The 272,184-nt window shown below is 40.1% G+C and overlaps 17 protein-coding genes, 1 long non-coding RNA gene and 3 other non-coding genes across 23 annotated transcripts in view; 16 read left to right on the top strand and 5 right to left on the bottom strand.

Annotated features, from left to right (window-relative positions):
* Positions 1 to 11,052: 11,052 nt before the first annotated feature.
* Positions 11,053 to 14,339, bottom strand: LOC121645495 (mRNA decay activator protein ZFP36L1). Its single transcript, XM_041993984.1, has 2 exons — positions 14,078 to 14,339; positions 11,053 to 13,753 (listed from the first exon to the last, which is right to left on the bottom strand). The coding sequence occupies exons 1-2, from the start codon at positions 14,129 to 14,131 to the stop codon at positions 12,581 to 12,583; spliced, it is 1,227 nt and encodes a 408-aa protein (XP_041849918.1). The 5' UTR covers positions 14,132 to 14,339; the 3' UTR covers positions 11,053 to 12,580.
* A 24,144-nt stretch (positions 14,340 to 38,483) lies between these two features.
* LOC121645922 (ras-related protein ORAB-1-like) lies at positions 38,484 to 41,477 on the top strand. Its single transcript, XM_041994708.1, has 6 exons — positions 38,484 to 38,546; positions 40,467 to 40,539; positions 40,617 to 40,712; positions 40,809 to 40,904; positions 40,989 to 41,120; positions 41,236 to 41,477. Exons 1-6 carry the CDS (start codon positions 38,533 to 38,535, stop codon positions 41,467 to 41,469), a joined length of 645 nt encoding a protein of 214 aa, XP_041850642.1. The 5' UTR covers positions 38,484 to 38,532; the 3' UTR covers positions 41,470 to 41,477.
* A 1,282-nt stretch (positions 41,478 to 42,759) lies between these two features.
* rps3 (ribosomal protein S3) lies at positions 42,760 to 48,004 on the top strand. Its single transcript, XM_041994707.1, has 7 exons — positions 42,760 to 42,846; positions 43,699 to 43,829; positions 44,595 to 44,688; positions 46,441 to 46,535; positions 47,022 to 47,209; positions 47,299 to 47,502; positions 47,936 to 48,004. Exons 1-6 carry the CDS (start codon positions 42,817 to 42,819, stop codon positions 47,496 to 47,498), a joined length of 738 nt encoding a protein of 245 aa, XP_041850641.1. The 5' UTR covers positions 42,760 to 42,816; the 3' UTR covers positions 47,499 to 47,502; positions 47,936 to 48,004.
* Positions 46,041 to 46,190, top strand: LOC121646742. Its single transcript, XR_006011686.1, has one exon. It is a non-coding gene; the product is annotated as a small nucleolar RNA SNORD15 (small nucleolar RNA).
* On the top strand, positions 46,748 to 46,897 carry LOC121646741. Its single transcript, XR_006011685.1, has one exon. It is a non-coding gene; the product is annotated as a small nucleolar RNA SNORD15 (small nucleolar RNA).
* On the top strand, positions 47,651 to 47,800 carry LOC121646740. The gene has a single exon (XR_006011684.1). It is a non-coding gene; the product is annotated as a small nucleolar RNA SNORD15 (small nucleolar RNA).
* Positions 48,005 to 49,553: 1,549 nt separating the features above from the next.
* kctd14 (potassium channel tetramerization domain containing 14) lies at positions 49,554 to 53,630 on the top strand. Its single transcript, XM_041995116.1, has 4 exons — positions 49,554 to 49,728; positions 51,546 to 51,770; positions 51,862 to 51,996; positions 53,189 to 53,630. Exons 1-4 carry the CDS (start codon positions 49,675 to 49,677, stop codon positions 53,498 to 53,500), a joined length of 726 nt encoding a protein of 241 aa, XP_041851050.1. The 5' UTR covers positions 49,554 to 49,674; the 3' UTR covers positions 53,501 to 53,630.
* Positions 53,631 to 55,175: 1,545 nt separating this feature from the next.
* On the top strand, positions 55,176 to 61,800 carry LOC121646141. The gene is made up of 3 exons (XM_041995012.1): positions 55,176 to 56,597; positions 58,021 to 58,501; positions 60,914 to 61,800. The coding sequence occupies exons 1-3, from the start codon at positions 56,540 to 56,542 to the stop codon at positions 61,245 to 61,247; spliced, it is 873 nt and encodes a 290-aa protein (XP_041850946.1). The 5' UTR covers positions 55,176 to 56,539; the 3' UTR covers positions 61,248 to 61,800.
* Positions 61,801 to 63,148: 1,348 nt separating this feature from the next.
* Positions 63,149 to 71,299, top strand: ints4 (integrator complex subunit 4). The gene is made up of 24 exons (XM_041995011.1): positions 63,149 to 63,265; positions 64,052 to 64,246; positions 64,335 to 64,452; positions 64,689 to 64,795; positions 64,911 to 65,025; positions 65,278 to 65,363; positions 65,450 to 65,500; positions 65,615 to 65,703; positions 65,837 to 65,957; positions 66,467 to 66,538; positions 66,661 to 66,835; positions 66,975 to 67,180; positions 67,264 to 67,406; positions 67,490 to 67,605; positions 67,739 to 67,872; positions 68,500 to 68,666; positions 68,752 to 68,845; positions 68,918 to 68,998; positions 69,077 to 69,207; positions 69,281 to 69,340; positions 69,418 to 69,577; positions 69,653 to 69,796; positions 70,674 to 70,794; positions 70,870 to 71,299. Exons 1-24 carry the CDS (start codon positions 63,212 to 63,214, stop codon positions 71,061 to 71,063), a joined length of 2,934 nt encoding a protein of 977 aa, XP_041850945.1. The 5' UTR covers positions 63,149 to 63,211; the 3' UTR covers positions 71,064 to 71,299.
* Positions 71,215 to 73,629, bottom strand: aamdc (adipogenesis associated, Mth938 domain containing). The gene is made up of 5 exons (XM_041995013.1): positions 73,536 to 73,629; positions 72,805 to 72,842; positions 72,221 to 72,426; positions 72,039 to 72,134; positions 71,215 to 71,914 (listed from the first exon to the last, which is right to left on the bottom strand). Exons 3-5 carry the CDS (start codon positions 72,350 to 72,352, stop codon positions 71,774 to 71,776), a joined length of 369 nt encoding a protein of 122 aa, XP_041850947.1. The 5' UTR covers positions 72,353 to 72,426; positions 72,805 to 72,842; positions 73,536 to 73,629; the 3' UTR covers positions 71,215 to 71,773.
* Positions 73,630 to 77,692: 4,063 nt separating this feature from the next.
* Positions 77,693 to 78,210, top strand: LOC121645725. The gene is made up of 2 exons (XR_006011497.1): positions 77,693 to 78,044; positions 78,119 to 78,210. It is a non-coding gene; the product is annotated as an uncharacterized LOC121645725 (long non-coding RNA).
* Positions 78,211 to 79,348: 1,138 nt separating this feature from the next.
* Positions 79,349 to 92,635, top strand: lgals9l3 (lectin, galactoside-binding, soluble, 9 (galectin 9)-like 3). The gene is made up of 8 exons (XM_041994351.1): positions 79,349 to 79,664; positions 85,753 to 85,841; positions 86,761 to 86,965; positions 87,054 to 87,173; positions 87,270 to 87,404; positions 87,947 to 88,035; positions 90,465 to 90,621; positions 91,662 to 92,635. Exons 1-8 carry the CDS (start codon positions 79,629 to 79,631, stop codon positions 91,806 to 91,808), a joined length of 978 nt encoding a protein of 325 aa, XP_041850285.1. The 5' UTR covers positions 79,349 to 79,628; the 3' UTR covers positions 91,809 to 92,635.
* A 4,925-nt stretch (positions 92,636 to 97,560) lies between these two features.
* Positions 97,561 to 111,867, top strand: LOC121645721 (galectin-9-like). The gene is made up of 8 exons (XM_041994353.1): positions 97,561 to 97,624; positions 102,055 to 102,143; positions 103,683 to 103,887; positions 103,976 to 104,095; positions 107,607 to 107,660; positions 110,090 to 110,143; positions 110,576 to 111,402; positions 111,781 to 111,867. Exons 1-7 carry the CDS (start codon positions 97,589 to 97,591, stop codon positions 110,753 to 110,755), a joined length of 738 nt encoding a protein of 245 aa, XP_041850287.1. The 5' UTR covers positions 97,561 to 97,588; the 3' UTR covers positions 110,756 to 111,402; positions 111,781 to 111,867.
* A 1,681-nt stretch (positions 111,868 to 113,548) lies between these two features.
* Positions 113,549 to 117,781, top strand: exosc5 (exosome component 5). Its single transcript, XM_041994356.1, has 6 exons — positions 113,549 to 113,688; positions 114,807 to 114,920; positions 116,315 to 116,436; positions 116,537 to 116,677; positions 117,385 to 117,474; positions 117,580 to 117,781. Exons 1-6 carry the CDS (start codon positions 113,589 to 113,591, stop codon positions 117,673 to 117,675), a joined length of 663 nt encoding a protein of 220 aa, XP_041850290.1. The 5' UTR covers positions 113,549 to 113,588; the 3' UTR covers positions 117,676 to 117,781.
* Positions 117,782 to 117,869: 88 nt separating this feature from the next.
* tmem91 (transmembrane protein 91) lies at positions 117,870 to 135,973 on the bottom strand. The gene is made up of 4 exons (XM_041994354.1): positions 135,497 to 135,973; positions 126,098 to 127,651; positions 123,104 to 123,250; positions 117,870 to 119,617 (listed from the first exon to the last, which is right to left on the bottom strand). The coding sequence occupies exons 2-4, from the start codon at positions 126,530 to 126,532 to the stop codon at positions 119,462 to 119,464; spliced, it is 738 nt and encodes a 245-aa protein (XP_041850288.1). The 5' UTR covers positions 126,533 to 127,651; positions 135,497 to 135,973; the 3' UTR covers positions 117,870 to 119,461.
* Positions 135,974 to 153,363: 17,390 nt separating this feature from the next.
* Positions 153,364 to 176,249, bottom strand: ppp1r13l (protein phosphatase 1, regulatory subunit 13 like). 2 transcript variants are annotated; one of them, XM_041994346.1, is made up of 13 exons: positions 176,030 to 176,249; positions 169,210 to 169,271; positions 168,982 to 169,100; positions 167,495 to 168,011; positions 167,294 to 167,386; positions 167,101 to 167,189; positions 165,532 to 165,892; positions 164,975 to 165,438; positions 164,457 to 164,591; positions 162,942 to 163,075; positions 155,645 to 155,811; positions 155,202 to 155,395; positions 153,364 to 153,821 (listed from the first exon to the last, which is right to left on the bottom strand). In XM_041994346.1, the coding sequence occupies exons 2-13, from the start codon at positions 169,244 to 169,246 to the stop codon at positions 153,786 to 153,788; spliced, it is 2,346 nt and encodes a 781-aa protein (XP_041850280.1). In that variant the 5' UTR covers positions 169,247 to 169,271; positions 176,030 to 176,249; the 3' UTR covers positions 153,364 to 153,785. The 2 variants fall into 2 exon arrangements, with proteins under 2 accessions (XP_041850280.1, XP_041850281.1); XM_041994347.1 differs by having other exon boundaries at positions 167,495 to 167,996.
* A 1,402-nt stretch (positions 176,250 to 177,651) lies between these two features.
* opa3 (outer mitochondrial membrane lipid metabolism regulator OPA3) lies at positions 177,652 to 179,606 on the top strand. Its single transcript, XM_041994357.1, has 2 exons — positions 177,652 to 177,836; positions 178,644 to 179,606. The coding sequence occupies exons 1-2, from the start codon at positions 177,695 to 177,697 to the stop codon at positions 178,970 to 178,972; spliced, it is 471 nt and encodes a 156-aa protein (XP_041850291.1). The 5' UTR covers positions 177,652 to 177,694; the 3' UTR covers positions 178,973 to 179,606.
* A 1,158-nt stretch (positions 179,607 to 180,764) lies between these two features.
* Positions 180,765 to 199,731, top strand: hnrnpul1 (heterogeneous nuclear ribonucleoprotein U-like 1). Its single transcript, XM_041994345.1, has 16 exons — positions 180,765 to 180,846; positions 181,351 to 181,620; positions 182,082 to 182,345; positions 182,552 to 182,765; positions 182,915 to 182,988; positions 188,420 to 188,559; positions 188,647 to 188,746; positions 188,826 to 188,938; positions 189,020 to 189,286; positions 189,419 to 189,541; positions 190,429 to 190,557; positions 194,487 to 194,655; positions 195,436 to 195,699; positions 197,547 to 197,695; positions 197,802 to 198,005; positions 198,861 to 199,731. The coding sequence occupies exons 2-16, from the start codon at positions 181,392 to 181,394 to the stop codon at positions 198,975 to 198,977; spliced, it is 2,556 nt and encodes an 851-aa protein (XP_041850279.1). The 5' UTR covers positions 180,765 to 180,846; positions 181,351 to 181,391; the 3' UTR covers positions 198,978 to 199,731.
* LOC121645717 lies at positions 185,869 to 188,058 on the top strand. Its single transcript, XM_041994350.1, has 2 exons — positions 185,869 to 187,352; positions 187,543 to 188,058. The coding sequence occupies exons 1-2, from the start codon at positions 185,946 to 185,948 to the stop codon at positions 187,963 to 187,965; spliced, it is 1,830 nt and encodes a 609-aa protein (XP_041850284.1). The 5' UTR covers positions 185,869 to 185,945; the 3' UTR covers positions 187,966 to 188,058.
* A 3,676-nt stretch (positions 199,732 to 203,407) lies between the features above and the next one.
* rasgrp4 (RAS guanyl releasing protein 4) lies at positions 203,408 to 223,189 on the bottom strand. 2 transcript variants are annotated; one of them, XM_041994348.1, is made up of 17 exons: positions 222,765 to 223,189; positions 214,742 to 214,917; positions 213,067 to 213,178; positions 212,806 to 212,868; positions 212,567 to 212,698; positions 212,274 to 212,415; positions 210,031 to 210,204; positions 209,831 to 209,947; positions 208,054 to 208,329; positions 207,898 to 207,978; positions 207,567 to 207,671; positions 207,355 to 207,464; positions 207,092 to 207,242; positions 206,974 to 207,010; positions 205,100 to 205,231; positions 204,818 to 205,017; positions 203,408 to 203,699 (listed from the first exon to the last, which is right to left on the bottom strand). In XM_041994348.1, the coding sequence occupies exons 1-17, from the start codon at positions 222,779 to 222,781 to the stop codon at positions 203,589 to 203,591; spliced, it is 2,136 nt and encodes a 711-aa protein (XP_041850282.1). In that variant the 5' UTR covers positions 222,782 to 223,189; the 3' UTR covers positions 203,408 to 203,588. The 2 variants fall into 2 exon arrangements, with proteins under 2 accessions (XP_041850282.1, XP_041850283.1); XM_041994349.1 differs by lacking the exons at positions 213,067 to 213,178; positions 214,742 to 214,917; positions 222,765 to 223,189 and having other exon boundaries at positions 212,567 to 212,694; positions 212,806 to 212,862.
* A 3,305-nt stretch (positions 223,190 to 226,494) lies between these two features.
* ryr1b (ryanodine receptor 1b (skeletal)) overlaps positions 226,495 to 272,184 on the top strand; it is a 98,202-nt gene continuing 52,512 nt past the window's right edge. Inside the window, exons 1-35 of the mRNA XM_041994341.1 lie at positions 226,495 to 226,607; positions 234,916 to 234,989; positions 252,029 to 252,151; positions 252,251 to 252,352; positions 255,757 to 255,831; positions 255,938 to 256,016; positions 256,281 to 256,393; positions 256,479 to 256,578; positions 257,036 to 257,132; positions 257,223 to 257,297; positions 257,781 to 257,937; positions 258,052 to 258,216; positions 258,331 to 258,452; positions 258,570 to 258,756; positions 258,882 to 259,017; positions 259,111 to 259,206; positions 259,429 to 259,547; positions 259,705 to 259,838; positions 260,627 to 260,868; positions 260,949 to 261,141; positions 261,303 to 261,519; positions 261,611 to 261,715; positions 263,275 to 263,378; positions 263,460 to 263,543; positions 263,634 to 263,793; positions 263,900 to 264,047; positions 264,154 to 264,359; positions 267,532 to 267,706; positions 267,857 to 268,065; positions 268,150 to 268,496; positions 268,577 to 268,712; positions 268,829 to 268,989; positions 270,138 to 270,300; positions 270,410 to 270,496; positions 270,801 to 271,027. Coding sequence (XP_041850275.1) covers positions 226,586 to 226,607; positions 234,916 to 234,989; positions 252,029 to 252,151; positions 252,251 to 252,352; positions 255,757 to 255,831; positions 255,938 to 256,016; positions 256,281 to 256,393; positions 256,479 to 256,578; positions 257,036 to 257,132; positions 257,223 to 257,297; positions 257,781 to 257,937; positions 258,052 to 258,216; positions 258,331 to 258,452; positions 258,570 to 258,756; positions 258,882 to 259,017; positions 259,111 to 259,206; positions 259,429 to 259,547; positions 259,705 to 259,838; positions 260,627 to 260,868; positions 260,949 to 261,141; positions 261,303 to 261,519; positions 261,611 to 261,715; positions 263,275 to 263,378; positions 263,460 to 263,543; positions 263,634 to 263,793; positions 263,900 to 264,047; positions 264,154 to 264,359; positions 267,532 to 267,706; positions 267,857 to 268,065; positions 268,150 to 268,496; positions 268,577 to 268,712; positions 268,829 to 268,989; positions 270,138 to 270,300; positions 270,410 to 270,496; positions 270,801 to 271,027 — 4,940 coding nt within the window. The 5' untranslated portion in view covers positions 226,495 to 226,585. The remainder of the gene's footprint in view (positions 226,608 to 234,915; positions 234,990 to 252,028; positions 252,152 to 252,250; positions 252,353 to 255,756; positions 255,832 to 255,937; positions 256,017 to 256,280; positions 256,394 to 256,478; positions 256,579 to 257,035; positions 257,133 to 257,222; positions 257,298 to 257,780; positions 257,938 to 258,051; positions 258,217 to 258,330; positions 258,453 to 258,569; positions 258,757 to 258,881; positions 259,018 to 259,110; positions 259,207 to 259,428; positions 259,548 to 259,704; positions 259,839 to 260,626; positions 260,869 to 260,948; positions 261,142 to 261,302; positions 261,520 to 261,610; positions 261,716 to 263,274; positions 263,379 to 263,459; positions 263,544 to 263,633; positions 263,794 to 263,899; positions 264,048 to 264,153; positions 264,360 to 267,531; positions 267,707 to 267,856; positions 268,066 to 268,149; positions 268,497 to 268,576; positions 268,713 to 268,828; positions 268,990 to 270,137; positions 270,301 to 270,409; positions 270,497 to 270,800; positions 271,028 to 272,184) is intronic.

The following is a 272,184-nucleotide window of genomic DNA, read 5'->3' as shown; positions in this document are numbered from 1 at the left end:
TACAATAAGTCTGCTTATAATGAGATTGTGCTCCAGCAAGAAAACGCTTGGCTTTCCCAAAACTTAGACCACGTTAAGGAAGTCAAGGAGGAGAATGAACAACTGAAAAACCAAAATGAACTGCTCAAGGAAAATATTGTGCAGGCTACAAAAGAAATGGAGCAGATGACAGATAAGTACAATTATATGAAAAGTGTTGTACTTCGAAGTGATAAAACCAAATACCAGCTACAGTCAGAGAGGGACCAGGCAAAGATTCAAGTCAGTGAGCTGACAAATATACTTAACGAAGTCATTACAGAGACTGACTCAACTCTGAATGGAATCTCTGTCAAAATGGAGAAAACTAGTACAGCATTGTCTCAGAAGAAAACCAATGTTGTTGCCATGCAGCAGATCATGAAAGAGAAAGACAGTCATGTCAAGATGCAGTGTAAACAACTGAGGGAGCATATAGCAGAAATCAACAAGAGTATCCAGCAAACTGGTCAGATAAAGCAGAATACAGAGAGTAAAAACGTTTCTTCAACCTTAAAACAAATAGAAGAGCTGAAGTCCAAGCTTAAAGCTGCAGAGATTAAGGCAATGAAAGCAGAACAGGAGATAAAATTAGCCAAACGTTATTCTCTGGAAAAAGAGAAGGAACTCACTGAGATTAATGACCGCTTAAAGAAAATTTTTCCCGAATCTGATGACCTAGAAGACGTTTTTGATGTTATGACGACATGGAAAGCTAAAATCAAAAAGCTCGGCATGGCACATTTGAAACTAAATGAGCTTGAAGAACAAAATAAAGTTTTTAGAGAAAGACTAAGTCTGTCTTCAAAACAGCAAAGGGATCTGACAGAATTCAGACATAACGAAACGCTTAAGCAACGTCAATATGAAGAAGAACGCAAAGCTTTAACCAAAGAGCTACACCGTATTAAAGAGGAGATGGTGAAGTTAAATATGCAAATTAACCAATTGAAGAGTAGAGCTGAGGATGCAAAGGCTCCAGGGTCAAGCTTGAAGCCACAGAGAAATGTCCCAACCCAATCAACACGATTGCCTCACAAACCAACCAACAAAGAGACGAATATAAGCCAGTCTTATCAAGCACAAATATCTGCTCTAAATCAAGAACTGGTGATCATGAAGATGGGGGTGTACACACTACAACAGGCTCAAGAGAGTTCAGCTGGAGGCAAAAAGGACAAGGGTAGAGCAGCCAATGCCTCAGTCTGTGACGGAGGCCGAAGTCTTGCAAGGCAGGTTGACACTTTAAAAAAGGAAGTTATTTCTGAAAAGCAGGGGGCTGAGCATGCCTGTGAAATGTATGAACAAATAAAAACCTCTCTCAGGGTGGCGGAAGAGCAGAGTGCAGACCTAGGGTCAAACTTAGCAAAGTTCACAGAAAAGTTAGCAAAGGCTGGCAGGACGAGAAGAGAACTGGAAAGTAAGATGACCGCTGCATGTCAGTCTCGTCAAGCACAAATAGCTGCTTTTGACTGGAGAACAGTGGAAACAAATTTGCATTATTTGACTCATAAATAAAATTAGAAATAAATCATCCAAATTTTTTTTTTTATTTTCAGCCTCAAAACTGCTCTTTTTATGACACAACTACAAAGAAAACGTTAAGGACATTGCTTCTTCGTTTTCACACTGCCCCGCAAAACTTGTTGCAAAATTCAATCTGAATTCACAATCCCAGGCAGCGCAGGACAGGGACGTCAGTGGCCGCTCTTCTTCTAATTCTTCAGCCCCAGTCTGTGTAGCCAATTTAGCAACTTTCTCACCATATTTAGCGAGTTTTCAGACCCCTCTAGAGTCTTTAAAAAAGCAAATAATGACAAATCTAGCGACTTTTTTGAACGTAGTTTACTTTTTGCCTGTAGTTTACAAGTGAAGTTAACCCATGTGAATATAACGACTTTAAAAAGTCAAATAAAGTATATTCATTAACATTATTTACACAATAAAAATAACACCAACAACAAACAAAACTCTCCTACTTGCCTTTATGAAAATGCCGAGAGCAAACACACATAAAGGGAGATGGTGGTGAAAGTGATGTCCTTCCCTCCCCCCACTGCAACCGGGCCATCCGATGCCTGTTACTGTGGTGTTAGCCAGCATGTGTCAGCCAGCCTTTACACTGAAAGAGGTTAGACAGGAAGCAGGTGTTGTTAAAACGGAGGTTGTTCATGTTCTCTAGCTTAATAAAAAAGTCTGTGCTTCCCTCGTTTAACTGTCGCAGTGATCGTTAACGCAAAACAAGACAGCTACATCCTCAACCTCCTATCCAAAGTCTCTTTTAAAAGTGGGAAACCGAACAAATCTAACGTCATGGTCTACTTTTCTACCTTTTTTTTAGCGTGTGACTTAGTATGGCAGCCTTTCACACAGCATGAAACTCCCATTTTATCGAAGATTATAAGGCAGCAAAGACGACCCACAGCTGTTTACAACGAGGATGCAACCAACATGGCGCTCACTGCGGCTATCCCGAGCGTGACAAAGACCGATAAGGAGCGGGTGCTGCGCAGACCCCTCCGCCATCCAAAAGCACTCATACGAGGCTTGGTCTTCTCAGAGCAGCAGCTGCTGTATTCAGAGCAGACGACGTTTCATGACTAGAAAAATGAAACGTACAAAGCTGCTGCTGGCTGATCCCGCGCTGGCTTACCATCAGAGTAATGTCTATTAATGAAGAGTGTGGACAAAAATATTTAAAAAGTTATAAGTGTTGTGAAATGTGTGAATCCTAATTGAAAAACAAAATACATTTAAAAAACTGAACTAAAATTAAGGAAAATATTGACTCATTTAATTTACTTTCCCACTATATCCCACTTTATGGCAGCATCTATTACAACCACAGACACCAAAAAACTTCAGTTAATGAAAGAAAAACTCACAATGGTGACAGAAATAACTTGAATCTGACAAAAATAATAATAAATAAAAATTCTATGAAATTTAATCAATGAAAGTCAGACATTGCTTTTCAACCATGCTTTAACAGAATTATTTAAAAAATAAACTCATGAAACAGGTCTGGATAAAAATGATGGTACCCCTAGAAAAGACTGGAAATAATGTGACCAAAGGGACGTGTTAATCCAAGGTGTGTCCACTAATTAGCATCACAGGTGTCTACAGTCTTGTAACCAGTCAGTGGGCCTATATATAGGCTACAGGTAGTCACTGTGCTGTTTGGTGACATGGTGTGTATCACACTCAACATGGACCAGAGGAAGCAAAGGAAAGAGTTGTCTCAGGAGCTTAGAAAGAAAATCATAGACAAGCATGTTAAAGGTAAAGGCTATAAGACCATCTCCAAGCAGCTTGATGTTCCTGTGACTACAGTTGCACATATTATTAAGAAATTTAAGATCCATGGGACTGTAGCCAACCTCCATGGACGTGGCCGCAGGAGGAAAACTGATGACAAATCAAAGAGACGGATAATACGAACGGTAACAAAAGAGCCCAGAAAAACTTCTAAAGAGATTAAAGGTGAACTTCAAGCTCAAGGAACATCAGTGTCAGATCGCACCATCCGTCGTTGTTTGAGCCAAAGTGGACTTAATGGGAGACGACCAAGGAGGAACCATTGTTAAAAACAAATCATAAAAAAGCCAAACTACATGTTGACAAGCCACAAAGCTTCTGGGAGAATGTCCTATGGACAGATGAGACAAAAATGGAACTTTTTACCAAGACACATCAGCTCTATGTTTACAGACGGAGAAATGAAGCATGTGAAGAAGAGAACATCGTCCCTACTGTGGAACATGGAGGAGGTTCTGTTATGTTCTGGGCTGCTTTGCTGCATCTGGTACAGGGTGTCTTGAATCTGTGCAGGTACAATGAAATCTCAAGACTATCAAGGGATTCTAGAGAGAAATGTGCTGGCCAGTGTCAGAAAGCTTGGTCTCAGTCACAGGTCATGGGTCTTACAACAGGTCAATGATCCAAAACACAGCTAAAAACACCCAAGAATGGCTAAGAGGAAACATCGGACTATTCTAAAGTGGCTTCTATGAGCCCTGACCCAAATGCTATTGAGCATGTTTGGAAGAAGCTGAAACATGGCGTCTGGAGAAGACACCCTTCAAACCTGAGACAACTGGAGCAGTTTGCTTATGAGGAGTGGCCACAATACCTGCAGAGAGGTGCAGAAGTCTCATTGACAGTTAAAGGAATCATTGGATTGCATTGATTTCAGACAATAATGTATTTATGTCGACATCTGTTAACAAAGACTTCTTATGCTCTTTCTTTCTTTCTTTCTTTTTTCTTTCTTTAGAAAAGATACAACAAATTTGAATCTATGTCCTGGCATTGCATTTGAATATGGTTGGAGATGTAAGAACACAAGCAGACAACAGGAATATTGGAACAATGCAGACAATCCTTCAGCAGAGATCAGTGATGAACTGGAGGGTCTGCTCTTATTCTTTACTGATTGTATGATCATGGTTCAGTTTTACTGGCTGTACAATAAAAGGGCTGGGATAATTATAATACAACACAACGGCACTTTTTACACGCATATTTTTCAGCGTTTACCGAGGCTTTAAGAAACAGTGTATTTCACGCCGTTTTTGACACATAAAACAACGCTTTTATCCCAGTTTTTCCCCACAAAATGGTGTGTGCGCACCAATAGAGTGGGAAATTTTGACCCCTTTGACTTGTCATAAAACCATGGCAAGGAAAGGGAAAAAAAAGAAAAGATGGAGTGAAACATGACTCTACATCTCATCTCTGGTCCTGGTCAGCTCAGAGGACCTCATCCATTTCAGCTGCAACGTTTCCCCTGGCCCAGCAGCACAAGAGCAAAAATCCTCTGTAGAAATACCATCAGTTGTCTGGAGTTGTTGCCATCAAGGCTGCAAGTTTTTATTAGAAATATTTGCCTGCCTTTGTCTTGATTTGGGTGGTTGCCACCACTAGGCCTCCTCATGGGTAGAATTCAACTTAAGCTTGTTTTAGCCTTTGATTGAACAGATTTTTGAACTGACTGCACAGGAGCAAAATAAGTATAATGATTATTACGGTGTTGCATTTTGTGTTTTCAGAGGTGAGTTTGTTTTTTCTTAATTTAGCTAAAGTGTGGCTTCAGTTTTTATGATAAATGTGTTTAGTGTGCAGTGTTTTGCAAAAAGTATGAAGCTGATATTGTGTTCTTAGCTCTGGGCTGCTGCTTTACTCCTGTAGTGTAAGATTTTTACTAACTGGATTCATTTTAATTAAATTTTTACTTTAAAATTATTAAACCTATTTATTTACCACTTTTTTCTTTTGTCCCTTTCTTTCCCTTATTAATATCCTTTATATTTTTAAGTATTTATGACCATTATTATTATTCCTATATCTAAGATTATTATTTCATTTTAACTGTGGTTATTAATATTATTGTTAATATTTTTATTTTGTTTTGCGTTTCATTGTGGTATATTTACATCGGGTCTCTGAGCAGAGTTACATTTGCCTTGTTGAAACATGTACATAACACTGTTTGTTATTTGTATGACCTTGTATCAGCTTGTTTGTCCTTGTAAAATGTCTTATTTTAGTGGTTAAATCATCATAAAAACTGGAAAATGATATCTAATTGAGAACTGTATTTAGTTTAGCAGTGTAGAGTCTTTTTGTTGATAAATTAGCTTTGCTTTTTCATAATTATGAGTAAAGTTTCTTTTTTGTGGGTCCACATCTGAGAAAACCTGTAAATGCAAACGCTGAAACAGTTATAGTTCAGAAAATGTCCACTAGATGTCGACACTTCACCATCTTTCTCTTGTCACAATTGAACGTCAATGTTATAGTAAATTAATTCTGTTATCTGTGAGTTTGTTGAACCAACCAGTTACCTTACAGCGTATATTAGACTGTAATAAACTTTGAGGGTTGCAAAGGAAAATGTAAAAGGTTGTCAAAATGTGTATTTATTAAAACAATACTGTGGTTTTTGATTTTATCACACTTATGGATGGATGGGTGTGATGATTTTGTGTGTGCGTATGTGTTAAGACAGACAGTCAAACATTTGATCACCAACGTAATTTATTTTACAGAGTTCAGGCAGCATTTGAATAAATCTTTTTAAGAAACAGGTACATAATGAAAAAATGTAATAATATTACTTGGATGGATAGATAGAAAGATATGTTTGTATCTATGTTTTTGAAAGATTTTCAAGGAAGACTTTAGGAACTAGAGTTCTTTGTGTAAAAATCTCTTTTTCTTTGGCTCAAGAATTTGCTTAAAAGCTGTTTCATGCAGAGGTGTGGGATATCCTTTGTTATTTCTTCATTTAGTTGAGCAGATAAAATGTCTGGATTTGATTCCAAGTGTTGCATTTGCATTTGGAAACTATTGCTATGATGCCACAGCATGTGGTAAATGAGTGTAAATAGAGCATCAGAAACAATGGGCTCATTAATGGGCCAATCTAAAGCTATTCTGCATAAAAAGCCGTCGGTCAATGCAGACTTTTTACTTTGATATTAAAACCACTTCACAACCTGCAACAGTATTTACTACAAGGTGCAAACCTCATGACTAGAGAGGTCAGATAAGACTTTAAAATCACCAGCATCCTGAGACAGAATGGCCAGGAAGGAAAATATTGTGGAGAAGACTTGAAGTATCACCTGCAGTAGGACATAAGACATGGAGGCAGTGGACCTTTAAATGTTCACGGATGATGTGAAAACTGAAGAAGCTGAACAAATTTTGTAATCCACAGAGATAAACTAGAAATCTGGTTGGATGGTGCTCAAAGTACAGATGGACAATGACCTGAAACATAGTGAGAAAGCACCTCAGGAGTATCCTGCAACTGGCAAGTCAAGCCATGTTTCCACCACCAAGTACAGGCCAGTGTGCATTATTTTACATTTCCACAGGAAAAAAATGGCACGGTGCCAAAATATCGGATTTTTGGGACCCTTTTGTTGGTATTCGATTCTTGCCAATCTGACCGCTGCAATTGATTCATAGGTCGAAAGAATCATCACTTCCTGTGTGACTCTGCAAGAAAGAAGCAGGAACAGCTCCATGTTTACATATACAGTGGAGTTTTTGTTGTTTAAAGCCACACGCCAAGAAAAAAAATAACACAAACTGCTGGATGTCCACCATTCTCCTTCTTTATTTTAACAGAGACGAGGGTTTACCGAACCAAACCATCCTGTCCTGAGCTGAACCCATTGGTGGAAAGCTGACTTTAGTTACCCACTCTGAACCTGATCAATCAGCATTTTACTTGCAGGGAACAAAGTTAATGGCTGGAAGACCCACAAACAAGGAAAGGTGCATTAAAGGTATCAAAATATCAAAAGGCACCAAATTCTTTTTGAGAATGCAAGAGGTCTTTTAGACATCTTGTAGTTTTCACTTCCAGATCTTACTTAAGTTTTTTTTTTTTTATTTGTCCTTTGGGGCCCTAAATTTGAGTTTTCTGCATTAAAAAGCTGTAATTCATGAGCCTTTCCTCTAAATGGATGAAAGAGCCTCTGATTCAAGCTGAGATTCTTTACTTCTACTTCTTTATTTAGATTTGTTTTAATGAAAACATTTAAATGCTGATGTCAGTGAAATAAAAACCCAAATAAATTCAGAACGTTAAACTTCTATCATACAAGTTAAAATGGCACAAGAAAATCAAAATTACATAACTCTTACAGATCTAGTTGGACTGAACCATGTTATTTAACTAACATTCACTCCGATACATTAAGTTGATCCAGAATATTTACATTTAGTTCAGTCAACAAAATTATTTCTAAATTAATGCATTTGATTTGAATAGAAATGGTTTCCAAAAATTTTTTACCTTCATCTAACAAGTTGTTTTTCCTTCCTTTTTTAATGCAAACCTGCAGCACTACAACAACACTGCTAGCAATAGCCGCTAAAGCAGCTAAAGCTAGCCATATCGTGTATTTCTCAATCTTTTCCTGTAGGGCTGGACAAATAGAGCTCAACACACACACACACTTCCCTGGCACTTTATCTCAGCCCCATCCATGCCCTCCTAAGCTGCTAACCAATTATTGTATTTCCCTCTAAGCCCGACACAAACCCTTCCCTGCTGCTGGATTCACCCAAATCACTTTATCCACCCATTGCAACCCACACACAGGGAGGCCACCCCTCACCCTCTCTCCCAGGCTGATTCCAGTCCATTCCTATTGAGCTGCATTAGCATACAGATGTTAGCCTGAAAAGGGAAAGCAGGGACAGACAATGAGGCTGCATGACCAGGAGGGGAAGGAGGGGTCGAGGGGCTGCACAGGCATGGCCCTTGGCCTTTCCTGGGGTCTTACAGAAGCACACACACTCATCCATGCACACAAATATACACACACAGCCAAGGATATTGAATGGTAAGTAACCATGGGGGTTGTGGGAGTCTGGTCCTGCTTCACTCCACTATTCATTCAGTGAAATCCTCGGCCTCCCCACAGCTGAATGCCAACACACATACACTCACAGGATCATGACTTCCTCTTTGGCTTTATCATCTGATCATTTCACTAAAAACAACTCTAGATGTTCCTGTCCTATGTCAATTAATACTTTCTATTCTATTCTATACTTTCTAAGTCTTGTTTTATATTAAAACATGCTCAACTGATAAAATACAGTTTGGTTTAGTCGTGTATAATTATTAAACACAGGGAAAGTACATGTTAAGGATCTAAAGTTGTCATTTGGACAAAAACAGTAAAAAACAAAATAAAAATACAGGGGGGAGGGGGGGGACCTCAACTTCTGCTCCACTTTGTGTGAATAGATGGAAATCAGTCACAAGTATCTCAGTGTCCCATTGTGTGCTGGAAAGTCTTTGTTCGAGCATCTGTTGCCCAAACATTCTCCTTAGTGTCGCTCACCCTAAATTGGTCTGCTCAGGCGTGTTGCAACAAAACTCACTCCTCTTCCCACACGATGCAGCGCGCGCACGGAAACGGGCGCGCACGGAGGGGAGGTTCGGGAGAATCCCCGAGCGCCAGTAAGAGAAAGAGTTAATCTTTGTTCCTTTTGTGTGCCGAGGAGACTCGTAAAGGCCTCAGAAACAGAGGTAGCATTTGGAAAAGATGCTCGTGGGAACGTCCCCCCCCCCGGACAAGTTTCCTGCACAGAGTTGCAAGATGTTTAAGACACAGATGAAAAGCTGCACTGAAGCTCACAGTTGCTGATTATGTAACACCAAACTGGACTAAAGTTTCCACTGCAATTCCTATATGCTTGTAAAACTTTAATTCAGCCCCACATTTTTAAAAATCTTTATGCCTCCCCCCAGTGTTATGAAAGTTCAATTTGAAATGAACTAGTTCAGTTCATAGTTCATAACTCAAACTTTTCAACTAAGTTAACAGTTCTAAAAATGAACAGTTCATAGTTCTTTTTCCCAATATGTTGCTGCGAGCTGTTACCCTCAGAATACTGGCGTTTTCCTTTTGTCACCCATTGAGTCCAAGCTCGTAGCCAGCTGCAGCTTTCACTCCTACAGTAAAAAAAACTTGCATGAATGGTTTTTTTTTAATGATGAATTATTAAACTATCTGAGGTACGAACCAGGCTGAGGTAGGAAACAAAGAATGTAACTCAAAGTGCAAAACATTTAAACATTATTTATCTTTTCATTACATCGCTTTTCAATTTTTTACCTACCTACCTACCTACCTACCTACCTACCTACCTACCTATCTCACAATAACGTTCATCAGGCAGAATGTTCAGTTCACATTCACCCAAAATATGAACCAGTTCTTGAACGATCATGAGCTCATTCAGGTGCAACTCTGCCTCCTCCTCAAACTTTTTTTTACTGACAGAATGAACAAAATTCTTGAGCCTCTTTCATTTGGTTAGATTTAACTTTCAACCAACCCGGCTTTCTTGTAACATTAAATCTTTTCTTTGGACATTGGCTGCTTTTTATTTTCTTCTTCTTTTTTTTTCAATCTAGGTCTGACACCTATCTATTTTCAGAAGAATGTTTTGTTTGAGATATAAATCCTTCAAGCATACAAAAAGGCTCCAAACTCAAGGGATGAACCATTTTTGTTTCATGTCTTTAGTTGCTTCTACAAAAGAGACCAATAATAACAGTTCAACAGACAGAAAAGTTGTGGTTTGTTTGTTTGTTTTTTTTCAGCATCACAGTGATTCCTAATAGCGATAACTGTAATGATGATACAAAGCACGTCCCAGTCCAGCAGGATAACAAACATATGTAACCTAGTACAAAGATGAGAACAGGAAGCCTACAGCAGGCCACATCTTTCAACATTAACAGTTTAAAGATCAAACAGTAATTATTGCCTTTAGAATAATGCATTTTGGGAATTGAAGTAGAGCACTGTAGGTCACCGTGGCGTGACCTGAACATCTGTCCTCGATGGCATTTTTTTTAGTACTTTTAGTACTTCAGTACTTTTACACTTTTACTTGAGTACAAAGCTCAAGCTGATACTTTAACTTCTACAGAAGTCTTTTAAACCATCTTTACTTCTACCTGAGTAATGAATATGAGTACTTTTGACACCTCTGCCTATTTGGAAAAAGATTTTCCAGATCTGTTCTCAGATTTGTTCTTATTTCTTCAGGACATCACTGTTAGAGCCTGTTCATCTGCTTTGCATAGTTTTAGGGGGTTTTGTGTCCTGACTTTTCTACTTTTGTCCTTCACCTGTCCAATTTCCTCAGTCATTTAAAGGAGACACTGAACACCATGCTAAGATATGCAAAGTGATCTGTTACAAAGACTGGATTCGAAATAACTGAAATAGACAGTTTCCAAAGTTAAAAAAAAAAAAAAAAACTTCAGAAAGTCTGCAGAATTGTTGCTCATAACTTTAAAAGATTATAGGTAAGTATGGTATAATATGAAGTTAGAAGTTACTTAAAATGTGGTTTAGTTTGAATTCTTTTGTATGTTTATCCTCTTTTAAATCTCAAACCCCACATATTTTATGTTATTTAACAAAAAAGCACAAAGTTTTTTACTTTTAAAAATCTTTATTCTGAGATAAAAATGGACAAATATATATTAAGATAAAGGGCAAAGTTATTGACAAAACCGCTGGAATGTAAACAATAGATACACTTAAATTATGTAAAAAAAAAAAACACATTATCAAACAACACAATATAGGTTTTTGCTTTAAGAAAAAAATAAATAAGACTTTAAGTTAACAAAAGTTTAAAAAAAACAAACCAAAAATCATCTTCGATAAGCTACAGCAATAAGAAGCATCTCTGGCCTCATCAGGGCAGGCGGAGCCGATTAATGAGGAAAACAAGCAAGAAAAACTTTGCTTGATTTCACTCAAACTCGTGTGATTTCACCTGCTGGTCAGAGTTAGCGGATAGCTGGTGTGCAACAGAAGTTTACCTACAAACACATTGTCATGGAGCCAAACTCTGACAAATCAAATCAGCTTTTACAGGAGAAAAAGGGAATTTACACATGCTTAATTTCCAACTGCCGTCTCACACATTTTCACCACCACTTCTGTTTGTATAACTTCAAATATTTTTTTAAATCATTACAGTCAGGAGGTTTGAGGCTGAACGGAGAGGAGAGCGACCAACCGTCCACTCACACCTGCAGCGAATGATTGAGGATGTCTTAGAAACCACTGAGCTGCATGTGACGTGAGAACTGGGTCAGTCCTGATTCCTGCCAGGCCCATTAGCCAGTAAGGCAACATAAACGTAGAATGCCAAAATGTTTGTCTTCCTCCTTCTCTTTCCTCTCCTCCCCATAAGCCTTTTCTTTTAAAGCTACTGGTTTACGCAGACAGAGAATGTGAGCAATTCATCAGTAAAGCCTTATTTCTCCGGCATTTTTTATATAAAAACACACAATCATAAGCAACAAATCAAACAAAAAGCAATAAATAGGTCTAACGTGGTGTTAAGCTAAAGAAATAAACATAACATTGTATATTATCTGTCATGTCTAAGGCTAGAGGTTAACAGTACGGGTAGGTTAGGAGAAGTCTAACATCAGCTTTGGTAACTAGAGTCAGTGGGTTGCCTACACTTGTGCTGTTTAAGCTCGGCTGAATCCTCGCCAGGCGGTTAAAACGGCTGGCAAATACAATCAATCAATCAGTCACAGCATGGGTCATTGCAAACAGTTTGAGCCCTTAATATAACTGAAATAGAAATGAAGGCCTTTAAAAAGAAAAGTTTCCATGTTAGTGGACAGCACACCAATCACAGGAAGGGCAAACAACACAAATATCAACGAGTTCTCACACAGAACCTAAGACATGGGTATACAACAGTATACAGCAGTAACATTGGCATCGAAGAAAAGTTCATAATAAAATAAAAAGTTAATAGAACAAAAGTCAGCTAAAACTGGACGAACACTGAGCAGCGCTACAACTGCTTGGGTAAGAAATGCAATATGCACAAAGATAGGTACGTTTCCTTGGCTGGATTTAGGAAGGAATGGAAAACCTAAAGTTTTAATCCTTTGCAACCAGTATCAGATCAGCAGAATTAAAACAGTTAGACCCTCTGTCTCGGGTTAAATTCAGCCCTACAGTAAAACCCTCCCCTACTCGTCGGAAAGAGAAAGGCGACTAAAGATGGGCAGGCGTCGGCCCTCGAAGCTTGGTGACTCTGTGCCACTGGAGGACGAGCTGAGGGAGCAGGAGGATGTGTAGCCCTCCTCGGAGAGGGAGTCGGCCGAGGAGCAGCGCTGAAGGCTGGGGCGGCTGTTCAGAGAGGCTGGCAGCTGCTGGGGGGGGTGGAAGGGGAGGTTTTTGGAGGTTAAGTTAGAGGAACACCTGCTACTGATGGAGTTGGTCGTAGCATTGAAGCGCAGGCCTGCATCACTTCTGTCGCCTGCCAGGTCACTGACCCCAGAGAAGGGGTAATGCTTCAGGGCCCCCGGCTCAGGAAAGGGAGGAGAGAGGAGTTCAGGGCTCCCCGTGGAGGATGGAGGAGGTGTAACAGAGGAGGCTCGGGAGAAGAGGAGAGAGGAAGGCTGCAACTCCTCGACTGGTTGGAAGGTGTGGGGGGAAGAGAAGCCTGCAAAGCTGAGGCTGTGCCGCAGCAAAGGAGGCCTCAGCTTCTGCTTCTGAGGAGATGCAGCGTTGAGCTCGTCGGCGTTGTGAATGAAGTGGCAGCGGGCGCCGTACGGGCAGAAGCCAATCGTGTGGAAGGTACGGCAGGGCTCTGTCTTGTACTTTGGGTGCCGGCTGAGGCCTCTGAGCTCATCAAAGCCGTGAGCGAACTGGCACTTGGCTCCGTACTTGCAGGTCCCGCTTTCCTCGTAGGTGCGGCAGAGTTCAGTTTTGTACCGGGTGGAGATGTGAGGTGGTGGCACTGGTGGTCTGGAGGAAGACGTAGAAGTAGTGGAACCGACTGAGGTGTTGCTGGCACACAAACCTGGAGGTGGAAGCAGCAGCGGTGGGGACACGTTTGACATTTTGTCTCCCCTGCACCCCAAGTTGGTGACATTTCCCTCAATCATGCTGACCGAGCGGTCGACTCTGAAGGGGATGTGGCTGAGCGAGGTGCGGGGTAGCTGACCCTCTCGGTTCCAGTGCTGGTTGGAGGCCAGGTTGAGGCCCCAGCAGGTCTCAGTCACCTCAGAGCTGTTGAACTTGGAGTTGGGGAGGGTCACGGGGCAGAGAGAGTGGCGTCTCTGGAAGCCGAGGACCCTTTGACTGTGTTGCTGCGAGCTGGTGGACAAACCATCTGTCACATCCAGACCGCGGAAGTTCTGTCACACAACAGGAGAAGAAAAATTATTCAACGCTTCAGCCTGAAAGACGATGAGCACAGAAATGATTCTGAGACCAGAAAGAAGCTAGATGCTCCATCTTTTTGTTTTTTGTTAATCTTTCAAAGATTACTGTTTTTATTAAGATTTAAATACATTTGAATTCAAGAAGCTCAATTAAAACAAACTTTCCTTAAATTTATAGCTAAATGTGTTGCAAAATGAACCATTTGTAGCAAATACGGTTAAAACTTAGATTTTACCCACAGCTCTCAGTTGATCACAGCATGTCGGTGAATAAATATTCCAGCTTAAATGGTTTACCTTGCAGAACTCCTCATCCAGCTCCAGGAAAGGTGTTAGAAAGTCGGAGGGCATGATTCACTCCACCGTCCTCAGTCACAGAAGGAGCCGGATGTCTGTTCCCACAGTGGAGGAAAAAATTTCAGGAGCTGAAGTTTTGGAAAATCTTTTTGTTTTTGGGACACTTCTTGTTCCAGAAATATTGAATTATCTCAGGATGAAGGAAGAAAATGTAGCCAAAATCCGTAGTGAAGGAGACAGAGTCAGCACAGAAAGCAACGTGTCTTCAGGAGGAAAGTTCCTCAACCATCTGCTGGAATCTGTTTAAATAGTTGGGGAAACCCACTCATATACGCCCACCCCCTGCCTGGGTGTTTCAGGGGCAGAACAGGGAGTGTGTGTGTGTTAATGAGCGTTAATGTGTGTGTTGGGGGAGGTGGGGTCCTGCTTTGTAATCGTGTGCTGGGGGGCAGGGAGTGCACTCCAAGAGGAGGAGGCTGAATGAAGCTACTTTTCTACCCATTCATTACCAAATCCTTAAAGGGGCATTCTCCTTCTTTTAACAGGCTGTCCTCCAACTTTGTTTCGGATCAATACAGCTGAGGAGTTATTGACCAGACAAACAAATTCCAAACATTTCCCCTGTCATTGGGGAAGATGGAATCATGACTCAATAGGAAAATATTTAAATGCATGTGTGCATTCAGTCATAAAATGAGAAGATGAATGTGAAAAGGCATCTAACGTGCCTTTGGAGTTTTCTGTCTTTGACGTGCACATCAGTTGTCTTATTCAATCCAAACTTTATTTGACCCGAAAGTCCAAAATCTACACGTGTAAACGAGGTTGTTAAAATATGTGAAAGATTCACAACAAGATGCTTCAGAGGCAGAAATGCAATCTTTAGTTGGAATGGGGACATTCAAGACTTCTGAAAACAAATAAATACATTTAAATAAAAGGGCTGCTATGCATCAAGTATATTTCAAATTCACTGTTTTAAGAGATAACCATTTCTGGCTCATGATGTTTTTATCATCACAGTTCGTCATCAGTTTGTTGGTGTTTGACTAAAACCCAGCCGGCGATGGTTCCTGAACTGTTCAGGTTTCAAGAGATCAACTGAATTTCTTATTCAACGATAAAGTCACTAATGGTGTCACCTGACTCGCTGCTCAGAATTCCTTCACTTCGGTTACAATCTCAGTCAAACTGTACTGTCTACATGGACACTGAAGACGTTATTCTAAATATGGCATGCATGTACATGCATCACATGCTTGAAATAATTCCGTTTCTCCCCTCTTTGTCTCCTTCTTTGTTTCTGAAAAATTTTGGTGATCATTGTTGCATTTGACTGAGCTGCTCTACCTGAACACTGAAGTGCATGAAGCTGTTTTGGGATCAGTCCTGTGGAAAAGCTGCATGCATGGTGCACAACCGTGAGGGGCTAGTTGATTCAAGGTGTGGATGAGATGCAAAGCTCTACATTTTACACAGAGGGTGAAACAAGTTTTTGTGTTTGTATTTGAGTTGAAGAGTAAAAAGCTATGGATGTGTTGACAGGATTTTCCATTTTGGTGGCAGATCATGCAGATCTCTGTTGTTTGTGGTTGTAAGAACTGAGTGACAGTTCAAAGACAAACTGTTAAACACACGACACTTCTTATCACGCTTCACCGATACAGTACGTTACTGCTGCATGTGTGTGCATATTGGGTTAAAAAACTGATAAACAACGTGGTTTCCTCCCTGTGGTTGGTCGGTTTTGTAACCGGCTTTTCTTTAATTTCCTTGTTTTTGCCTCTTTCCTTTGACACTACCCTCACTGAATCACCCCCCCTCCAAAACTCTCTCATGTTGTGGTTGTCTTCTGAGTGACACAGCAACTGAATCTGTTCTTACATAAACCAGTGTAACTGTCTGTGGGTGTGGGATGTGTAGAAATGTTTGTGTGTGTGCTTGTTTGAGTGGAGGATATGAGGGTCCTTCATTGTGCATGAAGTGTGATTCACCCTACATCCAATTCAGAGGGGTTTTATACATATTAAATGTTCCCATTTTAGCCTTTTAAGAGCAGGATCCTGAGAGAAAAGTCATTTTTCCACCAAAGCAGCTTAATTTAGAGTGATTTCTTTCTCTCCAGCCCCAAAGAACTGTGCTAACACTGACACTAACACCAGTTAGCAAAGCTGATGAGAGGATGTCCGATATTTACTTCTTTTCGAATAAAGAACTTCCAGCGCTGGTTCAGGGCTGATGTTAAGGCCCCATTTGAATGACCATGCTGTACAAGTAAAACACAAAAGTTTTGTTGAGTTTTGGTCTCCTGTTTCCACGGTAACAGAGTTTTGGATGGACAAAACTGCAGAGGTTTAAGAACGCACGCCGAGTGAAATTTTCCTGCAGTGCAAAGTGGGTACTGTCTGTAAAACTGGACTCTTTGGCTACAATGACGACATTTGAGATCTTGACCCGATGAAGATGCCGTGCACACATTGAGGGTGCCATTGTAAAGTTTCACTGCCCACTACAGGTCTGGCATGCACACTACACAGTTTCCACTCCTATTTGCATTTTCCATCTGGATGGAAGTAGCGCAAAGGCTGCAGTTTTACGTGGAAATGGTGTTTTGTAAACAAGGCCTAAGTCGGTTCCATCTAAGAACTGGTTTGGTTTTCCGGTGTTCAAGAACCACCACAGAGCCAAGTCATAACGGCTCTTCTGACTTGTGTTTTACTCTCTCTCCAGCTTCACCTGAAGAGTTCACTAACATAACTGGTGACGTAAAACAGTAATCATCAGGAAAATGAGAGGAACTCTGTGCTTGTGTTCTTCCTTTTCTGTTGGGTTGGTTTCCAAACAGCTCCACAGAGTACAGTGTCTCTATCATCCCACAGCCACTCACAGATGCTCACAGATGGTGTGAATTGGGTGGAAATGATTGATCATCTTTGGTCACAGATGATGGTCTCCACCCACCTGATACACAAAAGGAGTGTTGTGTTGGAATTCCTAAAGGATGCTGACCATCCAACATGGGAACCAACTCATATTTAAACATGAATACTTGTAAACACAGAACTACCACATAACAAAACCTTGTAAGATCTAGAGTATTCCCCCAAAATTTATGAGTAATTTTCTAAACATGACACCCTAAATTAGTTGGTTCATAAAGGGAAATTTGGACACTTTTATTTGTTTTTCATTAGAGCCAATAAAAAGATAAAATATGTCCTATTTTTATTTTATTTCAGTTGTTAATCAGTATTTTCTCTCATTTCAGGCTCACAGTGTTTTCCAGACTGAATGGAAGAGCTTTTCTTACTTTGCAATGTTTCCTTTTGTACTCACAACACTTGAAAGATGGTGTTACACTGAGATTGCTGAGGATGAGTTTCAGGAGTTATGTTGCCCCATTCTTCCTACAAACATGTCTGAGGGTGTACAACTGTATGGCTTTTTGTTGTGGCCAGGCTTGTTCCAAAACTAAGGATGCAGGCTAGTCCAGTATCAGCACCAGTTCCCTCTTCCTTTTCTTTTTTTTTTTTTTATTGTCTCATTAAAAAATTCATGGACATCCCTGGAAAAGATGTGGTCTTGCTGTAAAATACAACCTTTTACCATCACAGAACCAGGCTTTTGGACATGTTGCTGACAGTCTAGATGGTCCTTTTTGCTCTTTGCTCCATTTCGTCCAACACAGACCTGGAATACTGATTGGTCTAACCACAAACCAGATTTCCACTGTGTGATGGTTAATCCCAGATGCCTCCAAGCCCAGAGACGTTGGCGTCACTTCTGGAACTTTGAACCAGTTTAACATGTTGCTTCTTTTCTGCAGAGTGAAGTGTGAAGCGACATTTGTTGTATCTCTGCATTTTAAAGTTTGACAAAGGTTTATGAGGTTTTATCATATATAAATATCTATCTGTGTTGATGAATGCTGGTTCTTGATGCAGGTCTGTCTAACATGTCTAACCTTTTTAATAATCCTAATCATGAACCAATGAACCATTGTAGACTGGTGAGCATGTATTATTTACAGATTAAGTGGAAAGATGTGTTGAAATATACTGAAGCAATTATAACTGAAAAACATTAGGAAACAACGGATCTTTGACTGAGTTATGATCAGTCTTACAACTCTGACAACAACAATACTTGTCATATCAGGATGATGGATTACTTTAAGTTTGGTTTTGAAATGCCTTGTCAGTTTGGGTGGGGACGAAGATGAGGGAGGGGCAGGTTTATAGAGGCTGATACAACACACAGTAACATGGTGTGGGGTTGTTAAGTTTTATGGTTTACAGCATGTTGACAGCAGAAACAAAAAGGGGTTGTAACATCTGTCAGTGAAAATGGCTGACAGGATGCTCGTGTGTGATCTGAAACTTCAAAGAGTGGAAATTATTGAAAAACTGTGAGACAGTTTCCCGTTTTATTTAAATTTTTGGGAAAGAAAAGTAAAAAACTAAAAATACAAAACATGTAGTCACACAGCTTTAAAACCCTCAGTGTTTCTCCCACACACACACATGCATGGTTAAGCCCCCCTCCTGTCTGAGCTTGTCTTGGCCTCTTTGTTGAGGCCAGCATGACAAGAGCTCCATTGTCCCGAAGCTTCTCCATATGTTCCCTTGTGCACCACAGTGAAAGCATTCTGCAGAAAAATCTGATCTAACTGTCTTCTGGGGCTTAATCGAGGACGAGAGCTCATCCTCAGCCTCACGTGGTTATGCTGCTCTCAGCTTTCAAAGCTGCTGCGTTCCCCTCACCAGTTAAACACTTAAATGACTTAAATGAGGTCATTTGATGATGCTACAAGTTTATGTTGTTCAGGTTAGCATTTCATGATGCTGACATGCTGCGGAGAGGAAGCAAGTTAAAGTCAAGAATTAGATTAGCCTTCATAACTGGACAATAGCTGCTTTATTGAATGTGAATCTTAGTCTAAGGGAGGAAATTGTACAGTTCAACTAAGGAAACTCCTGTAGTCGTTGTTGCTACAGAGAGGCTTTAGAAGTGGATCGAGGATTCCAGCTGCTGACACAAGCAGCAGTGCTTTAAGCTGTTATCATGGCATTTAGACTTAGAATAAGCTCAGGTGTATGAAAACAGGCTCCTTTCCTGCACCTGTACAGGAACAAAACATCTTCTAAGTGAGGTGCAGGCCCCTGCTGGACACTTTGCACCAGTTGAATTTAATAAATTTAAGACGGTTTCTTTCACCTCTGGACTCCAATCAGTGTCCACAGATTTACACAGTGTTGAATTCTCATTCCACATATTCACTAAACAACAGGGAATCATCTTTCGTTTGAGATGTTTTCATACTGGGATGCTCAAATAGAAAAGGCACAATATAAAATATATGTTGCAGAGATCTCAGTGTTGTGGCAACAGCATGTCAAAGATGGTGGACAAAGCTTCGGACTTATCCATGATGATGTCAGACATGATGAAACCAGACTTTAGAAATACATCTAGACACCTGGTTAATCTCAGTTCAAACTTCAACCTCTGGGCCTTAAGAGTAATCCTTCACCCAACGTTGATTAGTCAAATGGAGGAACAGGGGCTCTGGGTGCTCTTTAAAAGAAGAAAGAGATGTTAATGGAAACCTTCACAACAAACCCACTGCAAACCTAATATCAACACTCAATATAAACAGTATGAAGCACAATAAAGAAAAATCCACACAACCAGCTTACCAAGGACCAGCTAATGGGCAGTCAACCAAATCCCCTGTTCTGTCCACTAAAATGAACCCAAAGGCAGCACAAAAACCAGGGACACAGGTTGATTTATCAGAGAAATAAATAAATAAAATGTTCCAGCAACAGAATTAAAAGTTTACTAAAAAGTACAAATGATTCTCTTTAAAATGCTAAAACCAAAGCACCAGTATCAGGATAAACCCTGTTTGGATTAAATCGGTCATTTTTAAATCCTCCGCCTCGCTTCCTCAGACATACAAAAAAACAGCTGGGGTAACAACCACACTTCAGTCTCATCCAAAGCAGCTCTTCCTCTGGGTCTGCTGATGTAAACATATCAGCCTGACTGAAATCATGCTCATAGAATTTCTTACAAAGCTGGACTAACGCTCAGATAATGCAGTCTGTCTTATGAACATTCATTCAGTGAACCTAAACTGGCCTAATCGCTGCATGTTTCACATTTCCCACCCCAAATATTTACCCCGAGGTAACAGAGGAACCAAGACACAGAACAAAAAGTACAGTAACAACATAATAATGGAAAGTATGTGCCTTATCTGCAAAAAAAAGTCAGTAGAGCAATGCACAGGAAGCATCATACAGAAACCCTGATCTAACAAGACTTTTCTGTTCTGACTTAGATAATCTAGAGCTCATCATTAGAACATTTTAGGACTGCTAACTGCTGTGATGTGGAAAATGTGAGCAGCTGACCTCTGAATTGCCAGTAGCACATCTTCTTAGATGTAGTGTTGTTACTCCATGTGAAGCTGATGGCTTGTTTATTTCTACAATAAAAACAATGCATATTGTTATTATGCATCCTTATCTCCTCCCGGCCTGCTCATTGTCATGGAAGTTTGCTCTTTAAGGTCATTTCCATCTCAGGGAGGTTCTGTGTAGATCGTCAAGCAGCTTCTTTTCAAGGCCAGAGCTTATTGTTGGAACCTGCTGTGCTTGATTGCCATGATGGAAACTTTTCCACTGCCAGTAAAGTGTTTATTTTTGCTTTCCTCCCTCTCTTTCTTTCTTTGTTTACTGTATTTAAGGTCATTCAGTCATTTCTACACATTTTAGTTTGTTCTCAGGCACTGTTAACAAATATTTTATAACATCTGTTGCTATATAGATTTTATTTTATTTTATTTTATTTTATTTTAAAATTTCCCAGAGATCTTTCAGAAGGGTTCGAGTATGCCAGTAAAAGTTCCTGCTTTGCATTCCTTTATGTTGATTCACACCAACAAGTGAGAAATGGAATGAGTCCAGTCATCATAAAACAGATTTTGGAGGTAAATACCTGCTAAGATGTTGTGAACATCCAGATTGCTGATATACAATTACTTCATTCTTTACATGAGAGAAGGAGATTTTCTTTTTCTTTTTCTGTACCTGGAATGAACTCTTTGACATTACCAGTAACCGTTAGCATTAATAAAACATACAGCAGCTCTATCTACTTATAAACTGTTGATTTATGGGACATTCAAGGTTGCCAGGAAATATTTGTGGCCCTGATAGGAGCAAAATTTTGAAACTGTCAATTTAAAATGAAAAGCCATAGAGATTAATGATTCCTACAGTTGAGAAATGCTGGGAAAATAATTTTGAACCAGTGCTGTTGGTGACTGTTGGTCAGGAGTGGATAAATCACACTAGGAGAAGGAGAAGGAGGTTAATTCATTTTATTTTCAGCCTTTTTTCTGTCCACCAACCAAGCTTCCTCACTGCTAGTTGTTCTCATAACATCTGAGAAGTTTCTCATGTTCCCAGATTCCTGGTAAAGAGAGAAAGGATGCGTGACTTTGGAAAAGGAGGTTGATGTTCTAAGCTTAAAAAAACAATGTAGAGTGAAGAACTCATATTTCAATAGACAAATGTGTACATTAAATTCCACTATGATTATTTTAAATGCAGAAAATGAATGCATCACTCCATTATCATGGTTTTGAAATGATCTAACAGATTAAATCAACTGGAAGTGGTGTATCATAAACCAGAGGAACAGTTTTTAATGCTCCTTTTTCAGGACTGTTAACAGAAAACCACATGAAGGCTCTTTATGTTCTCATGTTGTCATGGTCATCAAGTCTACAGTCCTTTTGTTTTTTGCATTCTTTGATCTTCCAAGGGTTTTATGGCTCCTTAAATCCTTACAACTGAACAGCCCACCCTGCACACACAGCCGCTGCATCACAGCAGCATTTCATCCCAGTCTTTTTCTTCCCAAAGAAGGAATCCCTGACTTCCCCTCTGCAGATTACTCTTGAGGAGGGAAGAAGCAGCTGGTCCTCCTTTCTAGAAGAATATCATCTCCAAAGAAAGCGTAAGCTGTGTGTAACAGAGAGTGTGTGTGTGTGTTTGGGGGCAGGGAGTGAACAGAATGTTAAGAGCGTCCACTGGATTATGTTTTGACAAAGGACTGGACTCCCCGCTGCTGTAATTTTCCCGCCAGTCCGCTTCCTGTTTCCTGGAATCTGGCAACGTGTCACAAACATACTAATGCACACACACACACACATACACAGTCCATTCTGTGCCAGCTGCTCACTATGATGCAACAGCGTACTGACCACCAGGCCTCAGGGCATCTGGGTAATAAAGACTTCCTTTCATGATATCCATGGGAACATAATCCGTACACTATTTTATCACATCACTTGGAAATCGCTTTAAAACACAGAATGACAGCGAATCTGCACAATCCTATTTGTTCTGTGACAATAATAAAAAGATTATGTTCACCATTGAAGCTGACTCGCAGAGTTCTTGATGCTTCCAGCATGTTCAACATGTGTTTCATTGTTCCAGCAGCTGGCAGTTTGAAAAAAAAAAGACAAACAGAGCAAAGCATTTTTAGAGCTTTTATTTATTTATTTTTTTTCTTCTTACAATACTTTCACAATGCAATTTTGAGGGAGCGGTGGGCATGCAGTGTTGGCAAAGGGTCTGCAGTAACTGACTGTGCAGAACAGCAGGCAGTCAAAAGAGCTGCTTTTACAAAGTTGATAAACATTCATATTTTTGCTCGTTACCATTTACAGTATAAAATCCATGCTAAGTATGCATGCACACAAAGATGAGCCTTCTGTCCATTTTCTGCATCCTTTAAGTACATTTTGATCTGTTTTCAAAGAGCTTGCAGACATGTAGCTTGACAAACGGAGCAGTACCACCAGAAACCACACAGGGAAAGGAACAAAGAAGTTAAAGCCACAATATATTTAATGGCCACACAGACCTCCAACGTCTACTGTCTCTTTTTAAGAATATGCATTATCGTGATCTCCTCCACTGTCACCATGTTTATTCACGCTGGTCATGTGAGTTTATTCACACCAGGATAGTCCAGGGCACTCGGTTTGAAACTTTGCACGGTCCATTGCTTTAGTTCGCATTCACACTGATTTTCTTCAAGCAGGCAAACTGTCTGGACAACGTCACACAGTTTAAAAAAACTGCTCACTGGCACATATTCCCCAAAACAACCACTGATAGGTAAGAAAAGGACGAAAATCCAGCTCATCGATTGCCCAGGACTGAAAATGATTTGCTCCCTGTAAGAAAGCAATGGAGCTGCGGGTCATCTAGCTCTAAAGCTTTGGACCTCGGGCTCCTTTGCACTCAACACACACACGCCGGAAAGCAACAGTCTTGAAACTTCTTTTACTATTTAATACCAAAAAATATAAATGAGCATAAAAAAGGGGACTTAAATCTAGACTTTTCTATAAAACTAATTGAAATGCGGTGTAGGTCAAAAGACTGTTGCTCCAAGCTCCAGTGACTTTTGATGTACTTTTTATCTACTGATTTTGTTTTATCAGTTCAACACTCATCAGTTACTTTCTCATTTCTACTGCAACACAGAACTATATCAGCATATAAAAATAAATCAATCACATTGCAAAACAAGCAAAACTGAAAATTAAGTCATTGGAGAAATGGTTACAACTGGAGCAATAATAAATTTATGCAGTTTTGGGGTTTCTATATTTACTTTGGGGTTCAAACATAATGTGTTTTTCATAAGAATCTGTCCAGTATGAGCAGCAGAAAAAGGCATGTGTAAATGTGCCCTGAAAAGTAATTCCTTTAACATCTATCCTTTTTATACCACTTAGTCCAATCCAGGCTTGTGGGGAAGCTGGATCTTATCCCAGCAGTTAGCAGGTGACAGGCAGGGTACGCTCGGGACATGATAGTCTATCACAGGGCCAACACAGGGAAACATAAAACCACTCATGCAAATATTCACTCACTCCAAGGGAGAATTTAGAGCAACCAATAAACCTAACATGCATGTCTTTGGACTGTTGGAGGAAGTCAGAGTACCTGGAGCAAACTCAACACAAAAAAGACCCTGTTTGAACCCCTCCTCTGCCAAGGCTCGAACCAGCGGCCACTTTGCTGTGAGGCAGGAGTGTTAACCACCACACCAAGACAAATTATAAAGGCAAAAAGTTATTAAGACAAATGAAAAAATTACAGTAATAAAGATAAAGAGAAATGTTATATAAAGTTATATCCAAATTATGGCTAATGCACAAATTTACACAATTTTTTAAAAAAGTACTTTCATGGATTAATTAAAGTCGGTAAATTCAATTAAACACAGATGTCACAAATATAGAGAACTGGACCAAATGTCTGTTCAAACCATGTTACAGAGCATTCTGATGACAGACACGCTCTCAAATGTCTTCTACAAATGTCTATAAGGACAAATGTCTCCCTCTTTTATACATACACACACAAACACACACAAACTTATGCCAAACTGTCAACTGCCACAACTGGTGGACGGTTGCTACGGTGTGTGTGAGAGAGACAGACCGGACCTTGTTCACTCCAGACAGCCTCAGTCCTCTGTTACAGTGTGAAGTAACAGACTGGAGGTGTAGTTTGGTGCTAAAAGAGAGCAGTCTCCTCAGCAGCTGCTGTGTTGTTATTTTAACGGGGAGGTGTGTTTGTGTGTGTGCACCTCTTGCTTTCAGCTGTTGGTCACTGATGCTCTTTTGCTTCTGAATTACATCATAAATTGGGGAGCAGACAGACAGTAGTGGGCCTCAGATCTTTTAATGTGTTTGTACATGACATGTCCTGGAAGTAAGAACAACAACAACAGCAGTACACACTTTCAAAAAACACACAACTAAGGACAAGTTTATTTTATGACAACTTAACAAAAATACTTCAGCACCTTCAACGTAGAACTCCTCAAAGCCACACTCATGTGTCAGCTGTGTGTATTCATCAAATGACACATATTCATGCAGTTATCAGAAATAGAATCAAGCTGTGTGTCTGTAATCAGCAGCAGAAAGTTTCAAACACGTGCATCTGCGTTATACACTTGCAGCACAGTTTGAAATGCAGAAAAGCATCTTGTTAATGCGTCGCTTGTTAGTGGAAGTCCCCACGGACTTTCCCTCCAGCAGGAGAGAGGACACTTAATTTGATTTGATAAAATGGCTTTTACATGCTAAACATAATAAAGATCATTTCATAAATCTGTATTTGTGCGTAAGGGGGCAAAACATTCAATTTATGGTTCATGTTTGTCCCAGATGCTGTAACTGTGTTAGATATAGTTCCTGATAAGGACACTTCAGATATTTGTGAGACAAAAAACAATATAGCAAAAGTTATATGAAAAATAATAAAGAAAAAATAAGCTGAAGATGAGAGCTAAAATACAATACTGCTTCTCAAAGACTTGCAAATGCCCTTTGAGATGTTTTGAGCTTTCTCTTGTGCTTGAGCTGGCATTGCAGGAATGTTGGCTATGAACCAGAATAATATGAGGTCAGAGGGGTTAAAAGTTCTCTCTTTTATATTTTTAAACACAGCCTCGTTGTCCACAGTCTTCTTTTCAGCTGCCAGCATGCTATTCAGAGTCACTCCACCCAGTCAAAAAACACTATTTGTGCTTCCAAAGGTGATGATACCAACATTTAAACTGAATGCAACACAGAATCATGATCTCTGCTGAAAAGTTTTTTTTTTTTTAAGTGGACAAAACATACAGCGTACATGGTTGAGTCCAAGTCAGACCCCGAAAACGAGAATGAACAACTCAGCAACCCGTAGTGACTCAGCAACCCATAGCGACTTGGCAACCCGCAGCGACTCAGCAACCCACAGCGACTAGGCAACCCGCAGTCACTCGGCAACCCGTAGTGACTCAGCAACCCATAGCGACTTGGCAACCCGCAGCGACTCAGCAACCCACAGCGACTAGGCAACCCGCAGTCACTCGGCAACCCATAGTGACTCAGCAACCCACAGCGACTTGGCAACCAGCAGCGACTCGGCGACCTGCAGCAACTCAGCAACCCACAGCGACTCGGCAACCCGCAGCAACTCGACAACCCGCAGTCACTCGGCAACCCGTAGTTACTAGGCAACCCACAGTCACTCGGCAACCCACAGCGACTTGGCAACCCGCAGCAACTTGGCATATTATATTTGTTACTATATTTGGTTGCAGTTGCAGCAGACTGCCTTTTGTTAAGAGTCAGTGAATTCTAGACTCCCATGTATGAACAGGGTTATAGGTCCCTAGTAGGGGTCCATAAATAGTGTTTTGTGTTTCCATTTATAAATCATTTATAAGTAAGGCTGATACAGACAGCCAGGGGGATTTCTCTACAATTGGCCGAGAGACCTCACAGATGCTGCAGATCTGTTTAAGATGTCACTTTTTGTTAATAAAACCTTTTTCATTATACATCAAGCTGGTGTCCAGAGCTCTTTTTACCGCCATCTAATTTTTGCCCCCATTCAGTGGCATCACCTCACTACATCACTTCTCATAATAGTGTACAACCTCACTGAGTGATTGGTCAGGGATGTCACTAAAATAGCGAAGTACAAAAAAACTCTAAAATGTAATGTTTTCAGCGCCATGGAAACCAAATGTAGAGACACACTGGAAAACTCAAACATGCGTTTATGTGATCAAAAACGGCACCACTCACTTGTCTGATCAGTAGAAAGCTCAGAAAACTCCAAATAGCATATGAGGGCCCCTTTAAAGTTCATAAAGAGTCCTCTAAAACTGAATAAATAATTGTGATTTAATAATAATATAATATCTAATAGCTGTTATGTAGTTATTACCCTTATAAATATTAATCTTGTAAACAGAGTTTAAGTTAAGCTTCATTTCTAGAGAAGTTTCTGACTGCATGAATGATGCATTCATGTACTACTGGGTATATACTGAAGTGGATTTAAACAGCGATAACAATCACAAACTGATAAAAATGTGACCAACATTTTACATATTGCAACTGTATGGTTACAAATTGAACAAATTACTAGTAAATGGGGTCAGATATAATGTGCTCCTTTTGACCTGCATTTTGCTTGTTTAAAAATCTAGTACCACAGAGTTTAAATAAAAGGGGAAAATTCCAAAGAAAACATCAAATAAATATTGAATAAAGTTCCATTTGTAAGAAAGTTAATCTGAAAAACGTATAAAACATGATCAGATCAAGTGTGCAAGATTACAAAGAGAAAAAAAAATTAAATTATAACAAAAAGACAAGAAAAGTGAACAGCTGGTCCATGACTCTGCTCATATCATAACAATAAGCCCATCATTCCATCACATTACCCCCATCCTGCAGCAGCTCCACTGGCTCCCATTCAGCCAAAGTATCAATTACCTAATTCCTTCTGTTCATCAGCTGCACCATATTTATCTGACCTCTTCCACAATCAGCCCGCTCCCTCAGATCCTCCATCCACCTCACTGCGACCTCTGCCCGCCTCAGCACCATGGGTAGCAGAGCTTTCAGCCACTCTGCTCCTAAACTCCGAAACTCCTTACCACCTGACATCCGCAGACTTTCTTCCCATCTTCAAAGGTAGACTCATGACTCATCTATTTCAGACTGCCTACTCATGTTAAGCCCAACTACTCTCTTCTATTTCTTTTACATCTATTGTTGTTTAATCTGTTTGTTGTAAAGTGCCCAGAAAGCTATCAACTTGCTCCATAAACCATATCTAAGCATAAATATTAATTATGTTGAGGGGGTATGGGTAAAGGAATATATAGAATTAGTTTTAAACCATTTAAATATGTGCGTAAATTGTGTTGACCTGCCATGGTGTCAGTTTTCTGGTCTCTGTGATCATAAAAGTACATTTTGTTCCATGCGGTGTCAAAACAACATGGAGTCGAGCACCGTTTGCTTACTGTAAAATGACAGAGAAGCTGAAACATGTAAACTTCAGAGTGTCACTGAGTGCAGTCATGTGAGCAAGCATCCAGCCATATCTAACAGAGTCATTACCATAACAAACATTAATTCCCTTTGGAATTCCTGCCCTCTATTTATACAATAACCTCCACTGAACTGTACCATTTACATTTCTATTGTTCCCAATTTGTTTTCCAAACTGGGCCTCCGAAACGACCCCATTAACCCTTGACAACATGCCCAGTCAGTGTCATAGACACTGTAGTAATCTGTTTACTGCAAATTAAGTTTTAAGTGCAGGTCAGCTATGTTGATTTACAAGAATTGTTTGCTGACTTTGGTGTAATGTAATGAAATATGACTTATATAAAGAGAGAGAAATTTAGTTTAATTTCAAGTTCACTAATTTACTAATTTACTAATACTACAGAAAATGTGTGTTTCCTTTCTTTACGGTTATGTAAAGTTTATGACGAGCCTTACTAACAGGCCTCACACACCAAGTCATCAGTTAGCTGCTGGATAGTCAGGAGCGTTGGTGAGTGTCTGTTTCTTGTATTTTTATTTGCCCATTACAGTTGTTGGACTCTTTCTCTTCCTTTTCTCAGCCAGTAGAAAGTGAGAAAGCTCACTCTGATTGGCTGTTCATCAATCTGAATGAATGCATGAAAATGATGCAGCAACGATAACAGACATAAACTAACAGCTAACTTAACATTTTCACCTTCTTTTCTCCAAAAGAAGCAACACTTCACAACAACATGACCACGTGGAGACTAAGCGATCATCATGAATCAGGATTGAACAGATGTGTTTAAAGTCAGCAAGAAACCAAGCAGCACGTGTACCGATTCCATGACAGATGCTCATAACACTAAAAGAAAAAGAGATAAATGTTCACAGATTGTTTTATAATCTATAGTTACAGCAAAAATTGATAGTATGTGATCTACTGTATGTTCACATATTGATTTAAATATGAAAATTTGAACAAATTATTTTAAAACCAGTAAAATATGTAAATAAAATTGATATCCTTTGCATTTCTATCAAATGTGTCATAAATACATTCTCTGTTTTGCACTAAAGCAACTCAGAGAAACCTGGACACAAACACGCCTCTCTTTTGCCGTGCTCGAACCCAAACACACGCAGCATAAAGTACAACGCTTCAGCTGCAGTGTGTGTGTGAGCTGCTTCACAACGACCCGTGTCTCCTGTCAGCAAGTCTGCAGACCAAACATACGGTGACATAATTACTACAGGAAAAGAAGCAAGGTTAACAGAGGTGTGTGTGTGTGTGTGTGCGTGTGTTTCAGGGGTGGTCTGGTCCACATACATGGCAGACATATAAACAACACACACCGGCTTTTACACTGTGTCCTTATGCCCAGTGTGAACGCGTCTGCCACTGACATGAACCAGGGCTTGTGTGCGTAGCCTCGTGTAGTTGATAAGCAACTGAGCCCCTTTAACCACATCCCTTGCATCACATTGATAATCCGAGCAGTTAACGAGACGCAACGAGTGTTAAAAGGCTTACAATGTGTGTTTGTGTGTGTTTGTGTGGTTAGCAGTGTGGTAATGTTTGAGCGAAGCGGGGTTAACGAACACAGCTGCCGTCAGTTGGAGTGTACAGGAACTCTGGATGTGGTTTACAGTTGACTGTTTCTGTGTGTATCTGTGTGTGTATTTCTCTATTTAAACATGTCAGAAAGTCGACAACTTTACACATTAGGGTTGTTTTTTTGGATGTTATAGTTATTTTAAACCTGTAATTGTTTTTACAGTAGTTGTCATGTAGGGAGGCGATATTTTGTGGTTGATGAGAGAACATGTTGTAATTTCTCTGTGGTTCTAATTATTTTGTAGAGAAAAAGTCTGTCCTCACATTTTATTGATTGAATATTTTTGGGTCTAAGTAACATGAAGACTGTTTTAATTATGGCTCTATATGCCCAAAAATGTATGAAGAACACAATGTTTCATGTTACTCATCCAAATCCTTTCTGATCTTGTGCTGAAAATGGGAAATATGCACAAAATTAACCATTTGAGGACAATTTTTGCTCAAGAATTGCATACCCGTGAAAAAATGATGAGTATATCTCTGCGCACAGTCAGGCCTTCATACCGCCTACCTTTATTAATTTACTTGTTTATTTGTTTGTTTGTCTGTTGAAGCTGGTTAAAACTCTGTTATTTTAGTATTTGTGAGCTCATTTGGAGAAAATTTGTGTTTCTGCACTGAAACATGATGACTTCTCAGTCTTAGAAATATGGAGGGAAACACAAGCAGCCAGTCCCAGTTGTACGAGCAGGTGCATGTGTGTGTGCAATCCAGCTTAATGCTGTTGGCTATGGGTGTGTATGTGTGCTTTCATTGTGTATTCATTCTTTCCTGCAGTAGTTAAAGAGAGGGTCTTTTTATGTGAGTGTCATGTTCCTTCTTGTCTGTGAAGTGAGTATGTGAAAGGAGGACAGATATGGAAACTGACCGAGAGGAACTGCCTCTTATGTAAAACACACACACACACACACTCTTTTCAAATACCTCTGGTTGGTATGGACAGCTGGTCGGTTGGCGGGAAAAAGCTGAGGACCAGCTGCCACTGGGAAGGACGGGAAGGAAAGGAAGGTTCACGTTCACCAGGAGAAATAAAGAGAAGAGGAACAGAAAGAAATAAACATCTACAGACAGAAATACACATTTCAGTTCACCTCCAAGTTCTGACGTCCATTTTAGAAAACAGAAAGTGTTGTGACAGTGGAGAAGATCGTGATAATGTACGTTCTCAGGAAGAGACATAAAAACAGGCAGCGGAGTAGACAGCAGGAGCATGTGCAGCTATTTAATACATCCCAGCTTCTGCTTCTTCTTTATTGTCTTTAAATGATCGCACATTCTTCTCAACACTGACCCTGTGGTTTCCAGTGGTACTGCTCCATTAGTTACATCTGGTTATGCGCTGGTTAGAGCCCTGTTAACAGACCAAATTAAGCAACTTAAGGAACCAGGAGACAGGCTTTATATCCGTCTGCAGTGTAGTGCATTAGTGGACCTTTCAGCCTCATTTCCACCAACAGCTGCGGGTCGGGAAGGATGTGGGTATGGTTTGTAAACTGTAATCTCGTTGTGTTTCTACAACCAACCCTAACCTTACCTGAGAGGCGGAGTATCAGTCAGATAGCAATAGAGGCCACAGCTACGTAATAGCATGACTCCACCGCAGAGCAACACCTTTCTGAAAGTAGAACCAAATAATGACTCAGAAACGAAGGTGGAGGATCGAGGTCATCCAGCCGTTTGTGTTCTTTCTTCTTGACAGTGTTTCGTAGCACAATTTTAAACGGAGGTTTAATCAACAAAAAAAATATGTTACTCTAAACAAAGAACCACTCCTGCTTTGATTTTATGCCAGGTTGCACGCGAAGAGGCTTTTTTTCTCAACAAATCAAAGGATTGCAGCGTGTCGAGCTCCACCTTTTTGGGTTGGATTGGTTAGATTGGTACCCCAACGGAAGGGTCCCAACAACGTAGGACGGGTTGGGTCAGATATTGGAGTAATCTTCCCAGTTTTCACACGTGAAAAGCATCCTACTCCCCACCGATCTGCACCCGTTGCTGGAAACGGAGCTGTAGAGTCTCGGGAGTGTTTTCAGGGGTGCTCATCTGCTTGTTTGGGGGCCCCAGCTCCTGTTAGCTCACTTGTAATTCAAACCCCGATTAAATCACCTTTTGACTGCCAGCAGTAATGTGTTTGCTCTCAGTTTTGGGAGCTACATTGAATTCAGAATCACCTCTAATGGGACAAACACAACTTCACACTGTGTTGGACCACAGTTTCTAATCTTCATAACTTTCTGAGGCAGGTAGACATTTTTCAAACACTTTCCCATTGTACTCATTAGGTAAGTGGTGGGTTTATTGAACCATGTAAAATGAACTCATTAAGGGTAAGCACATGCATTCTGCTTTCACTCCCCTCCCTTTTCTTAGCATCTAGTTAAGAGAATGAGATAATGAGAATGAAGTGCATTATCTCTAGTTAAATGTACAATTTTTTGTTAGACAATTTAATCCCATTAGAAAAAAGCCTGTTTATGAAAAACCTGAAACACAGGAATGGGCTAAAAGTGAAAGCCAGGGTTTACTGAGCAGATAAATCTGAATTCTGTTGGAATTTCAATGTCACGTATCCATCACCTGGCATCTCACTAGTACATTACTTGCGTTTTCTTTTAATACATCTGAAGAAAACAACTTTCTTCCAAAGGTTTATTTTCCTCCAGAACCTATCCAGTCTCGATAATCTTCAGCAACTTTTACCAATGAGTGCCAATAAGATATATTTATCGTTTTAGAAGGACTGGTGACCAGTCCAGGGTGCACCCTGCCTCTCACCTGCTAAAATGCTGGGATAGGCTCCAGCTTCCCCATGACTCGTAATGGACAAAGTGGTACAAAATGAATGAATGAATTTTAGAAGAATCACTGTTGAGCATTTTGTATTTTTCTCTCCATGTTGACTCGAGCGGTCTAGTTAATATCAGCAACAAATGGATGTGAACTTACAGCTGACAGAAATGTGTGCGCTTTTATCAGTGGCAGGATGAGTGTAGCACAGACTATTTTACTTATTATTATTATTATTTACTTATTTTACTTTAGGCTGTCCCATTTCACGAACGTTAAGCAGACTTCGGAGTGAGCAGACCCTGAATTGGGACACGGTTTAAATGTGTTGAGTTACTGCCATGTGATTGGCTGATTAAATATGTGGCATTGTTGCTGCTACACCAACCGGCCACTTTATCAGGTCCACCTGCTCAACTTACTGTTGATAAGTAAGTAAAGGTGGTTGTTATTGTTGTAAGACAGAAAATCTGCTGAGAGACAGTGAACCTTGTTTTCCTGCTGAAGCTGCAGCAGAGACAAGGACTGCAGTCATTTGGGGAACTGGACTTTCCACCCTGGGATTTTTTCCTGCAGGGAAAGTCCTGCATCACATTATGGTAAGATGGAACACAGGAAAATAAAATCAATGTGGAAGTATTTTCTGTAATAAAAAACATGTTTTTGTTTTTTTGTTGTTTTTGTTTTTTGTTTTTTTTACTTTTCATGTCATCACTGACAATATTCAAAATATCTTATTTCACATTTGAATAAAAAAACGGCCCAGAGCAAAAAATTGTTCTAAAGCCGCAGCTTGTTTTCATAATACAGAACATTACAGTCCATGAGAATTTCCCCTGACATCCAAATTTCAACCACCTCTAAATATAAAGTAAATTGTGGATTTAAAACTTATTTATTAAATAAAAAAATAAAAAACATTATTTACAGCACAAAACCCACACAAAACATTAAATATTAATTAAACTCCAGACTTCATTTTTAACTAATGCGAGTTAAAATCATCATTCTCCTTTCCACCTTTAAAAATTGGTTTCAGCCCGTCATGTGACCCTCTGCAGAAGGTCGGCACCCTCTTTTGTCAGGCTGCTTCCCACAAACCCTGAAAACTGCAGTGATCACGCCACTGCTGAAAAAGAGTAATCAGGACAAGTCTGTACTGTAAAGTACAACTGCCAACTTGGATGTACCATCTACACCTGTACAACACGTCTCCACTGCAGAGGGGGGAAGCTGTCTATATACAGTACTCAGCAGAAAAAGAAAATTAAATTTGATATTTGAGAGAACTGGGTTGGCTAAACTTGGTGTGTGTGTCTGCAAAAGAAGATTAAAAACAGGCAAAGATAAGAGGAAACACAACTAAGTAGGAAAAATCATAGATTTTTGGGCACATTTTAGCCACTCGAAACTGATTCAATGTGTTGAAACACCTGAAAAATAAAAGCTGACTGTATGCAAAAGTACAGGCAGTGTGTTGAAGAGAGAAGCAAGATGTTCATGACACATTTCAAACACTCCTGACATCCATGTGTCAGCTTTGTGTGTAAAAGCTTTGATAGTGAAGCTGCAGATAAAACAGATTACACCTGCCTGTGCCAGATCAGTGGGGAGGTAACTTGGTGGTTTGGAAATTCCTCACAATAATGTAGAAGCAGGAAGAAAAACAAAAAGGGAGTTATGACATGATTTTCAGTATGTAATTATTGTGGCTGGAAGCAGCAAATTGATGCTACATGGCAGCACAAGTGCTCTCCAGATGGTAGAAACATGAAGAAACTCAGTGCCAAGTATTAGTTTTCCTCCTGACCTTTTAGTGTAAAAGCATCAGAAGATCCACGATGAAGGTCAGGTTGGGATTTTAGTTTAACTCTGTAGCTCAGCACTGCATAAAAATGTTTATGTTTGGACAAATGTTCAGCATGTTCCCTTTTTCTGCCTCTGTTTCCCTACAATGCTGCTTTCATTCAGTGATCAATGGGTTAACTATCTGTCTGCTAATTGGCCTCAGGGCTGTCCCTGCACAGTCTCTCACACACATAAGAGAAAAGTGACTTAACATAAATCCTACAGAATGATATAAACACGTAAATAAAAAAGAATGCACACAACCATAAAGGTTTAGACCCATTGCAGCTTTTTCCAATGTCTTAAAGGAAAAAAAGTTACATATTCAAACATATTGATGTGTTTATATCATTATTATGTGTTTATATTATTCTGTAAGAATGCAATCAAATTAAATTTAAAAAAAGAAAAATGTTTATTTAGTTTTGGTAGCACAAAGAATTTAGCTTGACAGTTAGTTTAATGGCTAATAAAATGTTTATCTTCTATGATTGAGCTGTTTTTTTATACTTGTAAAACTAACATATCTCAATATTTTCAGTCCAAATAGATGTTATGTTCACTAAACACCATTACTAACACTACACCACAGGGACACACACACACATACAGGAGCACACACACATACAGGGACACACACACACATACAAGAGCCAGGGATCGTGGTAAAATAAGGGTGAATAGTGAAAAGCAACTATTTATCCCGACTCCCTCGGGTCTCCTGGGACACTCACTGATAGGAACAATGACCGGTTTAACTCCATCCAATGACCTGCCTCACACACACACACAAACACACATTTAGTCTCAGACATACAAGCACAGTCACACAGCTGTTGATTAACACACAGACACTCAGACCAGATCCACTTTCCAAGTGGTTGAGACTCTAAACACCTACCACTTATTCTTGATTATTTTATCCACCTGCAGCCAGGTGGCTCAAAACTATAATCAATCACTTATTTACATGTTTCCTTTGAGTCATTTGGATTACCAGTTGAGAGAAAACTCTTCAGCTGTAACCAATATTAAAGAGCAAAGTGTAAAATGTAATGTTCTTTTGTCTTTTTCTACCATCATATTGGTACAATATGATGAACAAATTCAATTTAAATGTCATGAAATGACATAAATGTGATTTACAGAGCAGTTTGAATGTTATTTATGAACATTTTAAGCTTTTCACTTGTATCTTTACACCATATGGTTTTATAATACAACATGCTATAGTACATATATGGTAGGCTGCCGCCGCTTCACAGCACATAGAGTAAAATGACACACACAAAAAACAACTCAAAATGCATAGTAATAACTCTTGGCATAACTTTATTAATATTAAGCAACACCTGGTTATGCCTTATTACACATAATGTAATTTTTGAAAAAAAAATCTTTTCCTTAATAACCACATTATTTTTCTTGTTAGTAGTATGCACAAAGGCATATTCTTATGTTACACATTAATATTTATATTTATAGTCTTTTAGTTTAATACCATGTTGTGGTTTTTTTTACTAGCGGTAAATGGGTGTGCACAGCTTTGGATGCATATACGACTGCATTTCACTGCCATCTTCCCTGTGCATGTGACCAATAATTTGAAACTTGAAACAGGCAGTCTGTGTTAAAGAAGCAGTGTGTAACACTTACTGACATCTAGTGGTCAATTTAGAGATTGCAACCATTTTGAACACCCTATCACTTTGAAGCTACACATTTCAGGCGATTAAAAATCTCCATTACTGGACTCGTCATCTGTGTTTTCTAACTGAAAAAAACAACATCAGTAATTCTTGTCTTCTGCCTTCATCTATCCTGAATTTTCTTCGTGCTTCTGTGATGAGGTCAATTCAAGCATCGTTGCTCAAACTTGTCACAGAACAGCATATAAAACCTTTATTTCCAACACTTTTTTCCTTACACATCATCTGGACAATACTTCACTTCTGCTTGCCTTTTACTGATGGGAACTGGAGACTGTGGAGATACAAGAACTACCATAAACCCAAGTTTCAGTCACAACTTAAATTCTTTTTTAGGGCATTCCCTTTCGTTTCCTTATGTTTCCCCCTTTTACATCTTCTCTTTGGTTTCTTAACATAGATCCTCGCCCCCCTCCTCTCTTTTTCCCAGGTTCCCACCCTTCCCCTTGTTTTCTAACCTTTTCTCCTTGAATCATTTTTCTCTTTACTTTTTTTCCTCTGTCTTTTGGTCCCTTCCCCCAGTTTTCCCATCTCTGTGCTCCATCGGGAGCACCACAAAGCCCACTGCTGTCTTAGCAACCACCACGCCACCGCCTCTGCCCAGGCAACAAGCCGTCGTCAGGGCTTCTGACCCCTGACCCCATCACAGCTGCTCAGCCATGGCATGCCCCACAATCCTCTGCTCTGTGCTCGTTCCCGTGACCAGTGGGTCACACATGGGGGTCTGGAGAGAATAAAACTGCATCACTTTCACTTTGTTCTTACTGCACTCCAAAAACAAACAAACAAAAAAAAAGAAAAAGAAATATAAGGAGGGGAAGAAATTGTAAAAAGGAAAGAGGAGCAGAGTTAGAACATGAGATGTTAGAACATGAGATGAGATGAGATGAAATGAGATGAAATGAAATGAGGAAATGGAAAGGAAAGGAAAGGAAAATATAGATGATGAAGTAGATAGTAGGCAATAATCCGATTGCTGGTCAACCTCCTGAGCTACAGCCTGTTTGTATTTACAACTGAAATGTTTTAGTCCCTGTATAGTTTCCTACAAAGTCCTCAGGTGCAGGAACAAAAGTAGTAGAGAGTGTATTCAGAGTGTATTCAGTCATGTGACCTTTGCAGGCCCATCTATTTCCACCAAACAAAGTGGTAGCCAAACAAACCAAAATGGTTAGTGTTGCTCTGGAAAATGTGATTAAATGTGATTCCAGCTCTAGAAACTTTGGAAAGTTAAGCTATGTGATGTTACTCCGGTCCTTGAGGCCTGTGTCCTGCAGATATTGAATGTTTATTTACTGCAACACCTAAGTTAAATAAAATGGATCTCCAGTAGCTTGTCAAGTTTTGCACAGGTCTGTATAGTTTTCATCTAAAAAATGATCATGATATCCTGGAAAGATTAGCTCTAAAATAAATAGTGCTGTCAGGTTGTTGTCCAGCAACCACAACTTGATGACTAAAACAAGAAATCAGCTGCAGCTTTTATCATTTTAATTTGGCTACCACACAGCTTACGCTAACAGAGAAGGGCCGTAACCAACTGAAGGAAAGTGATTTACAAATATTTAGCCTTTAACATGATTTGGTCATTCAATCCCAACAAAAGTTTGTTTTTGTAAAACTTCTCCTATTTTATGGCTTCATAAGGAACCCTGAAGTTACCTCAATCACTGTCATGGTTTGTATGATTGGAAAACAGAGAACAGTTTCAACATAAAGCACTTTCTAGCAATCAAGAACACAGTCGCTACACGTAATCTGCTTTACAGTGAGCTAGGTTGACCACCACTTCATGTTATGTACAACTAATGAGGCAGATGTGTCATGTGTATACAAGCAATAATAAGTGAAGAACCCAAACACAGCGATGCTCCCTGATCTTTGGTGAGAACACTATCGCTACCAAGAAACAGCTGCTCATATAGTGTCAAACATCACATTACACACCCTTTCCGCCTCATCTGCTTCTTTCAGGTCATTATTTCATGTGTTTAACTCTTCCAACTCTTCCAAGATGCTGATATCTTGTCCATTGTGAAACTTAATTAAGCAGCAACATGAGGACGGCTGCTTCTCATTTCCCAAATAGTTTTACAAGAAAAACTTCCTGCTTGTTTCAAAGTTTCAAAGCTGTGATTGGTCAGGTGGGGCAGGTGAGGAGTCAGAGACACATCAGCAGTACAACAATGTGAAAACTGTAAAGACGTTAGTTCACTTGGCTTAAGTAGAGAACACATTTGATAAAGCAGCATGTGTGTGTGTCTGTGTGTGTGCTGGTTCCAGGTGCTGTCCTCAGTGCAACCCGAGCTGATCTTTATTAATAAATAATGCATCTGATCCAGTCAGCTCCTCCGTCAGCTTATAAGGCAGGTACCTCTGGCTTGTTCCACCATTTGCCCTCCAAAGGACGCACACACACACACATGCACAAACAGACACACAAGGGCTCATCAGACCACTAAACATCAGAGTCAGAGATTGTCTGGCTTTCTGTACATTCAGGATTCAGCTTCAGGAATATTTCATTCTGTCGTGCGGAGTGACCTCACCGACCATGAATCCTGAATAGTAAGTGTTTGTCTCTGTATGCTGTGTGTCACTGTGTAAAGGAAGTGGAAATATTCAGCTCCTTCCACACACAACATGACCATGACATGTGTTTTTAACAGTAGCTGCAGATGTAGAAAGTTATGAGAGGATTTAAAACGGGAACATCCTGGACTTCTTTCCTGTTTTTGTTTCAGTCGTCTTGTTGATGTAATGATTGAGTGACTTTATCTTTATTAGTACTTTTATGTATTTCCATCCATAGATACAATATGTTGCTTAATTCTGTGTTTTTAAGAGAAAAATTATCTGATCAGAAACAGTGTGTTGTAAATAAACTATAGGATGATTGTCAGGCCCCTGGGGCTGATGGGTATTGTAGTCCTACAAGTTATCAAAAGAAACCTATCGAACAAGCTAACATGTTCTGGTCAGCTTCTTTAAGAAGAAGCAGTAACAAAAAAAAATTATCTGAGGGTTATTTTAACAGCAGTAGTTTAATTTGAATATTTTAACAACACTTAATCATTGTTTGCCTCTTTAGATCTAAAAGAAAAGAAAACCTGCATGCAAAATATTTTAAAATGCTGCTACAATTTTATTAGATCCGATCATACGGATTTAATCTTTTCAAATATGGTTGACTTTTGTTTCTTCTTTAGACAATCCACTGTCAAGCAATTTGACAATTTCTTTATAATTTTTCATGCTGGTTTGGAGACTGTTCTGCTAAAGGAGTTTCTCCTCGTATTGGACTCATCAAGATTTGTTATAATGAGTATCCATGACAACGGAAAAGCTGTTTATCAGCAGAATCAATAGATTTAAATCTCCAAAGCCAAAGTCATGTATGTAAATAACAACAAATCCAAGAGGGCATGAAGAGGTGCAGGGCAGGAGCAACTTGGAGAGAAAAGAGGGAAAAATGCAAAACATTTCCAAGCTCCAAGCGCTAACAAGGACACAGAAAGAGTGTGAGTAGACTGAGACAACAAACTTAGCAGAATGAAAGGATGAAGTCCTACAGTGCTTTTCAACTTGGACACATCATGATTTAAAAAAAAGAATCAGAAACGCGACATCGACCTGCTAGCATTGTTTTTATCCATATTATCTTTAAAGAATCAAGATCTAGAAGTTCTGGTTCTGCTCAGGGGGCTGAACTGGAGCTCCTGGAATACTTCACCCAACACAATGAGGAAGCAACAGTGTGTTCAGTCATAGGCTTCTTCAAGTAGCTGCAAGACACAAAGAAACAGGAAGTCCTTCCTGCCAGTAGCCATCACCATACAGAACAATATGATTGACAATTATTCCATAAAGAAAAAAGAAAAAACTACAATAAAGTATTTTTGATTAGATTTTTTTTCAATCCATTTAAATCTAAATTTAGGCCTTAACAGTTACCCAGTTACATTTGATAGCACCACATATTATATCCTGTTAACATCAAGTCTATTTTTCTGTGGCTAAAAGTCATTACATTTTAAAACAAAAACGTAAGCACTCAAAGGACCAAAACAACTGAGACCAACTTTGCAGGACAGCATTGTCTCCCTTCTTTTCAGTGTTTCCTACACTAAAGGCTAAACATTTAGAGAATTTGACCTGCTCTTATCATGGCTGCCAATTACATACTTCTGGGTCATTTCCCTCAGTTAGGAACCTTCCAAAGCAGAAAAGGAAACAAACAAAACACTATTTGACCAGACCCCCTGTAGGCAGCCACACTTACCCTGATTCAAAGCCATCTTTCAAGGCCAAATGTGGAGAAAAACTGAGCAGAGGAGGGGCCATGTTTGGACCTTTTTCCATCCATGTTTTGCACACAGTATGTCCCTTTGATCTTGTTTTACCGAGGCTGTAACAGTGTAAATAACCTGTAGCGCAGTCTTACAACACTGTTTACTTTGACTCATTTCTGTTCATGTGTCTTTTCAGTGATTACCTCTTCAAGCTTCTTCTCATTGGGGACTCTGGGGTTGGAAAGTCATGCCTGCTGCTGCGCTTTGCGGTAGGGATGGTAAAAGCATATGTAAATGCTCCTACACAGGCTGGTTTTTAAGATGAACTCTTTGCTACTTGCTGCAGGACGACACCTACACTGAGAGTTACATCTCCACCATCGGAGTTGACTTCAAGATCAGGACCATTGACATGGACGGGAAGACGGTGAAGCTGCAGATTGTAAGAGTTAGGAAGACATTTCTACGTTGTCTGTGAAAGCACAGAAATGCAACTGGTGCTGACACAGTCCATTTGTGTTTGTGTGAACGGCCACAGTGGGACACCGCGGGTCAGGAGAGGTTTCGAACCATCACATCCAGCTACTACAGAGGAGCTCATGGTATCATTATTGTGTATGATGTCACAGAGCAGGTCAGTGTGCTTGTTTTCCATCATCATAAAAGGAGAGGGTTTGAAGATTAATAGTGCTCCCCCCACTTTCTCTGTCCATCCCAGGAGTCCTTTAACAATGTGAAGCAGTGGCTGGATGAGATAGATCGCTACGCCTGTGAGAACGTCTCCAGGCTGCTGGTGGGAAACAAGTCTGACCTTGTTAGTAAGAAAGTGGTGGATGCAGCCACTGCTCAGGTAACAGGAAAAACACTGTTCCACAGTCCACATTAACACATAAGCACAATATTTATTTTTGTTATTGGTATGATTTGTTCTTGTGACATCCCCTGGATTCCCTCCTCACCCTCAGGATCTGGCCTCGTCTCTGAAGATCCCCTTCCTGGAGACGAGCGCTAAGAGCTCTGATAACGTAGAGACTGCTTTCCTTACCATGGCCTCTGAGATCCACAAGCGCCTGGCCAGTGAGGGAGGGGGTATCCAGAGGGAGGCTGCAGACGCCAGAGCCCAGACCACCAAGATCAATAGCGCCCCTTTGTGGCTGGGAGGGGAGAAACAGACACCAGAAGCCAATAGCTGCTGCTGAGACAAAGAACCACGTCTACCAGTCAAGTTTCAGGAGGACGATGATATTTTTTGACATGTTACTCTTAAAAGAAAAAAAAATAAACAAAAAAAAAATACATATATATATATATATATATATATATATATATATATATATATATATATATATATATATATATTGAATGTTTTCGCTCAACTACAATCTATTTTTGAGCTTGATATATTTGAATATTTATTTTAAAATTTATGGTTTATCAAACGACATAAACATGGCAGACAAAAAACTAGAAAAATCAGCCAAATCTAAAAGCAAAACTGCATATTTTTAAAAATGAAACAGCACATAATGGAATCAAAAACCTGTTGTTTAAAACTAATGGGGAGTCTTTTAGAAAACTAAGATCTGGGCTGTTTAAGATGATGCTGTTGGATGAGTTGATGTTATCTAAACTATCAGTCACTTGCCTTCAATTTGCTTTGAGGAGGTTTTCTTTAATTAACCTACAAATCTTTGTTGTGTTTCACTTGTTTGTTTATACAAATAAAGATTTATTTGGAGTCTTTGATGAAAAAAATGTGGCAATAAGACAAACTAATCTGAGTACATAAGCAATGAGAAACATTGTGTACAGATTAAATTAAATTGAGATATAAAGAGAAAACAGTTTACTTACATTTTTTTCTCAACATGAACTGGTCATCAAACATCATCCATATTATATTTGTTACACTTAGATGTAGTAATGATAAATTAACAATGAGATAGAGATGAAATGTTTAGGGAATCACACATTTAACTTGTTTCAACTTCATGAGGGTGAAGAAAATATAATTAAATCAATAAATGAATAGAAATAAATAATAAATTATTCATTTATTAATTTTATTGTCTGAATAATATGTTAATAAATACATTGTATATAATAGCATTTACTTTGAAGATCATTTCTTTTTTGTAACCACTAGAGGGCAATACAAACTATACGTGTCAAACTAAGGTTACATTAGTCAGGCTCTATGAACCTAACGTTAAAGTGTAAAGTGTTTTGAGAAAGAATTTTATGTGTATAAGCCTGATTTTAGGTCAACACAAGGGCAACACAGAAAGAAAGAAAGAAAGAAAGAAAGAAAGAAAGAAAGAAAGAAAGAAAGAAAGAAAGAAAGAAAGAAAGAAAGAAAGAAAGAAAGTCATTTTATATAGGCTAAATCTCTATCAAATTATAAAACTAGATACAATTCCATACATTAATAAAACTACAATTTCCATGTTTCCCCCAGCATGTTACGTCACCGGAAGTTTGTGTTTTAGTATAAAAGCATTTCCGCATCGTTTTAGGGTCCTTTCCTGTCTACGGCCTTTTGGAAGATGGCGGTGCAAATCTCCAAGAAGCGGAAGGTTAGCTGTGTTTTATCATATTTTACTCACACAGACAGTGGGCTTCTGTGAAAATGTGGCCATGTTGGTTAGGATTGAAGCGTTTTATGCTCGTCCTGGTGTCCGCTGGGTCTGTCCGCCTCCGGACCAGAGAGGATTAATCCAGATGCTGGCGGTGCTGCATCCTCCTCATTTGGCTAGCTAACATGGCTCTGCTCACCGGGGCCGGGAAGGCTGTGAACCGACACGAGCCTCGAACTCACATTAACTTGTCAGGCATTGAATGTGATCAAGGCAATTTACTATCTTGAAAAACTTAGATTTGTTAGCTTGTTTACATTATAAAAACGGCGCATCTTCTAATGTAAACGAGCCTTTAGCTACATGGTCAAATACATATACGAATTAATGTAAATTATACCAAAAATGTTACAACCATTCTCTCCAATTACATATTATGTATTAACTGACACAATGTGTAGATAACGTTTGATTAAAGATGTAAGAGTGATCTGTCTATGTTTAGCTTACTTCAGTGAGGATCCTTGACATGTTGGGTCAGATTACTGTATAATTGCATCAATAACAAAGTGTTGGTGCTTGAATCTGGATCTCTAGAAATGCTGATATCGCTTTTATGTGATATAAAATGTTACTTTACTGGTAACCTTTCAGCTGTCAGGATGGTATCTTTAAATTTAGGTGTTTGACCACCCTGACTAAAATGTGTCTAACTTTATTCTTTAGCATAGATGTCTTACACAGATTAAATTGTAAGGCGATGTATTCATTTAAAGCAAATTTTTAAAAAATACTTTTTCATGTGTGTGGAGTTGTATTTGTGGAAAACTTAATCTTGTTTTCTGTCTATAGTTTGTCGCAGACGGTATCTTCAAGGCCGAGCTGAACGAGTTTCTGACTCGTGAGCTGGCCGAGGATGGCTACTCCGGTGTGGAGGTGCGTGTGACTCCAACCAGGACTGAGATCATCATCCTGGCCACAAGGTGCGTAGAGAAGATTCACTGAAAAGGTGGAAGTAGGGCTGCCATGTTTAGAGAATTCATAAACAAAAACATTTGGGTTTGGCGTGCTAAGTGTCCCACATATGTTCACTAATACTTCCATCAGAAGAGAAGATAGGATGGGCATGATGGCCAGGGAGAATTGCTTCATTATAAACCTGCAGAAGGCCTTTGGAACAGACTATCTGGACTTCAGGAGTCCAGTGAATGGCAGGCCTGCATTATGAACCACATTTCAAGGTGGTTTGACTCAAGAGGCTGCTTTGCAGTGGTGGCCATATTTGCTTGCAGAGACCTGTTAGAGTGGGCACATGAGAGGTCCAGGTGGTGGGTGGGTGGATGCCATGGGGGTGTCCAGGTTAAAGCACTGAGTAGAGTGACTAATGCAGATTCAGATGCCTGTGATTTAACCAGGGTCCAGAAAGCAGGCTGTGCCATGTGACGTCCAATGTCAACACTTTATTCTTATTTAACGTTCAGTACATGTTGATTAAATAATGGGAAAAAAGAGTGAACATTAATTGCAGTGGTTGCATGGACTTGATTTGAATTGTACAGAAAGCCTTTGTTTGTTCTAAATAACAGAAATCTAAATGCATCACACCCTTCAAATCCTTGCTAAGTGGACCTGTTGTGTGTTTGGTTAAGTCATTCACATAAGAGGCATGATTGAAACATCGAGTAAGAATGAATGCTGTGAACAATAGCTGCAGTTTTGCCCTAAATGTTTTATATCTTAATTTTTAGGACCCAGAATGTTCTGGGAGAGAAGGGCCGTCGGATCAGAGAGCTGACCGCTGTGGTCCAGAAGAGGTTTGGCTTCCCTGAGGGCAGCGTGGAGGTAAAGCAACTGAAAAAGGGACCATGCAAATAATGTTTTTTTTTTAAAAGTACAGTAGCTGTGATAAACTAACATGTTAGTATGTAAGAAATCGGTTCATGACAAGCCAGATTTTCCTTTGAGTACTATTAAAAACAAAGAGGTAAATTCCCCCAAAAATTCATGCAGAACAGCAAAAGTATGTCATTCCTGTAGAGCAGGGGTTTCTTCACTCCAGTCCTCGCTAGCTATGGTCCTGCAGGTTTTACATTCAGCCCTGCTGCAACAAACCTGACTCGTATCAGTGGGTCATTAACTGGTTTGTGCAGAGCGTTTAGTTTGAGTGAGGTCTGTAGTCTTGGGGAAACATGTAAAACCTGCTGAAACATAGCTCACGAGGACCAGTTGGAGATCCGTGCTGTAGAATCATTCTGGTTTGAACTTGTTCAATTTCTTTGGGTTCAGACAAACTGAACGACTGCTGTTGATATTTTGAAGGTTTCTGTTTTTGTCCATCTGAGGTACACACGTGTTTTTTTTTTGTTTGGTTTTTTAACAATTTGTTTATTGAAGTTTTCAAAAAAAGTAAAATATTTCAGAGTGAATACAAGTAATAGTATGCAGTATGTACCCTCCCTGTGAAGAGGGGAGCCCGAAGGAGAGTTTCAATTGCTCAAAGGATCTCAGATTATTGTGCTCATATAAATGACCAAAAGTACATTTACCTCTATTATACCAGACTTTAGTAATGCCATCTGTCAGTACCCCAGGTAGAACCGGATTATGATGAAGTGGAGCTGTACAGTGTACGAATATAATGGAACTTTGCTCTAATTTCATCCCAGATCTTTGATGTAAATTTTGTCATTAGATTTAAAGTTAAGTTATTTTTCTTATGATAGGAGTGAATAAATGGAATACTAGATAACACTTCTGCTGTATGGGATTGTTCAATCTGTTTCCAGGCTGGAGGGTGCTTTAGACCTTTAATCCATACCCAGACAGCTCTGGGCTGAGCAGCTAAATAGTATAACTGGAAATCAGGCAAGCTCAACCCTCCCCGCTCAGTGGGCCGACAGGGTGTTGAGCTTGACTCTGGGAGTTTTACCATTCCACAGAAATCTATCAGTTTGTCCAGAGTTTTAAAGGAAATTTTTGGAATTGGTGTTGGCAGTGCTTGAAACTGGTACAGAAATTTGGGTAAAAAAATTCATTTTGATCTGGTTGGGTATTAGGAGGTACACACGTTTTTAATGCCTTGCTCAGCGAGTCATCACCAAACTTCACATTTAATGACAGTGAAGTCTCTCTCCTCTAAAAACACATGATGGATGTTGGTGTGAAAACTTGAGACACTAGGCTGTCAGGACCCCCTTCGATGATGAGACGATGACGAGACAGAACAGGGCTCAATCTGGTTCTGCAGGTTTCTGGTTCAGGTCCACGTTCTGTGGTTCTGCTCCGGTTCCTCGGATCAGAAAGTCCTTTCTACATGAAGACACAGAGGCATTTGTCTGAGAAGGGTAGATTCACTACGAGTAGATTTTACTTTTATTTTTCTCTTTTTCTCCAAAAGCTGAGCCTAAAAGATCATCAGCTATGATTTCAGGAGATAACCGGATGTGTGTGTTGTCCAGAAGTTGGCACACTTACTCTAATTTTACCAAATACATACTTTGCTCCACCAAAGGTTCCTGCTACTGTTTTGGCTCTTCATGTGTAGGTTCTCATTGGCAGCATGAAGCATGTTTGACTTGTGTTTCTCTCTTTTAGCTGTATGCTGAGAAAGTTGCCACTCGCGGTCTGTGTGCCATCGCTCAGGCTGAGTCTCTGCGCTACAAGCTGCTGGGAGGCCTGGCTGTAAGAAGGTGAGCACCTGCACGACTCATGACCTCACAAACAAATAATTGTAACTCAGAAGAGGAGATAAGGGGAGTAAAATGCACAGGGCAGACGAGCAGAGTAGGGGTGGAGTTAACAGGGTTTATGGTCAAAGACAAACTGTTTCCAGCTGAAACTGTCTTGTCAGAAGGTCCTTGTTTACTTTCAGGGTGAAGTGTTGGTTCAGTGTCTGTTGTCCCTTCAGTGATGAGACGATGACGAGTCGGAACTGGTCTCCGTCTGGTTCTGATGGTTCCTGGCTCAGAGTCACGTTCTGTGGTTCTGCTCCAGCTCATCAGAGCAGCGAGTCCTTTTCGCGTGAAGACATCGAGGCATTTGTCTGAGAAGGATTAAAACAGCACAGCTAGATGTTAAAAAATAGAAACATCAAATGAAGCTTATTCTTAAATGGGCTTAATTGGACACAAGGAAACATTATTTCTGTGGTTTATTCACCCCGTCCCTTCTTTCAGGGCATGCTACGGTGTTCTGAGGTTCATCATGGAGAGCGGCGCCAAGGGCTGCGAGGTCGTGGTGTCCGGCAAGCTGAGGGGCCAGAGAGCCAAGTCCATGAAGTTTGTGGACGGCCTGATGATCCACAGCGGTGACCCCGTCAACTACTACGTCGACACAGCCGTGCGCCACGTCTTGCTGAGGCAGGGTGAGTTCAGCTCGAAGCCGCATCGGTGTGTCAACAAACGGACACATGATCTTATTAGGGTTGATGTTTACCTACTCACCTGTTGTCAGGTGTGCTGGGCATCAAGGTGAAGATCATGCTGCCCTGGGACCCCAGCGGTAAGATTGGCCCCAAGAAGCCCCTGCCCGACCACGTCAGCATTGTGGAGCCAAAGGAGGAGAACCTGCCCACCACACCCATATCTGAGCAGAAGGGAGCCAAGCCAGAGGTGCCCGTCATGCCCCAGGGAGCACCTGTACCCACCGCATAAGAGGGTAAGACACCGTCATCCAGAGTGTGCTGCAGCTCCTACTGAAAGCTAAACGTTGCAGCAGGAAGAAACGTTGCTGCTGCAGCCGTGATGTGGCCTAACGTCACCACACTGGCTGCTGAAGCTTAGATAAGCGAGGGGAGTTTCTGTGCCTTCAGTGATGAGACGATGACGAGTCGGAACTGGTCTCCGTCTGGTTCTGATGGTTCCCGGTTCAGAGTCACGTTCTGTGGTTCTGCTCCGGCTCATCAGAGCAGCGAGTCCTTTTCGCTTGAAGACATCGAGGCATTTGTCTGAGAAGGAGTGAGGCGTTTAAATGTGCTGAAAACGCTGTTAAAACCTGCTCTGCTCAGGACTGAGTGTATTTGATCTTTTTGTTTATATTGTGAGATCATCAAGTTCTGGTTTTAACTGAGTTTTTTCTGTTCATTTTGTAGGTTTTCACCCTTCCTGGATGGAATGAAGACCTTGTGATTTTGTGTACAAAATAAAATATGGAAAATACACTCGATGTGTGTGTTGTGGTCTCTGTTGCACACAAACTGTTTACATCACTTTACAGATACACAAATAATGCAACAAAACCGAATTTTGACAAAAAAAAAATCTCATCTCTGTTCTAGTTAAGTGTCAGTTTCATTCATTTCCAGGCCAAAGGAGCTGATTTTTAACCCACGCTCTATCAGCTAGAAGCACTCAGTTCAGACCTCGGCCAAGCCGCAGCCTAAGAAAAGACCCACAGCCCATCCAGTTACCCACCCCATAACTACCCTGTTAAGCTAATATCACACAGCTAATATCAGGATAGCCCACGTCTTATTTAGAATCACTGACCCTGGAAACAGCATTGCACACCAAGATGAAGAAAATGGATTTTACAGTCGTGAAGTTATTGAAGAAACTCATTTTCTGTAATGGTGTGAAAATTTGGGTTAACTGTGTATTTTATATCCGCCATGTTAAATTTGTGCTTTTTTTTAAAACCAGTGATTCTGGGCATTATCTGTTTGAAGCTAGAATGGCCAAATGATCTCCCATTAGTAAAGAACCCTTTAAAAAGTCCCGGATCCAGATGGTGATCTCTACCAGCCCAAAATGTAATCACTTGTTCCTTTTTTCATTTCTGACATTTATTAAAAAAACAAACCAACGCTGCTGAAAACAAGCCAGAGATAAATGTACCTCCATCGACCTAAAAGACCCAGATGAAAACATTTTTCAGAATGGATGTCATTTGTCTGAGTTCACTTTGATAGTTTATTTTAAGAAAATATTCAAGTTTCTTTTTTTTTTTTAGTATATATAAGAGCCATTTATGGGGTATTACATTAAAATTATGTTGGGTGTAGGAGCAGCATGGACTGGAGTGAGCTTATGTTTGTTTGTTTTCTTACCAGCACAAGAGAAGCAGCTGCAGGGAAAATGTTTGATTTTGTTTGCTTTCTTGCATTGGATTAATAAACCATCTAAACTTATGGATTTCTTTCGGACAACGGGCTTTCTTTTGCATGCACGTCCAGTCCATGGAGAAGAACTTGTCCGTGGTGCATCTGTGCCTCTTTTGGAAAAAGTGTTTTATTGAAGATAAAAGTGGAGATGAAACCTTAATCTCTCCTGGTTCAGGCGTGACAACCAGGACATATAAATCTTGTAAGATGTAATAAATTTGCAAATTAAGCACTGAAAATATTTTTGTTAACTCAGATCTAAGACAGAGTTACTGTAATGTCTCACTCTGATTTATTTCATGATGGCAGACAAATAGAAGACCGGAGCAGAGAAAGTATGCAGGAAAAGACTTTATTAGAAAAGTTTATTAGTTGATGACAGAAATAAACTGTCTTTACAACAGTTTTTAGACATGATTTTACGTACTTAACTCAGTTTTTTTTTATTATTATTAGTATTTTAAGAACAGCATGGTTGTAGCATAAATCCTTGAAGTTATTAATCACCCTCGGTTGAGAACCAGACTCATGTTTAGATAGCCGAGAAAGCTCATGAAACAACAGGCTAATAATTTTTAAAAGATAGTCATTAGTGACTCATGTCATCTTGAAAGCAGCAGGTCCGGGTTAGGCCACGCCCCCTGGCTCATACCTGTCCAGCTGAGTTAGGAAAAAAAAAAGATCAAAATTGAACTCTTCCTCCAACCTGGATTCACAGTGAAGTCAAGATGAGCCTGCCGGACTTCAAATCCACTGAGAAACACGCTTCATCTGGACTCGCAGTAAGAAAACAGCTTCATTCTTATTGTTTGTGGTTTTAACAGAGTAGCGCGAGCTGGAGGAAAGTTTCACCTGCCGAGCGGCAGAACAGGTGGATCAGACATCCCCGAGGACAAGAAAGTTTTCTGTTTACACGAACAAAGGGCGTTTGTGAAGAGCGAGCAGTTCCGCGCGCAGCGTCTCTACGTTTGGAGACTTTAAGATGTTAAAAAAGGGTTGAGAAAAAGAAAGTTTGTTTCTCAGAAAGATAAAATCAAACTTTGGGGAGGGAGGGGCCAGAAGGGTGGCCACCCCCAGAATTTGACTATTAGAAGTATATCAACTTCTATAAATATTCATTGTGAAATGACTTCTACCTGCCCGTGAACGCAGCATGTAATGTACGTTTCTGATGTTCTCCATCAACACGTTCATGATCTAAATGCAGCAAACTGGATGTAGAAGTCATTTAACCAGCAGAAATGAGAACTGGGGAAAGACAAACTGGCCAAAAATGCTGAAAAAACATAGATAAAAGTTGTGATCGGACTCCAAGAAAATTTTTTCACAGAACAGTGATTAAAAAGTCAAATACACACATAAACAACAGTTGATGGACAAAAATAAGTGTTTGCTTTTACAAAATTTGCTGAACTCCTTCACATTAGATGACCAATTAAGTTGTAAAAATCAGGTAATTATTTCTTAAAATGTAGATTCCCCCTTTATTTAATATAATTTTTAAGGTCTTCTTTACTCGCCACCTTTTCCCCATCCTGTGCCCCTTCTTTGCCCTCCACCCATTCCTGACCCAGGAAGTTTAGTCTCGAGAAAACAGCTGAAACCAAAACGTTTTTTTTAGCTGTTTAAAGAGCATTAAACCTCTTTGTCAACTAATTTTCATATGAAAGCAGATCATTTAGCTTTCAGAACTGATGACCTGCAGTTTCTTTACATAATCAAGTTCTACACCTGAAAAATAGAAATTTTAATAAAATATTAAATATTTTCATTTAAAATTATTCCAACTACATTTTTATTGAAAAAGAAAGGTTATTCTATTAGCTTGTCTTTTTAACATGCAAGTCAAGTATTTAGGATCCCTGTTCTGCTTTTGATGCCTCATGATTTTTATTAATTTAGAATGCATTAAAGTGGCTTTTTGAGGATCAAATCAACTTTAAACCAAAGCTGGAATGCATTTAAAGTAAAAATCCATACATTAAATCAGATAAATGTACTTAAAGTATCTCAGAAGATGATGTTAAGTATGTAAGCAGCTTCTTAAGATGAGAAAATCTCAGACAGATAAATTGAAATAAAAAAGCACCAGATTATTGTTCAGAATATAAAAACTGCCGATTGGCCAGTTTATGAGCTTCAGTTATTCAGTTTTCATTATTATTCAGCTCCTATTAAGAAACTATGAATGAACCACACATTAAAATATGTAATATTTATTATACATCTGATTTTAATATGGCTGAAAGCTACTTTAAGATCTCAGCTTTAACACACTGATAAACTGGAGAGGAATGTTGTTTTTATTAGCCTGAGCTAAAGTGTGTGCAGGTGACTCATCCTTCCTGTAGTTATTGACCTCACAGCAGCCTCTATGCTGAGTCTCATTTCAGCCTGAAAGCGTTTCATTTACAGTAAAATGTGTTTTCAGCTTTTCCTCCTTTGTAGAAAAAATCAATTCTGCACAAGCTTCCACAGCTGGAGGGATTCAGTGTTTTTCAGTAATTTAACCAGGAAGGTCTAATTATTAATGCCATATTTAATGTATTTTTAGCTAAACAAACATTTTAAACAGCTCTCTTTTGTAACATCTCCTCAGCACTCTCCGGTTGTTCAGTTAAATGTCGGGGGTCACCTGTTCAGCACCACTCTGATCACACTCAGAAAACACCCTGAATCCACGCTGGCGGACATGTTCAGTGGACATCCCAAACTCCGTCCCGACGCACAGGGGCGTTACTTCATCGACCGCAACGGTTCCCACTTCGGAGCTATTCTGGAGTTCCTGAGGTCCGAGCAGCTGCCCACGGAGAACATCCAGGAGGTCTCTGACTCCTCATCCTCACGGGACCATCACCTCAGAATCAGGCGAGTGGTTGTCCAGATGCTGAATCTCTGTCATCTTCTGCGTGCAGGTTCACAAAGAGGCGGTTCATTACAACATCAAAGCGCTGATGAAACGTCTGGAGGAGACTCCTCAGCTGTTTGGAGAGCTGGTGGGGAGGCAGCAGTTCCTCTCCAGAGTCCCACACTACCAAGAAAACATCGAGGTGAGCTTCTCTCGCTCTGTAATCCACGACTTTGTCCCACAACATCTGGATTTATATCACCCATATCCTTTTCCAACCGCCTGTAGAATAACTTTTCAGCCCAGTACCTCCTAAACTGGGGTGGCAATTCAGGGGCCATATTCAGCCCAATTTCATCTCCAGTTGACCAGAACAGTAAAATAAAAGCATAAAAACCTGTAAATAATGAAAACTCCTCATTTCTTCCTTTGTTTTAATGCAAATGAGTACAAATATATTATCAAGGTAAATTTAGTGAAAACATGTTCTAGAAAACATCATGAACAGCCTGAAATTTCTGGACAAAATAAGTGCAGTTTCAGCAATATTTATATTTAGTTTCAGTTACACATTTAATATATATATGTATGTATATATGTGTGTGTGTGTGTGTGTGTGTGTATGTAAATTTATAAATGTATCAAATTTTGTACATTTTTATTCCAAATTATTACATTGTTCAATTTAGTATTTTTTAAAATAAGTGTCATTAACTTCATATAATAAACATATTTTATTATATTTATATAATATTCCTATTTTGTATATTTATCCATTTCAATTTTTTACTCATTTGTTTTATATTTAGTTTACTTAACATATTTACTAATTTACACATTCATTACAATTTACAGATTTTTTTTTACAGATTACAAATTTACAGATAAAAGTTCTTAAAGCATTTATTCTCAGGTATGTGGAAGTGAAAAATCCAGTATTTCACATTATTCTAGAAGTTATTTTAAATGTACATACATGTAGAACTGACTCAAGCTAAAGGCAGAAAATATTAAAGATATTAAAGTTACCCCCTTGTTTTTATTTTTTCATGTTCCCCCATGAGAGAAACATTCTTTCATGTCAGTTTATTTTCATCTGATATATATTTTTTATTTATATATAAACAGATACTTAATTTACACCTGACCTCATCTTGTGGGGAAAAAGCAGGGATGGGCTTCTTTGGTCCTCAAGGGCCTTCGTCCTGCAGGTTTTAGATGCTTCCCTGTTTTATTACACCTGACTCAAATTGTTGGATCTATTTACTTTAAATCAGGTGTGTTGGTGTAGAGAAACATCTAAAACCTGCAGGACAGTGCCAGGAAGGAATGCCAACAAGAAGTCAGGTTTCCTTGATGGGACATAAACTGGTTTAAATTTTAATCTCCTTCAGGTGCTGATTCGAATTGCCCGAGCCGAGGCCATCGCCACACGCCACTCGACCATCCTCATCTGCGTGCTGCGGACAGAGGAGGATTTGGGTTTCTATGACAACGCCATAAACAGTCTGGAGGCTGATAAGGACTCTGTGGTGACGTTCGGGCCGTGGAAGGCTGTTCCGTCTGTTAAAGACCTGCTGGACTGTGTGAAGATGGACATCGAGAGTCGAGGCTACAGCGTTAGCATCGAGCCTCATGTCCCGGAGAGAAGCTTCCTGTCCAGGAGCTACGACTTCTTCTACAAAGTCACTTTCACCTGGTGGTGATGACGTGACTGCCTCAGGTTCTGTAGTTAAAGATAAACGGACTGCACTTTAAGTCGCTGCATAACTTAAAAACAAAAAAAAATGTATCTTTGGATTCATGAACTATGTAACATTAAACTGAAATAAGTACCCAGAATTTAAAATAACCTTGTTTGTGTTTTTACAAGTCCAATCCAAACCAGCAGAAAAGTGCTTTGTGAAAAGTTTCCTGTTCAGGAATCTTCTTGGCATCGTCTTTACAGTTATTCTGTCCCAAAAATGTCTGTTAGATTTTAGTGGCTTCACACAGTGGTTAATACACTGTGTTCTGTGACGTGAAGAACTTCACAGCTTTCAGGGGAAATTTAGTAGCTGAGGACGACTGCATCACGCACACACAACATTGGGCAATTTGTGACCCACTTGAGGAGAAATGAAAAGGTTGTATGGTACAAAGCTGAGCAAGCATCCTGGCCGAAAGTAGAGCGGCTCCCCCGGAGTTCACCACAGACCCGGGTGGAGTCTCTTCAGAATGGCCAAACCACATCCTGCATGATCAGAGTGTGAAAAAAACAAAAGTGGGTACATGAAGGGGACACAAGCTTTCCGTCAGCAGATCACTGAAATCTGTGCTTCTTCTCATCGGCAGCTTGAAGCATCCTGCTGCTGCATCTGAGGTGGAAGCCTCCTGCCTTCTCTGCCTGTGAAATCGTCCTGAATTTGAAGTTGGCTGGGCATTTTAATGAGATGGACTTCAGGTGTTGTTTCCTGAAGTTCAGCTGTCACTGAGAAAATGACTTGTACCTCCTCATGTCCTTTGGGCTTCATTTCCTCCGAAGCTCATGTTGCTGATGCAGATCAACATCACCTAGATTTTAAATTTTGGCCTATTTTTTAACAACATATTTTAGATAAAAACACTTACACTTTGTATTTGAGACGATGTGACAGTTGTGGATTTATCAGGCTGACGTATCATTCAGGCTAATTTACATTTTGAAAAGCTGAGCAGGTGCTGTGGATCCTGAACATCTAAATGATTTATTTGTCTTAAACATACACTCACTATCATTTTATCAGATACACCTTCTAGTATCAGGTTGGCCCCCTTTTTCTTCAGAACTGCCTTCATTCTTGGTGTGATAGATGGAAGCAGGTGGTGGAAACCTTCCTCAGAGGTTTTCTCCATATTAACATGACAGCATCACACAGTTGCTGCAGGTTTGTCGGCTGCGTCCATGATGAGAATCTCCCGTTCCATCACATCACAAAGCTGCTCTACTGGACTGAGATCTGGTGGCGGTGGAGGCCGTTGGTGTTCTAGAAAGCAGGTGGAGATGACTCAGGTAGGCTGTGCTGGTTAAACCAGGTCACACTGGTACTAAGAGGTGGTGAGTGGATTTATGTTATAAAGTTCATGTCAACACTGGGTATTTTCTTTTTTAGTCATTCTGTTGTAGATTTGCTACTCTGTATGGAATCAGATTATTTTTAGTACATATTACATGTAATACTGAAAAGAAATCAGTTTTTTAATGACTATATATTTATACTGTAACTATCTCAGACTGTAATTAGATGGGTGCATGGTTTTTATTCTCCCCTGCAGATGTATTTCCCAGCATGCTTTGCACAAGCTCTGAACTGTATGAGATGTTTTTCCTCCATCAATATATACAGCAAGATATATTTCAAATATCAACATATAACCACCACCATGTCAGCATGCAGATGATTTCATTTGTCTGTGTTCAGTCACCAGCATAACTCCACAGTTCTTGGTGTCTTATGGGTCATCGTTGCTCTTCTTGAAGGAAACTATCAGACTTTTCTTGATGTGTAAATTCTAATCGTCAGCAGAGCTGTTCACTAAAATGTCAAGTCAAAGCAAGTTTCCATCTCCGGTTTCAAAACAGTGCTGATGTGGACACACAATACAGTGTTTTCACCACAATGTGTCACAGTTAGGTTTCCTCGTAGAGAAAAAAAAAAAAAGTTACAAAAGCTGCACACGCTCGCATTTCACACCTTGGATCACATTATGTGAAGAGTTACACACTATGTGGCCATAATAAAGATCACAAGTAGGATGTTTTGTTTTCACCTCATTAAATACATTTTCTCAGAATCCTCTGAAGGTTCTCTACAAGAAAGAAACTTTCCCAGAACGCGAATGCAAACAAATATTTTACGTAAAAGCAAATCGTAACAGCAGCAGAAAAATCTGAGTGGTTTCCAAGAGACTTTTTATTTGTTAGTATACTTTAATGCCATATCATATTTGATAGCTATGTTTCTGAGACTTATTTGCACCAATTTATGGTAAAACCTTGGCTCAACTTGGCTCAACTTGGCCTATTGTACACTATCCGATGCTTAACTTCTACCCCTGGTAGAAACAATAAAGATCCAATAATGCACTACAAAAATTATGAAATATCACATGGTAATAAACAGTAAATAAAACAAACATTGTTTCTGTCAATTATTTATTTACATTTTGTTAAAGGCAGGAATAAAAACCTCAGATTAAAAAGAATTAGACCTTTCTCCCCTTTCTTCTTGGGCCGGGCTTTAAATGGTACAACATGAAAAAATTAACTTGGAAAAGTCCAAATAATTAAAAAGCAGTTTTATGCTGAAAAGCAATCTTTTCTCTGCAGTACAGAAAGATCATGCTGCATCAGAAGCTCTTCAGATGAAAAATACTGGAAAATATCTGTTCATATTCTGCTTTACATTACAGGTTGCAGCTTCTACATACCAAAGCAGAAGCACAACTTTCCAGTTGACCTCTTCTAATTTCATTTACAGTCCTAAATTATTTAGGTTGAGACATTGAGCTGATATGAGTTTTGTTGCACCACCAATAAGAACCACATCATTTGTAAATGAATGATCAACACTGTGGGAAACTTTGAACGCCTTTTAAAAATGAAAATATTTCATGCATGCGTTCCTCCCAGCAGTGAAGCTGAGCGACCTGAGGATAAAACACAGGAAATGAAGGCTGCCTTTTAGCGAGCGTGGCTGCAGCGAAGTGGTTAGACACGCAGAAACATGATGGGCATAGAAAAGCTGATGAAACTGCTGCTGCTCACCAATCTGCTCCCAACAGGTATGCTTTCATTTCTGCACAAAAGTTTGTTTTATTGAGTTTTGGGTGAGTTCTGGGCTGTGGGGTCAGATGTTTTCTGTGGTTTTAGATAAATAAAAGTATTAATGCAACACTGTACAATAGAGATAGGTTTTAGGTATCCAGCAATAACATAGATCCTTTTCTTGAAAGTATTAGTGTATAATTAGGAAGATGTATTCAAAGTTTAAACAGTAATGTGTCCCATACTCTAACACTATTAGACAGTACATCATTAAATTATGGAAAGCATTATGATGCTCATCCTTCAGGGTTGCAGGTTTGATCTGCAACCACACCAGTCTGCATGCTCACAAAGCTAAACCCCGCATTGTCCTTCGCTTTGCAAGTTGCTTTGTATAAAAACTTTTGCTAAAATGAATGAAATGTGATATATTATCATTAAAACAGTTTTTTTGGACGCAGTCAGATTCCTACTTACAAGATGTGATAACCAGAACTTCACAGGAAGTATGCCAAAATAAAAGCCTTCACTGTACAATACTAATGTCAAAACAAAATTCTCGGGAACGATAACTTTGTCCTTTACATGGGGTAAAATGCACATTTTCATGTGTAATGTATCAGACGATGGAAGTGTAAAGAATGAGAAACTGGTTCCCACATTTGCACTTAAGTACAGAAGCTGAATGAACACAGTCGGCTACGTTCAACCACTCTCAACCACTAACTTGTCCTACGTTGATTTTTACCTCTGGAGGTCTCTTAGAAGTTGGTTTGGATAGAAATTCAAACCACCTCGTAAACCACTTCTTAGTTGTTTTTTCTTTTCTCTCCACAGAAGCAGCTGCTTGTACGCAGCTCTGACAGAAGTAAAAGTACATACTTGTTAATGCCACGTGCAGTTCTGTGGTTTCCATCACGCCACATCACATATAACATATAATCTGATGAGATGGTGAAGTAGATTAAATGGCCTCAAATCATATCGAGCTTGTTTATTTTTTTATCTTAATCATTGACTATTTGAGCAGTTTATGTGAGGAAATGCTCCCAACACATCCTGGGTTCCTTGGTCCCAGAGTTTAGTTTTAATCTGCAGCTTAATAAAAGACTCACAAAATCAAAGATGAGAAGATGTTTGTGAGCTGCAGGATGTTCATTAATAAAAATAATTCTGTGGGTCAGAGTTTAATTTCCATGCTTCTGGGTAAAACTTGATTTTAGTATGATTCCTTTTCAGCCTCAGGCCAGAATATTTCTCTAACTTTATGGGATCAGCATCAAAAGGGAAACTCACTTGAGTGAACTTGGTTTCTTCATTTGTTATTATATAATATTACACACTCCATGGCTGTCCAGGTTTAAGTCTTTACAAGCTCAGGTTATTATGAATATTAGAGATGTATCGTTCTTATCTGAAATCTTGCGGTACTGTCTCCAGGTGTGAGGTGCGGAAAGGATTCGGTGTTTGTGTACAGCACACTCAGAGGGGAGGCCCTCCTGCCTTGCACTGATCTGGGCGGTGCCACCGACTGCTCCACCATCGACTGGACCTTCTTCAAAGGTGGCCAGGTGCAGTACAAGGTGGAGGTGAGAGGGGGCCAGGTGTCGACGGACTCGGACAAAGCCAGCCGCATCACCGTCACATCCAACTGCTCCATAATTATCAGTGACCTCATCGTGGAAGATGCGGCCTCCTACGTCTGCAAGCGGGACGGCCATGCCATTACTAACGTGTACCTTTCCCTCCTCAACATCAGCTCGCCCTCCACCATCACTGAGCTGCGTCCCGGAGGGAAGCTGGTCCTGAGCTGCACCCTCTTCACTTACTATGACGCAGGGAGCTGCAAGTCCTACTCCTCCGGGGTGTTCAGCGTCCGCTGGCGGCAGGAGGACGGGACCGAGATGCCCAACGAGGAAAGGTTGGTTCTGAAAAACACTGGAAAATGCAATGAAGAGAAAAAAAAAAGTTTGGAAAGTAAATAAAATCTTTTGACAATTAAAAGAATTTTTAAATAAGCAGATGAAAAGTTATAATTTAATTAAACTAATTTAAGTTTTTTTTCTCCAGTTTAACAAACCTGTACAATTTTTCTTAAAGAGCAAGACAGTTATGTGTTCTTCGTATTTGTAAACAGATCAAAGCAAAGTTTACTCAAATTCTCCTTATACGGAATTCAGTTTCAGTCAATATTACGTAAACAGGTAAACAAACAAACCAAACAACAAATAAATAACCCAAACTGGTTTCAAGTAAAGATGTAGGCTTTGTCTTAAAGATACATAAATAAAAATACTACTTATTAGAAAGATAATAAAATTACAGAAGCATATTGTTCTCACTTGCAAAAATGAAAAAATATATATTTTTCTGAATTACCTAGATCATTTTTTTAAATCTCAGTTTTTCTGAATTAACCAGATTTTTTGTTTTGATTTTAATTTTTTAAAGCTCATTTTTTAAAGAGCTAATTTGCTCTGCTTGTCAGCATTATTCACAGGCTACTTCTAAATAAAAGACGCTTTTCTTTCCTCCAAGTTGTTTAGTTTAATTTATTTTGACACATCTGGAAATTCTCTTCTCTCTAAGTTATATAGATGGTATTGTTATAGTTTGTAGACTTAAACACTGCAGACTTTACGGTGGTTCAGACGGAGAGTCCGGTTGTTTCTGCTGGACGTAGCCATGTTACTCCAGGATCAGTCGGTCGCTGCATTCAGGCAACACAGTGACACAGGAAACATTCAGGAGATGCTGAAAAAAAATACTGGATCCCTGCAGAGTCCAGCTAGGATGGAAGAACAAGTCTGAGTAGACTTTACTCCAGGAATCAGCAACCCTGGTCCTTTTTTTTATCTCATTAATTAAAATAAAGCTGAGCTCTTTTTCAAGTAATGGAATACGCTTCCACATAAAATAAATATATAGATTAATGATAAAAAGTCCAGGTCTGTAAATTGTAAAACCAGCAGCAATGGTGGGCCTGAAATACACACACACACACACAGCCCCCTCCCTCCAAAAAAACAAACAAACAACAACAACAAACAAAAAAAAAAACAGAACACATAACATTAAAAAAAAAACTTTTCATAAAATAACTTTCCAGAGAATGAAAATTAATTAAAAAAAAAAAAAAAGAGAGAGAGAGAGAGAGAGAGAGAGAGAGAGAGAGAGATTACAACAGCATTTCAGAAAACAATATTTTTGACACATTTTGTCTTGTGAAACGCTGGGATGTGTTGTACTTATGTTTTATTTTATCTCTAACGTGATATTTCAAAAAGCAGAATACAAAAACATTTTAGAAACATATGGAGTCCATCTGGTGACATAAAAAATATCGTGGTCATACCTTACTGAAGCGTGGGACGTGATAACTGAACTGTGACCACAAGTTATTGGCTGAGTTTCATTATGACCATATCATTAATGTAAAATGGATCATTTCATATTATCTTGGGATGAATTTTGTGAATTTCAGACTTAGTAAAGGATGCTTAACTCAGGTGCTTGAGGTACATAGTTTTAAAAAAAAGTCAGTATGCAGGCACTGGGCATTATTTACGCAGAGCTACATGTTGCTAAGTTATGGCTACGTTTTAGTATCGCTAACCTGGTAATAATAACATCTCATTCTTATGCATTTATGTCACCAAATGGGCTCCATAGACAAACACAAAAATACACCTATTATATTATTATTATAAATACACCTAAGAAAAAAAAAACAAACAAAAAAAAGGTAATTTCAAAAAACAAAATAAAACTTAAATTAACTATCTTATAAAATATATTTTAGAAAACATAAAGCATTAGAGAAACTACATTCAAAGGATCTGATCAGATTGGGAAATAGCTTATTTTAAGAATATGAGTGTTTCCTGTTAAAATGTCTCTAAAATGATTTTCTAAACCCAGTTACAGTTTTCTCAAGGACCCTGCTCTGAATTATATAATTACAGCAAATTATAGGACAAATATTATCTCCTTTTTAATGTAAAACGAGATGTTCTGTTTTCTTTTTGATGTTTTTATGTTAAATTAATGCTTTGGTTTGTAATGTTGTTGTGTTTTCTCTTTGTTCTGTTTAAAGTTTAACTATTTCCAGTGTTTCCAGGTTAATTCACACTTGTGTCTGTAGTCAGTATTTGGTGCTGCAGGTTGCTGTTTGTTCTGCTACCGTAGGCTAAGGATTCATTACGTAAAGGTCATGTCAGCCAGTGTAACCTGTAAATAATGCATTATCAATTTCCAGGCAACAGGGGCATTTTATAACACTGAGGAATAATCAATAAGTGATCAAATTAAAGACCACAGTTTCTCCATGCAGGTACAGTCTGATTCAAAACACTCCCTGCAACATCACTCTGGTCACACACCTGCGGATGGAGGACAACAACAGGAGGTGGACTTGTCAGGTCAACACCACAGAAAGCAGCAAGGCAGCATTTCTGGACTTCACTTCTTCCTTTTTGTTCCAAAACTCTCCCACCGCCCAGACTCTGAACAGTCCTGCAGTCAGTCAGGACTCTTCTGCTCAGCTGCCCATCAGCCGCATCGTGCTGTGCGTGGCTTTGCCGCTCATGGTGAGCATCGTGGGATTCTACACGTGGAAAGTAGACCATAAGAGGGCCAAGGTGTCAGCCGCTACCTTCGAGCTTTAAGAAATCACTGACTCACCACCCCTTAACTGTTGTGTCTGTTTCCTTTTTTTAAATATGAAAACTTAAAATGAAATTTGGGTTATGGATGAAATCTAACCATGATGAATAAAAACTCCTTCAAGTCCTTTTCTTCTCTGAACTGTAATTGAATTTGGGAGGTTGATTAGAGGACAATGTGAGTTTAAAAGGATCATCTTACAAACAACTTACTGCCATTTGAAGCAGAAAGGATTGAAGATTGTGGGTAGCAGTGGCCCATGTTTTTAAGACATGCTTACTACTGTGCAATATATTTAAAAAGTTTTTATTTTCCACAATATTTGACCATCCAGTGTCATCCTAATTCCCATCTGTGAGCCTGAGCAACTCATCTTTTCTTCCTTTATCATCACATAATCAGAGAGCAAGACTTGTAAAGTAATAGCATCTTAATTTAAACATTCAGTTTATTTAAACCAATGTTAAAGACCCACCTGCTCTCTGCTGCATTTAAATAGTTTTTATTTAAAATTCAAAATCTGCACTGTTTCTTTTAAACTTGATCATGTTTTAATACTGTTTTCTATCTAATGTTCTTTCTTTTTCCTTTCTATTTTGTTTTTGATTTAAAATTACACTGGAACTTTTATTTCTTGCATTTTGTCTTATTTTATCCTAGCTTTTTGTCTTTATTTTATTTCTTTTTAAAGTTTCATGATTCTTCTGCACCCCACTGTAATGTTTATAATGTTTTATGTAAAGCACCTATGTAAGGAAAATCATATGGATTATTATTATGTTAATTATATTGTATTGTGATTTTATAAATGATTCGCCATTATACTATGAACCAATCATTTATTCATTGTGTTTTTAGAATCAGCTTTGTATTTACTCTGTATTTACTAGGTACCAATCTTTATATTTTAATTATTAGGATTTAGAAAAAGTACTCAGCAGCATTCGTTGTGCTTGTGTGTGCTGGTTTAAGCTTGAGTCTGAAGAAACAGAAAGTCAAGGCCATGGACGAGATGAAAGGATGTGATTGTACCAGGACGAGACCGGACACTAATCTACCCATGCTTCTTATTTTCCACGTCTTATCTTTAGTGGAAAAATACTGTAACTTGAGACTTGTGTAATTCTGAAGTGAGGGAACCTCAAACATTGAACCTCCCTTTATAATGCTTTGTAATGTGTGAAACAACTCAGTGTGTGTATCATACTTGTATGGCACATACACTCCTTGCAAGTAAAATTGTACAGATGAAGTAATGCTCTGTGTTCTTTCTTGTGTTAAAAGCTTTAGCTTTGCAGTGCTTGGTATTAGGAAGACTTTTCCTAAGAACTTTGAATAGTCTTGAACATGAAATGTGATATACATTTTTTTTAAATAATTAAGGCAAGACAAGGCAAATTTATTTGTATAACTGGTTGCAGATGTAAAATCTTTGTATAAATAGTATAATTTGTCATTTTAAATTAAAATTGATGACTTGGAAAAAAGACCTGTGATGTATTTTTGTCTGTGTGAAATAGGCCAATAATTTCCCACATTTGTCTTAAAACAATTACTTAAAACATTTAAATTATCAATAAAACTGGTTCCTTTGAGATGTTTATAAAAGAAGATGAGATGTGTGGCAATACTTGTCATGTGTTAAAGTTGTGCCAAACATATTATTTGTCAGATAAAATTAATTAATTAAATATATATATGTTTATATTTATTTTATTTATTTAATATTCTAATAATTTTCATGAATGATTTTACATGATATACTTAAGCAAATATGATCAATCTTTCTTTATATAAACAAATGCAATATTTAAATATAAAGTGTATAAGCCAAATTGTTCTCAAGTTACATTTAAGCCCTGTTAACCAAACGCATCTTATTTCCCTACCCGTAGCTACGGAAAGCACGTGGGGACAATTCTGCAATCTGAATGGGAGAGCTTTTGCTAACTGTCTTTCCCTAAACATGGCAGCACATCTGAAAAAGCGGGTTTATGAGGAATTTTCCAAAGTTGTTCAGGTGAGCAGAAAAAAATCTCTTTTGCTGATTCTTTCTGGCTCGCGAACGAAAATTAAAGTTAGAAGATAATACGTCAACTAGTTTGTTAGCTAATGCTAAGTCGTTAGCGAATAGAAGACCAACAGCCAGCCGGTCACAGTTTCAAAACAAGACACACACCCTATATATATATGTGGTAATTGTTTCTTTGTTTAAAACGGAAGCTTGTGCTTAAAGTAAGTAAGGTTTGCAGCTGTTGTTTATGTAACTTAAACTCTAGCCAGCTAACTACATCAGTATAAGCTAGTTAGCCTCTGTCAGCGATAGCTTGTCAATAGATTTATAGTTATACTATTTGTCTGTTGTTTCTTCTTGAATAATCGATAGTAACTGGTGCATACTTGTAAATATTTAACATTCAAGACTTGAGATTTTTGTTTGTCCAAGAGCTCTGTTTTTATAAGGAGACACCGCAGTTGAACGAGGCTAGAAGTTTAAACAAGCACCTAATGAAAGTAGCAGATGCGTGAATTAAACCTGTGATTGCAGAGGGACAAGATTATCCGGTATTAGATCATGTTTTTGGACACACATAAACATACACTGACAAAGATCAGTTAGAATGTCGCATTTCTACAGGTGCTAGCTTTGACAGGTACAATTAAGGACATTTCTAACTTTAATAGAATGGACTAACCAAGTGTACATATCTCTGTCTTCAATTCAATTTTACTGAAGAGAGCCATAGTAAGTAAAGCTTTTTGTGGCATAAAAAGTGCTGAGTATACTTCGTTTCTATGCTCACAGATTCCCCATGAAGAAACTCCAGCGAAGAAACTTCGCCTTTCCAAACCCAGCAAGTCTGCAGCTCTGCACATTGACCTCTGCAAGGCCACCAACTCCACCGATGCCCTGCAGTACCTGCTGCAGTTTGCACGCAAGCCTGTGGAGGCAGAGAGCGTGGAAGGTGTGATCAGGATCCTGCTGGAGCACTACTACAAGGTGAAGCTAAAACAGCCGCTTGCTCCGCCTTTGCTTCGTATTCTACACACAAAGCACATCTAATGTCGATGATGATTTCCTCTTTCAGGAGACGGATAACTCTGTGAAGCTGAAGATTGCCTCTCTCCTAGGCCTGCTGTCCAAAACACATGGCTTCAGCCCTGACTGCATTGTTGATGATGCCATTAACACACTTACCAATGAGAGTAAGATCATTCATTTAAATATTTAAATATTTTAATACATTAATTTAGCATCATGTGTCAAAAGTCTGTAGATTTAACATAATTTTTAAATGTATGTTTAGGAAGGTAGTGGATGTTAAAGAAAAATATATATATATTTGCATTTTAACATGATATAGATTATACCAATAACATGCTCAACCTCCAAAATAATAACTGGAATAGTCTACAAATGCTCGGTACGTGTCTGTTGTCAGAGTCTCATCAGGTCCTCGCCCAGCTGCTGGACACTCTGCTGGTCATTGGGACACAACTACCTGAGAGTCCTGCAGTCAGACTGAGGCTCATAGAGGTGGCCTACAAGGTACCCACACAAACACACACAGGTCATAAACAGTACTCATTAGTAAGTTTAATTAGTTCAAATTGATATTTCTGGAACAAACCAACAATTTTTTTTTGGTCTTTTTTGCCCTCAGCACCTGTCCGATACGTATTTTGGGGTGAGGAACAAATGTCTGCAGCTCCTGGGATGTGTTGGCCTGGTTGACACGCCTCTGACTAAAGGCAGTGAGGGACCGGGCACATCTTTAGGTCCGAAACGTTTCTCAGTATATTTAAACAAATCAGCCATGTGTCTGTCTTAAAACATAAAATTTATAGAGAGGAATATTTATAAAAGCATGATTCACCAACAGCAAGGCTTTTTGAAATTTCAATAACATTTGATGTAATTAAAATTGTCTAATTTTATAGTTACACACATTTTAATCCTTGAAATCATTTACTAAACACTGAATTATGGGTCACAGTGTTTTAATTTTGCTTTTATTGCATCAAATCCAGGATGTGTGAGGGATGTCCAGAGTATTATCAGTGACTACTTTGCAGACCAGGACCCCAGAGTCCGCACTGCTGCCCTCAAAGCCATGGTAGGATGCTGCCAGTCACGTGAACCAAAAGAAAAAAAGTGGAAATGTAATTCAACTCAGATGTTTTTCTATGTTTCGTTTACCAGCTGCAGCTTCATGGGAGAGGAATGAAGATTCATCAGATCATTTATGAGCAGGTATAGACACGGTTTCTCCCATAATTCTGTGTGTGAAGTTGAAGGGATGCCGTAGTTTCATGTGAAAAGTTCTTATGTTAAATAAAAATACCTGATGTTAACGTGTGTTTGCAGGCCTGCAGGCTGCTGACAGATGATTACGAGCAGGTCCGATCAGCAGCAGTGCAGATGGTTTGGGTGCTCAGCCAGCTGTACCCAGAAAGGTGAAGACAGTTGTTTTCCTTCTGTCTCTGTAGAGCTGTACAGACCTGCTCTGTCGGCTCTGTAAGACCTTTCCCAGCTCATGCTGCTCTCCTGAAAAGTCTGACTCATCGTTACTGTTCTCTGTCCAATCAGCATCGTACCCATCCCATCATCCAATGAGGAGATCCGGCTAGTTGATGATGCGTTTGGGAAGATCAGTCACATGGTTAGCGATGGGTCCTGGATGGTTCGGGTGCAGGCTGCAAAAACACTGGTGAGGAAATCAGTGTTACAAACAGTGTTCACACAGTTATTCCCATCCTTATAGATGTGTATTTTTCAGTCTCAATCCTAAACAAGGGATAAAAATATAAATTTAATAGACTCTATCTTCCTCCTGTTTCTTTTCTCTCTTCTAATATGTCACAAAAACTCTGCTTAATAAAGAAACAAAAAGTTTTCAATGAATTCTCTCAGATTAAAAACCTTCTTATGGACCTTTTATGAAATGGACATCTGTGTAAAGAAAATAAAAAATGGAAAAGGTTTTCCTAGAAAGTGCTTCACATACTGCTGAAGAGGAGACGCTTCACTGTGTTGTGATTGTTGTGTTTAACACAACAAATAAGGCCTCAATAAGGTTTTTTTTTATGTGTTTAGTTCTCTTCTTGGTCTCACATGATCTTTGTTGCTGTTTGCGTAACAGAAATGTTTCCATGGTTTATTTGTGTGTCTGCATGAGAAAAAGACTGAAATTTAAGTTTTTGTTTTCCTTTGTGCCAGGGTTCGATGCTGCAGGTCAGTCCGCACTTTCTGGAGCAAACTCTGGATAAGAAGCTGATGTCAGATCTCAGAGTGAGTAGCTGTTCCCAAGAGAGCCACGCTTCGCTGAGAATATCCAACAAGAATAATGAAATCTGAAGGTTTCTATTTGCTTCAGCACCATTAACTCCGTTTTATTTACCTTTGGTGTTCAGAGGAAACGCACAGCTCATGAACGGGCCAAAGAGCTCTTTGCTTCTGGAGAATTCTCCTCTGGCAGGAAGTGGGCTGATGATGCACCAAAGGAGAAACTGGACACCAACACCGTTAACCTGATTGCCTCGGGCGCCTGCGGAGCCTTTGTTCATGGACTGGAGGATGAGATGTTTGGTACAGGAAACATCTGCTGCAGCAAAGCTTAGTCTGTTTTGACAAATTTGTGCTGTTAGATTTCCCAGATTTACTCACCTGTCTTAAACTAAAGCTCTGATTTAACTTTTTGGGTTTTGTGTGTTTAATAAAACTTCAGAGGTCCGTATCGCGGCGGTGGAGGCGCTGTGTCAGCTGGCCCGCTCTTCCCCTAGCTTCGCCGAGAAATGTCTGGACTTCCTGGTGGACATGTTCAACGATGAAATCGAGGAGGTGCGGCTGCAGTCCATCCATGTGCTGAGACAAATCTCCACCCACATAACGCTCAGAGAGGACCAGCTGGACACCGTGCTGGCTGTGTTGGAGGTAAACCAGCTGGGATCACAAACCATCAGAGTGACTTTACATTCATGATTAGACAAACTGATGAAGTCTCTGCATGTTTTCAGGACTCGTCTCGGGACATAAGAGAAGCTCTCCATGAGTTACTGTGTTACACCAACGTTTCCACCAAAGAGTGCATCCAGCTGGCTCTGCTGGAGCTGCTGAAGAACCTCAACAAGTATCCCACCGACCGCAACTCTGTCTGGAAGTAAGACAGCGTTTGTGTTTGTGGCGTAAATGATGCTAGGTCCAGCTGTTTGTTGATTGCTTCATTTCTTCCCTCACCCTCAGGTGTCTGAAGTTCCTAGGTTCCCGCCACCCGACGCTGGTGTTGCCGCTCGTTCCTGAACTGCTCAGCACACATCCGTACTTCGACACACCGGAGCCCGACATGGACGATCCGGCCTGTATCCTTCACACTCTTAAAACACACGTTTACATAAAAGAGGAATCAATGAATCTTAGTTTGGAGACGTTTACGTCACCGAGCTGATCATCTGTTTCGTGTGTTCGTCTTCCTTCACTCGTCGGTGACCTCAGACATCGCCGTTCTGGTGTTGGTGTTCAACGCTGCCAAGTCGTGTCCCACCATGCCGGCGCTGTTCTCCGACCACACCTTCAGACACTACGCTTACCTGAGGGACAGCCTGTCCCACCTCGTCCCACCGCTAAGGGTGAGAACCCGAAGCTTTAGAGATTATTTTATGATACATCAGCTCTTTTCCAAACATTTCTTCACCTGCTGATTAACATTTTGAGTCATTAGTTTTCTTTATTTTCAATTTAAAAAAATACAGAAAAACATTAGTTTTTGTTTTCTTATAAGAAGATGCTTCATTTAAAAATCCAAAAATCAGACCAAACACTTGAGTCATTCAATGAACTTTCATATAAAACAAAGAAAAAACACAGTTGTTGCTAATTAATTTAAAGTTAAAGCAGCTTTTTCCCCATTTGTTTGTTTTTAGAATGATCTATTTTTTTCTGTTTGGTTCTTGAGTCACTTCAAAGTCCAACTAAAAGAGAAGATTTGAGCCAAAACTGGAACCACATTTATCCAGAAAGGATGAAGTGACACCATGTATATCCACGAGGGGCAATATTATTTACAGAAAAGACTCAGTAAACATTAACAAAAAAAAGGATTAATAAAACAAAAAATTGATACTTTTAAAAAAATTAACAATATGAAAATTATACATTTAAAAATTTTTATTAAAAACTTCATCCAATGTTTTTTAATTTTATTTTTTAAACAGTGAAGTAAAAATAGTTGTTTTCTGTAACTTTGTGTGTTTCAGCTGCCGGGCACGAAGCAGGTCTACAGTCTGGACTCTGCAGACTCGGGTTCCGGTTCTGGTTCTGTGGAATCGGCCCAACTCTTCCTTCAGCAGAGTCTCAGCAGAGTCAGCACCATCCACAACCTGGAGACGGCCGGAGCTCAGGACCTGCTGGACTTCACCATCCGGTAAACACACACATCCTCCCTCATCTGTTGATTGTTGGGATTTTGATTCAGAATAAACACGAATGACTTCCTGTTTGTCCGTCAGAGACCTGCAGCGGCTCGGCGAGCTGCAGACAGAACTTGCTGGAGCTGCTGATTTCTGTGCCACATACCTGCGCTGCCAGCTGCTCCTCATGAAGGTAGGTGTGTGTGCAGTTTTCTGAGTTGCTCTCACAGAAAGGTGGTTAAAGAGTAAGAAGTTGTTTCTTCAGGCTCTGCAGGAGAAGCTGTGGAACATGGCCGTCCCTCTGTGCCTCAAACAGAACGTCACAGCCACAGCAGCAGCTCAGCAGGTCAGCACACACACACACACATACGACCCCAGTCATGTGGTTTAAGTGACTTTAGTCTGTTTTAATGTGATCTTGGAGATTTTGGAGGAAACCTACAAACTGGAGTTTCTGTACAGCGGTTTGGAGAGCAGGCAGGTGGCCACCATTCATCACATTCGCCTTCAGGCCAAAGCCCTGCAGCTCATCCTGACGGCTCGCACCAGACAAGGGTCAGCACACACACATCTGCACACATCCAACATCAAGTCTGTCCAGATGTTTCAGACGCTCGTTTCTCCTCAGGTTGGATCTCCTCATCAGCAGCTGTGAGAAGTTTCTGCAGGAGGTTGAGTCTTTTCAGAGGTAATTTATTCCGATTAACATTTATTCTGACCCTCAAGCTTTAAAATCTCAACACAGTATCTTTTCTGCACCATCAGGCTCTTCCTGACCGAGCTGCCCCACTTCCAGAACAGCTTTGTGGATAAACTTCTGGAGCTGATGCCCTGCCTGTCCACGTGTAAGCCAGTAGAACTGGTGAAGATCCTGCAGACGACTCTCAGACAGAGCGGCCTGCTGCAGCTCAGACTGCCTGAACAGGTCCGATGAGTCTCTGAGATGTTTTTAAATATGTGGTGGTGGGACAGTCTGCTGAACCCAGTTTGTTTGGAACAGATCCATCAGGCAACGGCCACCATCATAGAGCCGACGGGGGAGTCGGACAACCCGCTGAGGTTCACGTCCGGTCTGGTGGTGGCGCTGGACATCGATGCCACGCTGGAGCACGTCCAGGACCCCCAGAACACTGTGAAAGTTCAGGTCAGCTGATCCTGCTTTACCCACTTCTTAACCTTCAAATGTGCTGCTCATTTTTGAAGCTTCATTAGAAAGTTGGTGTCGAGTCGGATCAGGTTGAGCTTAAAGGGAAATGTTCATTTTCCAAAGATTTAACTAGTTTAGTTCTCCTCTTGTTCAGTCTGTGTCAGCTGAAGGTGTTCCTGTTTAAAGGAAAAAAACTGAAAATCTTTGTTGATTTTGGTGAAAAAGAAAAAACTGAGTCGAGTGTCCAGCTCCGTCCTTCTACAGCATCTGCTAAAAACATCAGCTCAGCTCAGTAATGGTGGAGCTGCAGGATGGACTGACTTACACTGGGATCACTTTACAGCTATAAACCTGTCTGTAATGCTGGCAGTTGTAATTCACAAAAGTTATGTCCAAATGGAGGAAAAAAAGTGTCTGTTTATCAAATTTCTGGTTGGAGACTTTTATCTGTTAGTGCTTTTTAGGCTGACAATGTCAATCAGACTTTATTTGTACAGACTTTCCTTACAAACTGTAAAAATAAATAAATAAAAACAAGTCCTACCCTGTGCCAGCCAACTCTAACAATGTGAAAAGCAATAAAAGGATGAAAAACTGGAGGAAACACTTTCACGTGTAGTGGGAAATTTCCACAAATGTCAGGATTTAAAGATTTTTAAATTGATATTATATAACTAAAAAATCATTCAAATTTGCAAGTTAAAAAGCGCAAAGTAGAACGAGTAGAAAACAATCAGGCTGAAAGTACAAAAAAAAATCTAAAAGTTTGGATTGAAATTATGAATATATTCGCAGACCTAAAAGAGGATTAGTTGAAGCTTTTTTGCTTGTTTGGACTGTAATGGGTTTGACATTGCTCCGTTCCCGTCTGCAGGTTCTATATCCAGATGGCCAGAGTCATGTGATCCATCCCAAACCTGCAGACTTCAGGAACCCTGGACCTCACAGACACCGACTCATCACACAGGTTTACCTCTCACACACCGCCTGGACAGGTCAGTGAAGTAGAAGCATGATGGATCCAGATGTTCCTGTCAGTAAATGTTTCTAACAGACCTGTCGTCTTCCAGAGCCGTCACAGATTGAGGTGCGCCTCCTCCTGGCCTACAGCTCCTCTTCCGCCTCCCTCTCCTCGCCCTCCAACAAACTGGGATGGAGCGACAGCATCGACGGGCTGCCGCCAACAGAGGCCGCCGTTGAGGGCACGATTCCATTCAGCAAACCTGTAAAAGTCTTCATCATGCCCAAACCGGCCCGACGTTAAGGAGAAAACTACTTTATCTGGATTTTATTTCAGACCGGTTTCTGGCTACTCATCAGCCAACAGCTACGAACTAAAAGATAAAAACTTTACACTCTCCAGAACAAGTTTGAAAGACTTTTTTCTGTAGTTAAATGTTACACAGACAAACTGATGGAGATTAATGTCTTTGATTTATTTCATGCAGCAAACAAACAAATACATTTCACTTCATTAAAAATAACAGATTTTACTTTAAACCAGTTCAGTACCGCATCTTCAGTTTATCTAAAACTTATCTGCAAGTTTCTTTAACTGAATTCTTTCCCCATAAAAAGAGGATTTGATCTTCAAAGTATTTATCGCCCCAAAAACATCTGCTCACAATTAAGATCTCTCCGACTCTTTCAGATCTTTTTTTCCACAGCAGGGTCAAAGCTGCTATCAGTATGCTGATAGCACTGATGCACTGATCCTCAGACAAGGAAAGCAAAATGATGCATTGGCTCTGCTTACTTATAAAAAAAGAAAAGCATTAAAGATTCCTGCAGAACAAACCAGCACATCTGACCAGCCACTGATTTACACTTCTGCAGGTAAAACCCTGAAGCCCAGATCTGGGAAACGGTGGTATTTTTATTTTAGATGCAGGTAGAACTCCAGGTAGTTTCTCTAAAAGTGCAGGTTTTGCTCAGAAAAGTCACCACCCCTTTGTTTCAGCTGGTGGAGCGAGGTCAGCAGGTTGAGTGGAAGACCCCGCCCACTTTGGCTCCCTGGACAGCCAGCTTGTTGTATTCAGCCACTGCCTTCTCGGTCTGTAAGACCCTAACGTCGACACCCTTCTGCTTCACGAAGTCCACCGTGGAAGAAGGAACCTGAGGGAGGGAGGAGGCGGCAGCACAGAGTTAAAAATGTGCAGACAAGACAAGCGTGGACACAAAAATCCACAATCACTGATGACATTAAAGTTTCAGACTTACTGAGAATCAGATGTCTTACCTGCAGAGCTTCACTCATTCCTCTGCCAATGACCAGCAAGTCTATTCCCTTCTTCAGCACCTCCTCCAGATCTGCAGGCTGCACCCCTGGGTAATGCTGGAGAAGAGGCAGCACAAAGAAGAAGGTGGAGGGTTTACAATCTGTCCAGCCTGCCATGTTGCATCCTGCTGCTTCTGACTTACATCAGTCCCCGTCTCTCTCCAGTCCCAGGCCCGACTACCTCCAGGCCAGACCTTGCAGTCTTTGTAGCTGGAGGAGCATCCTTTCACCTTCATGTGGCCCCATGAGAGCGAGGCGATCTCTGGAGAGGACATGCCGATACGAGGCACAGAAGAGACAAGGCTGGCAGTCAACTGGTTGTCTGAAGAGCCCACTGGGGGGAAACAATCTTTGAACAAGAAGAAAGAAATGAGCTTATTCTAACTATTCACCCTGTTAATAACCTGTAAGCTCTGACTCAGATCTATGAAAAGCTTTATACTGAAATGAAAGAATCAGAGGTCAGAGTTGATATGCAACCTGCCACAAGAGTGCAAGACAAGAAACCCCTCCACTGCCAGCTGGGCTGTTTTCAGAGCTGCTGGGAGCTATTTTTGTACCACACTGACCAACGATTCCCACTAAACCAGTAACAAAGAGTCAAACTTTGCTGTATCGCTGTGTCAATACAAACACGAGCAGGTGCTGAACTATGAAACAGAAACTGCAAACATTTATCAGTAAAAAGTAAAAATATGAAGCAGAGAGACGACATGCTGCAGCTTACCCGGAGTTGGTGTCAACAGGCTGGACACACCTCCTCCTCTGATTAAAGGGAAAGAAACACTCATTAAACAACATTAAACTTGTGACATGCAACAAATGGAAAGAATAATTATATTATTTTTAACTTAAAGTGTAACGAATGACAGAAGATAAGGAGGATAAAGTGGTTTTTAGTGACTTGGCAAGGCACCTACATGCCCAAAAGCAGCTTCCTTCGTTGAGGTAATGCTAACTAACTTTGTTTATGCATTCCACAAATGAATTTCTTTTCATTAATTTTTAAAAATTTTTAAAAGTCATATTAAAGGAATCAGAATTAGTATCAACAAAACTAGTCATTTATTTGCTTGGTATCAGATCAATACCTAATCTTGCAGTATCACGCACCACCACAATGACGGACACTCAATTTCCATTATTCCCAAATCCATCCTGTTTATAAAAATATATTTTTATTTCTATATTATCACTCTCACGGTTATACGTCAAAAGTTATAAAACTACTTCTGATTTGAGAAAGTAAATTTAGAGTGAAAACACTCCCTTGTTAACAACTGAGTAACTTTAGAGAGAAAAGATGTGCAAGTTGTTTCGCACAAATAATTTTCACTTTAAGTCACGTGGCCTATTTTCATCCAATCGCAGTCCGTTTAGGAACGCAGCTTAAATGACTAATTATTGTTCCTTTACTTGTATAATGTAGCAGTGAGAACATGTCTGAGTCTTCGGTACCTGAATAAATAAAGTTTCTTTGCGCAGCTGTTTTAAAGACGCAAATGTCCCACATCATCGCAGCTGTTCAGGTAGCACTGCTACGTCCGCCATGTTGGTTCTAAGAAGCCACGCCCCTTACGTCACGCGGCCTCATGCACGGTTCTGTCAGGGAAAATCTTAATAAAATCTTTACTCCCGATCTTTCCCTAGCTAGCTATTACAATGACTCCCTGGAATAGGGAAAAACAGAAATAAACAAATATTAATCTATCTAAAAATTATACGGACCTCTGTTCATCCCTCATTGCGGAAATTTGGTGTTACAAACAGCTGTATATGGTATACACAGAACCAAAATAGAAAAACACACCCATCTATATTTACATATGCAAACCAACGATAACAAGGTAGAAAAAGAGGAGTTATAAATACTGTGTAAAAGGAAAATATAGCCACGTATGAAAGCAGTGCAAGGTGACAGTTATTGCAAAGCATCTCAGGAAATTTGCTAAATTCCAGATAGGACCCTGATGAAACAGTTTTATTCAGCTTATATTGAATCTGTCATTTCTTTTTCAATCATTTGTTGCTATGGAGACCTTGCCATCAAGGAAAAGAACTCCCCAGGGAGAATTGTGTGCACAGCATCTAAAGTAGCTGGAGTGAAATTCAGCAACCTGGATTTAAGAAAGTGAAGACAGAACGCATCCTCTGAACCATGAATACAAGCTACTTCCTTTTGGTCTCAGCCTGTTGTTCCTCCAGCTACACAAAACAGATCCAAGGCTTTCTTTGCACCTCTCTGTCTGGGCTCTAAACACCACAGAGATAAAGAGGTAGCTGCTCTGTGCTGCAGATACTTTGAACCTCTATTTATTGTTTTGTATTGGGTACCTTTTTTTTTCTTTTTTTTTTGACAATTTTACTGAACTCTTGGCTCACCTGCTTTAATTAGCTGCTGATAATATAAAGATATAGTTTTATGTTTTTCATGTCTTTTAGTTTTAAATGTGACTGATGTTACTGCTTACTGCTAAGTGTGAAGTTATGTTTTTACCCAGTAGAGGATGCTCATGCTTTTTGATAAAGCTTATGCTCAGTCAGCAATTTAGTTTTACCAGTTTCAATGTTAATGTTACAGCTGAAACATGTTGGCTATATTTCCTTTGTATAAAATGTAAAATAAGTACAGAGGCAAAAGGCAAATTTATTTGTCGAGCACATTTCATGTACAAGACAATTCAAAGTGCTTTACATAAATCATTACAGCAGGGTGCAGACAAGTGCATTAAAAAAATAAATAAAGTACACAAAACAGATATACATAGCAATAGCACTCCAAATAGAGATTGTTAAGAGGAATTAATGATAAGATAATTCATGAGGTATAATAAATAAGGTAAAAAACATATTTTTAAGAGTTACTAATTGTATTTTGTTTATCTTGTAGCTCTTACTGTGTGTTTACATACACGGCTATTCAATAAAACTTGTGAACAATCAGTTTGAGAGACCATCGTATCATTCGGGGATGCTACACACATATCACTTACAGTATATAGTCTAGGAATTCTGGTCTCTGGGAGGAGAGAGGAATAGTTGGTGATAGTTCCGGAGCAGCACAAATATCCAACAATCCAATCTCCACTGGGTGGCTCACTGTATCCTGGTGGGAATCCTGAACATAGGGGGAGGTATTTGCTGTGGTTCCTGAGCAGGTAAAAAGCCCCAAAGCCTGCATCGAGTAAAGAGGGCGTCTCCAAATGAAGCCTGCAGCGAGGCCCGTATTGTGACATTCAGCAATGACGAAAGCAAAAGAAAGACAGCAGCAGTTTGCAGATATTTGGATATGATATATTCCTATATAACTTTAATCTGCTGAAATGATCTACTTCTCGACTCTGATGTAAGACTTCCCTATGACATCACTGCTCACACATTTGACCCGCTCACATAAATATATATGAGTAGATAGATAGATAGATAGATAGATAGATAGATAGATAGATAGATAGATAGATAGATAGATAGATAGATAGATAGATAGATAGATAAGCTTGTTCATATATTTTTATATATTTATAGATTCATTTACTATGAAGTTGCATCATTATGTTTACATATCCACTAGTGTTTAGTTTACATAATGAAAGGTGAACTGCTGGATATCAAATGACCAACATATCAGTTCTACCAAATGAGCTGTTTTATGGGGCCTCGAGTAATGATGCTTTTAGTGATGCAATTGGCCCGAAAGAATCAGTACATTCATGGGGCTTCATTACACCATCACTAATGGCTGCTGGAGAAAGTCCTGAAGCTGACATATAGTCAATGGAATCCCAGAGTGGCAAGGTAAACACTAGACTGGAGAAGAACGGGGGGTCAGGGAGGTTACTCGAAGCACAAAAGAACACTGGTGAGATCCGTATTTACCATGAACACAGTCAAACAATCTGTCAAGGTCTGGTTGCTCCTGCAGACCTCATAAAGGAAATCTTGATTAGGGCAAATGGAAAACAGCTGTGGGAGCAGGAGCAGGCTGGATTCTGCCCAAAGCTTCCAAGAACCTGCTCCACTCCACCAAGAAACACTAAATTATGCCAACATTTCTCTTCCTTGGTCTGGGCATCTTCTTTCTCCTCCGTGGATTCGCCTCCTTCACCTGACGTCATTCAGAGAGGTTGATTCAGTGTCAGTGGTGTGTTCACAGTTAAGCTCCTGCATGTCTGTATATGCTTATCTACGAAGGAGCTAGACTGTTTTATTTTTTGCTTTAAAAAAAGTATTAATTTAAAGGAGTATTTTCCTCCTTGCATTCACACATTGCAGTCCCAGTATGTGGTTATTTATAAATATTTTTTAGCATGTTTATCTGTCCTTGCCATCTTTAACTTCCCAGTTACATAACCAGAGAGCCTGATTTCTCTGTTAATGATCATCTAAAAGAGCCGCGTACCAACAGTAAGATCCGTTTCTACCAGCTTTATTGCACAGTAAACAGGCATTTGTAATCAAAGGTCACAGTGAACAATAAAAGACTGTTTGCAATGGACCCAGATGACTCACTTCTCTTCCACTGGTCTCCTGACTGGAGGCCTGATTTCTTACAGCCACCATCACACCTCAATTCTGTGTTTATATCAGGAGTGGATTCTTTACAGGTGATGATAAATCAAGTTGGTTGACATTTTTTTACTTTTTATTTTCCCTCCCTCCTTTTTTCTTGGTTGGCTTGTGCACATTTTAAATGAAGGACGATCTGTCTGCTGTCACAAGTCACTGCAGGATTTCAGTGAAAAGAGCAGGATATGAGCTCCTGACACCCCACAATTCTGCCTTTCTCGCTTCCTATTGTACTTTTGATATGCTTGTTTTTCTTGACTTTTCCATAACAGTTAGGTTTAGATGCAAAACAGCCCCAACAGAAGGACACAAGATCCAGAGGGAACAAGATTTCATTTCACAGTGGTGCATGAAATTAATCATGCAGACGTCTTTCATTTTCTGAGTTATACGTCTGTATTTTGTTGCTAAGGTTGGTACTTAATAGAAGTGCATTTTTCTTTTAAAGTAAAAAAGTTACCTAACTAAAAATATTACGTAACCATGATATTCTTTGGAAAAAGACACTTTTCTTGTTTTCTTTGTTTACTTAAAGATTCTCTGTTAAGGTTGTTTTAACACCTCCTGATGCCTAAACTGTGATTTATGCAGTTTTCACGCAGCACCAGAGAAGTACAATGAACATGTAGTAGTTTAAAAAAAATGGAATATTGGATCAATTTTAATCTCTCTACCTTTCTGTATTTATTTTAGATTTTATTTACTTTTACTCAGGAAGAAATTTCTTATTAGGCGACACATATGGAAGAATTTCAGTGAACATGTACATTCCTGAAATGAAACATGAAATGAACTTGACAAGCGCTTCATTTTTTTCTGAACGTTCAGCAGCAGCCTCTGCTGCCTTGTCCTACAACAAAAGTTCATTGTGGAACAAAAGGGTGCAGAAGATACACTGCAGGTACGCCTTTTTCTTTTTGTTCATCACATAACGCTTAATCATTATGTGATCACTATGACCATGCCACCTCCAGCAAGCAAACAGTACGGTTAAGTTTGAGTACATTTATTTTTCAGGCTGTCGTGTCTGGAGAGAAGCAGCTCCACTTTGAATTTACACAAAAGTGGGTTCCAGTATTGTTTGATGACCAACAGTTGGACAGGATAGTTAAGTACCTGACAGGCTTCCTTCATAACTGTGAAAAAATCTCAGATGAAGTCTCCACCATGCTGTCCTATGACAAGCTTAAATACATCCTTGTTGTGATGTTGCCAGAGGTAAGTCAATAGGTGTCTTTTTAAATGTAGAGGTATGAGCATAATAACATTGACAATAATATGGATGCATAATCGGGATATGATACCTGTAACAAAGGTGACAGTAAAGGCCTTGGAAGAAATAAGGAACATGACAACAAAAGACGCAGTGGCAGAGGTTGATCATGGACCACTGGATGAGAGGTTAGTGAAACATTTAAATGTTCTTTAAAAAATAGCCCAAAATCTCTGTAAACAAATATGATTTCTTTTTCTAGTGAAATGGAGGCCATGGAGATGGCAATAAGGAATGACATGGAGAGGCGTGGGCTTGTGTAAAAACGATCCAATAAAGGTTTCTTAAATCAGATTCACCTGTGATATTTTTCAGATTCAGTAGGCTCTGTAGAATAATGTAAGACAGGTCTGACCTGACTCAGTGTGGGTACTATAACATCTGGACCAGGTATAGTGTGTAAAAACAGCAAAAAAATGATTGAAATCTGCCTTTACTGCATTTTCACAAATCAGAAAAAAGGTTTCACAAATCACAAACTATGTTTTTCAGATTCAGTAGGCTCTGTAGAATAATCTAAGACAGGTTTGACCTGACTCAGTGTGATATTATAACATCTGGACCAGGTCTTATGGGTAAAAGCGGCAGAAAAATGAGAGAAACCTGCCTTTATTGCATTTTCACAAATCAGAGAAAGGTTTCACAAATCACAAACTATGTTTTTCAGATTCAGTAGGCTCTGTAGAAAAATGTAAGACAGGTTTGACCTGACTCAGTGTGGGTACTATAACATCTGGACCAGGTATAGTGTGTAAAAACAGCAAAAAAATGATTGAAATCTGCCTTTACTGCATTTTCACAAATCAGAAAAAGGTTTCACAAATCACAAACTATGTTTTTCAGATTCAGTAGGCTCTGTAGAATAATGTAAGACAGGTTTGACCTGACTCAGTGTGATATTATAACATCTGGACCAGGTCTTATGGGTAAAAACGGCAGAAAAATGAGTGAAATCTGCCTTTACTGCATTTTCACAAATCAGAAAAAGGTTTCACAAATCACAAACTATGTTTTTCAGATTCAGTAGACTCTGTAGAATAATGTAAGACAGGTTTGACCTGACTCAGTGTAATATTATAACATCTGGACCAGATATTATGGTTAAAAACGGCAGAAAAATGAGTGAAATCTGACTTTATTGCATTTTCACAAATCAGAGAAAGGTTTCACAAATCACAAATTATATTTTTCAGATTCTGGAGACTCTGTAGAATAATCTAGGACAGGTTTGACGGCACTGAGTATCAGTAAAACGCACGGTTAATAGAGAAATGCAGTCACTTGCGTTCTGACTTAAGGGTCCCTTAAAATTTCCCTTAACTAGCGAAACGGAGGCTGCGCGAATCGGAAGCTAAGTTCAGCTTCGTCCGTTTACCCCCCTTCACGGGTGGACGTATGCGGGATTGGGCACACTCTTCAGAAAATGCGTGTTTATTGAAAGCCTGCAATAAACAGAAATCAGCATAACTGGTTCAGCTTGTTTTTAATTGAATACTTATTAAATATAAAGTGTCAGATCAGAATTTATGGAGTAACGGGGAAGTTTTACATCAAGAGGAGCACATTTCCCAGGAAAAGCGCATTATCGGTCAGATACCGCCCACTGACGGGAAAGTGAAACCTACCAGTGAATAAAAGGAGGAACTTTCTTAAAGTCAACCATTTTGTTACAAACTGCAGGACATTTATTTGTGACAGAAAAACTCCCCAGCATGGCGTTTATGCAGCAGTCACCGTTTTACAATCCCGTAAGTACCAAAAAGTATGCATTTTAAATTTGTGTGTGAACGTGTCCTGACGTGTCCAGATAGCGGATAGATAACTGCTGTGTGGCCTGGCCCGATAAACAAGGCATCAGTTATGCGCACGTAACAGTTTTGTGTCCTTAATGTGTTATTAATGATACCACCTCCTTTTTATAGGGTCTTAGTGTTTCATTCTTTTGTGTTTTCATTTTTTGTGTGTGTTTACATCCTGTTTTGAGCTCTAAGCAAGGTTAGTCACCAACAAACCCAGTCTTATATCTTATTTATCTTATAACTTTGTAAACTTTCAGCAGTCTTCACACAGTCAGTCTCAAACAACCTGTTTTCTGAAATGCAAGAATAAATCTACCAGATGCTTCACTGCTTAACAACGATTTTAAATATGATAAACAGAATAAAAAGCAATAAATGGACTAGCAGCAGTAACACACTTCAGTAAGACAAAAGAACAATAAAAACAATTAAAGCCGCAAGCGGCATCCATCGGGTCCGAGCGGCCTGGACCCCGCCACCCGATGTTGCCATGACAACAGGTGGTGTAATGCGTTAAGGACCCAACATGTATGAATCCTGTGATGTTTGGTGCAGATCCCATGTATTCCTATGGAGATATGAGCAACCGTGTTTCATGGCGAAAAGGTCATTTTCCGTCTGTTGCCACGGTAACACGCTTTCTGCTATTAGTAAATTTTGAATATCGTTTGGTCCCCAACTTGTCCGGAAGCTTCCCACCAAGTTTGGAGTCAATCGCACGAATCCCCTCAGACTAGTTCATTCAAATACGATGTGTGTAAAGTGCAAAAAATGGCCAAAATATGACCGCACACGCCAAGATGGCGGGCACCCCGTTGCCTTGGCAACAGCTGTTTGATTGACTTTTTTGTTCAACTTGGGGTGTTACACGTGTGTGCCGAGTTACGTGTTCCTACGTCGAAGAAGACTTTCTGGACCCCATTCATCTGGGGAATTAATTTTTGTCTAGGTGGCGCTGTTGAGCCAATTTTGTATTGAAGTATATGCGGACCTTATAATACCCGAGTTACGCTGGGCTTGATGTGTGTGCCAAGTTTCACAACTTTTCATGGGTGTTTAGGGGGTCAAATTTGGCGTCGAAATGCTTAGAAAAATAATAATAATAATAATAATAAACATTTCAACTACAATAGGGTCTCGCCATACTTCGTATGGCTCGGACCCTAATAAAATAAAATAAAAATATTAAGTTGTGTTAAGGCTGATGAAAAAGGTGGGTCTTAAGAGAAGATTTAAAAAGAGAAAGTGACCCGGCCTGTCTAATGTGCAGGGGCAGTGCTTTCCAAAGTTTGGGGCCAACAACTGAAAAGGAGCGATCCCCTCAGGATTTCATCTTAGATTTAGGGACAACTAACAGGAAGTGACCTGCCGACCTGAGAGCGCGTGCAGTGATGGAGGGCTGGAGCAGGTACTGTGTGGCGAGGCCGTGTTAACATTTAAAAGCAAATAAAAGAATTTTAAAATCAATATGGAACTAAACAGGTAACCAGTGAGGAGACTTTAAAACGGGTGTGACGTGCTGCTGTCTTTTGGTGCCAGTTAAAAGCCGAGCTGCAGCGTTTTAAATGAGTTGCAATTGAGCAACAGTTGACTGACTGAGCCCGGCATAAAGTGTGTTGCAGTAATCTAAGTGATTTGTGATAAAAGCATCACTTAAAATCTCAAAATCATGATGACAGGCAGACGTTTGGCTTTAGACAACTGTCTGAGCTGAAAGAAGCTGGATTTCACAACAGCGCTAATCTGAGCATCTAACTTTAGAGCACTGTTCAGCTTCACACCAAGGTTGGTCACTGTAGGCCTAAGATACTGACCCAAGTGTCCCAGGTCTAAGCGAGGTGAGGAAACATCCTTTGGACCAAGCAACAACACCTCAGTTTTGTTGTCATTAAAATGAAGAAAATTCAGGGCCATTGATGACTCAGCTGCAGGCATTTTTCATGGTTTTCAACCAGATGGTAACAATAATTTTCAATGTATGTAAGTCCTGAACTGTTTCCTTTAATCCTTCATTTGCATAGAATTTTTCCTGCATGCAAATTTGCATCTTGGTTATTTTGTTGATTGATTGATTGTCATGTTGGTGCACCTGTTGAGCAGCCAAGGTCCAAAGTGATGCCTTATGGCTGTCTCTGCCTGACATGCAGAATATTCAGTCCAAGCCTGCAAGAGATGTAGTTATAGCAGGAAAGATGCAGAAACGAAATAAGTGCGCCACTTTATCAAAAGGTGTGCAAAACAAAAAGGCAAAGATCAGAATTTGTTTCAACTAACCACCTAATTATGATAAATATAAGAGTTCAAGCTTTTGTTTCAAAGTTCAGCTGGAAACAGCATTGAAGCATCTTCTGGTGTTTTACTTGCAGTCCTCTGTGAAACCTCTAACATTTGGCTCATACTAGCACATTTTATGGCAAGCTTTAAAGGTTAAAGGTAAAGGTAAAACAGTTATGAGGAGAACTTCCTTTAATCTGTGTAGAGGCAAACCTGCAGAAAGGACGCTCTCCTATGTGGGGCTATTTGTTGATATTTAATATTCCATCCATCCATCCATTCTCTTCCGCTTATCCGGAGTCGGGTCGCGGGGGCAGCTGCCTAAGCAGGGAAACCCAGACTTCCCTCTCCCCGGCCACATTCACCAGCTCATCCAAAGGGATCCCGAGGCGTTCCCAGGCCAGCCGAGAGATGTAGTCTGTCCAGCGTGTCCTGGGTCTGCCCCGGGGCCTCCTTCCGGTGGGACGTGCCCGGAACACCTCACCAGGGAGGCGTCCAGGAGGCATCCTAACCAGATGCCCGAGCCACCTCATCTGGCTCCTCTCGATGTGGAGGAGAAGCGGCTCTACTCTGAGCCCCTCCCGGATCACCGAGCTTCTCACCCTATCTCTAAGGGAGAGCCCGGCCACCCTGCGGAGGAAACTCATTTCGGCCGCTTGTATTCGAGATCTCGTTCTTTCGGTCATTACCCACAGCTCATGACCATAGGTGAGGGTAGGAACGTAGATTGGACTTCGTGAACAAGACCCCGAGATATGTAAACTCCTCCACTTGGGGCAGGACCCCATCGCAGACCCGGAGAGAGCACTCCACCCTTTTCCGGCTGAGGACCATGGTCTCGGATTTGGAGGTGCTGATTCTCATCCCAGCCGCTTCACACTCGGCTGCGAATCGCTCCAGTGCGAGCTGAAGATCACGTCCCGATGAAGCCAACAGAACCACGTCATCTGCAAAGAGCAGAGACCCAATCCTGAGGCCACCGAACCGGATCCCCTCGACACCTCGGCTGCGCCTAGAAATTCTATCCATACAAGTTATGAACAGAATCGGTGACAAAGGACAGCCTTGGCGGAGTCCAACCCGCACTGGAAACGATTCTGATTTATTGCCGGCAATGCGGACCAAGCTCTGACACCGGTCGTACAGGGACCGGACAGCTCTTACAAGCGAGTCCGGCACTCCATACTCCCGGAGTACCCCCCACAGGAGTCCCCGGGGAACACGGTCAAATGCCTTCTCCAAATCCACAAAACACATGTAGATTGGTTGGGCAAACTCCCATGCCCCCTCGAGGACCCCAAAGAGGGTGTAGAGCTGGTCCACTGTTCCACGACCGGGACGAAAACCACACTGCTCCTCCTCAATTCGAGGTTCGACTATCCGACGGACCCTCCTCTGCAGCACCCCTGAATAGACCTTACCGGGGAGGCTGAGGAGTGTGATCCCCCTGTAGTTGGAGCACACCCTCCGGTCCCCCTTTTTGAAGAGGGGTACCACCACCCCAGTCTGCCAGTCCAGGGGGACTGCCCCCGATGTCCACGCGATGCCGCAGAGGCGTGTCAACCAAGACAGCCCTACGGAATCCAGAGCCTTAAGGAACTCTGGGCGGACCTCATCCACCCCCGGGGCCTTGCCACCAAGGAGATTTTTAACCACCTCAGCGACCTCAGCCCCAGAGATAGGCGAGCCAGCACCAGCTACCCCAGACTCTGCTTCCTCATCAGAAGACGTGTTGGTGGGATTGAGGAGGTCTTCGAAGTATTCCCTCCACCGCCTCACAACGTCTCGAGTCGAGGTCAGCAGCCCCCCATCCCCACTGTACACAGTGTTGACGGAGCACTGCTTTCCCCTCCTGAGCCGCCGGATGGTGGACCAGAATCTCCTCGAAGCCGTCCGGAAGTCATTCTCCATGGCCTCTCCAAACTCCTCCCACGCCCGAGCTTTTGCCTTAGCGACCGCCGAAGCCGCGCTCCGCTTAGCCCGCCGATACCCATCAGCTGCCTCTGGAGTCCCACAGGCCAAAAAGGCCCGATAGGACTCCTTCTTCAGCTTGACGGCATCCCTTACTGTCGGTGTCCACCAACGAGTTCGGGGGTTACCGCCACGACAGGCACCGACGACCTTACGGCCACAGCTGCGGCTGGCCACCTTGACAATAGAGGCACGGAACACAGCCCATTCAGACTCAATGTCCCCCGCCTCACCCGGGACTTGGTTGAAGCTCTGCCGGAGATGGGAGTTGAAACTCCTTCTGACAGGGGACTCTGCCAGACGTTCCCAGCAGACCCTCACAACACGCTTGGGCCTGCCAGGCCTGACCGGCATCCTCCCCCACCATCTGAGCCAACTCACCACCAGGTGGTGATCAGTTGACAGCTCCGCCCCTCTCTTCACCCAAGTGTCCAGGACATGCGGCCGCAAGTCCGACGACACGACTACAAAGTCGATCATCGAACTGCGGCCTAGAGTGTCCTGGTGCCAAGTGCACATGTGGACACTCTTATGTCTGAACAAGGTGTTCGTTATGGACAATCCATGACGAGCACAGAAGTCCAACAACAAAACACCACTCGGATTCAGATCAGGGGGGCCGTTCCTCCCAATCACGCCCCTCCAGGTCTCGCTGTCATTGCCCACGTGAGCATTGAAGTCCCCCAGCAGAACAAGGGAGTCCCCAGAAGGAGTGCTCTCCAACACCCCCCCCAAGGACTCCAAAAAGGGTGGGTACTCTGAACTGCTATTTGGTGCATAAGCACAAACAACAGTCAGGACCCGTCCCCCCACCCGAAGGCGGAGGGAGGCTACCCTTTCGTCCACCGGGGTAAACCCCAACGTACAGGCGCCAAGTTGGGGGGCAATGAGCAGGCCTACACCTGCTCGGCGCCTCTCACCGGGAGCAACTCCAGAATGGAAGAGGGTCCAGCCCCTCTCGAGGGCAGTTGTTCCAGAGCCCAAGCTATGCGTCGAGGTGAGTCCAACTATATCTAGCCGGAACCGCTCAACCTCGCGCACCAGCTCAGGCTCCTTACCCGCCAGAGAGGTGACATTCCACGTCCCTAGAGCTAGCTTTTGCAGCCGAGGATCAGACCGCCAGGGTCCCCGCCTCTGGCAGCCGCCCAGCTCACAATGCACCCGACCCCTATGGCCCCTCCCGTAGGTGGTGAGCCCACGGGAGGATATTTAATATTGTGAAATGAAAATAAATCTTTATTCAGAATTAAATAAACCTTTAGCTGCTTGTACTTGTGATAGACCAATGAGACAGCTGACCTGGTGTGTAGGGACCTGCCTCATTGGTGGGTAAGTTGTTGCCTCACACTGGATCTGCAACTGTATTTAACCATCTCCAGCTCTGTGCTGAAATGAGATAAAAGGAAGTAATTAATAATAATAATAAAAAAATACATCCAAGAATTTCCTCTTTTCATTTGGTGTGACAGAACAAAATATTTACTGGAGCTTTACTGATTTACTTATAGAGACAAAGTATTGCTGTCCACATGTGAGCATTTTTTCTTCATTGTTTAACTTTTAATAATAAGTTGAATTATTTCTTCTTTTTGCAGGTAAAAAAAAAGCTAAAAGTTGAAATGATGTTATCAGAGAAGGAGACAGGTGGACTTGACAGGGATGTGAGACTGAAGATGACCATGTTTGTCTCTCTTCTTGCAGGCTTTGACCTCGTCCCTTTTTCCATCTACACTGCACGTTAGCAGTTAAAATAAACGATTACTAATTACATGTTAAACCCTGTCTTCTCTAGAGAATTCCTTTTACTGGATCCATCCATGGTGGGCTGCAGGAGGGGAAATCAATCACCATCAGTGGCCGAGTCCTTCCAGGAGCAGACAGGTTGTTTTTTTATTTCTCATTTACCAGAAATAAAATTTCATGTCAGGACTGAATTTTTTTTTTTAACTTGGTTTTCATTGTGGTAACAGATCATATTTACTTTATATGACTCTCACTGTTATCAGGTGTTTAGATGTTACATTATGAAGATCGTCTCAAAGACGCATCATTGGACAGTTCTGAAAATGAACCAGACTGTAATTACTGAGGGAAAACACTTGGAGCCTTTCATTAGAGAACTTAGTGGTCTGTAGGAACAGATGAGAGGTTTCAGAGCTGGCGGTAGAGCTGCACACCAGGTCTTTCATCCCGATGCAGCATAGCATACGTTATCTGTCAAGCCTAAAACTAAATGACCAGCATATCTTTACTTTCAGCAGTCGTTCCACAAAGATGTGGTTAAACGCAGTACTTTATCTTTTTCAGAAACCCCACATCTGTGTCCATCAGAACTGCATCTTTGGGTTTTGAGTTTTTACTATTAAACAAACAAAAAAGCTGATCTGTTTCTCCTCACAAATATGCTAATGTACCTCCACCCATAACAAAACTATTGACAAATCTAACTGCTTCAGGATAAATCTTAACTAAATCATAGAGAAAAGAGCCACCAATACTGGCAATGTAATGGATTTCTTTTGCTACTTCAGCCATTTTTTTCTCTTTTTTTCTTTAGAGTAGCGCAGGTCCTCGCAGTGCTTTTAAATGCTGCATGGTTGAACACTTGCACTTAGCTTTTTAGTGACACTTTGGCAACTTTGACATCTAACAACACATAGCAACATTTTAGCGGCTACATTACATCAGGAAACATTTTTTTAACAGAGCCTCGTGTTTGACTGCACTGAGTTCATGAATTAAAACACGTCTTTGCTCTTCAGAACACTGAATCATGTCCCTACATAATCTTTTTCTGCAGGTTCCATGTGAATTTACAGTGTGGAACAAGGGCTGGTGCTGACATCGCTCTTCATTTTAACCCACGTTATGAAAGTCACGCTCACGTGGTCACCAACACCTTCCAGTTTGGTAACTGGGGCTCTGAGGAAAGGAAGCAGAACTCCCTTATTCCTGCTGGTAGTCCCTTCAACTTGACCATCACTGTCACCCGTGATTTCTACCAGGTGAGTGACGTCTCACTTTCTAATCTGGACAGTTCAGATAATCCACAGATACAGACACAAATATGATTCCATATTTCTGCTTTTTTAGTTGATTGTCAATGGATCCCACTTCATGGACTACAGGCACCGTATCCCGTTTCAGCAGGTCGACAGCATCTGTGTTGGAGGCAAAGTGGAAATTTCCTCCATTTCCTTCCAGACCCCTGCAGTGAGGATGCTGACAGATGCTGTCCACATGATTCTAAGCCTCATAGATCAGCCAGAAAGATGGATGATTTTAAAAATCATTTCTTTTTCTCTTTAGTTCCCAGCTCAGCCAGCATTCCCTGGATTTGCTCCACAGGTAGCTCTCCCCACCCATGCTGCATTCCCAGCCTTTCCAGCATTTCCCCCGCAGCCCAGCTTCCCTGCGCAGCCTGGATTTCCTCCTCAGATGCCTGTAAGTGGAAAAACAACAGATCCACAGCTCCGTTACACATAAATTCCTTTAGGTTTGAGTCATTTGACCTAAATCCAGAGAGAAAACATTTGAAACTGTCTGAAATGTGAGCTTGCAGCTTGCAGTTGTTTATTTTTACTTGTTTACACATGTTGTGTCTAAAATTACTAGAAGCTGGAATGAGCTACAAACATTTAGCTGAATAACAGGAAGGGGTGTGTGGTGGCTTCACCAGAAATGAGTCAGTCTTTGTTCCACGGTCATTGTGGCCCAAACTAACTCTGTAACTCTGACTGACTTAAAAAAAAAAAAAAAGGCAGGTTGTTGCTTTAAGCTGATTTTAGATGCATAGAAACACGATTCTTATCTGTTTCATCAGGTTGTTTTTAAATGCTCGTCATCTCTCATGAACTGGATATAAATACAGCATCAGAAATAATGTTCAAAGTATTTTCATGAGAGACTCCAGCTGTGGTAATGACATTTAGAGTCATGCATTAAAACAAAAATGGCTAATTTTTTCTTTTTCCCTCTCTGCACAGACCATCCCATACAGCAGTGCCATCAGCGGTGGACTCAGTCCTGGTAGGATCATCACCATCCAGGGAACAGTCCATCCCAACGCCACCAGGTATGACGTAGTTATCACTGGTCGCTATTTTGAACACCTCCATGTTCAAAGACAAATTTTTAATAATAAATAAGTTGCAGACACAACGCTGGTTCATCGCTTGAGTTATGACTCAGCAGTTAAAGTTAAGTTGCTCTGAAGATGGTCAGGTCGGAGACATTTAGGGTCTCATTTATCAAACTGCAGGTGGCACAAAAAGGAAATGCTGCTCACTTCTACTTTCAGATTTATCAAACTCTAGGCATCGGAACTAGGGCTGCAACTAATGTCACCGACTATTAAAACGACTAGTCGACCAATCGGATTATGTATCTCATGATTATTATAAATGGATTTTATTTCACTTTCAGTTTTGAAATCTTGCATGAGGTTGTTAAGTAAGTCCGACGTGCCTCCTCTTTAAGTGTTCGAGCATTGCAGACGTACTTCCGGTGTACACAAGGTCCACTTTACAAATCTCACATGTATTTAATTTATTTTATAAGTTTAACGTGAAGTTATCCCAGACTTTTGACGTCCTCTGCTGCCGTTTTGCTCCCTAGTCTTCCGCCATATTTTTCCCTTGGCGGACTTTGTTGTGCATGTGCAACTTTCAGCAGAGATAAAAAAAAAAAAAAAGATGATGTCTCATTCTGTAGTTTTATTTTTTTAATTTTATTTATTTATGCTGACAATAGTCGACGGCTAAATTCGTTGTCAACTATTTTTGTTATCGACTATTGTCGACAACGTCGACTAATCGTTGCAGGAACATGCGGTTGGATATTTCAGTCCACACCGAAGTTTGAAACAAAGAGTGATGAATCGCTTTGGAGAAAACTGTCTAATTATTCCGGTAATTTAGTCATTTGTCTTAATTTATAAAACAAATATGTACAGATACATCTGAGATTGGTAGCAGTTTATTTAGCGTTAAATCATTTTTCTTTCTTGTTGCTGGGTGCTCCAGCTTCAGCTCCAGCTAAAGACTATCTGGACAGAAACTGGGACAACAATAAAAAAAAAAAAAAAAAAAAAGGAAATGCATCTCTTGTGTGTTTCATTAGCGTTGCATCACTTCTAAACCTCCAGCCTCCAGTCGGTGTCCAGTTCTGCAGAATGACTTTCACACTGACACACAGGCAGCAGACTGTCACCTTATTTAGCTGAACAGATTTTATAACATGCGAGTTTTGTTTCACAATGACAGAACGTATTTTAGAGGTTGAGGTTCTTATTAATATCATCTTCCTTTTTCCTGAAAATTTTTTCCCCCCCCCCGAGCGTGCACTATTAGAAGAATTAATAGCAAATGTGCGTCTTTATTTATTTCTGCAAACAGCTTTAATATCTAACATGTGGTGATGGTGGTAAATGAAGGTAATCTACCTCATGACAGTTCTTTTTTTGCACAATTACTCATTCAATGCTGAATGTTGCACAGTTTATGTAGCACGCTGCACATTATGTACATAGATTACTTTACTTACTTATATTTTACCTATAGTTTATATTTATGTTTACTCCTTTGCATGCTCTTCTTAAATTAGTCTTTTCTATATACTTTGAATATTTATGGCATTCGGTGTGGACGGCAAAGTAAGAATTTCACTGTACAGGGAAACCTGTTTCCTTACGGTGCATGTGACAATAAACGCTTTGAATCTTTGAATCTTTGAATCTTTGAATCTTGAATCTTGAATGTCTCACATTTCACATCATACGACCGTTGGTGTCGCGGTTCCAGTTTTTCCAGATTCAGTACGTACCTCTGGTTCTGGGTTTGCTGTCATGTTTGGTGTTCATAAATCCCAAAGTTGACTATATTTGGCGTACGCCGGTTTTTGCTCCTACACAAGCTTGATAAATGAGAAACCTGGACTAAAAGTGAATATAAAAAAAACAAACAAAAAACAGAAAAGAAAAACTTTTAAAGACCTTCAGAAAGCTGCAGAACTAACAATGAAACCACTTAATGAGATTACAACAAAATCTGAAGAAATGAGGGCTGGACTCAAAATTTTACATGTGCACTTTGCTGTTAAAGGATCAGCTTATTTCTTCATTTACACACACACATATATATATATATATATATACTCTGTGGTCTGAGGATTCCCGTTGAGGAAGTCGTCTCCACAGTGACCTTGCAGCTCATGCAGTTTTATCTTTAAAGCAGAAGTTTCAGTTTCTATGTCATGTGAGTTAAGAACCAGTCATGTTTGAGAAATATTCCCACGTTTTACAAATTCTGGTAACCTCATGCTGATTAATAGATAATGAACTTTCAAACGTCTGCATCTGTTTCTGCTGTGTGTAGTGTTATAGAAATCTTCTTTAAGAGCTTCACCTCATGCTTTTTATTTTTTATTACAAGCTTTATGTTCATCAGTGTGACATAAGGTTTTTGCGTATATGGTTGATGTGTTTTGTAACCCTTTCGTTTCCAGGTTCAACGTGAATCTTCGCGCTCAGTCCATCATCGCTCTGCATTACAACCCACGTTTCAACGAGAACTGTGTGGTCCGCAACACCATGAAGTATGAGCAGTGGGGCTCTGAGGAGCGGGGTGGAGGGATGCCCTTCCACCGTGGACAGCCTTTTACGGTACATCAAGAAATTTGATTGCTTATGATATTGGAGGGAATTTTGACATTTTCAAAGCAGTCCATGACAGACGAGGCATGAAGGATGAAGAGTCTCGCTGTTTACTCTATTGTACAAAAGAGAAAGACAACCTTGGGTTCATCCTGTTTTTAACCATCATCTGATGGCGGACCTCAAGGCTGATCCAGATAATTCCAGGACCTACGTTCAGCCAAATTCACCCTGTTCCATAGGAAGTGAATGAGAAGGAAAGACGTCGTCTCCTGTGTGTCGAGCCTATTACTGCCAGCACACGCTGACCTGGGATGACGTCTGACAGGCGTGTTAATCTGCTGCAGAGCACAAAAAAAGCATCAGTTCTTTTAGAAAGTTAAAAGTGACATTAGACAACAGTGTGTTGTGTGTTCAGAGATGCTGTTCTGCAGATTTTGGTTGGAACCAGTGCTTATTGGACTTCCTGTTGTCTTTCTATCATCTCCAACCAGTCTGCCCATTCTCCTCTGACCTCTGACATCAACCAGACATTCTGGTCCAGTAAACTGCTGCTCGCTGGATATTTTCTCTTCTTCAGACCATTCTCTGGAAACCCTGCAGATGGCTGTGTGTGAAAATCCCAGTAGATCAGCAGTTACAGTCAACTAGACAACCTCTCTGTCATGTCAGATCTACAACTACACCTTTAACTGATCATAGGATCCACTCAGATCCTTTTATACATCGACTGAAATTCAACATATCTCCGGTTTACAAACACTCCCCTCTTATAGATTATTAAAAGTATTTTAAAAGATTTCTGAAGGAAATTTGTTATTTTAAATAGTTTGTATTAAACAATCAGATAATTTAAATAAATTAAACCTGCTGTGCAGTTTAGGCTCCAGGTCAGAGGAAATAATCTATTTACTTAATATTGTAATAATAATAGACAATTGCACATTTTTGCGTGATTCCATTGATACTATAAGACATATTTATTCTAGAAAAAGAGGAGAAAAAAAATGTTCTTGCCCCTGTTTCATAATTATTTTTTTCTTTTTCAGCTGACCATCTGCTGTGAGAATAACGCCTACCGAATCGTGGTGAATGGGATGAATGCTCACACCTATAAACACCGCTTCACCCCCCTCCACAACATTAACACCATGGAGATCAATGGTGACATCAGCCTGACCTCTGTGACTGTGTAGAGATCCAGGAGCCGTGCATTCTCTCTGAACACAAACATAGAATAAATCTAAAACACACAAAGATAAATTCCTGTTAATTGTTGGTAGTTGTGTCGTTTCTGGAGTCTCAGGTCTGAGATGGGACTCCACAAACTGCCACTTATCATCTCACATCACAGTTTAATGGAGCAAAACAAGCTGGTTAATTAAGAATCGTCCCTGGAGAGATGACTAACTTTCTCCCTTCTCTGATTTAAACCTTTTCCTTCATGTGAAATCCATTTAAAACAAAACAGCAACAAAACAGCCCTCAGGGAATCCTCCAGACTCATTTCTTACAGGTGTATTATTTGGGAAGATAATATCCCAGTTTTCCGGTGCTGGCTGACCTACACAATGTTTTATTTAACTACCATAGTTAAATAAAATATTGTGTTTATTCTATACATAAAGGATATGAGTATAACATTGATAATTATAGACATGTTTATTATAACACTTACTCGAGGTGTATTCTGTAAATTGCATGTTTAGACTTTATATACTCATACATAAGAATGTTCATTTTAATCAAAATATGATGTGCGTGTCCAGAATGATGTAAATCTCACTGAGAATCAGATCCAGGTCCAGCAATTTAAACCCGAAACCGACTGTCCTCATGCATGTTACACTCAGCAGCAGGTGCAGGTAGACATGGAGGGAGAAACCATTTGGTATTCAACCAGTGTTTTCTTTTTTTCTGTTTCATTTAATGCCTCTAAAATGTGAATTTTCGTTTACTGGAAATAAAGGGAAAATAAGTACTCGTTAATACTTTTTGTGCCATTAAAACAATGATGTCACAGGTTGATGGACTATGTTCTTCTACTCTTGTGAAGCAGTTCTGAATAAATGGGAATCACACATTTCCAGCTGGTTTGAGGTGAATAAACGAGGTTTGCTGAACGGGAAACGTCTCAGTAAACCACACAGGTCATGTGATTTCCACTTGTTTTATTGGACAGAAGAACAATAGCTGATCTCTTCCTGTGATTATCTTCTGTATAATTCGTACATTTTTAGGATACTTTTACAGGAAACCTTTGTCATTATTAATCAGATGGAAAATTGTCTGCTAACATCAATGTGAATGCAGATGCATATTTCCCCAGCAGAACATTGTACTGTAACTAGATGAGCCGTGTTACCTCCGTCAGTGGTTTTAATGTTTTGGCTCACTGCTAAACGTGGTCACTTCACAACCGCTTTCATTTGTAGTAAAACTGTCATTTGGCTGAATGTGCCTGAGGGCAGATTTAGTATTTGTCTGCAAGTATTAAAGGAGATTTCAACTTTTCTGGAGATACTGAAATGCTGAGGTGATGTGTAGAGCAGATGAGGCAAACCCTTGTTCCAATGAATAAATAAAAATAATGGCAATCAGTTTAATCAGCGATGTGCTTAATCTGAGTTATTCTAAAGTTTGTGGTTGTAGGTTGAGCCTCTTATCCTGTGAAATATATTCTTTAGATGAGCAGTGAGATACAGGACAAGACTCCAACCCAACACCCCACCCCCTTCTTAAAGTAGACAGCTCCAATTCACAATAAATTAATTCATTTTAATTTGCAATTCACCTTCTTAACATCTGAAATAGATTAAATATATAACTTTCCCCCTAATCTGTTCAATGCTTCTAAATACCATCTCCTTAGTGGTTTTGAGTCATACTAACTTATTATAGAATGTTCTTAATGGTGTAATTATTGAATCAACGTCACGAAAGTCAGTTCCATCCATTCAAAAGTAAAAGCCTCAGAGAATACATTGTAATCGATATTTCGGGAGTTTTTGACCTGAATAAATGTAGAGGAAGGGGGGCGCCTGTAGGTCGATGTGTGAGTTAACGTGTTTGCTGCCATCTGGTGGTCAGTTTGCAGAACTGCATGCTGATTTAATCAAACTCAGTTCTCTAAACTTCGACAGGTAAACATTAAAACAATCAGAGACAGAAATCATAACTTTTTCTTAAAATCTGAAACAATAGCGACAAAAGTAACCACAGAATATGAGCTGTAAAAGGCAAGGCGTAGAATCCCAAGTTTATCTTCCGTGCAAGACAGACATATGACAGCAGGTGATGGTGCTGCTGATGGTGCTTTCCAGGGCTCTAACGGTCCCATGGAGGGGGTGGGAGGCATTGTTTATGATAGATGACAGCTTTGCCATCATCTTCTGGCTGCTCTCCTCACTTTCACTCCGTAGGGATGCCAACTCATCCTGGCAGGAGATATGAGTAGAGAGATTTGGTTGACGTTTGGGGGAATTCACATATAAAAAGTTGCACTAAAATATGCAACATAGCTACAGAAAATTGTGGTTTAACAGATAAGTAAACACAGGTAAAAACGTAAGCTACTATTTGTGGTTGATTCTCAAGTGGTCTCTAAACCAGTTTTAGTAAAAGTTAGCTCACATCATCGAAGTCACTAATAAGTTGATTTTTGCATGCTGCACATGAGTGAACATATTCTGTAGCCCAACTGTTCACAAATAGTAAATGCATTTAAATTGTTAAAATTTACTTAAATGTATTGAACATTTTCCTACATCATGATGTTTGATATCTGTTTCAAACTAGGGTATTACTTTAAATGTTTAAATTTAATTGAAGTTAAATAGAAAAATGTAAAAAATATTAACGTATTGTGACTCAGAAAAGCACTAGTACATGTTCTTAAAACTGAATATGAATAGCTTAAGTATTATAAAATTAGAAATAATGGGACTATAGACTAATATAAACTAGAAAATAATGGACTAAGAAACATACAGTAGTACACATTTCCTCTACACATAGACTGTCTCAATGTATACATTACCCAACAAAACCCACACAAAAGAAGAAAAATGACATTCAGTATAATGTTGATGAATTAGTAATGTTATTAAGATAGAAGAGTAGCTTTTAGCTTACTAGTTTTAAGTGAAATACTAAAGAGACTGTTTAAGATCTCAATTAGGATAAAAAATAAACACAAAAAGGCTGCTGAGCACCGACTGGCCCACACATGATAATGACGTTTTTACAGCCAAACTATCCTAAATGTGTTGCTCTAAAAGTTAGCAAGCTAGACAAATAATGTCATCACATTACATCCACCTACCTGACTAGCATCTTCCTCCAGGCTGGGGCAGGCTGGGGCAGGCTGGGGCAGGCTGGGGCAGGCTGGGGCAAAAAAGTAGCCCAGAAATTTAGTACCCGATGGCCCACTAAGGGGCCGGGGTGGCAGATGATGCAGGTGGATGATAGTGATGGATGATGGAGGTGGATGATGGAGGTGGATGATGTGGCGGATGATGGTGATGGATGATGGAGGTGGGTGATGTGGCGGATGCTGGTGATGGATGATGGAGGTAGATGATGGTGATGGATGATGGAGGTGGGTGATGTGGCGGATGCTGGTGATGGATGATGGAGGTGGGTGATGTGGCGGATGCTGGTGATGGATGATGGAGGTGGGTGATGTGGCGGATACTGGTGATGGATGATGGAGGTGGATGATGTGGCGGATACTGGTGATGGATGATGGAGGTGGGTGATGTGGCGGATGATGGTGATGGATGATGGAGGTGGGTGATGTGGCGGATGCTGGTGATGGATGATGGAGGTAGATGATGGTGATGGATGATGGAGGTGGGTGATGTGGCGGATGCTGGTGATGGATGATGGAGGTAGATGATGGTGATGGATAATGGAAGTGGATGATGTGGCGGTTGCTGGTGATGGATGATTGGGGGGGGTTATGTTGTGGATGCTGGTGATGGATGATGTTGTGGATGCTGGTGATGGATGATGGAGGCGGATGCTTGTGATAGATGATAGAGGTAGATGCTGGTGATGGATGATGGAGGTGGGTGATGTGGCGGATGCTGGTGATGGATGATGGAGGCGGATGCTTGTGATAGATGATAGAGGTAGATGCTGGTGATGGATGATGGAGGTGGGTGATGTGGCGGATGCTGGTGATGGATGATGGAGGCGGATGCTTGTGATAGATGATAGAGGTAGATGCTGGTGATGGATGATGGAGGTGGGTGATGTGGCGGATGCTGGTGATGGATGATGGAGGTAGATGATGGTGATGGATGATGGAGGTGGATGATGGTGATGGATGATGGAGGTGGATGATGGAGGTGGATGCTGGCGGTGGAACAAATACATTCACATATGAAAGAGAAAAATATGCATGTAAACATTACTGAAGAAATAATGACGCACACAGCTAGTAAAAAAAATCATTATCAACTTCACCACCGTGGCACTGGTGCTGGGCTCTGCAGTGGCTGTGCAGGGTTGTCCTCCTCACTGCTTTGATCATCTTCACTCTAGATAAGAGTAGCACTATGTTAGTGGGGTACTCAAACAACACTATCTGTGACAGATTAAAATAGTAGAATTTAACAGTTGGACACAATTATGGTGTTTAGCATCATATACATTTTTAAGATGTGAATAAAACAAATATTAAATTATTTTTTTCTTATATCCTCCTGACTACCAGAAAAAAAATTGTTTAATCAATATTTTTTTTTAAGTTCCCCGACTGTCTGAATGATAATGAGAAAACTCTGACAATGAAACTCGTTCTTCTTAATTGAAAAATACAGAACAAAATTCCACTTAGCTACAAATGTCCACCACAGAAGACAATTCTCAAACTCTTAAATGTTGTGGTAAAATGTTGTTATATTCATTTAGAAAATGATTTAATGTGTTCTCAAGAGATAGCATAAAGAAATATTACAATAATACTTCAGGACTACATTTGCACAAAAAGAAGTTATGCACTTACTTTTCCTCTTCTTATGAAATGTGATTGCGGCAATGAACGCCATTTTCCTTGAGGAAAAACAGGATGTTCCCAAAGCCCCACCCCTATAAATGTGGTACCATTCAAAAGCCCTGGATGTCCTTTTTAGAGAACAAAATGAGTGGGTTTAATAGCGTGAAAGTGGGATGGAGATATTCAGCTTTACAAATGTCCTCCACAGAAGACAAATTTATACTACTGGTAGCCAGGAGAATATGTGTATGTATCTCATCATGTGTGTACAGGCTTCTCTCTTCCCTGACACTTTCACTCTGTTAGGATGCTGACTCATCTTGGCAGCATGAGGCGACACATTTGATTGAAGTTTAGGGGAATTCACATATAAAACGCTGCGCTAAAATATGCAACATAGCTACAGAAAATTGTGGTTTAACAGATAAGTAAACACAGGTAAAAACGTAAGGTACTGTGTGTGGTTGATTCTCAAGTACACAGTGGTCTCTAAACCAGGTTTAGTAAAAGTTTTATCACATTGGTTAGGTGCTGTATAAGCTCGTGCCATGACCCTTTTATTTTTTTCTTTTATGTTTTATTTACTTTTACTCTGTCAGGAAGAAATTCCTTATTAGGGGAAACAAATGGGAGACTTTCACTGAAAATATACATTTCTGCAAATATTTCACTTTTACCAGGAATTGAGATGAAACATGATCAATTGGGAGGTGATCAGGACCTTAGAAAATGCATATCTGTTGAAAGCCAGCAATAAATAGAAATCAGCATAACTCCAGGAGTTGGTTATCAGCTGTTCTGTCTTGATTTAACTGGATAGAAATTATGGAGTAACGGGGATTTTTCCGTGAAGAGGAGCGCTTTTCAAGGAATACTGCAGTCATCGGTGAGAGACCGCCCCCTTGATATAAAAGTGAAACTAAGGGAGAGTTAAAGCATTATGCTCACAGTCTGACAGAAAAGCTCCTCAGCATGGCGCTTGTGCAGCAGGCACCGTTTGTCAAGCCCGTAAGTACCCAAAAAGTATGCATTTTTAATTTGCAGGTCCCTGAACGTGTCCTGACGTACCTATTTGCAGATAGCTTGGTGTTCTGCAGCCTGGCGCGAGAAATAAGGCATCAGCTATGCGCACGTGATAGTTTTGTGTCCTTAATGTGTTATTGATGATTCCTTCTTCTTTTTTAGGGTCTTAGTGTTTCATTCTTTTGTTTACATCTTGTTTAGTGCTCTCAGCAAGGTTAGTGACCGACATCACGGGTGGATTTAAATCAGTGATGTGCGGTGAAATTTATGGTTGGTGAGGCACTGATTTACAATTATAAGAACTGAAAAGAGCATCTTATTTAAATATTCATTCAACAGCATGCAACTGGTAATTCTTCATATCCTATCAGCATTCCTCTTTCAATTACACTCACACACCCACTGTTACTAACTCTTCAGATAGAAAAGTAGCTCCTGTCTGTCCTAAAAGTCGCTAGAAGTCGCTAAATGACATCATCTAATGTGCATAATAGCCTGGTACATGGAGGCTGCTGTGGAGAGGAAGGTCATGGGAAAAGCAAAAATGGACGAAAAGACAAGCTAAAAACATTTTAAAAGGCAAACCTAATAAAAATAAAACTAATTATTTGGTTAATATTTTCTTTTAATCTAGTTTAATTTTATTAAGTGTAGGTTTTCTAATTAGGAGGCTGCAACATTTCACAACACTTGTTTTCCTCCACACTCTTCATTAATAGACATTAATATCTGACGGTAAGCCAGCGCGAAATCATCCTGCAGCAGCTCTTTTATCTTCCCTCTTTATTCTTGTATTACTCTTTCACTCATACTTGTTGACTTATTTGGTAACACTCATTGTTATTAGCTCATGTTACAGCTGCTCTACATTTACGTTCTGTAGCTAGTTTAGCCATTACTCATTAGTAGTCATTTAAAAATAAATCTTTATTCAGGAGCAGCAGACAGGAACACTGCGATGTAACGCCATAGGTATCTGTGAAATTTGTTTCGTGCCAGGCCATGTTTCAAAGCTGTGTATAGTATTTCTTTGAATAAGTAAAAGGAGTGTTGAAAGACCATGCATTGACCATGATTTAAAATTAGAGTTGTGTTTGTTAGGAATGAAATCTGAGTCAAAAGCAAACCATCTGAAAATTCTCAGCGTTCTATGTAACTCACAAGTGTTGTTTACCTTCTGCCAAACTCGAAGTGTGAAGGGCAGCCAAGGGTTTCCCAGCGTTTCCAAACAAACCATTAGAGCAGGGGTGCCCAAGTTCGGTCCTCGAGATCTACCATCCTGCAACTTTTAGATGCAACCCTTTTCCAACACGCTTAAATCAGATGTCATCTGCATGTCATTCAGCTCTGCAGAGGCCTGGTAATGAGCCAGTCATTTGATTCAGGTGTGTTGGAGAAGGGTTGCATCTAAAAGTTGCAGGATGGTGGATCTCGAGGACCAGACTTGGGCACCCCTGCATTAGACCCTTATCTGCCAACGCAGCTTGATTAGGGAAGTGCTTGGACAGATTGAACTCCAGCTCCTCCCACTTGGCTATATGTGTTTCATTACACCAGTTTAAGAGAGGCGATATTTGAACAGCATAGTAATAATTTCTAAGACAAAGGAGGCCAAACCCTCAACTTTCTTTGGGCATTTGAAGGGTGGTATATTTAATCATCACTGCCAGATAAGTGTGGAGATCCAGTTGTCTCACTCTCTAAATTGGTTTTCACTCTATAGGCAAGTTTCTAAATAGATAAAGTAGTTTGGGGAGCAAATTCATCTTTACTGCACTTATCCTAGAGCTAAGGCCCAAGAAGGGGACCAGATTCCATCTGTGTAGATCACCTTTTATACTTCAAGATATTGGAAGCGGTCCCCACTCAGATCTATTCCTAAATACTTAATATGCTCATTTTCCCAATTTCACTTTAATATTTTACATAAAGAAACAGGAACTGTATAATTGAGTGTCATCACCTGTGTTTTTGAAATATTGACTTTATAGCCAGAAAGCTTCCCAAAATCCACCAAAATGGACATCAGTTAATTAAATGACACATCTGGCTCCCCCAGGTAAACCAAAACGTCCTCAGTAAACGTTGCTGTTCAACTCCTGACAATACCCTTAATATTTTGTCTTGTCTTATTGATTGACCTAGTGTTTCTAAAAATAAATAAAAGAGTAGAGGTGAAATTGCACAACCTTGCCTGCACCCTTGTTCCAAAACAAAGGCCTCAAATAGATCCCCATTGACCTTAATACGGGCTGTGGGTCTATCATATAAAGCCTGGATTACACTGATAAACTTATCCTGAAAGCCAAACTTCCCTAACGCCTTGTACAATAATATCCATCTAACAGTGTTGAAGGCTTTCTCTGGATCCAGATAGACTAAGATTGATTGAGTTTTGGCCTGAAATGTGTAATAGTCTTCTGATGTTATCAGTCATTTATATGCCATGAATAAAGACAGACTGGTGTAAATTAATGAGGTCAGGTAACTGCTTTTCTAGTCGACGGGCAAAAATAGAAGTAAACGCTTCATAATCCAAGTTGAAGACACTGATCGCACGATAATTCCCACATTCTCTTCTATCCTTCCCCTCTATCAGAATAACAGAGATTGTTATCCTCTCCTGTAGGATGTAATTAAATGTCTTCAGTAATAGTGGGACTAGTTATGTTCTCAAGCAGCTGTACCACTGGGAGATGAACCCGTCCGGTCCAACTGCCTTTCCTGGGTTTTTCAGGAGAGAGCTGCATTATTATTCTCCTCTGATATTGGTTTTATTACATCGTCATTTTGAAAGTCTGAGAGTCAAGGTAAGTCTAGAGAACAGAGAAAGGCATCAGTGCAACTCACTTGCGGCACTAGGTTGCGAGTATAGATCCCGGAAGAAAGTCTCAAAGCTTTCCTGAATCTTTTCCAGTTTAGTTTCTAGAATATTAGTTTTGGGTTCCCCAAATTTGTATATCGTACTTTCCTTTTTTGTTTGCGTAGTTTAAATGTCAGATATTTTGCTGATTTACTTCCTATCTCATAATATTTCTGCCTCAGGAAAGTTAAATTCTTCTGGGCCTCCTGTGTGTAGATAACATTAATTTCGCCTTGCATTTTACTGATGTCCTGCTTTATAGTTGAGTTTGGGTTGTTTATATCTTCCTGTTGTTTCAACTTAAAATTTGCCTGTAGATCTACTAGTTTTTGCCCTTTGATATTCTATAGGTGGGAAGTGATTGCAATTAATTTAACTCTCATACCTTCTCATACCACTTTACCCAACTACAAACCTAAACTAGCCCAACACATTCTACTTTTACCACTAAGCTAACAAAATATACCTAAGGGAGAAGCCAAAAGGGCTTTAAGACTTACAGCAAACAGATATCAAGACTATCAGTCAGTAAACCACAAAAGAAGAACACAAAAGCCCAAACAGTTTTAACACTGTGGGAAATCCACAAGTTCTTCTAAGCACAAAACCACCAAGCAAAGCACACAATCACAAGCAAAGTTCTCAAGCCAAACACAGACTGTGCAAACAGCTGCCAAAGAAGCCACAGCTGCAGTTGGCTTTTATTTCCTCATAGTGTGGCTGTAGTGATGATGATTGGCTCTGCAATTATCCAGTCAACTGGGTGAAGGCAGAGGTGTGGTGCATGGAGCCAATCCTCGGTAGGCCGGAAGCAAGGTGTGTAGAGCTTAACCAATCTCCGATGGGTGATGGCACACAGGCATTTCCATAAGAGTAATTTAGTGAAATGACAGACAGCTGTAACAGTGCTGAAATGAGATAAGAGGAAGAAATAAAAAAAAAATAAATAAAAAAAAAATACATCCAGTCTCCCTGGAAAGCAGGAAATAGATGAAGGACTTTTAACACAAGTTGCTGCTTGGTTGCAGAAAGAGGAGGAAATGGCTAAAATGAGGAAGAAAGACGCTTTCTTTAACTGCAGCTGTTGCATTGTGTGAAACGTTCAGAAGCAGATCAGCATTTAAGTTTTAAATGATCTTTGTTTCCTGTAGTGTTGAAAGCTTTAGGCAGAAGTAACTGATTTATTAGCAGAGGCTGTCAGGCAGCATTATCGCTTTGGTTTGGCAAAGAACAAAATATTTACTGGAGCTTTACTGATTTACTTATAGAGACAAAGTATTGCTGTCCACATTTGAGCATTTTTTCTTCATTGTTTCACTTTTATTAATAAGTTGAATTATTTCTTCTTTATGCAGGTAAAAAAAAAGCTAAAAGTTGAAACGATGTTATCAGAGAAGGAGACAGGTGGACTTGACAGGGATGTGAGACTGAAGATGACCATGTTTGTCTCTCTTCTTGCAGGCTTTGACCTCGTCCCTTTTTCCATCTACACTGCACGTTAGCAGTTAAAATAAACGATTACTAATTACATGTTAAACCCTGTCTTCTCTAGAAAATTCCTTTTAGTGGGTCCATCCATGGTGGGCTGCAGGAGGGGAAATCAATCACCATCAGTGGCCGAGTCCTTCCAGGAGCAGACAGGTTGTTTTTTTATTTCTCATTTACCAGAAATAAAATTTCATGTCAGTCACATGGTTTTCATTGTTGTAACAAATCATATTTATTTTTTATGACTCTCACTGTTATCAGGTGTTTAGATGTTACATTATGAAGATCGTCTCAAAGACTCATCATTGGACAGTTCTGAAAATGAACCAGACTGTAATTACTGAGGGAAAATACTTGGAGCCTTTCATTAGAGAACGTAATGGGACTTTTTATGAAAAATGAGTCTGTAGGAGCACATGAGAGGTTTCAGAGCTGGCGGTAGAGCTGGAGCTACCTGGACTCTGGTTGCAGATGGCATCCCAAGTGCGAGTAGAGCTGCACACCAGGTCTTTCATCCCGATGCAGCATTAGCATATGTTATCTGTCAAGCCTAAAACAAAATGACCAGCATATCTTTATTTTCAGCAGTCGTTCCACAAAGATGTGGTGAAACGCAGTGTAGTGGCAACAACTGGTAGCACTTTAAAGCCACTCTTTTACTTGACAGGAGGTGAGGTTGGATAGGCTTGACTCGTAATTATATTACCTTTTCTTGTTCACAAATCACAGAAGACTTAGGTCGTGTTTGCAGTTTTATTCTTATATTACTCCAAGTATCTTTCAGTTCGTACATCCAAGCTTTTCCTGGGTTTCACAACAGTTCTTGGTTAACACTTACTGTAGCAACAGTTTTTGTTGGTAACATAACTTAGTGACGGTCAAAAAACCTTTTTCTCTGTACCTCAGCACACCTGTCAGTCCACGCATCAATATAAAAACTATAGCTCTTCCATATGTCACAAAGAGCAAACGTGATGCCTACTTCAGGTGCTGTAGGACATTTAGCAACTAGGCGAACATCAAAAAATAGTGTAACACAATGAATACCACAGTACAAGAAAAATAACCAAAGTAACCTACGCCAAACATCTTAACTTTCCATATCACAGTTTAGCTCCTACAGCAGTACTTTATCTTTTTCAGAAACCCCACATCTGTGTCCATCAGAACTGCATCTTTGGGTTTTGAGTTTTTACTATTAAACAAAAAAGCTGATCTGTTTCTCCTCATAAATATGCTAATGTACCTCCACCCATAACAAAACTATTGACAAATCTAACTGCTTCAGGATAAATCTTAACTAAATCATAGCGAAAAGAGCCACCAATACTGGCAATGTAATGGATTTCTTTTGCTACTTCAGCTGTTTTTTCTCTTTTTTTTCTTTAGAGTAGCGCAGATCCTCACAGTGCTTTTAAATGCTGCATGGTTGAACACTTGCACTTAGCTTTTTAGTGACACTTTGGCAACTTTGACATTTAACAACATTTAGCGACATTTTAGAAGCTATATAACATCAGGAAAAGTTGGCAAAGCTGTGGTGATGACATAGCCTGGACCAAGGTTTCCACTTTCCAATCTGAGTTTTTTTTTTTTTAAAGACCTGTTTGACTGCACTGAGTTCATGAATTAAAACACGTCTTAGCTCTTCAGAACACTAAATCATGTCCCTACATATTTTTTTTTCTGCAGGTTCCATGTGAATTTACAGTATGGAATAAGGCCTGGTGCTGACGTTGCTCTTCATTTTAACCCACGTTATGGATGGTATCCTTACGTGGTCACCAACACCTTCCAGTTTGGCAAATGGGGCCCTGAGGAAAGGAAGCAGAACTTCGTTCTTCCTGCTGGTAGTCCCTTCGACTTGACCATCACTGTCACCCCTGATTTCTACCAGGTGAGTGACATCACAGTTTCTAATCTGAACAGTTCAGATAATCCACAAATACAGACACAAATATGATTCCATATTTTTCCTTGTTTAGTTCCGCATCAATGACTACCACTTTGTGGACTACCGGCACCGTATCCCATTTCAGAAGGTCGACAGCATCTGCATTGTAGGCAAAGTGGAAATTTCCTCCGTTTCCTTCCAGACCCCTGCGGTGAGGATGCTGACAGATGCTTTCCACATGATTTGAAGCCTCATAGATCAGCCAGAAAGACAAATTATTTAAAAAATGGTTTCTTTTTCTGTTTAGTTCCCAGCTGAGCCAGAATTTGCTCCACAGGTATCTCTCCCCACCCAGGGCCGAATTAAAAGTGCAGGGGCCCCAGGGCACAGAGTGTCCAAGGGCCCCCCCTACCCACAGCAATATTGTGAAAATTGTCCATGATGCAATGTAAAACTACATTTCTAACATTTCTCAGTCAGTGGTGCCAATAGCAACACACTACACATTGTGGTGTAACTCACTGGCTTATCTACATTTTGTTTCATGTCCATCAAGGTGGTCTACATTTTAATCATAAATAATATAGCATTCAGGCGTAATAAAAGATATAAAAAAAAAGGTATATAAATAGATCTTCAAAGCACCAACAGAAACTTCAAAATAAAACAGGAACCAACTCAACTACAAAAAAGAAGGATAATAAGACAAGACAGAGGGAATTTTGCAATAATAATTTCTCAAGATCTGTGAGCCTTGTCAGATTGGCTTTTGGCCTTTTTTGGGGCCTTAATTATGAGCTGATGGTGATGAGAATGTACAAAAATGTATACAGCATGTGAGGATTTGATGAGATTCTCTGAAACTGCGTATAGAATAAAAGTTAATGTCAGCGTTAATGAGGTTATTTTGTTGGAGCAGCTGCACATGATTGATTGTAAACTGAAGAACTTCAGCCTCATCTGCAAGTGACACGGACCTGCTGCTAGGTCTGAAACTGAGGACCATGTGGTTCATGATGTTAATCTTTGCCAGTACTGATGTTACCATGTTAAAGTGGTGCTGAACGGTGTAGTATATATATGTCGGCCCGACGCGCGGTTTCAAGATCCCCGGGCAACCGACAACGTTGAGACAGTTAACGGTATAACACTTTTATTAAACACAACTCAAGGCCACCAGGAATTCAGGCAGATCTTGTGTGCCCTCAGAGGGTGCTAGCTCCCTCCCAACTACCACTGCCCTGTAATCCATAGATCCTGGAGTCCACAATAATCAGGCTTACTCTACAGCCCAGTCAGTCTCACATCCCTTATTTGTAAGTCCTTCAAACTGAACACAATATAACTAAATCAATAATACAAAACACAATAATCGCTGTGTCCTGTTACCACCCGCAACACAAATGATTGCATATGACATATGATTGGGGGGGGGGCGCTGGGCTACACCCCTGCCCTCACAGTCTCTGTAGGCATAACTTATTGAACACGAAAGTCTTTTTTCAGGTTCAACAGATAGTTCCTGATTCCCGAATAAACTCAGCTGTCAGCAGTGTGGCTGATATTTATTATCTGAACAAAACAGAAAACCTTAGTTTTAAGATTGCAGCGACTCCTGTTTAAACATCAACACAAAAGCTTAAATCTAGCAGCAGGCAGACATAAATCACTTCCCCAGAAACCAGTAACATTGCTGCACGTACAGGATCCACCAGCTCTACATTTTCTCCCTTTGATAGTACCTCATAGTACCTGATAGTACCTGCCTGCAGTGCCAGAGGACTCGGAGTAACGTCTGTTTCAACCCTATAGCACCTGTCTTCCTCCTCTCTTGTTTTAGTTCGCCTCATCACATCTGCTTCTGTGTTATGGTAGAATCTCTGATGTTTAATGAAGTTTGTTGGCTTCAAACACATCGTTGCTGTTTGTGGAGCTGAAATATCTCCACTGCGTGTCGGACTGATCACTGAACAATGAATGAACCGCGCTGCTGCGATGCGACGCCACGTCTTTTCCACATACCCATCCTAAAAGTTTAGTTATAAAAATGTTGGTATAGGATAGATATTTCACTATTGATCCGCACATCATTACTATTTATTCTTCTCAGATACGTAGATCATATCATAGGCTCGTTTCCACTTGTTTCACCGGGACCCAGGCCCAAGACAAATGCGGCCCACCGAACCTCCCGATTAGCCGGTATTACTCTTGATGTGTATTTCAGCGTGAGAAATCGAAGGTTTAGCATGAGAAATCACTCAAATGCGTGATTCTCGCAGCCAATGCCGAGAGCTGGCAACCTTGCAGCAACAACCCGTCTGAGCCTCCCGCCAATACCGCTTCTCTCCTTCCAGCTGTTGAGCTAGTTTGGCTGTGAGCTTTTCTCATGGTCATGCACACAATCGGAATGTTTCTAGTCAGAAAAAACACTTATGAACAGTTTTTTCTTTGATGCAAATAACATGCAAGGGAACCAAAAAATGTTACATGTAGATGGTGAGTAGGTGATCCAGTCTAAAGAGACTTTTCCCCATTTGGAAGTTGAGGCACATCAGATCATTTGCGAGGGAGCGCACTTTACCGCCCAAGCCCCCATCACGGGTTGAAGCGGGATATTTGCTTGTTCTGTTTTAAGAGGCAGCAGCTCCACAATCAATAAGGACAGTGCAAGCATTTGAAAAGAGAACTTGAAAAGGTGCTTAAAGAGGCGGTGGGAAATGCCAGAAAATTTCCAATTTTTTTCAAATCCTCCACCAACAGTTGTGTCCGGTGTCCTAAGATAGTTTCCTACATCATTCAATAATCCTGCAGGCTGCTTTCATAGCGACGCCCCGTCACAGACGTGATCTGGCGTGTCTCCAGCGGCGACTCTTAACACAGATCCTGCAGCTCGATCAGCCGCAGCTGTTGTATTAAACCTGATCAGTGGACAGAAGGGAGATGATTGTTTACGTTATGTTACATGACACAAAGTGTCATTTCAAAGGACTGGTTGCAGGTCTTACAGCTTGTGTGTTTCCAGACGATGATGCGATAATTTGTTTCAAACAGTCAAAATCCACAGAACGTTTCCTACATGTTCAATAAGCCTGCAGAGTTTCTGTTGCCAGGGTTACCAAGTACCGTTTAGTCAGTGCAATAATTTACAGCAATAAGGCTATTTGGCCGAACTTCTTTCATAGGTGTCCATTATCAGTTTTTAATGTACACCATCCAGCCAATCAGAATCGAGTATTAATCCAGACCATGGTATAATGTCTATTAAATGACAGATGCAGGGGAGAAACAGGGTGTTTTTTGGGGGGCAAACTTTTATTTGAACATAACATGATGATCACTGGTTGAGATTCTCCATGAGCCTTTTATGTAGCTGTAATAATGAGCTGGTAGGCTACTAGCTCCTGTCTAAACTTCATTCTATTGTGAATGTTGCACTGGTCTGTTTTAATATTAAACCACATCAGTCCAAACACACAACTACAAATGGATATGCTACCGTTTATATACACTAGCTCATATTTGGGGTTTCCTCTCTGTGCACGTCTGATCTTTGTTGTTACATTCCAGTTCTAAAATAACGCTGCTACTGTCTACCATACTATCTTTGGGGTGACTTCCTTCTGGAGCATCAGCTGTATTTCTCACTTTAGGCTAGAGTACAGGATCTGAACTCTTTCACGTTGCTATAGATTCACTCTATCACCTCTACTGATCTGTAGGAGTCCGAGCAGAGGAGCACAGAGAGCGAGAGGGGAGAGATCTCTACTGGTAAGGTGAGTAAGAGAGTAATGATTAGAAAGTGGAGAAAGTCACTTATATATTAGGGGTGGGACAGACTTCGTAATTAATCTTGATTAATCACATTTTAATCGCATAATAAATATGACACAAAAAGCAACATTTTTTTTATTTAAACGAAATTTAGAGGAGGATTAAATAAAATAATAGACAAAGAGATTAATATTGTGAACTCTATTAATGTCTGGAAAAATGCATTTAAAATAGTAAAAATGAAACAGAAAATATCCCAGGACAAAACTGAACAGACCCAAAGTTAAAGTATCGTTTCAAATAGTCTAACAGCTCCAGCTGTTCTATAATTAAGAGTCTGCAACATGTTACAGCACTTTTAACTTTTTAAATGTTTTCATCCACACTTTTCATTAATAGGAATTAATATCTGACAGTAAACCAGGGTGGGATCAGTCAATGGTAACTTCAGCCATTCATGGAGCAGAGGTGACCATCTCCTGGTCTGACTGCAGCTTGAAGCTGGAGGACCAAGCTTCTTGGGGGGGTTTACACAGCAGCTGCTGCAAACGAAGAAGATTAAACTGCATGTTCTTTTAATGTTACTCTCCAAGAGTCTCTGATACCACCAGAAAAAGTTGCTAGACTTGTTGATGGTTGCTTTTTCTTTAAATCACTGAAGGGGTCTGAAAAATTGCTAAATAATGCGCCAATACTGCTAAGTTAGTTGCGGAGGCACCATGTGCATCAGTGTAATCTGTGAAATTGTCCGTGATTAAATGCGTTCATTTTTTTGACGCATTTTTGTAATTAATTAATGAATCGTAATCAACACATTGATTTCTCAGTCTTTGTTCGTTTGTGAATGTTGCACTTGTTTGTTTTAATATTAAACCACATCAGTCCAAACACACAACTACAAATGGATATGCTACCGTTTATATACACTAGCTCATATTTGGGGTTTCCTGATAAAACCTGGATAAAATAAAATATTTAGCTAATTATTTGTGTTGTATTAAACTGACAGGTGGATATTTTAATACTTTGGCTGCTTGGCTATAACAGTCTGTCCACATATACTGTCCACATCTGTCCCTGTCCACATATACTGTCCACATCTGTCCCTGTCCACATATACTATCCACATCTGTCCCTGTCCACATATACTGTCCACATCTGTCCCTGTCCAACACACAAGTAGTAACAGCTGTGAGAGTGAAGAATGTTTCATTAGTCCAGGTTAAATGCTGATGATGGAACTTTTGATTTAATCAGTTTATCAGTGTGTTTATCTGGTTTTACTATAAATGATTTGATTGCAACTTTTTATCATTGCTGTTTGATGTCTGAGGTTTATGTTACCACATCCATATGAAATATGTGCTTGTGTGTGTGTGTGTGTGTGCTGCAAATCTGGATATAATGCAGGTGCTTCAGAGGGAGGACACTCCACTAGTAGTAAAGAAGAACTGGCAGCAGGTACAGAGCTACAGCAGGAACAGTAATTGTTACAAGAACGAGTAATGAATGTGTAAGATTTACAGTAGCCTAAACGTAAACAGTTAAACATGAACAAAACACAAATATTTGGTGGCTTCTGCAGAACCAAACATGGCTCTACAGGTGGGCTGAAAAAGTTTGGGAACCTTTGATATAGTCTTATCTTTTTAAGTCGAGTCAACTTTTTCATTTTCTATTAAATTCATCATAGTAATCTGCCACAGAAAAAATGAAAAGAAAAATAAAAGTTATGTTGTTTAGCTCATCAGTGCAGGAATCTCGTGCTGTTGTACTGAAGCTTTTGATGAGGGGGGGAGTGAGAAGCACTGAACTGGTGGCTTTTAGTTTTGTGTTCATGGCTATTAAATATAAATTTAATTTGAATTTGAAATAAAATAATGGGCTTTTGACGATTACTTACCCATATGAGGGTACATGGATTTGTGGTTGTGCACATATAGATGTGAGCATATGTGTGCCGTATATGAGTAGTGGTGGCCTGAATGAGTGAATGTCTCTCAGTCTGACTTTTTGTCCCAGTCCGGCCCTGGATTGATGAAGAATGGATATAAGAATTTTTTTCAAGAAAGTAAGTAGGGCTTTTCATTACTGCTGGTAGTAACAATTAGTTAGCAGAGCCCCCAGGTGACAGCAGAAAGTCCCATGTAATGCTTCATGTTTGACAAATAAAAACCTGGCTTGCACACTACATACAATCTCTGCGCACATCTGATCTTTGTTGTTACATTCCAGTTCTAAAATAACGCTGCTACTTAGCTTGCTAGTTAGCCTGAAATGCATTGTGAAGGTCCCACTCTTTCTACCATACTATCTTTGGGGTGACTTCCTTCTGGAGCATCAGCTGTATTTCTCACTTTAGGCAAGAGTACAGGATCTGAACTCTTTCACGTTACTATAGATTCACTCTATCACCTCTATTGATCTGTAGGAGTCCGAGCAGAGGAGCACAGAGAGCGAGAGGGGAGAGATCTCTACTGGTAAGGTGAGTAATAGAGTAATGATTAGAAAGTGGAGAAAGTCACTTATATATCAGGGGTGGGACTCTTTAAAAAAAAAAAAAAGAATCTAATTAATTACACACTTCGTAATTAATCTTGATTAATCACATTTTAATCGCATAATAAATATGACACAAAAAGCAACATTTTTTTTATTTAAACCAAATTTAGAGGAGGATAAAATAAAATAATAGACAAAGAGATTAATATTGTAAACTCTATTAATGTCTGGAAAAATGCATTTAAAATAGTAAAAATGAAACGGAAAATATCCCAGGCCAAAACTGAACAGACCCAAAGTTAAAGTATCGTTTCAAATAGTCTAACAGCTCCAGCTGTTCTATAATTAAGAGTCTGCAACATGTTACAGCACTTTTAACTTTTTAAATGTTTTCATCCACACTTTTCATTAATAGGAATTAATATCTGACAGTAAACCAGGGTGGGATCAGTCAATGGTAACTTCAGCCATTCATGGAGCAGAGGTGACCATCTCCTGGTCTGACTGCAGCTTGAAGCTGGAGGACCAAGCTTCTTGGGGGGGCTTACACAGCAGCTGCTGCAAACGAAGAAGATTAAACTGCATGTTCTTTTAATGTTACTCTCCAAGAGTCTCTGATAGCACCAGAAAAAGTTGCTAGACTTGTTGATGGTTGCTTTTTCTTTAAATCACTGAAGGGGTCTGAAAAATTGCTAAATATTGCGCCAATACTGCTAAGTTAGTTGCGGAGGCACCATGTGCATCAGTGTAATCTGTGAAATTGTCCGTGATTAAATGCGTTAATTTTTTTTTATGCATTTCTGTAATTAATTAATTAAACGTAATCAACACATTGATTTCTCAGTCTTTGTTCGTTATTTGTGAAGTTTTGTACTTGTGCTTTGTGTTCATTCATCCTGTGCATTTCCTGGGGCTAGTTCAATGCTAAAGACGTGGACAGGGGGCGGGGCCACAGGGCTGGTTACCATGGTTTCCACAATCGCACCCCACCAATCAAATAATTCTGTTAGGGTTCAAAATTGTATCGACATGCTTCTTATTGGTTATTGGCTCCCATATCTAAAACTTAAGGCCTTTTTTTTTAACTGCTCATGTGGGCTCCAAGTGGGCGTGGGCCCCTGGGCCTGTGCCCATTGTGCCCATTTGGATAAGTCTGGCCCCACCCATGCTGGATTCCCGGCCTGTCCAACATTTCTCCTGCAGCCCAGCTTCCCCTCGCAACCCTTTCCTCCTCAGATGCCTGTAAGTGGAAAAACAACAGATCCACAGCTCCGTTACACATAAAATCCTTTAGGTGTGAGTCTGAAATGTGATCTTGTAGCTTGCATTTCATTCATGTGGACACTGTGTGCAGGAAGGCTCACCAGCACATGTATTTTTATCAGAAGCTTCGTAGTTTTAATGTTGACAATACTTTTACGCAAATGTTTTATTCTTGTTTTACTGAATCGCTTTTAACCTTCTCTTTTATCTGTTGGTATGGCTCCCTTTCCTTCAAGAACAGGAACAGATTGCAGGGTATTATAAGACTGTGTGGGAAAATTGCAGGGATCTCCCTGAATGACCTCTCAGGCCTGTATTGAACCAGAGTATTAAACAAGGCTTGTTTAATCCTTGCAGATCAAACCCACCCATTGGCTCGCAAAGTTTTGCTGCTTCCGTCAGGGCACGGGTACATCCGGGGCGGCTGCAGCTCAGGTGGAAAAGCAGTCATCTTTCAACCAGAAAGTTTGTGAATCAATTCGAGGCTTTCCCTGCTGCCTCCCGTTGTGCCTACATGACAGTGTATGACAGTATGTGACAAACTGTGACAAGTAGTGTAAAGCGCTTTGAGTAGTCAAGCTAATTGGAAAAGCGCTATATAAAGTAAGTCCATTTACCATTTACTAAGATGCAAGACCAACAGACACAAATACTCTTGTCCCTGCAGCCATTGCCCTGTTGAACAAGTAGCTCTACTTTTTTTTTCTTTACACATATCATAGTCCTTTTAGATATTTATTGTTGTTTGTGTGTTTGTGACTTATTGTTTTTACTGCTGGCTGTACAACAAATTACCCTCATGGGATAATAAAGATTCCTTGAACCAGTTATGTTTTTTGTTTACTTGTTTACACATGTTGTGTCTAAAATTACTAGAAGCTGGAATGAGCTAGAAACATTTAGCTGCATAACAGGAAGGGGTGTCTGGTGGCTTCACCAGAAATGAATCAGCCTTTGTTCCATGGTCATTGTGGCCTAAACTAACTCTGTAACTGTAAAAAAAAACTGTAAAAAAAAAGAAAAAAAAAAAATTTTATTTGAAGACTTGAGGACTTAATTGCCAAACTCAGGGTGTTATTTGTGTTGTTATTAAGTGAGACAACTACTTTAAATATCAGCCACAGCTCTCTTATTGACTGTTTTTATCTTGTACTCCATAACTACTCCTGACTATCAGAATTAGAATACTTTATTATACTAAGCCTAAGACTAAGCCGTAATACTTCAAATTCCACTGTGTTCCAGATTATACTGCATGGAAGATGTTAGTGAATAAAACATTTGGGTTTTAGTTTTCTTTGCTGTTTCTCTGTTTAGATCAGTGACAACAATCTCACACAGGTCTCATCAGTAGTTTCCAGGTGAACTTTATTAAAGGGAAACTTATTAAAGAGGTTGTTCCACGTTATTAATCAAGTCACAGTTTTCATGCAGTCTGGGGAAAATCTTTCTGCAAATGAAAAGCATGAAATGGCGCAATACCTTGAGAAAGGAATGGAACGGGTTGGTTTTTAGCCTTTGAAATATATTCTTTAGATGAGCAGTGAGATCCAGGACAAGACTCCAACCCAACACCTCACCCCCTTCTTAAAGTAGACAGCTCCAATTCTCAATAAATGAAATCATTTAAATTTGCAATTCACCTTCTTAACATCTGAAATAGATTAAACGTATATAACTTTCCTCCTAATCTGTTCAACGCCTCTAATCTCCTTAGTGGGTTTGAGTCATACTAATTTATTATAGAATGTTCTTAATGGTGTAATTATTGAATCAACGTCACGAAAGTCAGTTCCATCCATTCAAAAGTAGCAGCCTCAGAGAATACATTGTAATCGATATTTCGGGAGTTTTTGACCTGAACAAATGTAGAGGAACGGGAGCGCCTGTAGGTCGACGTGTGAGTTAACGTGTTTGCTGCCTTCTGGTGGTCAGTTTGCAGAACTGCATGTTGATTTAATCAAACTCAGTTATCTAAACTTTGACAAACGTTAACGCAATCGGATACGGAAATCATAACTTTTTCTTAAAATCTGAAACAATAGCAACAAAAGTAACCACAGAATATGAGCTGTAAAAGGCAACGTGTAGAATCCCAAGTTTATCCTCAGTGCAAAATCCATGACGTCATCATCCTGCGACAAACTCTCCAGTGCGAAGGCAGCATGATGGAGGTCTCCGATTCCTTAAACGTTTCTCTGAGGGAGTTTGGCTGTGAGCAGAGCTTGTTATCGCGGCCTGATGGGTCCGCGTCCTTTATCCAAGGTAAATAAAGCGACACAAATATTCTATGTATTGTTTTTACCTTTGAGGGTTTAATTAACGTACAAACGGGATTTGTCCATCATAGCAAAGGCAATCACCAGGTTTTAGTTCTTTATCTGTATGTGAGGAATTTTATTTAACAAAATATGCGAAGTTAAAGGGTTGCCAACGTTAGAAATAATAAGTATTAAAGTTCATAACAAGCAAGCACAATAGTCCTCAAAGGAGGCTGTCAGACAGCAATAATAAACAATAATCCACATAGTGCTTTATCGCAGTGGCACATTTATTATGCAGGTGTTTTATTCTTGTAACTTGGGTGTATTTGAATCCTGGTGTAAATTGGTCTGATCAGGCCAACTGTTTGAGTTGTTTTTATAAATAAGCATTATCTTGTTATCTTAACACAAGTTAACAAGTCATGTGTGCAGCTGTTAACTGTGCTGTCTTGTTTTAATGTATTTGATGTTGGCTGCGTTTGTTTCTTTCTTCACTGACTGAAATCTGATACTACAATGATGTCTGCATTATGCTGTGCTCACCTGCGCAAGAAGAGCCACCTTAAGCAGCTGTAGCTTAAAGTAATTGTGGCGTAATCATTTCCTGACATTGTTATGGAGGTATTTTATTGTTTCTTTTACAGTGTTGTTTCAGTTCTCCGTGGTTTGCAGAATGTGTGCAGAATTATGGTTTGTGGTCCTCTCAATGACTGCAAAGTGTCCAGATGACATTCTTCATCATCTGAAGTCTTGTTGAGATGCAGCTTTGCCAACCGAAGCTGTGCTGCCATGTTTTTTTAAAGAGAGAAGAGGCGTTCTCTTGCAGTCCTTCCTGACAAGCCATACGGTTTCTGTCATTTTCTAATTGGACTGTCGTGATCTTTACATTTAACATGCTAACTGAGCCCTAAACAGCTTTGTAAGTCTTCTCAGAATGATGGGGAGTAACAGTTGCTTTTCTAAGATCATTGCAGATGTCTTTCCTCCTTGGCTTTGTGGGTGATGATGATCACCTTTTCAGATGTATTTTAATGAGCAGCTTCCTTACCGTCATAATTCCAGAGAAAGCTTTAAATAACAGATTGTTTTTCTCTCTCTCTCTCTTGTTTTTCTATGAAGGTGACACAAGCGTCATGGCTGGAGTTTATGGCCCAGCTGAGGTCAAAGTCAGCAAAGAAATCTATGATCGGGCGACCCTGGAGGTGTTGGTTCAGCCTAAAGTGGGACTGCCAAGTAAGTTATCTGAGGATAGAAAAAAGATTAATCTTTATTTAATTGTTTTATTAAAAGTTGAATGTGATTTACATCCTTATGTTGCATACAGCAAACCACAGAAGGTGGTAACTCCCTGGACATTAACAGTAACCTTATAGTTCACACCGCCTTCATGCTTCACCAGTTTTTGACATCTGAGCCAAATTAAATGAGATCTTATTTATAAAAAAAAAGTGATATCAGGATTTTTTTTTATTTCTTTACGAAGTAACAGATCCAGTATTTAATTTTAGTTTTAGTCTGTTGGCAGAAGTCCAGTTTAATATTCATGATGGTGTTTTTATCAGTGTAGCGCTGCATGACAATAAGAAACAAAAAGAATCATGTTGTTATTGCCTTTAGATAAAAAATGTCACGGTTAACAGTTATATTACTTCATCTCAAGTATTTAAAATAGTCAGCGTATTATATGGCCACCTTCTGCTTTGGACATATCAGCCGTCTGCAGCTTTTTAGGAAGTCTGAATAATAAAGAAACAGACTTTAATTTAATTCATGGTCTTTCCTTTTTTTTAAAGAAACTGCTGTTTTTTGTTCTTATTAAATTCTAGGTGAATAGCAGAATAGAAGTGACATTAGAAAAAAAAAGTTTTCAAAGACGGTTAATTTGACTTCAGTTAGAAATGTGCAACACACAGAAACCTTTGGTTTTTTCCATTTTCTGCCTACGTGCGATCCAGTGATATGTGTTCGGTGTGTTATTTTAGGAGGATGCTGCTGTGGTATTTTGGCTCATTCTGCACCTCCTGATTTCTGCTGCAGCTGTGTTTTACTCATTTTTCTCATCCTGCACCACTCTCCATTTTTATGAAGTTTCACGTTAGATTTTTCAGGTTTTCTGGTGGCTTTTATCCCTTCTGTGCCACGATGCAGACATGCTGAGGGATCATCAGTTCAAAAACTGAGAAAGCTTTTTACAACTTATTTAGTCTCTATATAAGTGGATTAATTAGAAATCAAAACGGTTTTTGGGTTGGGTTCTTGCCTCTGGGAGCCAGACCGTCCTGCTATACTACCAGTCAAATAGAAAAGCGTGTTCTTTATCTACATCAGGGTTAGTTTAGCTCTGGTTCTTTAGTTCTGGAGCTGATAGGTCCTCATTGAATTACATTTGTTTAATTTTAGTCATTGCTCTATAAAAGTTAATACATTCTCTTCAGTATGACTTTCTTTATTCATTTTATTACCTCCTAAAAGAACATAACTTGTAATTATCATGAATTTTATTTCTAATGGATAACTAAAGACTCCCTTGTCTGTTGAGCTGAAGCTGCTGTACCACAACCAACCACAAGGTGGCAGAAGTGAGCCTGTTATTTCCTGCTCTGCATCAACATTAATTTCTTTTCCAGGTGTAAGAGAACGATCACAAGAGCAGTGCCTGAGAGAAACCTGCGAGGCCTCTCTGCTCTTGTCTCTTCATCCTCGCTCTTCGCTTGCGCTCATTCTCCAGGTGCTGCATGATGATGGTTCTGTATCCTTCAATGAAACTGTGATTTTGGGGTAAATCTGCAGGTAGTGTGTGACGCTGGTGCTTTTTTATGGGTGTGTGTTCTTCCTTACCTGCTGCTCAGCTCCTGTCCTGCTGTTTGAACGCAGCCTGTATGGCTCTTATGGATGCAGGACTGCCCATGAGTTGCCTCTTCTGCGGCGTGACCTGTGCCATCAGTGCAGATGGACAAATCGTCACAGACCCCACATCAGCTCAGGAAAAGGTAAAACTGAGGCTCAACAAAACTTCTTTGTACTGTTTCCTTAGATTTTTAGCAAAAACAGCTCTGAGCTCCTCTTGGTTTCTTTTTAAACATTCCTGAGATTTCTGCTCCATATTGACATGATATTATCACACAACTGTGTGATGTATGAGGCAAAAATAATGAACTGTTGCTAAAAACTGCTTTAGTCTATCTAAAAAATATAACGAACTGAGGGCTGAATCAGCGATTTTTCGCTGTGCTGTGGTTAAATAAATAAGACACATTAATGCAAATTACATTTTATTCCCCTAAAGTATTAAATCAAATTTTTACCTCTTCTGAAACAAAAGGTAAAAAATTGTTCTTTTAAAAGAGATTTTATTGTCAGATTATTGAATGAAGTTTATTTATTAACAAAGAAAAAACTGAATGAACATCCTCCAGGTCGGGTCATGCCATAATTTATTTAAGTATTTGATGTAATATTTCATTTTCTCTGTGATTTATTTCACCACAGTGCAGCACAAACGTGTTGATCCGCCTTCTAACACGTTAACTTCAAGGACAGCATGTCCACTTGTTTCCTCGTAAATCTCACCCTCCGCCAGGCGCCGTGTTTCTCTCTTCACGCATCAGTGGTCTGACTCTTTCAGCTGATGATGTATTTATGCTTCTATAATAAAATCGGCTCATCACATTTCCTGTCTGGGTTTTACTGTTGCAAGGAAAGCAGAGCTTTGATGACTTTCGCCATCGACAGCAAAGAGCGCAGAGTGATGATGTCATCGACCAAAGGCTCATTTTCAGTCCACGAGGTCAGTCACTTCCTCAGCTTTGCTATTTTATCTGTGGTTTATGTCATTTTTTGTCTCTGAGCTCTGCTTTATGTCGGACGTTTTGCTTTTTGTTTTCTGCTGCAGCTGCAGCGCTGCATAGCTGCCAGTCAGAAAGCATCAGAGAAGATCTTCCAGTTCTACAGAGACTCCGTGAGGCGGCGATACTCCAAAACACTCTGACCAAGAAGCAGCTTTATTTGTCTAAGTCTTTCCTTTTTTTTTTTTTTTTTTATTATTAAATGATTTTAAAAAATGGTTGCTTTAATAAAATGTTTAACACACCGTTCGTCCTGTCTGTGCTTTGGTTCAGTCGTAGTGAAACATGTTAGAGGTGCAAGGAAACATGAAAAGAGGGAGAAAAAAACACCCCAAAGTCAAACAAGTGCATTTATTGGGATTTGTTGATTTTTTTCCACTTAAATATTCACATATGACATGAGGAAGTGATCCTGGAAAGAACTGAATATTATTTGTACCTCCACTTCGCCCTGAATCACCGTTTTCTGTACAGGTGACACAAATCTGAGCAGAGCCCATCTCGTGGCTTTGTATAAAACACTCAGTTTTCTTATTTAACCTTCAGTGGAGGTTCAGGATTGTCAAGAGGTGTATTATGATGCCATGTGTAGACAGTCAGCTGGATCAGAGATACCACGTGTGTGTAACGTTCACAGTGTAGTTTTAATAAACCACCAGGGGTTGCAGAAAATAAAGTATTTGGGTTATTTGTCAGTCAACTGTAGAGTCTATAAAAACAGCAGATAAATAGAAAATACTGGCTTTTATCCCATTTTTATTTTTTATACATGTAATGGCACATTTAAGCTTAACCAAATATGGTCCAAAGGTGATTTTAAATTTCAATTCTGGGGTTTTTTGGGCAGAAATTTGGACCAAATGAAGGAAGACGGCTTTGAACGCGCCATGCAGGTTTCATGGAGATGTCAGCGACTCATGCATCGCACAGCTGAACTGGAAGAAGTGAGTTCCTGGAGGATTTGATGTGTCTTTCTGGAGAAATGGACTGAAACTATATTTGAGTTGCGCTGTCTCCTCCTGGTTACTAGAATAGCTCCTAACAACATCATCCTCAGTTTGCTTCTGTATTTTTGGCACTTTTCTTCACCGCTCTGCGTCTGTCTCTCTCTCATCATTTCCTTCGCAGTGGTTCTTTTATTTTCTTTTTATTTCTATATCTGGAGCATGTGCTCCAGAATCTTGGATAGAAGCTCTAATGGCACTCTTATTCTGGTGTTTTTAAAGGTTAGACTAGGCATAAACAACAGGGGCAGTCCTTTCTGCAGGTTGACCATAGAGTGATGCTGATTGGGAAGGTGGGATCAGCATATGGAGGTTTTTATTTTTTTTGGGGGGGGGGGGGGGGGGGGGGCGTATTGCTTCAAGCTCACCATGTGAGGCTTGCCCCCACCTCTCAGCCCACCGGGGACAGTGCTGGCTCAGGCCGTCCCACAGTGGAGTCCATCAGGATTTATCTGCTGCCATGTCCTTGCTGTGACCCTCTGTTAAATCTGCAGACTCCATCTCTGCACGCTGCTCCTCCTGGGCATCCCTCCCGCTTTCCCCCCCACCCGCCTCTTATTATTAATCCACTGTTTGTAACAAAGATATCTGCAGTGCTGAGGAAACATCTGCTTTTTTTTTGTTGTTTTTTTTTACATAATTTACACCTAACATGATGACAACTACAGCACAGATTGACACAGACTGAAGCTTCTATATGGAGTGACATCTTTTGTGAGGGTTTATTTTTTCTTCAAGTTTTCCGAGCTGAATTATATCCTAATCCAATTAGAAGTGATTATAATCTACTCGCTGGCTCTGCTGCTATGTTATCATGAATTATGATGTCAGACAAGGTCGACAGACAAAGACTGTGATTACTTTTACAGTTGCATGTGATAATCATGGAGGATTTGAGAGATCTGTCTTTGCGAAAGGATTGCTCTTATGGTGGTTTTCCAGACAGGTAGGAAATCAATGCAGCAATGGCACAGATGTATGTTATGATTCCAAACACGATGGAGAGCACAGAGAGCCACAGAGCCTGGCGGGAGGCTGCGTTGGCCCCCTGAAAATCCCCCTGAGCTGATGCTTTGTTGGTCTGAAAAACAAGAGGAGAGAAGACAGTAAGATAAGGATTAGTGGTTAAAAAAAATAGAAGAGAGAAGCTTTTGCCTTCATTCATCATTGTCATCCCTGGCTTATGCTTTCCTCTCACTCAGTCCAATCACACACTAAGCTCATATTATGCTTCATATCTGAAGCACACCCAGCTGACTCATGCATCAATTTTTCCTCTTTGTTTTCTCCCACTAGTCCTTGCCTTTGACTCTGACCCCTGTTCTGGGCAGAACTCAACAATATAGGAAATATGTCACCTTGAGGTTTCTTGTTATGACTCTAATTAAATCTTAATGAAGGCCATTGATCTAATCAAAAGGCCTTTGCAGGTTGCTGCCAGGCAGCTTCGCAAATGTGTTAATGGATTTTTTTTTTCCAGCACTGCTGAAAGGGTGTCTCGGTCAACTACAGATAAAGTCATTTGTAGAGCTTTTCACACGGACTATAACAATATTCATTTTTTTTTTCTGTTTCCACCAACCAGTGGTGGTCAGGTGGGCCAGTGCCACCCTGACAGCCGGCTTAGACCCCCTGCTGAGGGCAGAACCAGAGGTGTTATGCTTTTGTGATAATTTCACCTGAGCGAGATGAGGAACTAAAGTGTGACTCAATTTTCCTGTCAGACCCAATAAAAAGACGCACCACCGGTATTCAGTAGGTTTAACTGCAGTTCATAGATATACAGTATGTAATAGCGTAATTGTCAAAGTTAACGCGTCAATGCAAAGAGATCTTTAGAATAAATCCTTCACTGTGTTTAACAGCAAAGTTTTTACTCACACCATATTAAAAATCAGAATTTGGCATTATCTCAGGAAGATAAGATGATTTGGGGCATGTAGTTGCCTTGTTACATCGGTGAACCAATTCCACAGAAAATTATTTAGATTTTGTTTTTTAATATTTAGAAAATCACTAGTTTGGTCATGATACAATATTATAACAGTTTAATGTCTGCTGAATCTTCCATGATGTGAATTTGATTGGATTAAGGGTCCACTAATCAATATGACAATATGATACTATTGCAACTAAATTATCCTAATTACATTTTGTTTTTAAAAGCAAAAACAGACTGAACCAAATTATGAATTTTGAGTTTTTGCATGTTCACATCATGTAGAAGAAAACTAAAAGGATACATTTCAACAGCAGGATTTAGTGAAAACCTTGCTCCTCTTTAGAGTCTTTAATAAATATTCAAAGTAACCAAGCAAGTATGGTTTGATTTTATCATAGGTATGCAAGACATTTAACTATAAGTGTTCCCTCTTAAAATAAAAATAAGACATTTGAGTTTTTAGAAGGAAGAAAAAGAAGTAATTCCACACGTTCTTTCTGGAGAACGTCTTACAGATTGTTACCGGATCCATGTTTTATCTAAATTTCAGTTTGGATCGATTGTACTGTATTGAAATGTGATCAGTAAATTAATGTATTTATATAGATCGATGTGTTTTTACTAGGGGTGGGACTTTAACGTGTTAATTACGATTAATTTATTACAAATAAAATAAATAGCGCGTTAAAAAAACAAACAAACAAACAAAAAACGCGTTTAATCGCAGTTTGCGTTTCAAACACCGCGGAACTTTGGTCAGTGCACGGTTTCCGGTACACCGATTAAATTGACGGACACTTCAGAGCTCGGCTAAATCAGCGTTGCTAATTGAGCTATTTTGGTGCTATAGTTAGTGACTTTCAGACTCATCTAGTGACTCCATTTCAAAGAAGCGAATAACGACAAATCTAGAGACTTTTTCTGGTATTACTGGAGACTTTTGGAAACTGAGGTGAAAGGAGGTTTACTTCCGCCCCTCCTCCGTCCATCAGCGCTCAGAGCTGCAGTCACAGCAGGAGACGTTCCCCTTTGATCCAGGACCAGACTGATAATTAAATGTACAAAGCTGCTGCTGGCTGAACTTGTCCTGGCTTACCGTCGGATATTAATTCCTATTAATGAAGAGCGCGGAGGAAAACATTTAGAAAGTTAAAAGTTCCTTAACATGTAGACTCTTAATCAGAGAACAGCTGGAGCTGCTAGTTAAAGTATTTAAAATGCCACTTTAACTTTATGTCTGTTCAATTTGGGGCCAAATCCAAAATGTAATTAAATGCGTTTGTCCAGATATTACTAGAGCTTGAGTTTACAATATTGTCTGTGTCTATTAATTGATTTAGTTGTCCACTAAAGTCCATTTAAATAAGAAAGGTGCTTATGAGGCAAATATGTGATTAAAATGCAATTATTAGAGATTGATTAGTTACAAAGCCTGTAATTACTTAGATACATTTTTTAATTGAGTTCCATCTCTAAGTTGTTACTCCTTTTTCTGAGCCGAGCCAAAATCATCAAACTTATATGTCTCACTGTTTCTTCCCAGATGTGATATAATGTCTAAGATATTCACAAAGACTAAATGAAATTTTGCAGAAAAGTTTTATTCATTTTACTTTTGGGGATTTCCACTGCAAGTGTTTATTTTTTTCTTCTTAAAGCAACACTGCTGAACTTTCTGAATTGTGGCGCCTCCTAATGACGAGTAATTAATCCTCCACCTTGCATCCCGTCTCTTCTCAGAGCTTTCTCCAACCAGTAAAAGTCAGTCTGCTGTTGACTTTTGTCTCTTGCTCTGTCCTTTTCCTCACTTCCTCCAATAAAATCCTCTTGTCTTTCTTAGCTGAATGCATGAATCAGCCATGGTTCACGTTCATAATGGTCAGTGTGTTGAAAGCCAGTTGCTACCATGTGACACGGTTCCGTACAACAAAACAACAGCTGTCACATGATTCTCTGTGCTGGAAAAAAATAGTTGTGGAGTGTGGGTCGCTGCTGGGCAACGACGACTCCAGGAATGAGTATAATAAAGCAAAGTGTGCCATCAAAACAAGTCAGAAGCACAAAGTTTTAAGATCTGAAATGTATGTAATATTACTTTAAGGTTTCTTTCCATAAGTTTACTTCTAATTTCAACATCCTCGTCTCCTTTCTGTTTTCGTTTCTCTGTAACAAATACTTTGGTATTTGTTCTCATATGCTTTTCTTAAACTGTGTTATCAAGACACAGTTTACAAAAATTCTCTCAGAGGACAAAGGCAGAAGAAGGTCAGGAGTAGTGTATTAAAAATATTACCAGAAAAGACTTTATTCCTGTAACGGCAATGCGGTAAGTTTTGCTGAAAACTGTAGTCATCTCTCAGTGACTAACATGGAGCCGTTCTGCTTCATGTCCTGTTGCAGAGAAGTGTGATGATGACATTAAACGTTGTAGATTGCTTAGCTTAGTGCTGTTTGTGCTGCAAAAGTGTGCCCCCTCCCTGTTTAGACTATATTATGTAATGCTTTCACAGCATTTATAAACTGAAACTGTTAGGATGAACGCAATGCAGAGGGTTAAAAAAAGCGTTAACAACAATGCCAAAATGTAGAGTCAGCTCAGGACTGTGTGTGTGTGTTTGTGTGTACCTTCTGTGAAAGGTAGAAGGCAGCGATGCCCAGGGGCCAGAAGCAGCAGAGCATGGAGAAAAAGGCCAGACCCAAGTAGTCCTGAGGGATCATCAGGGGGAAGTTGCTCTCACTGTCTGTATCGCTTAAGTCATCAATGGATGAGTCCTGGGATTCAAACAGAGTACATATAGGGTGACTTTAGGTAACTGATGGGGTCAGGTTTGTTCTCATGTGCAAACAGCGAGGTAGGGGGTGATTTAGATTTGAGGGAAATAAAACATAACATACTGTGCACAGTTACATACCACTGCAAGGATAAATGAGGAATATTGTTTTTTGTTTGTTTTTTGCAGTTTTTTGTAATTGGAGTGAACTGATGAAATGATTTTAACCCAAGGCTTCAAGTTGAGTTTTTTCTCATTTTAAAAGCATGCAATGATAGTCTGCTGCTACACTAAATCACTGCTTATGAAAGCTCTAAAAATATGTTTTGTTTTTTTAGCTGTCGTGTTACACTCATGTCATCCACAAAAACTGGTAAACCATGCTGGTGCCTGAGAGAAATTGTGACTGAATGGGGTTGGTCTGAATGTGCACTATCTCTGCTGACTGCAGGAACTTCATGACTCATTTATCTTTTTTAAAACAGCTGCATATTCAATCTGACTTCCTCCAACCTGCTGGTACTCTGCACAAACTGGCTGTGCACTTCCTAAAGATGCTTTGGTTTCAGTTGTTGCTAATGTTTCACTAACCAGCAACCCCATAAAGCGTTCCCTCGCTCCGTGTTAAAGATACGGAGGCCCTGAAGGGGAAGCAAGGAATTAAAAATTCTGCAATGTGAAGCTGCGTTGCAGTGCAGCATGCTGGCTGATAGATGGAAGCAAAATGAGTGATTTTTCTATTTTTTAAAATATATGGGCACTCTAGCATCAATATAATTTTGGTCGGCACCTCAGTTTCCAGTTGGAAAGATGAACTATTCTTAATGTGAAACTGATCATACATAATGTATAATATATATATCACCCATCATAAGTCCATATATGTAATAATTATTCCAGAATGATGGAAAACTTGCTCCTGGAGGAAAGATCCTCTAGAACATAAGAGGATTTATGAGAAGTGACTTCTGATTGATTCAAGTCCTAGAAACATGCTGAGCGAAGAGAAAAAGCTGTGATGGTGGCTCGTGAATGCATGCTGCTCCAGTTGCCAGTCAGCATGTTACTGTAGTTTGTAAACAAAATTAATATTTTAGACATAATAGCTATTATATACATAGCATAATACTATATGTTCAAGCCAGAACTGGATCCAGAATATAAAGTGAGTTCCCACAACAAGCTTGGGATTTATTCTATTCACATTTTTCTTCTGTTTGCTACAGCATTGCAGATGTGGGAGTATGTCTGCTGCAAAGATATAGAAACATAACAATGCCTTCCCTCTCTCCCATTGTTACCTGAGGTGAAGTTGCTGATGGCTTCTCTTTGTACACATGTGCACGGGGGTTGGTAAATACATATGGCTGCTCATTGGAGTGACTGTTTTTCTGAGCTGTTTTGGGTCAACAAATTGATACTTTATGTTTTCCAGTTAGAAAAACATCTATAAGTACAAATTACTGTTAGCTGCCTTTACTCACTGAGATGTATAGTTACACCTATTTGACCTGTGCTAAAAACAACAAACTCTTGTGTCTTGCTGTGTCTTTCCAGAAGGGATATTATATCTAAGTTATTAATAAAGGTTAAATTAATTCTCGATGAAGAGTGCTTTTCATTTTCCCTTCGTAAATTTCCACTGCAGGTAGATATTTTTTCTCTTGTTAAAGTGGCTCTACTGATGTTGGTTCTAGGGGGGGTTGGTAGAAACATGCTATGACTTGTTTAAGTGACTCCACTTTTCTAAGCTGTTGAGTTTCAACAAATAGATACTTCAAGATTGCCCAGTAAATAAATGTATAAACACAAATTACTTTTAGCTGCCTTTATACTGGGGAAGACACTGGCCAGGGATGGCAGGCTTGTTACAGTACCTGTTACAATACTAAGACAAGTCAAAGTTCAAGTGTATATGATGACCTGCATATTTATGTAAAGTACATTAAAACTGAAGGGAATTCTTTCTTTAGTTTTTGGTAATCGACATGGTTGCATTGTCTCCCTTCCTTGCGTGGGATGCTGTAGATACAATCTTAAATTTTCAGAACAGTCCTACAAAGCAGTTGCCATGGCAACAATGCATCCAAAAGCCAGATATGGTGGTCCTATGTAAATTCATTCAGGACAGGACAGGACACTCCTGAGTGCATGTTTCTGCTTTCACATTACAATAAAAACTCATCATGAAGCGGTGGCTGTGTTTCGAGGGCTCAGTTGAGTCTTTTTGAACATCTGAAGTGGAATAAAGGTTGAGATGTTGTGTTGTGTTGTGCTTCGCTGAGGTCATTGCAAGGTTCAATTCCCACAGGCCAGAGCGTTTGCTTCACTACATGAGAGCCAGCATTCACAATTAGACCCCAGGAAGAATAGCTGTTGCTATGTCAGTAGCTAATGGTGGATCTAAATAAAATAAATAAACAAAAAACGTTTTCTCTTTTGTCCTTGAGGAACGAACTGTTTGCAGACTTTGTACCAGTGGACTTCTGTGGGTGCTTTAACTGCCAGAATCTGTACTGAGAATATAAAAATGTTTATCATGTAAGAAAATAAAGATACAGAAAAATAGGTTTGCTATTTTTCTATTTAAAATTGAATTTGGGTTCTAGCTCCTGATTGGACAATAGAAATAAACTTGAATATCTAATTTTAGGCCAATAAACAACACAAAGAATATCTATCTATCTATCTATCTATCTATCTATCTATCTATCTATCTATCTATCTATCTATCTATCTATCTATCTATCTATCTATCTATCTATCTATCTATCTATCTATCTATCTATCTATCTATTTATGTGAGCGGATCAAATGTATGAGCAGTGATGTCATAGGGAAGTCTTACATCAGAGTCGGGAAGCAGATCATCCTCATCATCCATGCTGTAGGATGCACTGTGGAAGTCTTGCGTCTCAGCCAACAACTTCCTCTCCAAAGTGGAGCCGGGCCGAATGTCTACAAAGGTGGTCTCCAGGTAGTCTTTGCTGAGCATGGAGTCTGTGTGGCCCCAGATGGGGGCTGCAGGGTAAAATGACTCCAGTGTGTGAGGTAAAGAGCAAGGGTCCAGTAGCTGCTGCTGCTGGAGCTCTGGATGATGTCCGCAGTAGCTCCTCCAAGCTAACGGAGGGTAGGCCCTGTCCTCCTCACACTTAACCAAGATGTTCTTGAACAGTCCACCCGGGGCCTGTCCCGGTCCGGGTCCCAGCCCCTGCCCAGGTGCTCGGCTGTTATTGGTGCTTTCTCCCAGAAGAGGGTGCTCCAGCTCATCCAGATTATCCATCCCTCTCTTTTAATACTATCCACACAAGAGGCCACCACATCAACAGCAAAATGCAATCTGCAAATCGGTTGGCAGAGCGTTTCCCTGAAGAGTGTCCGGTGGATTTACACAAAGGCAGCTGCTTTGCTGGCTTTAGTGTTTTAGTGATAATCCATCTTTAATCCTATTCTTTAATTTTTCTCTTATAACAGGGCTTGGTCCAGAGGACAGCACATGCCAGATTTATGACAGAGCGAAATATCCGTTGGCAGCCAGCTCCCGTATGCTGTGAGATGTGGGCTGAAGTTGTACTGAATTATTCAGGATGCTGTTGTCCTCATGGTGCAGGATTCGTCCATTGTCCTCCATTTCACATGATCCAGTATGCCAGTGTTCATAAAGTTGTTAAAGTTGGCTATTTTTTCTTTATACAAGATGAAAATGTCAAATGTGATGATAAAGGATGTTGATTGGGACCAGAAAGGGTAACGGAAGCTGTGCCCTGGAGAGAGGCCGTTAATAACACAGGACTTTTCAGCTTATGCACCCACGTCAGTCTTTCCCCTCAGCTCTTCCAGATGGAAATGGGCAATGACTTGTGAGCTGACAAAAAACTCTAACAAGAATAATTAAAATGACCCCAAGCTGTTGTGATGTACAGCCATGTGTTTGTTCCGCAGTATGAAAACAGTGCCCTGAAACTTTGAAAAAGAGGTCAAAGGCAGGGGCCCTTAAGACAACTGGACCTATGCACAGTGAGGCCGATTCGCAGCTTAAAATACACAACCTGCAGCAGTTGTCAAACTGAACGGTACACTGAACAGATTGGGGCCATATTTGAGGGCATTTAATCTGTAAAAGCAACGAGGTTCCAGAAATAGAATCCTATGGTGCACATTGGCAGGTCAGCGGGCCTGCCAACATGCCTGTTCCTCTGTTGGTGCTGCAGGAAGCGATAATGAGGAAATCAAAGTCCTCTGGCTTTGATTTATGGCTGTAGGCTTGCTACTCGGTATGGCAGCGCTCCATTTGGACATGTAATTTTAATGCACCACATCCACTTTAAAAGGTTTTCACTCGGGACAGATGATGACGAGTTGGATGAGTCTCAATTTGCTTCTCCGATGATGATGATAATGCCTGTTAAGAGAAGAAAAAGGTCACACAAAATATTTTGATTTTGCAGCTTAGCTCTGATTTCCTGCACATATTTGCTCCATGAGCAAAACAAAGACAGAAATTTGAAATATTATTATCAATTAACTCACAGTTTTTATTCCTTTTCTGCCACCCAAGTGAAAATTCTCACTATGAGAATGGACTTTTATGAGTTTGGTTAATAAATTCACACTACAGCAGCAGAGCAGTGTGATTTGAATAAAGACCAATACTTTATAGAAAATAAAAAGGCTTCGCTAGAGGCTCCATCTGTTGTTGGTAATTGTTCCATTTGTTAAAATAGAGAAAACATTCCAGACTGGGCCATGTGCAAAGTTTTAGCCCAAGAAGCAAAACAGAGGCAGAAAAATCAGATTGTGTGTTTTACAAGTTGCTGCTTTTCCCTCGGGCTCAGCTCTGTGCCTGATGTTTACACAAGGGATCAGTTTGTGTTGCAATATTAGCTGCAGATGCATTGAAATAAAGATTTACTTTATTGTCTCTTATGGAAATTTGTCTTGGGCTGAAAATCTGCTGCATCCTGCAGCACATGTCTCCAACATCAATAGACACAACCCTACAAAGTTAACAGTTATGTCTCCACCTAACCCACCAATGTAAAAATGTGCTTACTGAGATTTATACCTTGATGGCTAATTGAATAAATGAGTTATTGTACTGGTTTAACTGATAGAGTGGCATCTTAAATCTGCTACATCAAGTTCTGAATTAAGGACATGTGCTGTATCATCCAAAATCTTCAGTTTTATACTTCCTGGGAACAGATTTACTCTTATTTTTCCATAATTTTCTTGTCAGGCTAATACACTGAAAATGATTTAACAGAACAATACTATAATTTCACTATTTATTTTATTTTATTGCTTTTTAAAATAATACCTAATTAAATTAAATTAAATTAAATTAAATTAAATTAAATTAAATTAAATTAAATTAAATTAAATTAAATTTGATGAAGCAGTACAGAAATGAATGGATTAATTTAATTTAATTTTTACCTGATTTAATTCAATTTAATCTATTTTATTTTATTTTATTATTTGGCAATGTTGAGTTACAACATTTTTTAAGTTTGTGTCTGATGTTCACACGAAGCTGGTGAGAGATGTGATTTATCCACTGGTGACTATGAAAGCATCAGCTGGAGAGTGTGTGTTCAGGGAGTCTGTGTGTTCACTTGACAGTTTGTCAGTGATCAGCAAGAAAACCAGTACGATTTATTTTACTGCAGAGCTGATGTCATTTAACTGGAACTCCAAACAATTCAATGCAGCAGTTCAGAAAATAAGTATGAGCCACATCTACTGCAACCGTGCTGACGTCATCAGCAGAGAGACCGGCTGTAAATGAGCCAGTTTTATCTTAATGACCAGCTTTAACTTTTTCCACTGTTGGAAAACCAAATCCGAAAACTAAGCAACACTGTTTGCAACACAGACTAAAAAAGGAGCACGTCAACAGAAAAAACTAAATGATAGATTCAGCTGGAAGTAATCAGAGAGGTTTAACCAGCTGAGACTCTGTTCTGCTCACAGTATTTTTTTTCCTTTCATTTGTCAGATGAAAGAGAATGAAGGAGAGATTTAGTCATTTTACTGTTCAGACATTTCAGTGTGGATGGAGACCTTACTAAAAGCAAGGGAGCGACTAAATAAATCATATTAATAATAATAATAATCATAATAATAATAATTATAATAACAATAATAATAATAATAATAATAATAATAACAACAACAATAATAATAATAATAATAATAATAATAATAATAATGATCAAAAGTCTGTGCAAGAGAAAATATAAAAACAAAGTGGTGATTTTAAACGATTCAGGGTAGTTTAGCCCCACACCCCTCTGTGAAGCTGGGATAAGCTCCAATCTCAAACAATATGTTAAGCTGCTTAGAGAAAGGACATGCAGTATGCACCTGCCATTCAAACAGTATATAAATGATAAGTGACTGCACAACAGAATTAGCCGGTCGTATTAGACGATGAAATTACAGCCCATGAAAGAAAAATGCAATCATCCGTCTTGAAGGATGTTCATTCAGCTGTTTTATTTGGGGGGAAATTCACAGATATGACAAACAATTTTATTAACAGCTGAGTATCGTGACTTTGTAAAATATTCTTGCAAAGGTAAAAGCTGACCTCAGTGACTGAGAAACTATGCCTGTTTTTCTTCAGGAAGTCATTTTTTTGTTCATTTGACTTGCAAAAACAAAGTTCCAGCATCATCTCCTTTCTTATTTTCATTCAATCATCCACGTCTGCTTCTCTTTAACTCTCTTTTCTTTCTTCTGTCTAGGTGTTACTGATGGTTTAGATTTGGATTTTCTAGATGTAAACCCCATTTTACTTAAAGTTTTGTACAAGTAGTTCTGATTTCTGCTTCTGCTCATTTGAGTTTTCCATCCTCCTATATGCTTCCGTTATACCTTCCTATTTTGTTTGTAGCTGAGTGGATAAACAACAACTTTTACTATGTGTAGAATCTGATTTTTATCGTCCTTTCCATTGTTTCCACTGACCATGCATCCATGCTTTAGGCAGCACTTAACAGATGCATGCAGATGATACAAAATCAGCTGTGCTTGATGCAAAAATGCTGCTTTTGAGTTGACAAATAAGAAGAGCAGCTTATTGAGTCTTTTCAGTCCTGGAATGATATAATGAAGTGTTGTTCAAAACCTGCATAATATCTCATCAGTGCGTATTCATTCTGCACGACAGAGTGCTTCATAGGCTCGAGATCGGCTCTGTTACTCTTTGTTTTTCTCTGCACCACACCAAAAAAAGGAAAATAGGAAAAACACCCCTGAAATAAATGTGTCTTGCTGAGAGCTCTATTTTCTGCTCTCCTCTACCTCTAATTCTGAACAAGCTGAGTGACTGTTTAACGCGATGACGTCAGCAGGCGCTCTGAGCAAACAGCCACCCATTACGACACATATGTACACATTTGGACATATGGTGGAAACTGCACACATGCACTTGTGCCCACTCTCACACTATTTGTAGCACTTTCCCAGCCTTTCCTCTCTCTTCTGCCCCCTCCCAATCCATGCAGACTTATTCCAGGAGAGATGCACTCAGCTTTATTACACCCCCTCCCTCCCTCCTCCCTCCACCTCTGCCCATCCACCATAAAAAGACTTCTGTCAGCTGTATTATAAGCTTGCCTCCTTTTTCTGATTCTGCAAAGCTCATAAAACATCCAGTCAGGTGGAGGAAGAACTTGCAAGGACGCCTCTGCAAATCACCACTGACACTTTTACAAGAGATCCTCTTCTCTGTTGCTGCCTCGTTCCTTTTTAGCCTGGTGTTTTGTCAAACACACATCCTCAGCGATTACTTTTACCCTTCTTTAATCTGACTTCTCTCTTTTAACACAATCCAGCTCTTCTTTTTTGCAAAAGCAACTGTACAAAACTCCAAAAGAAAGCTTCCTTCCTTAAGACACTGGAAACATGCAGCCAAAGTGAAATGTTGCTGCTGACTCTTACAAGGATTTTCAGCAACTTTGCAGTCTTTTCTCTGTCCCTCAGCATCATCCTGGAAGTAATGGCTGTAATATTTCAGCAGATACAGATCAAGGAGATACAGATACACTGAATGCACTCATAGAAAAGGAATGACATAGAGGCTGCAGGAAATTGGAGCTGTACACCCTCGTAGTCTCTAATAAAAAGACATCTTGAAGAACAGAGATAGAAGGCTATGAAGACCAGAACGAGCTTTCAGATATACCAAAGAGAAAAACAAATCTGAGAACACGAGTGGTGGTTAAATGGCTCTATTGATTTCATTTCCAAATCCCTTTTCTGTCTGTGTGGAGTGGCTGCTGAGAGCAGAGGAAACTGAACAGAAAAGATAAGCAAAAGAAAAAAGGGAAAACAGGCAGCAACGTGGGGAGCTCAGAGTAACACCATGTTCCTATGGAAACACATTCACCATCAAGTGGAGCGCTCACTGCAGGATAAATGAAGCAGAGGCTAATTTGCCATTTCATGACTGTTTCTCTGCCTGGCTTGATAATAACTGGATGGGATAATTCCAACATTGCTGTGCCTCCCAGTAAGGATGTTTCTGTCATTTTAAGGCTGCAAAGGATGGATAATTTCCACTGAATTACTCTACGATAACTAATGAAAGCAGTCATGTCAGTGCTGGCTTTACTTGAACTCCCCCTGTGCAGAATGTGTGTACAACAGCGTGAGTTCATTAATCAGTCCACAGCATGCCCCGCTTTGACCCTAAACACACTCACACAGAGAGAAACCAACACACTGAAGTCTTTCAACTGCATGCATCATATACAGGTAACACACACACTGCTTACACAGCTGGTGCTCCTGTGCAATGAGGACAAAAAGAATGAGAAGCTACCCATCTGCTACATGCTGCACAAGGCTCCTGCACCTCTCTGCAGAGTGTGTGTGGTGTGTTTAGTCAGTGTTCGGTAGTGTGAATCTGCTAGCAACGTGGGACAGACTGTTCACAGACTAGCTATAGCTCACAAAGTTCTTCTTGTTTGTGTGCATGCATGTGTGTTTGTGTGTCCCTTGTGGAACAGTGACAGTGATTGAAAATCAGTCTGACACATTCTCCAGGGTTGGATATAAACTGACTGTTTGTGGATGTTTTTTGTGAATGTTTGTGGACTGTATTTGTTGACCAAATACAGTGCAAGAACGCTGTCGGCCAGGACAAGTGTGCATATGTGGAACTGACAGTAATCTCTTCTTCTAAAGTAAATTCCTCTTCTGAGAATCCAACGTTGTTTTCATGTATTTCTCTTTAATTCTGCGGGTGAGGATTTCTAAAATCTTTATCTTTTTGCATGAAATAAAACTGGGAAACACGACACATGGACAGAGTAAGGTAAAATTAAATTAAATTAAATTAAATTAAATTAAATTAAATTAAATTAAATTAAATTAAATTAAATTAAATTATGGGAGCACAGTTCATATGTAAAATCTTTTGAACAAAACTTCCCTTCCAATATACTAACCAACCATTTTGCTGAAAATGGAAAATATAACAATCTGCTTAAGTTTAAAACTATGAAGATTCTTTAAATATAATAAAATTATAATTAATACTTCTATATTTTCAATCAAAGGTTTGAACACACTCATTTATAGTATTATATAGTTTATAGTTTGTATAGTATATAGAAATAAAATAAATTGTTGTATGGTTTGTGTATTATAGTTGCACACATGTTTAATGTCTATAGGAGCTTTGTTGTGTGTTACAGAGGAGGCGGAGGGACAAGCCTGACCCCAGGAAATACACTCACACTGTTTGTTGCATAATGCATTGCTTGTGTGTTTTGCATCTTTGGGGAAAACAGTGAAAATAAAGAGAGGCATATGTTTGATTCTCCAGCCGTTCCTGAGTTATTACCATTTTTCTTTTCAATTAATAGTTGATGATGAGTTTACCTTAACAGATTTTTCTTTATTTTTGACTATCATCTAACCCAGGATCTCAAACTCCAGTCTTCAGGGTTTCACATGTTTTCCTGCTCCAACACATGGATCCAAGCAGCTTGTTGTCAGGTTCTGCTCAATGATTCATTAATTAAAATTAGGATTGCTGAAGCAGAGAAACATCTAAAACCTGCAGGACAGTGGTTCTTGGGGACAGGAGTGTGACAACCCTGATTTAAGCTAATACATGGGAAACTTTTTTTTTCTTCTAAGTAGTCTAATTTTGCTCTGATTACACCTTTGCACCCCTTTGGCCTCCTTCCATCCGGCCTCATGAAGTTTTCACCTCACTGCATAAGAGTTGCAGAAATCACCAAGAAACACTGCATCAGATTAAGGTTTGCACGAATGATTCACAAGGTTCAAGAGGCAGACACATCCCAACATCAGCTGTGTGAATCAGGGCTTAACAGAGGAGGTGCTGCAAAGAAACCACTGAGGGAGGCCAAAAGCAAACAAAATCAACATTTTTAAAAACTTGTACTTTCTGTTTGTGTGGTTCAAACTTGATCAGCATCACTTCCTCACCCTCGTTTCTCATTTGGTTGAAATGACCTTGAATTTATTTTTATTAAATTTAATCAAGAGGCAAAAAGATTCATTAACATATCAAGTTGAAAGTAAACATTTTTATTGGCAGTGCCATTGTCTGGTGGATTTAGATATCTAAAGCATAAGCAAAAATAATTTTAACATAAATATAGTATTTACCTACCTGGCTCTTATAATTACCCAAAGTAAATGCAACTGAGATGGTTTGCAATGAGTTGGACTGCAGAGTAAGAAAAGCAGCCAAAAAGGGCTCCACATATCTGGGAAAGCCTTCAAGACTGTTGGAAAAGCATTACAGGTGCTTACGTCAAGAAGCTGGTTGAATGTGTGAAGCTGCAGAGAAGCTAAAAGTGGCTCATTAGAATCAAACAGCCTGTGTTGTAGATGTATAAGTTTATGTCTCGTCTTTTGCTCTAAATTGTAGAAAAATGTCCCCCGAAAGAAGTAAAAACATATGTGAGCAAGTGTGCCTGAAACTCTTAGAAATCCATGTTGAACTTTATGGCAGACACAAGCCAGTTGTTTAAATAAATCAGCTTCATTGTCATTCCTTGTTAGAAATAAAGCCCACAAACTCATCCGCTAACACTGACGTGAGTTGACATGAGTTGCCAAGCTGCCACAATGATTAGCAAGGGCTTAAAAGGCACTGTACAGAGGCTGCACAGATGTTATCCAGACTGTGTTTACATCTGTCCTACTGCAGAGTAATGACCTGCACGTGCCTGCATGTGTTCATCTTTTTGTTGTGTGAGTGTGAGAGAGAGGCTGTGTAGAAATATCATCAAGACCCGTCAATTTGTGGACAAAAAGCATCCGCAAACAATGCTAACCGAGAATGTTCATTTAGTTAAACTTGCTGGACGTGTATCAGTTGTGATTAAGGTCAAGTTAAGCCTTTAGGGATCACATATGCTTTAATATGATGTCCTCACACATCCATGTGCATCATGGTGCATGCACAGCAATGAGTTTTAATTAGTTCTGTGCAGATCTCCACATGAGCAGTGATGTATAACATGTCCTCAGCATCATAACAGACTGAGGGCATGGTTGTGCACTCCCAGCTGAGAAAAGCCCTGCTCTTAATTAGGTCTGCTGGCAAATGAGACACACTGTATGTCCTCTGAAAGCTCACACAGTACCTTGTGTCATATACACGTACCCTGCACACATTAAACACTGAAGAATGAAAGAAATTCAGATCAGCTACATGATGAAACGATGGAGATTTTGCACCATTGTGCTGTGGGTCTGCACACTGCGCTTGTTGTACAGCAGTACACAGCTATAGAAAGGTAAACAATGGAGCAGAGCTGAGGGGTCCCACTCCAAAGCACCATTCTCTACTTATATTTCCCTGGAAAAAGACAGATTTAAAAAGGGATGGCTGGTTTCAAAGACTCTTCTTTTCATTAAACCACAGTTGTGAAAAATTCACCATGAAACAGATGCAGATTATTGGTAAAAGTGCCAAAATCAAAAGTAATATTTTTCCTTTTAGAAGCAATAATTAAAAACAGTAAGAAATAAAGAAGTAAAGATTCAAGTGTATTTAAGTTGTGGGGGGAAAAGTCCAAACTAAACAAAATAACATAAATTATGATGTTTGCATTGATGTAAAAGCCAAATAAGAGTTAAAAGGATGTGGAATAGATGGAACAATAGCAGAAGATAATGTAAATAATCACTTTGTTAAGAACCATCATTCAGATCATGTGTCATTCAGTGTCTTTGGATGTTTCCTCACCTTCACGTTGGACGCTGTGCTCCGGGATGTCCTGTCGGGATGAACCCCCCGAGAAGCATTGTTAGACTGAATCGACCTAGCAGGCAGCATCCAAAGGACGGAGTGCGCTGTTGCGCACGGATCCCGCTTCACTGCTTGCCTTTTTCCGTGGGTGTGAGCAAAGAGACGCGTTTGCTTAGTTGTGCGTGGCTAAATCTGAGCAGAAAAGCTTTGTGTGGGAGTTGGAAGCCAAACTTGTCAGCATTCCTTTAACATCTCGGATGAAGATGTTCCACCTGCGCAGCGCGAAGCAGGAACGTGCGCGCTTTGTTCAAGCATCTCCTCCTCCTCTGCACATCTTCTAATTCTCCTCCTCTTCACAGGAAAGATGAAGGTCCTTTCTTAATCCTTATTGCTGCTTCTGTCAACTTTCTTCTTCCACTCCGACTTTCCAAATACAGCCTGTCTTCCTCTCCTCGGTCTCTCTCTTCTCCTCCTCTCCTCCCTGTCCTCTCTCTCTCCGTTTTCTCTTTCCCCAGCAGTGCTGCTTGGTTTGGCTGAAAACTGGGTCCTAAAGCCTGTTGCTCCATTGCGTGACTGTGTTTTTTGTATTTCAATTAATGGTCCCCATAAGAATAGCAAAAGAACAAACTATAAGGATGTTTTGCCTTTTCTTACTTCTTTAAGAGGATTACTGGGATCAGTGGTTGATTTTGGGTTTAGATTAGGATTGGGGTTAAAACGGGAGGTTTGAGGTTAGCTGTAATGACACAAATACAAATGTCCACTGGGATTCAGATGGTGGACGAGCTGCAAAAGGTGATATCTGCAGGCAAAGTGCATGAGATGAGAAAATCTCTGATGCTGCATGAGGCAAATGCAAAAGACAGAAGCAGCAAGTAAAACAGAGAGGGAACAAAAAGTCAAGGAGGGGGCGGTGGTGATTATGTGTGGAGGCAGTGAGATGCCCCACAGCAAGGATGACTCCACTCTCTGTCAGCCCTTTCATGTCCACTTCACCTTGTGCCCCACTTTAGTTACCCAGGCAAGCCTACATTAAGATGCCCAAGACAAAAAGAAAAGAATTAAAAAAAAATGTCCCCTGCTTATTGTGCCTCTTTCAGGGGAGGATAAAGCTTAGGCATTGCTGGACACTAGCAATCTAAAATCCACAGGGCTTATGCTGAGTATTTGATGAGGTACACTCCTCTTAGCTACAGTCCCCCTCCCCCAGTAAGGCTTTAACCTTTAGCTATTTCTTGTTTTTGTTTTGTTTGGTTCTTTCCCGTTGGTCAGCACAGCTGCAAAGCTGCCTATCTGACGCTCCATTTGTCTTTGGCTGTCAGAGTGACAAGCCACCCCTCAGTCCATCATGAGGCATAGATCAATACACACTCTTTAGTCTGAGCACATCCTCCCCTCATCACCTTATTTTCTAGCTCTTTCTTTTATTTATTCACGCATCCCATCCTTGTGCTTTCTTGTCCTTTCTTCCTCTCTCCATCTTCAGCTATGTTTTACATGTTAGACTAAAGGATGGGGGATGGGAGGCAGATAGGAGAATTGATTTGGTGGGAGGAATAAAATGAGGGCACTAATGATATCGCATAGTAGACAAACAGATGCTTTGCTTGCGTGAGACTAATATTGATTTCAGTTGTCTACTATTGATATGGGGAAGGTTTAAACACACAGTAGCTCATATCAAATTGTGACTTTCATCATTTTAAACTGAAATACTCTTTTTTTATGTACTACAACCAAAAAAAAAAACAAAAAAAAAACGCACAAAATATCTAGTTTTAGTGACTTCCAAAGATATTATATGTATGTAGCAGAAATAAAACAACCTGTCATGAATAATGCAGTAAAATCTGCAGAAAGCTTCAGAAAACCCTTCACACTATAAGCATGGATGAAATGCATGAATGAAAGTAAAGAAAAAAACAGTGCAAACAGTGAGCTGCTGTTCTTCTGAGAACTACTGCATCCAATGTTTAAATGAGGGAAATTTCTGCCTGAAATTTCAGCAAAAGAAAAACACAAAAACAGCACATAAATTCTCTTTTTGTAGTTTTTAGATAAAGAAAGAAGAAATCCCATTTTCTGTGATTGAGAGCCTGTATTTGAGTATCTGAAGTAACTGCAGGTTTGTCACTTTGTTCAGGGTTTCTGTGAGAATATTTCATCCAGCGAGTGGCTCATTGTTCTGGATTTCTATATCCAGCCTGCTCAAATCAATCAAACTGAAATGATCTTGAACTGACTGTATCTCAAAAGATGGAGGCCAAAAATTATCCTTTTCCCTCTATTATTTTATAACAATTTCTCATCAGAACTTATAATATTTAGGTCACATGAAAAAAATGCTAATAATAATGCTCTTCCACGTCTTTATGTTTAATATCCAGAGTTTAAAATCTGACTTCTAAATAACGATGTTATTATTATTATTATTATTATTATTATTATTATTATTATTATTATTATTATTATTATTATGTTTTGCATTGAGTGGAGGACTTTGTCATTTCATTGCACTTTTGTTGCAATGACAACAAAGTTCTATTCTATTCTATTCTATTCTGTATTATTTTTTTGTTTGTTTTTATGTTGATTTCATCTTTAAATTCACTGGATCGCTCATATTTTAGTTTATAACAGCACATATAAGTAATGAGATGTTAACGCCTTAAAACGGTCTTTGTTGCAGTGAACAGAGCTGTAAATTCATGATTGAAAGGGAAGCTGTTGTACCGATTTTCTGTTGAAATTTTTAACAATAAGCAAGGCAAGGCAGTTTATTTGTATAGCGGATTTCATGTACAGGACTATTCAAAGTGCTTTACATTAAACAAAAGCATTACAGATATTAAGGACTCTTAAAAGGCAGCAACAAATAGCAAGAATCACAATAAAATCATAAATTACATTAAATTATTAAAAGCAAGATAAAATAAAAAGCTACCGTGCAGATAGGTGCATGAGAAAAGAAATGTTTTTAACCTGAATTTAAAAATGTCTACATTTGGTGACAGTTTAATCTCCACTGGCAGTTTGTTCCACTTGTTTGAAACTAAATGCTGCTTCTCCATGTTTAGTCTGAACAAGAGACATGAGTTACAAGAACTATGGCTTCATTGATCTCTAAGCATTGACATTCAGTCATTCAGACATACTGTAGTTTACACCAGTTTTCTTCATACACACATTTCCTCTGCAGTAACAGTTACCATGTAAGTTATACACCTGAGTCTTCAAAGTGTTTTATTTATAACAACGTCATATCAGTTCATACGAGTATAGCATGTGTGCAGCAGCTGTGTAGAACATAAATGATAGAAATTACATTATTTTTCTGCATTTTTAAGCTAGTTTCTTCATTGTGAGTGTTTCATTGCACATATAGTAATGCAATAATGCAGAAAGTGCAGTTCTCATCATTGGGAGAAAGATGTTATCTTGCTCTCTTCGTATGTGGACACCATGTATGTGGAACATATGGACATGATCTAATCTGAAAGGCAGATCATGTAGAGTTGTTTGGTGCAGATTCTCACTCATCCAGGTTCGGTCATAAGTGCTTGAACAGAAAGCAGCTGTACTTCTTTATTTGGTTGTAAAAGATGTTTGCCTCTCATCTGAAAGGCTTCTTCAGTATTAGAGACCCACTGAGTGTATGAGTGTGCACATCCATTAGTCAGATTGCAGCAGTTCAGGTGCTGCGTTGAATGAAGTCAGATTTCCATCACTGTTTTTAATGCATATTTTGAAGCCGCAGTTTAGAAAATATTGAAAATGGCAATATTTAAACAAAATCCTCCTCAATTTCACAAACATATTCATACTCACATTTAATTTGACCTTTTTCAAGAACAAGCTGTGACTCATAAGGGGAGAAAAAAAATCTGATTTTACCTGTTAAACATGCAACTCACATGAACAATAAAGTGTTTCTCAACCCTCAACAAGTCACGGAAGCTGACCATCCTTCCTGGTTCTGGATCTGGAGTTTTTTTGTGTTTTTTTCCACTGTTTGTCTCCTTAACTAGGAACTTTTGTCATGAACTGGTTTATATGAGCATAGTTATTATAAACTTGACTACTGTGGATCAAATAATAGATTTATTACAGTTGGACTACAATGAATTGGCCTGTATCTGTAAAATACATTGAAATGCCCTCAAAATTTCCCATAATTACTGTGTTCATAAAAAAAAAAAAACAACAACAACAACAAAAAAAAACAAAAAACAAGCAAAAAACAAAAGTTTAACATGGAGCAAAAAAGGAGACCTGCATGATCTTTGTTTTTAGATGTATTAAAGTAATCAAGCGCACAATCAATTCACCCTTTAAACATGTAGAAAAAAAACAGAAAAATCAGGAATGTGAACTTTTTATTACCAGCTGAGTCTGTTTACCAAATATATTAATAATAAAAAAGAAGAAAACAATTTAAATTTCCACATATGTAACTGGAATTATGTTCAACTTATTTGTGTGTGTGTGTGTGTGTGTGTGTGTGTGAGAACTGGACCTCACTGTCTAATGTTGACGGATGTCACCAGGATACAGTTAGACTCCCTTCTGTCGTTTTCTGTAAGCTGGTTTGTTAAATAATGAGCTAACTGCAGACTGAGACGTACTCCAGGAGAAAGGTCAACCACCTCCCTGCAGGGAGACAACAGACACATTCCAGCCTTTCAGCACGTCCAGAAGAGTTTTCAGAGAAACAAGATTTGAAATGAAGTTAAATTAAAACATTGTTTTCAGGATTAAACAGCAGCAGTTTTACACTTGGTATTTTAAGTAAGCTTGTGTTTCACTTTGAGGATGGCTGTGGCAGCAACACATCAGCAAAAGGAGGGATGAAGAAGGAGAGTAGTATTAGCAGAAAGCATGAGGTGGTAAGTAGCTCAGTGTGGAAAGCTCATCTAATCTAAGCCGGGTTCACACTTGGTGCTAATTTGTGTCCTGTCTGATCCGATCATAAGTGTGTGTTCACGGCTGAGTTTAAACGGCATCCCCACGTGCAGCCTGACTTACCTGTGGTCAATGAGCCACTCCGAATGCAAATAAACACATAGCCTACGACACACAGTCGAACATCAGCTCAAAAATGAGCATCAGGTCCTGTGATGCTGCTAAAAAATAAGAAAAATCAAGAATAATTAACACGTTTTATTTTCTGCTGGTAAAAACCACGTTTGCTCACAATAAAGAGCAGAAGAAGGGTCCATAGCGTGTACATTACCTGTGTGCACCAGCAATCACTGATTCTCCACCTCCAGTTTAGTTCAGGATGGTTGAATAAGGATGTTTTAAGAATATAAAATGTGTTACAGCAAAAACCAACAACATCACTGCAACAAGGCCATGAAATGAATGCAGCATGGAAATATTAATCATCCAGTCTTATTAAACCTGTGTTTGGCTACATATAACATTTAATCCATGTGCTAAAGTGTCCCTGAATGCCACTCTCTCAGGCCTGTTATTGTTTTTTGTTGTGGAACGGCTCTGCAGCTGTGGGGCACATATTGATATTTTAGCAGGATGTAATTAATCATCCTTGTTACGGAGAAGTGCTAACAAGAGATCCTGTTTGTGTGCCAAGCATTCTGAATAAAATGCAAATGCAGCGGCTCAATCTTCTGTCTGGTCTGCACACAGCTGATGAGAGGTGATTTGTGTGTGCAGCCGCTGCAGAAGGGCTGGCTTCTGTGCACCTCTAGAGAGGAAATGCTGCCTATGTACTTCCATCCCTCCCTGTAAGACCAGGCATGGGGAAAATTGGGACTCATGACTCTTTCATTTCTTTCCATGAATGCCCTGGTTCCGCTTTCTGCCTCTGGAGGGACTAAATTATTTATCTTACATGAGGAAAAAAAAGCTGAGGGATGCCAGGACAGTCAGAATGGCGAAATCTCAGTGGGTGACACCCACACATATGCAAGAATAGTTGCATGATTGAGGAAAAAATGGACACCTGAGAAGCAGCAGATCACATCCATATAGGTCAAAACCAGCATTACCAACAAGTGGCAGGATGGAAATATGACACTTTTCTCACTTACTGGGTGGATTAAGGTAATTATGTCACCTGCTTAGAGTTAGAGATCAAAATCAGTAGAAAACATTCATGTTTTTTGGGCTTAAATACATTCCTTTTACAAGGTGACGTGTTATCTTCAAGGACTGCAGGTTAAAATTCACACACCATTTCTCTCAAACATTATTGTATGTCTATTTGGCTTGCATGAACAAATAAAAAAACAAATCTCTAAAATGATCCATTAATATCTGTTTGCCAAGTGGCCCCATTTAGAACAATGAGTTAGTGATTGTGGGGTCCTGCACTGCAGCCTAATGGTGGTGACCTGGGGGGTTCCTGTGGTGGTGGCCTTTGTGGTAATGTGTGGGGTGGATCCCGGTGTGTGTGGTTTATTTTTAATTTGATTTTGAAATTATTTAGTTGGATATTTAATTGCTGTTGTTATTATGTAAAGCACTTTATGCTGCTCTTTGGTATGAGAAGTGTTATATAAATGAAATTTGATCTGAATATAATGTAAATGAAATCTGCTGGTTGGTTCTATATCCAACTTCACTACTAGATGTCAGTAACTGTTACATGTAATTAAAGTTTAGTTTATTGTAACTTTGTCACTTTGAAATGACACATAATGCAGCATACCAGGCTGCTTGACGTTTGTACTTGTTATATGCTGCAGAAGTTATGCTTTAAAAAATAGAGCTGTAATCAAGAGGGTTCATACAAGTCCGTCTGCACAGTACAAACCTCTAAACCTGAGAAGGGTACATTTTTATAAAAGCTACAGAAACATCTAAAAAAAAGATTTGCAGCCTTTTGAGATGTTAACATCTTAGATCAGATCAAGTACTTGATTATTTTATTTCATGAAATCAAATATTTCTAAAGATCTTTAACTATTCCTGTAAAGCAGCAATAGAGGGTTTGCAGAACACACCGTTTCTCTCTGTTTCTCTGGAGGGTGGGTGGGGATTTTTCTATACTGAAAGCATTAACCTTTTAACCTTAGGCATTTGTTTTACACAAACTAAAGTTAGTTAAGGTTAAAAATTGAACTCAACCAAACCGAGAACTCATGAGAAGCTCAGAACCTGAAGTTGTACTCATCGGGCAGGATGCAAGAATCAAACCCCAAATCAGAAGCTGGCTAACAATCGTGCATGCAGTGATAACTATTTGTAGGCACAGGTATAAAAGTGTTTAGTTATTTAATTAACTTTTTGTGTGTAAGCAGTTATAATTTCCTGCATGAGAAAAGCCATAAAACACAGTATTATTTTGTGTAGCTCATTTCTTCATCAGCAAATGTTGGCGAATTTGTTGTTGAAATTATGTTTCCTAAGAGCACATTAAAAGATCCATCTATTTTCTTTGTTATTTATTTATTTATTTTGCACTGAATGTAATGAACCTTTTTAGTGTTAAATGTTTTTGTTGAGAATTGCTCTTATTTAACATTTCTTTACAATTAATAGAACAGTCAGAGAAAAGAAACTTCAGAACATACACATCTCTGCAACACATGTTGGGATATTTTTCACTTAAACCGTTTTTCCGGAATGTTTTTGAGCGAGTTTTCCTCCATCTCTTCCTTTTAGCTTTAAACTCGTCCTTCATCCAGCATTAGTGTGTCATTCGAATCATAAAACTACAAAGAAGCATTTAACCTTGAAATTATTTAGAATTAAAAGCCAGTTTACTCTGCAAAGTTAATGCTTCCTTTTTGTGAAGGAGACTTATTAGAATGTAAAAATCTGATTTAAATCCTCTCTGGTAATTTGTCCTACACGGACCACCATTAAACTGCACACAACTGTAACCATTTAACGTCTAGTTTTTCTTTTTAGCAACAATTAAACCAGACCATAAAACATATGCCAAATAATTATATTATATTATATTATATTATATTATATTATATTATATTATATTATATTATATTATATTATATTATATTATATTTCAGGCATTTCTGATTAACAGCTATGAGTGATTGAAAGAGAAAGAGTCAGACTTATGAAAGAAGAGTGACCACCAGAGGCCTGAAGAACACTGTCCACCTTATTGATGGGACCCCACTCCTGGCTCGGCTTACTGTGATTGCTTCAGAAGCTCAATCCTGTTGAAATGGGACTGAGCTTTCAGAGGATTTTTCATCTGTGCTTTGTCTCTGTCTCAGTTTCTTTCCCAAACCAGCATCTATCTTTGTGAGACAAGTGAAAGCAAACAACACAATAACCTGAAGAAAACTTCAGGAAGGTGGGTGGAAAACTGACAAATCAAATAGGCCTGGGTCTGTATGGAAAACATAGAAAATGAACTAAAACTTACAAAGATCTTTAGGTTCTGGCTAAAAAAAAGAATATCAAAGAAAAATACCAGTTTTTCTTCTAAACTGATCCTTTGTTTTCATGTGTTAAATATTGATAACGACCAGTTTTGACTTTGAATACCATCACCAGCCAAAAGCTTCAATGTTGTAATTAAATACACCAAATTGAAAGTACTTGTGTTTGCAAGTGACAAGCTCAAATAAAACAGATAAATGTACATTAAATACCAACATTTAAGGACTGTTATAAAAATGTATGTGGTCCTGGTTAGCTGTCAACAATACTTCACATCCTCAACAACTTTTTCCTTTTCATTTCATTTCATTTCATTTTATTCATTAATTTTCTTTAATTTCATATGAGCATTATAAGACTGCTCCGAATGAAAATTTATACTTAAGCTGTGTTGACTTCCTATTTAAAAAATGCTAAATTTACATTGATATATCTTATTCTTGTTTGCCCTTTGGCTGTCTTGAAGGTATCGAGTGCAAGAATTACTGACATCTAGTGGTAAATATGGGTATAGAATTTACTTTAAATACCAAGCACAGTTGTAAATGTACGGTGGCTGTCAGTGCCCAAAATTCTTCATAAACACGTTTTATTTAAGGCGTTACTTTTCCCAAGTGATTCTCTTGCACCTATAACACAAAGCTGGTATTGCAGTTTTACAGTTGCACACAGAGCGATATTTGTCTATTCAGAGACACCGTAGTAAAAATGGAGGCACAAATATGGCAGCTACAATGTATGTGGACCTACAGCAAGTAGAAAAATATGGCTCATTCTGAGAATTACCGAAAACTCAGATACCATTAGAAACAGTTTTTAATGACAATTAAAATTTTCCACCATTAACCTTTGATTTTGTTACACACTGCACCTTTAACTTTAACAGATCTATAACTTCAAGGTTGTGTTTTGAGGCTCAAACTGCAGGATCAGCTTCTATTTGGAAATATTTTCAAGTATTAATCTGAACTGGGCAAAAAAAGGAGGGCAGACTTTACAAAGAATTCGTTTCTGGCATAATATTGGCATGTTAAAATCAATTGTATTTAGCAATATGATTTAATTACTCCAGGCGAGGTCTATCTTTTTTCTCAATCTTCTTTCTCCATGTCTTCTTTTCTCCAGTAGGTTTACCTGTTTTTGCCAAACAAAACTAATTCCAACCAGGATGTAATGGTTATAAAGAAAAGTATATGGAAGAGCATTCCCAACAAGATGGGTAATATTTCTATTTGCTTATTTTTGACTAAATGTGTGTAAAATATATGATGTTAACATATATGTTAACATGCCAATGCTAACATTTAGTTCAGCCACAAAAGGGTTGTTAGTTGGTCTGTAAACTCTTTCGTGTTTTCTTCTAATGTCTCTGTTCCCTTCTGCAGTAGAGTGTTCATGATGTAATGCATCATGAAAACAAAACATGATCACAAGTTTCATCAATTTTACGACACAGTAGGCAGCCACGGGCCGAGCCGCCTGACGAGTGTTTCACTGCAACAAGGGAAGCTGCACGAGGTCACCGCACAAAATGATGACATTACACAACTCTCCTCTACCCTCCGAAGCCCATTGTTCTCTCTCCCCTCATTTTGTTTGGTGGACTGTAATTTATTTTCACAGTTGCAGCAAAGTAGCTCACACATTCCCTCTCCTTCCCTCTGCTTTTCATTAACCTCATCGTGAACTGAAACTGCACCCTGTTATGAACATTTGAAAGGGAAAGGATAATGGCCACTAATCAAATCACACAGCCAGTAAATACCAGAGCATGCACACATAACGGGGAAATATCAGCACACAGTTGTCCTCACATGTGCTCCAACGGTATGTTCAGAGAGCCTCTGCAAATTTTTATAACTGTAATGACATATATGCTTAAGTGGCCTTTTAAAGGGATTAGATGTGCAAAGCGAGAGAAAAGCCTTGGTGAGGCAATAGCTTGAGTTTAATCATTTGTGTGTGAGAGAAAGGGGGGGGGGGGGGGTGTAAGGATGGAATAGGCAAGGAGGATGAAAAAAGAGGAGACAAGGAGGGAACATTCAGAGGATAAGAGATGGAGGATGGGATGGGGGTCCTCAGGCTTATTGGCAATTAAAGTGATTAATATCCTCCCACCAAGGAGGTGGGAGTGTGCATGTACGTGCAGAGGGAGTACTTGGTGTAATGGAGTCAGATCAAGAATAATTGCTGCTCATACAGTCTGTCTGTAAAGGACTTAAAGAGGCTGAGAACATCTAGAAGAGAGAGAAGTCAGAGTAATATGCAGAGGTTGTTCTCATGAAGCTGTGACATCCAGAGAGAAGCTGTAGCAGCGAAACAGAAAGAAACTATGAGGAGTGGTTGACAACAGCTTTAAGAAACTTTCTGTGTTTTCTTTCATAATGCAATTCCTTGGCAGGAATTTGAGTGAGAACCTGAACCTGTATCAGAACATCATTTCCTGACATAGGATCAGACCAGCATTTAGAAAATGGCTTGTCTTTAATCTGCATCTGAGAATGAGACTGAAAATTCTCACCTCTGTCAGCTTGGCAGAAGCAGATCTGTTGCACAAATCCCACCAGATTTTTAGTTGTATAAACACCATTTGTAGGAAGGTTTGGAATTTTTAACTTTATTAAATAGACTCAAATCCAAGAAATGATTTTAATTATCTTTGTTGACCAGTTTCATTTCATTTAGAAAATCTAGGCACATTTAGAATTTGATGCATCAACATCAACATGCATCAGTGGTACCTTTTTTTATGTGAAGTCCTCCATGGACCCCGATGCTCCCCCATCACATCACAGCTTTTATTCTCATCTTAGAAATTCAGAAACAGACATCAGTTTTCCCCAAAAGCAGCTAGAACATGGACACTGATCACAAAACATGTGTCCACTATCTTTCTGTCCATCTGTACCGGACTTGTGTCTTCCTCCTTATGTAATCTAGTTTCAGCTGCCATCTCTGAATCTGGAGGACTGTTTTCTCCTAGTCCACCTGAGTCCATGTGTCTGTATTGATCATGGTGAGATGACAGTTTTCCCTGCAGTGCTGCCTGAGGGCTTAAAGGTGACGATCCAACAACAGTGGTTTCTGTCATTGGCTTTTCCACACTGAGAGTCCCTCCAGACTGCAGAAAGACCAGAGTCCTTTCAAATCTGGCACTGGGAATTTTTTCTTCCTCGTATTCATGATTTACTGATGCCACAAACCTATTGAAAAGACTATACTTACAGTATGCCGGATGCTATTTTTATACCCAATCCTGACACCCTTACCTGTCATTGATTGGAGAATCATTCTGAGCAGTGTTAATTAAATATTTAATAAACATTTCTGTCTCTTATTGCATTTTCTGGCGTGTTTTTTAAGTTTGCTTCTGCATCAAATTAGAATATTTTTTATATTTATTAAATAAAATGAAGTCAGTCAGTAAAGACAATGAAAATCATTTCACTGGTAGTGTTTGTTAGAAATCACAGATTTATATTTTTATTGTACTTTGGAACATTTTCAAGCTTTTTCAGAACTTATGTTTTTGTATTTGAGTGTTTTTTGTCCGAAGTAAATGTCCACCCACTGAGTAAGGCCTTCTCCAGAGTTCAGGTCTGTGTGCTGACCGATCCATGTGTGAAAATGATGTCTCCTGTTCCCTGAACCACTATTTCCCAATCTGATCGGAGCATTCTCCTGGCATTGTCATCTTGGAAAATGGCCGTGCCATCAGGGAAAATAGAATAACCAGCTCATTCAGTATATTCAGGTGGTCAGCTGACCTCACTCTTTGGACACATAATGTTGCTGAACCTAGACCTGAACCTAGACCTGAACCTAGACCTGACCAACTGCAACAACGCCTGCTCATAGACTGCCTCAACAGGCTTGTACAGTAGCAGTAGGCATGATGGCTGCATCATTTCATCCTCCTCTCTTCTTACCCGGATGCTCCCATCACTCTGGAACAAGGTAAATCTGGACTCACCAGACTGCATAACCTTCTTTCATAGCCTTTGTTTTACTTAAGGTTACACTGTTCTGCTGTTGTTTAGTTTGTTTTTACAAGTTAATATCACAATTATTAAAGTTTTTTTTCTGACCACATTTCTTCCTGGAAGACGATGTTTCCCCACCATCCTTCCAGTTTTTAATAATGTGTTGGACAGTTCTTAACCCAGTTTTAGCAGTTTCACAAACCTCCTCCAATGTTTTCTTTGTGTGATGCCAATAATTTGACACTAGATTGATATCTTGTCCACGACAACAGGATGTGTTTTCCATGTCAGTGTATAAACAATAGTTTATTTCCTGCATCCACAATAACTGCCACAAACATGCTGACTCATTAGAAGATAACATATAGCTTTTCTATGCAGTTTACATGCCATTATCACCTACAGATGCAGAAGAGCTAGAATTTGAAGGATGAACCAGACTAAAGACTAAAGACAAAGTGGACTGAACTAGAACTAGAACTAGTTGTTGGTGTAAAAAAAACTTCAACACAAAGAACCTTTTAAGAGATGCTGGATTTTACGGACAGTAGACCTGCAAAAACCAGTCAAACCTGCAATTTTTTAAATTCGTTTCTCTTTGCAGACAAGCTTTCAGACATTATTTCTGCTTGACACGTCCTGTGTTTTTTCATGCATTCCTTTTTATTAGCCTGTGCAGCAGCATTCTTTGGGGACATGTTAATGTGAGGGCATTCCAGGCAGGAATTTCTGTTCAAGAAAGAAAGGCGGTGTGTAGAGGAGAAGGAGGACAGAGATGAGGAATGAGAACATCATGCATTTGGTCGAATCCTGGCAGGGTGAGATCTTAAGTGGAATAGTTTCCCATGGGATAGAAGAAGAGGAGGAAACAGGAGTTAGTTTTTTTTTCAATGTGATTTGTCAAGTAAAGGAAAAAAGGAAAAGAAGAATAAGGGAAGGATATATGACAGGACAACAGAAAAAAAGTGGACATGCAGAGGAAAGTGAGATGATAGTGAGAGAGGTTTGTTTCTGGTTTGGGAGAGGAGGAGGTTGTTGTGAAAGAAGATGGCTGGGTTTTTAACAACGCGGCCCTTGCTTTGCTTGCTCTGACGCACTTGTCGTCCTGAAGGCCTGAATGATTTATTAAAGCGAAGAGTGGCAGAGAGGAGGGCAGCCAGGCGAGCTCTGATTAACTAGAGGAACGAGGGAGGACAAGCACTCCTCTATTATTCATTACTCCACAGGAGCACAGAGTGGAAGCGAGGCAGGGACAGAAAAAGGAAAAGACAGAAACAAAAGTGGAGTCAACATTTTTTAGGCTGTTTGTCCATCTCTTTAGTTGGTTTGTTTCCCCTATCTTCAGTTGTGTCCTTGATACAGGGCTGGTGGAGCTCAGTGAAGCTTCTCTGCAGGGCCACCAATCTCCGAATTATACAAGACGCTCCTTAAAGCCTAATTTCTTGTCTATCGTAACATTTAGGGATAAATAACGGCTGCGAAGCAGACATGCCCAGCTGTTGTGGTTGCATTTCAAACCACAGAAACACTCACCTGTTTGTTGTCTCTAAATATTGAATCACTGCTTTTGCCAAGATCGCTTTATAAGATACTTTACCACCGCTGGTCTGGCAGAACAGATCTCCTCATAAGTAAACTGAAAGAGACGTCTGTTCAATACTTTATATGAAGAAACATACAACATTGATGATCTGTGGGTCAAGTGGCTGCCGCCTTCAGGGTGAAGCATCTAGAACTTTGTTTATGCATTTGAATACATTTAAAAGTGTTTCAGCTCCAATAACACTCTGCAAATGATAAACACAGTCAGCTCTTTTCAGTGGTAAGGCTTTATAAAAACAAAGGTCTTTAAATTAGGTAAGTGCATGCTAAGATGAACAGCAGGGTGCCGTTTAAAACAAAAAGCCAAAAATCAGAGGTAGCGTGTGAAAAACTGTGTTCATTACATAATACAGCAGCCTGTAGTAGCACCTTTAGCAGTAATCAGTGACGGTTTTCTGCGTGGAGTTTTCAGCCTATCTTATGGTTTTGTTGGAATTTTGGTCCACTCTCAGTTTATTGAGATTTTCAGCATTGCTTTCTGCAGCTTTCTGAAGGTCTCAGCGCAGCATCTTAGTCAGGGTGATGTCTGGACTGGACTTTGACTTTCTCCTGAAACCTACTGTATATATATATATATATATTCTCGTATGTCCTGATGTGTTAAGTTTGAACTGGAAGAAAGTGGACTTTCTTTTTCATATGTGTTTTTTTTTTTTTTTTTCCTTCTGATCTTTTCTCAGATTTGAGGTCATATTCCTGCGCTCTGTGTGCAGGTAAAATGTCACACATTTAACATGTCTGGGTGTTTTGTAGATTATTCTTGCATTCATCCTCAAGTACCCCATTAAACAGAAAACTGGATGATGTGTTTAGAAAGATGTTTTATATCTCTACCTTGTTCTTGCTGCCATATAGCTGTCTCACTCTTCGATTTCTTGGCAGAGCCTCTGTAGCTTTGGCATTTACTTTATGGCTGTATAACTCATCTGCACTTATAAAAACTTATGAACACAGGACAGTCCTGCTGTGTCAATGGTTAGCATGACTGAGGTCACAGTATGTTAGCCGTTGGTGGGGGCTGTGAGTCAGTGCTGAATACAGCGTGAGGAATGACATGAAAATAAAAATGTGCATTCACACTGCAGGCTGGGTGAGTGACCATGGTGTTCTGTAGTGTCTGCAGACCACGTCACAAGCAGTTCATTTTGCTCCACCCTGCTTATAATGGGGTTTCAATGAGGCATCAAATAAGTTCTGCTTGAACAGAATCAGTAGTCAGCATTGCAGCAGACACAATTCTTTTACCAGAGCAGCACCGTGAAAGGAAAAGAGGAAGAAATGAGGCCTTGACTTGGACTGAATGCTTGTGGCCAAATGGGGCCAAGAAATTGGACAATTGTGGCTGCAGGCAGAGGGAGTGTGACATACAGAAATGAGTTAAAAGAAAGTATAATACTATTTAGTGGAATAGAATCATAGCAGTTTCTGCAAGAACTTTTCAGACATCCAACACAATGCTGAACATTGTGTTGGATGTCTCTCATACAGCAATGTAAAGTTAAGTTAAAGAACTTAAAAAATAGAACACCATTACACACTTTCCAGTCACTTTATCAGGTCCACCTTCTAGTACCAGGTTGGACCACTTTTACTTTCAGAACTGACTTAATTCTTGGTGTTATAGATTGAACAAGGTGTTGGAAACCTTCCTCAGAGGTTTTGCTCCATGTTGACATGACAGCATCACACAGTTGCTGCAGATTTGTCGGCTGCATCCATGATGAGAATCTCCTGTTCCACCACATCCCAAAGCTGCTCTACTGGACTGAGATCTGGTGACTGTGGAGGCCGTTGGAGTCCAGTGAACTCATCGTCATGTTCTAGAAAGCATGTGGAGATGATCTGAGCTTTGTGTCATGGTGCATTATCCTGCTGGAAGTAGCATCAGAAGATGCTCCACTGTGGTCATAAAGGGATGGACATGGTCAGCAACAATACTCAGGTAGGCTGTGGTGGTTAAACCAGTCCATGCTGGTGATAAGGGGCCCAAATTGGGCCAAGAAAATAGAAAATATCCCTGACACCTGGTGTGGTCTTCTGCTGCTGGAGCTCATCTGCTTCATGGTTGGACATGTTGTGTGTTCAGAGATGCTGTTCTGCAGACCTTGGTTGAAACCAGTGCTTATCTGATTCCCTGTTGTCTTCCTATCATCTCCAACCAGTCTGCCCATTCTCCTCTGACCTCTGACATCAACCAGACATTCTGGTCCAGACAACTGCTGCTAACTGGATATTTTCTCTTCTTCAGACCATTCTCTGGAAACCCTGGAGATGGTTGTGTGTGAAAATCCCAGTACATGCTTGGACCAACAACCTAATTCTGATGGTCAGTTTAAACTTCAGCAAATCATCTTCACCATGTCTACATGACTAAATGCTGCCATGTGATTGGCTGATTAGATATATGTGTAAACAAGTCATGAAACAGGCGGACCCGATAAAGTGACATATGAGTGTAAATCACATGTTCTAACCTCTTTGGCTGAGTTACTGACTTGGATTTAAAATTTAATAAAATATGAGCTTAATATGTTCTGTTTCTTTACAATGATCCTCATATTAGGGTAAAAAAAATGCATTCACTAAAATGTCTTTTCTACCACATACCACTGGAACATTCAGTCTGTTTAGATCATCTGAATTATTCACCAGCAGAACCACATTAATTCACCATAAATACACACTGGTGTGTGTGTACATTGTAAATATATTTGTATCTGTATCATCTGTATAAGCTACATAACAAAAATAACACGTAAAGTGGAATAGCAAACAGCTTTAAAACTAAAGTTGGGTGTTTGTGATAAAGGACACGAGTGTTGGTGGTTTCATAAAACGATTCAAATTAAAGAGAAGCAGGAGATCAAAAGGCTGGAGTCAGGCTTCATTTAAAAAAAGAAAACTACTAGTAATTACACTAAGGCATAATAGAGCTGCTAACTGAATCATTAAGCATCACAGCAGTTGCCTGGGTGCTCCATGGTGTCAGATAAGAGAAAAAATGTTCAACAGTTTTTAAAGAAAACTGTGAAACAAAAAGATTACAAATAATGCACAAAACAGAGGTGATAAATCTACCACTTTATTTTCCAGTCAACTGGAAAAGGTGCATGCATGAGTTTTCTCTGCTTCACTCCAGCTTCAAAACACTCATGTTAGCTTAACTGGCATTTCTAAATGCATCCTAGGAGTTTACTGGGAGTTGGCTGTCTTTGCATCGGTGCTGCGATGGACCAGCCCCTCGATAACAGAACATGTATGGATGGAGGGATATATACAGAACATTTATCCTACCTAAAAACAAATTGTATCTTACTTTAAATTTGATCACACGGCACCATCTGCTGGTTAGTTGGTTATTTTCAATTCAAGCCACAAGCAAACATCATTTTAAAGAAAAACAGAAACATATGATGGATAAATCTATTGAAGATTTAAATATTTGGTCACTATGTTCATGCACACAGCAGTCCAGAGCAACAAAGTTGGAAATTGTTGACAAAATACAAACAAACTTGTTTTATGCCCAGAAAGTTTCATTGTCAGAGGCAACACACACTCCTTCCCCAACATGATTCATCTTTACAGGCAGCATGATAGAAATACATCAAGATACCATAGCCTCAAAGTACTAAGTGCTAATATGAAAGTAAAGAAAATACTAACAAAAAAAAAAAAAAAAAAGAAACAACCACTTAAATCTCCAAAATGACATCTGGTAACTAAACTTATAGATGTGGTCATTATTTAAACTCATCAGCGTTTGTGGTCACAAAGTTTTTCTAGCAGCCATGAAAGCAGCACTAACATCTGATAAACTACTGTTAAAACCAGTCACATCTGCACGGATTACACTTCGGAAATATGAAAAATTCACCTGCTCTCTTACACGTATTGATACGTTTTACATCTAGTTGCTTCTCATGATAAGGGACTTGGTTAGAAATCCATTTCTAAACTGAGCTGTTACAGGTTTGTTGACACCTAGAATGACCTTGCCGATAACCAGCCAACAAGATAGTAAATTCAACTTCTGAGTGAAGCACAGCTGAGCTGGACAGCAGTGAAAATAACCCTTGTATGACCTTTAGAAAGCTCGACAGTGAGATTACGTAGCGTTCTAGTTTCATCAGAAAAATATCCTCTAGCAGAGCCTCTACACATGACAAAGAAATTTATCCTCATCAGTAAGGTACAATTACATACTGAGACTTTTCCTTCATCTGTTCTTGATGAACAGATCAGAATTCTTTTCATGCCTGTAGCAACACAGCTTTTCATACTTGCAGTTTGGTCATTACTGATCTTCAAGAGATGACTCAACAGAGAGATTTTGGTCGAATCTTCGAGAAAAGCTGGAAAAAGAAATAAAAAAAAAAGTTATCAAACATGCGCTGCAGCTTTGAAATTTCCCAGAAAAAAATGCTAACTGCTGCAACAGTCTTATAGAGAAGTTCTGTTCATCTATAACCCCAATCTCCAAAAGCTGGGATTCGGTAAATAAAACAGAACGCAATGACTTGCAAATCTGATCAACCCATATCTTATTTCCAGTAGAACATAAACAACTTTTTACTATTTCATGGCTAATATTAGGTCATTCTGAATCTGATGGCAGCAACACATCTGTAAAAAGTTGGAATAGAAGCAACAAAAGGCTGGAAAAGTAAAGGTACAAATAAAATGAGCAGTTGACAACTAATCAGCTTAATTGGCTTTAACATGACTGGGTATAAGAAGGTGCATTTCAGAGAGGTTCACAAATCAACAAACCGTATATGTTTTGAAGATCCCACCATCTATAGTGTATAATATCATCAAAAGACTTCAAGAATTAGAAGGAATCTCTGTGAGCATTGGACAAGGCCTTGGAGTGCCCAAGTCTGGCCCTCGAGAGCTACTATCCTGCAACTTTGTGATGCAACCCGTCTCCAAACTTGGGCAGACTTGGGCACCCCTAAACTAGGCTTAATGCTGGTGATCTTGGGTCCTCAGGCAGCACTGCATTAAAACCTGACATAATTCTCTACTGGGAATCATAGCATGGGCTCAGGAAGACTTCCAGAAACTGTCTGTGAACACAGTTCACCCTGAAATCCACAAATGCAGGTTAAAGCTCCATCATGCAGAGAAGAAGCCAGATGTGAACAGGATCCAGAAACACTACCGTCCTCTCTGGACCTCATTTCCTTAAAGTTGCACTACATAACCATCCAACTTTAAAAGTCCATGGTGTAAAGTGGCAAAGCCCTGTTTAGACCAACTCAATTCTAACCAGTTTTTTTAGTGTTTTTTCCTTAAATGTGGGATTTAAAGTAACACTGTAACTTTCTTCCCCTAAAACTCTGTGCTATTACTTGTTTTGATGACACAGTAACATTTATTATTTACATTCCTGAAGCCGTTGCTACCCTGCAGTGTGCAGAGGCGGAGAAACTGCACTTCACAACTTTTATTTTTCATCTCATTTACACCCGAGTTTCGCTTTATGGACTGCGTCACACGCCAGAAACTACATATCAACACACTGGCCACTTTGAACGTGCAACATGTGACAGAGCAAGATATAAGACAAGAGTCAATATATGACTTTGTCACTGGAGACAGAGAAGAAATGGGTGCAGGTTAGCCTTCATTAGGGGGTGCAGGTGTAGGAAAATCTGCTAAAGTGGAGGGACCTTAATTCGTGCATATTCTCCATAAAATCTCAAACAAGTAGCATTGACATATCTTACCCCAAAGTAGTTGTTTGGAACGAAGCCCTCCCTCCCACAGAGAGATGCCCACCACCAGTCAGAGCCCTCAGGTTTCTGTAGGATGGTGACCATGTCTCCCTCTCTGAAGGTCAATTCATCGGCTGCCTGAGCTGGGTAGCTCCACAGAGCATACAGCACCCCGCTGTTCTCCACGCCCATAGCCTCCTCCACACCTGGAATCATGACAAATAAGGATTAGTTTTCTATTCTTATTAAACTGTTCATTAAGTTTACTTCAAGAGTATAGCATGAGAAACAAGACTGACTCATACACGCGACACTGAGATTGAAGACGTTTTAATTATCTCAGTTTTAACTGACATTATGTAACGCTATGATTAGGAGTTTAATTGCATTTTGGCTGTTAACACATCTCTTTTTAGGGTGTGCACTGTGCATTGTTGTGTCTGTAACTGCCTCACCCTTCAGAAAGCTCTCGCACTCCACAAATCCTTGGGCGTAGGGATCACACTTCTGGGAGGCAGTTGCGCCATCGCTCTCTGTCCTGGCCATGACAGCAGCTCCACTCCTCACCAAAAACTCACACAGGTCACGGTCGTTACAGGAGGCTGCGCAGTGCAGAGGAGTCCTGGGAGATGAGTAAACCACAGCCATTTAAAACAGCAGGCACAAGCTCCAAAATCAACAAGGTGACGTCATTGTGCTAAGACGGCAACCATTTCCTAATATTGAACTTCATATGAACTGGATTACATAAAGCTTTCACTCCTCACAGATAAAAGAAAGGTGTGCTGGCCTCACAACACTTGGCTATGTGCAGCTAGACAGCCAGTGAACAAAGCAAAAAAAAAGGTAAAAAAGGCTCTCCACACAAGGCTTGCTTTTCTTGATCTCATTGAAGATCTTTTATGTACTTTTATATTGCTGGTGGTTTTTGTAACTGAAACATACAGACGGGGAAAAACAAATCACTAACTGAAAGACACTTCTTAATATCATACTTAAGTTGGTTAACCTAGCTTAAACAAATGCGTGCATATCACGTTGTGCATTACATTGGCACGTTTTAAACAACCAAAATACCTCAAACACACATACAGGTGTTTTCTGAACACATTGAAACTCACAAAGACGAAGGTTTCCCAAGGCACGAGCGTGTAAGCGTACATTTAGCGTATTTATGAGCCGTTTCCTCACTTGTTTCTGTCAAAGCACTTCACAACATTAATGGAGAAGAAACTGTTCCAAAGATTGTTCAATGCTCACTCGCTCGCGAAGTTATGCGTACAATATGATAAAGATCATTGTGATACAGACGTCTCACACTGATTTAAAAACCTCGAACATTTTAACTGTTTTTAGCATAAAATTACATTTACTAATTATTAACTACAAACACCTTTTTACCTTTTTTATGTAAATTACTCACAATATGAGCTGATTGCAGTCTTTGACCTAAAGGCATCACACTCCCCGCTTGATATAATGACATTGTATCACTACAAACACCAATAAAACCTTTTTTTTTTAAACACATTTGGTTATTTAGCATCAAAGAATATTCACTCAGTCCCTGAAAGTAAAACAATAATCTTTGCAACCGGTCTGAGGAATACTTTTAACAGTTCCATCCTGTATAATCCACACTTCCACATTGCGGACATTCTTGTCACTGCTGGGAAAAGTTTTTATTATTAATACCAGGGGCCATTCATTTCTGCTGACCCGGGAGTCCTTCAGCAGAACGACATCTCCTTCTTTGACATTAGGTTTAGTTGCAGTCTATTTTGCGCAGCTTTGTAAGGTACACAAATATTCTCTTTTCCACCTTTTCCAAAAGGTATCTGCAAGGTGCTGAACATGTTTCCACTGTTTTCCAAACAACTGCTCCGAAGAGAAGTTCCCAGATGGAGCAGAAACAGCACTCACCTTTTGTGTTAGTAACATTGCTGGGGTGAGTACTGTGGGACTGTCAGGGTCTGTAGATATGGGGACGAGAGGCCTTGCATTCATAATTGCCATTACCTCGGCCATAAACGTGGATAGGACTTCATGAGTCAGACGCATTTGTTCAGTTCGTGACAGCATCGCATCTAGAATGCGCCTGGCCACCCCTATGAGACGCTCCCATGAGCCTCCCATGTGAGACGAGTGAGGAGGGTTGAATGTCCAAATGCATCCTCTCTCTTCTAGGTACCTACCTACTGCTGTGTTTTCTGGGTCTAAGCCTAGTTTCTTACAAGCTCCTACAAAATTTGTGCCTCTGTCTGATCACAGAAGCTTGGCTGGGCCACGAATAGAGAAGAACCTTCTTAATGCATTGACAAAACAATCAGTAGACATACTCTTAATCAGTTCAAGATGTACAGCCCTGGTAGACATGCAGGTGAATAAGACAGCCCAGCGTTTGTTCTGGGCACAACCACATCTAGTACGGCATGTTACGATTGTCCATGGCCTAAACACATCTAGACCTACTGTGGTGAATGGTGGTTCAGGGGTGACTTGGTCCTTGGGTAGGTCCGCCATTTTTTGGTCCTGCATTTTGCCTCGCAATTTGCGACATGTGACACACTCATAAAATGACAGAAGATATGAGGCAGTATCCAGCACCACGGATGGCTCCTTCAGTTATGTGTCTTCCTTGATGAGCCACTTGTTCATGGGGGTGTCTTACTAGCAGTGTGGTGATATGGCTGCTAGATGGGATAATCAGAGGGTGCTTTTCGTTCTCTGAGAGGTCGGCAGAAGAGAGACGTCCACCAACTCGTAAGAGGTTGTCCTTGTTTACTACAGGGTTGAGCTTTTTGAGGGCGTCTAGTTTTGTGTTTGTCCCTTTTCCTTCTTAATGGTTTTTGAATGTCTCCTTGTAAGCCTCTTGTTGGACATTGAATTCTTGGATGCTTGGAGTTTCACTGAAACTTTTCCATCCCTTTAGTTCATTTGTCTTTTATGTGAAAGATGTAGCGACATGTATAAGTCTGGCTATGACTCTGCACAGTGTGGTCCAACTGGAATATCTTCCAAAATGTTCAGAGCCTAGCTGTGGCTCTGTTGTTGTAGTCTTTAATACTTTTACATCTTGACGTATCTCTTTGTCTTTTTCAGGTTCCACGAGCGCAAAGGGACTGGTGTTGTGTGATTCTGTGTCTGTGTCAGAATACAAAAAGTGTGGACCTGAGAACCAGGTACTATTCTGCAGGTCAGCTGCTGGCATAAAGCTAGTGGCTTCGTCAGCCTGATTTTGGTCAGTTGGTACGTAATGCCATTGGCTAGGGTGTGTGAATGCTCTAATGCGTGTAACCCTGTTGGCAACATACATGTAGAATAGTTTGGAGTTGTTGTGTATGTAACCTAACACAATCCTACTGTCGGTGTAAAATGTCACATTGGTCACTTCGACGTCCAGCTCGTCACTGATGAGTTCGAACATTTCCACTGCAAGCACAGCAGCACAGAGTTCTAGACATGGTACTGTGTGTGCGGGGCGAGGTGCGAGTTTAGACTTCCCCATTACAAGTCCAACATGACACTGTCCTTCACTGTCAACTGTACGCAGATAAGCTACAGCCCCTATAGCAACAGTAGAGGCATCAGAAAAGTTGCACAGTTCTTTCACTTTTATTGTGCTTAACGTACCTGGCCTGTAGCACTTTGGAATATGGAGGTTTTCAAGAGCTTGCAAAGAGTTCTTCCACGATACCCACATGTCAAGCTTTTCAGTGGGTAGGGGGGAATCCCAGTCTCTCCCATCAGATGACAGCTCCCGGAGTAGCGATTTGCCCTGCATTATTATGGGAGCAACAAAGCCTAGAGGATCATAGAGGCTATTGACAGTCGACAATACGCCCCTACGTGTGAATGGTTTGGTCTCATTAGATACCTTGTAAGTGAAACTGTCAGACTGCAGGTTCCATCAGAGTCCTAAGCTTCTCTGTACTGGGAGAGGATCTACTCCTAGATCTAAATCTTTCAAATCCTTTGCACGATCCTCTGCAGGGAAAGCTTCCATGACTTGACTGCAGTTTGATGCTACTTTGTGAAGGGGTAGGTTAGACTCTGCTAACATGTTTTGGGTTCTCTTAAGTAGGTCAATCGCTTCCTCTGGCGTGGCGACTGATGTAAGCCCGTCATCGACATAAAAACTGCCGCTCAACAAACTGTCTTGCATCAGAGCCGTGTTCTCGTTCACCCTGCTGAGCTGCCCGTCTCATGCTATAAATAGCAACGGCAGGAGATGGGCTGTTTCCGAACACGTGAACTTTCATTCTGAACTCAGCTATGTTTTTTATAATGTCGTTGTCCTTGTACCACAGATAGCGCAAACAGTCCCTGTGGTCTTCACGCACAACAAAGCAAAAAACATTTGCTGTACATCGACAGTAAGGGCTATGGGTTCTTTATGAAAGCGCAACAGCACTCCTAACAGGGAATTGTTCAAATCTGGTCCACTAAGAAGCACTTGGTTTAGGGATGTACCATCACACTCTGCACAAGAATCAAACACGACCCGTATTTGTTCTGGTTTCTGTTGATGATATACACCGAACGTGGGCAGATACCAATGTTCTTTACCTCCGGGCAAGGGAGGAGCAGGTTCGGCTTGCTTGTTATCCAACATTTTCTGCATAAATTGGATGTAATGAGCTTTCATTTCTGGTCTCTTTTCTAAAGTCCTTCGAAGACTCCTGAGAGGTTTTAAGGCCTGCTCTTTGTTGTTTGGGAGCCTTCTTCTCAGAGAGTGAAAGGGTAATGGTGCGACCCAGCTATTTTCTTGGTTTTGACAAACTTCGTTCTCCATCATAGTTAGGAACATTTTGTCATCAACAGATGGCGCTTGTTTGTCGTCACATTCTGATCTAACAAAGACAGAGTGCCCTAGGTTGTCTGTGTCAAGAGTAGTGCTCATAGTGACCCCGTAATTCTCTTTGACGCAAATTTGTGGCAAATGTTTGGGCAGGGCTCAAAGTAGGATGCACGGCCATTACCTAAGGAGTGCGTTTTGTAGACACTGACTTCTGGCTGACTGTGCGATTTTCCTAAACACACTTCCCCCACAATAACCCAGCCTAGTCGAGCCTTTGGGCATGAGGTGCATTGTTGGGCCCATTGATTTGATCACGTACCTTATGGACCCTGATGAGGTCTCTACCCAGGAGTAAAAGAATAGGAGCATTGTGATCAACAGATTGGATTTTGTCCACAACTGGCAGTAGATGTGAATGATCCCGTGCAATCACCGGAGAAGGTATTTCAGACCTATCATCCGGAACAGAGTCACATTTGATTAGAGGGGGTAGCTGGATGTTGACTTTTCCATCCATGGACTCAAGCAAGAAGTTGACAGGCCTCCTTCCGAATGTTTGTGCTTTTCCAGAACAAGTTTTTGATGTATATGGAGTTGGTGTAGCTTTTATATCAAAGAGGGTAAAAAACTCCGACTTAGCTAGTGATCTGTTCGATTGTTCATCTATTACAGCATACATTTTAACAGCTTTCTCTTTTTGGCCTGCAGGATATGCTTTGACTAGACTGATCTTAGAACCGGAGCATGTCGGCTAGAACTCTGGCCACATACCTCTGTACATTTTGAGATTACTGAAGGTGAGCTGTATGAGAAGGGACATGACTGTTAGTATTAGACATAGCAAAGCTTGGGTCGTTCCTCATTCTCGCTTGCTGCTGAATAAACTGTGTGAAAACTGAGAAAGGAGGGAATGACACATTATGAGTCTCTTTGTACTGTGTGCCTACAGGCGACCATCTTTCCTGTAAGTTGAAGGGAAGTTTCTCAACTATTTGTCTGACTCCTCGAGCTGTGTCCAGGTATGCTAGTCCTGGTAGGGCGCCATCTTGTTTAGCAAACTTTAGCTCCATTAGGATGTCGCTAAGCTGTTGTAACTTAGCATTATCTTTATTTGTTTAGTTTTGGAAATTCCTCTATCTTTTTTAAGAGTGCGTCCTCAATGACCTCGGGTGAGCCGTAGCACTCTTCAAGACATTGCCAGACCATCTTGGCACCTGCAGCAGGATTCAGGGTGTGTACAGCACGAATGCGTTTTGCTTGTTCGGATGACTTTGGACCCAACCACCTTGCTAACAAATCTAACTCCTCTCTGGGAGACAAATTCAGGTCACTGGTTGCACTGAGAAATGAAGTTTTCCATGCCCAATAGTTTTCAGGTTTATCATCAAATTGCTCACCAGTTCTTTACTGATGAGGTATTTTGCAAAATCTTGTGCATTGTTAGTTTTGGGCATGTAGCCGTCAGGAAGATTGGTTGTTTGCTTTGGAGGGCCGGGCAGGTAGGTGTTGGTTAAGTATGTGCTCATTGTTGGCTATGGTTTCATTTCTTGTTTTACTGGTGGTGGGTTTGTTTGAATGCTGGCCGCAACAGGCTTGGTAATTCGTGTACTGTCTTGTACGTCTACCTCATTGTCATTTCTCTCAGGAGGCTGTATTGCATCATCCTGAATATCTGGGAAAAGTAACTCACTTTGTTGTTGAACATATTCACTAGTGCGCTGCGCTGCACTAAGCTCAAACTCTACACTTTGGGGTCTGCTGAACGCCCCGCTTTGAAGTTCTGCCTCTTCATAGGCTACGACTTCAGCTTCAGCTGCAGCTGCTGCCTTCTGGCACTGTAGAAGATGGAGACTTGCATCCAAATCAGCTTTTTGTTTTAGCATACTTGCTTCTAATTCTGCTTTCTGTTTCATCATGTTGGCCTCTTTCTCAGCAAAAGCTAGTTGAGCTTGTGCGGTCTTAGCTTTGGCATAGGCTCTTGTAGCTGAAGAGGTACTTGATGATGACCGTTGAGACTGCTTACTTGATCTCCTAGATGACTGTGACCTGGTGTCCAGCGGTTGTGACTGTTGCTGTGTTGTAGCTGGTTGAGGTGAAACTTCTGGCTGTTGTTCACCACTTGTTGCTTTATCTAGCTGTTCACCAGCAAAGTCTTTAAGATAATTTTTTCCTGAGCGTAGACTCATGGTTGTTCAATGTAGCTCTGTATGTAGTCGTCTTTTTACTGTGCTGGCCTCACAACACGTGGCTATGTGCAGCTAGACAGCCAGTGAACAAAGCAAAAAAAAAGTAAAAAAGGCTCTCCACACAAGGCTTGCTTTTTTGATCTCATTGAAGATCTTTTATGTACTTTTATATTGCTTGCGGTTTTTGTAACTGAAACATACAGACGGGAAAAACAAATCACTAACTGAAAGACACTTCTTAATATCATACTTAAGTTGGTTAGCCTAGCTTAAACAAATGCGTGCATATCACATTGTGCATTACACTGGCACGTTTTAAACAACCAAAATACCTCAAACACACATACAGGTGTTTTCTGATCACATTGAAACTCATAAAGACGAAGGTTTCCCAAGGCACGAGCGTGTAAGCGTACATTTAGCGTATTTATGAGCCGTTTCCTCACTTGTTTCTGCCAAAGCACTTCACAACATTAATGGAGAAGAAACTGTTTCAAAGATTGTTCAATGCTCACTCGCTCGCGAAGTTACGCGTAAAATATGACAAAGATCATTGTGATACAGACGTCTCACATTGATTAGATTTCAAAACCTCGAACATTTGAACTGTTTTTAGCATGAAATTACATTTACTAATTATTAACTACGAACTCCTTTTTACCTTTTTTAATGTAAATTACCCACAATATGAGCTGATTGCAGTCTTTGACCTAAAGGCATCACAAAAGGACAGGGTGTAAAAAAAAAACATGAGTGAATATTTACCACCCGTGGCTGTCTGGCGAGCTGACGTTGGCTCCAATGCGAACGAGGAATTCCACCACATTGTAATGTCCTGCACAGATGGAGTTGTGTAAACCAGTGATGCCCTCATCATTGGGTTGGCTAGGGTCAGTAATCTGTGATAAACAAAACACAAAGCAGAAATCCAGGGTAATTAATGTCTTCTGCTCATGTTTTTTTTTATATAAAGATGCTAAACCATAGGAGTATGTTTTATCCATATCTGTTCCTAACAAAGTACCAGCATATCCTTGAGAAACCCAAACTTCTAAAATAGACCAAGAGGGATGTTGCGCTGACTTCCAGGCAGAGAGGAAGTAGGAGTAAGAGAATGCATTCTCAGCATATCTTCCCTGATACATTGCAAGTTAAATATAACTAGTGTCTTAGTGCTCCATTGTGTCATATCCAGAGCTGGAGCATCACTTGTAGCAGTTCATTCTAAGTTCAGACTTGTTTGAGTTTTTCTTGACATGGAGACTGCTGATGTAAGCTAAAACTATGGCAAGTCCTTTGCTTTAAAGGTCATATATTATGCTAAATTAATTTTATAACGGTCTCTAACAGTCACATGTGTGCTCATTGCTTGTGAATGAAGCCCAAAAATTAGAAAACTCTCACGTGCTCCACTTTTTAGCAAATGTGTGTTCAAACGGGCGAATCAAAGGTTGACCTTACCACATGTATTATTTGTTATGGAGTTAGGACAGGGACATAAGTTTGTTACCTATCTCCAGTTTTGTATCTTGCACATGTTTTGTAACTTGTACCAATAAGACTTTTTTAATCCCTAAACAATCACAGAGAGTGGAGAGCCATAGCCCTGTTTTCACCAATGGGTCCAGGTCAGTATGTTTCCACAGACAAACCAGGAGGAGTATAAGAATATCTGATCTGACCCATCCTACTTTTTTGGGATCCTTCCGTTTGGGGTCTCAATCTTACCGATCCGATTCTAAAGGGTGAAGCTTGACACATTGCAAACCACTGACTGGGAAAAAGAATTTTTGCTTCCTGCACAACCCTGTAATAAGAACAAAGTGGGAAATCTTCACGTTTAAATATACGGTGAAGTTTTTGTTGTTTAAAACCACATGCCATGAAGAAAAAACACAAACTGATTCCCCTTCTTTGTTTCTGTGTTGCATTCTTCTTCTATATGATTAAAACAAGACATCACACTGCTAAGATGTCACACTATTACGCTGCTGATGAATGTGTCACCATCTGGCTGATACCCCGCCTATAAGGTAGGGTATGGTTGGCTGTGGAAACACAACAGAGATCAGGTTTACTGATCCAAACCGCAGTAAACGATCCCGTACCAAGCAGGACCCCTTGCTGGAAACAAATCCACAACCAATCTTTACATCATGTGGAAAAGTACCACTACAACCTTCTGACCAAGGCCAGCACGACTGTCATAGTTTATTTGGAAAAAGAAAATCAAACAGAATATTAACAGATTTCATATGGCCCTATACTTCATACACATACCTGCTGCACAGCTCTCTGCACTGTTTCCAGCTCTCCCTGCAATGCTCCATCCAGCAGCAGGACCAGGGGGCTAAGATGAGCTCGCTTTCCAGATTTGTTACTTCGATTGGACCGTCGCAGAATTGAAGCATAGTTCTGAAAAAGGATAAACAGATAAGCTATAATACTGACACTTAAAAATGTCTGGATCAAAATGAATAAAAAAAGATTATTAATGGTAAATGGTCTGTACCTATATAGCACTTTTATCCAGAGCTCTTTACATGTACGTCACATTCACCCATTCACACACACATTCACACACTGATGGCGGAAGCTGCCATGCAAGGCGCTAACCACGACCCATCAGGAGCAATTAGGGGTTCGGTGTCTTGCTCAGGGACACCTCGACATGAGCTCGACCAGGCAGGGATCGAACCAGAAACCCTTGGGCTACAGGACGACCACTCCACCCACTGAGCCATGCTGCCCCCATCAATAAATCTTTCCAATTTAGTTACTGTGAGCCAGTTTCTTACTTTAACATCTTGTTGAATCACTGTGGACGTCTGAGGAGGAGGTTTGGGAGCAGGAAGCACAGGGCTGTCCTCCCCATCTGAAGAACTGTTGGTCTCGCTACCTTGCTCCCCCTTTTGCTGGTGATCATTCTTGCGAAAAAGCTTGTCAATGAGGTTTTTGTACTGGTTTGGCTGGTAAAGTGAGGCCTTCTTCAGAGGTCGTGACTGATCCACAGATCCTCGTCTCTTTAGTGCCCGGGGTATTTCAGCCCTAATACGGAGCAACTCCTCCAGGTTGGGAATTTCATCGTTCTGAGCCTCAGGGGCCACCACTGGCTGGAGTCTGGTGGGGCTCAGTGGCCGGGGTGTAACCTGTCCAATTTCCCCCCCACCGGGTGGAATGGGAGAATTGTCCAAAATCACTGGAATGCGATTAGCATTTTCAACACGCTCTAACTCTGCATCTACGTCCCCTGGGTTCAGAGCTGCAAGCACAGATAAAAAACACATTTATAGCACAAAACCCTGATGAACATGTATCAGAGTCCAGGTGTGTGCAGGTGTTTAATGCACTGTACCATCACTGTACACAGCCGGCTGTCTCAGCTCAGGTGGCTGGAAGACAAGTTGGTGGAAAAGTTCCCTCGGGATGAATGGAACTGGTTGGTAATGTGCTGCGTCTCCTTCGCCTCCCAGCACTCGGGGGTCGCGGGTGGCCATTTCTCCCCAGTGAGGGTTTTGGAGGCGCAAAATGACAGATAGAGGAATTGGCTTATGTTGGCGGGACTGAGGGGAAATCGGAGGAACAGAAATGCGGGAAATGATGGGTTGGGGGTAAAAAGGGGAGTGGCTCTGGGGTGAAATATCTGGCGGTACTGATATACAGGCGTTTCGGGGGAGAGAACTGTAGGAACCCTGTTGGAAATTTGAAATTATATTCTGGAAAGAAAAGAAAAGAGGAGAAAATGAATAATCACTGTAGCATTTCCTCTTTCTGCTTCTTAGGGTTTGGAGGTAACTTTCTCTCTTTTTGGTTTTTACAATTGAAAAAATACAAACAACAATAAGCAAGATAATTTAGTTTTACAGTGTTTTTTTTTTTATTTCTTTCTTTGTTTAATAACAAACCCAAGAAGTAGACTATTGTGGTACGCTGTGGGCCGTTATACAATCTGTGCTTAATAGAATATAAACCAAATCAACAGCTAATCCAGTTAGCTGCTGTAGTAACCCAGAACTGCTAGAAACCTCACTATGCTTTGCCCAGTAGAGAGTATTGACTCCACTGAGTCACTAGTATTGACTGTCATGTTAATACTCAGCCAAGACACTGTATTTTCTGATGGATCATTACCATAGACAAGATAGTTGTTAGCCTGGCTAAGCTAATGCTCGGCAAAGGCTATCTAAATTGGTGGCTCATTAGCATACAAGATAGTCATTAACGTGGCTTTTCTAATGCTCAACCAAGGCAGTAGGCTATCTGATTTGGTGAGTCATTAGCATGGACAGGATAGCTGTTAGTTTGACTATACTAATGACAGCCCAGGTAGTAAATGAGCCAATGAGAAGATATAACATCAGATGTGCAGTTGCCTTCTCATTTACCACAGCGCTAGCTAAACATTGGCCAGATAAGCCACAATTAGGCTATACAGCCTCAGCCTGCTTGATTATCTTTATTTAGCCCTTTTACTTAGCAATCTTTTTTCTTGTTTCTTGTTCTTCTTTAATCAAAAACTAGCCATTTAAGCTACACATTCAAAGACCCTGTTTTACACTGTCATGGAGGTCATGACACTGTCATGGACGTGAACAAGCATGAACTGCTTGATGCAGTTCCACCACTGGTTTCCAGTTAAATTGTCAAGAAACACAAATATGACAAGAAAAATTAACTGCTCAGTTTTTCTGTCCAAGACACAAAGGAAAGGTGTGTTATCTATGGAAATAATTACTCCTATTAAACCCTCAGCCTGTTTATGCTGAACAATGCTAACAGATATGGAGCAATTCCCAACTGATAAACATCTAAAGATTTACAAAAGCTCAGGGGACTTCGGAGGAACTCGACAGTTTGAGCTAGACTGAAAGCTATAAAACAAATCTGTCGGGTGGTTTTTAAACCTTTTGCCAATACCGCCCACCTTTTTGGGGCTTAGGGCCAGAGGAGGGCCATCGAGGTTGGATTCTCGCCAGCTGCTGTTCGGCACAGACGACCGCAGCCACTCGGTCTCTGAAATAGGAAAGTCTTAAGTTAAAGAACGTTGTTGCATGGAAGCTGATTTCAGGAACTGACATGCAAATGAGCTGAAAAAGTAAAACTGAAAATCAACCAACTATCATAAGTGTGGTGAGGTTTCTTCTCATAAGACACGTCCAGATCTGTTTCATTCCATCTGCCAGGACTTTTTTGTCGTTGCATGCCCTCATCTTACAGAAAAAGATTGAAGATAACAGGGCAGGGAAAAAGCAAACATTTATTGATTAGCTTGGACAACTTTCTCACTATTTGACTGCTGGAACAGAACACATTCTTACCAGATTGCATGTATCTGGCAAAATTTCGAGGAAGCGTGCTGGATGCTGGTTGATTGAGAGACATTGGAGATGCACTTCTGAAGGACAAAGGAGAGGGCCCTCTGTCCTGCCGAGGTGACCTGGGGCCCATCTGGTTGTTGTCATAAGGATTCAGCATATTGTAAGAGGTCTGAACTGGTGAGCTGGCCCGCTGGGTGCGAGATGACTGTTTGGAGCTCTGCAGAGTATTTGAGTAGCTATCAGACCCTGCTCGAGGAAGTGGAGAGTATGTCCTCCTGCTGATATTTGGAGATGAGTGTGGGCTGTTGGGCATGATAGAAGAAGATTGTGCATTTCTGCTGATGGAGATGCCAGAGTCAATGGGACGAAAAGATGTTGAGGATGAAGACAAAGGTTTTGAGCTGAAGCTGTCACTAGTGCTGCCCAGTGACAGACGTGGGGTGTTGGAGATGCTGGATGCTCCGGAAGGTGGTTGCAGCTCTTTGGAGATAGTAGAGCTGGTCTGGAGAACATTTTTCTGTTACATAAGAATGGATATAACTGTGTTTAACATCAAATTTAAGCAATGTTTAAATTTCAACAATGATGAGTTAACAAATACAAATTACTGAAACTAAAACAAGCTATTTCTGTAGAAAATATGCGCTCATTTTGAATTTGACCAAACATTTTGCCAAGAAAAGTTGTGGCAGGGGAAAAAAAAGAGAAAAAAAGCAATAATGCCATGCAAACAAAGCTGGTGGGACTTTTAGCTTTCATAAGAAACATGACAGAGTGTCAGCAGAAAGAGAGGAGTTTGCTGCTTTGCTTCAACAACTTAAACCTTTTTGGGGTTTTTTTTGTTGGTTTTTTTCAAGTTAAATAGCAATTTCATCATCTTTGGCAAGTAAAGAAAGTACACATTCTGTCTGTTCAAGGTTTCTATCAGGTAGGGATGCACTAAGACCAGCATTGGTGTATTGGTTCGATACCATGTGCATGTACTTGTACTCTTTATTTATAAAAGCGCTCTCACACAACAGAACCCGATACCAATTTGAAAAAACTCTGGCAGTGAATATTAATGCCTTAAACAAATAGATTAATCTGTAATCTAAATTTTGCATTATCTCAGTGAGAGAAGCTGATTCTGGGCATGTAGGTGTTTTTTCATAGCGGTGAACATAATCCCCCAAAAACATTTAATCTACCTTATCTATGAATATTCTGAAAGGATTTAAGATTTATGTTTATAGTACGAGTGTCAAACTCTCCTGTATACCTTCTTCCCTTCTTGATGTTGGATAACCCATTACCTATATCACCTATTTTTCAGTACATCCTCAGAGATAAACCATAGAATCAAAAGATTGTGTACTCTCTTTTTCCCAACAGTAACATCCATAAAGAAATCACAGAAAAATGTTTTCTTTTTGTTTTTAGCTAAAGCAGCAGCATATCAGATCAGTAAAGCAGAGAGAATGAGTAATGTGTGTATGCTTGTGTACCTGAACTCCAGGTTTGTTGTTGTTGTTGGATGAGGCCTCCTTCAGCAGGGAGTTAAATTCTCTGGATAACTCATCTGCTGCAGCCAGCGATGCATTCAGATCATCATTCATGTTTTGGACTGAATATGAACCACATAAGCAGTGCAGACAATTAGCACAGGATATTACTCAGGTGTGCACAAATATAAGCTGAGTCGAAAGACAAATAAAGGGTTTGTGCAAACTCACACAGCATGTTGCTGCCAAAGCCTGCCTGTGAGCTCATGGCTGCAATGCAACAGGGTCCCCTCCTGAAAAAGATAAATCAGTGCAGTCGTTAGAAGAAAAGCCTCACACATTCCTCACAAGTGCATTCATAGGCATTTTTTCTGAAAACAACAACAATTTGGACAAATAGACTCTGGGCTCCTTTACATTTCACTCCGTTCTGTTTCTCTCAAACCTGTTTTTAATTGAAAGCTTTCAACCCTTCCCTTTCTATTTCAGTTCTGTCACCTCCTTCAGGCACTTAACAAAATAACTTGAATGCCTGTTAAGTCTAAACAAGCCACAATTTCCTTAGAGCCGAAGAAAGAAGAAGAAGAAGAAAAAAAGAAGTTTTACTGATATTTCAATCAGTGGTGCAGATGTTGTAGCTCAACGTCATGTCTGAAAATGACATGAGACAGACCAGAAGGTCAGACAGAAACAGGTGCAGCACACTGTTAGTCACATGTGGGTGGTAAATTATAGTCCAGACTGGATGTTAAAACAGGTTTTATTTGTGCAACTTAAATTATAAGTAAAATAAATAATCCAGACATTAAAATATTGTTTAAAATAATATGAATGAATTCATAAAACATAAAATATAAATGCCAAGTAAAACTTCAACGTTTGAATAAATAAACCCCATAATAAACCTTCAGGTACTTGTAATATTGTGAAAACTTTGTTGGATACGATTCTGAAAAAGAACTGAGAGACATGGCCTTGATGTGAGTCTACTTAAGATAAAAACTTTGTAGTCTAAACAAAAATATCTTAATGCAAACTGCAGTTGCCTCTGTAGGAACAGAAGATCAACCATTTTCACCCCATAAGGGCTGCAGTCCTGCAGGTTTTCAATGTGTCCCTGCTCCAACACACCTGACTCAATTAATGAGTCATTGTGCTGAACTTCATAGGCTGTTGGATTCATTGAATTTGAGTCAGATGTGTTGGCGCAGGCAAACACTGAAAACCTGCCGGACTACAGCCTTTGTTAGTCTTCTGAGGGTGGTGAGACAGCTCATGAGGAGGTTGAGGTCCTGGATGATTTTGTAAGCTGGTGTGATAACTCTTTTCTCCAAATAAATGTGTCCAAAACTAAAGATATGGTCATCGATTTCCACAGTCCACAAACATGCTTGTTAGGTTAACTGGTGTTTCAAAATTCTCTCTAGGAGTGAGTATAAGTGGTTGTTTGTCCCTCTGTGTGGCCGTGTGATGGACTGGTGACCTGTCCAGGTGAACCCTGCTTCTCGCCTCCAGTCTGTTCACTGATTTCAAATTCAGTTGTTTTATCATCTTATTATTTCTATTCCTTTTAATTTAGCTGTGAATTAAATAGATTTTCAGCTTGTTTTACTTATATTCATGATCCATCTCACCCCTTTAGAAGCACAATCCTTAGCAACTTTGTGACTGGAGTTGGGTTGGAGCTGGAGTAGAAGGTGGGGCATTGGGAAGTATTGTTTTTCATTTCTGAGATATTTTAGTTAGTTTTTCCATTTCTGACTACATCACAAACACCAGCCCCACACAGCAGGACTGAGACTGAGCTGCCAGCTGTGTTGCATATATAAAAATAAACCAATTTTTTTCTGTTTTTCCAGACATTGTTGCTTCATGTGAGATGTTTTAATTGGTAAACACGTGTTTATTTAAAGACAAGTGAGCTATGCCCACACCCTCATTGGTGGTAATTACCGTTGTCATTTCATGCAAGAATGAATTCACATTCAATTATTTCTCATTGCATTCAAAAGCCAAACGTTACCAAGAATTAATGAAGCTTTTCTTCAGAAAACTGGGGCTACAGATGCTTGTTTCCTCCTGCTTAGGTTCTTATGTTAGACTGGCCATGAGTTTTTCACTCCTAAAGACACATGCTCTGTTTTTTTACAGAAAATATCAAGTGCATCGTAAAACTGTGACCCTGTTCTGCATCGGCATGAGCTTTCAAAAGCAGCTGACCATTAACCAAAGCTCACAGTACAGTTGGATAATGGGAGCTTTTCACACTCTCTATGTGCTATGCTGGCCTCTGGCCAGAACTTGTCATATCTCTGTCAGGCCTGTTTGCAGACTTACATTCCTCACCACTCCTCCCAGTGAGGCATTCTCCTCAAAAACAGCCTGTGACTCTTATCTTTGTAAAGGACCGCTCACACTGAGCTCACACTGAGCTATCATTGAGTTACAAAGGTCAAAACTCTACCCTCCCTTCACTGCCCGGCAATTCATCCGCCCAACCTCTTTCCCGCTTGTTGAGCCATGTGTATGGTTTTAGTGTCCGTGTTGGAAGACAACCACTTCACTCTCGAAACTAGATTTATTTAATTCAGCACAAGATCCGGTAAAGAAATGCTTTTGTGTTTCACTCATTTATTCAGTTCTGGCCCCATTAATTTGCCTGGCAAAAAACAACAAAAAAAACATGTAAGTTGTTTAGAAAACTTGTCTTGATACTGCTCACTGTGTCAATTCCTCCCCATAAAAGCTGCTGCAAGCAATAGTCTTGCACCACCCCTCATTTCTTTATATTTTACTTCTCTAATATTTTAATAATAATAATAATAATAAAGAATGGATTAGATTTCTATAGCACTTTTTAAGGCACTCAAAGCTTTTTACATTGTATTCATTATTCATTCATACCTGGTGACGGAAGCTACATGTGTAGCCACAGCTACCCTGACGTAGACTGACGGAAATGTGGCAGCCAGTAGGCGCCTGCAGCCTCTCCAACCACCACCTAACATTCATCCACATTCATACACCAGTGATGCCAACACTGGAGGCAGAGGGTGAGGTGTCCAAGGACACAACGACAAATGACTGGGGGAGTGGGAATCAAACCGCCATACTTCTGATTATTGGACTATTGATTATTGTTTTTCCCTCCACTGGCCTATGAATCATTCAAGCATTAAAAAGGCACCTACCACAAGGGATGAACCAGACAAAAAGCTGTTTTCAAGTGGATTTTAAATTGAATCTTTAGGCTCTTGGTTACTAGCAGCCTGGCACAAAGACAAATTAGTTGCATCTCTGAAGCACAGCCAAGATAAAACTGTTAGACAGATGGTAAATAAGATTTTAGCAGCAACAAGGTGATTCCTAAAGAGAGACATATCTCAGCCTGGTGTACAGTGTGTCCTTAAACATTTGAGGAAACTGGACAAGAAAGGAACAAAAACAGTGTCAGGTGTAACAGCAGAGGAACAGGATTTGAACATGAGAGGAACAAATCCACAAGACCTGAAAGATGCATCTGGACCTTCAGTTGATTCAATTATAGAAGCAGTGTGGGATCATCTGGACAGAGGCAGAAACATTCAAAGAAGAGCTTTGGAAATACCTTCAAGAAGCCTAAAGAAATGCCAAAAAGCTTCTATAAAAGGGCTCAGAATATTCACTTTAAGATCCTTAGACCTGGACTGACTGTGTTTACCTTCTATCCTGTATTTCCATTCATGTTTGCACATGTTTCCTGTTTCCTGTTTTCCTGATCATTCGTGAAGAAATGAGGGCTGGCTCACAATGTTTTGCACAGTAAATTCTGGACCAGCTCATTACTTTGCAGTCATTCTGTGATTTTGAGGTAAAGGACTCCCCCTCTTCTCTTTTTTTAGTGGTCATGGTTTGTGTTGGACATTTGCATCTCATTTCCTTCCCTCTTCTTATCAGTGTATTTTATCTTGTGCAAATAAAGCCAGTAAAACAAAATGCTCAACTAAACTTTCCATTTTATTTTACATTATGAGTTTTTTTGCAGACGGGAAAGATCAAGCATATCAAATGTGCTGTTAACATCCTGTAAATACACATTAGACTACATAATGATAAAGAAATGGGAGAAACGCAGAGATTAATCATCTTAAAGTTTAAAGTAGACTGACAGCTTGCGGCCACTGTGGCAGTGTTTTCCTCTATTCTTGGCTCGCCAGTGTTCTGTGTTGGAGTAGTTTCTTGGAAAACCTCAAATTCATTTTCTTTCCAGCTTCTTTTCAGTGCATATTTTACAAAGTCCTCTGGTTCTGCAATGTTAATAACTAACTCTCTCCTGCAGTAGAGCCACAAGAGGACAACATGAAAGGAAAGACTTCTGACTTATGCATTGGAAACTACAAAACTGTGTAAAGCAGAGACATCCTGTTGGAAGCAGAGGGAAGATTTAAGGATTGAAGACAATAATCATTAGCTTTTGAAGAATGCGAGGGTGTGTCTGACCCGTACTGCCACCAGTCCCTCCCTTTTCCTATTAATTTCCTCCACAAACAACTCAATATTACACATATAAGCATGTGTCTAGTTTCTGCTGAACTCCTTATTTCCATCCTGCTATTCATTCATTTCCTCAATATCCTGCTTCACAGTTGTAGGCTCCTCCCTCGTGAACTTCCTCCAGATCTTTCTTGTTTTGTTGAGGAGGATTTGGCTGATACAACCACTTTCCTTTCTCACCTGTTTTCTTTTCTCTGGCCTTGAACTTAAGCCTTTATGTAATCATGCAGACAACACAAACTATGTGCTAGTTTCCAGTAAAAAAAAACATTAGCTTGCTTTACTCACAACTTGAATGAAATACATAAAAAAACAGATTAGTCAGACATCACATAAGAAACGCAGCATCTGATGTGATGTTTACACAGTCACACTACTATCTTGTATGAAGGCAATCTCTTTCAAAAAGGTTAACGGTACGACTGGATTCTGATAAGATTCTGGACAATAAGCCCAGGGCTAATCAAGCAAATGCTGGTGATAGTTCTGTGTAATTGTTGCATAATTTACCAGGAATGTGGTCATAAGACATAGACCACGATGCATTAACACATCATGGTCTATGTCTGCTCCTCTTCAGAATGATTCTGTATCTAGAAGTTTGCTCAGTGAAATTACAAAATGACAATCATTCTGCTGTGAAATAATAACTTATGTTAATTTTTCTTCTTCCCACAGATACCATAATTGGCCAACTGACATTTTCAGGCTTTAACAGCTTCTTAAAAACAAAATCTCCACCCAAACTTCTTTTTTTAAACACATACACCTTGACCTAGTTAGTCATCCGTACACTCCCCCGCCAGCATGATCTGTTGATGACAGTAGCTGTCATTACAAAAAGCCTTTCAAAAGACAGATTGGCTGATCCTCTAAAAAGCTAGGAATGAAGAAACTCTGCAGATGTATCATAGATCAAATATATCTCTAAGATGACAGCCTTTGAATCTCCATTTTCTGCAGACCCCCCTGTCACTCAATGTCATGTTGCACTATGCTTGTAATCCACTTCACCTCCAGAGCAACACTGTTCTGCACAACATGTGACTCAGGAATTTCTCAGCGCCACACAACATAACCAACATTTTTGGCAGTTTACAGCCCCAAAGCTGATGCCCACAGTGTTGTGCTCAACCAGTGTTGCAAAGCAGGGCCATTGCATATTAAACCAGAACCAGAAGAGAGTGCAGACCTCCACCAAGCCATAGGGTCACTTACCTGAGAAAAACCCTAAAAGTCCCAACACCAGTTACCAACCCCATGTCAATTATGTATACTTCAAGCTAACATTACTATCTATTTCTATCATCAGGATAGATGCCACATCTTATTTAGAGTCCTTGACCCTGGAAACATACCTTTGGACACAAATATGGGGCAAATGGCTTAGAAGTTATTGAAGAAATTCAAATTTTCTCTAATGACAGCAATCTGGGTCAGTGTATGGAACATCTACTATGATGTCATTTTGTAATGTTTTTTATTCTGGGCATCATCTGTTGAGTTTGAAGCTAAAATAGCAAAATTATCTAAGTCTCCCCATAGTAAAGAATCTTTTTAAAAGTATTCCTGGATCCAGACAGTGATCTGGATCACCCCCAAAATCTAATCACTTGTTCCTTTATTCTGACATTTTCTGAAAATTTCATCAAAATCCATCCATAACTTTTAGCATTATGTTGCTAACAGACAGAAAGACTAACATAACCTTCACCCTGGCAGAGATATCAAACATCACTGCTGTTCTGCTTGTGCATACTTGCATGATTTCAACAATGCATGTCAAATGATATGTTCGGATGAAGGATTTCAGCATGATTTGTTAAGCAACAAGTAGCAGCAAGTGTATTTGACAATGTAGCCCGGCTGGTTTTGACAGAGATCCAAAGCTGAAGTTGGAAGAATTCCTTTTAAATGCTGCTCTGACAGGAAGGTTTGGTTTTTAATAAGTTCTGCAAAATGTGACACATTTTATGTTCAACATGTAGCATCTTGTGTAAGCTTTAAAAATGACCATCAATGTCCAAAATAGGTCACAATATGAATACCCTACAATTATAAGCCTATTATGTAGAACCTGGAAGGAAAAGTGCTTTAAGTGAGTGCAAAACGCAAATCTTGATTCGAGGTTTCTACAGGTTGCAAATGGGTTTAATGTGACAGAGTGGTGCATAGCAGCAAATCAGTGTACCAAGGTCCAGTCAGCAGCTTTGGTGGTGAGGTAGCCTATGCCAGGCACCGCTGGCCACATCTGATTTTCATTAAAGAGCAAGCTCCACCTCACATACAAGAGTCCTCACAAGGAAAAAAAATGGAAAAAACATGAAAAATATGCGAGAGGAAGAAAAAGCGTTTCACAGCTTCACCCAAACTGCACACTCCAGCTACAACAAAGAGCCAACACAACAGAAGAATGATCTAATGAGACATGATTCAGCGTGAATCGTTCCCCCTCAGCGTTTCCACGCAGATGAGCGCAGTTCGCCTGCGCTACGACGAAAAGTGGAAACTTTCTTACCTGAAAAACCTGATGGCCCCTGTGTTCTTTTGTTCCAAACTCGAGAAGAAACTTGAGCTCCGTTCAAAGCTTCTTGTCTTCCTGGAGTCGGGGCTGTTCAGCTTGTGCTTCTCTCCTGTTGCGGTGGCTCCAGAGATTTGGTCATAACTGCGCACTGCTTTGAGTTATTTTGGCTTCTAGTCCTGCCCCTTGGCTCGCGCTCTCCCTCTCTGCGCAGCTGTAATCCGAGCCAGGTGTCTGCCACAGCTGTTCCAGGTGACACTTACTGTGGTCTATGACTTATTGCTGTTTTGTTTTTTTTTTATGACGCAAGCAGTAGTTATTTAATTTTATTTGCTCAAACCCATTTTAAGGCATATATATATATATATATATATATATATATATATATTAAACATAAACATATTCCAAAAAGATCATAGAAATATATTTTTTACCATTTTGTCTTGTTGCCATTCTCTTTCATCACACCAGCAATGCAGCATTACTGGGCTTATTCTGTCAAAAACACATCTTAAGGTATATTACCGTATGGTTCATCCTTACTACAGTTTTCTTTTTCTTTCAAAATTACTAAATCTTATGAAATTAAATGAAAAATATTTCATTTGACCCGGGGGGGAAATACATTGTACTAGTAGGGTTAAAAAAAAAACAACAAAAAACACCCAAACAAAAATAATAATTAATTAATTTGAGTAATTTTAATTATGAGGGACAGATCAGGACTGCAGGCAGGTGTAATGTGTATAGAATGTGGTTCGTTATTATCTTGTAGATGTTGCATTTTAACAGAATTTTCACAGAAGTGGAAATTAGCTTTTCCAATAACACTAATGCAAGCTATACCATCACAGAACAGGGGCAGGTCTAGAAAATTATTGATATGGGGAACCACACAAGGGCACAGACCAGGAAGAGGGTGGCAGATAAATGAGTCCTTTGTCCAAAACAAAGTCGTGTAGATTTAAGGAAATAATGTACTTTTTAAAAGCAAAAAGCCCATCTTTTTTTCCTTCTTCTTCTTAAACAGTTTTGTACTAAGAATAAATCTGCATAATATTCCTTTAACCACAGCTGCACAAACACTTGTGCTTTTTTGAGGTGAAAACCCCTGCTGTGGTTTTTTTGTGGTAAATATTTTTTTTTATTTGATTTCCTAATCTTCGGCTGCTAACAGTCATATTTTAGGGGGTGGCCCGTTTGCCCCTCAGACCACCCTTCTGGCCCAATTCTTGCCACAGAACCGGGCTTGGATGCTCCTTTTGCTTTAGGTTCGTACTGACTGCAATGAAATGAGTTCAAATAAAACGAAGAATACTTGCAAGTGAAACAGAAGTGAAGTACTTGTAATTAAATATGTTTTTAAAAGGCTAGCAACATGTCTGTTCCTACAGAAGATGGAGTTAATAAGAACATAAATGTTTATGGTCTCATTCATATTGTTTTTTTTTTTTTTTAATCAGTCAGTTATCTAAAAACAGAAAAACAAATCAATGATAATAAAAATCGTACATAGATTTTTCTTATTATTTGACCTTAATACGTTCTATGGGAGGAATCTGAAGGCGTGCGTGGATTGGTAATTAAATCTGTCAATCATTAAACGCCATCGCGTAACCTTTACGTACTCCGCCTCGATTCTGGTGGAGTGTTTCCGTCAAGATGGTTGTTGGTGCCTTCCCTATCGCCAAGCTCCTCTATCTCGGAGTAAGGCAGATGAGCAAACCTGTGGCGAACAGGATAAAAGCTGGAGCCCGTAGAAGCGAGTTCTTTAAAAACTACATCTGTCTACCGCCGGCACAGCGTAAGTAGCTAAGCTAACAGCCGCTTATTGCTAAGAGTTCACATTCCGATTTACCCCGACGTTTGATACAGTTGCAACAGCCAATGACATTGAACCTTACAGAACGGTTTGTCCAATCATGTTTCTAAGTCTTTCAGCTATACCAATAGCAGCCACTAAGTCTTGAACAGGGCGGGTCTGGTCTGTCATTGAACAGACTTTGATGTGAGGACATGGCAATACTTTTCTAACCTCTAAATACACACACACACATACATATGGATTTAAATAAACAGAATATGTCTGTTTATAATCTTTTGATACACATGAGATATTTCCCTGTTTAGTTATTCAAGACGTTGCCTTAACGACAAGTAAATCTAATTGGAAATCATGTAAACTATATACAGAGTGGTCAACTGTATGAGAAGGCACCTTTGTGACAGAGGCCATGACAAATTATCATTAACAATTTTGAAAATGATTACTAAAAATACACATTTTGCAGTTCCTAAGCTGGCCTTGGAATTAAAATGTAAACAGTTAAGGTGAAGATTATTGTTGTTGTAATTCAAAGAAATCTCAGATTAACAGGGTGTATAACAGGAAAACATGAACATGGACAGTCAAATAAACTGAACTCCTTGGCTAGTAAAAACTTGGCATTTGAAATTATTCAGAATGTAGATAGTGGGGCAGTCACACAGAAATTTAATGCATCCCTGGCAATTTATATGTCCCCACATTCAGTCTGCACAGGGGTTTACACCTGCTTAGATTATCTGATATAAAAGCCTAACTGGGATACCCTTGTGTTTATCTTCACAGTTTATCACTGGATTGAGATGAGAACAAAGATGCGCATCATGGGCTTTCGAGGCTCCACCATTAAGCCATTGAACGAGGAGACGGCTGCAGAGCTTGGTGCAGAGTTGCTGGGAGAAGCAATTATCTTCTTCATTGGTGGTGGATGCATGGTGTTGGAGTACAGCCGGCAAGCTGCTAACGCTCGCCGTAAGGAGGAGGAGCTGAACGAGACCATGATTAGTCTGCAGACTCAAATAGCAGAATTAACGCTAACGACAGAGACGCTAGATGCTCAGCTGAGAGAGGTCAACAGGCTTCTGCTTTCATTTCCTGCTCCCACCAAAATATGACTGAATAAGTTCTGTTTTATGCAGCTTTGCATATTGTTGACCTGTGTGTGAAGAATTAAAAGTGCACCAACAAACTATTGTCATATGTACGGCCTGATTACTACCTTGCTTCACATGTTATCCTCTGCCATTAAGTTGGGTGGAGTAGGTAGAGTTCAGTGCACTGTGATTCGAGTGCTATAATTTGCTCATGTTTTGAGCAATTAGTTGTAAAATGGGACTGCTATGATATTCATAGTAAATTTCTATGGTTGACATTGCATTTTATTATTGTACATAAAAATGTTCAGAACCAGACAGTGGTTACCTTAAAGCTAATATAATTTTGTGACAGCTCCAGTATATTATTTTATCTTTTCAATGCAGTGATCTTGATGGAGACTTATCATTTGAGAAATGTTTATTTTCCTGATTTATTGGCTTAAGTAGCTTATTGACTATTGATAATACAGTTCACCTGCTTTAAAAAACACTATCAAACAAACCAAGTAATAAATCATATGAATGCTTTATTTCTAAGAGTACCCCTACAACTTCATGTACATTTCATAATGTGTTTGCAGGTTCATGTAAATTGTTTGTAATGAAAACTGGAAAAAGGATGGTGTGAAATAAAATGGTATGCTGTCTGTTATTCTGTGTCACGTTATGTACCCTGATGTTTACTCTATAAAAGCAGCATTTCCCAGCAAATACGGACAACTTTGGGGTTTCCAAGTGCAAAAGAAATAAAAACATATCTATTTTCTGTCATGAAATCTTCTTAAAATACAAAGAATAGACACAACGTGCTACTTAATGTTCACATGAAATTCCAAAACTTTAAATATACCAAACAGAACTATTAAAAACACAACCCAAATAAATTACAATTTTATCTGTTATAATAAACATGTTTAAAAATTAAAACAATTTATGGTTTGACCTCCCTTTATATCTCTTTCAAAGTGTTGGAGTTAAATTTCTCATGAAATATGGTTTTGACTCCTTAAAACTGCTTTTTAAATTGTTAGTGATATAAAAACTGCTTTTCCAACACTGCATTGACGAGTACAATTTCACTGACGTTAAGTGTAACAACCAAATTTTAGATTAAAAATGAACAATAAATATGTTACTACTTGTATTTAAAAAAATTATTACAGATGTTTTCACTTCAAAACTCCATCTTTCATTTTTAACCTGAAAATAAAGTTTATTTCAAAATAATAAATAATATTTACGCATGTGTGTTTTGGATATGGGTTAACTTACTCGCAATGATTTTGCATTTTCTCAAAAAGATATGTATTTTCTAAAGTTGCTGCACTGTTTAAATTTCTTTTTGAAAAAGGTTTATTTATTATTCATTTTAAAAATTTAGTGCCTGTATTCAATTGCAATGAGGTTAGATTTGATTGGTTTGAATGAGCTTTTGAGCAATGATATTTAATTAAGTGGAAATTTGATTTTTTTTTTTTTTTTACCTGCACAAGAGTAGATTTTCAAAGGTTTCTTTAAGTATTCTGGCATTTCTGAGTCCGTTATGATCTTTGGAAAAAAAAACTTAAGTTTTCAGATATAATAGCAAGGATTCATATATTATTAATTCAATTTTCCCATATTTCTATCTATCTATCTATCTATCTATCTATCTATCTATCTATCTATCTATCTATCTATCTATCTATCTATCTAGTCACGTTTAACATTATTTATTTATAACTATTGAAATCGTTTTAAAAATAAAGGGTCGCGGTATGCGTAGTAAATGACGCATGCGCAAGTATATTTTGTTAACTTCCGGTTTTAGGTTTGGTCACCGACGCGAGGGGGCGGTAGTGGTTCTTTCAGACTTCTACCACGACTTACCCGCGCAACTCGCGTAAAAGGAGGTAGGCCTCACTAATATTTTTAATCGTATGCTATTATGTTATTGCTTCATGACTCTCTAATAAACTAAGTGTAATGTGCATTAACTGCAGACACTGCATTGAAAAGTAGAGTGGCAAGGCTGATGTGCATATTCTCTGAGTTGAAGTCATTGTTTCTGCATCGGTTGTCGATACATGAGCTAATGCTAGGCTAAGAAGGTTACTGCCATTAGCCGCACAGAGACAGCTTTTGGAGACTGAAAAGCAACCATTTGATATTTTAGTTGTAGTTTTGTTTTGCAGCCGTATTTATTGTAAGAGTCTGTTTTGAATTTAGTGCCGTGTGGCTACTAGACTCATACAGCTGTTAACTAACGATGAAATATCTGCAGCGAAGCTAGCCCGGTTTAAGTTACGTATCCTGTTTGGCTGAAGGACCGCGCAAAGCACAGCGGTTTGAAATGCACATTCGTTGTTGTAAGCTATGCTGAGCCAATTGTCTGTCCTTCTGTTTTGTTGTTAAAGAAAGTAAACAAACACCAAACTAGCAAACAGTCAGAAACATCATGAGTGTGGACGTGAAGAAACTGAAAGTAAACGAATTAAAGGATGAGCTCCAGCGCCGAGGCCTGGACACCAGAGGCCTGAAGGCGGACCTGGTGGAGAGGCTGAAAGCCGCTCTGGAGGCTGAAGCTCTGGACGATCCTTCAGGACAAGAAGAGGCAGGGGAGCAGGACGAATACAGCGAGGACTTTCAAGAAAACGAGGATGGAGAGGATGCTCCCGAACAACCAGGTAAAGTACTAAACAGAGGAACTTATTCTTTATGTCTAAAATTGTAATGCATTACTTTTGATGTTGCACCAAAACTTTGGGTCACACAGCCCCAGTAATACCTGTATATGTCTTTAAGATAAGTTATAATACCTCGACTCGGACTAATCTGATTTTTATTAGCTTTGTTATATAGTGTTAATACTTGGTTATGCTGCCTATATAGATAAATACCATGTTATAAGATGAATAGTAATAGACTAGTAGATTAGTTTGAACAATTCTGTAATTTCTCAATAAAATCTTCCAAGGAAATTGAAGACAATTTGTAAATATTATCATTTATGTTCCCCAGTTTCTCTGATTAATAATTAATGGCAAATATGTTTTTTTTTTTTTTAGCAATCCCTTAAGGATTGTTGTATACTTTCAAAACAAGAGAGTGTAAATGAAAAGTTTTGAATCTCATTTTTAATGTGCAGAGGCAGCAGAGGACTATGGTGATGAGGAAGAAGATGATGGTGAAGGTAATGCTCCTCAAGAGGAAGATGAGGGCCGAGATTCAGGCGGTTATTATGAGGAAGAGGAGGCAGAAAATGAGCCCGATGGAAATCAACAAACATCAGACTCGGGACATGGCATGCCTGACTTCACTGCAGATGAGGATATTGAAGAATCAAACACGGAGTCTGAGGAGGCGGCAAAGCTAGAAGTGAAGCAGGAGGAAAACATCAAGACAGTGCAAGGTAATTTCCATGAATTCCTAAATTTGATTGGTTCGGAAAGAGATTTTGCCTGCTGTAGCCAAAGAATTAAAGAGATTGTATGTTGATGCAATCACAGTTATTATACTAATAAGTACATGTGGTTTAACATCGTTCACAGCATTGTGATATGTGCAAAATCTGCTTGGACTTAGTCTGAACCTATACATATTCATTCATCAATTTAGAAATCAAAGTGGAAGTCAAAACCGAACAAGACGCTGAGGCTGTTGAGGACAGAAGCCAAGAGACTCAGGATGCAGACCAGCAGCGTGGGCAAGATGCTGCAGGCCAGGCCGAGCAAGTCAAAATGGAAGGCGACAGGGGTGGAAACTACAGCCGCAAGAGACCATATGAGGAGAACAGGGGTTACGGCTACTACGAGCATCGTGAGGAGAAAAGGTAGCCCGATCCATCTCTGTGATTTACATAGCACACACTCTGAATGAACACAACCACTGGTAGCTTCAGAAGAGAATTAAAGGCTGTTAACTTATCGGCCAAAGTGGCCGTGAGGGTTGTTAACTTGATGCTCTGATGTTGTTGCACAGGTCTCGAACTCCACAGCCTCCTGCTGAAGATGAGGAAGAGAACATCGATGACACTCTTGTTACAATTGATACATGTAAGTTGACCTTTTTTTTCATGTTTAACAAAAACCTACTGACTTGGGTTTCAATTATTGTATTTATTATTAAATTAGTGGGTATTTTGACCCACTTTCACATCATTAATGATGCAAACAGAACATCTGGATGGATTCTTGTTTACCCTTTTTTTCTATAATGAAGTAATTTTATTTCAAAACAACATACGAAATTACATAATTTTCCTCTGCCCCCTTTAAAATGTACAAGAGCCATCCATACGAAACTAACCAAGTTCACTGAGTGAACTTTAGATCCTTAACATCTGTCCTCAAATATATCCTTTAGGACTTTCATCTGTCTTTATATACTTTATTCACAAAAAGTTGGGGATATTCATCTTCCAGGTGAAATTTATTAAATATGTAAAAAGTTCTAACAATCTAAAATGTAAAAGTAGAAGTACGCAGTGGTAATTTGTTAATCTCAAAGAATTTCTTATAATAAAAGCTGCCAGCAGCGGTGGATATGCCACAACATAGTGTCAGTGTCTCAGTAGCTTGTCATGTGTCAGGTGTCACCTTGGTCTGGTGTCAAAAGTGAACAGAATGATGAAGAGGACTGTTTTAGATACAAGCTGCCGTTGGACCAGAACATTTGCTTCTCCATTCATAGTTCAGACACGACATTATTATTGTTATTATTTATTTATTTCAGTTAATCATCTTGTTTGAAAACAGCATGTTCTGCAGTAAGGACTTAAACATTGAACATGTGCATTCAAAAGTTTAGAGAAGTCAAATTTTATATATATATATATATATATATATATATATATAAAACAGAGTCCGAATGTAATATTCGCCATACACAAAATGGGAGTAAATTTTTCGTTTGGCGAGTAAATCTCTGAGGGCTATCCGCCAAATGGCGAGTAAATGTTTGTACCAAATTAGTCATGTTTTTCGGTCTTCCTTTTGGTGGATTTCTTCTTTATGTTCCTCTGCTGTCTGCATGTATGAACGACGGCCCGGTTTCGCTCGCTTCCCACGTACCGGCTGTAGGCAGTAACACACCTGCGCGCGCCGACTGTAGGCGGTAACACACCTGCGTGCGCCGACTGTAGGCGGTAACACACCTGCGCGCGCCGCGCTGTCAGCAGAGCAGCACTCTGTTGGACATGATGTTAGCCTGTTAGCTTAGCTTAGCTGTTTACAACCTGAAGGGTGACGACAGCTGCATAACGGGCGGGACGTGACTCTGCGAGACTACGAACGGCTGTCAACCGATTAACTTATCAATATAATAATAAGGATACTTATTATTATTGTATTGATCAGTTATTAAGTTCATTATTATTATAAATAAGCTTTTATGATTGTTAAGCTATTTAAATTCAGTATTACTGATTTTTTGTGAATCAGATCAAGAAGCTTAATTTATTTTTTATTAATTTTTGTTCAGTTTATTTTTTAAACAATAAAATAAACAGCAAAAATCAGGGAGTATGATCCCACCAAGGCTGTAATGCTGTGGCACAAGGACTGTTAGGACCAGGAGGCCAGACTTCACGGACTGTGTGGAAACACGAAGAGTAGAGAGGGAGGAGTCAGATCAGGTTTTACTTAATGAATTCAGACATTAACACTTTATCAAATAAAACCATTTTTCTTTAAAAATGTTTAATGTTGCTGTGTCACCCACTTTCAGTTTGGATACAACACAACATAGTATTATAGGAAATAGCATGTATGTGTGTATGTGTGTGTAAAATATTTAATAATTTGGCCAGTAAAAAAGGTGAGTCAAAAAGTTACACCATATATATATATATATATATATATATATATATATATATATATATATATATATATATATATATATACACACAGCTATAATATCCACCCTGCAACTCTGGAGCTGCACGTGTCTCTGGACCTTCCACAATGCCTCTAAATACGTGGCTAAAATATTTTTTTTAGATCTATCTTTCTTGTCATTAGGTTGGAAACCATGGACTTTTTTTCCCTTTCTTTTACATAATTTTCCACAAATATCTACATTCCTTAGCAGAAAGTCTGTCTATCCTCATTTTTTTTAATAAAGGTTTTATGTTTTTCTTTATTTTAAAACCTTAAAAATGGAAATAAAAATGTGGTTCTTCAAAAATAACAAACATCCTATGGTGGCTCTTCATTAAAAAAATATATTAACTTGCCTTTTTGAAAAGTCTCGTAACATTTGCGCCTCTAAAGTAGTTTTATTTTGCTGGCTGAGGGGAAAAATGGCTCTTTGGATTGGAAAGGTTGCAGACCCCTGAACTAACCACATAAACAGGTTTAGCAGCAATTTTCAGATAAAATATTTCTATATATATATTTATAAAATCAAAAATCTATGAGAAAAAAATTTTGACTGTCTTGACAAAATAAATTCACAGTTTTTCCCCTGAAGCCGTTTTTGGCCACATTGAAAATCATTAACACCACTAATTTTCATTCTGTTACCTTTGCAGTACAGAAATGTAAAATCATGTTAAACCCTCTATCATTCATAAAAAAAGGAGAGAAAAAAATCTGATGTTTTCCCATATTTGCAGGGAGGAATTGTGGGATATAATTGCCTTTAGAGCTGATAGGATATAATAGTCTGTATGCTAGGGGAATAAATTATTTTAGCATAAACTGTTGTGTTTAACGGACGTCAGAGTCCAGTGTTTGTGCATTGAAAAGTTAGTGTTTGTGTTTCTGTGGATTTGTATATTTAGCCAAAAAATCGTTGTAATAAATGCAAGAAAACTCCATGCTGTTGGATTTAAAACATAGGTACAAAAGAGAGGTGATCTGTAAAATCAGTTAATCTCACTCATTTAATTTATTCCAACCATCAAGAATTTAAACGAAGCAGTTGGGCTCCTCAGTTTGTTTGTGCAGGTACGGCTGCTGATAGTTAGACTTCCACGCAGGGCCAGAATTGTACATTTCTGTGTTCAAACATGAAGCAACATTTCCAGCCACTTTTAAACCTGGAGCAAGCCAAAGACCTGGTCTTTGCCTCTGTCACAGTTCCCCGGAGCGACTGCCCTGTGGAGCACCCAGACCGGACTACCAGCCCCACTCAACCCGGCCTTTCCAGAACTCCTACGACCTCTCAAAGCCCAGACCACACCGCCACCCGTTCCCCCGCCTCAAGCTTCACAACCTCAGTCTCCTCTCCAGAAGAGGACAACCTCTCCAATCCAGAATGGGAGGACCCCCAGCAGGCTGAGTGCAGCTCCGCCTCTGACCACAGCGCCTCCGGGTCAGAGGCCCCCAATGATACAGCAACGAGTAGAAACGAATGGCTGTCGAAGAGTGGAATGATTTCCTGGGCACCAACCGAAGCCGAGACCCTCCCATACACCCCGTCTCGTTGCCTTGCCGAGGGGCCAACAGATTATGCCCGCCGACGCATCCACGATATCCAATCCTGCTTGGAGTTATTTGTGACAGAGGAGATACTCCAGCTGGTGTTGGGTTACACAAATCTTGACGGACAGCGTACTGATGGTGAAGGCTGGGAAGATATCAGCATGATGGAGTTGAAAGCCTTCATCGGCCTGTTGATTTTGGTTGGGGTGTACCGGTCTCGAGACGAGACCACAAGAAGCCTGTGGGCAGAAGGCACGGGAAGAGCCATCTTCAAGGCCACCATGAGCCAAAAAAAATTTGGAAAAATAGCTGCAATGCTCCGCTTCGATGACCAGCTGCATAGACCCAGACGGATGATTGACACCCGGCTGGCTGCGATTTGGCCAGTGTGGGAGAGTTGGGCCCCACGGCTCCAGATGGTGTACAACCCTGGAGTTGAAGTCTGTGTGGACGAGCAGCTGGTGCCGTTCAGGGGTCGCTGCCCCTTTGTCCAGTACTTCCCCCACAGTTCGGACCGCTATGGCATTAAGGTGTGGACTGCCTATGACGCCAAGACCTCATATACCTGGAAGATGTCCGTGTGCACATGGAAGCAGAACGAAGCCATCTCGCAGTTAAACCAGGGGAAAACAGTTTTGTTGGATCTGGCGGAGGGACTGGGGGGTCACACTGTGATGTGTGACAGTTTCTTCACATCGTGCGAACTTGGGGAAGAACTCCTGAAGAGGAAGATTGCCATGGTGGGAATGATGAAGAAAAACAACCCTGAGCTGCCCCGGGCGCTGCTGGAGGTCAGGCAGCGGGCCATCCTCTCCGCCGTCTTCGCTTTCACCAAAACCCACACGGCGGTGTCCTACATCCCCAACCGAGGAAAAAACGTCATCTTGTTGAGCACCAAACACCGTGAGCCTGCCGTCAGCACCAGACGCCTCCAAAAGCCCTTAATGGTCACTGAGTACAACAACAGCAAGGGCAGAGTCAAGCTTGACAAGGTAGGCTTTTATTATTACTTATATTTAAACTTATTCACACTTTATTTACATTATTATTAAAGAAGCCGAGCTTCCAGGGGGAAGGCTGGAATATTCTGGTTGCCAATTTTTTTGTGTTGCAAAGACTTAATGGTATTATTTGTTATAATGAAAAATGTGTAATCATTTGTTTGATATTTCTCTCCATCAGGTTTTTGGTGCCTACAGCTGCAGGCAGAAGACCCACAGGTGGACGCAAAGACTGTTCTACCACATCCTGGATGTTTCAGCATACAACGCATTTATCCTGTGGATGTGTTTGGATCCAGGGTGGAAAGCAGGAATCACCAACAAGCGACGCTTGTTTTTGGAGGAGCTAGGGAAGGCCATGGTGACCCCCCTGATGCAGCAGCGGCAACGGCTCCCCCGAAACCCCACCGCCATCGCTGTAGTGAATGCAGCACGGGCAAGGTACCCTGAGGACAGCGCCCCAATCACATCATCCGGGCGTAGGCGGCAGTGCCATACCTGTAGAAAGATGGTCTCAAACGTTTGCTGCAGATGTGGACATTTCGTTTGCAAAGCTCACTTGGAGGTGACCTGCTTCACCTGCTCCAGTGGAGACTTGGACTGAATGTCAACGGTTTAGCATGTTCATGTTGCTGCTGTATTGTATGTTTTCTATCATTTGTATTTACATGGTTCATAGTTTAAAAAATAAATAACATCATTGGAATTAAATATCTGATTTATGTTTGATATTTTTATGAAGGATTTTATATTTTTAGCATCCATTGTAAGGATGCAGGAGGAAAGGTGATTTATTTATTTATTTATTTTTTTACTTTTGCAATGTTTTTGGGTTTCCTTGGTGCTTAGTCATTTTCTTACAGGTGTGTTATCACCACCTAGTGGACTGAAGGGTCCACAGCCGCCTCTGTAGATGCATAGATCTATTTGAAAATGATCAGAGATAAGCATTTATAAATTGAATTAGTAAATATATTTTCATTTATAAGTACTTTTGTAAAAACCTCTGAATGCTAGATGAAATTTGAACCTTTTCTCATCTTTTGCTATCTTTACAGACAACTGCGATCTCCACTTCAAAGTGTCCCGGGATCGGTACAGTGGATATCCTCTGACCATAGAAGGCTTTGCTTACCTGTGGGCCGGAGCACGAGCCTCTCATGGTGTCACCCGGGGTCGAGTGTGTTACGAAATGAAGGTAATTTTCACATGATAAATCTTTTTTTTCTTGCATGCGCCCTGTTCTGTGATGCTCTTTGACCATAAACGACCCTCCTTCCTTCAGATCAATGAGGAAATTCCTGTAAAACACCTGCCCAGCAGTGAGCCTGATCCCCACGTGGTCAGAATCGGATGGTCTATCAACCACTCCAGCACTCAGCTTGGTGAGGGCACATAGACGTCAGACAAGTCCTCTTTGTAACGGCTCAGGCTAAATGGGAAACATATTATTTTGTGTGTTAGGTGAGGAGCCTTTTTCCTTTGGATATGGAGGAACGGGAAAGAAATCTTCTGACTGCAAGTTTGCAGACTACGGTGAGAAGTTTGGTGAGAATGACGTCATCGGCTGCTACATTGTAAGTAACTATCACAGTTAACCTGCTTTTAAAAGCCAAGAATAGTCAGATTTTTAACCTGTTGGATGGCTGTAACTGTAGGACTTTGAGAGCGACAATGAGGTGCAGATGGGCTACTCCAAGAACGGAGTGCACATGGGTGTTGCTTTCCGGACCACCAAGGAAGAATTGGCAGGACGTGCCCTGTTCCCTCATGTGTTAGTGAAGAATTGCGCAGTTGAGTTCAACTTTGGGCAGAAACGAGAGCCTTACTTCCCCCCACAAGAGGGATACACCTTCATCCACAATCTTGACATGGAGGACAAGATCAGGGGCACGAAGGGACCTGCAAGCAAATCTGAATGTGAGGTAGGGTGGAAATTTCTTACCAACAAAAAGGTTATGATGGTAAAATTAATGTATAGGGCTGTAAAACACTTCTTCAACCAGATGTGTAATTGAATAAATATTAATCTAAAATGAATTGTTTTATTGATTCAGATTCTGATGATGGTGGGTCTGCCTGCCTGTGGAAAGACTACATGGGCCATAAAGCATGCAGAGTGTAATCCTGAGAAAAAGTACAACATCCTGGGCACGAACGCCATAATGGACAAGATGAAGGTTTGTTTTGTCCTTTTTAACCCTTAAAAGCCGAGTGCCATCGCTTATATCGTCATCTGTGTCTCAGGAACAGTAGTGTGTAGCTCTGTGGGGCGAGTTGTGATGGATAGTTTACCCTTCAGGCGATCTAAAGAGGTTTGTTAGTCATTTATATCCCATCCAGGAGGTTTACAATCCAGCCACAAAATGTCATTTTTTTCAGAGACTCTGGTAAATCCACAATGATCCATGATAACAGCATTATTTATCACATTTTCATTTTTTTACTATCACTACTATGTTGCTAAGAGACCTCTATTTAGACCTGGACATGATGATGAAGCCACTTCCTGTCAGACTTTCCACCAATCAGAGAGCTTAGATTGACGATAATGTCCAATAAGGAGCAGCCAAAAAGTGAGCAGAAAGTTCTCTGTGACTGAACAGAAGAAAAATAAAGCTCCTCTATGGCTGGAATAAAGCCAAGAAGAAATTTCTGTTGCTCGGTGGCGCCACAAAGCAGCTGAGCTGGAGTTGGTTTAGTGAGGATAGCAGGTAAATACCTGGAAATGAGGAAAATATTTTTTCTCCTGAAAACCAAGACTTGAGAGAATGTTGTGCAGATGAGAAAAGGCTTGGTCACTGTTGATCTGTGTGTTATTTCTACAAAGTTCTGTTAGTAATAATATTTTCTTGTCCTGGTCGGCCTTTGTGCTGCTAAATCTGTTGATAGATTCATTTTACATCATTTTAGCCTCATAATTTGACAGCTGAGAAAAAATGTCTGGATAGTGACCGAGGTTAAAGGGTTGAGCTTCATTACTGCAAGGCTTGGAGTTTTAAGGGTTAAATGTCCACCCCAAACATCTGTATGGCATAACCGAGTCACATGACTGTTACCTGTGCAGGTGATGGGTCTGCGGCGCCAGAAGAACTACGCCGGGCGCTGGGATGTTCTGATTCAACAGGCCACCCAGTGTCTGAACAGACTGATCGAGATCGCCGCCCGCAAGAGACGCAACTACATCCTGGATCAGGTACTGCCCCTCAGCCTACTCTGCTCTCATTCTCACCACAGTCAGTCAATGTGCCCTGATGATCGCTTTCTCTCTAATGGATTATTTATTTATCTTTCAGGCGGTCTCTGTGTATTATAGAGTAGAAGAAGCATTGATCACCCTCTTGTCACTTGCTTGTCATATGCATTGTAAAAGAAATTGATTAATGGCTCTCATAAGTGACAGAGTATGTCATGTTTTCATCCTTCAGTATATTTGCACTTGCTATTTCTTGTCATAATACAGTATTGTTTGTCTTGTGAATTTCAACAATGTACAAGTAAACCATGACTATGTAAAGATGTTGAGAAACAAGTAAGCTCTGACTGGTGAGTAAGAAAAACACCTTCTGTTGCTAATTTAATAAGACAGAGTTGATGGCTTTTTAAAAGCTATTTGAAGTGAGATACTTGGAACTTTTGAGTGTGTTTTTTAATTAATTGATCCTGAAGGTAAGTAGTGACTAACTGCTTCTAGATTTTCAGATCCTTGCGTTGAGAAAATGAAAAAGGTAGGTGGGTCTGGTGGCTCTGGCTTTTCACTGGACTCTGTGAGTATGAGGAGGTAGGTTATATCTGTCTGTTGTTGTCTGGACTGGGACTTGAGTTCGTTTGAAGATGAGGTAAGTTGAGGTAAGTGGGGGGACCCATCAGAGTAGAGAAGTTTTTATTTAGCATGCTTTTAAGATTTTTTTAAACTACTAATTACAAAAATTGCTAATCAAATTGAGAAGCAAATGGTTGATATGTAGATGCTAATGGCCATTAAATATCTTAAAGTAATACGAAGTTGAACTTTTAAGCTTCAGAAGTTAAATTTTTACCTTTTATTTTAGTTTTGTATTCAGTTTAAATATTTATGACAATGTTCACCTTAAGATGGCGTCATGTCACAGTATTATGATTTATAAGTCATTCATACAGCATTTTTCTACCACATCGTACAGTTTATTTTATTAACTGCATGTCTTGTTGCTACATAACAGTAAAGAGCTAACAGAGAAAACGGTGGAATAATGCATCTCATTCTGGAAAATAGTCGCCATTTTGGTTGACATGAATCATGCATGCTGCTGCTTTTGTAAGCAAGTGGAGAACAAATGTGTAAATAAATAAAAAATATCCGACACTCATGATCCATCAGACTAATAATAATTAGCCTGCTTTGACTCTTCAGTCTCATACGTGTAACCTGCACACGGGTTTAATAAACGGGATCTCAGCAGCCTTAAAATCAGCTCTGCTGAATCATGTATTTGTCAGCTGTGTACCTGTTAGTGTGGATATGACACGTCTGATAATGACTAAATCATTTAAACATCATGTGACAGCCAGATGCAGCTGAGAAGTCACGTTGCATCTCCAAACTTCATCCCAAACCAGTTTTCCATAAATGCTGTGGAAAATAAACTCAGGACAGAAATGAATTAAACTTTTTAAATGTCCTGATGAAACCGTTTCATTCAGTGGAGTCGCTCTAAATTTTAAATGTCATGGCTCAGCTAATCTCAGACCAAAGCACTTTATTAAACGGTAAACAAAGGAAAAGACAAAGTCCAAGCGAGGAAGGCAGGACTGGGCTCAACCTCACATAGTCAGAGTTAATGGCCTGAACAAAGAGTGACTGCAGCAGCCGGGTTTTAAGCTGGAAAGTCCGATGAGGGGACGGGGGCCGAGTGTTTTTTAACCCTGTTAGGTGTAGCTGCAGGCAGAGAGGGAGGAGAAGCCGAGCGAGACCAGGAAGTGTGAGTGAAGCCAGGGAGGCAGGGCATGACATTAACGACATTATGTTAAACCTACAAAGATTATTGGATCCATTTTAAGCTGTAATACGACTCAGAAATAACAGCAATGACAGTAGATTGAGCTTGTTCAGTGGACGCGTTCTCGTGGTGGACGTGGCATCGCAGCAGCAGAAATACTCCAGCTGCTCCCGGCTGGACCTCCAGGGTTTCTATCTGCACCTCCCTGAGAGATGCATAAACTACTACTTTTGCCTGATTTTCAGCTGTTGGTGTGTTTTCTGATGCGCGCTCCGACAGTTTGTGCTCACCTGTCTGCGCATGTGGCATTAGGGTGGACATGCCGTCATGTAAATCAGATCCATAACAGACTTTTTAATACAGGAACACAGTATAAACCTGTTCTAGAGGAAAGGAAACCTTTTGCCCCCCTCAGTGTAATATTCCAGTAGAAGTTGAGCTGACCCCATCAGCACGTGGCTCGAGTCATGAAGTTAATGCTTATGTTAAAAATTAATCCAGCATGCTCTATTTATTTTATCGTGCTGATTAAACTACTAGTTGTATTTGCTGCTGCTGTTTACAGGTGAAACCATCTCGTACTACGTTAGTACTGAAAGTTAAAACCACGTCATAAGAGACTAGAACCAGTTTGTTAATGAAAAGTCTGAGTCTCAACCCCAGAGCAGCTAAAATGTCTTACTTTTATTTAACAGCTAATGATAATGACACAATCATTGATTGGTTGGTTTAGAAGTCGCTGTTTGCTGTTGAGTTAAAACAGAGGTGTCAAACATATGGCTCAAGGGCTAAAACTGGCCCAGCAGAGGGTCTAATCTGGCCTGCATGATGAATTTGGTACTTGTGAAAATGACATTAAAGACATTAGCAGCTATGTTATTTATTTATTTTAATACAAGTTAACTTTAATTTCCCAATTTGTCCATTGATGGTTGTATTTTTATGCTTAAATGTAAAACAGTAACAGTGCAGGGAGAAAATCTGTGTTTTTATAGATATCAGCGTCTATAAGGAGGCGAGTTAGGGTCACTACACAGGCGTGGAAATATATTTTCATGTAAAATAATTTCTAGATTAGAAGGTATTCTAATCATAATGTGAAATACTGTATTTTCTTTGTTAAAGACCTCTATGATTAAATGTTTTGTATCCTTTTAGATCCCTTGTAATGAACACCGAAATAATAAAATGAAGCAAAACATTGTAGAAATTATACTTTGTTTTCTCAAGAAATTTCTGGTTCATGTTTTCTAAAAGAGTAGTTAATTCAATGCTAAAACAAAGCCATAAACTGGAAGTTTTTGTCATTTATAGGTTATTATGCTACTATTTTTCTGGTCTGGCCCACTTCAGATCACATTGTAAGTGGTCCCTGAACTAAAATGAGTTTGACACCTCTGGTTTAAAGCTTTGTGGTTCGTGTATTTGGTAGCAGCAGTAAAGTCATCGTTTGAACTCTGTCACATGGCATGATGAGCTTTTTAATCCCAAGCCTGTTTACAGGAACGATTTCTGATCTCTAAATCCACATTTTGACTTGTGTTTTTACGCTTTTAATGGTTCTGAAAGGACTTAAATAATGTTACTGTGTCAGTATTTTGGATATTGTGCAGTAGATCGATGGAGCTTTGAAGTTTTCAGCAGAAATAGTTGGATGTGCGTCCCCGCTGCGAATCAAGCTGCATCAGGAGGGATTACCTCTAACTGTACCAGCAGATATTTGTGACTTCGTTTTGTACCATATATTCCTGCATTGCTCTTAAAAGCATCCAATAATTTTGAAAAACATGTTTTAGTATACAGTACATATCGCTGCTTGAAGATCACGTCAGAACAACTGCTTTAATATCAGCTTTTATTGATTGAATGGAACTTTGTTCATCTACGTAGTCAGGTTTGATAGTTGTGGGGTCCCTCCATTTTTAATTAACATTATCAGCAGACAGTGGGTACCTGAACGCACCAGCTGTGAGGTAAGTCTGTGGAGTGACGAGAGGCCACTAGTACCTGAAAAAACATAGACTGACATCCAAGCCAAACGTCTCTCACTTGATTATTGCAGGGTTCCAGCTTCCTTCCAGTGGAAAGCCATTACAAGTAAACAATAACAAACAAGCTTCTACTTCTTTCTTGTCACCATTGCTAGACAAATGTATATGGATCAGCAAGGAGACGAAAAATGCGTCCTTTTGAAGGTTTTCAACGCAAGGCTATTGTAATTTGTCCCACGGACGAGGATTTTAAAGAACGAACATTAAAGCAAACCAATGAGCAGGGGAAGGATGTGCCCGATCATGCTGTTTTAGAAATGAAAGGTAGGAATGCTGTGGAAACAACAAATAAAAACATCAGATCTACTTTTTTACTTTTTCTATGTGTTGTCTCTAAAATCAAACTTGGAAGATGTCCCCCCCCCCCCCCCCCCCCCCACCCCTCCCCCTCTTCCCCTTCATAGCCTTTTGGCCAGATATCAGACCTGGGCATTTTTTTATTTTCCAAACAGTACACACAGATTTGATTTTTATTTTTACCCCCTTTATCTGCCACTTGCCATCGAGCTTCTGAAGCGCTGCAAACTGAGACTCGGGCCTTGTTCGGGTCATGTAATAGCAGAGTTAATGTGACACAATTGGCTGCCGGGAGACGGTCGTTTCTAAACGGGGAGCTTTGCAAACGGGCGCATGCTTGCTGGGAGTTAACCTGTAGCAGCGTTACATGATCAGTCCTCGGTTTGCAGTGCTGTTTCTTTTTTTTATTTATTTTTTTAGTTGTCCTTTTTATCCCCCTCCCACTTCTACTGAAGACCCCTCCCTGTCCTATGTCTGCTTAAACAAATGTTTCCTCCATGTTTCCCTGGAGGTGATGTTTGTTCCCTTTACCTTGTCATCTGCCTTCATTTTCTGCTCTTTCTCTGATTTGATCTGCCCATGTATCGTAGTAATTATTTTTCATTTTGTCTTCCGGTGGTGTGGCTTCTCTGGTCTTCACTACAACCCCCTTCTCCACCCCTCTCTTTCTCTGTGCCTCTCCACCTGTCTCTGTCTGGATGGGCTGTTTCTGTCCTCCTGCTGTGGTCATCTCTGTCACGCTACAAGCCAACTTCACTCTCCCGGAGCCTTGTGAATTCCTGGAAGCGGTGACCTACGTTGAGCTGCAGAGCGATGAGGCTGAAAAGCTGCTGAAGCAGTACAACGAGGAAGGCCGTAAGGCTGCCCCACCCCCTGAGAAACGCTTTGACAACAGGCAGGGCGGGTTCCGCGGCCGCGGCAGTGGAAACTTCCAGCGGTATGACAACCGGGATGGATCCCGCGGTAGTTACCAGAACCGCAGCGGAGACGGAGGAAGTGGATACAGAGGAGGTGAGATGCTCTTGGATTTACCCTGGTCATGTCCAACGATAGAGCAGGTTATAGAAGATGTTTTCTTGCTCCATCAAACTACTACTTTATGTTTATAGCTGAACTTCATCTTCGTAAGCTGCTCTCTTTGAATAAATAATAAAAAAGAAACATGCAGGTTGGGGATTCACAAGGCTGAAAAAGGCAGAATATGGACAGAAATTAGACATTTCAACACCTTAACAACAAAATAAAAATTCATCAAACCTTCCTCCTGGTTCACATAGACTGATGGTGGCAGTTGTCTCCACATTTTATCTGACCGGTGGCTTCATGCGCCTGAAATCTGAATCCTGTCCCTGCTGCCCACCCTGGAGGCTGGAATTCAAAGCATCCCTTCAGCCAGATTTTTGCTAAGACTCCTTTAATGTGAGATGTCCTGATTCTGTATGAACTGCTGCACATTCCTGCATTCCCCAGTAACAGACGTGCTTCAGACCTCTAGTCCGTAACTCTTCATGTGTGTCGGCATCCTCAGCATGTCAGAGTCTAGCTAATGGTAGCTGGATTATAATAACAATATAAAACAATAGCTTGGTCACCTCTGGTGGTGATCAAGGCGTGACCTTTGTCACATCATGGTGCTTCGCTCACCTGTTTTAATCCATCACAGCGACAGATGGATTAAAACGGCTTTTTGTTGATGTCTTTTGTGCAGGGCAACAATTAGAATTTTTAACGGCTATTAATTGTGTTTTTCTGCAGTTAATCATATTGTTATGCATAAAATTCACTAATGAATTTAAAAGTACTGCATTGGAAATGTGTATTATTGCAAATTGAAAGTTCAGTACCTTGTGGTTTACATACACTTATACAATTATATTTCTTGTCATTCTCAACTTAAACATTAACGTGATAAAATCAAATATTTGACAAAGAAGGGTTAACATATCAGAATTTCAAAGCTGTGAAGCAGAGGGAACGCTGTCTGATGGTGAATTTCAGCCATCAGGTGTGTTTACCTGCTGGAACAGACAAAAAGCTGGAAACCTTCAAATACAAAAGAAACCTGTAAAAGAAATAAATTTAAGGTTTTCTGTAGTTCAGTGGCTCAAAAACTTTTTCTGCTGGGTCTCATTTTCCTCGACAACGCCAGTGTCAAAACTCACATTTTTTACCACGATACTTCAATGATGCTTACGAAGAAAATGCACCACGAAATAATAATAAGTTGTCGTGAGTTGATTGGCTGCTGCTTCATCAGTCATAGTTAAGGCCACATCAGTGGCAGAGGGACGTATTACTCTGCTACAGTGTGAGGCCTTGTCGTCCGGGTAACGCTGTTTGCTGGTCTACAGGAGGCGAGTTCAGGACTAGATGCTGCTTTAGTAAAATGACTTGGCTGTTCATGACAGTTGAGCAGTTTATTTCTGAGGTAATCAGATTAGGCGGGTTGTAACTGTCTGGTAATGACTCATAAAAATATTCTGAGACAGACTCGTTGTGGTCTGTCTTCATTACCCACCACTGTACTGGTGAAGCTCAGGGTGAGACGTGGCTCGTTGTTTTGGTTGTTGCAATGTCTGTTCATCATCGTTTGACAATATAAGACCCATCTTATGTTGGAAAATGTGAGTTAGACGTGGTTTGTTGGGGTGTTGGTACAAAGAAGCAGACATGAGGTTGTTGGTTAAGGTGTCTGTGTGTGGTTCTGTATTTTATTCAGAATGATGCTCTGCTCTCTGGTGGTTTGTTGTTCTTCTTCTTTGCTTTTTCTTGAGTCCTCATTAAACAAACAAAATAAGAAGGTAATCATGCTAAAAAACAACTTGGATTTCAGCGCCGTCTCCATTATGATTTTCTAGGCTACAACCGTGGCAGCTACAACCAGAACAGGTGGGGCAACAGCTATCGTGATGGAGGCTCTGATTCACGTGGTGGATATAACCGCAGCCAGTCGTCAGGGGGAAGCTACAATCGCCCAGCTCCTTACAACAAGGGAGGATACAACCAGGTACTGGCCTGACCTTTGAAGATTTACAAATGTTAGACCAGATTTAAAAACCTGGAAACACGTTGAACATTACTGCTTTTTGTCCCCCCCCCCCCTTCATCACCAGGGCTACAGCCAGAGCTACAGTCAGGGATACAATCAGGGCAGCTACAACCAGAATTACTATGGCAACTACAGTCAGTATCCAGGATACAGCCAAAGCTACAGCCAAACACCTGCCACTGCACAGACGTACAACCATCACCAGCAACAGCCAGCGCAGCAGCAGCAGCCGCAGCAGCAGCAGACCTACAACCAGCAATATCAGCAGGTGATGTCTGCACCTTCCTCCCTGCTTTACACGAGTGTGTGTGTGTGTGTGGCCGACTTAGAGAAGCAGGATGAGAGGATCAAAAGTTTAAACACAAACAATAGGAGATGTTTTACAGACCGTCAGCCGAAACTGATGAATAAAGTTTCAGATTCAGTCTTAAAACAGGACAGAAATCAGATCATAACACATGTGATTCCCATGTTTAGAAATACAGAGCCAGTATAGCATCTAATCTAAGATGGAACCATTTATACACACTTTATATTCTTTAATAAAAAAAGGCGTTATACTGATAAAGTAGTCTGAGAATATTAAGGTAAATAAAAACTTTCTGATTAGGTCTGAGGCTGATTAAAGGTTTCAAGCTTTAAAGGTGGCAAAATAATGCATAAAAATGAATGTTATAGTTTATTTACATATACAAGTCTATAAAAACAGACGTTCCACTCTGCACTTCATAATTTATATTTCCGTTTCCTGTTTAAATAGACAAAAAGGGTCTGAAGATGTTTTATTTATTTATTTTTATTTAAATAATTAAAAAGTGAGCAAAAACTCTAGTTTTATTTAGATTAAGTTTGTAGGTGAAAAAAATTTCTATGATTTCTAAACACTTAAAAATAATGCATCAAAATCAGTCTTATAATGTATTTCCATACAAGTCTCTCAAATCATTCAGTGGATTTTTTATTTTTATTTTATTCATATAATTTTATGAAATTTTCTCAGCAGAGACCTGTTTGGGTCCAGACCCGGTCTGTCCAGTCCAGACCCTAAAAACCTGGTCTACATTCATAAAATCAACAAAAAGCAAACATTTTCTAACTGCTGGACTTTTTTCTCCTCTTTCAGTACGCCCAGCAGTGGCAGCAGTACTACCAGAACCAGAACCAGTGGAACCAGTATTACAGCCAGTACGGCCAGTACCCTGGACAGGGCAGCCAAGGCTCGTCTTCTGGTTCTCAGTAGCTCTGGTTTGCATCTGCAATTGCATCTGCCGGTCCCTCCCCTCCTCCCCGACACCGCTGACCTCTGCAGCAAGTTGATTTTTGTACAGTCCCACACTAAGTCGCCCACCTTCCCATTCTGTCCAGTTTGACCCAGTAGCCTTCATCCCTCACCAACGTGCGCATAACCTGTAAACAATTTGATGTCTTCTGATTCTTTTCGCTGAGTCTTAACTTTAAGCATCGACGTGCGGTGGTAGACGATAGCTCGTGTAATGAATGTTAATGATCATGCATCTGAAGTGGGCGTGTGACAGATCTCAGAGCTTATTGTATATTTTTAGGATGCACAGTGTGAAAAACGACTGGAAACGAGCAGCAAAGCCAGAGTCATTTTTGCTTGCTTTGAGAAGCTTAACAGAGAACAAAAACTGCATGCTTTTTACCCTCATGACCCGCTCCACTGTCTTGCTCTTTACTTTTCAGTTACCGAGTGAGCACATTTTATTTACCATTATGGGACGTTTTTTTATAGGTGATGAAACTGTAGTATTTAATCGTCTTTGATTAAGATTTTTTTTGCAATTCTTGTCCAGTAGTTCAATGTGCAGGATTGTTTCTTTAGTTTTCATCCCTTTGTGATTGTTCACTGAAAAATTAGATAAACCCTGTTGTGTCCAACCCGTGTTTTTCTATCTTTGAATGAAAACCTGATTTTGACCAGTTATGCAAGCTGTCTTGTCTTTATACAATAAACACAGTTGTATACACCTGTAGATGGTCCAAAAGTTTTTCTTCTGCGGTTGAATGAAGTCAAGCACAACACACAGCTTGTGGTTCATCTTTCTGTATTTTTCTTTTTCTTTTCAATAAAATTGAACTGTACAGAGAAGAAAGCTGAAAGTGGCAAATCTTGGAGTCTATGTGCTGCAGTGCAGTCCTGTTGAACCAGGAAAGGAGAAATGATGTCCAAAATGTCATCAGGGCAGGAAAAAAACATTTTGTTTGCTAGTTGCATTCCTATTAGTCCAAAACCAAACTGATCTGGAAGAAATCAACATTGTTTGGTGGATTATTTCTCCACTTAAATAAAACTAGTTTTATGCATCATTGAAAAGCCTGATAGTCACTTTACGATGAGGTACAACTTGTAAGGATCATATTTGTGGGGAATGAGCAGCATAGCTAAATCTCTAGGTAGTGCCTCCAAAAATTGTTCCAAAATCCCGAAATATTCGGTTGATCTTAATTTGAGTTTTAAGAGCTGACAGCCAGATGTGTCAGTCACAGATGTTTGGCCTGAATAATGACAGTGTTCACATTTAATGACAAATTGGTTTAAAAACATTCTTAACCTGATTATTGTTGCGAAAAATAAGTGCAGTTTCAACATTATTTACCTCATTTCTATCATTTACTTCAGACCTCATTTAATCTCACACACTCCTGTGTCAATCAGGCCTCCATGTTTGTAGTTCTTTGTGTTGTTGATGGAAAGTTACGCTACACGTGGAGAATTCCTGCTAAGACACCTCATCAAATCAGTTTGACTCCCTGATTAAGTGCATTTGTGGTTTTAGATGTTGCCATGACGATGCCAAAGAAATAAAGGCATTTTAGTTTGTTTTAAAGGAGATTGCTGAGGAGTTTTTGTGCTATCTAGTGTACCTGATCCAAATGGCACCTTGGACAAGAACAGATGAATCCAGGAAGCGCTTCTACTCAAACTATTTTTGGAAATCTAAAGATTATTTTAAATGAACATACATGTTGAATTGCATGTCGTAATCGTAGCTGAACTGACTCACATACAAACTGATGAAACAAGTTATCCCTCTGCCATGTAAATGTTTTATATTTAACCATAAAACATAAATGGCAGTAACTTCTGTTTATTAATGTTTTTTATGTCATTTTTATGTCATTTTCATGACAAATGAATCTCTGGGCCAGACTGGACCCTGTGGCAGGCCAGTTAAAAGCCCCTGAGCCATATGTTTGACACCCCTGCTCTAGAGTCAGTGGTGATCCCATATCTCCACAATCTGGGATCTAACTCCATCCTCCCAAAGATGCAAGTATCATCACAGATTACCTCCAGATTTTGGGAGTGGAGCGGATGGAATAACCTGCTGGAAGTCCAGACTTCAACCCGACCGAACACCTGTTGGACTTGGACTTGATGTTTGTTCCAGAGTGACCACGCTGGGTGAGAACTGGGATGCCATCCCACAGCTAAATGTGACCCGTATGAGGAGGAGGCACCAAGCAGTTTTTACTGTGTGAATTGGTGTAAAATGTAGAAATAAACTGCACGTGTTGTTTTTTCCATCTTACAGTGGGAGAGTGTGATCCTCCAATCCACCAAGAAACTCAGAACCAGAGTGAACACCAACTGGAGACTATTTTTGGAGGACCCTACTAGAGCTGGCCGTATCGATACTCAGGAGTCGATGTTTGATATCTACCAGTCCATAATATCAGTTTTAGACATCAATCCTTGCGTCTGTGTCACATGATTATGATGTCACATGATGGTGCTGCTGGCAGTGTTACTGATGATTGTGCTGCCTTTTAACTCGGGTTGGGCAACGCGTTGTTTTATTTTGCAAAGCAAAAATGCAGTTAGCTGTAGAAAATCATACGATTAAATTTTAATATTTTATCTTAATGCAGATTCTTGCACATTGTTTTATTTCCATTTTACTATTTTATTATATGCAATTTAAGAAATTTAAATAATCTTATATAATCAGTAGTTTAATTACTGTATCACTAAATTTATTTTCATCTTATTTTTAATTTACTAATTCATATATTTTATTATAACTTCATAAACACTTATTTGTTTGTTTTATTCATAATTCATATTGCCCTTGCAAGTAAGATATTAAAGTACACATTTGTGTGATTTTCCTTTAAGGGGAAAATAGTTTTGGTATCAATAGAAAGTATCATAAACTCATGGTATGGTATCGACAGGAAAAATTTTGGCATGGCCCATCCCTGGACACTACCCCATGTTTAGATGTGTTGCTCATTCTACAGAAGCACCATCCTCACGTTATACGTCGCTCTCAAGGTGGCTAATCAGGCTTTCCAATGATGTATAATACAACTATTATTATTATTTAAGGGGAGAAAACATCAACCAAACACAAATTCCCTTGCCTTTTCTGCTCCATTTCTATGATCTATCCTTCAAAGCCACATAAAAAGCAGTTAAACTTTTTCTTTAGCTTTACAAATTCATGATCAGAGTTGTTGTTATAGCTGCCAAACTTAAACAGACCCGGGTTTTGCTGAGGTTAGTGTTCATTTCCTACCCTGCATTTACAACACATAGATCACATGATCAGGAAATGTCTGCAGGTCGTCATTAATGGCTTCATGGATCAAGTTTGTTCAGAGTTGTAGCACCAGAAATCCAAGGCAACTGTTCTAGAAACAAAATGAGACATTCATAAATTACAGGGAGAAAGTCCACGCCTGGCGTCTACGATCCAAACTTACAAGAACGATGAAGAAGAAATGAAAAATAAGTCACAGCTATTCTTGAAATGCAAATGTGTTTGTTATCAGTCGCAGGTACTCCAAAGTGGTCGTCACTTAAATCTAATCAGTTCATCACCAGCTCGGTCAGAAAGGAGGTGGCGGCTGTGGGTTTTGTCCATTCTCGATCAGAAAGGAGGTGGCGGCTGTGGGTTTTGTCCATTCTCGGTCAGAAAGGAGGTGGCGGCTGTGGGTTGTGTCCATTCTCGGTCAGAAAGGAGGTGGCGGCTGTGGGTTTTGTCCATTCTCGGTCAGAAAGGAGGTGGCGGCTGTGGGTTGTGTCCATTCTCGGTCAGAAAGGAGGTGGCGGCTGTGGGTTGTGTCCATTCTCGGTCAGAAAGGAAGTGGCGGCTGTGGGTTGTGTCCATTCTCGGTCAGAAAGGAGGTGGCGGCTGTGGGTTGTGTCCATTCTCGGTCAGAAAGGAGGTGGCGGCTGTGGGTCTTGTCCATTCTCGGTCAGAAAGGAGGTGGCGGCTGTGGGTTGTGTCCATTCTCGGTCAGAAAGGAGGTGGCGGCTGTGGGTTTTGTCCATTCTCGGTCAGAAAGGAGGTGGCGGCTGTGGGTCTTGTCCATTCTCGGTCAGAAAGGAGGTGGCGGCTGTGGGTCTTGTCCATTCTCGGTCAGAAAGGAGGTGGCGGCTGTGGGTCTTGTCCATTCTCGGTCAGAAAGGAGGTGGCGGCTGTGGGTTGTGTCCATTCTCGGTCAGAAAGGAGGTGGCGGATGTGGGTTGTGTCCATTCTCGGTCAGAAAGGAGGTGGCGGCTGTGGGTTGTGTCCATTCTCGGTCAGAAAGGAGGTGGCGGCTGTGGGTTTTGTCCATTCTCGGTCAGAAAGGAGGTGGCGGCTGTGGGTCTTGTCCATTCTCGGTCAGAAAGGAGGTGGCGGCTGTGGGTCTTGTCCATTCTCGGTCAGAAAGGAGGTGGCGGCTGTGGGTCTTGTCCATTCTCGGTCAGAAAGGAGGTGGCGGCTGTGGGTTTTGTCCATTCTCGGTCAGAAAGGAGGTGGCGGCTGTGGGTTTTGTCCATTCTCGGTCAGAAAGGAGGTGGCGGCTGTGGGTTTTGTCCATGCAGGGAGACGAACGTTCAGTCAGGTTCTCTGCTTTTGTCTTTGTGAAGATGCAGATCCTCCATCTTCTCTTGCAGGAAGAAAGCGGGCATGGAGCAACCTCTGGTTCTCACTGGTAACGTGTTGACCTGGAACACAAACCAAAGTCACATTCATCAACAAGAAAATTGGCCTTAACCCTCGGTCCCTTCAGTTTACTAAGCTTTCAGGTAATTAGGCAAGGCAGTTTATTTTTACAGCACATTTCATGTACTGAACAAAAGTGTTTTACACAAAACATTAAAAGCATTACAGATGGTGCAAAGAAAGTGTTCAGACGAAGTAAAAGGCAGCAACAAATAGCAAAAATCACAATAAAATAACAGATTAAAATGAATAAAATTAGTGTGCAGATTTCATGCATGGGCGCATGAGAAAAAAAAAGGTTTTAACCTGGATTCAAAGTGTCTACGTTTGGTGAAAGTTTAATCTCCTCTGGAAGTTTTCGACTTATTTGCAGCATAATGCTGCTTCTCTATGTTTAGTCTGGACTCTGGTCTGGACTCTGGTCTGGACTAGTTGACCAGAGTCTATGGATCTCAGAGCTCTGCTAGGTTTATATTCTCTAAACATATCACAGATGGATTCTGGGCCTAAACGATCAGAAGGGTTTTAAAATCTATTCTGTGACTGACTGGAAGCCAGTGTAAAGATTCTATAACCGGAGATTCTGGTGTGATGTGTTTAGATTTCTTAGTTCTGGTTAAAACTTTAGCTTCAGTCAACTTCAACTTCAACTTTCAACTTCAGTCCTAATTAAAAAATCCCCCTTTTATGTGATAGCAAGTGTAAAAAGACAGGACATGGGAGATTATACAACCTTAAAAAGAAAGTTATAAAAAAGAAAGACAGATAAGACTGTCAATTATTTTATTATTATTATTATTATTCTTTTTATTAATAATAACAATAAGAGCTTAAACATGCTCAGTTGATGTTTTCCTCTCTTTGAGTTAGTGGTTAGAAGCTTTTAGATGTTATTGTAAAAGTGATTTCAGAAAATAACCCGTTATTCTCCGTCTGCATAAAGAAATTCCTATATATGTAGTTTCATTTTCAGCTGCCAGTACAGGGGATTTACCTGCTTTTACAGACTACGTTTCAGACTTTTTGATCCATTTCTAAGGTGCATGAGACCGCAACCTCCTGTAAGACATGTAGTATATTGAGGTACTTTGTATTATCACAACTTTGCATCCTTCCTTACCCTCCTCTCTGGAGACACATGAACAAGAGAGTTGAGGCGGTTTCCCCTTCTGTCCTTCTCAGGCGTCCACACCCCAGGATCCGTCTGAGTGGAGCGGTCCGATAGTGCTGAATCATCTGTGTTATTTTTAAAAGATGAAGGGCTCCTGTTGTGTTCCACCTCATTGCTTTGGGGGAAAACAAAGGTCTCGACCTCTGAACCTGACAGGGAACATCACACATCAGTGCACTGAGTTTATCTGAGTGGGTTTTCAGGACTGTGCATGATGCAGAGAGTACGCACTCCAGCAGTTGGCCTTGGTTTTGGAGTCTGGCGCAGGGGTACACGGGCAGGACCCGGTTGTGTTTTTGTGTTTCTTCAGACACTCCATCCCCACCAGATCTCTGCAGTGTTTGTGGCAGTTTACCCCGCAGTCTGAGGGAGGAAAATGTTGAATATCGATCAAAAGACACAAGGAGGGATTCAAGTGTTGGTACAGTAATCCTTGTAGAAAGAAAGTAAACACTTCAATTCTAAGGTTTTTAATATCAGAACAAAATAAAATAAAATGAATTAAAATGATCTTAAAATTAGGAAAATATAACCTCACATAATCAACACTTGGTATGTCACATATTTACTAAACAAAAACGGAGCCAACATGCAGGGAAAGTGTGTGAAAACTAAGTCCACCAACATTCAGCAGTTTTCTCTGTGATGTTATCAGTTTTTCACATAGCTGTGGAGGAGTTGTAGGTCTGTTCTTCTTTATGTTGCTCCAGTTCACTGAAGTTTGCAGCTTTGGTTTCTCTCTGAAGGTCCAACCAAAGCATTTCTTTCAGGTTGTGGTCTGAACTTAAACTAAACCATGTCAACATGGCCTCATATTTGACTGCAAGGTGTTTAGGTCCTGTGGCTGCAGAGCAAGCCCAAATCATCATCCCTCCACCATCGTGCTTGACACTCGGTATGAGGTGTTTGTGCTGATATGCTGTGTTTGGTTTTCTGTGCATCCTGACTAAACATCTCTACTTTGGTCCGTCCAAAAGGACATCGCTCCAATAGTCTTTTTGTTTTTTCAGATGCAGCTTTGCAAACATAAGAAGAGGTTTCTCCTGCAACCCTTCCACACAAGTCATACTTGTTCAGTCTTTTTCTAATTGGACTGCATGCAACATGCTAACTGAGGCCTGGAGAGTCTGAGATGTTGCTCCTGGGCGGTCTAACCTTTGGGCCGAACTTGCTGGGATGTCCACTCCTGGGAAGATTAGCAGCTGTCTTGGGAACAATCTTTCCCTCTGTAGAATGATGGACTCCACATAGTTTGGAAATGCCCTTCTAACCCTTCCAGACTGCTTATGAGGTAGTTGCTGATGTATTTCCTCCTTAGCAAACTGATTAAACTTTGTGTTATACTCCATGCACAGTTGTTCATGTCAGCTTACATTTACCTAATTTTAAGACCTAGTAAGGACCAGATCATTTCTTGTGATGTTCTGATTTATAAAACCTTACAACTGGAAGAGGGTGTACTCATTTTTACACATGAACGTATATTTAGTTCAATTAATGTGCTCATAGACACACACTGCTCCCTTTTTAGCTCTCGTAGAGCTGATTTTCTACACGTTAAGAGCTCTGGCTAAGATCTCTGCCTCCTCTGTCTCTGTATTTTTTAATCACTACGCGTTTTCGCTTGTATTTCTTCCTTCTTTAGTTGTTATTCACTCCTCTTGGCTTCATGCTGCTGCAATATTTAAATCTGGATTAATTAGAATTAGGTCAAGAGGTCAAACTGAACAAAACTGAGCGTTTTGTTTCGCATACGTTTGAGCCAGTCTGTTACTGAAGAATCTGCACACATGATCCACACATCGTAGAGCAGGCTGACCATCCCATTGCCATGATGTCACACTAGCTTATTTTTGTCCCACTCATGCTAAATCAGGGGATTGTCCACAGGAAGCGGGACATCGTTTGCAGAACAACGTGCAGATTTTTGTAGTTTCCAACAAGCCAAATTACCACATCCTCCAGGGCAGCTGAAATCTCTTTCTCTCTCTTTTTTTAAATTTATAATTCTAATTCTTTTGCCTCCAAACTTGTAGTGATGACGCCGATTTCTCTGAAAAATGACTGAACTGAGTAGATTGTGACCTTAGAGGTTAATCTCTTACCTTTGCAGTGGTAGCCCTGTTTGATGACTCCCCACAACTAAAAGAGGGCAGACATAATGTTATCAAACAGTTCAGCTGCTTATTTGCGTAAAACCAAAAAACCCCAAACTAAGCTTACAAAGCCTCCGCAGGTGTCACAGAATGTCGGCCGCTTGTATGTGGTTTCGTGGAAGTTATGTGCGTCATTGAAGTTGTACCCCAGCTTGGCACATACAGACATTCCCCTCATGAAGTAAGAGGTGATTTCTTCACGGCTGATTTGGCCCACCCTGAGCAGAAAAATTTCCAAATTACAAGCCAAAAGTAGGCGAGCTGAGGATTTCTGAAGGCATTTCAAAGCTTCCTCTGATTTACACCACTGTGGCCTCGTTGCTTCCTCACCTGTCAGTTTCTTGAGTGCAGAAGGAGAAGGGGAAGTTGGCTGCAATTTTTTCAAAGTCTTCCAGTGAAATGTAGCCGTCCTGCTTCTGGTCGTAGTTCTTCATGATGGACTGCAGGGGGTGACAGAGATAGCAGATGTTGTAGTTCTGCTTTAGATAGTAATGTAATGAGGAAGTGAAAGACAGGAGATTGTTGCAGAGTCACAAACTCACATCCACCATCTGCTTGACATGTTTAGATATGGTGTTGGGGTCGATCCTGGGGGCGACCCCTGATCCCCACTCCCCCACGACCGGGGCTTTAACCGGAGCTCCGGGCTGTGGAGCGACAGCAGCAGGAGTGTGAGAAACAAAAAGAAAGCGCACACCCACCACATAACACGCTTCCCTAACGAACAGAGCTTTGATGTGGCTGACTTTGGTGATTTCAGGGTACAGTCGTTGCTTTTGTTTTTAAAAGGAGGTTACACCCACAGAGTGTACACAACTGTACATCATGTTATGAAAGCGGTTTGAAACAAGTGATGGATAAAATTAATTTCACCTGAATCTTGGGGTTCTTGGGTTCCTTGGTGTATGAGAGTTCATATATTTCATCCTCGGTGTAGTATAAATCCAGAGAGAGCTGAGGAATAAAAATAACTTAATCTAAGATGCTCTTTGGGGAATTTTATCTGAATCCGGACTTTCTGTGTGGTACCGTGAGCAGATGCAGAAGGTCTTTGTTGGCCTCAAACGGCGGCGTGCAGCTGTGGATGGCCAGCAGGTCGTTGATGTTGCTGTACAGGTGCTGCAGCTTGCTCAGGTTGATCTTCTCCTCGTCTATGTAGTCCGGCAGGGCCTCGTTGAGCGAGATGAGGTCCTTCAGGTGGACGCCCAGGATGGGCACCTTGAAGCCCTTGCAGTCGTTGTAAACCCGCCGGTAGTTGCTGTAGTTGCTGCGTGAGGAGAGCAGTTCTGTCATTTCACTCAGGGCCTGAAAGAGGATGAAGAAATGGTGGGCGAGTGAGCAACAGGGGATCCAAAGAAATTCAGCCACTGTCTTTTGCATTATCTTTGCAATTTAGCACATTTACCCTCTTATCTCCCTTGTCATGCTTTTGCTATCAGACAAAAACATCTAATAAAGCGCAGAATTATGAGTGGAAAATTTCTCACCCTATATCTTTGCATGGTGAAACCACCTGTTTTACCATATGGTTACAACACCTCTCCCCCCTCATTTAAAGGTTATTATGAGTATTTCGTAGGTGTAATCAAAGAGGTAAAAAATCTCTTTTTTTATGTTTAGACCTATTTGTTAGAAGACACATTTTTATAAGTGAAGCAAGCAGTCTGCACCAATCACAGCTTCCAAATAAAACATGGAAACTTTCAGCTTCATGCAAAACTAATCCCACAGATTTATGAGCTGTTGGTTGTCTGGGGCGAACATGTTAGCATTTAGCACCATATTTTTAGTTTAAGCATTTACTTATAAAAATATTGAATTATTTAACCAAATAAAGCAATCAAAACAAACCCCAAACCCAGAAACGAAAAGGAGCAATATGAAAAAAAATTCTCACACAAATGATCAATTAACCAACCATGTAAAAACATCACATAATAAAATGCATTGCTCTTCAGCTCAGAGTCTAAACTACTGTTTGTTCCTGTATGTGTCTTTTCCCTGTAAATAAAAACACTGTTGTGCTGTGTGAACGTAATAAACCAAAGCTCCAGCAGCTAGAAGAGAAACTGAACTTTTCTCTGCTTATTCACCTCCTCATCTACAAATGCAGTGCTGGGTTTTCCTCTCTTGCTTAAAAAAATCTCAACTGTTATGGGTGTAAACCACCCTAAACCACTTGATAAGTATATTACTTTGAGCTCGATTTTCCTTCCTTCCTTCCTTCCTTCCTTCCTTTCTTTCTCTTTCTTTCTTTCTTTCTTTCTTTCTTTCTTTCTTTCTTTCTTTCTTTCTTTCTTTCTTTCTTTCTTTTGTTATATAGCTCCAAAGACAATGTTTGCTATGATAACAATAATTGATATCAAGACAAAGACATGAGAAATCTAATGATGTTACATCCCACAACATGACTGCATGCAATTATAAGAGGATGCATTAATTTCTGAGACTTGGTCAGCTAGTCTAATATTATATAAATATTATGACATTAAATATTAAATTAAATTAAGTGCTACTTAGTGGGCAATAGTCACATTTAACCAACATTCAGTCCACAGTGCGAAAATGCTTCTCACATTAGAGACCAAACCAAATGCTAACCATATAAACAGACTTTCCAGGTGAGATACATGACAATCAAAACAAGCTTTCCCACATCTAAAAAATAACACTGATACAATCAAATAGGAAGATTCTGCAAAGGCTCCCAAAATAAAGACATTTTTAGAATTTGGAACCAAAATAACACAAAATAATATTCAAACAAATGATTAAACAAATCAAAGAATGGAACAATGTGAACTACCTTAGTGATGTCAGGAGGCAGCAGGTTGGATGTGTCTTTGAGGCGGGAGATGGAGCTGTGACAGAGGCCTCCGGTTACTGCCATTAGAGTGTTAAAGTTTTGCAGGACTCTCAGTTTCTAGAGAGAAAGGTCAGAATAAATGACTGTAGGGGAAAAGAAATGAAAAATAAATGAGATATTCGCCTCTTTCGCGGGTTTACCTGAGCCACATGGATGAACTTGGTGAAGACCTGAGCTCTCTGCTGGGCGGTGTGTCTGCTGAGGATCATCAGCTGGACCCACTGGGACACACCATTACACATCATGACTGAGCGCTCCAGAGCAGGGTTGTCCCTCACCGAACCTCGCACCACGTAGCTGCGATAGTCCAGGAACTGGACCATCAGATAGAAGACGTCAGAAAGGAAGCTACTAAAACAGAAAGCTGCACTTCACAACCTAATTATTTATTCATGCTCAGCCCAGAAAATGCATTGTGTTTTTTATTTAAAGGAGACAGTATAGCCACAATTTTATGGCCTGTCTTTCAAATCTTCCTCTACTTGTTGTTCTCCCCCTAAACGTATCTGCTTAAACAATATTAAGGAGAAACTCTGATCTGGCCACTGAGCTGTGATATTCAAGTATATGTTTCTATGTTATCTTAAAAAATGGCCACAGGTGGCCCACAGTTTAGCTTCTTTAAGCTCTCCTGGTTTTAAAAATATGCTAAATTAGTGACTTTTGTCCTGTGTGAGTGTTTCAGGAATCAATCAGTAATCTCTTTGAGTCATGGCAGCCTGATGATGCCACGGCTCCTTTAATGCCATATGTATCATATATAATACATACAGTTCCTGAGACCTTTTGCATCACTTTAAGGTAAAAACTTGCCTCAAAACCTTGTTGTACAAAATCTGATACTTGTCTTCTGCCCCCTGGTGGATGGAATAATAATACAACAATGCACTACAATAATTTTGACATATCACACCGTAATAAATGAAAAATATACAAAAATTATTTTAGCTATTTTTTCACATTTTAATAAAAGGCCAAATAAAGTATTGAAATCCCCTAAAATTAGACTTTTCTCCCCACTTTTTCATGGGTCGGACTTTAAAGGGAAATTTTAAGTTTATTTGAAGAGAGGTTTTACGTCTTCTTTTTTATTCCACTAATACAGGCAATAATGATGCATAATATTCTAAAATCATGGGATTTCTATTTGTTGTGAGAGCTAAGGAATGTAAAAGGGGAAAATAATGTCCATTGATGTGATGGCGAATAATTATAAGAATATATTTAGGATAGGTTTTGATTTCTAATGTTAGCCACGTGTTGTTTCCAAAAATCTAACCAGGAAGTGACCAACAAAGAGCTGTAAAATATTTATTGTCCAGCACTTTGGGCGACTGAGGTATCAGTAAATGTGATACATAAATAAACTTAAACTTGAACTTGAATTTGGTGTGTCACTACAGGTCAGTAGTGACACACCCCCTGCCCCCACCTGGCATAACACTCCCAAATTTGAGAACCACTGTTTATGGTGAAGGTGACTTTTGTTAAAAAGAAAAACAGAAAAAAACAGAAAAAAAGCTTTTTCAGCCCAAACCAGGCTAGTTTTCTAATTGTAATCACTTCAACAGACATGCGGGTTGTGGTGTTATTGACTGAATAAGCCAGAAGTTGTGACTGTCATATTTAGAAGATAAAACATTGATAAATGAGGACTTTGTGGCTAGTCAAAACAAAACAAACAACAACAAAAAAAAGCTCCCTAGGGGTAGTAGTTAGGGGGTTCCCCTATGTGGTAGAAGTATAAATAAATGACCTATTTGTTTTAATGAGGACTTGCAGTTATTTTCAGTTGGCTAACAGCGTGCTGTCTGCTTAGGGAAGCAGGGAAAAGGCTGAAAGGAAAGCCAGGCTAACAGCTTCACAGGAGCCACACAAGTCAGAATTTTCACCATAAAAAATAGACCAAATACTGTATACTGAAATTTTAACATTGGGTTACTCATGCATCAGAGTTATTTTTATGCAACTACTTTTTCCTAATTATGATTATGATCATTGCAGGGTAAAGCTTATATTTACTGTTGATCCAGTGAGTGACAATTCCAGGTGTCCAATCCCAAAACAACAACTAATTAACAGTAAAAATGAACTATTAGGAACGTGACAATGACATGTTTTTTTCTGAGGTAACATGAAATCTTCAGACTTAAAACACTTTAAAATAAGCCAAAATGGAGGTGCTATCACATTTCTTTAAGTTGTAGTTATTAAAGATGGAGAGAAGCTCTTTGGCTTGGCTGCTTCTCCAAACTGCTCTCTAGTCCAGAGATGAAGCTGACTCATCATAAATACTTCTACAATCTCCTCTGAAAAAATTAGAATCTCTCTTCAAGTTGATCCAGTGTGGAGAAAAGTGAGAAATTTATCCCCCCAAACTTACTGAAACATTGCAGAAGTTCTTGAATTCAAGATAGCTGAGATGCTCAGCCATCTCATCTGGCTCCATGTGGTCGAAGATCAAAGACACCTTCCTCTTCTTCACAGAGGGCGAGGGTGCCTGGGACATGTTCACGTGAGGGTTTCTGGGAAAAGAAAGTTAAGAAACGAGGCAAAAAAAGATTATAAATATACATATTGTTCTATTTATAGAAAAACATCTTTATTTTGGGTCCAAATGAGCAAACTGCTATTCCTTCTGTACATGTTGACGACTCAAACAACAACATGACTCACAAGCAGGAGGTGTCGATAAGCTGCGACTGAGTCTTTTCTCCATCAAGCTGGACGAGCGCCCACAGGTCCCCCATGGTCTGTTCAAGATGGGGGGCCACCTCAAATGCTGCCGGGAACTGGCTGGTCCACTGCCTTGCCCCGAAGCAGAACAGAAAACATGTTTACTACTCGCAAATAAAGAAGGATAACCAGTTCTGTCACACTCCACCTCCCAGTATGCCTCCAGTGTCATTACTCACCTGGCAAAGTGGCAGATCTGCGTCCGCCTGAGTCCTCTCTTGTCGGAGGGACAATCCTTATAAGTGAGACCAAGTCAAGGACCCAAACACGTAAATATAACACTAAGCTAAACACCAGTAGGGATATATATTTCAAATCTGCTTTGCAGGAGTGCATAACAAAGCCATGCTTGTTTCCTGATCTGATTAATTAACCAGAACATGTGACTGGGAGCACTGCACCAGTGCACCAGTGCCACGCTGAGCAACAGGGAAGGATATAAGGTGAGAAGTCTTTGTGCAAACACCTGAGAAGGCACGATCCAGCTGTGCATCATCAGGGTCATGTGGACCAACTGGAAACCTCTGGGACTGGAAATCTTACCCTCTGGATCTACAAGCAAAACACAGCAGCACATTTACACAAGCAGCATTAATCTGATTACAAGGAACAAGGGTCTGATGTCAAGCTGTTCTTGTTCTTTAACAATTGGCTTGTGCTTTTCCAGTCAGTCAACAAACAATTTTGATTTTCTTTTCATAGCCTGCAAAGGTAGATATTACTCCCAGCTGCCCGCAGCGACTGTATTCAAATTGTTCTGGTAAAAGTAAACACACCATACAACAGTTTTATTTCAGGGCTAATAAACAGTCCTGCAGGTTTTCAGTGTTTTCCTGCTTCAACATGCCTGATTCAAATTAAATGGATCCAACAGCCTATGAAGTTCTGCACAATGACTCATTAATTTAAGTCAGGTGTGTTGGAGTAGGGAAACATTGAAAACCAGCAGGACTGCAGCCCTCATGGGACCCAATTTTTGTAGCCCTGATCAGTTGAAATTATAGCATGCAAAATGTTTGGTTTTGCACATTTGTCATGTAATTCCAAGGTTTTGTGTATGAAGACACAATAAAAGAAAAAGTCATGTTTATTCCAGTTGTTAGATTAAGGAAAATATCAATTAGATGCATAAGAACTGAGCTAAAATGCAGAAGCAGAGTGATACCTCATGTTGCTATCATCTACCTCAATTTTTATCTATTTATTGCTGTTATTGTCTATTTTATTGCTTTTTTTGCTAATGTTTTTATCACTTATTTTAAATGCACAATTTCTACATGCAGTGACAATAAAAAGCATTCTGATTCTAATCCAGGAGCTTGTACAACCACCTTTAGCATCAATAAGTTGTACTAATGGTTTTCTAGATGGCGTTATCAGTCTCTCACGTGGTTGTCGAGGGATTTTGGTCCATTCTTTCTTATAACATTGCATCAACAGTGCTTCTCTAACGTCATTGTGGATGTCTTTCCTCTTTTTTAGCGAAGCAAAAAACTGACTAAGCCTCCGCTTTTATAGAGGAGCTCACACTGAAGATGATCAATTAATGAGGGCATTTGATCAGCTATGCCTTGCCCCTCCTGACTCTCTTAATTACAATGGAAGTAAGAGTATAGTTTTCACTACCCCTTCTGCATTATGGCTTAATTTTAGTTAAACAAAAGTAGACGTTGTGTCATGTGTTGTTCAGTTTTTATGCACCTATCTTTAAGACCTAGTGAGGACTAGATGATTTTATGATATGAGAAATTTTAGAGTTGAAACTTTGTTGTTGCTTGTCTTTGTTTTGTCATGTGACAGCATGTTGGTATCTCAGAAACTCTGTTTTGCTACATTAAACCATAGGTATTCAAATTATTTTTTATAATAGATTTAGATAAACTGATAAATGAAGAGTAAGAGTGCTGAGAATGAGTCAGAGAAAAAAGAAGTTTAATATTGGCTAACTGGTTTCTGCAGCAAGCAGAACAAAGCCGGACTGTAATAGACTGCCCTTTATTTTTCTCTGTGGCTTCCCTCCTCGCTTGCCCTCATCCCTTGGTTACATAACCTCAGTGTAATAAAAAGGAGAGTCACATGACAAACTTTGGGAACACATGCTTGTAAGAGACGGACCAAAGCAGTTTAGACAGCGCTGTATGAGCTCATCCAGGCTGGCAGCACTGGCGCTGGGAGCAGAGCTGGGGCTCTGCAGGGCCCTGCTGATGTCCTGAGGACTGGGACATGTGTTCCTCCTCCGCTGGACCGGCTTCTTGCTCTTCAGCACACCAGGAGTCTCCCCATTGGGTTTCCTAAGAGAAGCACAAAGAAGGAAATAGAGACAGAGAACATAAGCTGACTGTAAAATAAGTAGAGCAACGTGTGGTACGATAGTGCAGGTCAGCATCCGAGGAAATGCAGCTCCCCACATCTGATAAAATGTGCTACATCTCTGCAGCTCTCTGAGCTGTCATGCAGAGGAAGAATAACTACAGCTACTCAGTTATGAGTGTTCCTCCATCTGAAGACAGATATATCTTTATTTTTATTACATTATTTTACAGGTTTAGATGTTGCTGGCAACAATACTTGTGATTGAAACTTTGAACCCTGCAATATATTTAGAAAATCTAATTTAATAAATAAAACATAAAATAACATGAACTGAAAATAAAATTAAATAATGAAAAATATACTAAAATAAACTGTAAATGAGAAAAATAAAATAAAACATAAAATAGATGTAAACTTAAATAAATAAAATAAGTTAAAATATTTAAAATTGGAATAAAATGTGAATTGAATGTTTAATGGAGGTTAGAAGTTTCCAAACCTTTGAATAGATCTTCCAGTTTTTTAGTTAAAGTGACAGCCCTGAAATGAAGCTGGACTTTTCAAACCTGTTTTTTGTATGTTTCGTGATTAAATTTATGCTTCCTCTTCAGATCAGAGGCACAGTTGAGCAACGCCTAACTGGCTTTCATAATAACCAGCAACTCATTCTCTCCAGTTTTGCTTTACACATCAGTCTGATGCATTATTCTCAGTTTAGTTCTGCAAAAGAGGTAAAGAAAAGGTTTTTTTTTTCACAGTTCCTTTACTAAAGAACTAATGGCACCAGCATATTTGATTAAACTGATTATAATGTATGTATGCTGCCATCTTAAAAATGGCATAACTTCCTATGTTGGTGTTTACAGGTTAAAATGTCATCATTTGTCTTAAAGGGGTGATAAGCATTTTGAATTAACATGAAACTGTCTTTGTACTGCAGTTCGTGTGATGACATTAACAGGAAACACTGCGTGTTCAGAGAACTCACAGAGAAGTTCCCTGAATGACCAGCTCTACATCCCCTCTGTTAAACCTGAAAATAACGCCACGACACACACAGCCCCCCTCCAGTCACGCAGAAATATTAGGTTTGCTTTCTGTAAAACACACGAGAAGCATGAAGGACACAGGATGACATTCACTGATCTATTTATACCACCAACCACCCGTATGTGCTGTTCCATCCAGTTACAACAGCACACATCTCTCTGAGCCATGAGTGATGAGCCCATGCTCTCTGCATCATGGTAGCCCTGCTCCAGGTGGCTGCTTTGCAAACCTGCTGGGCAGCAAAACCACACCTCACCTCTTCCTCATGTACAGCATGTACTACCGGGACTTACTATACAATAAAGATAGGTGAGTCTGACAGTCATGCAGAGCTTTGCAAGAGAAGCCAAACAAGGACACGATGAAGGTGTCTGTGATCATTTTATTAATGCCTCAGACAGAGACAGGACTACTCAGATGCTGCTGCATGCTTTGTGATGTCTGAGCGTAAAGTTCAGTAAGACAGCAGCTTTCAGATGGTTTCATTTGCTGCACGAACTTTACTTCTTCACCACAGCTGAAATAAAAACAGCTCAAGCAAAATTTCAGTTCTGAAGCTGAGATAGTTTACTTCTAATTTGCATTTAATTAACATTGAAAAACAGCTTGATCGTATGATACTGCTCTTTGTCTCTCACACTTTCTGGACTCCCTCCTCACTTTCCCCTCGTCCCTCAGTTACATAACCTCTCTGCGATAAAGAGTAATGACACATGACAAACTTTGGGAAGAGAAGCATATACTGTATGTAGGGACAGAAATGGACCATAGCAGTTCAGACAGAGCTGGATCAGCTCCTCCAGGCTGGCAGGACCGGCTCTGGAGGCTGTGATGATGTCCTGAGGACTGGGATGTGTTTGCCCTCCACTGGACCAGCCTCCTCTCCCTGGTCAGAAATACTGACAGGTGCCTGTTCAGCAACTTGCTCCATTATTTCCTTAAACAAGTTTGGTTTTCATTTAGAAATTTATATCAGTTCTTTCTTTTCCTTACTTTCCTTTTCAAGTGATTTGGGCTGAATAGTGTGGCCGAAAGGTTGCGGTAAAGCCATCATCGGTAGTAATTTGGCAAAAAACTGAAGCACAGAGAGCGCTCATGTATTCAGCAGTGTTGGTCTGTCTGTTAGGAACTTAACTCTAAAAGCTGTGGACGGCTTTTGATGAAGTTTTCAGGAAATTTCAGAAATGGAATAAAGAACAAATTATTTGATTTTGGTGGCGATCGGATGGAAATCATTTTGCCATTAGAGCTTCTAAAACTCTAAAGTAATACCGATGGCAAAAAACCCCCCAAAAAACAGAGCAACAAAGGCTCAGAGGCAGTCTGCGCTTACAGAGTGCTTCTAGTTCTAATAATCACTAAATAAATATACTTAGATATTTTACTTGCACTCATAATTTTACTGCTTCTTTAGCTTAAAACACATTTATTAAATGAGTTTAATTCTGTATATTCAGACATCTATCTTTTCCTTTCATATTACCCAGAATATATTTATTTATCAGAAATGAATCCACATAACAGATAATATATTTGCTTTCAGAATCAAAATATCATAACAATACATATGTAGTTAATATAAACATTTTCCCTATGGTGTATTAGTAGACTGGCAGGCCATCATCTATCTGGATGTAAAATGCCTGCATAAACATTTAATAAGTTTTTGAATTCATGGCAGGTGTAGGAACCTCCACCAAACACCAGGTAAACGCCTGCACCGGAGACTGAAATCGGTGGAAACACATTTAAGTCTGAACTTAATTTATTTACCAGTTTGTAGGTAAGTTATTAATTAATGGTTTTTATTCGTAACGACTTTTCACTTTTCCTGTGAGATTATCGCTGTGAGGACGTTTCTCTGTGACATGCTTTTACACATGTTTTGAACATTATTTACTAGTGAGAAAACTGAAAGTGTCGACAGAAACAGAACCAGATTCCCCCAAGATGGTGGACAAAGCCCTGGTGATGTATCTGCTCTTGAATAAGAACCTTCTTTCTTTTCCTTTGTTTCCAGTTAAGACTACTTCTTCTACTGAATTAGAACCATTTGCATTTTAGCTTTCACTTCCACCTTCTGGTAACATTACAGCTTAGTTTATATGCTTCAGCCTTGTCAATAAAACATCTGATTACCACTTCTTTTCTATTTTTTTTGTTTGTCTGTTTGTTTGTTTTTCAGAGGAATTTTCCCTGTGAAATCCAGCTGTGTTGCTAGAATAAAGAAGAACTGGGATGAAAGACTTCGATGCAGCCCACTGATGCTTACGTTTAGAACCAGTTCTGGTGGCCCCGCTTCCATCAGCCTAAAGAATACAGCATTCATGAACAAATTATTCATTAAATGTTTCATTCATTGTACTATAGGACATATTTTCACCTGAAATGAGCTCAAAGAAAGCAATAAAGTTTTTGGTTCATTTTGATTTTACTTTACATTTGTAGACGACAAAAGCTTTCTTTTTGTTTTTTTTTCTTCCTGCAGGTATCTGTGACCTTTGAGCTGATATCTTATCTGTGTTTACTGCACCAACCATCAACAGACAAGCGCTGCCCAGTGTTTGTTATTGTTCTGTCTCTCTTTTCCTGTCCCCTCACTATGAATTGATGTCTCTCAGTCTGGCTCTTTCTCTCTGAAGAATCAAGCACATGTTCGGGGGAAAGTTTTGGTTTCTTAAAATTTCTTGTAAAGTGGCCTTAAATTGATTTTTTTCTTTCATGTAGTGTTTCTTCACCATCTTTACTTCTGGAACAAAAGACTCAATGTGTTTCTAGATTCTTGTTCTCAAGTATACGTTAACAGTTTAACGAAGAAGTGGCTCGATGAGGACAGCCATTAATCTGAATCAGGCATGTTGGAGTAAGAAAACATCTACAACAGGCAGGGTGGTGGTACTTGAGGACTGGAATGGAGAAATACTGATCTAACTGATTAGTACCATTTAGCTTAATTAGTTGTGAAATGCACTCATGGCAAGGGCTTCCATGTTTTCTGGCCAATCTGCAGTCTTTAAACAATGTATTATCACCTTAAAATTTCCTCAAAGCTCAAAAAGAGAGAAAGTTGTAAGCGTGGTTTAGTATGCATTACATTCTGTAGCCTTAAACGTTCTCTTGTGAAAGTCTTATTCAGTAACCTGACCACAATCACTTCATAGTTCCAGGATTTCCTCGTATGGTCAAAATCTTCAGACAGTATTCCCCAATTAGGACAGGCACATTATCCACTGTGAGCATTTTAAAACAGGAAGTTTTTTCACCACAGAGTGATCCAATACTACTACTACTACTACTATCTATCTATCTATCTATCTATCTATCTATCTATCTATCTATCTATCTATCTATCTATCTATCTATCTATCTATCTATCTATCTATCTATCTATCTATCTATCTATCTATCTATCTATCTATCTATCTATGTCTATAAAAGGCTCTTTTCTTTATCTGAACAGGGTGACTTTATGACTAACAGGAATTTTAAGTCCTATTTTTGTACAAGTACAAACTACATCTCTTTAGAGGACAACAACCACGCTTTGATATTTTAGCCCCAGGTTTAGCCATTTACTGTTCTGACCTGTAATCGGTGGTTTTCTTATCTACGTGCCCTTTAGCAACTCTTTGACTCATGTCTCACCTCAGTGTAAATCTACCTGCTGTCCTTGCACACATGAGGAGACACTTGTTGCAGCTTCAAACGGAAACACTGATCGGGGAAATGTTTTTGATGTCACACATTTGTCAGGGAATTTCCCTCCTCAAATGCTGAGCAGGTAACACTCAGCACAGCAGCCAATGAACTCGCTCTCTCTACGTGATGACAGTGATGTTAAAAAGAGTCACAGAGTGGTGGAGTGCCATGCAAATCTCAACACAAGCAGTTTTTCTGTTTGTGTATTTACATTTACATTTTCATGCAAGTGGATAAACCTGGATGATACAATCCTTCTTTATTTTACAGTGCATCCATAGAAGCCGACTTTATAAAGACAGGATCTGTGTGCACGCTCATCAGTTATTTAGTTTTTGCTTATTTTTGGCAACAAAAAGCCAGATAGATTGGGCCTAGGATTCAGGCTTGGAAATGTACTTAGATCACTTGAAGAACCAAAAACTGCATATTTTCTATAAAACATTTCTTTTAATATGTATTCAGCTCAAAGTTTAATGTCCAAGTAGCAGAAGAACTTAAAGCTACCACTCTTGTTAATCCATAAAGACTTTAAAATATTCAGAAACTATAAGGACAATATGTGATCCCAGCTAGATCTCAGACAACTCTAATCCTAATGTTCCTGATATGTGTATGAAAACCACCAGAACCAGTTGTTGAACTGACTGCATGAGGGAGTGTTCACAAATAATTCACCTCTGTAAAGTCTTTGTTCCCCATTAGCTTTCTGAAACTAAATAATGTATTACTTATTCTTGGAAGAAACAAGTAAACCTGAAGAACCTGACAGTAGCTGGAAGGCATGACTCCATAACTCGCCCATGGAAGATTTACGATCTCACAAAGAACAAATCGGACAAGTTCTGGAGAAGAAAAAAAAAAAAATCTGAAGCACAGTGACAAAGGAGGTATAATAATAATAATAATAATAATAATAATAATAATAATAATAATAATAATAATAATAATAATAATAATAATAATAATAATAAGGTTGGGTGCACTGACTGGTTTAGGGGAACCTTCCACATGTCTGTCTCTGTCACCCACTTCTTCCTACTTCCCTCATCCTTGCTCTGCAGAAGCCATTCTGGAAACAGTTTCTCTTTTTAATTCTCTGGAAACCCCCCCACATTTCTCTCGCTGCCTTTCCCATCCCTGTCAGGACTCCTGGCTGTTGATCCAGACCCCCTCACGCCCCCTCTTTCTCCCTCTCTTGCTCTCACACTGGCAGGGAAATATGCAAATTCCTCTCTTTCTTTCCTTAATTGATTAATTGAAGCCCAGACCTATTCAAGGCCTTGTTTGTGTACTGCTCTTTTCTCCCTCGCTCTTCCCTCTCACAACCTACTCTGTTGTTCCCTCCACATGAAGGGGATGCATCTCATGCACTGGGACTAATAACAACACTGTACTTAGGATTACAGTTTGCATCAGAAAGTTGAAAAATCTGTTTTTTTGTGGTTGAACAAGGATAAACGGCTTGGTGTGGTAGCACAGTCAAGTCTATACAAATGAACACACTATTTTCATTTCACATTGAAAAAAAATTGTGAAACTTTCTGAAAAGCTTGGAAAGTGTTTATTTGGACATTGATTGTTTATTTATCTATTTTTTTTAACTCATTTTCAGACCAGTCTTTGTCTTTGTAGAAGGAATGTGTCTGTTAAGTCACTTAATGATGACTCATAAATCATTCCAGCATAAAAAAAGACACCTAACTCATGGGATAAACCAGTGATGTGTGTTAGAATTTGTTCTTCAGGGACTCAGTTTGCTATTTATTTCCATTTCTTTAGTTGTCTCCTTGAACAATAGCAAAGTTAAAACAGTTTAGTAGACATAAAATCATATTTTTGCAGCAACCAGTTGATTCCCAAATAGCTATTAGCTGAAAACTTGACACATTTCAGCATGGTGTTCTGTGTGTTCTTCAAATGTTTGAGGAAACTGGAAAAACAGAGGAAAAATGAAACTATGTTAGGCCTAAAAAAAGCTTTCTACAGCATTCGAACAACATCTCAAAGTGAAATATCCTTAAGGAAAAGGAAGAAGTCCTGCAAAGACCTGACACAAGATGCATTTGGATACACCTTTAGCTAGCTGAAGCCTCATCAGAAATGGTCTCCATGGAAACGTGGCTGTCAAGAAGCCATTCTTAAGGAAGGGAAACAGGTAGAAAAGGATGAGGTATGTCACATGACACAAGAACTGGACTGAAGATCAGAGCCAACAGGTAGCCAACATCCAAAGAAGAGCTTTGGAAAGTCCTTCAAGAAGCCTGGAGAACTATTCCTAAAGAAGGGTTCTTCTCTATCACGTCATCCCATCTCCACTGTAGACAACCCTCCTCTTGAAGGGGAATCAAGTCAGTTCAGCTGGTCCTTCTTATACTCAACTGGCTCCATCACTAAGAAGATGCATCTGACAGCGTTAACATTCAATGCGCTTTCATTCCAGGAAACCTGATAAGGTTTGTGGTCATAACTACAGCCGTGAAAAAAGTACCACAGAAAACCAAACTAAGCAGTATCAACTCTTAGATCAAATGCAAACATCATCACTCAGCTGACACACACACACACACACACACACACACACACAAAAAGATAAACTGGACATAACAGAAAAGCAGAACAAGCTTCCACGGAAAAGCGAACAGACGCACACACAACTGTTAAATGTCAGCACGCACAAATAATCTGGGGAGTTGATATTCTTCACAGGTATGCAGGTCAAAGACATGAACTTTTCTCTTAACACAAACCTGTCTGTGTGCAGCTTAGGTTCAAATAAATAGCATGAAAGTCACTCACACACACACACACACACACACAGACACACACACACACACACACACAAGCAGAGACTAGAAGCGGGAAATAAAACTAAACGCCCTGTTTCTCTTTAACTTGTCAGGAGCTTTTGCACAAACCACAGTACATCTCACATATAACCTCAAGGTTCACACATCTCTGCTGCACACAAAGCACTTGCTGCTGACACATACTTAGACTGAGCTGCAAGTGGAGCTGGGAGCCCCACTCTCTCAGTCTTAATGCACCCTCGCTTTCTTTTTCGCTGGTTAATTACCTCTTGGTCTTGTTCATTGCAGAGTTCTGCTCCTCAGCAACACTCCTCCTCTACTGGCGATCTGCATGGGCATCTGAGCGTGTCCCTACAGCTCCATGGTTGACCCTGCTCCTCCTCCTCCTCCTTCTCCTCTGTGCCCTCTGAGTGTTTATGCTAGGGATGAGGGCAGCTCACGTAGCAGTCATTGACTAAAACTCCACGCCTGAATCCTGCTTATCAAACCACTCTCTGTGTCAGTTTAGAATCCACTCTGAAGATTTCTATCAACCACAAATCAGCAGCGGAGCAGTCCTCATGCTAACGCTTCCTGCAACGGAGCAAAGTTTAGAGAGAAAAAAAGGCTCAAGTACAATGCAAGATCAAATAAAAGTCAAGCATTTGTCCCCTCAACATAAACAAGTCAGCATCTTAAATGGAGGAACTGGCTCTGGTAGATAGGGGAACTCACACCAGTTTCTGTTTGTGTGCATGTGTGTGTGCAAGGGGGAGGGGAGAGTTATGAACACAAATGCAATACCGAGAGGAAGGAGGAGCAAAGTTGAATGAGAGTGATGAGCAATCATATGAGCACCATCAGAAAGAAACAGGTCACACCTCAAGGTCACTTTTTGGGGCAACTTTGTCTAATTTTGGCAAAAGAATATGCAGTCTGGTTGGGTCCTGACACACGGCTCTCCTCTGGATCTGGTCTCCCAATAACACATCTACCATCCTGGTTTCTTTTCCTTAAAAAAGAAGAAAAAACTCCCTCTGTCATTTCTCAGGGTAGTGTGTGATTAAACAGGGAGGTAGTGTTTGTGCCCGTGAATGTGGCTGTGCAGCTGGACGGGAGAAACTCAAAGGAATCCTTGTTTTAATCACACCAAAAGGAAGAGGCAACCAAACAGGGGACATTAATGACCCCTCTTCCTCCTCCCCAAGTCTGCAGAGGTGGCTTCTTTGCTCCAGGAAGCTGACTGGCTGGCAGAGAGAGTGAGTGATAAGGCATTCAAAAGAAGGGAAAGATGCACAGAGATGCACAGAGCGGGGCTCCTGCAGACCCTGCATGCAAAGTCCAAAACACCTAACAAAGTATTTTAAATTTTTGTTTGAATGTAGAGGATTTAAACAGAATCCATATAAATATCACAGAAGGAGAGAGAGAGAGAGAAAAAAAAAAAACATTTGATGCTAGTTCCCTGCAGTTTTGTAATTTAAGGTAATTTTAAGCAATTCTTCTTTAAAACAGGAAGTGTTGAGCTCAGCTCAGCTGGAAGTGGCTCTACTTTCTTTTGATCAATACAACACAAATGACACTGAGTAACACCCACCAGTTTCTTAAATATCTTATTCCGGTTCGTTCTGTGATAAATGTGGACAAGAATAATCTTGTTCTGATGTTTTTATTTAGTTATGAATTGTAAATTTGATGTATTTAAAGTCACAACACTAATGTGCATCGAGATGACTGACAGTGAGAGCAGCAGTGGTGCGAATGGAAACTTTCATCATATCTTTATGGGCCTTTATGTTTACTGAAATCTGTCTTTGTTTTTTCTTTTAGAAGGTCTACGTTTGATCATCTTCTTGCAGTCAGACCTCTCTGTGGAGACTTCGAGTCCAACTCTCGGTACAATGTCGCCACCATCTGGTGGAAAGTTACAACTGCGCTCACGTGCATGCAAGGTCAGATGGGTCATAAATCAGCTACCTTGGTGCTTAACTCTTAAAACTCCAAGTAATTTTTTACTACTGTTAGTCCACTTTTTTTTTAAATAAAAATGCATGTAGAAACTCAACTCTTTTAATCCCAGTCAACTTGCAGACATGATGTTTTCAGGACAGCCTCAGTTGTCATATTATCAGGCTAAAATGATGTAAAATTAATGTATCAATAGATATAGCAGCATATTTATTATGCTAGAATTTATTGCTAACAGAACTTTGTAGAAATAACACACAGATCAATGGTTACCAAGCCTTTTCTCATCTGCACATCATTCTCTTACTGGCTATAAAACAAACACAACAGAAACTATTTATACATTTACACGTTTTCCTCATTTACCGTTATTTATACCAGTACCTATTACTCCAACTCAGCTGCTTTGTGGCACCACCGTGCATCAAAAACATCTTCTTGGCTTTATTCCAGCCATAGAGGAGCATTATTTTTCTTCTTTTCGGACACACATAGAACTTTGGCTGCTCCTGATTGGACGTTACCGTCAATCTAAGCGCTCTGATTGGTGGAAAGTCTGACAGGAAGCAGCTTCATCATCATGTCCAGGTCTAAATAGAGGTTTCTTAGCAACATAATAGTGAGAATGATCATTTTTTATTACAAAAATGTGACAAATAATTGTTTTATCATGACTCATTGTGGATTTACCAGAGAGAATCTTTGAATAAACACTGCATTTTGTGGCTGGATTGGAAACCTCCTGGATGGGATATAAATGCCTGGAAAACCTCAGTAGACCAACTAAAGGTTAAGCTATCCATCACAATTTACCCCACAGAGCTACATGATCCTGATTTCGAAATTGTTGGCCATATAAGTGACAGTGCTTGGGGGCGCCAGCACTCTAGAGGAGTTTTAAGAGTTATTAAACTCCTCTACAAATGACACTAGGTTTTAAATAAGCACGCCTTGGTGCCACTTATTAAATGCCAGGAGACATTTTATAACATCTAGTGATGTTTAACCATAACCTCCACCTTCAATGAGTAATTAAAAATCACACACCTTACTAATGAAGCACTGATTACGGCTTACAGTTTAGGGAAAAACATCCATGTATGCAGTCAGATATGAAATGTTATTGTATTATGTTTGTAATTAATTTAATCATGACTGACTACAATTATTCTGTTGTTATCGTTTTTTTTTTATATCTAACTGCTATCTTTGACACAGTCAGTTATAACAGTGTCCACTTCAACAAGTTATTGGTTTTACAGGCTAATTTTCCTCACAGTTTAAATCTTATTTATGAGAAAAGTCTTTTAATGTCTCCATTTGTTGTGGTGTTCCTCAAGGGTCCCTTTTAGGTCCAGCCTTGTTTTCAGTGTAAATGCTGCTGTTAGGAAATATAATATTTCCTTGGAGATTGATTAATGAGATAATAGTAAAATAATAGGACTGGTTAATGCAGGATTTTGTCAGCCTGAATGACAAGACTGAAGTCATTGTTTCTTGTAATTGTCCCGTTTGGATCAGTTATCTGATTAATTTTGTTCTCTTGCTTCTCAGTTTCCCCTAAAACATTAGAAATGTTGTATTTGATGTTTTTTTTAATTAGAGAAGCAAGTGGCCACATTAGTGACAGCAAATTATTTGCAAACTGTTTGCATATATATTTCACATCAATTTTGTTCAGACAAGAAAGTAGTTTGCACTACATGTGGTGTAATCATCAATACCACAGAAACGTACTTTAACCACACAGTACATGAAATCCATCAGCTTAATGAAACCTTGAAGAAAAAGCATTAGCAGTTAGAAAAGCCATTTATGCTTTAGTTTTTATTTAAGAGATGTGGTCTTAAGGTAGGTGGAATGTGTCCCTTTGGGCCTGCCATACAAATGCAGGCGGATTCGTGAGTTGGCAGAAAACAGGCCTCAGCAGGTTGCTTCTGAATCATCGGGACTCATACTCCCAGAATTCATGTCAGTTCTGCTTCAGTGGCGTGTCAGCTTCCTCTCCGCCTGCTCCGCTCCGTTTCACCCGCCGGACGCAGGTGTGTCCCGGCGAGCAGCAGCCGCGTCCTCCCGCATCTTTTCCGCCGCCAGCTGCGGTTGCAGCGGGAGATGGACGAGATGAAGCGCGTGCCGGAGGATGCCAGATGGAGACTGGAGAGGTAAGGGTGTGTGTGTGAGATCACAGTGATGCTCTCCTTCTCTGTCTGGTGCATCTCTGCTGCCTGTTGTGACCGGAGGGGTGTGCCGCTGACACTCACGCAGCGACGCAGGAGTATCTGTGTTCAGACAGGACTTCTGAAGGTTTTAAAAAAAATAAGCTTTCAAGGCTTTACATTAGACATCTACAAGATGCAAAATACTTTTAAATCATATTTCACTTTAGAAAACAGCTGCAAGATTCTTACTTTGAGTATTTGGTGTGCAAATGCCAAAATATCTTCAGCTTGCAGCAAAACAATGCAGAGAAAAACAACAAATATTCTCATGTTTGCATCTGCAACCAAACATACTGGACACATGATATTAAGCCATTAACTCACTCATATAATTGGGAGTTTTAACTCGACTCTTTGGATTTATTTCCTGTTCTTAAAACACAGGAGAGCTCCATCCCATTAAAGATGCTGTGTGGCAGCACATCAGGTGTGGGGAGTGGTGATACTGCTTCAGCTCAGTGACAGGAGCTTTAAAAAGGATCCATTTTCTGCAAGTGAAACGATTTCACACTGAAATATAAAAATGGAAATTTAATGGGAAAGTGTGAAAGTGCAGAGAGCCAATTAAAACTGACATAATGTCGTGCAGAGTGTCTCATTCTGTTATTGACTGGACTGGCTGGAGCAGAGCTTTACTTTGATCCCACTGATTACTTACTGGAAGGTCAGGAATTATAACTTCCACACACATACACACAAACAAGCTTTAATGATCTTCTTATTAACTTTGATATTGTCTGATATTGAGAAAGCAATGCCGAATATTTACTTGTTCATGCCTCGAATGTGATTTAAATTACAATCATAAGCACATTGTGAATTTTTCTCCTTTTTTTTTTCCCTTTTTTTCTTTTTTTTAAATAACCAACCTTAATGATGCAAAACACTGAGATAAGGACTGCACAGACAAAGTGCTTAATGCACATTTTTTGGGATATTGTTCTGCAGAACTCAGTGTGAGTGCGGTTGGATTCTCATCCTCCTTAAACCTATGATGTTTTGCTAATGAGGTCATGGAAAAGTTCTTGGGAAAAGAATAGATCATTATTTTTTAACCAGGAAGAGTTATTTTCATTGAGTTTTTTTTAACTTAGTTCAGAGCAGGATTTCAGTATTCTTAGACTCTGTAAGATGCAGACGGCTGAATTTCCAAACATTTCTGTGAAAAAGAAAGTTTAACCTCTCTCACTTTTAAGGTTTATGTATAAGAACATAAGAAAAGACCATCTGGCCCTCTTCAGGTTCTAGAGTTTGGTAAATATGACCTCAGATGGGAGAACAAAAACTAAAAATGCAGAATCAGTGTGAGAAAAACAAAGTCCACCACATGATTCAGCAGCTTGCAGAAGCTCATTTAGCAACAATAAGTTGAAGTGATGGTTTTCTCTGCATTATTAGTCGCTCATGGATGGGTTTTGGTCCACTTTTCCTTCCATTGCTGCTCCAGTTCATTGAGGTTCATTGGTTTCTGCAGCTTCCTGAAGGTCCCACCGCAGCATTTCAACCAGGCTGAGGTCTGGACTTTGACTGGATCATGTCAACACCTTGATTCTTTTTCTGTCATTCTGTTGTGTCTGCTGTTTGGAATCATTGGGCCTCATTCATCAACTGTTTATAAAAACAAATATGTTCTTAAGTCCTTAAAAACTTTTTTTTAGTAAGACTGTGGAATTCATAAAAAGGCTATATCTCTGATTTCTTCTCAGGAGTACTCTTATGAATATCTGACAAACGCTGACATGTTTGAACAAAGTCAGCGTTTGTCCAGTTATTTAAAAAATAATAATAAAATTAAAGCTGCAAGCAGCGTTGGAGGCCCTCGCACCTCTGGCGCCGCTTCGGCCTATTGCACCGCCCCATCACCCTGCAACCTCCCTCCAGCAGCACAGCCGCTGTCGCCCACAGCCATAAACCCATTCTTCCAGAGTTTATCTACATCAAGAGGTGATTTTCCTCATGGGAGGATCAACTTGCACCTCAGCCTGTCCAGTGATGACATCTGAAGCATTCATGACCTTGTTTCTTACAAACTGTGTTGAATTCCCACAAACTGGAGCATGATTTCATCAAGAGGAAAATTCCACGTGGCCACTAGGTGGTGGTAAATTTGTTTTAATGTAGGACAAATGTTCAGGTTGGATCTCTGATGAGAACAGGAAAATATTAGCTCAATTGGTCAACTGACAGCAGGGTTAGTGCCACTTCCTGTATAATGGCGAATGATTTAAACCATCACAGAAAGCCATTTTAATCATGCTGCTGTAAGAAGTCAGTCAAATTTTCAACCATGAGTTCATGAAGGATGATATCAATGAGTTAGAATTAGTTATACAGAGGATAAAGGGTTAAAATGTTGGGACTTCCTGTTCCCAGGGGGCTATGGTGTTGAGAACTTAAAGGACATGAAGAGGCTTTTTTGTTTGTCCTGGCATGTTAAATAAATATGCCACATTTTACCATGTAATTCAAAGCAGTGGTTGGAGCAGAAAGATGAAATATATACAGGGGGCGCTATAGAGCCATATTACCAGCATATGTGTATTTGAATCAGTTCCAGGCCTGACCACTGTCCTTCCTGCCAAGTTTGGTGGAGATCAGGAGTACATTGGGTCAGTTACAAGTACTTCCTGTTTCATGGCGGTGGACGCCATTTGCCATGTTTTGCTTGAGGAAGGAACTTGAGGTTTTTTTTCTCTTATATCATGAAAGGGTTTGACCTCATCTCAAGCACTTTTGAGTGTGGGAGGTTAATCCCTGACGAGAGGGACCCTGCTGCAGGAAAAAGGCACTTCCTGTTTCAAGTGGGCGGGGCTTAGGCCAAGACCAGAAGTAATTACATATATCTGTTAAGAAGCAGACTCTGATTAATCAGTGCAAGTGTGATGCTGATTGGATGAAAATTGAGGGATTTATACTCAATAATGATGTCATGGTGTTTTATCCAACCTTGTCATGGCGCCACGGTCTCGCCATGCAGCGTTGAGCAATGTCCAGATGACAACATCAGGACTTGTAGATGTGGTCGGCATGGAACTGAAGTGACACATGTGCAGTTTGCTACAGAATGAGTGTTGTATTTCAGAAATAATGGATTCCGTGCTTGATGGCGAAACATCAAAACTTGATGAGGCGCCGCTGCTGAACGCCACCTCCTATTAGAAAATTTTCAATAACTTTTGACCACACATGCCTCTGGAGTGTTCAGACTGAGTTTGAGGTAAATACGATAAAATCTGTAGGAGGAGTTTGTTCAAATGCAAGGCAAAGAAACATGCAAAAATGACCCCAAAAATGACACTTTTTTCAAAATGGCCGACTTCCTGTTGTAGTTATCATATAGGTCCAAGAGGCTTTTTTGTACATCCTCCCAAGTTCTATCAATATACTGCATTTCAGCCATATCGCTCAATGTAGTGGGCAGATATGATCAAATAAATATTTGTAGGGGGCGCTATAGAGCCATATTGCAATTTTTCCAGCATATGTCAATGTGGCTGAGTTCTAGGCCTGACCGTGTTCCTTCCTGCCAGGTCTGGTGGAGATCAACGTTACAATGGGTCAGTCACAAGTACTTCCTGTTTGATGGCGTCGGACCACTATTCGCCATGGTTACGTTTGACGAAGGAACTTGAGATTTTTATTGTGGTATCATGAAAGGGTTTGACCTGTTGTGAAGCACTTTCAAGTGTGTAAGTTTCATTCCTGAGGATATGGACCCCGGCGTCTGAAAAAAAAACACTTCCTGTTGGAAGTGGGCGGGGCTTAGGGCTAGTCTGGAATTGGTCATATGGATCTGTTCAGGGCCAGACCCTGATTAATCTCTGCAAGTCTGATGGGGATTGAATCAGAATTGAGGGATTTATAGTGATTTATGATGTCATGGCGTCTTATCGAAGTTCGCCATGGCGCCACGGTTTCGCCCTTCAGCGTAGAGCAACAGTTTTCACTGGATATCATCACCAACTTGTTTTCTGCTGTCTGACCCAGTTTGGACCTGGTTGTGTCCAAAAAGACAGAGAAATGGGTTTCCAAGTAAAAACCATGACTTCCTGTCACCAGGGGGCGTGGCCAATTCATAACCCAAATATTGACATGTAGATGTGTTCAGGATCCGACTGGCATCATACATGGCCATTTTGGTTCAGATATATTGTTTTATGTGGAAGTTATATCACTTTCGTTCTTCACGGCGAGATGTCAAACTTTGAGGCCCCGTCCCCTCCATGCCCTTTCTCCTATTAGAAAACTTTCAATAACTTTTAAAGACACATGCCTTCTGAACATCCTGAGCTATTTTGGTAGCGGTACGATAAAATCTCTAGGAGGAGATAGATTTTGAAAATGTCAGTAAAACGCCAAAATGGCGACTTTGACCCAAAATGGCCGACTTCCTGTTGGTTTTAGGATGTCGCTCCAAGAGAATTTTTTGTTTGCCCCAACATTTAGAATAAGTGTTGCAAATTCCATAAAGATCGATGATGTGCAGTGGCGGGGCACCATAAATAGGTGGCGCTCTCGTGCAATTTTGCCCAAACAGTCCCGAGCACCCCAAAATATCGAATTTTTCACATTCCTTTGGGGGGGTGCGCAAAATTAGGCATGTTCAGGTCCCCAAAAATGCCTCCAATGTTTAAGAAGAAGAAGAAGAATAAGGAAGAAACGGAGCAATTACAACAGGCCTTCGCACCGCCTTCGGTGCTCGGGCCTAATTACAGTGTTACAGATTTTTCCAATAAGTTGAAATTTTATAAAGAATTTTATTTAAAATATACCAAGACCATGTCCTAACATAATTTCCCACAGAGGGAAATTAAACTTTTTTTTTCTATTTAATTAATTCATGAATAAGTCGCAGTCCTAATGTCTATAATAATTTTAACGATCTATTCCAATAGTGTGTAACTTGAGTAGGTACTTGTGTAACCTTGAACACTAGTTTATAATTACACAAAATCTGTTTAAGTGTTCATATACCTGAAGGGATCGCTTAAAATCGCTGTATTTCACTTTAGGTCACACCCCCTCCTTCCTGGTTCCGTCTTTTTGGGATCCTCCTTTAAATTCCACAAGCTCCCATACCCCTCCCCTTTTGTAGAGTTCTCCTGTAGGCGAGGTGCGTGCCACCATCATTTATTCATTTCATTATCTTAACCCTGCCTATTGTTTCTTATAGTTTTTGTGTGAATTTTTATTTCTATCATCCAAACAATGTGTTTCTATCTGATGATTTGATAATCGTAGCGTGTCGACGGTTGTGGAGAAATATTCCCTAGCTTAAATTTTGTTCTGTTTTAATTGTATATGAACTGGAGTGGGCAGACTTACACAGTATTCTTCTCTTTTTCTTTGTCCTCAGATATGTAAAGATAAATGCACGTCTACAATATGTGAAATGAATGTATATTGCTTTTGCATAGCATACATGCCCTTTAGTACAATTCTCCTGTAGGAGCGGAACTGAAGTGGGCAGACGTCCACAGTGTTCTTTTATTTTTCTTTGTTGACTTCAGGACAGAAAATAAACAGTCTGTTTCTCCAAGAGATCACGTGACATGGCAACTTTACATCCAGCACAACGCAGAAATTCACAGGTTACACTTGGAAAGGAGACTGAGTAAAATTACATATTTATCTGTCCCGTCTCAGCCGCGGGACGTCTGGTACCAACAAGTTAAGAACAAATTTAAGAAAATTTATAAGAAGATATTGGTGAATGAGGCCCATTGTCCTGTTGCATGAGAGATTTTCTGCCAAGTTTTAGCCGTCAGACAGATGGACTCAAATTTGTCTACAGAATAATTTGGTATCCACAGAAGCTCATGGTCCACTCAAGGTGTCCAGATCCTGTGGCTGCAGAAGAAGCCTAAATAATCATCCCTCCACCACCGTGCTAGACAGTTGGCATGAGTTAGTGTATTTATGTTGAGATGCAGTTGGTTATTTTCTGTATTAATCATCTCTACTTGGGTCTGGTTGGTCCAAAAGACATTGTTACAGAAGTCTTGTGGTTTGTTCAGATGCTGCTTTGCAAACATATGAAGAGTCTTTCTCCTGCAACCCTATCAAACAAGCCGTACTGCTAGCTGAGGCCTGGAGAGTGAAATGTAACTGTTGGGTATTTTATAGTTTCGCTGAGCATAAAACGTATTGATCGTGGGCAGAACTTGCTGGGACGTCCATTCCTGAATGCTCCAGACCACACTGGTGCTCACACTGAGGATGACTGATGAACCAAGTATATTTGATAAGCAGCATCTGGTTGATACTGACCATTCTAATTCCCATGAAAGCAGTTAGGTTAGAGTTTAACACCTTGTTTCTGAATTTCAGTTTTTTAAAATAAATAATGAACCAGTGACATATGTCGTGTGTAATTGTTTGACTGAAGTTCTGTTCATCTCATTTTAAATACAGGTGATAAAAACCAGATTAAACTATATAATTATCCTGACTAGGGGTGTCAGTATTAACGTACTAATGCAAACAGATGGAATTAATGCTTCCATTTGTTTAAACACATTAGGGCATGTGCGGAAAGACTGATTTGATATATCTCACAATTAACCACCCAGAAGTTACGTTCCATTCTGGTCCACACGCCTAACCAGCTGGTGGCTACTGCTATATTTCTTGAGGCAAAGACATGTTGAGGTAAAGCAATTTAGTCTCAAAAGAGTATAAAAAACCTTGATTTGACTTCACCAAACTAACATAAAACAAGCTATAATATGTTTAAACACTGTAATTACCATGAAGACATTCATATTATTCACCATTACCTGAATTAGGGTGGAAAAAATCACAAGAGTGATTAATACTTCTTCCCTCATGGTGGGTTGATTTCAATGAGCGGTAGGTGAACCAACTGATCCCAGAGCAACAGGATTTAAGGCCTTTTAGCTGCTCACCCGTGCATAATGGATTACATGGAAGAAAATGACAAAATCCTTATAAACGAAATATGAAATGAACAGATTTTTAACTACTATTCAACTCTCACATGAATTATTATATTTTACTGTTTATTTCTAACCTTGTTACTGTTTTTAACTCTGATTAATCCCATTAAAAACTTGTTGTTTGACAGTCCTAATCCTGATGCATAAAAGTTCACAATGACGACTGTATCTCACTTTGATTGATCTATTCAGCCCTGATCCAGTTCATGGGGACTTTTCAGGGCCGTCTCAGATCTACATGGGTTAGGACACTGGTTCCCAACCTTTTTCCCTGAGAACCCCCTTCATGCAACTACCTAAAAGCTGTGGACCCCCCAGCCGCCCCGTGTTGAAACCACACTCCGCTTTATGCTTTCATTAGCTGCTTCCCAGCATAAATGATTCATTCTGACTCATTTCCTTTAATAAAAACCCAGTTAAGCTAATTACTTTTTTTTCTTTTCAAAGTATGGACGACTCATCTGCACTGTGGCATTTCTCAGTCATATTAGTGAAATGGTGCTTTCAGGCTTCCAACACTGGTTCTTTGTGACTAAAACAACCAAATTATAAAAAACTTAAGCAAATACACGTCAACTCATCTCTGTGTGAACATGGCCTTAATTTAAATCATACTGGCTCTTAACAGTCTAAGCCTCGGGGACGCCTTGTGCTCTTTAGGGGACACCCTTGGGTGTCCAGGGACCCCAGGTTGGGAACCACTGAGTTAGAACAATAATACACCTGCTTCTGATGGGGATTCCTTCACAGAGCTGGAAACTTAATAACTTTGAAGCGCTAAGGTGCATCTTTGTGTGTGTGTGTGTGTGTATGTGTGTTTCCCCAAAGACTAGTCCTCACCCCCTTTCCTTTTATAGCTTTGGACTTGTGGAAGGAAGGGAGGGTGATGGAGAGGGGCAGCATGTGTAGGAGTGGCCCACTTCTACAAACATGGCGGCACCGTGGGATGGGGAGCAGTGTAAATGTGTACCAAGGTGCCTGCCCCTCCCCTCCCCAGCACAACCCCCCCACCCTCCCTCCCATCCCCTGCCGCCCTGGGATCCAAGGCGAGAGGAGAGAGAAGCCGGGGAGAGCCTTGCCTCCTGTCACTCTCTCTCACAACGCCGTGAGAGCAGAGGACTCACGCCGTCCTCAGCACACCCACACACACACTATTACACTGAGAGTGAGAGACACGGAGACAGAGTGAGAGAGGAAGAGGGGTACAGCAGCGAGGAAGGAGGGACGGCAAAGGAGATAAAAACCCAAATCCTGAAGGGAGAAAACTGAAGGATTTTCTCTTTTCTCCCGAGGAGCTGCGAATAACCCTCGGTGGAAGATGGCAGAAGGGGGAGAGGGAGAAGAGGAGATTCAGTTCCTGCGAACGGTGAGCACTTTCCAGTTTGGGAGGGATAACGTGCACTGGCTGCTCGGGGAGGAGTGATGAAGGTTGAGGCTGGAGAATCACATGGAGACTTACGAGAGCAGTGACAGAGGGAGTTATTTATTTTTATTTAGAAGAAGTAATTAATTACAGCTGATGAGCAAAAAGTGATTCTTCATCCTCCAGATTCAGCTTCAACACTCCTCTGCTTCCTTAGCTTCTTTAATTCTGCATTTCAAGACATTTTGATGTTTAAGTTGAATCTGTGGTGACAGTTTTCAGAGCTCAAGCCAGCTTCTGTATTTAGTTGACTATTTTTGCGGCGCCCTGAATGTGCCATGACCTGCTTATTAGTTGCTCTCTTTAAACTTCATAATGGATTTCTTTAATCTCCCGTGAGCTCAGAAATCTTCTGACCCAAATTACTTGGTCACGTTTTGATCTGTTCATTCATTTCTCTCAATCCTTTTTTTTATTTACATTACGCCCAGAAAGTTCTTGATTTAGGAATAGGTATATGTGTGCATATGTGAGCACAGATAGATAGACAGGGGCTGGTGCATCTGTTAGCATCGTTATCTATTTATATCTGAGGAAAGTAGAGCCTGGTGGTGTTTGGTGAGAAGGCAGAGCAACAAGCTACCCAGAGGACAGCTGCCCAAAAGATGTATGTCTTTTTCTTGGAGAAGTCAAGACACAGTCAGATAGTTGAGATATCCTCTTCACAGTGGGGGAAACACCCCCCACAAAATGACCTAAAACAGCTGAGCTGAGAGGAGGGGGTTTCAAACAGCTAAACAGAGTGAGGAATGCATGTTATTTAACAAAAAACACAATTTTTATTGACTTTTTTCCACATTCTAGCACTGAAACCTTAAAATTTTGCACTGTCAGGCGGAAAGTATTTAAAAAAACAACATTTTTAACCAAAGTCACCCCAGAAAGGAGTTAGTAGCAGTCACTGCACAAACTATGTGATTATTCAGTGGGATATATTAAATTAAATGAGGTAAATACAAGTGGATGTGCACAACTTAAATGTGACTTGATATCATTTTCTTGATCTTTTTTTTTTTTGCTGTTTATAAATAATAAAACTTTATTCCAGAAATAAGAACCTTTAGCTACTGAAGTTTATTTTTAATAATTTCATGTAAAATGGAGAGATAATTCAAACAAATGACAAAAACATGCAGATCACATATCCTCGTTTTAAGTATTTTAAAAAATATCTATTTATTTTAACACCTTGATACCTGTTGTCACAATTTTGTGACAAACCATAATTTTTTTATTCATTTTTTTTTATTAATTGATTTGTTTTTTTTTGCCCTTATTCAAATATTTATCTTATACTATCTATTTATTAGTTATCTATGTTAATTATGATTAATTGCATTTTAATTTTTCAGTCTTTTTCTTTGTTGTTATTTTTTTCTGTATTTATTTAGTTTTTATATAATTGCAAATAAATTCAGGCGTTAACCCTTTAAAGTTCTTCCCTTCTGTTCTGGCTTTTGTTTATTTTATTTTTTTATTAAACTGATTTGCTCTTACTCTATCTATTTTTTTCTATTAAGTTTTATTATTTATTTCTATTTATTATTTGTTTTTTTTTATATTTTTTATTCCAGTCTTTTTAATTTTTTCCTGTAATTCTTTTGTTTTTATATCATTGTAAATATATTCAGGCGTTAAGAGGTTAATCCTTGTTAATCATATTTATGGACATACACACCATAACAGGTCTTTACACCAATGACTTAAGTAGAGTTTGCCAATACAAAATAAACTAATCCAAAAGTCTTATGGTTAATTGTATTGATTTTAATAACTTTATGCTACGAATCACTATTTACACCAACAATATAAACATTTAATGTTTCCATGGAGATGATTAAAAGCTACGGGATCCTGAGTTAGTCCCCAGACTGAAAGGTGTTGCTGTGAAAGCCATGGCTGTCGCTGCAGCAGCGTTTCACCTCGCTGGCACTCCAGTCTAATTAGATGTGAAATAATAGTTGAAGAACAAAAGGGCCCAGACAGAGGCATGCGGAACCACCACAGGCACATTACGCTGATGGAAAGGATGCCTGTTGGGCTCGTGCTGTCGGCTCACAATAACCACAGGATGACATTACACAGCAACACAGCTGTCGCTTCAATTACAAAACTATAAACAGATTATTCATAGTTTATTTTGTCTAGTCACACGCTGGCTAATTGATTGAACAGTTTAAATGCCTTCACTGATGTTGTTCTTTAGTTCAGGAGGTTCAGATAGGATGGAGCCGTTAAATTTCAAAGGAAAAACAATGCAGCTGCGTGTGAATTATTAATGTTGTGGACTTCAAGGGGTTTATCTTTGCCACCACTGCAGAGGTCACAGGTTGAATCAGCACCATCGATGTGGTTCTAAAAACTAAAGAGCTCGTGATGTGCAGTTTTGGATTAAAGAATCCCCGCAAATGGCTTTTGGTTATCAGTCTCGATTAGAGGCCAGCGATGGGAGGCGTCGAGTCAGCTGTCCTGCTCAGCTGCAGCTTTTTCTCTGGGTTGTATCCAGGTGAAAACAGAGCCAGAGCACAAAGCAGATTTTAACTCACCTGGACCAGCTGGAGCAGCACACTGAAAGTTGCTTGATGTCATCTTTGTACACTTAGAAAACCACTTATGAAGATTCATGGCCTCTGCATTTGTAGCTTCTCTCATTGTCCTCTTTCCCTTACATGGCGTCTTAGCGCACAGTTAAAGTCCTGCCATCACATCAAAGATATGATATGAGCTACAAAGGTGATCTCATGAGCATTAGCATCCAAGTTTAGATGATTTAAAGCATCCACAAAGCAGACTGCAGGTCCTAATCTGGAAATCCCAGCGAAATAAGAATCAAGGAACGCTTTCTAGATTCTATTTTTATACCACAATGATCAATTTTTACACAGACAGGCTTCTCATTGGCGCAAACATAAAGATAACATCATCCATTTAAGTGTGGAATACTATTTATTCAGTAAATAGCTGATAAATAAATACTTACAAATATATATATATATATGTGTATGTATATGTTTATTAATTTTAATTGAATTTGATTTAATTCGATTGAATATTAATATTTTATTAGTTTATTATATTATATTATATTATATTATATTATATTATATTATATTATATTATATTATATTATATTATATTATATAATATTATATTATATAAGAGCTGGAAACTAATTGGGATATTAAAGTAATTTATAAATTTTCACAATTTATTTATTTCTGAATTTATTTCATACAAACATTTAATTTCTTAGCCATTTTCTTTTACTTATGTATCTAATATTAATTAAATAAAAAAGAAAAAACTTGAGCTCCACATCCTGAAGCTATTCAAAACTTATTTTGTTCTGATTGAAGACAAAACAGGAAGCAGTCTGGAATCGGTTGTCTTTAGGACTGAAATCACCTGCATCCCTAATTATATTTTAACTGAAGTCTTCCTTGAACTCTTGGGTTCATTAGTGTTGAAGTTCACTTTGTTGCCAGCTGCTCTCTTTGTTTGTGCTTCTAAGCAATCAATCCAAGGCAGGTTTAAACTCAGCTTCAGTTCCTTCAAACCCCCTTCAAAGCTGCACATATGGCCGGCTGTATGTGCTGTTAGTTTCTCCTCAGGCTGTAGGAGACAGCCTGTCAGTTACCTGTTTACTCTATCCTTTGTCACACCTGTTGGAAAACCTTCAAAGAACACAAAAACCTTGTGGCAGGAACAAAGTTAAGGCAACGCAAGGCTGCATTCACAGTTTATAGTAAAATGTTCTGCATCAGTGACATTTTCAGCACATTTTCAGCACAATTTGTTTTCACAAATTACAGAAGGTCACACACACACATCAGTCAGCAGTGCTGCCCCTTTCTATTCTGGTTGTATGATGTTCTTCAAAAACAGTCCAGGACTGTGACTCATACAGCACCCAGTGTTACCACTGTGGCTTGAAAATGTGTACACTCACCAGTGGGGCTTATCCACACCACATGCAGCACAGTAACAGGCTGTTTTAATTCTCTCTCCACTTAAATAAAGAGGATGACCTCTGTGGAATTACACATAGTGAGTGTTCATCCCTGCAGCCTCCACATGGGCTCTCTGACGCTGGCCTGGCCTGCAGCAGCTTGTCTTTCCTTTTCTCTCCAGCTCCACTGTGTTACACTAATCTGCACCAGGTAACACAAACTTTCTCTTCTCGGGATGCAAAAGCTGTGTCACTGTTCCACGATGCCACATTTGTGGTATAAATCACGCAGGCCAGTGAGTTTAAAGGGGCATTCGAGTTCCAGTCTATAACAGCTATTTCTTTTTTTAGTGTGCCACTGTAAGTGTACGGACTCAGGAGGGAGAAGCCAGAGGAGTCAGTGTCCTACTTGCCAGCATCCTTAGGGAGACATGGTGTATGTTCACATGAGTGTGTTCAAAGGAAACGGAGACTTTGTGTATTGTTGTGACGATCAGTTGTGCCATTCATGGTCAATCACAGACTCCCCTTTTTTTAGACTTTATCTTTTCCTGAAGAGTTTTTCTTAAGAAATGTTCATGGATAGACATCAAGGGTTTTATGTGGTGTTTGTGTTTAAGTCTAAAGCTCCCATTCTTATTCAACCTTTATTTAACCTTATTTGAAATGTTCCAAAAAATGTTTATGACTTGTAGGACAGAGGAGCTGGAAGACAGAGAAAAAAACTGATTGCACAATAATACACACATAAATTCACATTAAATTTCAGAAATATTAAAATGTTGTTAGATTGTGGTAAAACATTTACAAGTGCCATTAAAATTGCCTTCGTGTGGTCTTTAAAAACAGATACAGATATAAAAACTTCCAGTTTGAGCGTTTTTTTGGCTTTATGTAGCAAATCCACAGCAAGGCTTGGTTTTGTGGATGTGTTGCATGATAATGTAACTGTGTGCTGTACTTGGCTGCTGATACTGGGTGCAGAAGGTTAGATAGAGGTGAATGACCTCAGAGCATTTTATAGCTGAGAAATGAACCAATGAAAATTGTGTTTATAAAGGCCATTTTACCTGAGAATAAAGCACAGTGGTGAGTTCTGAATCAAGCATTAGTGAATATCAGAACGCTAGATAGTGTCCTGTTTCTGAAGTTCCTTTGCATGCACGTCTGTGGATTGTATCACCATTACTAAATAAGGGAGGATGGTCTTTTCAGCAGTTATACGTTTGATGGAAACGAGGAACGATTTCTGTATAAAAAAACAAGTCTTGCTTTGAGCGTCGTAACACATTTATGTGATGTGAGAAAGTCCATTTTCTCATCAAATTCCCAGATATTTGTAGACTGTAAGCTGATCAGTGAGGGTTGTTAACTTAACTTTAGTGTTTGTATTTTGTAATTACAAATTTATGTTGGTAAAGGCCTGCTGTATTTCATAAAAACTAAGTTTAAAATACTTAAGAACACATCTGTAGAAGGACCAGAGGCGTATAAGACTGTCATCAGCATACAGGTGAATAAAGGCGTCATTAACAGCTTGAAGAATGTATTATGTACATATAAGATATTAGAAATATAAGATGAAGATCTAGCTTTACTTGCTGCATCCTGTTGGAGAGGTAATTTGAGAACCATGACAATGACTGACCAGAGAGTTTGCCATTTTAACTTTATTTATTCAAATTAGAAGATCTTCTGTTCACTTTCTCATAGATCCACGTGTTCCTTAGCTTGTAACCACGACACATGACAGGGTTAGGGGATGCAGGGAGGATGGCAGGCAAAACTGGGCTTTTGAGGTGAACACATCCAGATTGGGTCAGCAGACACACACACACACACACACACAAATCCGCTGCAGCTGTTAGTCTGGCTGCTCTGGTGGTCGCAGTTTACACAATAAACAGGTGGTCTGGTCTCAGGCGGGAGGCAGCCTCATGGGGGGGTGGGCTCTGTGGAAATCTTACAAAGTGTTGCAACACTTGTGATGTGTGTGTTTTTAAGTCGATTAGCTTTGTTACCTTCCTGATTTCCCTCTGCTTCCATTCCTGTCTCTGTTTAGTCCGGCGGTCCCAAAGCGAGGTGAACTGTGGCCATCAAGCTTCATGCCAGCCGAAATGTTTTATTCATGACTCTCCTCTCCTTCAAATTGCTGCTGTCTGACTGACTTACCATCTTTTAAAGGATGGAGGCTGTTAAATCTTTGATATGTGGTAGTTTGTAGCATTTTTAACTGTGAAAAGTGGAATAAATCCAGTTTGTAAGCTACCCGAGCGCAATGTGATAATGGACTTTAACTCAAAGTTTCTATATAATCATATTTATAAATTATTAGTGGTTTGATCTACTTGAGTAGTTGTTGGAATACATACAACTGCACATCTTGATTCATACATTTAATCTGATTTTTTTCTTTAAATTGCAAGCAGTATGAACCAAAGATAATTTGTATTTTGTCTCACTTAACTTCCGTTCATGATTTATTCAGGCCTGCAACACATTTTAAATAAAGTTGGGACAGTCTGTGTAAATTTATAATGTTGTCTTTCCTTGAGGACACTAAGTTTTGATGAAGAGATTCAGATGTACAGTGCAGGGTTCATCATTGTATTTTCTCACATCAGCACTGCAGGTCTAGTACCCATGCTCTCCTCTTCCTCAGCCATGTTGCTGTAAAGTGAGGAGAATATGGTTCATCACTGAACCCGTACCATCACACAACCCTGATCCGACCCCGTACCATCACAGAACCCTGATCCGACCCCGTACCATCACACAACCCTGATCCGACCTCGTACCATCACACAACCCTGATCCGACCCCGTACCATCACACAACCCTGATCCGACCCCGTACCATCACAGAACCCTGATCCGACCCCGTACCATCACAGAACCCTGATCCGACCCCGTACCATCACAGAACCCTGATCCGACCCCGTACCATCACAGAACCCCGATCCGACCCCGTACCATCACACAACCCTGATCCGACCTCGTACCATCACACAACCCTGATCCGACCCCGTACCATCACACAACCCTGATCCGACCCCGTACCATCACAGAACCCTGATCCGACCCCGTACCATCACAGAACCCCGATCGGACCTCGTACCATCACACAACCCTGATCAGACCCCGTACCATCACACAACCCTGATCCGACCCCGTACCATCACAGAACCCCGATCCGACCCCGTACCATTACAGAACCCTGATCCGACCCCGTACCATCACAGAACCCCGATCCGACCCCGTACCATCACACAACCCCGATCCGACCCCGTACCATCACACAACCCCGATCCGACCCCGTACCATCACACAACCCCGATCCGACCCCGTACCATCACAGAACCCTGATCCGACCCCGTACCATCACACAACCCTGATCCGACCCCGTACCATCACAGAACCCCGATCCGACCCCGTACCATCACAGAACCAGGCTTTGGGGCTTGTGTCAGACAGCAGTCTGGATGCTCCTTTTTACTCTTACTATTTTCTGTCCTGTTGAGGGAGAATTAAACAAAGCCCTTCCAATATTTCTTCAAAGTACTTTGTTTTTAGGCAGTTCAGTAGTTATTCTTTTGTTTTTTGCATGTTTGTTGACAAACTATAGATTTTCTGCTGGAACTCACTCATCATGATTATAAACAGCTTCTTAAAATAACATAATAATCATTTTATAACTTCCTTATTAGCCACAAATTGCTTCTGTCTCAACTAGTTTGACTGTGTGTTGCTGTCCCTTATTGTAAAAACTGATAAATAGATTATTTTCTTGTCACTGTAGCTGATATGTTTTACCCACTAGCCTTTCTAAGTCCTTCAAATGGTTAATAAGCATCTTTTTTCAACTTTCTGTCTCAGGTTTCTACCTATAAAGAGTTTTTTTTATAGATCAAATCAAAGGTTAAATCAAATCCCTGATTTGATTTAACCTTTGCTTTCTTCAGAAGTTATCAGCTAGTTCTTCATGTGCTGCATGTCTTCCCTGCGAGCGACAGAGTCTCTGCTGGCTCTTTCTTCAACTGAGACCTTAAAGTATCTGCTGGTCAGCAGAAGGAGGGAATGTGATAGTGACAGGTGCAGACAACTAAAATAGGAATACAGTGGAGGGGGGAGGCCCACAGTAGAGCATTGGAGGCAATAGATAAAAGGACAGAAAAGAGGAACAGCAGAGAAATAATCAGTACATAGAGAAATATTCTATGAGAAGAATAAAAAAAAATAAGCAGAGACACATAAATACTCAGAGGATACTTTTAGATATGAAAATAATATGTTTAGTATCTGTTTAGCTCCTGGGTGGGATTTTATGTTTAAGAATATACTCTGGGCTAATAATATTTTTTTTCTCATTCTCAAATTCATGGACACCATTTCTAAAGCTGCTTTGTACCTTTGCAGAGTAATGCATCTACATTGCTTTTAGTCTCTGCAGACATTAAATTATAGGCTGGCAGTTTTTACAGCTTTTCTAAAACTTAATGATGCAAAGTTCTTAGAGATGATGTTGGTTGAAGCTTAACTTGAATTGTCTAGTATAGAGAAAAGCTGCTTGTGCAACAAAGAGGATGAAGCTGCAAAAATGCACAGATGAGAAGCTCTGACAGCATGACCAGACAATCTTATTATTTAACATTCAGAGTGCATTCACACCAGGATAGCTGGGGTTTCCGTTCAGTTAGGCTTGGGAAGAAATGTTGCATCCTCCTTTGGATTGGTTTGCTTTCACACTGCACTTTAATTGAGTAAACAACCTCACGCAGTTGTAACAACTGCTCACTGTAGGCGTTATTGTCTGAAACGACCACCATAAGGACACATTCACACTGGCACTCTTTGGTATGCTTTTTAAATGAATCCTGGTCCACTTCCATGGGTAGTACAGTTTATTTGGAGCAGTGTGAAAGCACAGACCAAACAAGTGAACTCTGGTCTGCTTCAAAAGTGAACCCTGGTGTGGTTCACTTCCAGTGTGAAAGTAAACGGATCATCCAACCAAAGAGAGGAAGTGATGCAAAGCAACATGCTGGTTAGCTCACTGCTTTTCCTGCAGCTCATGCTGGACAGACTCTTGTTGAAACCACATTAGGTTTGAACACCAAAGTAAAAACAGAAACAAAAAGAACTGACAAGAGCTTAAAACCAAGAGCAGCACACAGCTCAGATTGCGCCACATATTTCTGATACTGCCCCCCAGTGGCAGCCGAGAATAGACTGGCTGCAGACATAAACTTCAAGTCCAGCTGCTTTCACAACCATTAGAGGTTTTGTTTTTCATGAACAATGATCCCTGGGGTTATTTTTCATTCATTATAGAATTCCCTCAAAGGAAGCTTTGAAGCGTGTGCTTTGTAAAACATATGCAACAAGAAAGAAAAGAAAGGGATTCACTGGAGCTTAAACAGCAATGTTTATTCAAAATTGTGCTGCTGTCTGTAACATTTAAAAAAATATATGGTAGTAGTTTGATGCAAAAGAAATGAAGTCCACACCTTGTCGCCTCGCAGCGTCTTAAGGCTGAGAAACAACACTTCACAACTTTTTTCCACAACTTTATCACGTGACAGCTGTGTTTTGCTTTATGGCACTAAGTCAAACATTAGCAACTGGAAAGCAACATCATGGCTGATTCTGTACACAAACACAAGACAAGTGTCAACATCGGAATGACTTTTACTGGCTGGGGAGAGCTCAGCGAGAAGACAGGATGCAAGATGGATGCTAGATAAGCCTTCGTTAGGGGACCAAAGTACCCTAACGAAGAAGTGGGACCTTAATACCTCATTAAATTTTCAAGCTTGGCTGATTCAGTCATTTGAATTATTCTCTAGATTTCTTGTCTCAGTTGCTTCTGTCTTTCTGTGTAACTACATGCTAGTTCTATACTGGATCAGGTTGGTTATCTATCAAAGTTCTTGTTTTCATTATTGCAGAGGAAGGTTCTAGTGATTCTGGATGCATGGTAGGGATGCTGTCTCATTCTGCAGGATGAAACAGGAGGAGTTTATAGATGATAAAAGGGCTCATTGCTCTGATTTAAACTTTAACTGTATACCGGGTTTTCATTTTCTCTTTCAGTTAATTGTGAAAAAAAACAGATTTTCTTTTATTGAAATATGACAAATATTATGTAATTTCAGGAGTGGTTCATTATTTGTTAAAAAAATGTTTGTATTAATGTCTGCCCTTAAGATGATCATGCTTTTTGTTCAATTTCCACATCTGTTTATTGTGCAAGTTCTTGGTCAGTAGATGAGACATTTCGAGTAAGAGTTTGTGATGTAAGAGAGTGAAGGTGCCTTGAGGCCCCTCCAGACTGGACTCTGTGAGGTAGCATGCTGATTCTGCATCTGCATGGTCTTTTCCAGCCCTCAGAGGGAATCCCCATCACGACTTTCCTCTCTGCCGTATTGAACCGTTTCTTTTCCTCCACCCACATGCAATGCAATGTGCTGCTCCTCACTCTTTTTATGTCTGCAAAAATATAATCAATGCCCTGGGGTGGCTTGCATCAGCACAGCTTAATGAGAGCATCAGGCAGAAATCTGGAGCCTGGAAAAAAAAAATCTTGATTTAATATGAAAGATTTGATTTATAAAAAAAGTTTTCAGGTGATGGATGTGTCACTGCAATCTGGGAGCTGGGGGCGGCTCAAACTGACTGAAGGAATAAACAAGTTATAGTGAAACAGATTTAAGAACATTAAGACTCCCTCATCAACCATAAAAATAAATAAATGATAAGATATTAAGGATTATTGATTATGCTGTTATAACATTTGGCTCAATGAGATAAATAAGATTTAAAATATTGAGATAGTGTCAACACCATGGAGCAATAGTGTTGAGATAAAGCTGCTGTAATGATAATAGTAATAGTTTCATGTCAGTTATAGAAAATAAATGAATTCATGATATTGTTTATGTTAAGTACAAAGTTAAAATGTCTTTATAAATTGCTAGAAAACAGTATATTGGCCCTGCAATGGATGGGTGACCTGTCCAGGGTGAACCCTGCCTCTCACCTGCTAAATGCTGGGTTAGGCTCCAGCTTCCCCAAGACCCTTAATTGGACGATGCGTTACAGATAATGGATGGACAGAATATAGGGGGGAAAAAAGTATAGTTTATCCAACTCTAAGGAGCTTCTAAGTGAAAGTTTGGTCTGAGCAGCTTTATTCTTCAACACAGTCTGAACCCTCTTTTCTGTCTTTTCTTTGAGTAGTCTCCAGGACTAGTTTTCCAGGATCCTTAAAGGACTTTCCAAAACTCTTTGGATGTTTCTGCCTTTTGTTCCGTTCTTTGTCCAGATGACCCCACACTGCTTCAATAATGTTGAGGTCTGGACACTGGGAAGAATCCATCCCTCCATCAGACCTGTGCAGCTGATTTTCAGTCCAGTTCTTGTGTCGTGTAACATACTTCAAGCCTTTTTCTCCCTGTTTTCCTTCCTTATAGCCCCCCTTCCACCCTTCCATGGAGAACATTTTTTGATGAGGCTTTGGCCAACAGTAGATGGATCAGCTGAATGTCCAGATGGATATCTCAGGTCCTGGTTCAGGTCTTTGCATCACTAGGTGTGTTTCCATTACTCCTAGAATTGCGCAAAAGCTCAATATTGCAATAAAAAAGGTAATGGAAACACCTACATTTGAAAAAAATCTCAAATATGGCTAAAAAGTGTTTACGCTCTCATGAGGTGGTTTTTCAGACGTGTCGATGTAGAAGTATATCGCAAAAGTGTTAATGGAAACACTTTTCTCGCTTTTATGCTTCACCTGACGTGACGTTGCAGGTCACGTGACCCAATTCATTTCAAACAGAGATGGCACAGTCTGAGTAGACGGAAATCTTTTCACAAATAATTAAAGAAAAATATATAATCGTCATCCTTGATAGCAAACAACAGCGACGTGCAGAAGTTTTACAAAGATTTAGAAATCTCCATCCTCCTCAAAGTGGAGTCTCGTGAGACGAGATTTTACAAGAATAACGGCTAATTTGCTAAACGCCATTCAATGGAAACACCTGCAAATCGCAATTGCACTTTTTCAAAATGTTAGAAATATCGCTTTTATTTTTTGAAACACTGTAATGGAAACGCAGCTATTTTCAGATACTGTTCATCTGATAGTTGAGGCTGATTTTGTTTCCTGAAATGTTTTAAAGAACGCACTGCACATCATGTTGAGATTTGCTGAGTTATCAGCTTTTTGGGAATCATCTTGTTGTTTTTCAGAGATGAAACTAAAGAAATTGGAACAGAGGATGTTTTTATGACATGCTAAGAGCATGAAGATCCAATTTTAAACAGGTTCTTTGCTAAGTTGTCTGTTATGTGTCGACGCAACACTGGTTCATTCCTTGAGTTAGGAGGCTTTTTTATGAATGGCTGATTCAGATAAGTATTAAGTGGCTTAGCATACAAAGAAAACATATTCCTCTGAAAATGGTCAGGTACAAGGACTGACTGAGAATGACTGAAAATGCAGAATATGTCCAAAGATAAACATTCAGAAAGCTTGGAGAACTTTTCCTGAGGGCCATTCTATTCAAAAAGCATCTGGCTGACTGCTTCTTGTTTGGTTTTTTATGCTCCCAGTTTAGTCAGCGTGAAGATGCTCTACACAAAAAGTAAACTGTAAACAGCAAACAAACTGACATATCTTGTGGGTGCGCTTTCACCGGGGTTTAGAGACAGATCACACACAGTTTGCACGATACACCCATCAAAATAGCCCACAGCAATGCTCACAGTTGTAGAATTACTCCTGCAGTCGTCTCCCTTAGTTTAGGAGAACATGAGAGTACTGAAGAGAGCTGATATCGCTCATCATTTTGCATGTGTTTGCTTCCTGTTTGGTTCGGGCACTGTGCCTGCCTGTCAGGGGAAACACTGCCTACCTTCCGTCTGCATGTGCACCATCAGACTTCCTCTAGAGATTAAACAAAGGTCTCTGCTTTCAGAAACTAGCTATGTCTCCGGCTGCAAATCAGTGCCACTTTACATACCTAACACACACAAGTGCATTATTTGTTTGTCTGCAGCTTTAAATCCACATAGTCTCTTCCTTCAACCCTGATTATAAGAAAGCTCAGATCCTTCAGCTGCCAAGTCCAAACATGGCATGTCTGTAAACCTATACCCAGCATGTACTGTAGATGTTTCACATCTTTAAACAGCCCAGGTACAGCATGACTTCAGATAGTTTCACTGGATTGGTTTTTGATCAGATATGATCATATGAGCTTTACTAATAATCAGCAGTTGTTGGTGTGCAGTCAGGTGCACATGCTTCAAGTCCCGTAAGCTGCCTCTATTAATAAAAGTGTGAGTTAAGCCTGCAAGTTTGTGTCAGCTTTGCACATGATCAGACTGGAAGTGATTCACACACTCTGTGAGCACTATTATAACTCCCAACATCCAGAGTGGAATAACTGGTTTAACCTCGGCAGCAAACTGCTGACAGAGGCGGGATGATGGCTGTGTGTCTGTCCTTTCCACTGGACACTTTCACTTATGTTTCCTCAAGTTTCTGTCTTGTGCTTCATGTTAAATCCATGAAATATATCCTTTCATCTATTGTATGTCTATTTTGAATGTTAAACCGTAAAAAAAAAATTCTTATATTCAGTAAAATATCCATTGCTTATATATATTAAATGTATTTTAAGTGGCATTTTCACTTCTACTGTTGGATCTTCCAATATCAGATTTTCACTACATGATTATTGCGGCCAAAGTGTTCAAGATAATGATGTCCCACTAAAGTCATGGATTTCCATGCAGTTAATTAGTTTTATTTTAACATTACTCCAGCTTAATGTACTTGGGGCAAACCAACTTCATAACTGGTTAAAGATTAAACTTATTTACTGCAACTTGATCCAGTTACTTTTATTTTAGTTAGTCCAATTTAAAATGTTGGTCCAACTAGTTTTTTTTCTTTTCAATTAATGTACTATATCTGATCCCAACTTATTTAAATAGAATTGATTCAACAGCTTTAAGATAATGCAATAATGTGGAAAAAATGTTTGAGCCATTTATATCTACTTGCTGTGATGCCATATCTGTGCCACCTTTTTTACTACAATGTCTCTGAATGGACAAAACTGTGTGTGAAGCTTTAAAACTGCAGTACCGGCTTTGTTAGATAGGTGCTAGAGCACCGTTTGGGATAATAACGCCTTTAAAGGACCATAAAAGAAAACAGATGTTACATAATGTTGAAGTAGTTACCTGTAGTGCAGTCATTGCTGCACCTGAGACCACTGGCTCCACTCACAGATGAAAACGTCTTTGGAAGAGTTTTGGCCACTGACAGCCACCGTCCGTTCTCCACAGTGCTTGGCATTTGAAGTCATTGCTATACCCATCTTTACCACTAGATGTCAGTAATTCTAACACACTGAACTTTTAAGTTAGTCCAACATACTGTAATTGTTTAGTATAAAAGGAAATCATTTAGTTATGTGGAAATTCTTTCCATGATTTTTATGTTAAATCAAAGACATGTTTTTAGTATATAAAATATTTCACCTACTTGCATGTGTCTGACAGCTAAAATTGCCTAAACAGTCTACCTAAAAATAACAAATAAGTGTCAACAAATATCACTGAAAATTTCAGATAAACCGGTGTTGACTTTGTGCTCATAATTTAAGTTTCATTTAGAAAGATGATTTCAGACCGCATGGTCCTTAGCTGCAATCTTCTGGAGATGGTTTGAGATCTAACCTGATCTCATGATATCATGAGACCTTCTGTCTTAAAATCACATGACCAGTCTGGCTGGATTAAGTCATGTTATCTCATCATGACTGAATATAACAAGTGTTAAGTTGTTAAACTTCATGGAAATCATAGATGATTTTTTACTTCCACCATGAAAACATGAAATTATTCTGTTCAAATGCAATCTTAGACTCCTGTAAGCATTCATCTAGGTTACATAAAGGTTGAAACCAGTGTTAAGACGCATCACAGGCTGATATCGCCACCTCTTGTTGGCCAAGTAGTCACGTTTCTGCCGCTCAATTACATCAAATTCATGTACCCAGTTCAGACATTTTCAGTCAACACAAAATCTAGCACATAAATATTTAAAAATCTACTAGATATTTTTCATGATCACAGACGAACCATAAGCCACTTCTGTAGCAGACACTAAATTCATTTTAGTACAAGGACCTGCTATTTATATTTTTGTCTCCTTTTGATAATTAAATAATGCTCAAAATATAAGGAGTGAACTGTAAAAATTGGATAAAAACCTCATTTTTGTTCAGCAATATCTCAATTTTTTTCAGGTAAGATCAAATCCTGATGCTGTCTGATCACCACAGCATTGATATTCCTTGTCCTTACAATTTGATTGTCATCAATGCCGGTTTTCAGAGAACAAATAGCAGCCTTATAACTATGTTAGAATGATGCTGATGTCTTTTCTGACTTCTTCAGGTCTACCACATTTGTTTCAAAAGGAAATGAACATTTTCAGTGAATGTGCCATCTTTGGAAACACTAAAAAAAAAATGGTGGAGGTTGTGTATTAAAGACAAATGAAACCAGGGATGAAGAAATTCCTCATGATCCAAATTTCAGATAAAATATTCTCCTGTTTCTGTGGACAGTTTTAATGTCTGGAAGCTGTAGCTTTGACTCTCTTCGGATCCTGCTTGGAGTTAATCTGCCACGTGAGACTGTTGAAATAGATGAAAGCCACTGAGCAGGAATGCTGTATAATGTTTGCTCGTATATCGTCTGCACAGTTGACAACCGCTCACACATCTTGTCCTGTAGCAGTGAGTAACTCTCTTTCCTCGCACTCCTTTCAGACACTTTCTGGCTCACCTCAGTCAAATTCATGAGGGCTGCAATTTGACTCTTTATGCACTGTGCAGAAAACCAGTTTCAACTCTTTTACCCTCACTCATGCACCATTTCTGTAATGCTTTACTGATGTCTGGTTTCAGGATAGCTGTGCTATTTTAACAGTTTTGACAAAGATTCATGTCATGAGGTGAATATGCTGTCGGTACTGGTCTGAATCCTCCATGAAGGAGGTTTAAATTCTGTGGAAAACTCCATTTCTCTTTTGCAACCCCTCTAAAAGCCATCTCTTTTGCAGAAAAGGTTGTGTTTGCGTGGTCTGTGTACAGTTTTAGCAACACTTGAGTCATATTTTGAGTTCTGTAGCTCGTGTCTGAAGTGAAGAGAGGGCACATTGCTCCACTTTCTGAAGTGCAAAGCAGGGAACATGAGGACAGGACAGAGGAGACGTTTCTAGGCTGAGGAGAGATAGATGATAGCATGGCCAAAGGAAGAGGGGACACTTCACCCAAAGAAACACGAGAGGCCTTGGGGTGTAAGAGAGGAGTAGATATTATGAGTTCACTGATATCCATCACTTTCAGTTTTCCTCCTATGTGCCATAAACATGGACGTCCTGAGCTGCCTTTGTCTTGTCTTTAACAATGCTGTAAGGCTTGACACATTACTGAATCACACGCAGGGGAAGACACCAAGCAGTTCAAGAACACGAAGGCAGGATGATTTATTAGCTGTTGAACAAGAAAGGAGAAAAGTCAGGAATCTGTCCATAACGGTGGAGTCAGGTGAAGTGATGTTCCCACTCAGATAACGACTTAGAAGAGGGAACAGCTGAGCATGCTGAGTGTCGGTGTGGGTTTCACACAGGAAGGGGTGTTTATCGCTGTATTTACACCAGTCTGTGAGGGGGTCCAGGAATTGACAAGGAGCAGCAATTTACTGACTGTTAGTGTTGTTCTGCTGGAATTGAGTTGCATGTGTCTATTGTGCTTGATAGACACATGCAACTCTAACATCAATCATTGTGGTTGATTGATGTTAGAAACTGTAATGGATCAAGCATTAAATTAAAATATATATTTATTCTGCTGTAATAGAAAAACACTATCTGATCAGGGTAATTGGTTGATGTACATCAAAATGAAAGGACAGTAAATAAAGTTGTTGTTGTGTACTGGATGCAGGATGACCAGGTCGTTCTGCAGTGCACCGCCTCCGTCCTGAAGGAGCAGCAAATCAAACTATGTCTCTCCTGCGAGGGCTTCGGGAACCGTCTTTGCTTCCTGGAAACCACATCCAACGCTCAGGTAAGGCTGCTTGTCTTGGTCTGCTGCTTGTCTTGGTCCTGTACATGCCCTCATCTTTATTACCTTTTCTTTACCTCTGCACCACTAATACGTCCACAGAATGTGCCCCCAGACCTGGCCATATGCACCTTCATTCTGGAGCAGTCCCTCTCGGTCCGTGCCTTGGTGGAGATGCTGGCCAACACAGTGGAGATGACGGAGGTGAGAGTCACAACCAAAAACAAAGAAATTAAACCAGATATGGAGGAAAACTTGGGGCAAAGTCTGGGACTTATTTCCAGAAATGTGAGGGCTTCCTTAGCTAGTCATCTTTTCATCCTTACTGCTGCTACGATTTGTCCATCTCACCCTCACCAGAAGCTAGTCTTCAATTTTAGCTTAAATTGATATTTTTGATACACAACCTGAATTTTCTCACAGATTTGCACAAAAGTAAATTTCAAAGGCTCATATGAACTTTTCAGAGATGCTGCTCAACTGTTTTGGGACTAAAAGGATGAAAACACATGTAGCCTGCTCTGTGGAGCGAGACATTAATAACAGCTGCATCTTATTGTCATTCATTTAATAAAATTCAGTTAATTTTATTTCACAGTAATCTTAAGGAATTTAACAGAGAAAAGAAACATTTCAGTCCAATTTAATCCAAATACAGTCAAAATAAATCCCGTTACAGTCTAATTAAATCAAGTTTTCTATAATCAGATTTATTTCAGTCCAATTCAATCCAATTAATTTTGATTGAAAGTTGAATTAATTGGAATCGAGTCATAAATATACTTTAATCCCATTCAGTCAGATTCATTATGCTCAAACTCATTAATTAAATATTGCTTCTATTGTGGTGATTAGTATCATTTAGTCATGTTCAGTGTGTAATGCTAATGTTCCGATAAATGCAGATTTTTTTGTTTTTTTCACAGATGTAATTTTGTATTATTTATTTTGTAACTGCCTTTGATCTATTAATTTAGGTCTAATATTATTCTTCAGCTGGCTCTTTCTGTTGGGCCAACTTTAGTGGATATAATTACAGATTTGGCCTTTAGGTTCAGTGCAGCATGTTGTGCATCAAACGCCTCCAGTCGATGCAAGCCCCATCAATTGATTTATATTTAGCTTTTATTTTATTACTTTTTCTTTAAATTGCTATCTGACACCCCCTCCTCCCCCCTCCCTCTTGCTTTCTGCCAAGCAGGCAGTCGATTTGGACAAATGGGTATGTCTGTTAACACGTTATACTTCCTGTGATGTGTGTCCCAGCCAACCTGGAAAACCTTCCGTGTTTCTGTGCTGTTGGTGGCTGGATGTCCGTTTTAATTAATTGATTTATCATTTCTATTCATATTCTCTTCATATCTGTGTAGCCCTCACCTTTACAGCAGGTGATTGTCAGTATTTTTATGTGTTGGAGGAAGTTTAAGTGTCCTGGTCTGTTGGTTAATGAAGCTGAGTGGTGTTAATGGTAAAATGAAACTAGTGATATTCATTCCTGTATGTTTTAAAGAGGTGTGTCTATCTAATAATCAAAGCTCTGTCTGTAAGCTGGGTGTCCCGGTTCATCAGTCATTTACATTTTCATGTAGAAATCTTGACGTAACCCATCCCACTTTTCTTCATACCCTCATCGTAACGATCACTTTGAACTGTGTGTTTTCCTTTTTTTCTTTTAAAATTCCTTGTCTGGTTTTTGCTCCTCTTTTTATTTTTATTGTGTTTTGATTATAACTGTCTAAATATAAAAACACACACTTTGTAGCTTCACCAAACATATTAACTCAAGTGAAATACCCATTTTATGAGCTCCATTATTTCTAGTCAGGGCACTTCCTGATTCCCAAGAGATGGGCGATGTTCCCAGTGATGAGCGTCAGGATTAGAATAGCATGGCATGCAGCCCAGCCGAGCCATCCATCCCTGACCCACCTCCATCAGGGATGGATGGGGAAACTGGATACCCTCAGAGCTCTGGACAGGCCAATCTCCCCTCTTAGCATACACACTTGGGAAATCAAACACAACACCACCACCTGTGCTAACTGACCCCAGTGCTAATGCAGACCAGCTAAGGGTATCATGCTACCACTTGACATACCTGCCCCCGCCTAATCCCAGAGGATTACAGCTGCTTACCCCACATACAGGGACGACTTAGTGTTGTTATCCTGCTGGCTAATATAAATAGCTGTTTTGGTTAATCTGTCCACAACTGCTGCAATAATTGTTTTTTCTTGTTGCATCCTTGCTGGATGTTGAGAAAAGGTAGGAAGTTAAATGTTGTGTGATTGTGATATTGGAGTCTGGTGACTGGATTCAGAGTTTAAACTTTCATTCATTCATTCATTTTCTGTACCTCTTGGTCCATTACGGGTCGCGGGTAAGCTGGAGCCTATCCCAGCATTAACAGTGAGAGGCAGGGTACACGCTGGACAGGTCACCAGTCCATCGCAGGGCCAACACATAGGGGACAAACAACCACTCACACACACACTCACTCCTAGGGAGAATTTAGAATCATCAATTAACCTAACAAGCATGTCTTTGGACGGTGGGAGGAAGCTGGAGAACCCGGAGAGAACCCACGCATACACGGGGAGAACATGCAAACTCCACACAGAAAGGCCACCACCCGAGTTTAAACTTTGGTTAGTCAAACTTTATCACTGGGGGACCCTTAAAAATAGCATTTAAACTGTTAACAACAAGTACAGGTGCAAATTAAACCTGTAAGTATGGATTAATTCTGGAAGTCTGAAAATTTACAAGTACAAAACATTTGTCCCACATTTTAAACATCGGATTTATCTAAGTCCTAACCAACCATGGAGAGAGGAGGGCTAAGAAAAAACGTCACATCGTGTGGAAAAATACCGCTACGACCGTCTGACCAAGACTGTCACAGCTCCTTAAACATAAGTTGGTTTATGGATGGAAAACATGTCTCTATTGTTATTTAATTACACTAAGAGTTCTTAAATGTTTTATTTTTCCATAAACCGACTAAGCTTTAGGGAGCTATGATGGTTGTGCTGGCCTTGGTCAGCTCTCTCTGTGATTGGTTACTCTTCCCTGTTATTGGTTGTGAAAATACAAAGTGCACATCGACCCGTCCCATACTGACCCAGATGGGTTTAGCCCTCCTCGTTCCATGACTGGTCTGGGATTAAAAAAATATCTGATGGGTTCTTAAGTAGGCGTGTAAAATGTGGGACAAGTATATGTAAAACTGAATTGTATTTTCAGACTTGCAGAACTTGTAGATATGATTTGTACCTGTGCTTGTTGTTACGCTTACACATACGGGAATATAAGTTAAAAACTGGCTCGGTAACATATAACATGCAGCAAGCCCACATAAAGCTTTGTGATGTTAACATACAGCAATAACGAACTGAAAATACAGTTTCGATTTACACTTCACATTCTCACAATCTCAGACAGTGCACGTCCCTGACATGCAGTAATCTCCCAGTGGCAGATTTAGATGATGTGTTCGTCTGATTCTGTGTGTCCTTTCTTCCCTGTTCAATCAGTGTACGTTCAAATTGTGCAATCAGAACTTTTGGGCTTATTTCTTACAATTTTCCCGCCTTTTCTCACTCCAGTCGTCTCAAGGTGGAGGCCATCGCACTTTACTGTATGGTCATGCCATCCTTCTGAGACACCACCACTCAGGCATGGTAGGAATAATTTCAAGCAATTAAATGAGCCAGAAATGTCAAACAGTATAATATGATTTAAGAGTGTAATGGCACCTGCACATGTCCTGAATAAAACTCTTTCCAGTACCTGAGCTGCTTGACTACATCTCGATCCCTCACTGACAAGCTGGCCTTCGACGTGGGCTTGCAAGAGGATTCCACTGGTAAAATTAAACAGTAGCACACCATGTCCTAATTTGCATTTAAATGATTGCTTAAGCTCATTATCCTTTAGTACTCTACAGCTGGCTTTCATGAAGCCACCGGCATTAATTGAGTTAGCACTTTCTATCTGTTATTGCAGCTTATTTCCTCATGGTAGTTATAATAAATGCTGTGACAGATTTCTGTGTTGGACGTGAGCAGGTTGAAAATCAAACTTCACTGGGAGATGATGCTGAGTTGTAATGGTTTTTTACTTCTTGCAGGTGAGGCATGTTGGTGGACTATTCATCCAGCATCAAAGCAAAGGTCAGAAGGTGAAAAGGTCCGGGTGGGTGACGACCTCATCCTTGTCAGCGTGTCCTCTGAGAGATACCTGGTAAGCCTCCTTTTACGTCATCCACTCTGTCATCGAACAATGGACAGGTCCCACAAAGCCATCTTTCTCTGTCCTCTCTCCTCAGCATCTGTCCTACGCCAGTGGAGATTTGATGGTGGATGCCTCCTTCATGCAAACACTGTGGAACATGAACCCTATTAGTTCAGGATGTGAACTAGCTGAGGGTACAAACATGACACCATCAGCTACAACATTAAAACCACCTGTCTGATGATTGATTGATTGATTGATTGATTGATTGATTGATTGATTGATTGATTGATTGATTGATTGATTGATTGATTGATTGATTGATTGATTGATTGATTGATTGAGAAAGTTTATTTGAACATAATGACAAAACAAGAAAAAGTTCAAAAGGACTGGGTGGAAGCATAAGCTTCCTTAATCCCACCCCAGTAAATTACAAGAATTCTCGGTCATTGTACTATGGCCACATTCATTATTGATAATAACCACATACAAATACACATTACCAGTTGTAGATTATTCAAAATCTTTATCCTTGTGCTTCAAATGTGAAATTAATGTTAATATATTCAGAGAACATCCTGTAGCATACAGCATCACTGCACAGAAACATGCATATGTGCTCATTATGGTGTGTGTTCTTTCTCTCAGGGTTTCTGACAGGGGGCCACGTTCTCAGGCTGTTCCACGGCCACATGGACGAGTGTCTGGCCATCCCTACTCCAGAAGAAGGAGAGGAAAAACGCAGGTGAGAAGAAAATAAACAAAGCAGTTCTGAACAGATGTAATAGTATTTCCTGCTGATTTTCTGTTGTATGACTCTTGCCTTCTGCTGCAGGATGGCTCACTATGAAGGCGGTGCTGTTTGCAGCCAGGCTCGATCCCTGTGGAGGTTGGAGCCGCTCAGAATCAGGTGATGTGTCCAGAATTAATTTACTAGCAGGACCACAACACAGCAGATTTAGTTTACTGTTTTAATGAACAGGCAAAGTGTTAATAGAGAGAAAAAAATGAATGTAAGGGTATGTGTGGATGTAAAGATCCTCCTGTTTTGCTCATCTGGGACAACTTGTGATTAATGGCTTGGGACAAGGAGACTCAGAGTGGAGGTCCTCAGGAAGTCATTGACCCAAGCCAGCGGTGTACTCCCCAGAGGATGCCTGAAAGAAAGTGGAGTAGAAGGAGGAAAGAGTAGATGAGTGCATTTGAATATTTGAAGAGAGATAAGTAGGGAATTGATGGATGGATGGATGGATGGATGGATGGATGGATGGATGGATGGATGGATGGATGGATGGATGGATGGATATTGGTCTGTCCATCCACCCATCCATGGTTAGATGTAGTGTCAGAGAGACCTTGTTGGATTTTTTAAAACATGTTTTTCCACCTTCAGCTGGAGTGGTAGCCACATGAAGTGGGGGCAGTCTTTTCGTATTCGCCACATCACCACGGGCCGGTACCTGTGTCTAGATGATGACAAGGTCCTGATGGTGGTGGACCCAGAGAAGGCCAAAACTCAACTCTCTGCATTCTGTTTTCGTGTTTCAAAGGTCAGAATTCAGAGTCTCTCTGGACCTTTAGGCATCATTTTATCTGTTACTGCCTGATCATTTCACCTCTCACTGACCTCCCTATGATTTTATTCTCCTGGTTTCCCTGAGCAGGAGAAGGTGGACGTGGCTCATAAGCGTGATGTTGAAGGGATGGGCATCCCGGAGATAAAGTATGGAGAGTCCATGTGTTTTGTCCAGCATGTGTCCACAAGTCTGTGGCTCACATATGCCGCCCTCGATGCTAAAGCTGCTCGTTTAGGAACGATGAAGAGAAGGGTGAGAATCTACCCGGCAAAATCTGAATAACCTGAATCCACAAACGGAAACTGTAAGTTAGCAGAGTGAAATAAGGGATGCCATCTGTAAAATGGTTGTTATCTCCGTCCTCAGGTCATTCTGCATCAGGAAGGTCACATGGACGATGCTCTGACTGTGTCCCGCTCCCAAACTGAAGAGTCTCAGGCTGCTCGAATGATTTACAGCACCACGGGCCTCTTCAGGCAGTTCATCAAGTAAAATATGTGTTTATTTCAATTTGTTAGGAGAGTGAGATTTCCTTCCTTTAACCAGTTGTAATCATGTTTATTATTTGTTTTAGATATATTGTGGTTATATTTGTACTCTTCCAGGGGACTGGACTCCCTGAGTGGGAAGAACAAGTCTCCAGGTCCGGTGTCCCTCCCTCTGGAGGGAGTTGTCCTCTCTCTTCAGGATCTCATCTTTTACTTTCGTCCACCCGAGGAGGAACTGGAGCACGAAGAGAAACAGACCAAGCTCCGCTCCCTTCGCAACCGACAAAACCTCTTCCAAGAGGAGGTAATCTGCACCCTGCAACATGAACCGAATTCTTTCCAACACTTCCTGCAACACATGTAAACACACTAAAATGGAACAATCGTGTTTATGTAACCGGTTCCCTGCGTTCTTCTTTTCGTTGCCAGGGAATGATAACCATCGTCCTGGAGTGCATCGACCGCCTGAACGTCTACAACACTGCTGCCCACTTTTCTGAATTTGCTGGAGAAGAGGCAGCTGAGTCCTGGAAGGAGATTGTCAACCTCCTCTACGAACTGCTGGGTAGAAGAGTGACTGCAGAGTCTGAACACTCAAGCTGAACCTCTGTTGAATAAAGTAGCATCATTTCTGTCCCTGTGCATCTTCCCCACACAGCTTCGCTAATCAGGGGGAACCGCTCGAACTGTGCGCTGTTCTGTGATAATCTGGACTGGCTGGTCAGCAAGCTGGATCGACTGGAGGCCTCCTCAGGTAGCTCCTACACCCATTACCCTTAAATCACAGCTAATATTTATAGCCAGTTAAATTATTTTAATGTTTTACTGGCTCTATAGAGATAATAGTGAGCTTATGAGATCTTTCTAAGCTGCCATAATTCTTTTAAAAACTTTTACTTGGCAACATGTTCATTGAAAAATTATAGGACACAAGCTTTTAGGAATTGTGTCATACGCCTCCCATTTATGTATTTAGGAATTCTTGAGGTGCTGTACTGCGTCCTTATTGAAAGCCCTGAAGTTCTGAACATCATCCAGGAGAACCACATTAAATCCATCATCTCTCTCCTGGACAAACATGGAAGGAACCACAAGGTTTGTCTCTTGTTATTGTGTGGAAAGTCAGGGAACTTCAGCTTAAGAAAATGAAGCAGCTCCAGGTGGTGATTTGTAAAGCTGTAGAAGCTGTAGCCAGCTCAGCCTCATTTAAACATAAAAATGATAACAGTGTTTGTCCTTGTCCTGCCTTTAGGTTCTGGATGTCTTGCGCTCTCTGTGTGTGTGTAACGGTGTAGCTGTGAGGTCCAACCAGAACCTCATCACTGAAAACCTCCTTCCAGGTCGAGACCTTTTGTTGCAGACCAACATCGTAAACTATGCCACAAGGTGCTTCAACTACTCTTCACTGGTCCTTTATTTTATATTTATACAGTATAACATAACATAATCTGAAAGAGTACACCTCTCTCAGTTTCATCTTCTTAACATATATCTCACATAATAGGACATAATAAGACAATATATCACCTCGTCCTTTTTAAAATGAGTTAAAATGAAGTAATTAAAACCATATTATCCTCCGAGAAACTGCAAGAAAACAAAACAAAACAAAAAAAAAAACAAGAAATTCATCTCAGACTAATCAGGCCTCCATTAGCATTTTAAATGTTCAAGTTCAGGACAGTCCAGTTAAAAAAGACTGAGTAAGTGTGACCCGTTTGGAAGAGTTGAAGGTATATCTCTTCTCTAATAAGAACATGGCATCACTTCATTTCGATTGTCAAGCACAGTGGCGGAGGGCTGCTGATTTGGGGCTGGGCACCTAACATTCACTGAGTGGACCATGAACTCCTCTGTATGTATGACACATATGCCATGTGAAAAAAACATAATTAAGGTATCGTCATGCTCCAGTCCGAGCCCAGACCTCAACCAAAGAAGACATTTGGCTACTGTTCATTCACAACTGTGATTGGTGTTGGAAGTAATTTCTTTACCAATAGATGTCAGTAATTCTTACACACTGTACCTTTAAAACATTAGAATTGAAAGAAGGTGTACTTTAAATTTCATGGCTGTATTGTTTTGTAAACTGAATTACAGCATTTATCAGTCTTTGCATCAAATAACTTTTTATAAAATAAATATGAATGTCTTCTTGCTCCTGTGTTCAGTGTAAGGCCAAACATCTTCCTGGGTACATGTGAGGGGTCCACACAGTATAAGAAGTGGTACTATGAGATGATAGTAGACTACGTGGAACCCTTTGTGACAGCGCAGGCCACCCACCTGCGGGTGGGCTGGGGTATGACGGAGGGCTACAGCCCCTACCCTGGAGGAGGAGAAGGCTGGGGAGGCAACGGTGTGGGAGATGACCTGTACTCTTACGGCTTTGATGGACTGCATCTATGGTCAGGTGAGATTTTCCTTACTTGTACTACACCATGCACCATGATGGGGTTAGTCTGTGTAAGGCTCCCAGTGTTTGTTGTTCAGGTACGATGGCCCGCCAGGTGGCTTCGCCCAGCGCCCACACGCTGGCTGCAGATGACGTCGTCAGCTGCTGTTTGGATCTGAGCGTGCCCAGTATCTCCTTCCGTATTAATGGTCACCCGGTTCAGGGCATGTTTGAAAACTTCAACGTGGACGGCCTCTTCTTCCCGGTCATCAGCTTCTCTGCTGGAGTCAAGTCAGTTCAACATAACAATAAATCTTTTCAGGAGGATTAATTAAATTGTTAATCAGTACAGAACAACTGTAAATATTTTTTATCTATCAGTGACTGATGAGAGCATGAAAGAAACCAGAAAATCATAATGATCAATGCTTCTTTGACCCCCTTCTCTTCAGGGCTCGGTTCCTTCTTGGTGGTCGCCACGGTGAATTTAAGTTCATGCCCCCACCAGGTTACGCCCCGTGCTACGAGGCTTTGCTGCCAAGAGAAAGGATGCGTATTGAACCCATCAAGGAGTACAAGCATGACTTCAACGGTGTGCGCAACCTTCTGGGTCCTACCCAGTCCCTCACCCACACCTCATTCACCCCCTGCCCTGTGGACACAGTTCAGGTTAAAAAAAAAAAACTAACTAAAATCAGGTTAGAAAATTATATGATTTGCTAGGTTTTCTAGTGTTTGTGGACTTTCCTTTGCCGTGTAGATTGTGTTGCCGCCCCACTTGGAACGTATCCGGGAGAAGCTGGCTGAGAATATTCATGAGCTCTGGGCCGTCACTCGTATCGAGCAGGGATGGACCTATGGAACGGTGAGTATGATGCCAGCACTGAAATCAGAGACAACCTGCAGAGAAGTATTAATTCAGCAGCCTTATATTTAGTTGTACAAAATGAAAACTCTCAAAACCAAACTGCAACACCCAGATCATTTGTTTGGAGGTTGATTAACTCCTGCATTTATCTCCTCAACTCATTTGAGGCTCCACCCAAGCTCTGAACTTCCATTTATTTGTAAAATAATATAGTTCAGCTGTACGTTCAATGTATGATAGTCTCCCAGTGAGAAAGTTCGATAAAGCAGATTATTTTGAATGCTTTCTCACACGGTCTATAGCAGTATGGTGTCAGACATACTTGAGTAAATTATTTGATTCCATTTCTGTGTACGTAGGGGAGACCGCGTATGGTTTTAGAGCTACAGTGTTGTTGTTTAAGAAAATGTAGACAAACAAGTCAATAAAATCTTAAATTCATGACGCTTTAGATTTAGAAATGTTTCCACTCTTTCTGTATAATTCAAATCCAGCTCCAAGTCTCTCTCTGTCACTCTGGGAACCTGGCCAGTAACACTAATCTGTGATCTGAGATTCTGCCCTCCTTCCTTTCCCTCTTCTTTCCCTCGCATGTGATTGGTCACATGATGTGCCCATCAAAATGAAGTCCCACCCCTTCTGAAGTTTTGGGATTTGGCTCTTTTCCTACACAAGAATCGGCTTATAGAGCCAGCTTGTTTGTGAATGCGGAAGAGGTTTCTCCTGAAGTATGGCCAGAATTACTTTGTTTATCGTTCTTGTACAACTTGAGAAAATGAACAAATTTCTCTGCTCTTGCGGAGTATGTAACAGTATTTACACCTGCATACTTTAGCACACAGCTAACATTAGATAAACTTTGCTTCTTAGACAGCCTGAAGGGACTGGTGTCTCAGGCTTGTAATGTATGAAAGTTTGACACTGTAAATTGGAGACAATAATTGGCACATTGAAAGACATATCTCACAGCAATCTTCTTTTTTTTTAGAGATTGCACATTTTAGCCAAAAAGTTTTTTAGTGTCATTGACTAGTAGGGATCTTTGTACAAGAAACAGGGGGATGAAAAAACTAAAAACAAGCTCATGGCACAATGCCAGCTACATCTCAAGAACATTCTGAACTGGGAACTCAGATTATTTGAGGAAGGAAGTCGTCTTACTTTAACTGGAAAAACCTTCATTAAACAGAGGAGAGATCACATATCTAACATATTCAATCCAGTCTTACTCTCCTCTCCAGACAGTTTCACAATTATTCACACCTCAAACATGTGACCAAAATATTTGCCATGTTGGCCAGGTCAGTAAAGAACTCTTAGGTGACAACAGCCCTGGTTTTTGTTGAATAATATACATGCAACGTCAACAACTCTGAAGGTTTGAATGTCCCAACAACAGCTAAGAAATGTCCCACAACTTTTAAACCACGGCTAGATTCTACAAAGCATAAGTTAGATTGATATAATAGAAGAGATGGGTTTGTTGGAAGCAACAAAAACAGAGTTAAATATATAGTTTTTCTAATTTTAAGTTTTATTTTAATTTTCTTTCACAGCTGAGGGACGACAACAAGAAACTTCATCCTTGTTTGGTGGACTTCTTAAGTCTCCCTGAACCAGAGAGAAACTACAACCTGCAGATGTCTGGCGAGACTCTCAAGTGAGTTTGTCAATGAAGTTTAGGAGATGTGTCAGAGGAGGGTGCTTGTGCTTGGTTCATGATGTTCATGTTGTCCCACAGGACTCTCCTGGCCTTGGGTTGCCACGTCGGCATGGGTGATGAGAAAGCAGAGGAGAATCTCAAGAAGATCAAGTTGCCTAAGACGTATGGAGGCCAAAATATTTCTGGATGTGCATGTTAACAATTTTCATACTTTTTTATGTTTGTCTGAAGATGAGCTTTTCTGCCCTCCAGCTATGTGATGACCAACGGCTACAAGCCTGCACCCTTGGACCTCAACCATGTCAAACTGACACCAAACCAGAATCAGCTTGTGGAAAAATTGGCAGAGAATGGGCATAATGTTTGGGCGAGGGACCGGGTACGACAAGGATGGACCTACAGCATTGTGCAGGTTTGGAATATTTCAATTTAATACTTTTTGTTTAGTTTGTTTACAGATAGATTTAAGTTTCCTTTTGCATGTTTAATGCTATACTGCAATCTGTGATCCCTCCTAGGACATCGTGAACAAGAGAAACCCTCGTCTGGTACCATACAACCTGCTGGATGAGAGAACTAAGAAAACCAACCGTGACAGTGTTAACAACGCTGTCCGCACCCTCATTGGCTACGGCTACAACATAGAGCCTCCAGACCAGGAGAGCAGTAAGTGAGCCTACCGGTGGCTAAGATGTGTTCATTCATATTAAATGCAAAGACTTAATGCAGAGTATCATGGAGCTTTTCCTTCCACATACCTCTGTCTCTGCAGCTGGCCATGGTCTTGAGAACATTCGTGGGGACAAGGTACGAATTTTCAGGGCTGAGAAGTCGTACGCTGTCACCCAAGGGAAGTGGTACTTTGAGTTTGAAGCTGTAACTACAGGAGAGATGAGAGTCGGATGGGCACGTCCCAGTGTCCGTGCTGACACTGAACTGGGAGCCGATGAACTGGCCTACGTCTTTAACGGCAATAAGGTCAGTCCACATCTGCATGGACAATTTAATCACAATTAAAAAATTATATTCCAAAAGGAAATGAGGAACTGTTTCTGTTAATTCACTCTCTGCCTTGCTTGTCAAACGATTAGAATAGTTTTATAAGAACACTTAAAGAAGGAAAGCCTTCAGGTCCTGGAGTTGTATAAATTAAAATCCAGTAATATCAGTTTTCCAGTAGTAGTAGTTTTTCATTATCCTGAAAAAATAAATGTATATTCCTGGAAAAAACATAGTCTTGAAGGCAACAGATGTTGCTGTAAAATCTCAGTTAACTTTTCTTTATTAATCACAGAACCCTGATCCGACCCCTTACCATCACAGAACGCTAATCCAACCCTGTATCATCACACAACCCTGATCCCACCCCGTACCATCACAGAACCCTGATCCGACCACATACCATCACAGAACCCTGATCCCACCCCGTACCATCACAGAACCCTGATCCCACCCCGTACCATCACAGAACCCTGATCCGACCCCTTACCATCACAGAACCCTGATCCCATCCCGTACCATCACAGAATCCTGATCCGACCCCGTACCATCACAGAACCCTGATCCCACCCCGTACCATCACACAACCCTGATCCGACCCCGTACCATCACACAACCCTGATCCCATCCCGTACGATCACAGAACCCTGATCCCATCCCGTACCATCACAGAATCCTGATCCCACCCCATACCATCACACAACCCTGATCCCATCCCGTACCATCACACAACCCTGATCCCATCCCGTACCATCACACAACCCTGATCCCATCCCGTACCATCACAGAACCCTGATCCGAACCCTGTACCATTACAGAATTCTGATCCGACCCTGTACCATTACAGAATTCTGATCCGGCCCCGTACCATCACAGAACCCTGATCCCACCCTGTACCATTACAGAATTCTGATCCGGCCCCGTACCATCACAGAACCCTGATCCCACCCTGTACCATCACAGAACCCTGATCCCATCCCGTACCATCACAGAACCCTGATCCGACCCCGTACCATCACACAACCCTGATCCCACCCCGTACCATCACAGAACCCTGATCCCACCCTGTACCATTACAGAATTCTGATCCGGCCCGTACCATCACAGAGCCCTGATCCCACTCCGCACCATCACACAACCCTGATCCCACCCCGTACCATCACAGAACCCTGATCCCACTCCGTACCATCACACAACCCTGATCCCACCCTGTACCATCACACAACCCCGATCCCACCCTGTACCATCACACAACCCTGATCCGACCCCGTACCATCACACAACCCTGATCCCACCCCGTACCATCACAGAACCCTGATCCCACTCCGTACCATCACAGAGCCCTGATCCCACTCCGCACCATCACACAACCCTGATCCCACCCCGTACCATCACAGAACCCTGATCCCACCCCGTACCATCACAGAACCCTGATCCCACTCCGTACCATCACAGAACCCTGATCCCACCCCGTACCATCACACAACCCTGATCCAACCCCATATCATCACACAACCCTGATCCCACTCCGCACCATCACACAACCCTGATCCCACTCCGTACCATCACAGAACCCTGATCCCATCCCGTACCATCACAGAGCCCTGATCCCACTCCGTACCATCACAGAACCCTGATCCCACTCCGTACCATCACACAACCCTGATCCCACTCCGTACCATCACAGAACCCTGATCCCATCCCGTACCATCACAGAGCCCTGATCCCACCCCGTACCATCACAGAACCCTGATCCCACTCCGTACCATCACACAACCCTGATCCCACCCTGTACCATCACACAACCCCGATCCCACCCTGTACCATCACACAACCCTGATCCGACCCCGTACCATCACACAACCCTGATCCCACCCCGTACCATCACAGAACCCTGATCCCACTCCGTACCATCACAGAGCCCTGATCCCACTCCGCACCATCACACAACCCTGATCCCACCCCGTACCATCACAGAACCCTGATCCCACCCCGTACCATCACAGAACCCTGATCCCACTCCGTACCATCACAGAACCCTGATCCCACCCCGTACCATCACACAACCCTGATCCAACCCCATATCATCACACAACCCTGATCCCACTCCGCACCATCACACAACCCTGATCCCACTCCGTACCATCACAGAACCCTGATCCCATCCCGTACCATCACAGAGCCCTGATCCCACTCCGTACCATCACAGAACCCTGATCCGACCCTGTACCATCACAGAATCCTGACCCGACCCCGTACCATTCCAGAAACAGGCTTTTGGACTTGTTGACAAAATTAACATGCAGTTTTAGAAAATTTGAAGTGATATTTGTTCTTGGTGCAGAGCCATGAAGGATAAGAGATCAGCTTACGGTTGATGCTTTTCTCGTTTCTGAAATTCCTCCCAATTGTTTGAGTGATTTTAATTGCATTGCAAATATGCATTACAATACATATCACACATATATAATTTTTATTTATGACACATTAGAATTATAAAATATTTGTTTTTTATATAAAATGTATATTTAATAAATAATATACAAATATAAAAATAGTGAAAATAATATAAAATTATATAACTATTTTATATTTTGTTGCATTTAATTTGCTATGCATATGGTATTGCATATTTATTTTATTCCATGAATGAAAGAGAGGGAGTGGTTGCCTAGTGGGTACAGAAGTGGGCCTGATTCATCTTCTTCTTCTTCTTCTGCACTATGGAGGGAGAATAATGTAAATCCCACCCAGTCTTTATTTAAGTAACATTGTCTTTAAACTCTTCAGTGATTTTTTTCACACATTTGATGATGAACTGGAGAGCTGGAGAGTTAGCCTTGATCCTGCTTTATTAGTAAATAATAATATCAAATTATCTGTTTATATCAGCTGTCTGGAACAACAATGCATAACATAACTCATTATTTTTGGATTGTGGGGCTGAAATACAGAAATGGATGTCTATTAACATGAAATTCAGTTAATAAGACAAAATGTGGAAGTTTTGATATTATATGCAATTTATTAAATGCCAGAGTAACTAATCGACTTTTTCCACACGTACAGTCTATCCTGACTTTCAGACCTGTACTTTCTATTTTGTTGACATTTGAAGTTGTATTTTATTTATTGTTGTACCTCTCTCCAGGCTCAAAGATGGCATATTGGCAATGAACCATTTGGCCGGCAGTGGCAGTCCGGTGACGTGGTTGGTTGCATGATCGACCTGACTGAGATGAACATTATGTTCACGCTCAACGGGGAAATGCTGATCAGTGATTCAGGCTCAGAGATGGCTTTCAAAGACATTGAAATTGGGGAAGGTGAGAGTTGAAGAGTATTTTACCCATTTTATTTTCTCAGAATTTACAGAAAATTGTATTTTTATTTGTATTTGTATTTATAAGGAAATCTGTATATTTTTGCAGCTTTCTAAAAAGAAAAAACATTTTATTTCTGGTTTTATTTATCAGGTTTTCTCCCAGTGTGCGCTCTGGGCCTGTCTCAGGTTGGAAGAATCAATCTGGGTCAGAATGTCAGCAGCCTGCGCTATTTTGCCATCTGTGGCCTGCAGGAGGGATTCGAACCATTTGCCATCAATATGAAGCGAGACATTACCATGTGGTTCAGTAAGAGTTTGCCCCAGTTTGTGCCTGTGCCCACCGACCACAATCACGTTGAGGTAACTACTCAGTGACACATTTAATGTTGTGTGAAACAAACAAAACAAAACCATTTATTTATCTGTAAACATTTTGTCTTCCAGGTGTCCCGCGTGGATGGGACGGTGGACAGCGCCCCCTGTCTGAAGATGACTCATAAGACCTTCGGGTCACAGAACGCCAACACTGACATGATGTTCCTGAGACTCAGCATGCCGGTCCAGTTCCATGAGACCTTCAAAATCCCAGCTGGCACCACCCCTCTGACTCGTACTCTCACCATTCCTGAGGAGGAGGTGGTTGTGGTGGAGCCCGACTCAGAGTTTGAAGTCCTGAAGAAGTCGGCCAGCCGTAAGGAACAGGAGGAGGAAAAGAAGGAGCCGTCTGTGGCGAAGGAGCTCTCTGTGGAAAACGAGAAGGATGCAGCTTCAGAAAAGGGAAAGAAAAAAGGGTAAGATCGGTAAAATTGTTTCTGCTAAGTTGAGTGACTGACTTAACTTCATGATTTTTTTTTACTTCTATGGACAATAGATTTTTCTCCAAAGCCAAGAAGGCTGCCATGACACCTCTTGCCCCTCCTCCTGCCCCACCGACAGTGCCTCGTTTGGTGGAAGATGTGGTCCCTGATGACAGAGATGACCCTGAGATCATCCTCAGCACCACCACTGTGAGGGAAACATTCCTCTCTATCACATTAATTATATTTCACTCATCATAATATTGATGGACAACCCAGAGCTGATGCTTGATGTTTCATCCAGATGTTCTCTTTTCTGTTGTCAGTACTACTACTCTGTGAGGATCTTTGCTGGACAGGAGCCATCTGCTGTGTGGGTTGGCTGGGTTACCCCCGATTACCACCAGTTTGATCCGAGCTTTGACCTTACCAAGGTGCGCAACGTCACAGTCACTGTGGGAGACGACAGAGGCAACATACACGACAGGTCAGTATCTCCATTCATCTCCACAGCTCCTTATTTCCTCGTGAGGGAAATAAAGACAAAAGCACCAAAACTTCCTGTCTTTTCAAATAATTACCCAACAGTAAAAGTTGCTTTTAACCACTCCTGAAGTGTAATGTTAGTGAATGAAAGTCATCAAATAAACATGAAACAACCCAAAGAGAGCAATTCAAGGGCTTTATCTTGAAAAATATATTAACATTTGTATAATAGATTCAGATTCAGACAACATATTTGACTCCAAAAGGTAATTTATTTCCATGTCATCCACATAGAATATCCATTCAACAGAACGAAACAATGGTGTACGTCAGCACCAGCAGTCCAACAGACAAAATTATTTTAAGACCAGAATTAAGTAAAAAAACAAGAAATACATAAAAAAAACATCGTTAGAATAATAGTAAACAGGTTGATGAAAGTTCAGGTTTAAAGACTGATGGCTGAAGGAATAAAAGACTTGGAGAAACAACAAGACAGCGCGATAACGACCTGAAGGCATCATCATAAACTCAGTAGCCATAGTGTGATGGGTGGGCTTTCTTTTTTACCCCAGACTCCCAGAGGTAACTCAGATCTCTCTGTTTGACTCCAAGTAATATTTCAACAAATCCAGATATTATAGTCCAGGTTGTTCTTTCCTTTACTAGAACGTCCGTAAAGCCAAGAGAGAAAGAAAAAAGTCAAAAGACTTTCAATAAAAGAAAATAAAAAAATGTTTTAAATTGACTTGGAAACATTGAAAAAGTCCAACTTCCTTAGTAAATAAGTTCTCTGTTGACTTCTTTTGACCACTGACTTAATGTTTTAATCAATTTTTCTATTTAGACTCAAACACAGTCCCCAGATATTTCTATGACATAACTACCCAAATGTTTTCATCATGAATGAAGAGTTGTGTCCTGTTTGGTGCTAATACCCAGACAGTTATCATCACACCAGCCAACAAATTCATATTTACTTGTAATTAATAACACAACTGAGAATATTTAGGAAATTTTTTTAATGATACATTTAGTCCTTTTTAGGAGCCACTAGGGTCCTGAAGACTCCCGTCTCCTCTGGATCAGCTGCTTTTATTCAAACATTATATAAAATTCAGATGACGTGTGTTTGTTGATGATTTGCAGCATGAAGCACAGTAACTGTTACATGGTGTGGGGAGGGGACCTGGTCAGCACCCAGCAGACTCGTTTCAGCCAGGAGGACATGGTGGTTGGCTGCCTGGTTGACCTGGCAACAGGTCTCATGACCTTTACAGCTAATGGAAAGGAGATCAACACGTTCTACCAGGTTAGCAAAGCATATATAGTATGTGTGTGTTTCACAATCTGTTTTTTTAGATGCCACTTTATGTCAGTTGGGGTGAGGTGTTACCATGGAAGTGTGCTTTTTTCTCCAGGTTGAGCCCAACACCAAGCTGTTCCCTGCAGTCTTCATTCAGCCCACCAGTCAGAATATGGCACAGCTGGAGCTGGGAAAACTCAAGGTCAGAAGCTGCTTTGGTGCAGCTTATTTCCTGTTCAGATTACCATGACAACAAGGGTCAAGCGTTCATTGTTGATCTATCTGAATGGGTGAAAATTCAACCCTTTATTACCTTATACTGCATCCAGTTAACTGCTTAAAACAAATGACACTCCGGGAAACATTTCATTTAAACTTTACTGTAAATGTTCTCCATCTTATCAACATGGATTTCCTTCCTGTTTTCTTCTGTTAATTTCTCCCTTTATTTAAAATTTCTACCCTTTTTTCATCATGTGTATCCCCTCCTCTGTCTCTTATATCAGAACATCATGCCCATTTCAGCCGCGATGTTCCGCAGTGAACGCAACAATCCAGTTCCCCAGTGCCCTCCCAGGCTGGATGTCCAGATGCTGACTCCGGTTATTTGGAGTCGTATGCCCAATCACTTCCTCAACCCGGAGGTGGGCAAAGTGAACGAGAGGCTGGGCTGGATGGTGGAGTGTATCGAACCGCTCATCATGATGGCCCTGCACATCCCTGAAGAGAACAGGTCAGACACTGAAATCAAACCCAGTCTGCAGCAATGTATTTAAGCTTTACACACTTTAAAAGATTGTAGACACCTGTGATGCTAATTAGTGGACAGACCTTGGATTAACACGTCCCTTTGGTCACATTATTTTCAGTCTTTTCTAGGGGTATCATCATTTTTGTCCAGGCCTGTTTCATGAGTTTATTTTTTTTAAATAATTCTGTTGAAGCATGGTTGAAAAGCAATGTCTGACTTTTATTGGTTAAATTTCATAGATTTTTAACTTATTACTTTGTCAGATTCATTAACCAAAGGCTACCAGCAATTTTGTCCACTATGTATTTAACCAGATACAAACCTCACTGGCATTAGAAATCTCTTTTTTTTAAGTCCACAATTTACCACGTGACAAACAGAGATCAACTTTCAAAACACAAGTAAAACAAAGGTAGCAGCCAACATTAGGTAAATGAAATACAGCGTGGGTTAAATACTACAAGGTCACATTTACCAAGAGATTCTTCTTTAACCAGACTTTTATCCATAAAATTTGTTGTATTTAACAGATAGATATACATTTTAAATTTTAAAAAGAAAACTGTGGAGACTAAATTTGGTGGTGTCTAAAGAACTGTTTCTGGAAATACTTAATACATACGGCTTCATCCTCATATAATCCATTTTCAAGTTCCATTTCTGGGTCTAGTGGTGGACTTCTCCAAGCTTCTGTTGATCAATGATCAATGCAGCCACATGGACTCAAGACACCGTTATGACACCACAGCTTTTGCTGCCTGAGGACTTGAAGGTCATGATCACCCAACAGTGGTTTCTATCCTTTGCCTCTTAACACTGAGGTTTTTTCACAGATTTACATGAAAATGTAAATCCCTGTAGAGGATGAAAAACCAAAGTGATGCGCTACGACCCATCCTTAATTAGAAGAGTCCTTTCATAGATGCTCCTTTTATACCCAACCCTGACACCCTCACCTGTCACTTATCTGCTGATTTGAGACTGTTGATGTTTTTTTTTATCTGTCTTTGACTTTTTCTCAACTTTATTGAGTGAGGTGTGGCATTAAAATAAATATTAGTTTGTTTGTTCTGCATACAAGTGATAGGAAGACGCTGATTATCTTCCTATCAATGATAAAACCAAAAAAAGTTGCACAG

This window comes from Melanotaenia boesemani, chromosome 9, assembly GCF_017639745.1.
Source record: "Melanotaenia boesemani isolate fMelBoe1 chromosome 9, fMelBoe1.pri, whole genome shotgun sequence".
Classification (NCBI taxonomy): Eukaryota; Metazoa; Chordata; class Actinopteri; order Atheriniformes; family Melanotaeniidae; genus Melanotaenia; species Melanotaenia boesemani.
Note: the sequence above shows the minus strand (reverse complement) of the source record. Positions and strands in the feature narration are given on the sequence as shown.

Excerpts from the sequence above, each read along its gene's own strand:
- LOC121646141 (XM_041995012.1), top strand. The coding sequence starts at position 56,540 with ATGATGGGCATAGAAAAGCTGATGAAACTGCTGCTGCTCACCAATCTG. Across the intron at positions 56,598-58,020 it reads CACCAATCTGCTCCCAACAG|GTGTGAGGTGCGGAAAGGAT; the intron begins GTATGCTTTCAT and ends TACTGTCTCCAG. Across the intron at positions 58,502-60,913 it reads GAGATGCCCAACGAGGAAAG|GTACAGTCTGATTCAAAACA; the intron begins GTTGGTTCTGAA and ends TTCTCCATGCAG.
- rps3 (XM_041994707.1), top strand. The coding sequence starts at position 42,817 with ATGGCGGTGCAAATCTCCAAGAAGCGGAAG. Across the intron at positions 44,689-46,440 it reads TCCCTGAGGGCAGCGTGGAG|CTGTATGCTGAGAAAGTTGC; the intron begins GTAAAGCAACTG and ends TCTCTCTTTTAG. Across the intron at positions 47,210-47,298 it reads CCACGTCTTGCTGAGGCAGG|GTGTGCTGGGCATCAAGGTG; the intron begins GTGAGTTCAGCT and ends ACCTGTTGTCAG.
- lgals9l3 (XM_041994351.1), top strand. The coding sequence starts at position 79,629 with ATGGCGTTTATGCAGCAGTCACCGTTTTACAATCCC. Across the intron at positions 86,966-87,053 it reads TCACCCGTGATTTCTACCAG|TTGATTGTCAATGGATCCCA; the intron begins GTGAGTGACGTC and ends CTGCTTTTTTAG. Across the intron at positions 88,036-90,464 it reads GTCCATCCCAACGCCACCAG|GTTCAACGTGAATCTTCGCG; the intron begins GTATGACGTAGT and ends TTTCGTTTCCAG.
- LOC121645922 (XM_041994708.1), top strand. Across the intron at positions 40,713-40,808 it reads AGACGGTGAAGCTGCAGATT|TGGGACACCGCGGGTCAGGA; the intron begins GTAAGAGTTAGG and ends GAACGGCCACAG. Across the intron at positions 40,905-40,988 it reads TGTATGATGTCACAGAGCAG|GAGTCCTTTAACAATGTGAA; the intron begins GTCAGTGTGCTT and ends TGTCCATCCCAG.
- ints4 (XM_041995011.1), top strand. The coding sequence starts at position 63,212 with ATGGCAGCACATCTGAAAAAGCGGGTTTATGAGGAATTTTCCAAAGTT. Across the intron at positions 66,539-66,660 it reads AGCTGATGTCAGATCTCAGA|AGGAAACGCACAGCTCATGA; the intron begins GTGAGTAGCTGT and ends TTTGGTGTTCAG. Across the intron at positions 67,181-67,263 it reads CCGTGCTGGCTGTGTTGGAG|GACTCGTCTCGGGACATAAG; the intron begins GTAAACCAGCTG and ends GCATGTTTTCAG.
- exosc5 (XM_041994356.1), top strand. The coding sequence starts at position 113,589 with ATGATGGAGGTCTCCGATTCCTTAAACGTTTCTCTGAGGGAGTTTGGC. Across the intron at positions 116,678-117,384 it reads CCACATCAGCTCAGGAAAAG|GAAAGCAGAGCTTTGATGAC; the intron begins GTAAAACTGAGG and ends TACTGTTGCAAG. Across the intron at positions 117,475-117,579 it reads GCTCATTTTCAGTCCACGAG|CTGCAGCGCTGCATAGCTGC; the intron begins GTCAGTCACTTC and ends TTTCTGCTGCAG.
- ppp1r13l (XM_041994346.1), bottom strand. The coding sequence starts at position 169,246 with ATGAGCTCACAGGCAGGCTTTGGCAGCAACATGCTGT. Across the intron at positions 164,592-164,974 it reads TGATTCAACAAGATGTTAAA|AACTATGCTTCAATTCTGCG; the intron begins GTAAGAAACTGG and ends ATCCTTTTTCAG. Across the intron at positions 155,812-162,941 it reads TCGCCAGACAGCCACGGGTG|GACTCCTCTGCACTGCGCAG; the intron begins GTAAATATTCAC and ends CTCATCTCCCAG.
- rasgrp4 (XM_041994348.1), bottom strand. Across the intron at positions 207,011-207,091 it reads GTGACACCTGCGGAGGCTTT|TTGTGGGGAGTCATCAAACA; the intron begins GTAAGCTTAGTT and ends GCCCTCTTTTAG. Across the intron at positions 205,232-206,973 it reads ACAGGGCTACCACTGCAAAG|ACTGCGGGGTAAACTGCCAC; the intron begins GTAAGAGATTAA and ends TTCCTCCCTCAG.
- tmem91 (XM_041994354.1), bottom strand. The coding sequence starts at position 126,532 with ATGGATAATCTGGATGAGCTGGAGCACCCTCTTCTGGGAGAAAGCACC. Across the intron at positions 123,251-126,097 it reads ATCTGCTTCCCGACTCTGAT|GACTCATCCATTGATGACTT; the intron begins GTAAGACTTCCC and ends TTTGAATCCCAG. Across the intron at positions 119,618-123,103 it reads CCTTCTACCTTTCACAGAAG|ACCAACAAAGCATCAGCTCA; the intron begins GTACACACAAAC and ends CTTGTTTTTCAG.
- kctd14 (XM_041995116.1), top strand. The coding sequence starts at position 49,675 with ATGAGCCTGCCGGACTTCAAATCCACTGAGAAACACGCTTCATCTGGA. Across the intron at positions 51,771-51,861 it reads CCACGGAGAACATCCAGGAG|GTTCACAAAGAGGCGGTTCA; the intron begins GTCTCTGACTCC and ends TTCTGCGTGCAG. Across the intron at positions 51,997-53,188 it reads ACTACCAAGAAAACATCGAG|GTGCTGATTCGAATTGCCCG; the intron begins GTGAGCTTCTCT and ends AATCTCCTTCAG.
- LOC121645495 (XM_041993984.1), bottom strand. The coding sequence starts at position 14,131 with ATGCCCTCCGACTTTCTAACACCTTTCCTGGAGCTGGATGAGGAGTTC. Across the intron at positions 13,754-14,077 it reads TGGATGAGGAGTTCTGCAAG|AACTTCCGCGGTCTGGATGT; the intron begins GTAAACCATTTA and ends GTTGTGTGACAG.
- LOC121645717 (XM_041994350.1), top strand. The coding sequence starts at position 185,946 with ATGAAGCAACATTTCCAGCCACTTTTAAACCTGGAGCAAGCCAAAGAC. Across the intron at positions 187,353-187,542 it reads GCAGAGTCAAGCTTGACAAG|GTTTTTGGTGCCTACAGCTG; the intron begins GTAGGCTTTTAT and ends TCTCTCCATCAG.
- aamdc (XM_041995013.1), bottom strand. The coding sequence starts at position 72,352 with ATGTCCTCTCCAGAGATCGCCTCGCTCTCATGGGGCCACATGAAGGTG. Across the intron at positions 72,135-72,220 it reads GGAGAGAGACGGGGACTGAT|CATTACCCAGGGGTGCAGCC; the intron begins GTAAGTCAGAAG and ends CCTCTTCTCCAG. Across the intron at positions 71,915-72,038 it reads GAATGAGTGAAGCTCTGCAG|GTTCCTTCTTCCACGGTGGA; the intron begins GTAAGACATCTG and ends TCCCTCCCTCAG.
- opa3 (XM_041994357.1), top strand. The coding sequence starts at position 177,695 with ATGGTTGTTGGTGCCTTCCCTATCGCCAAGCTCCTCTATCTCGGAGTA. Across the intron at positions 177,837-178,643 it reads CTGTCTACCGCCGGCACAGC|TTTATCACTGGATTGAGATG; the intron begins GTAAGTAGCTAA and ends TTATCTTCACAG.
- LOC121645721 (XM_041994353.1), top strand. The coding sequence starts at position 97,589 with ATGGCGCTTGTGCAGCAGGCACCGTTTGTCAAGCCC. Across the intron at positions 102,144-103,682 it reads GTCCTTCCAGGAGCAGACAG|GTTCCATGTGAATTTACAGT; the intron begins GTTGTTTTTTTA and ends TTTTTTCTGCAG. Across the intron at positions 103,888-103,975 it reads TCACCCCTGATTTCTACCAG|TTCCGCATCAATGACTACCA; the intron begins GTGAGTGACATC and ends TTCCTTGTTTAG.
- hnrnpul1 (XM_041994345.1), top strand. The coding sequence starts at position 181,392 with ATGAGTGTGGACGTGAAGAAACTGAAAGTAAACGAATTAAAGGATGAG. Across the intron at positions 181,621-182,081 it reads GGATGCTCCCGAACAACCAG|AGGCAGCAGAGGACTATGGT; the intron begins GTAAAGTACTAA and ends TTTAATGTGCAG. Across the intron at positions 188,560-188,646 it reads GAGTGTGTTACGAAATGAAG|ATCAATGAGGAAATTCCTGT; the intron begins GTAATTTTCACA and ends TCCTTCCTTCAG.